The following is a 220,632-nucleotide window of genomic DNA, read 5'->3' on the forward strand; positions in this document are numbered from 1 at the left end:
CCTTCCCCTCTTGTAAAGCTTAATGTGTAAACGGTCACGTCATTACGTCACGCGAATTCAATTAGGCGCGACACGTACATTTTGCTTGACTATCACCGCACGCGAGCAACGTGCACGTTTTCGGAATGGAACGGGAGCCTCTTTTTATCTCAAGAGTCTGGAATGCGGAGGTTTTGTTATTATAATCGGTCGATAGGTGAATTACTCTCTTAACTTTTCCCTTTGTCGAATTTTCGCGGGCCCGACTGATTTATTGACCGAGAGCAAGCAGACAGACACTGCATGAGTCAAAAATATCCAAATCAATATTCAAGGTATTTTTAGGCAACAATTATTAAGTAGGCTCGACATTCGACGACTTTGAAGAAATCTCTGATCGAGCAACACCTGTTCGCGAGACAATTGCCACAATGTGGCCTACATATATCTGCCTACGGAATAGTCGCGCAGTCATCATCGTGGTAAATAGGCCATGATAAAATGCTATACGCGATAGCACGGCGGCCAGCTCGTGCAGCGCAGGCCTATTAATTTACCATAGTGCTCGCCAGATGGCCAACCCACATGTTTCGTGTGACCTGCAAGAGAAGTTGCCAACTTCAACAGATAAGTAGCCGCAATGGGGTTGTTAACGTCATCTCTGGCTCCTCTTCAACATACGTATAAATCTTTCGCCTTTTACTAAAGATTTCCGTGGAGGGGAGCATTTGAAGAGTCTTCGACTCAATTTTTTTACGTAGCCTGACGAAAGTTAGGCTCATTATTCAAATTCAAAAAAAAGACCCTCTCTTCTCGCTTACTTTTCCTAAATCTTTAATTTCATAAATCGCTCGAGCTAGTATACTTTTTTACAGCTCTGCCAAAAATCTACGTTAGTGTCGTGTTTGAGGTATTAAATCTAATCGTCCTCCCCGAAATAGGAATCGACGTTAATTTTGCAGTTCATCTCTTCATCAGTGATTTTCAAGTTTTTTGTCAAAGTCACAAATTCATCCAACGGGCATATAGCTTTACAACCCGGAAGAGTTATTGTTGTGGTCTCTTCCGGAAGACCTCGAAAATATAAAATCTGCAAACAGAAAAAGCGCAAAGTAATTATTGAAAACAATCAGCTGCATTTAGCAGACAATACGATAACTTACTTTTACGTAATACTGTTGATTTTCACTGAGAAGCTCGAAAAGAAGAGCGCTACCAAAGTCAGGAAAGTGCAAATCATACACGCCCAATAGCTGCATAAGGCTTATTATGTTTTTGTCGTGGCCGCTGAACAGCGTCACTTTCGGGGTTTTCTTCTTGTTAGCACTCTGCAAATTTTCGGTGATTTGACGCATTAGCGTCCCTACGAATTTAACAAATTTAACAAAAGAAAAAAAATTAGGTATAGTAAGAGAAAATAAGCTGTATACCTGCTTGTAATCTCTGTAGCATCCTGTTGTAATTTCCAATTACGTAATACAGTTGTCTCAATTGAATCAATCTCTTGTCGGCTAATACGCTGAGCATCCATGCTTCCATTGTCAAGTTCATTCTATGTTCGATATCCAAATTGTTATGTAAAAGAAGAATGTCGTTGAGAGTAATGTCAGATTTCTTGCCCACGATCAGCCTTAACTCTTTGAGGTAAGTTTCGTATTCTCTGAATGTAATTTGTATTTCCGTTGAATTGTAAACCTTCTTTAATTCTTCTATGTACCTAGATTAAAACAAACGGCGTACAAATTAACAACATTATTCTAAAGTCACATACCATTCGCATCTGTCTCCGTCAAACAGTAAACTATCCTTTAATTCTTTGTATACAATCGGGATAGGTTGCCAGTCCAACTTATCGTTCCACCTGTTCGACGACAAAGACGGAGGATACAGGGCTGCTAGTACCAATTGCAATGACATCTTCGTCCTTGGCGTGTCCGAACTGATGGCATAAATATTTTCATGCCAGTATTCTGTACCCAGCAACTTCGAATAATTGTTTCGCAGTATCTGACCAAATTGATACATCCTTCGCTTTCCTGTCTGCATATGAAACATCGACTGGAACGTTAGAGAGAGAGAGAGAGCGCGCGAAAAAGAAACAAGAAGAATCGCGCGAACCTACATTTAATAGGCCACCGGAGCCCATTGGGTAGAAGGTATGGTGCATATGGGGGTCGTTGGGAAACCTCTTGGGAAAAGTTTCGGGAGCTCGATCACCGTGCCTGAATAACTGCAAGTCAATTGGTACGCCTGAATTATCAATCCCAGTCGATTTTCAGTTTGGAATATCGTATGTATTTCTTACCACGTTGAGTTGCACCACTTTTGGCTCGTTGCAGTGTGCGATGTCCGACCGAAGTATTAACAATGTGCATAATAGAGCGATATGATTTAATCGCGTCATTGTGGTGTCAGTGTCTGAAAAGTTCGAGTAAATTTTCATCTTTTGAACTGAAATTATGATTTTTTTAAAGAGTTATCAATAAAAATTGGTCATTTTGCGAAGAAACCAAATCAAAGCGTGTAAGTGAAAAACAACCGGAAAGGCTATCGTAAACCGTTGATTCATTGATCCTTCAAACGAAACGTGAACGCAGTCAATCAAACGTTTATCTCATAGCGTATAAGTATCTCATCGAAAATGCCTGCTTTAGAAAATAATTAACGTCTATCTATCAGAAATAAAAAAAGGGCGAGGTCCATCAATTTGTATGCAATCTGCAAAATGCACGGCACAAAACATACGAGGGCAGAGATAGAAGGCAAACTACCAATAATCGATTCTCTCGTGCTGCTGTTTGAGAGCAACGTGTTTCCTATAGGCATGTAGCGCGCACATTAATCCTCTTTATTCGGGGTGCGCGTTTATCAGCCTCCTCTCCCATGCATCGCGCTTTATTCGAGGTCGTTAGTTAAAAATAGGCAGAAGGATCTCGTACATACACATCCTGCCGCACCCAAAAGATATTTTCACATGTACAGATTCTCTCTCTCTCTCTCTCTCTCTCTCTCCCGCTCTCTGCGCGTCTGCGTTTCATAAATAGTCGAGGTGAAGCGAGCGCGAGAGAAAAACCACGAGCCGACAATGATGTGAACAAGAGCACCACTATATGCTCTCTTCGTCGAGTTGTTATATGGGGTTCTGTGTCAGTTAGTAGCTCTAATGTTTTTTTACATAGCTATATGCACGTGGCTACGCTCAGCGCTGTGCTCGGAATAATTCGATGCCACGAAGCTTTCTCGCATAAACGGTTAACGCTGTGTTCCCTCTTTAGACTCCTTTTTGTTGACTCTCAGCGCTTTGATAACACCGACTTGATTTCTATGCTTGTTATCGAGGTGGAAGAGCGAAGCGCTCTAAGCGATTATTGGCCCAGTAAAAATCTTCAAATTTCAGATTACGAATATATGGTCTACTTACGCAAATATAAGAAATGTGGAATTTTTCAGGATGAAATCGACGAGCACGGAAATAGCTCGAATATGCTTCACTTATTCATTTCCTTTGGCAACTCTTATTGAATGGGCATTTGCGCAAGCTAAGACTGCTACTATTCTATTATAGTGATGTCGAAGACAACTACTTTGTTACTTACGTCTTTACTGGCGAACGTCAGTGAGACGCACTGGTATTTTATCGATTTACCACGAAACGCTGATTATATCTATACATATAAATACATATGTATATAAGAACATTACGTTTTTCGTATGGACGATTGAGTAATGCCTTTCATAACTCGCAGTAGTACAAGATTTTAAATGCATTTCGATAATCGTGATGCTGATAAGATATTAGAGACCTAGCAAAGTGTTTGTTTTCCTTAGCGAGATTAATCTGGAAACTTGCCGTGTTTTGCCCATGCGATTCATCCATATTTACTTTCGATTAGCGTCTCTGTGCAAATTAGATCATTTCCGTTTTGAAAATTAAAGCCGTTGCTTAAACAAATGTGCACAAACTTAGAAGGAAAAATTTCTTTTTGCACGCGTGAAGCTTGCAACTGTAACGAAGTCAACTGCGAAATAAGTCTCAATCTACTGGCTTATCAAACAGTCCCATTTTCTCTCGTAGACGCGTAAATTCACCAATTAAAACCTGCATTTGTACCATGCTTCGAAAAAATCGCTGGATGAGTAAGCTCCGAGGCATGCGTTCAAGGGCTCCTTCAGTTCGCGTAATACGGGCGCACTCCCCCACAATTAGTGTTCATGCATATAGACGATAATACCGACTGACTGGCAAAATGGAAAAAAAGAATTTCTCAGTCGAGTACAGCTGCACTGAGATTGGACGCGACAGGTCTTCGGCACATTCTCTCGAATACGAGATGTGGGCATTCTCTTTTCGGTACATGCCGTGTGGTCGGGCAACTTTGCAATTCGTTGATTGTATTGAGGGCTTGTTCCTTTTTTTTTATTTTCCTCTCTTGTCGAACTTCGAGGTGATACGTATTCCCCGAAAGCTGTTGGTGAGATAATAAAAAAATGAAGAAAACCTCGGTTAAGAAAATCACCGTGCCGATACATGTATACATACGAACGAACGTATTATTACAGTTGCTCGACCTTTCCCACCCAAATACGCAACACATGCATAGGCCGCTTGCGTACAGATGTACGTGAGAGAGCGAGCGCTACCAACTTTGTCGAGCCTACAATACACCTGTGGATACTGAAATTCGCGGTGCCCCGTGCGGTCAATTGCGGAATACATATCTAATATTGACCTAAGAGCGTTTTCTAAAGTGATTATTGATCTTTCAATTTCTACTTTGAGTTCGTTCTACTTTTTCAACATTCAAAAGCCGGCTTTCATTACAAACTTGTTGCTGCGAATATTTCAATCCAAGTGAAAGTCCGTAATCGAGTGGGTATTTTTTACGCATTGTGAAGAAAGAATTTAAATAAAAAAGACAAAAGCGCGTATGCTCTTCATGACGTGTTATAACGATTTCACATTCAGATAAAAAGTACATATCTCTCTCTCTCTCTATCTCTCGCGTGTGAGTGATTACATACGAATTATTTACCTAGTCGCGTGTAGATGTGGTAAAATTAACTTCGCGCTTGAATGATAATTTTTTTAGTTAAGGTACGATACAAAACTTTACCTATATTGTGTATATTTCTGTCTCGTATAGATGCGCGATGGTGGAACTACCGCACACAACTAAAATTCACAAGGTAGGTAGAAGTAACCGATTTTGAATTACTTCGTTTTTATCAATCTATAGTCTTGCTTATCTCGGATACAATCTTTCCTCTCGAGGAATTATTCTACTACGTATCAGTATGGAATTCGTAAATGACTGGTATTTGTTACACTTTCATGGCAGATTGGCATTGGCAAAACTGATGTTGATAGCTCGAATTAGCGCTTGTCCGAAGTGTGAGCGAAGTGTAAAAAAATAGTAATTCGCAAATTCATATCTTTGTTCTGTTTTCTTTCATCGATTGTTTGAATTTGGTCAAGTTGATCAGAATTTGTATATCTGCGATAGCAACGATTATAATTGCATATATTTATTAAAATCGTCAAACTATCAGTTAGCTTTATTGATAATAAACACACCGTATTCAGTGGAATAATCTACAGTGAGAGTGAAAGAGAGAGAGAGAGAGAGAGAGAGAAAGATTATAATATTCCAAAATGACAAACTAACGCACCCGTTGAGAGAGCTAGCCAGCTATAACAAGTGAAATCTCTTCTGGGAGAAAATGTTGCCACATGCGTGTTTTCATTTGGCGGTGTGTGTCGCATGAAGCGAGCAGCATGCGGGCTAATCTTTTTTGTCTTTTACAGGTCTACTTGTGCTACACAGTTGCGTCCTTGATTGATCTTGCGCGTCAAAGGTCTTTTCCGCCTCTCAAAATCGATCGAGACCTTGTATAAAACCCAATGCCGTGTCGCACGCAGTACTGGATCGAATTTCAAATTCGATGCAGCGCTCACATTCTCGAATGCAGCTCGAACGTTTTAATTTTAATTACCGCTTCGCGGAATGTTAGACATCGAAGCACTACAGCGAACTTGTTGTTTCACGCGGGGAATTCCACTTGACTGTGCAAAGAAGATCTTAACCGAGAGGACTGCCGAAACACAATGTTTTTTCGCTTTCACTCTCCTTTTACTTATTTTGAGTTTGGCAAGGACTTTGAAGCGTCTTGTTCTCGATATCACACGCTTGAAGTGCAAACCTGTATGGTAATACTGGCATGTGCGTGATTCATGTACGAAATCCGATTGGCAGATTTTAAAGCCCTTAAATGGGAGCCTATTCAACAGCTGACGCATCATTGTAATAATTCCTTTTTTTCATATAACATAAACAGGTCTATAAGAGAGATGTTCGTCATTTCCAACACAACATTATCATTCCATTCTGACAACCTCAGCGGAATAATGATGATGCACTTGAAAACGTGCATCATGCATTATGATTTTCACGCTTGATTTCGTGTAAATGTGCTTTTTTGTTTTTCTTCCTGTGATGTCGACTGCATCAAAAAATTGATGACGTTAATTGTCCTGAAGTTGGCTGACGCTAATGAGCGATGCGGATATTGAGAAATAATAGAGAAATATTCAATACGTTAACACGTGATATTTTGTTGACTTGGGAATCATCACAATTTGGTACTCGAATACTTTTGTGAATAATATATCTTTGCATCCCAGCGCAGCGAATAACGCGTCAGTCAAGCGCGAAAAATGATATCACGAAAAAAAAAAAATTGGCCACAAATAATCGAAGTTCGCGAGTTTGCTTCTTTATTTCAAGCCTGACTGAGATGAAAGAAATACTTCCAGAGTATATTATTAAAATTTTTAATCGGCGAAAATAGCGCGTGTGTAATTGTCATAGACGTTTCCGCAACAGCGATGACTCATCACCGACAGCGTGATGAATTTTAAAAATCGATCTCTGCTCCGAAAACGCGTTGGTCATTGCGAACGAAAATATTCCTATATCCACAATATTAAAAAGCTCAACCCAAAGACAGAAAAGTATTCGAAAATGTCCTGTTACCGTGGGCACACATGACTCCAGTTCCGCTCCTGAGCGAATGGAAGGGGGTGCGTGTTGGCAAGCCTGCCTTTGGCTCTGCTGCGTGCCGACTGCTGCGCGAGCGCTGCCGCAAGCCCGAGCGAGCAGCTCCCATCAGTCGAGTCGGTGCTGGGCTACGGATACATTGTCGATCACCGCAACGGCTCGTCTGTAGGCTTTTGTATATTACAGAGCAAATCGTTCGTGTGTGCATTGCGCGCGCCCGTCTCGCCGTTGCTCTTCATAGTTGTGATAACAGCGTATCTCCCGACACAAGTTCTGTGCAGAATAAAGAGTGTGTCGAGTGTGCAAAGCAAGTTGGCAAAGTGTGCTTTTCGTGGACGAGGAAGAAGCGCCATTTGCGCAACAGTGTAAGTGTGTGAGAGAGACCAGTGATGCCTCCTCGCCTCCTACTCTTCTCGATTTGATTGCCAGCGTCGTCCGGTCGCGCGAGAGGTGTATCAAGGTGAGCATATACATGTATGTGCACACATGTATAACGATGACGTGCGCGCGCCTGAAAGAGAGAGAGAGAGAGATTAATTTATTTCTATCGGAAATATGGTCTGGGTCCACTCTCTCAGTCATCATCATCGTCAAAACAAAAAAAGAGTCGTGTAGAAATCTGATTTGGGGGTGTCTTGTCGACGGCAAGGCCGCACGCGAGTAACAGAGACAGACAAAATGTACGCGCGCACGGCGGAGTAGTGGCGGCACACCCATCGACGCCGCCATCCGAATGGGTAGCCAGGGGCGCGTCTCGTACCTCTCTCTCCCTCTCTCTCTTTCTCTCTGTCTCCCTTTCTCTCTGTCTCGCGCTCACTCTATCTCTCTTCCTCCCCGTCTCTCTCTCACACACTCTCTCTCTCTCTTTCTCTCTCTCGTTTTTTCGCTTTTTTCTGGGGGTGGTCTTGCTGTGCGGACAGGTAACATCGCGCACGCTTGCGGCATCGATTTTACGTCTCCGACGTCGTCGAGTATACACGCGCGCAGAATGGATAACATGTCCACAGAGTAGTCGGAAAAGAGAGAGAGAGAGAGAGAGAGAGAGAGAGAGAGAGAGAGAGAGAGAGAGGAATGCAGTTCGTAGCCTAGATTCCCCACTATAAGAGACGGACTTTCACGAGTGCTGAGGCTGCGAGCTGCTACTGCTTGCCTGCCTGCTGTTTCATGCCGTTTCGCGAGACTTTACACACACGTCGTATTGTACGTACTTAAATTCCGCCTTACCTGGCCAACTACTGCGAGGCCATAGACTTGTAGGCGCTTAACATGGTTAATATTACGATGATCGATGTATTCTAGTCCCTTCTGCAGAAAAAAGAATTAGCAGCTGTGCGTGCGTGTGTGTGCGTGCGCGCGTGTGTGTGTGTGCATGTGTATGTATGTATGTATGTATACATGTCGCTTGTTTGTTATTCTTTTTCGCCTTCGTCCAGCTGATTAGATTATTTAGTTTATGATCATTCATTATATAATTTTGATTGATGATGTAGATTGTATACTGGTACGTCATTAGTCAAAATTTAACGAGTGTGCTGCTGTTTGCATTGGTTTTATACGTACGATTTAATTGAACGCGAACATTGAGAATTGAAATTGCTGTTTCTCTATGTGTAAAAAACAAAAATCATTAACATTCTTGTAGCGTAAATAATATCGAATGAAATTGGCGCTTGCGAGAGTGTTCGAAAAGAAAAAAATGTTTTCATCTATCTCAATCGCTTCTTACAATTTGTATTCATCTTACGTTCCTTGAGAAAAAGAGAAGATTGCTCTAGAGCAACAAAACTTTTTTCAAAAACATTACCGCGCGAACTTTCTCTTCAGCCTATCACTTGACACCGGCAGTTTTATATTAAAAGAGATATATATTTTTGTGCTGGAAAATTGAACTCGCTAGAACCTGTAGGTGGCATTCTAAACATTCCAACGAATGAAAAAATCTCGCATTGAAAAGCTATAAATAAAGCGGGGAGGGAAGGGAAAACTATACTTAGCGTGCCATGAAAACGCCGCTAGTAAAAGCACATCTCTAACTTGTGGGCAGGTCGTAAATAAGAAGAGGTGCGTGTCTCGCAAACTTGAATCGCATTACAAATGTATTAGCACTCTTGATGGCATGCCCCTAAACAATCCCATGCTGTTGTTTCGTAACGATCGGTAAGTAAAAAGAGGGAAAGCCGTAAAGATGATAATCTCCGGAGTGCAGGTGCACTGGAGCGCTTTTGAGCGTGATGGACCAGGCTAAGCGCCGTAGTCGTGATTTATATTGGCGAGAAATTCCAATTGGTGTCATCGTCGCAACTTTCCACTTGACAAAGTCGGCCGCTGCGAGGTCGACAGAGATTTTTTCGTTGTATATAAAATAAGTTCGTCGAACTCGCCTGTGTCCCCCGCGTCTTTGGTATTTCCGCTCTCATGGCCTCCCGCATTGATTACGCCTTCATACGCTTACAAACTGCCAGTGTAAATACGCGGCACTTTGCGAGACAAACTTTTATTTCTTTTGGAGACAGTCCAATTTTTTATCGATGCGCTCGTAGCTTATAAAATCTAACTGACTTTTGATTTTTGATGGTGATTCTTCTTCGCATCAACCAGCGTCTGCCAAGTGACAGTGCGAAACGTTCTTTTTTTTTACAGGCGTCGACAATGAAAAAAGTTCATTTTTTACAGTCGGATGAGTTTCTCTTGTTGACACGTACATTCGCGTACTGCCAGAGAAAGTTTTTTTTCTGTAAGTGATGTGAATTTGCCATACGTTTGCATGATTTAAGCCTTTTTCTTTAAATGCTCATTCACAACGTCAATAACAAACGTGCGTGTGTATGCGTTCGAGGTTACGGTGATAAGCTTTCTGCGAGGCAGGTTGTCATTGAGTAATTTACAAACTGGAACGTCATTTATCGGAACAACCTTTCTCTTAAAAAATGAATCACTCGAAAATGAAGTCAGTAAAAGTGCATATTTTTCTTTGACACACGCTTTTATATCTAATAAATTGTACCGAGATACATACTGTCAATAATGAAGATAAGGTGCGAGATAGCAGCGAGTTGGTAATTACACGTCCATTATTTTTAATTAATCGTTTAAAAAAAGAGGAGACGTAACTTTCTCTCCCATCATATCTAATTTTTTGGGAAGTGTGTGTGTAGAAAGTATATAATCTGTGAAATAGTAAATTTCGATTCATCACTGAAAATGACGCGACTAATTATCAATTGTTTTGAAAAATGTATTCAGCCTTGAGTTGTACATTACGCGACTGAAAAATTTTTACTGACAAATAGAAAAACTACACGTTTTTGTGTTTTACGTAACGTCTAATTGTTAACAATTGTGAAATCTTGAATACGAGGTATGATATGACGTAGTATTGAATTTCGAACGGATGGCAAATACGTCTTGATATGTTTGAACAGCTTTTCCTCATTTTTGCTATCTCATTAGAATACACGTTTCCAGGTTTTCGTCATGAGTCTCGCACTCGGAATCAATCTCGCCTTCGAATGTATCCACTTGGTTTCGAATTTGTATCTCTCGAATATCTGAAAGAGTATCGTCTCTACGTGGGAAAGTCATAAAAAAATTTATTAAAAGTCGACGCTTTGCGAGGTAAAAACGTCAATATACTCTTTTTGCGTCACAGGCTGTCCTGATATTGGTGAAACACGACGAGCGTGCAATGTATAAGCGTGTTCTGGGCAAGTAGTTTGAAAAGTACAGGGCTGTAAGCTCGAATCAAGCGTTCCAATGTCAATTCAACAGTTGGAGAAAAAAGCACGTCTTTCATTGGTTTCGTAGGACACGCGCGAGGGAAGAAAAAGGCAACAATAAGGTTGAGCGACAATTGTTTATTGTTACAGATAAAAGCAAAGATGCGTCTCAGATGACTGTTGGCTTAATCGACGGCAGAGGTGGCTGATCTGAGTGCTACAACAGCGAGGCAGCAAGCATGAGCGAGCTACTGGCAATGCAGTCGTCGGGCTGCGTCAATGTGGCAGAGTCAAAGGATACCCAGGTGACCCAATTGAAACGAGCCAAGTTGAACGGCGGCGCCGGTGGCAGCAACGTGCCGCTCGTCCACGGCCGTTCAACGCAGCCGGTCAACGCTCGCAATCGCATAACTAGCCATCAGCGAAATCACAGCCTCGACTTCAGGTGATGCATATCTAGACGCCGTTGCCTTTACGTAACGCACATTCTCGCGCCCGAGATAAGGCTTCGGAAAATTTCCGCTTATCCAATCGCCAAGCAGACATGCGATGTTTACAATCGTATTCTCATAGTATCTAGAGCATCAGCATTGACCTTGCTGTTTTTTCTGGCCTTTAGGTCGATGGGCATTCTGCTACCACCGGTGCCGCAGGCTACGGTCACCACCTTCACCATGCACCATCGAAATCGAAGTCTCGACTCGGCTTTGCAAAGAATACCAGAGGTTGACGTTACGCCGAGCCCTGAGTGCGAAAATAATCCCACGCCTGCTATAAAAACTGCTTGCTCCGCTTCTCAAAATCGAAGTCGCGAGAGGGACGATTTGGCCAGCCTGGGGTCTGACGATTCGGGCATTCTTTGTGGTTCTGATAGCGGCTCTAGCGATACTGCCAATATCACCACGAGGTATTAATCTCTACAACATACTCGTTTCATGTTTCATGGACTTGTCAAGATTGTTGTTGTTTATAATGCATGTAGATGATTAAACCTTGTTTTTCTTTAAAAATGACACTTTTCTTTTCGACATTCTGCAAAGAATTGATCGTGGAAAGTTTTACACTCCCCATACATTCGTTTGATTTTTATTGTTATTGAGCGGTAAAGCCAAAGATTGTTAACAATTGTAAAAGAGATCGTATATCTCAATAGAAATACGGTCAAACGTTTACCGGCGTTTATTCGAGGGCATAATAATTGAAGACGACTTGCGAAAACGAAAAAAAAAATGTCGCTACTGGGAATCAATAGAACGAGAACGAGCGTAAGGCGGTAATCTCTCGGATTCGCAATTCATGGATTTACGAGTAGATCTTTAGCCTTGATTCAAATTATTAAAAATGATCGACTATTTCACCTATAGTATCAGAATTACGTTACGTTAGCTTTCAAAATGGAAATCTACTGCATACAGATTGTCACGTTGTTCTTTGTGTAAGAGATTTCACGAAGATAACGCACGACGTCACTGATATAATTCATTTTATTGCCTTTGAACAACAAACATATCACGTTCGATACAAAATAAAATAATACATCGTTCAATCAAAAACTCAGAATGTCGTTGACAGTCATAGATGCTAATGTTTGCATATGAAATTCCGCAGGGAATCAAGCGTCGATCACCTTCATAGTCGAGAAAGCCTGGACTCGTCGTTATCTCAGACCGGCGACGTAGACATCGATGTGGTAGACGGTGATTTGTGTAATCTGTCGATTTCTCCAGTACAACTGGACGACGAACTGACGTTGTCGAAGCAGCAGCAGCACGTATGCGACAGGCAACCCGATGCTTCAGATTTGCAGTTGAATCAGTTGGAAATAGCGACAGTGCAGCCGCGCGATTTGGCCGGTGCCGCGATGACGTTGTGTTGTGGCACAGGTCAACCTGAAATCACGCTCGAAACCAAGCTCACGGAAAAAAGGAAAGAAACTGCACAGCAGCCAAAACCCTCTGAAGGCTGCTTACTTAGGTTATTCGAGAGCCAAGTTTTCGACATGTCCATGGCTATCTCTTATCTATTTAACTCCAAGGAGCCTGGAGTTCAAAGCTATCTCGGTAAAGCTCGTCGCCAAATATACGTAATTTATTTTCTTTGGTTAGCTTAATGTGAAATTTGAAACTGCAACCCTTGATTTGCAGGTAACAAGTTATTTAGTTTTCCCAATAGCGACATCGACTTTTACCTACCACAGTTGGTTTTAATGTACATACAGTTACACGATGTTACGGAAGTTCTGTATCCATATCTCCTTCATAGGTAAATTATATTTTCTCGTCAATCAATACGATAGATAAAAGATATTTAAACGTTGCTTTCGTTGTATTTTAGGTGTAGGCATTCGGTAGATTTTTCATTAAAGTGCGCATGGTTGCTAGACGCTTACAGTTCAGATGCTCCAATGCATTCGAAAAAGAAATCCGACGGGACCAAGTTAAAGAATCTGATTCTTTCGGACGAGCTGAGGTAAGACTTAAGTTCCTCTAGCAAGTTTTATATATTTGAAGTGAAAGTACTGATTGATGAATTAATTGAAACAAAAAATGTTTAGACCAAAAGCAAAACATCATCGTCCGTCTGGATCTCAATTGTCCGCTATTCCTCCGCTCTCGTCAATTTACTCGGCAGCATCACCAATGAAGAAAACTCACCAAAGATCTCAATCTGATGCCACTGGACTCTTTCAAAGTCTACGCCGTAGCCATTCCGGTTTGACAAACAAGGTTAGCCTTGGTGACCTAGGGTCTGGTCGAGCCTTTGACAATGGATGTACCTGCTTTGATTCCTGCCAAGGAGTGGTAAATGATTTACGAGGTCAGAAGACTGACTGCGTCTGCAGTGTACGTTAAACTCTTAATTGATCAGTTAATTAACTTTCCTTGAAACTTGAATGATATTTATTTATTTATTTTTGTAGGCACCTAGGCTCGCACCAGAGCTGGAGTTCATTCGAGCGCTAATTAAGATTGGGAAGCTACTTGGGACAATCCCTACGAAAGAAGGCAAAACGGTTCAACTTGTTGCGGAGCTGAATACTTTAAACCTCAATCTACCGGCTAGAGTGTGGCTACCACTGCACGCGGCTGTGCCACATCACATTGTTCGGATACCTCCTCAATATGCGGCAGTTCTCAACAGCAAAGACAAAGTGAGTTGAATTGATATTGATAAAAATAATTATCACGTAAATGGCTGCGTGTCGTGTAAAACACTTAAATAATATATCGTTTGTAGGCTCCTTATATCCTATATGTAGAAGTTCTTGAAGTAGACGACTTGTATACATCGCCAGTGCCAACAAAAATAATCTGGAACTCTTTAAGACACACGAAATCCGAGGAAAATTTGCAGGGAGTTGAGTCTGAAGTAACAAACGATGTGCCAAGAGAAAAAAGCGAACAGCCGCAGCAGCAGCAGCAGCAGCAGCTTCAGCAATCTTCTCCGGTAGCAAAACAAACCCCAGTTCGAACAGGTTGTTCACGTAATCCTGACGTAACGTTCCACTTCATTGACGACGATCCAAACGACTGTTGGAGTCAAGAGGACGACGAGATCACGCAACAATATCTGCAATTACACAAATCTAAAGATAAGGACACAATATCGGAAATGAGCCAAGAATCTTCAGATAGTCGAGAACGAGTATTTGTTCCTGGCGACGTCAGGAGGCGAATTGTTGAGGCGGCTAATGCGCCTAAAGCCACTTGCAGACACGATCCTGAAGATCCGTCCGCTGCTGTATTGAAGGAGCCATGGGAACAGAAACAAAAGAGAATACGGAATGCAAGTCCGTATGGTCACTTAGCGTCGTGGCGCCTTCTCGCGGTTATTGTTAAGTGTGGCGATGATTTGCGACAAGAATTACTGGCGTCTCAACTTCTCATGATGCTTCAAAAAGTCTGGCAGGAGGAGCAATTACCATTGTGGCTACGCCCGTATAAGTGAGTTTCTACTGCTTATGTATATTGGTTTTGTTATATTAAGTGTGTTGTATGAATAGTAATAATGCTCGCTTTTTAAGGATTTTATGCTTGTCGAATGACAGTGGACTCATTGAACCTATACTCAATACCGTGTCGCTGCATCAACTAAAAAAACTTAACTGTCAGATGACCCTACTGCAATACTTTGAACAAGAATTCGGACCTCAGGAGTCGGAGCCCTTCCTTATCGCACAAAAAAACTTCGTACAGAGTTGCGCGGCATATTGCCTTGTCAGTTATTTAATTCAAGTTAAGGATCGACATAATGGTAATATTCTGCTGAGTAGCGAAGGTCATCTCATCCACATTGATTTCGGTTTTATGCTATCGATTTCTCCTCGAAATCTTGGCTTCGAAACCAGTCCGTTCAAACTGACACCTGAATTTGTCGAAGTAATGGGAGGCAAAAATTCGACAATGTATAAAGTATTCAAGACGCTTATTCTACAAGGATTAATAGCCTCAAGGAAACACATGGACAAAATTGTTAATCTTGTTGAAATAATGATATCAGGTAAGTTATTTAAATAATTTTATTTAACATTTATGCAGTTACAAAAATCACACGAAAAAACATATTTTTTCACCATTTATAGGAGCTCAGTTGCCATGTTTCCGAAATGGTGGTGCGTCAACCGTCCAGAGTTTTAAGAATCGATTTTGCTTGTCTTTTACTGAAGATCAGGTACGGAAACACGTGGACGACTTGGTGGAAGGAAGCTTGCGCTCATGGTCAACGAAACTCTACGATCAATACCAGTACTTCGCGAATGGCACGCTTTAAACAAATCTAAAGTAAAGAAAACAAGAACATTAATTTCGATTGTCGTCTCCGCCGATATTTCTATATGTAGAAGCAGTATCTAAATTTTATAAGCGCTTCTTTCGAAACAAAATATACTTCATAACATTCCAGAGGCGTAAAAGCTGTATTGAGTATTCAACAGTGGCTGAAGACTGAAAATATTTAGTATTTCGATATTGTTACGATTCTAGCGTCTAAAACAAAACAAAGCAACTAAATAAACAAATTTACATTTTTGGTCGAAATAATACAGAAGAAATACGTATTAATTATCGGTAAATTGAGTGATCGACGGTCAAAACCAGAAATAAAATTAACACGATCAACGGTAGTTTAAGCAAGTGTCCGTTTTTGTTACGTAGACTTTGATATGTATGAGGTTTTACGGACAAATTGAGAGATAAGAAATGTACATTATGCTACAAATTCGATACAAGTACGCGAATCAGTAGCATCGTAGTTATAAACTGCTGCTGACGGAGTAATTTGTTGAAGATGCCTTATAAATAGAAAAAAGTAAATGAAACCGATGAGACGGATAGTAGAAGTGCGATGTATTGAATCGATCGTAGTTGTACAGAGGACAATCCGTAATTTGTGTACACACGCACACACTTACTCACACACATACACACACACGCGTGCGCGCGCGCACATACATACGTATGCATGTATGTATGTATGGAGAAATTCATTAGCTTGTAGATATAAATTCGATTTAAAGTGACTCGATGAGAGTATATAAATGCGCGACAAAGTGAGAGAGAGAGAGCGAGAGGGATGAATGAATGAATAGCACAGCAACCCTTATTTACAGAGCGACGATACATGAGTCGCTGGAGGCGAATACTCAAATTATTTCCTACTTTATATATGTATAAGTAACAAAAAACAAGATGAACGTTAATTCTGCTATCTACGGGGAACGACTAATTCCAGCAGTAATAGCGGTTAACTCCACCGGATTTTTTAAATAAGCGAAGGACCGTAAGTTTTTATATGTTCTTAATAATAATACATAATTTCCATAGTCGTTATTAAATCATAGAAGCGCCAAGACACGCATCTTAGTTTGGAAAGAAAAACAAAACAGACGATTAATGAAGACGAACAAATAAGTAATAAAACCACCGGAATGCATTATCGTGTAAATTTTCGAGCGGATAAATTATGCTATTGTAAATATATTATTGAAACTCATTGTTTAGCATGTAATTGCAGCTAAATGTGCATAAAGCTTAAGCAAAGTTACGGGAGGACAAGTCCAAGTTAGCCTTGTTGTAAAAGGTGTCTTATGAAGAGCCTCGCCGTAACTTCAAGTGTCTTATCTATCTTTCTTCTGTCTTTGTTATTTCATCGATCGACAGACAGACCAGCAATGTTGTTGTAACGGCAAGTGTGTACCACTAAGGCTTCAAATAAAGAAACAAAATTAATATTTAAAATGAAACAAAACGAGGGAGACATGTTCCTATTTTTTCGTGGATAAAAAGTCTTCTCGCAACGCAAATTTTTGTCACTTCGTTATGTTTCTGGTCTGCCTTCGTTCTTTTGCCTCATTACAAGATATTAATGACATTCAATACCGAATAAATATAAATCACCAACATACTAATGACATTTCTTATTTATTCTCACAAAACAACTTTTAATCCTAACATTTGATTTTAAATCTCTCTTCATATATGCATAGAACACCAAGAATAGCGAAGTATATGTAGTAAATGAAGGAACTGATCTCCTTGATTTCATCTCAGTAAATACGATGAAAAATTAGACTCGATGGATTAGTTTAATACAACTACATTGACATGATTTCGGCTCTTACGATTGGGCTGTTCCTTTACAATAGTACATTACGATACAAGCGCGGGAAAGCAGATTCTTGTCTCGTGTGACATTTACTCCCGAGCGAAGCGAAGCAGAAAACGTGCGTTGAAAATTGCATTTTCCACATGTTATATCAAAAAATACGGTACGACACATGTTCGGGAAAAAGTTTCTCGTCTCGTGTACCTTTCCACCCTTAATTCGCTCGGGCGTAAACGCCACACGAGACAAGAATCTACTTTCCCGCACTTGTATCGTAATATACTAATTTTAGGTTTGGAGATTTGTTCACGTAACTTGACAAGTAAAAAATGATAGCCTAGTATTATTTTTGAAACATGATTTTCAAACAATTATTTTTTAAAGAAACTGATAGACCAGGTGATATATCTAGACCGAAGTACTATGATCGAAAATTGATTCATAGCACTTCGATCGCTAAAAACTATCGACTATTTTTTTTCTTTTCTGGTTGCGAGCAGTACTCACGATTAAGCATTGAAGCAAAATCGACCTATTAATTTACATTAGTTTGTATATCTATGGAAGGGTACAAGGGGCCATTAATTATTTAAAAAAACCATATACACAAATCAATTTATTGCAGTAACCTAAATTACTATGTGCAATCATATGCTAATTTAATTTGTAATTATATGATATTCCTAATTGTGTATGGTTGTAATTCTAATCAACCCTTTTCCTCCCAAATAACACAAATTTTTTCTTAACTGTCATCTTCATATCTTTTAATGAAAAAATCGTATGAAAAATTTATCAAGCATCACATCTTGTAGATTTTGACCTCCTCTTTCGAATGCCGTTGACAAAATTTACCTAAATTGTAAGCCGGAAATGTTATTGGCCGGTTTTCCAGAAAATTCACAAATTTTTCGCGTTTTTTTTTCTAAAAAAAGTATATTTTGAAATGGAAAAAGTTTGCACACACCATTGGAAACACTGTTATCGGTGTTATAGATGTCTTTTCTTTCAAATGCTGTTGGATTTTTTCCGAAATTTAAAATGGCGAACACAAAATGGCGTTCGAAAAGAAAAATTTTTTTTTAAACTTGACGAATTTTTTTCTCCAAAACTATCAACTTTAGTGAAAAATTTCTAAGAACAAAAATGTCTTCGAAAATTAACTCTCTCGCCTAAAGTCCTATCGCGTCGCGATCAGGAAAATCGACTTTTATCGAGGGTAGCAAAAAAAAAATAATTGTTAGACTTGAAATTTTTAAAAATGTTGTGAAACCAATTTGAAAAAAATGTATACTAGGAATAAAATTGATTAATTTTTTACTCAAAAACTATTGACTCAATAAAAAAATTCATAATAACAAAAGAGTCTTAAAATTTACCAAGGAGTACTCTCAATTTTTTCAGAATTTTCCGAGTTAATTTTCGAATTCGTGGAAAATCGGAAAATCGAAATTTCCAAATTCGCTGTAAAAAAATCTGAAAAAATTTGAGAGTATTTCTTGACTAATTTTAAGATATTTTTGTTCTTAGAAATTTTTCACTAAACTTGATAGTTTTGGAGGAAAAAATTCGTCAAGTTTAAAAAAAAAATCTTTCCTTTCGAACGCCATTTTGTGTTCGCCATTTTGAATTTCGGAAAAAATCCAACGGCATTTAAAAGAAAAGACATCTATAACACCGATAACAGTGTTTCCAATGGTGTATGCAAACTTTTTCCATTTCAAAATATACTTTTTTTAGAAAAAAAAAACGCGAAAAATTTGTGAATTTTCCGAAAAACCGGCCTATAACGTTTCCGGCTTACAATTTAGGTAAATTTTGTCAACGGCATTCGAAAGAGGAGGTTAAAATCTACAAGATATAAGCTTGATAAATTTTTCATACGATTTTTTCATTAAAAGATATGAGGATGAAAGTTAAGAAAAAATTTGTGTTATTTGGGAGGAAAAGGGTTAATTCATTCCTCATAAGCTACACAAATCAATAAGAACGTAATGTTGAAAGATGGCAATTAACTTTCTGATGGTCGTTACCGATTTTTACGTAAAGGAAAGTTCAAACAAGCTATTACTTGAGAAGTATGTAGTACATAAGGATTCTAATAATCAAATAATGTTACATATCTTGAGAATACTGAAAATAGAAATTTACATGAATTAAATAATGAAAAAAATCTACAAAATTGAAGGTAAGTACTTGTTATATTTGTTTACAAGGCTAAACAATTGAAAAAGAATACTAACTCACAGTTATGATAGAAAGAAAATAAAAAAAAATATTTTTAAATAAACGGCTCAACCGAAAAAGCTGAAATCGATTCAATGCAATTGAATAATTAAAATAATATATCGAATCTTTCTTTTCATCACGTTTATTCAAAGGGAAATCAGGGAGATAAATTTCTTCATTTATTATATATTTCTGTGTTCTATATACATATATAGAGGGATCTTAAAATTACTAAGTACTGCAACGAATTCATAAACAGGTTTGTTAACTTTTGATACGATTTTTATAAATTTAATATAAGAACAACTAAATGTTAATAAAGTAGTGAGGAGAAGGAGTGAAATAATAGAAAAGTCGATTTAAGATTCAAATTCACATTATATTTTTATTTTGTACACCGAGTTTGGTAATGTAAATACTTTTAATTGACTTAAATTAGTAAGTAATTAAGTGATTATATAAATATGTTAGTTTATCAGTCCTCATAATAATGGTTTCGTCTTGCTGATGAAAATTACAGAAAAAACACGTGAAAAATTACAGAAGCATTAAAAAACCACAATTCGTTTCCTATGCAACTGTATTAAATTTGAAGCGTTTTAATTTTTATCAAAAAGACGAAACGAAGGAAGTTATGGGTACTCATATCGTCATAATATTTTGCATGCTTGAGCAATGGAAGTTTAAGGAACGCAAAAATCTTTGAAATATCGCAAATATCACATTAGTTTCGTTATTTTTTTTATCTGAGATTTACTTGGTGAAAATGCAACAAAACGTTTGAAATCACACTTCAACATTTTAAGATCACAATCATGTTTTCAATCTTAAATTACAATAAATATTTAGCTTTATAAATAAAATCTAAGCGTTAAATATTAAATAAAATTAATTAAAATATCAGTCCATTCAAGATGTGAACAAAAATAGTCTTTAAAAAGTCTCCAAACTTGCTAAAGTTGAATAAAATACAAAATTATTTTCACCAGGTAGTTCTCACTGTGAGATAAAAAAAAACAATAAAGAGAGATAGACAGACATAGAGGGAAATAGACAACAAATTTGAAGCTTATATTCTAGAGAGTTGTTGCAATATATTTGTCGGTAAGATGGCCTCTAGCTTTTCAAGCACATAATGGAAGGGCATGGAAATCCAGGATAACATAGACCTGGCAACCACTCCCATAGTGTCAGGATACTGATGTGTGAGTAGGGCGACCAGAGCCGTGAATGAACACAGTCCAGCAGTAAAAAGGATGAAAAAAGGTAGTTCCTTTTTTGGGTAGACACTCACCTCATGGAATGATGGTAAAAGTTCACGATCTGCACACTCTGTACAAGTCGGATAAGGATAAAAAAGGTGGCCCTTTTCCAAAGGGTAAGGTAACATTCTAAAGGTACCTTCCCAAGTACAGTGTAGTAGATTGAGTGCACCTTCCATCTGTTTCCAATGTGGTAAGTGAGAGAAAGCATATGCTATTGCTTCTGAGTCACCCCTTTTCAGTACATGTTCTGGTGGTAGAATAAGGGGTTTCATTTCTAATAAGTACTTTGGGACATGTGGGTTGAACTCTACTGCTCTATGAATTGCCTCAACTGCTGACAGCTCAGCAGTTGTTAGACCTCTTTTGCTTGCAATGTCTGGAGAAAATTTGTCTGCTACTAATCTAGCTTTTAGTAATGCTGCTGTATAACATATTGTAGCTGATTTTGGCAAACTTATGTCATCATACTTGGCTAGCACTGCTTGTACATCAGCATAGGCTTGCATTTCTAGTAAAGCCTCTATTAAATTTTCATGAATGTTCAGTACATTCATGATTGGAGGTACTTCTTTGGTTAGATCTCTAAAAATTTTAACAGCTTCTTTGAGCTTTCCTAGTTTTCTAGCGCACATGGCAAGTCTTCTCTTAACATAAATAAGAACATTAGTGTCTCTTCTGTGTATTGCTTCAGCATTAGCTCCTTGGTGCTGAGTATTTTGAGATTTTCTATAATTATTTTCTGCTACTTTGAGAGCATGTTTGAGAATTTTTTCAGCTTCTAAAATTGTAGTTGCTTCCTCTTCTGCAAGTAAAATATAAGCAGGTGCACAGTCTGGATTACGCTCCAATGCACTGTGTGCTGCCTTTATTCGTACAACTGGATTTCTTTCACGCCATGCAGTCTGCATAATTTCATACTCTGCTTTGCCTTTATCACCTTCACAGGTAAAAAATGTCTGGTGATCTTGAGCTGACAGATTCATGTCATAATATGTCAAAGGTTCTTTATTAGTGGCCCAGTAAAATCTTTGATATTCTGCTCCTCTAAATAAATTGATTGGATTACGCCATACTTTACACTCAGGCACATTTTGATTTGATGAATTTGTAGTGTTTGTACTACTATTGTTATTATCAGAATTAGCATCTCCACCGCCAATCCACGGAGAAATGTGATTTAAAGATACCTGTTCTATGAAAGATGTACCATACTTTCTGAAATACCACCATTCAAAAATTAAAATGAGACCTGATATAAGAGATGACGTTCCTGTAAGAGCTACATAAAATTTTGGAGTAAGAGTACTCAGGAACATTGTTGAGTCCCACATGCCTGTAAATAAAAGAGCCATTTGCAGGAAAGGAAACTTTATATACTAATGATGGATTGATCCTGAATTTTTTGTATTCAATACTCTGTCAAATATATGGCTGATCTGAAAAAAGTATATAAAGAATAATAATATGTAATATGAAACATATACAAATACAACAGAGATTAATGTAACATGAAATTTTATCTCAAAATTTTCAATGTTAAAAATGAATAATGAAATGTTTCATATATTTGTAAAATCGATACAAGCATTGAGCGCTGATAACCGCTAATTTTTAGAAACTTACAAAATACTGTAAGTTTCTGTCAGCACACGATCTTCACCTCTTCTTCTTTATAAATCCTAGTAGATAGTAGGAAATTACATTTATGGACAACTCTATGGGTTGAATGTTAATAAATTTTACATGTTTTTACAACCTTTTTCTTACGGTTTTTCTCAAGGTTATTTTAACAATGAAATCATTTTTTACAGTGAGAGCTTCGATACCATGCGATAAGAAGCAGCTAATAAGGTAAGTAGATACCTAGCAGACCGCCTAAAAAATGTAAGAGCTTACATGGTTATCGACAGTTGATTCCTTGCTGGATTACAAATCGGCTAATAAAGCCTGTTTCACATGTTTATAAAATAAAATTAAACTGTAATCTAAACAAACGCCATTCTAAAGAAAAGAAATAAGATAAAGTTATGATAATAAACAAATTGATCAAACAATTTACACTTTTTTATCAGCAGGACTATTTTTACGTACGTAAATCTATATAATTGATTTGTTTTAAAGGTTATTTTATTCATAATATTACTTTGGAACCAAAATAATTCATTGTAACAATTAAATATAAATACAAATTATATTAACTATTGTTATTTTAATTATAGATTGTTAAGCGTCTGACGGCAACCAATAAGTGGTTAAAATATAAAATGGTTAATGACGATTTACCACCTTATAGGAAAGATCCAGTTATCAAAATACTAGATACCCCGGAATTTAAATCCATTTTTACACCAGAATTACGAGCTTTAGATGCTGTATTTAAAAAATATAATTACCAAATAAGGGTTGCTGGTGGTGCTGTCAGAGATATTCTTATGGGTATGCATCCAAGCGATCTTGACTTTGCAACGACAGCAACTCCTACCCAGATGAAAGAAATGTTTTTAAAGGAAGAAATTAGAATGATAAATACAAATGGTGAAAAGCATGGGACAATAACAGGAAGAATCAATGATAAAGAAAATTTTGAAGTAACTACTTTAAGAATTGATGTTGTCACAGATGGTAGACATGCAGAAGTAGAATTTACAACAGATTGGCTATTGGATGCCGGTAGGAGAGATTTAACTATAAATTCAATGTTTCTAGATTTGGATGGTCGAATTTATGATTATTTTTATGGTTACGATGATCTCATGAAAAAAAGAGTAGCTTTTGTAGGTGACCCTGCACAAAGAATTACTGAAGATTTCTTACGAATTTTCAGGTAATGATTCTGGAGTATATCTTTTACTTAACATTTGTTACATTCCTACTTTTACATTTGAATTTTCTTACTACAGATATTTCCGTTTTTATGGACGAATTGCTGAAGTTCCAGATAATCATGATGAAAAAACAATTAATGCTATTAAAGAATATGCTAATGGTCTGGAGAGAATTTCAGGTGAAAGAATTTGGAATGAATGGAGTAAAATATTAGAGGGTAAATTTCATAAAGAATTAACTGAAAAGATTGTAGACTGTGGTTGTTCAAAGTATATCGGTCTTCCTAAAAATCCAAATTTGAAACAATTTGAAGAAGTTTGTCTGCGGGCTCAAAAAAATAATATAAAATTGAAACCTGTAACTCTTGTTACTGCACTGTTAAATGATCAAGAAGAAGTGCTGGAAGTATTTAAAAGGCTCAAATTCTCAGCTTACGATAGGGATCTGGCATTCTTTCTTGTGCATCATCGGAATGATAAACCATGTGAAAAACCTTTACAGCCTTATCAAAAAATAGTCTTGAAGACTATTGGAAAAGTATCAGATATAAGAGAATATGTCGCTGAAGTACTTAAATACAGAGGTTCTCTAGAACTATTAAAGGAATTTGAAGAATGGGACTCGCGTTTTCCAGTTAATGGAAATATGATCAAACCATATGCCGACAAAAACCATAAGGTGATAGGCGAAGTTTTGTCTAAGTTGAAAGATATATGGTTGGATAGTGATTGTCAACTGCCTGTTGAAAAGTTACAAACTTATATACCTAATCTTGCTGCTCAAGCTGTGGCAGAATTTAACGAAAAGTTAGAATTAAGGGATAAAATGAGAAAAGAGAGAAAGAAGTCTGTATCAAGATAATGATTGTACATCTATACAGTATCAAACAAATTACTGTTTAGGCTTCGTGTAAATAAATAATTTAATTTTTTTATTATTCAAAGACGTTTCATTGTCGCTTTTGAAAATAGGCAGTTTTTTGAAAAAATATTAACTTATTCCTCTAGTTTATTTTTTTAATCTTCAGTGTTTGTAGTTAAAAAATATAAGATTGAAAAATTTTATTTAAATAATAAAATCACTATAATTCTCTGCTCTAGATAAGTGTTGGTTTGAAAAAAAATTCATTGTAACGAAAAGTCGCATTTCTACTTTATAAAGTAAAAAAAACTAAAATATTTTAATTCAGACAGTAAAATTCTGATTATTCATTTGAAACAAAACGAACAATATAAACTTTAAGAAAATTTCGTTTTTCTACTAAAATAATGGACGGAGATTGTTCAAGAAGGAAGAAGGCAAAACAAAAAGCATATAGAAGAAACGGAAATTCGCTCTTTCCATTGTTGAAATATTGAATAATCATCAAAGGTATTTCATCACTAACACTTGCGCACGTATGGAGCGTGTCAAATACAAATTTTATTAAAAATTCATTTATGACAGGTTATTGGGTTATTGCGAATGAAAAAAACAGCGATGTCCAACTTTGACTTTATGGCATTTTTCGAATAGATAGTTTTACGGGCTTTGATCCGTCAAGTGACAAATGTTGCACGTTAAAAACGAGTTTTTTACTTGACGTCAGCCTTTGGCGCAGCCCGCTAAACTGACTGCTGCCGCGCTTCTTGTTTTTATTTCATTGCCATTGCTATTTCTCAGTTTGCACTTTTTCTATTTTTTTACCAGAGACCAACCGAAAAACATGTACGAGCCGTTTAATTGACTTTGATTTTACAGGACTCTTTACTCCTTGTACGTTATCAAAATAAAAAATCTTACTATTTTATATTTTGCTTCATACTTCATTGATTTTATTGTATACTAAAAATAATGATCATATATGGTTGTCAAAAAAATTATGGTTTTCTTGTCAAAATTCATGAAAATCCAATTTTTTGGAAAATTTTGATATTTCAACTTATTATAAATTAATATCACTTACAAGTTTGAATATTAAATAATATGAGATCAATTTGTTCCGATTAACAATAACTTTACCACAAAAAAAGTATTTGAAGTATGCAGGGTTGGGCGATTCTGTCAAAAAGCTTCCGGCAGTTGACGCAGAATCGTCCAACCCTTGAAGTATGCGGCAAATTTAACCTTGTAATCAATATAAATTAATAAGTCAATTTTACTCCAAGGTTTAACCGTCTCTAGTGCTTGCAACCCGAGTAAAATCTAAGTCGATAGTTTTTATCGATCAAAGTACTGCGAATAAATTTTGGATCGTTCGGTTCATGAGTTTCTTGAAAATAAACATTTACAAATATTTCAAAATTAATATTTTTGAGGATTGGAGATTTGTTTATATGACTTTACAATTAAAAAATAACAGTTTAATATATTAGTTTTGAAATATCATTTACAAATAGTAGTAGTAGTAGTATTTTATTGCTCGTGTATAGTCTTCACGGCCTTTTACAAAAATTTCCATTTACATTATTTCTTACATTCTAAAAAACGCTTACAAAAAACTATCTTCGCATAAATGCTTCGCTACAATAAAATCCGCAAAAAAAAATTTGCTTTAACAATATAAATATTATCATTTACAAATATTTATTTTTAAGGAAACCAATAAATCGGATAATCTAAAATTAATTCATAGTACTTCGTTCGGCAAAAATTATCGATCTAAATTTTTCTTTTCGAGTTGCGGGCACTACTCATTAATTTACATTGATTTATATATCTATGGAAGGGTAGGGGAACCGTTAAGGAATACATATTTTCAGGAAAATGAGTTTTTATGAAAATTTTTATATAAAGATTTTCTGAATTGCTGATTAAGAATCGAATTCGAATTTAAAAAATACAAGTAACGAATTCAACATGACAGCTAAAATATTAAAAATTTAAAAATATTTTGAAATTGGTACGTAGGGTTTTTGGGGTTGGGTTACGAATCTGAACTCAAATTTAGAGAATTCAGTATTTAGAATACCGGTTCCAATATGATGTCTAAAATGTCGAATAAAAAGAAATTTCGAAATGTTTGTTGGGGTCGCTGTATTTCGACTCTGAATTTGATGAGGTAAATATTTCGAAAATGCAGGTGAATATTGTAATATGGAAAATGAAAAGAGTTAAAAGAACTTTTCTCAAATTTTTGCTAATCGTGTAAAAAAATAAAGAATTTTATATTTAAAAATATTCATTTGTTTAATCGATATAATCTATAAGAAACTTTTAAACAGTTCCATTAATTTATATTTTAGATAGAATACCTAACTATAACTGATAAAACGGTAATCAATAAGCCATATAAATATTTGAAATTTTAGTTGCTATCTTGGAACCGCCATTTTCAATTTTCAAAATCTGAGTTTAAATTCGTAATGAATGAGCACAGAAAACCTCGTATACCAATTTTCAGAGAAAATTCAAAATGATTCAACATAGATACCTAATCGGCATTAAAAAAATCAACTTTCATAAAAAATTCGAACATATTTACGTTAGTTGAAACGCCACGCAATTTCAGTCATCCAACAATAAATCGATGCTTAAAGTTTTTGTATAAAAGTCAGTCACAGGTAATTAAAAGTTTAGGATTGTGATTTAGAATGCTGGAAATAAAAGGAGTTTAATCAGCAAACTTGTCGGTACATTCGGCTGCAGCAAAAAGACAAAATTCGACTGTGCAGCAGCATTTGGTCTTTCATTTGAAAACTCACGTGCTGAAAAAAGCGCATACCTGTACACACGGACACACACCTGCTTTGAAAAGCATTCGAAATTAAGAAAAAAGGCTGGTAATTTTGCAGGGAAAGGAAAAGCTGGGCGCTGTACAGAGAAAAGCTAAATGTCTGCTCTCGTCAGCTCGCTTCTTGGAGGTCTAATTGCTCGGTAGCCGCGCGCGCGATCCACGCAATTAAAGTCGGGTTAGCTAGGCACGTGGCTCGCCTTGCTAAGCAGCTTTCTTGTCTTTTTTCTCTTCTGCTTTTCAAAGCGCGCTCTCTCTTTCTTTTATTAGTTTTTATTGCGCGTCGCCACGTTGCATGCGAGATTGGCGTGCGGAGCGAAGGGACGCTGCTAATAACTGCACAGCTGGCTACACGGTTAGCTATATGTACGCTGTACAACTGCGCGACATTTGTTTTTTCACAAGACGCGTTTCTAATGTTTAAATGTGTGGGCAATAACTACCGTATACCTAAATATTTATCGAGATTAGAGCAGACTGATGATCGCATACATAGCAGCGAGGTGATGAGTTATTGATGCCAGGAATTAATGCCATTCTCTTATTGGATGAGCTCATTTAAAATTCACTATGCGATAATTACGGTTGAATTCACTAATCACGTTTTCGAGTACCAGCATATTTTTCAATTCGAACTTTAATAGAAAAAGACGCGCGAAGAATATGCCCAGAGAAACTTATTAAGTAACACGGCTAAATGTGTTTTACAGAGCCAACATCACTCGTAGTTTCAATTACGTGAATTTTCCGACACATAAGCGTTATATAGAGGATGCATGTAGTTTGAGTTGACATATGATTAGCAATTAACAGAACGATAAGCGCAGGTGCGCGTATGTGTAGCAGTAGTGTGGAGTACGTATGGGCTTTCAGACACATACGCACCGATATATCCATCAGTAGTACATGGACGTCTCGTTGGACTGTATACATATTTGTCCAACACACGTCTGGAGTATTATACGGACAAGTGGATTTCGGTGGGTTGGATTGCCTCGCGCGGTCTAAATTTCCTTGACCTGTTATGCGATGCGGATGGATATACGTACAGGTGTGTATGTATATAGCCTCTCCGTCCTCACTTTCCCGATAAGACGATACATTTGCTAGTCAAATAAATGCATTAGCCCGTACTACGCATTGGCTGTTGTGACGCCCAACGAGAGAGAAGCATTGTCGAGCTTGCAGCTATTACTCGTACACTGGATTACACTTAAGCTTGCATTGACGTTGCTGCCGATACACAGACCAATCTCGTTTGCTAAGTAAGTACGTGTGTACCTTGATGCTATTTGGACACTTTTGCAGTTTTGGTAAAATGATTTTTCATTAATGTTCCTCAATAAAATTCACAAACGTCGATTAAGTCAATTGTTTCCGTGATTTTGCAAGTGATAGCTGGGAGTATTGCATAACCGCATTAAAAGCTGTAGCAACAACGTGTTTAATCGTGCAAAATAACAAAGCGGTGTCTGAATAATTGACGGCACATCCAATTTATTATCTTTTCATTATGCTTTTAATATCATGTAAAAGTTATGCACATAAATGTAAATTCATTTTTTTTTTTCATAATATTTTTCATCATTGGTCAACGAAGAGCATTCTTTGCTTATTTTCGTCGATCGTTTGTCAAAATCATGACAGAAAAACAACATCGATAAATTTCTATACTTTTCATTATAAATTAAATATAACAAGAAAGAAAAGTCGAATATAGACACGTAGCTTATGGTTCAAACAAAGTATTGAATAAGAAATAAATTTTCAGTATACTCATTTGATAATCATCACCGAATCGTAGAAAAACAATGACATCGAATTGGAAAGTAATCGTCGTTATCCTAAAGCGTGGTACATGGAGAAGTATTTTTTCTTTGAGTAATTTTAAAAGATTGCAAAGCTAGCCGCATTTCCGTTGCGCCTAACGACAATACTGTTTGTCTCTTTCTTTTTCTCGTGGTCCCGCTTCTTTAGCCCTTCTTTTAGTTTGTCAGTGTGTGTACATATGCCCTTCGTCTATATTCACTCCCGAGTCTCGTTCATTTCAGTCTGCCAAGTCATTAAGAATGGCACGACAGCTCCAATCAAAAGCTTTGTTGTAGACTTGCGTCTTCTCTTTATGGTGAGATATAACCTTACATTACAAGGGACTAGTAGTGGCATAATGTTTTTATCGTCGGTTTCCCTTTATTTAAATAATTTTTGGTTGTTGAAAAAATCACGTAGAAAATCCGGTTCTTCTTACTTTTTTTATGTAAACGAGGTTCAAATTTTTACTTTCTGTACAAATTGTACAGAAATGAATCTTTGATGTTGTCAAAACTTCTTTTGCGTAAAGTACTATAAAATATATTCTGTTGTCGAATAATAGCAAATATTGTTCTATGTGGAAACCACTTGAGAGATGTAATAATGCAAACAATGCTGCGTATATCTTACCAGAATACCAAGAGAAATCAGTTATATATATGAGCGAAACAGCCGAGAATTCTAGTTAGACAATAATATTCAGTATCAGGCAAGAATGCATGTTAGTCAAAAGAAAAAGGACAACTATTCTTCGAAGAGTCCTCACGCTTATTAGACTGGAAATTTGGAAGACAATAACACATAACTTGGTAATTTCACTCGTCGCGGGTATATGTGTTCGGACCGAATTCCATCGCGTGTACAAAGGGCGTACGTAGGGCAAATTAGTGACGCCTTCCTACAGTTTATGCCCAAGTGTGCTACACTCCTTTGTCGTATACTCATTTAGCGAGCCAACTATTTCATTCTCTACCGCTATTGAAAAGGGCCACGTGTGTAACGAACAACTTATCATGGCCGCCCGTCTATTTTTCTCTCTCTTCTAATTGTTGGGCTGCCCGCTTTTTTTGTTCTTTACCGAGCAAACAATTGCACGCGAAATACCTTGTTGGCATTATACAGCGTAAATTATACATAGCACTTGTGGAAGTTATATAAATGAGGAGATACTGATATAGAATATAGTGGAGTTGAAGTACTAGGCTTGCGGGTTTTTGAAATGTTTACACGTGAATTAAACTTGACGATCGAACCTAACTGCGCGAAAATGTAAGCTTCACTGGTTTTGCTTTTCGATTCGTGCGGAATATCGGTTTTTTTCGCGAAAGTGGAAAGTTTAATTTTGCTCGACGGTCGTTGTAAAGTACTGAAACAATCACCGTTACCTCGTGAGTTATTACATCATTCAAAATGAACTGTTCTGCGTCAAGAGTTCTCTTCTTCTCTAAATTCTCATTATGCAGTTAACTGTCGAGTATTAAACTGAATGGGGAAGAATTGAAGTCAAGAGCTTGGTTTATTTTGAACGAACTCGTTTGCGTGAAGACGTTGGGTTAGAATGAAGTTTTAAGTGGTACAATCCACACGAAATGAAACCGTATATACTTCCTTCTTTTATATGTTGAAATAATTATCTCGGCGGCCGGATTGAATGATGGAAGCTTTCGATAAACTCCCTTTTTCTGTCGTTTGAAAAGCATTTTGATTTGTTTTGACGAGTCACGGATGACAGAACATCAATGAAAATTTTACGTTTTCTATTCGAGCAATATCTATCGTTGCATAAGATTCCTTTGAATCATAACAGACACTCGTTATTGAAGACACCGCGATGAAAAGTTTATTCTGTTTCTTCATACCAATTCTGTCAACTTCACTTGTAATTTTAATTGTAATTGTGGCATTCATTGTTCTGCATAGGAAATCGATGCTATCCACTGCAAACGTGCTTTTATACACGCATATCAAGGGTCGGTTTAGTATCAGCTGAATTTTGCTCATTTGTTTATAAATGTAAATGTGACGAATAAAACTATATGTATGTATGTATGGGGGGTCTTATAATGTTGATAATTTTAACTACTTACTAAAGCTTCATTTTTAACATAATTGACTCTTATCGAAGAAAACAATGAAAATCAAGTTCAAAGATGTCCATCTTATATACATCAATGGGCAATTCGTTGATGAAGACTCGATTGATCTTTCTATGAACTTTATCAATACGTTATGATGTAAAGCAGTTGTTTTGAAAAAGGTTTCGATCGGAAGTGAAGGTATTGTTAAATCAATTTTTACGGATTTAACTTAATGATCTAGTTCTATTGTACGCGTAGATTTTAGGTTTTATTCTAAGCGCGCCTTAGGATATTATCGATTGCATACGCGTATCAGTATGAACATTTCCATTTGTAAATTGAAAGAACAATTGTTTTAGGGTGAATATGGAAATGAAGGTTTTTTGCGGTATACATGGTTATGTTTTCAGTTATTTTCCCATACAATCAATATCGTTTAATATAAAAGTTAATATTAAAAACGTGAAAATAGTTAGAGTGCAGTTTTTTAATATAAAAATACTTCAGATTATTGCTTGTCACAATGAAAACAACTGAAAAACAAACAAAATTAATAAGTCTATTACATAATTACAACGCCTAATCTGTGCCACAATCAACAAAAATAAACGCTATTCGAAACAACAAGTTACGAAGTTCCAGTGCATAATTATTTCACTGTCAGCGATAATGAAATTTTGAGATGGCTATAATGATCATCATAGCGAAAATTCCAGTTGAAGAACGTACGGCCATTATCAGGAGCGGATAGCATCATATAGTTCCATCACGCAAAACATACTGTTAATTAGTGGACGGGAATTGGTGAGAGACATGCGAAGCGCACCTCGTTTGCGGAAGAGAGAGCTTACAAGCAAGAAAGTTGGGAGTAGTAAGGATAGGGTGTACGTGGATATTTGTTCTTCAACCAAACAGCCGCTGAAAGATAAAAGGCTGTCCTTGAGAGAAATAGTCAGACGTTTGTCTCTAGGTATGCGACTGACTCTTGATGTATTTTATCCTGTTTTCCTTGTCGTACATCTAAACTTTGCTGCGGCACGCGGCAAAAGGGGATTCCTAAGCAAATTAGTCGAGTTCGCCTCGGGCCATACACCTCCAGCTCTGCGCCATAGCGTTTATTTGATGAACTTGTCGACTACTGATTACTTGACTTTCTTTATTTTTGTTCTTTTACTTTTTATCTTTTTCTCGTAAGCTAAAATAACACACACGTAATGATGTCGATTACACCTGTCTTTGCGTGAGCTTCCGATTGATTGTTGCGGGTACTTCCAAGAAAGATATCGGCTCGTATTTTATTGGATACAAGAGTGACATTGAATAATCTTTCGAAGTCAGCCAGTGTAGCAAATTAGTTTTCACTTTTATTTAATAAATATATCAAAATACTGACAAATGTCGAGATTACAACATTAACATTATTAAAACATATTATCAAATATAATAGCAATAACCGAAACTCGTTTTGCTTGCCAATTGTAATTACAAATACTAAAATAAATACAATTTCAAATTCAATACGTCTCAAATATCAAATTCATGACAATAATGTCAAATATCTGAAAACTTGATTCTATGAGTTGTTTTCATCATTTTTCATTTTCCAAGTTGTTTTTATTGTAGAAGCATTAGTGAAGACTTTAAATCAATGTTTCTTTCACAATGATTTGAATATAAACTGAGAGATGAAAGGGTATCTTATAGGTTTAATTTACCAGTTTTGAAGCTTATATTTAAATCATAAAGACTTTATCTCAAGGGTCTATTGATGTTAAATAAATTGTTTCCTCGTCTGGCACGATTAAAGCGCGACAACACCCGACTAACGTGAAATCTAAATCTTTCAGTTAATTTTCAAATGAAATACAAGTTTCGTCAGAGGCACATGATAAAATCTACCAAAAAATGCACTTTTCTGATAACCAAAATGGAAAAAATGACCGTACTTTTAGATCAAATTTTGTTTGTTTTACGTTTTATTTCATGACGAAAAATGCTCAGAAGCATTACAAAAGTTTATTGCGACTTTATTTTCTGGATATCACTTGAAAAAGTTGAAAAAGAAAAACACCAGAACATTTTCTAACGAATGATTAACCAGTCTTGGGGAAGGCTAGGAAAATTTCTATAAGCACATATAAAATGATAGTAAAAATGAAGACCTTTTCGTGTAGAAAAAGGTCTCGTTCAATTAAAGCTATTCGATGTAAAGCGATCGACAAATTATTAATTACGTAAATTTTCATTCTTTTCTTCAAATTTTCGAAATTGGTTATTGAATTTTAACAGCAGGTTGAAATTATGGAATTCATTATTCTAAAATAAATTATTTAATCAATGGTTTCATTTATAAATAATTAATTTATGATTTGTTTTCAAAAGAATGAATTCCATAATTAGGAACAATAAATCGATATATTATTTCATGAATACAAAACTAATAAAAATACATTTCATTTATATGGTCACTGGACAATTTATACGTATGGCGTTAGAATCAAATTAGTGCAAACGATAAATTTCGAGAATTTCACGAAAAAGTAATTTGACCATAGCTGTGCATCCGATAGCTTGAATTGAACGAGACTTTTTTCTGAGTAAGGATCTTCATTTTTATTATCATTTAATGTTCTCAGAAATTTTTCTAGCCTCCTCGTGAGCTAGTAAATCATTAGTTGGAAAATGTGATTTCTCATATTTTTCTTTTTTGAATGTTTTGAATGATAGCCGGAAAAACTGCGATGTTCCTGAAAATTTTTCATTATTTAATAACATAGAAAACAAAATGATTCGATCTAGAAGTTGGAGCATTACAAAAATTTTATCGATTTTGGATGTTAGAAAAATGCATTATTTTGGCGGATTTGGTTTTACGAAGAAGAATTAGTATCTAGGAATTTAATCCGAATTAGCGGACAGAACAAGGCGTAAAATCTTAATAATTGGTAGATCTCAGTGGGAAATAATCCGTAATATCGCTAAACAAGCATTCCATTACAACATTATTTGCACAAGCTACCGTGGGCGCAGCAGCTAACATATAGATAGTACGTATAACACATAATAATATCCGTTGGACCCTCCTTACTGGAGCAAAGTCCCTCACGTTAAGCTGTTAATACTCGGTTAACGAGGAGGGTCGGGCATCCGCTTTTAAGCGTGCGCTCTGACTATAACGAGACGCCGACCCAGGGAATAATAGATGAGAGCTCGGCGTTTTTTGCCCAAATGTCACTTTGGCTGCCTCTTCGTCTTCTGCATCATTGATATTTAACGCATTGTGCTAAATAATTAAAATCGCAATTGCGCCAAAACTAATTGTCCCGTAGCGTCTATTTTTTACACGTTCACGTGCGCTATTACTCTTCTGTAAAAGCTCAGTTCTACAAGTTAAACATTTACCAAGACATGAATTTTTTTCACATTCATCAATTTTATAGTTTTTCGAGGTTTTCCGGTTACTGATTCAAATCACTACGTCGAAGCAAAAATTACATCTTGTTCGCGTTTTCATTACCTTCAATTATTTACGTATTGTTACCGTTACAACATCTTCATTACCTTCTGTGTTATTAATGAAAAAAACTCATTAATTACGTTTATTTGGTCTATTTTGTTTACAAAAATTTTTTAGCAAATTTTTGTGTACGATATGACAAATTTAATCCGCTTACTATCCTTTATAAAATAGTGCAGTCTATATTCTATTGAAAAGATCCCGATTGAATGCAGTATTGCGTATGTCGATCGGGCAAGCAAACTAAGATTCTATTCGCCTGTATACTAGAAAATTTCTTTCTATAGGAAATACATATAGCCTCGTCTAATAGTATACAAATATCTGATAAAAATATAAAAGTAGAAGAAGAAAAAAGAGTCCCAGGGATTCAGAGCGTTTTATTCGGCACTCCTGTAATATATTACAGGAATTTTTATTCTTAGTTCATAGATTTTTTATCTAGGCTTGCACAAACTAACCGTGAGAGTTTTATTTTCGTCTTTTGATGGCCTTTCTTAAATTTTTTCAGGTCAACCGACTCACTTTGGCATTTATAACGTTAGCTCGGTCTCTCTCTCTCTCTCTCTCTTGAGAAATTGCACGACCTTTTAACCTTTTTCTAGACTCATCTTCCTGGTTTTTTCTTCGCGTGGAATTCATTGGTTCGATACTCGTTATGTGAAGTTGCTTTGCTTGTATCGATTCGTCACTCAACTGCTATATACTTCTTGTTATGTATTAACTTCTCGGGCGCGCGCGTTTCCACTTTATTTGGAGCGATTTTAGCCGCACGTTCGTTCTTGATGAGCTCCCCAAAGTCAATTGTGCTTGAGAGATGCTGCTGCTGCTGCTGTGCGCACGAGAAACTAGGCTGCAATTTTCTTGGTTGTTGTGTGATCGAGTATGTGTGTAGTAGCTGAATTGACAGTATTTGTGTGATTCGTCGTTACTTCATCAATGCTTTTGGACAAAATCTTCGTCAATTAAAATTGATATAATTTATTTGATTATGTTATTTGTAGTACTAAATTATTTTTACAATGAAACGCTTTTGACATAGCCTATAAAATGAGCCTGGCTAATTATTGAAGATAATTAAAAATCGTAATTACGTCGTTTTAAAGATATCTTTTAATGTTAAAAGGTGTCGAAGGGTTACAGCTCAGAAAAAAAGCGCTTGTTTATGGATTAGTGGCGATCGAGACACGCACTGCGAATGTGTAAACGCGATTATTTTAAAGGATTTGGCTCAGTGCGGAAGTGTACAGAGCAGCACCTTTTAAGATTAAGAGGATTACTGGCTATTTTTTTCCCGTTGGTACGTTGCTTTGTGGAACAATCAAAGTTTTACAGGAATTTCATTTTTTTTTCAGCCAAAACTGCTTGAAGAATATTATAGAACACATAGTCTTTCACCATGAGAAAAGCGACATGATAAAAATATCGTTTTTGTGAATGGAGACTGGTGTGTGAGCTAGCTTATGCTTCCATTAAAATGTATTGAATACTTTTTGAGAATTTTTGAATACTCACAAGCTTTGTTCTATGACATCTCGCGCATTGACATTATAATTTCTAATGAAAGCTGAATACTTAATTACTCGTTGACATCAGCGAATAATTGATGATAGTTATATTTGCTAACAATTTTACGAGAGAATTGATTTCAGTTCATCAAATATAAACTGGCACAGTATGGCGCAATGGCATATTTATAACCTGCACTTTGCAAACGGCTTTTTCACAGAAGCCAACTTCAGTTCGCGTCATACATCCGTATATTTGTATCAGCTTTAACATGATACACCGAAATTAAGGAGCATCTATATCGGGTACCGGCCAGTTTTAATCGCTCCATTCTCTCGAACATTGTTATTTGAAACGAGCGAAAATTTCGTGATGGCCTCGAGCTTCCAAGGTCTGTCTCGAGAATTGCTTAAATTTCAGCACGTTATCTAACCTCAAGCAAACGACCTACAGTGAGCGTACTCATAAAAAGTTATAATAATCATGACTTCGGTGGCTTGTTATTCCCACGAGGACGATGCCGTATCCGAGCGTTCCTCTAAACAAATGGTCAACTGTTGCTGCTGTCATTACGACCCTTTCGACGACGACACACCTGAGACAAGAATCAAGGACTTGTCGTTTGCCTTGAGGAAACTCTCGGCCATGAAATGTCAGATGAGGAAGTGGAGACTCGAAAGACTCGAGCTTGAGAGTCAACTTAGAGTACTGACCAAAATTCTTAGGGCAAACGGTATGTTTGAGGTTATATGCTTTTTTATACTTGTTGTTATATCAGCAGAAAGCCAATGCGATTTTGCTGAATACTTTGCAATTATGGCTTTGCAATTATTCATCTTTCTTTTTTATGTATGTTACAAATACCAGCAGTATATAAAATATATTGAAATACCACTTTTGAAATTTTCGCACTATCGGATGCAACTGATTATTCAACAGATCCGTCGTTAATATTTATTCTATCGATTCGGTGTTATTCGTTAATGAATGTAATTCATTGATGGCTAAAGGCAGTTTGTTGAATTAAAATTGATAAAATATTCGATGATTACTGTCTTCAGAATTTTATTAATGAAACTACATCTTGGCCAACATAACTGACAACCAAGATTTAGACATTCTACTGTTTCTTGTCACTCGTTGCGTAGATTTTCTGTTAAGAACTAGATGTCGGATATCCTTGAGATATTTATCTTCAGAAATGCCTCGGCTTCCATGAAAACTGTTCAATCTATTACACCACTTACTCGTTTTTTTACTCACCAGTGTAGGCGTCAATGTGGATACGGTGCTAAAAGTGGACCCGTTAGTGACACATCTAAGAGCTGAGTATCAGAAACTTGAGAACCTTAAAGCAGCACTAGAGGACGAGGTGAGAGACTTGAGGGAGACGATTAAGGAACGCCAATGTTTTGAGGATGAACCTTGCAAGGCTGTGATTTACGCGCGTGAAAAGATGCTCGAATTACGTGCCCGATGCGCCACCGAGAAGAGACGGTAATGCACCCTTTCAGTACTTTAGACTCACAGAACATTGATCAAAGAGAATCATAACTGTTATATATTGAAAATGAATCGATTCTTCAGTTAGCATTTGAAAAATGAGGATTTAATACTAGCAGTCTACTTTCTTCATTGTAAATTAAGAAACCTAAATGAAAAATAATGCATTTTAATGCTGAATCACTGATTTCAAACTGGATATACTGTTAAAAGCTAGATTTAATGATTTGCTTTTTGAGAGAAGCGAATAATTTGATGGAAACTCTATCTTACTTACTATTTACATTTGATACAGCAAGGCGTGTTTATAAAAGAAAGTCTGTGCATTGTCATGAAAGTTCCATCTTTCATCTTGAAAAGTTTCTACTCTGCAAAATCAAGCCCTCCATTTGAGTGCCACTAGCTCATTGTCCATCATACTTTTTACATCGTAGCCGTCGATAAATAAAGCAATCTTTCTCCGTTGTGTGAAAAAAATAGGTTGCGAGAGACAATGGGCAATCTGCAATTAAAACTGGAGGAGGCTTCGGCGAGGCTAACGAACGAGGTCGATCAGCAGCAGGTGTCCGAGAAATCGATTGGCGAACTTTGCTCCCAACTGAAAAAGGAAAACAAACGCCTACTCGTCGAGGTCGAAACTTTAAAGTGAGCCCTAGTTTCTACACCTCGATTCGTTCGTTTAATTACACCCAGAATCCAAGTACGACTAGAATTAAGTTTCTACGAAATTTGAAATATCTGCTTTTTTCTTCACATTTTGTTTCTGCAAGATTCGGTATTTCCTCGAGAAAACTTGTTCACTCGGAAGATAAATCGGCATAAGAACATCTGAGACCATCTCTGTACATTAATCAATTACAAAATATCAAAATTAACGCTCATCTAAAATTGAGTAATGTGAATATTGATTTTGCACATTACTCAGGTTCGAAAATGTAAAATTAATGTTGATAAATAATTCTAAAATCTGAGTATAGCATAAATTTCGTTATAGAAAATTTCAGAAATTGGAGAGTCCCAAGACTGTTGATGTGACTAAGTTGTGTGAACGAATGCATGCTCTCGAGTGTGAATTGACTCAGATGCGACATCAACTTGCCGAGAGGGACGCTATGATTCAAGATCTAGAGAAGAGATTGCAGACTCAACGACGTAACTCTACGCAACTTGAGAAGGTGGCTGTTAGTCAACGAGCTCTTGGTGACCAAAATGTTGCAATAAAAGCTAAGCAGAAGCAACAAAACGAGATGGTAATTGTTATGTGCATTTCTTGGTTTAGCAAAATTTTTTTACTCAAGGGTTCTGCTATTTTTGATCCTATCTTTTCTGCTTTTTCTAACTTCAAGCCTCGCTGTAAACCTCAAGCCTAGTGATGGATTATTTAGATTGTCGCGACTTATTAGAAGAATTTTATCGAAATATTTATGCTTGCAGACGTGACACAATATTAATTTGAAAATTGTGATGTTTCGATTTGATTAATTAAGTTCGTAATGTATGTTGATCAAAATTACTTAAACTATGTTTAAAATGCGATTTTTTTAAATAAATGAATAGAATTGATTGTCATACGAAAATAAACGTCTATATTTTATTTATTCTTCAATTTAGTTCTGACAAAGCCAACTTTAGCTAACTCAGTTATTAAGACTGACTTCATAAGTTATAATCGTAAATTAAGAAATTAAGTCAGTCATCGTAGTTACAATTTTCAGCACTTCTATAACTCTATATTTTGTCAAAAGCTATTTTAAGAAATCTGTTAACTTTGATAATGAGCTCAACCGATCGCACTGTAAACTAATATTAACTTAGACATTCACGCGTTAATATTTCATGTGAATTAAAATACCTATAAATTGGGTTATCGGTATTTTTCGTCTATCACAATGTGAATTCTTAATGGAATCATAAATTTTAAAGATTTAGTGACGTTAAATGGTCTACAACTCTGAAGCATTGGCGGATTGATTTTCGCGAAACAGCCGTTCTATAGTCACTGTTCTCGAAATTCAAACAGTGGAATTCCTAAACAGTACAAGTCTCAACTGGACGCCGTGAAAGTCGAGTTGAAGAAAGCTCAAGCAAGCAATCGGAACCTCGAAAAAACTTTGGAAGAACTTGGCAGTGAAAATGCTATACTTCGAGATTCAAAAGCTCGCTTCGAAGCTGAACTCGAAGAGCTTCGCCAGAGATTACAACAAAGCTCGGATCAACTACAATGCGCTAAAGAAGATGAGACTCAAATGAAAGCGGAACTTGACAGATTGCACAATCAAGTAATGAAGAGTCAGGATGAATATAAGAGGATTGCGATTGAACGGGACGAATTGGCGAGACAAATTCATACAACTCAGGAGAAGGCTCGTAACGAAGCTGAAGAGTTGAAGGTAGAACTTAATGCTTGTTGTTGTGAACTTGATGAGATGCGGTAAGTTTTTTCATCAAAATCCTATTACATTCTAGATTTGTAGTTCATTTTATAAATGCATAGTGATTCACAACTTTTATGAAACACGTAAAATAAGAGCTTCAACGAAAATCTGTTAGACGGGATCTTTTACGCTACGTAGCATCGAAAAATTATATGGATTAAAAGCCATATCAGAGATCGGTTTCTAAATTGCATGAATCCGTGAAAAGTTTTGTGTCTGATATCGATACTTTTCTTAATTCGCTAATTCGATTGTTGTATGTTCGTAGTATATAATTAGAGAATTTCTTTAGTTATAGATTTTGGATTTAAGTCCAAAGTAGTAACATCATAGTTCATCGTGAATATTAAATAAATCTTGTAGCAAAACAATCTTCTCTTCAGGTTGTAAATTTGTTAAATAAATAAAAAACAATAATTATAAATCTTAAACGTTAATTAATCAGACGAAAGCTCAAAGAGTCGAAGATAGCTGCTGAAAGTGCTGAGGCTTGCAATTCGGAGTTACAGTGCAGTTTCAATGCTTGCACTAGTACTAATAGTAAACTTACAGCTGAAATCGAGCGTACAAAGGAAGAGCTTCGCAAGCTTAGTAAACAATTGAAAGAGACAGAGACATTGCGTGACAAGTTAAATGCAGTCAGATGTGAATTGGACAGGTAAAGTGCCTTTGCAAAATATAACAAGGCTTATTATATAACGGTAAGAATTTATTCAATATTGATTTAATAATATACATTTTTCGTTAAATTTAATATTTGTTACATCGGAAAAAAGCATCACTCATAATAGAAAACAAAGAAAGTCAGCATTAAATAAATAAATAATTTGCACCAGTTGATATTTTTGCAACAAAACTATTTTCCATTGCTATTGATTCTGGTTTTAAAGATAGTTTTTGATTACCCACCAACGTATGCATTTTTCAACTTGACAGCTTGAATAAGCGATTACTAAAAACAGATTGACGACTGCGAATGCAGCCACTAATGCTGACAACTCGTGCTTGAAGACAGATAACGTATGGTTAAAGAAGAGCGTCGAGACGTTGAAGAAAACGAAAGAGGCTTTAGCCTTGGATTTGGTAAACGCCAAAATCGAAATGCAATTGGAAAAGCAAACGCTAGCAGTCGAGGCACGCAAACAGTTGGCAGATACCGAACATGAATTAAAGACTTGTCGCTCCGAGAATAAAAGGTTGAAATGTGCAGTAAACGAAAGCAAACGAAAAACCCAAGCTGAAATGGTTTGCGCAAGCAAGGTGCTGAAAAAGGAGATTCAAGCGCAGATCGAAGGTACGATTTATTTTCTGTGAAATGTAAGCTTCTCCATTTTCAAAATTGATTTTCTATTCAATACAGCGCTCTTATGAATCTCTAAGTTTTTTCATTTTATGTCTGATTATACTTAAATATTACTACTTAAATTAGATGAATCCATACCATTTATTTATCATTGCTTTTTCTGAGATTGAAGAAAAAATTTGTAGCAGTACTTGCACAGGTAGTCTAATCATATTTACATGTAACTTCGCTTACGAATTACTATTTCTAGCTGTAAACTGCGTGATGGAACTCATGAATCATGCCGAGGGTAAAATGACTAGACGACCTGAAATGTCAGCGCGAACAGTCAATAATACATGTGACAAATGGTCCATGCCCGAAATAGTTGAGTTGTTCGACAGTTGTCGAACATTATCGGAGGAAATTTCGAAAGCTGAAAAGGTAGCCAAGAATCTTAAATCTAAAACAGTGGATATATCAGTAGTAAAAACTTTTGAAGAGGAAATTGTACGTTTTGTAAATTGGTCAAGTTTGTATTTTTGTAATTAACTGTAATCAGTTCTTCTGTTTCAATAGCTCAGCATTATAGGCGAGTTGGAAGAAACGAAGTCGTTTTTGAAAACACTGCAGAAAGCACAACAGGTACGTACATTTCAATGTGATTTAGTTTTATTGTTAGATTATATAGATAGGTGTAAATTGACTCAAATACGAATAGAATAAGAAAAAATCATGTTGAAACAATGATAAATTACGAAAATGATAATTTTCGTACAAGATAAAGTAAAATCGGGATTTTTTTTCCAACATTCAACTAATTTATTTAAATAACGATTAGACATTAATGATACTTTCGACAGATCTTTATTCAAATTGTTTAAAAATAATAAAAAAATTACGCATACGTACAGACCTGTTGATGTCGAAAAAGTTGACATCTTGTAATAACTGTAGCGAAGATAAAAAAAATCCTTTTCTATCTCGGAAGTGCCAACAGTGTCATTGATTTGTTGCAAGATGTCTAAATATTTTCCAAGTGATAAATCAACGACACTGTTGGCATTGCCACATTTCTGATGCAAATCAGTTACATCAGTATTTCTGTAATTCAAAACGAAAGTTGGAAAGCAAAATTAATGTCTCGACGTACATCACCGCAGTCAAGCAAGTCCAACGTACCTCGACGTGCATTTTCCAACGCAATCTCACCCTACATTCTTTCGCCTGAAAAGCAACTAGTTAGACGAGGATACATTGCTCCCTTCGATCCCGATTCATGGCTCAGAGTAGGGATCATATTGACTATTTGGAAATTCAACGTACAATTGATAATCAATATCTTTTCTATCAGTCTCTTAACTTGATGGAGTTGGCTGAGCTACACGAACAAATCTGCGTAATCACTTTGAATATAGTATCGGACAACGGTGGAAATTTGCAAAGGCAAATTGCCGAAAGACATCGAGAGGTGACGGTTAGGTCTACGAAAATTAGACTTGCTTTGCTTAAAGAGCAGTCGCGACTTGCTAGTATAGCTGATGAGATGAAACGCGAGTCTAGGTTCACACTGCATATTAGGTAATTGCATCATAGTTTGTTCAAACATTATTTAAAGCGAGTAAATTAGTTTAGTTTTTGAATGGACTGGATGGTCATATCTTGACATGAAAGTATACGTCGATGTGACTTGATGAAATTAACAGATACATTTTTGAATTCATAAAGTATGAATATTTAAGTGACGTAAAAAAAAATACAGTTGGGGTTAAAAATTCATATCGTATAAATGTAATCGCTCGTATGATTGTGAAATGAGAGCGAACATTTTTTATAGATTTCTGCAGTAATCAAATAATGTAATTTTAATAACTAGCCATATGTATGGAATGCGAAATAATAACATCGAAATGATTTCTGGTTTCATTTATGTTCAGCAATGTAGATTTATTGAAATGTAGATTTATTGAAATTGTATTAGTATAAACGTAGAAGATAGAGGAGGTATTCACTGTACCAATGATTAACTCATCCGCAGCTTGGACGCGAGAATGCTAAGAAGGAATAACGAGAGGCCGATACTTTGCTGCACTAGGGAGGATTGCTTGCACGTGGGATGCGCTGTTGACTTTGATCCAGACCGCTCTCGTCGGAAATGAGCCAGAGAGCCGTCCTCTTTTTGATTAATTGCCCACTGAACTCAGTCGCGCGCGTCTCATTAATCAACATCCTGCTTAAGAAAACACGCTATCCTGTGGACACTCCTTTCTCAGCTATCTCTTCTCCTTGCTTTTTCTTCCCTTTTTGCCGAACCTCTAGGGGCTTTGTATATCGAAGAGAAGCTAGAAAAATGTCTTTTTCCAAGAATTCATTTTCCTTGATTGCGTTCGTAGCTATGTATCAAATTTGTACTGTGTGAATTATTCCCAAACTAAGGATTTTGTTAAGATTAATGTGGAAGTTATTTACGATTATTCATATTTAAAATGTCAAAGTATCGATCATGTATAGACGTCTTGTAACTAACTTTCTAACAGTATCTCTTGACGTTCAAAGTTCATTAAATATTTTTCAAAACTTTGTATTTGTTACTTGATTCTTTCGTCTAATAGCTTCTGTTTCGAATGAATTATGCATATTTTATCATATGAATCATGTAAGTTCTCTAAAGCCTAACTGTCCTCTAAATCAGAAGCTAATTGATTTTAGGATCCGTTTGAATTTCAAACATCTGCAAATATAGGATGTAGCAAAATGTAAAAAGAAAGCGAGTTATGATTACCAGTGACAATAAGAGTGATGCTCTTGGAGGTTTCTAGTAGGTAGAAAGGCAGAGAAGAAAAACAATTTTCTTAGAGTGACGGTCAACAAATGCGGTACGCCGCTTAATTGGATTGCGCGAAAGCGAGCAAGCGAACGATAAACGAGGCTCGGCTTTGCGCTCGATTGCTCGCTTTGGTTTGACGATCGTACCGCATCACAAGATTGCTTGGTTAATCTTTGATTACCCCAACGATTTTTAATGGATTTGCCTATATTGCTTCTATTTAAAATCTGTCACTGGGTTATGGTGTGTTACATTAACGAGTCATTGCAGATGTTTTGTCATGCAATTAAAATAGTAGAAAGTGATAGTTTTATGGAATTAAAAACTCGTTGCATCTACATATAAATCTGAATAAAGCAGACTCACATAAGTTTCCGTATAGCAGCATTTTTAGTCAAAGAAACGAAATAAAGACATATTCGTTAGATTTTGTTTCATTAATTTTGTCATTGATTTGGTCTTACCTTCTGATAAACTTTTTATTACAATCTGATTTCTTTCAATCTATTTCGTAATTTATTGATGAAAATCATTTTTTACTATCTGATTAACTTCGTAATAATCAATTTTTCAATGCTTGAGTACTTGAGAAAGCTAATGATTCAAAACTCGTCGACAATGCTGGATGTGAATTTCGACGAAAAAATGCATCGATAAATCAATATTAACTATACATTTCCATAATTATCAGATTCCAGTGAATGAAATTGGAATTCGGTGCAAGTCGAAGGTTGTCCAACGCGCGAACTTTGGTCTGGTCGCGCATAAAACAGAGTAGGTATCAGCGAGAGGCGGCTGCTTCTATCGCGCCACATATAATCCGAAAGTTCGTCTAGTCGTCGTTGGGGCAAAGACCCGAAACCGAGTAGAGGAAGCGGTAATAATGAAAACAGGTCACGCTCGCTCCCCGAACTGGGCGAATGCCAATGCTAACCACTGACTACTCCCTCTCTATATCTGCCTGTATGTCGGGCTTCGCTTTCAAATTATTCCCGGCAGAGCTGCACAAAAAAATAATTAACAGAGAATTTCGCGAATTAAAGCTCGTCTTTTATTTGTTTCTTTTGCTTTTCTTTTGACGAGATTTTTGCGTGATCAGAGCCGAAACAAATAACGCGCTTTTGTTGTTACTTGTGACAAGTTTTTTTTGGTCTCCGCGTCGAAATGAGAATTACTAGGCGAGAAATTGTTGCGTGGATATTGTAACGTTTGCCCGGTTGGTTTGTGAATTTTCCGTTGGTTTCCTCTCTCCGTTGCTTTTGTTCCCGTCGCATTGGCTGGAAAAATGCGCGCTGCTCTTTCCTTTTTTGCTTTTGGTTTTTGTTTCGCTTCACTATGGCACGGCATGGCGAATAATCAGAACGGTATTATACAGGTCGGAGCTTGATTTTTTTCACGTGATATATCGCTTTAACTCTCGCGAGTGCTTCCGCGATACGTTGCGGCGTTTCGTTGTCGCCGCCGCCGCATGCGCAGTGAATTAAGCTCAGCCTCAACTACGTATACATGCAGCTCGGTTTTTTTTCGACAAATATCACAGGTTAACGCACAAAAGAATTTTCTCCTTTCTGGATTAAAATGTAGAATTCCTTCTCTGGTGCATGCATAATAACGCCATCCATGTACGTGTAGCGCTGTTACGAAAAAGCTAACAGCGATAGATATGAAAAATTTGGAAAACCCATTTGCCAAGCAAACGAGGTTGGCCGTGAGAGAGTGTGAGGGGGGGGGGGGGAATTCGGCGGACGGATATGAAATTTTAGCCGCTACTGAAGAGGGAGGGGAGGCGCGGCATCGATAAGTTATTTCAGCATAGTGCACGTCCGCCCCGTATTTCAGCAGAATTTCACGAGAGTACCGCAACTACGCGCAACGTCGGCTCTTTTCAACCACCTGTTCACGTTCTCTTTCTCTCTTTCGCCGCGCGGGGATGCATATTTTTTCTTTTCTTTCTCTTTCTTCGTCGAAGAATGCAAGTCTCGTTTTTACTCCTCCTCTTCGCACGCGAAGAAAAAGAGTGCTAAAAAAAGAGGGAGGCTTCATTTCTGGGGTTGCGGAAGACTGAAATGCTCGCACTCGCGAATGCCAGTTTTATATAGAGAGAGGTGATATTGTTGCCAGCGAAAACGCGCGCTCTAGCTTCCGTCGGGCTTTTGTGAATGGGACGATATTTTTCTATACATTTGCTTATGCGCAAATCGCAATTCTCGCTAAAATGTGGGAAGATTTTGTCTGTAGCTTTGCAATTTGTTTCGATCATTGGAAATCTAATTTTAATACAACGGAAATGTCAAGTTATTTGTTGCATGACATTTTCAAATGTAACGTCAATGAAATACGCAATTATTGATAGCGACAAATTTACAAAATCAAATGAACTTGAAATCTTCAATCGAATTATTTGTTTGTTAATTTTTTAAAAATATCTTATTTTTTGTCTATCTATTTTCATTGAGCATAACATATCTTAAAGATTGTATACCATCTTCTATCCGTAATTTATAAGCAAAACGACAGAATATTCGAAAAAACTTACGTCAACAACTTGCATGAATAAAATGGTTAACTCTTCTATCCGACAGGGTAGATATTATAAAAAAGGGGAAAATATGATGCTTTCCAGGAATGGCTAGCAATAGCTGCGCGTGAAAAAAAATGCGTAATCGCTTCAACATCAGCATTTGGAGTAAAACGCTCTGCTTTTAGTGCGCGACGCATTCATAGAAATAATGGCGTTCTTAAGTTGCTCGCGAAATTTATCCCTTCATTCTCTATCCTCATGGAGAAATGTTTTTGAATACCCGAATCATCGCTATTCGCTGCCTCGCTCAAATTATTCGCTTTAAAAGGTTTCTCACTACGTACACCGTTGTCGACGAGCTAATGTATCAAGCTTCCTATTCTCAATTTAAATATTCAAAATTTAACATCCCAATTCCATTATAGCAATGCATTTATGTATGTATATGTACATATTCGATATACAGGTATTATTCATAAAAAACGTCTGATTAGATGTATATGGACTGAGTCTACGTTGATTTTTGATATTAGGAAAACGTTAAAGTATTTAGATATCCTTCTGAAGAAAAACTTGAGAATCCGAGGTGAAATGATGAGATAGTAGCAATTTTGCCGTTAGAAAAAATTGTTCCTCAACAAAATAAAATAGTTTTCCTAAAGATCATGGAAAGGCCGTATATGCGAGACAAAAAAAAAAGAGTGAACGAGAGAAGTGAAGAAATCCTCGCAATGACGAAGGAATCGAGTAAGCGTGTGCATGTGCGAGTGGGAAGAAGAGGCGTGTTGCGCGCGCGAACGAGGACAATAGTCGACGGCGGTGGCGGAGCACGCGCGTACGGGCGGCTTTTAGGGGGTGTAGAGAGAGAGAGTGAGAGAGAGACAGAGAGAGTTAGCCGGCTCGTAGCTGGTAACTGTAGAGGGGCGACGGCCTGTCAGTCGGGCTGCGGCAGCGCATCAGTTCGCTGTCTCGGCGCGCGTTGGCCAAGCCTTCGAGTAAGAGCGAGAGGAACAAATAAAGAAAGCAAGGTGTTGTGTGTGTTACATATGTGGTGATATGATATGGCGCAATCGACGTGGCGAACGGCCGGCGCGAGGGTAGTGCGCATGCCAGTGGTGTGTCCAGTGCGATGAGCCCGATTCACCTGCTCGCTATTGTCCTACTGCTAGGAGGCGATGGCCTCGATGCTCACAAGGTCGACGAGCCAAGTAAGTTACGCACGCTAAAAAAATGGAAACATCTTTCATCTTCTTTCATGATGGATGTTTGAAAAAGTGCAGGGACGATAAGGATTTAATGTTTCATCATTCGAGGATTTTCATTTAAAATTTTACGGTGTCACCTAATGCTTTTGATGACCTGTCGTGTACGTTGAATTCGCGGAAAGTACTGATTGGCACTGTGCCAAGTCTTAAAAAAAAATGTTGGAAGATCAAGTTTTTTTTTCTGAGAAGACATAATATGGCTTTTTTTTTATATCGGGAAACTTTTATGAAGAATTGAATAAATTTCATCTTCGTGCTTCGATTGGCTTCTGCTTTTTTCAGCATAAAAATGTACATATTTGCAACGCGATCTGGATAAAATCTCTACTACATGTTACGTTGAATTTTTCTTAAGTTAAATTGATACTTGCCGAAATATTTACTCTTTTTAAATAAATCATAAATCACATCGTCCGTTCAGTTTTTATTCAATTTTTCCTCGCTACTCGTGTTAATTTGCTCACTAATAATTAATTAAGACAAATTCGGTGGGACGCATTTCGTATCACTGTACTAGACGTGGGGGTAATAGCTGGCCAGAAAAGGATAATCAACCAATTCAATAAAATTTCAACTGTTTTATCCGATACGTCAAATAATAAAAATATTCATGAATCATTTCATAATTTTCGATTAAACAAAACAATTTTCAAAATCACCCTTTATATAAGTTCTTTCTAATGCGGATGCATTTTCATTTTTCATTTATATAGTGTAGTCAGAATGAACTATTAATTTTTCAGTTAAATTAACAACTAGATGATATTATATTATAATCTGTTCTTCGTATTATCATTAATATTAATAAAAATGCAAGAGATAAATATTTGTATTACATAAAATAATCTATTCATGTGGATTACATGTGTGTGTGTGTGTGTGTGTGTGTGTGTGTGTGTGTGTGTGTGTGTGTGTGTGTGTGTGTGTGTGTGTGTGTGTGTGTGTGTGTGTGTGTGTGTGTGTGTGTGTGTGTGTATATATATATATAACGTAAAGTGGTGGATCGTTGAGTAAACGTAATGAAATTTCGTTCATTTGATAATTATTTTTTATCGTGGATCTTTCCTAGATATTTGAAGATACTAAACATAAATTAATTCCAGATCTTTTACATAAAATTTTATATATTAAAATTTCAGAAACTAATATAATGTCAAGATTTTTTTAACATATCTAAAAAAAGAGTAAAATTTCACGTTTTTACGTGCTGATTTTCTTTCAAAATTTGGTTTTATAATAAGCAAACTAAACTCATTTATTGATAACTTATTTATAAGAAAAGACAGAAGAGAGGAAAGAAGAAATCTATCGTAGTAATCATTTCAAACAAAAATTAATTAACAGTTGTAAAAACAGGAGTACTGTATGGAAGCGATAAGTTACCTTGCGTGCGATTGATTCAATACATAGGTAGGTTTACTTGGCCCATTCATTTACACTTTGGTGATACTTGTCACCAAATATAATAGTTGATTAAATGGACGTTGAGGGTGCTGAATTATGTCTTGGCAGGGAGGGGGGTGGGGTCCGACTCAAATACAGACGTCATCGCGGAAGCATGTGCCAGTGACAAGTGAGTAGCTACGATTATCTCTCAACGCAAACATACAAACGACGTGCACGATCACATACACACACACACACACACACACCTAAGAGTTTCTTTTCCCAAGGATTACGTCAAGATTGTCCACAAACGTAATGTAATGACGTCAAATACTCACTGCGTCGCTGGTCTGTTTCATCGTGTTCTAACTTTATTAAGATAGCTTAGACCGTTGTTTATTTTTTCATTACGAGAGCGGTCCAAACTTGGACGGTAGCAAATTTCATCAATGGAGTTGTGTGCTGAGGCTTTTCGGATAACTTTTTTCTTAATTAAACGAAATTACGTATAGCGGAACAATTACTTCAATATTTGTCGAATAAATTATTTTTCTCAGTCAACTAATTCACCACACGCTATTACTTGAAAAACTATGCGAACGTAAAAAAAAACGCCATGAGAAATCTCTTTGTAGTAGTAATATCAGGATATGGAATGCCGAGAAATTATTTCAATGAACACATTTAGTACCCCAAAATAATACACGCAGTCAATATTCACAGAGCAAGTAGGAAATGAGACGGCATTGAAAGTAAGTCAGCAAGAAGATACGCATACCTGCAGTCTAATTAGCCCAAGTATCAAAAGGAGCAGCAAAGTGCCGCGCTATACGGCTTCATTCACTTTGGAGCATTGTATACATATATACTTTATCGTTGAAGCTCTTTGTTGATGCTCATTTCGATTGGCGTGTCGTTGCCTTTGTAAGTTGTAATTCATAATATGGAATATACGTATAGCGTAGTTGGTATGTATGGCGAAATCGTATATTGACGCACTCTTGAAATATAGCGCAAATTTCGGACAAGCTTTGTTCTGCGCGCGCGCGCGCGTGTGTGTGTGCGTCAGTCGGTATTTCGTAATTAAACTGGGCAACCGAGATTCGAAATTCAATGCTCATATTATAGCCGAAGTTAAAGTGAAGCACTCAAATGCGGTAAAAGTAATTAGCACCGTGGAGTTTGATTATTTCGTGACTATAGTGGCTCGTATGTAAAATGATTTTTCTAATGATAACGCGTGTGCCTCGCAACGGTAGAAAGTAAACGCTAGTACGAAAAATTCAGATTTAATTGAGTCGATAATGCGAGACGAGATGCTAATGAAGCAGCCAAAGAAATAAAAGAGAGATAGAGCAAAACGAAAAAGAAGAAAAAGAACGAACGTTTTATTCTGAAGCAGAGAACTTTGTTACGCCCAATTATAATGCTAAATTACTGTTTCTTTTTCTGATTTCTTTATTCGTTACGAAAACCGCTTGATGGCACTTTACAATTATTCAAATGATAACTTCATTGGTTTCATTTTTTTTCTTTCTTCATTTTTGTTCATATTGACTTTTAAAATCTTAAAAAGTGTAGGAATACTTGAATATTTAATGCATAGAGTTTTTTTTCTAATATTAATTCTCGCCAATCGTCGAGAATATTTCACGTAAATATTTAATGACATCTTTTAATATCACGAATAGTAATGACATTAATAGTTGAAGACTTCATGAACTACTAAATTGAACAAAAATAACGATCGAAAACATTATGTGAGTGGACGATAATGGATTTTTCAACTAAAACACTAAAATGTTGTAACAAAAAGGCACGTCTTCGTGTTTTGCCATCGATTCTTTATGGGGGGAAGGGGGGGGGATAAGAGAGGTATTCTCGTTCTCAGTCATCGAAGGAGAGAAAAGAGGATAGGTCAACAAAATAATTAACACACCGTTTATATTCAGAACTCACAATCTTATTTCTAATCCGCAACAAAATTAATGAACGGACATAACAGTATATATATCTCACCGCTGAGAAAGAACAGAAATAAATGCATAACGATTTACAAACTACAATACCATCGACCGGAATAAATTAGGTGCGAACTGCCGGGCGGGTGAACGCCTTGGCAGCCTACTACCTGTCGTCCGCACTTAGCCTATCGAGCCGCTGCTCAGAATACAAACAAAATTTAGGTTGCCGGCAAGTGAACGCCTGGCTACCGAGAGTTACCGGACTTAAACCTAGCATGATCGCAAGTCTGCCATGACGAGAAAGACTTTAGAAGAGAGAGAACAAGAAACTGACCTTCTTGTAGCTGGTTGACAGGGTGAAGTAGGCGGTCTAGCGAAATTGCGTTGGTGGTGCCTCTTCTTCCTTATCAGGTATGGAACAAAAAGAAAGCCAGCGGGCGTTCAAGATGCGTACCTCGCAACAACGGGCAGCCTCTTTTGTACGCACGGGCAGCCGGGAAAAAATTCTACGTGTGTTCTAAGCTTTTCGTAACCGTTAGTGGTCTAGTCTTAATTTTTTTACCTCACACCGTGGGGACTCACACTCTCATGTTGACCAGCTCGCGGTCACTCACTCACTCTCTCGCGGCTTCCCCACTTAGCCTACTTTTTAGGTGGCGTGCAACGCGGCTCAAAATCAGTCGAAACGTCGCACGTTTTCCTTGAACTGCCTATATTTTGCTCTTTTCCTCTCTCTTTCTCTCTACATCTTGCTATCGCCGCTGGAGCCCTTCGAGCGTCTTCGGCTGGCTGCTCCTCGACAATCGTCTACGCTGAAACAGAGAGACCAACAGTTAGGCGCAGTCTTATTGTGCACCCAACGCTGGCCAGCATGCCTTACCAAGAGTAGAGGAAAGAAGCAGAGTGGATGACGAGAAGCAGGCTTACAGCTTGCCTCGTCACAATATTTTTTATTATTACCGTGACGACGCTTGAAATGACAAAAAAAAAATAATTTTTCGTGCATTACTACGTAAGCTAATATTTTTATAGAGAACGTGATAATTTTAAACCGAAAAGGCAAATTCGAAAAGAGTTACCTTCGAGGAATAAAAGGGTCAGCCACGTCGGAAAAAGTCTATGATATCGCGTGCAAAAGGGGCAGCCTCAGTTGGCGCAAGTGTGGTGCATCAACGAATTTCCGCATGTCTCGTCGACGGGTGAACTATGCTTTGCGGATGAAATTCGGATTAACGCGTCCGACGTCTAGAATGGCGTCGCGCGTTGCGTGTACTCTCTGGTACACGATATATCTACATGTCGACGTTGGCGGGTTGGTGGCTTGCGAATTGACGTAGTCGTCGGCCATGTGCTTCAAGACAATGCTTTGCAAATAGGTCAGCTTTGCAACTCGCTCGAGACATCTGCTGAAATTTACGAATGTACTTCCGTGCCTGACATTGCAAATTACAAGCTGGCTTGGAATACTTTCTTTTATGCGACACCTTATGCTCGACACTTTGTAAAGTGTGCATCTGACTATATCCTGATAGTTCTACTACAAAGAGATTTCTCATGACGTTTGTTTTTATGTTTGCATATTTATTCAAGTAATAGCGTGTAGTGAATTGGTTGACTGAAAAAAATAATTTATTCAACAAATATTGAAGTAAGAAAACAACTTAGCCCTATAAATTTTTACGAGAAACCGACAATAATTGCTTGTAATAAGCAGCAACTAATGATGATTAATCATTGTTTGCAGGAAAAAAAAGAAATGAATGTTCAGCCGTCTATTACCGTCAAACTATTTAACCTACCTATACTTACACAGAAACACGGTTACATGCAGCCTATACGTGCCGTGAGGTTTGATTGCCGGAGGGACTCGCTGTAGCTGGTTGTCGCGTAAAGTGCGCCGTAATTTCGATATCGCGCCCGCTTTGTACAGGACCAACATATTGGCCACAACGTCAGCCCTTAAACGACTCTGCTTGTATGCGCTCAGTTGCACGCAATTGAACGTGAAAATAGCGAAAAAATACGTAAACCACTTCGGCAGCCCGTTGCCCGTGGACAATTCAACGTGAACGAGTGAACGAGAGAAAACACTTTTGCAATCAACGCGTCAGAAGGAAATGCCAAATTATATTGCGAGAGCAAGACGCTTGTTTCTTGAAATATTCATGAATAGAGCCAGAGCTCGTAGAGTAAAAGTTGGCGCTTATGTGTACGCGTGCGCAGCTTCGTAATTTCATTCTGCCTGATGGACGCCAGACGAAAGTCCATAATAAGAGTTGCAAACTCGATGCACTGCTCTCTTGGATGTGTTTTCCATGAGTACGGCTATATCGAAGAGTAACTTGTGTTCAGTATTTTCGAACTTGAAGTTGATACGTCCTAGACTCATAACTTATATGTGCTAACATATTTTCTAGCGGTTATAAAAAAACAAACATTTTCAACGAAAAAAGTTACTTTGAAACTGATTTTTTGTGTTTATAAAGTGATTTACAGTCGATGTCTGAAAATTTACTAAAATTAGATTCCATCAAAACTTTAAAACACTTTTGAATATATTAATACATTGAACGATAATTGTTAAATAAAAAACAATGTCATTCTAATTTATATCAATTTACAATCTGAATCGTTGCATTTACGATTGAGTTTGAAAATTGTTTATCTATAGATCTAAAACGATTATAGGACAAAGTAAATAATTTTGCTTCATGTTGTAAGAAAATAGATTAAATCACTATAAAAGAGAAAAGACTCAGTGAGTTGATTAAATAAAAAATAAAAAGAAATATACGTTGAATTGATAGGTTAAATTTTTTACCTTTGAGTATCTTTTAGCCTCGGGCCGTGGACTGTTGGCAACAGATAAACTAGATGATCAAATATATTGCAGAGTATATTTCGAGACTGCAATAAACGCTTATAGGCTACCCATGCGTCAAATGCCATCTAAGAGTTATTGGATTGCAAGCTAACACTGTTTTGGAAAAGAAATTACACCGAATGGTAAACTTTGCTTTTATGATTCTATGGTGAGAAAGTTATTTATTCTTAATTAGCAACTTAAATTCACTCTTTTAGCTTTTCTACCCTTAATAAATATTGACTTTCGCAAAAGTTCAACTGGTTTTTATTTGTCAATATATCTTTATGTTTGATGTATTTTATTATATCTTTCAGAAATTGTAATATTAGTGTTATTAATGGTTAAAATTAAAAATAAACATGTCGATTTGACCTATAGTTGAGTATTTCAAGATACGTTGACCCTCAACAATATACAACGTAAGTTACTGCGTAAAAAGAGCGGTTAGTATTTGATAGAATGTCAGAGGGTATAAAAAAATGAAATTATAGAAATGTCAGTATCCATTCTCTAAAGTAATTCGCATGAGCAATAATGTTCCTGTGCACTTCTCTCTCTCTCTCTCTCTCTCTCTCGGCTAAAAATACCTTTACGACTACTAACGTCAGTTGGTCCTAGCAGCTCTTTCATTTTATTGGCCAATTGTTCGCTCAAATAGTATGTAAAATTGTCCGATTGAAATATTCCACTTGAACTTATCACATAGCTGTACACTAATGACTTAGGTGGTCAATATTTTTGAGCTTTGACATGAAATAAGCTTATTTCATGATTTTCTTCATTATCACAAAGTGTTGGTAGTTATATTTTTAAAAATTTTAAAGAAATTTGGTTGCTTCACTCGCCAAATAAAAGTATTGACATTCCTGGAAAAACTCCAGCAAATAAGACCATGGAATAGAAAAAGTGTGTGACGATTTTTCCGCTTTGCAAAGTGCGATGCGAAATAGACGTGAGCATCTGCGAGAGAGAGGAAGCGAGAAAAGTAATCGTGCGCGGCGTAGTCTCTTTAATCCTCGAGGGAGAATACGCAATAAATGGAACGAAAACGTTGAACTTTCGCGCGAAAAAGAAAAAAATTTCGCGATTTGGAAAATGAGATAAACTGATACAGCTTGGCAACGCTTTAGACGTCGAGCAAATAAAGATAAATGAGAATTCGCTTTTCAGGCTGTATTTTGTGTATTCAAAGTCGTATATATAATGAGTTTAATCAAACGTAGCTTAATGATTGTTTTATGATATAAAATAATATATCATTCTTACGGATACGAAATATATTGAAAATGAACTATACTTATTAATTAAAGGATAAAATACAAAAATCGATTTTGAACTCTTCACCATAATTATTTTGTATGCTATTTATTTAACAAAAGAATTAAAACGTTTTGCTTCATTGAAGAGGAAGCTTTGTTATTGTTGTTATTGTTATTATTATTAGTTCAAGAATTACGTTTATGTGGAATGCTGCAGAGCTACAATAGGTTCCTCTACGCATTAGTTCTGGTTCCCTATAGTCATTAGCATGTAGACTTACCTTCCCTACCATTTTTAGAATAGCATGAGAAGGAAAGTTTTACGCGTATCATGACTAGACTTACAGTTTAAAGTTGAATCCAAACTACCGGAATCACGGTAGCAAACGTAGCAATATTTCATATTCTGGAAACCTTCATATTGGCGATTTTGAAAAAAAAAAGAATGATCTTTGGAAATGTTTTGTTCTTCAGCTGCTTTGGTTTCCGAGATTAAGTAGTATTTTCGACACCAACAATTATGCGTTCGGTTCTGCGTGTGAAGCTTGTAATATAAATATAAGTTAGAATTTAAGAATAATCATATAAGGAATGCGATCATTGATGAAGTGTGGAGTTTCAAAAATTATAAATTTAAATATGAAATGAATGAAATATAAAATAAAATTGAAACGCGGCGAATCGATTAGCGAGCGTAGCTGTCCATACTGATAAATCTCAATTAACCTATTAACGTCCATAGACGTCATTTTCGGATATGTTTTTGATCGCAAAAGATCATAAATTTGAATGAGTAAATGATAAAAGGATATATTCTGATATAGTTGAAGATAAAGTATTATTGCCTAGATCTACAAAGGAAAATATGAACCAATAGAACTGTTTGAACATTTTTTTCAAGTGAAATAAAAAAGTATATCATCGATGTACGTAAGGAAAATGGTTTTGATTTATGATTAGTCGATATGAATACATTCATTGGAATCGTTATAATAACCTCATTCAATGAAAGAAAATCTCAGAGAGATTATTGGTCAACTGACCCTTTTTTATTTTGTGAAAAAATTTCTTCGGTAATGTCACGATCTAAGTTTGAATTGATAAAGTCCAAATTGAAATACCCGAAGACCAAAGATAAAGATTCAAATGATAAGGCTTGGCGAGTTCGTATTTTATTGCAACTGTTTAAAAAGAATATTTTGAAGTTTGACTATTGTAGATCAGTTTTATCAATGGATGAAATAATGGCTAAATCGTATGATGTGCTTGAAACAGTTTATACGTGAAAAACCTATGCGATTCGGCCTTAAATTTTGGGGATTGTGTACTGCTGATGGATATTTATTTAATTTTGACTTACACTGTGGAAAAAACTCTATAATAGGAGATAAGTCATCTAAATGTGCATTAGGATCTCGCGTAGTTTTACATTTATTAAAACATTTTTTTGAATTGCCATCTGATGCAAAAATTCTTCTTTATTATCTTTATTTTGAAAATAATTATTTTACAAATTTAGATCTTGTTGCGCATTTAAAACGATTAAAATTGAAATGTACTGAAACTGTTAAAGACAATCGTGTCAAAGAAAGATATGTTATCAATAAAAAGTCTATACGTGGGACATATATAGTAAAGCATGAGCGAAAATCTGGAATGAATTACATTACTGTAATGGATTCAAAGCCGATGTCAATAATATTTACAGCTGCAGGGGTCACTCCATTATCATTAGCAAAGAGATAAAGTTCGATCAAAAAAGAAAAAATCTATATACCGGTTCCGCAAGCTTTCCACCTTTACAATCAGCCTATGGATGAAGTTGATGTGCACAATGGGTACTGCAATAACTTGTCAAGTATTCGTAATATGCCGCACATTTTGTGAAATTCAAATAGTTAAAATGGTTGAAGAAAATTCGCACAATGTTTGATAATATTTTGCTCAAAAACTATAGGCTTTGAGAAAAAATTTATAAGAACAAAAAGTTTTAGAATCAGCCAAAGAGTACTCTAGAACTTTTTCAAATTTTTTTGATAACTTTTTTAGAAATATCAATTTTGTGTTTTTCTGAAAAATAAAAAATGTTCTCCAAAATTTTAAAAAATTTGGAGAGTGTTCCTTGATCAAATTTTAAAACATTTTTCTTTTATAAAACTTTATCTTAAACCTCATATTTTTTGAAAAAAATATCGGTAACGAGATACGAATTTTTTTCAGGATTTTTCATTTTATTTGTCATTCTGGAAAAAAACTTATATATAAAAATTTTCTGTTAAAGTTCAACAATTTTGTGCAATGATGATTGAAGAAAAATTGAGATATTAACACACTTTATGCTAAAAAAAATTGATAACAAAAATGTATGTAATTTTTCACTATTTTTTTGTAAGAAACCCGCCATAATTAATTTTTCAAGCAAAATTTTTTAATTTTCAGCCTGGATTGGTATTCAGCATACCTAAAGACATATAGGACGGTACCTTAGATCTATTTATTGTTTTGTTTTACACATAAATTTTGCAATCATAAACGTGTCCAAAAAAATAATGTCTACGGTCTTTAATAAGTTAATGCTCATTAGCCCTTACCTCAAAATAGCTTGAAATATCCAGCTTAGTTTGAATCTAAGTTGCAAGCTCGAATCGCTTAAAAACTAAGATGGATTTAAACCTTAGAACTTACTTTTTATCCAAGAGCCTACAAGTATGGTTTTTTTAGATCTTTGAGACATCACTTTATAAAATGTATCTTGTTGACTAATATATAGCTATAGTGATTTTACGTGCAATAATTACTGTAAGTTATTTTTAAATTAATACAAGCAATGAATATCAGTTATTTGATGTTCAATTGAATTTGTTTAAACAAATGGCTTGAACAATTGAATTTTGCGAAAATAAGGTCAAATTTATGATCAACGATCTGAAAATCTTCAAATATAAATGATAAAACGTAAGAAAATCAAATTATTTGCAAGACTTTTGTGTATCGCGAGACTAGGACATTGTTATCCGTTGTAAGCTTAATTTATGCATAGAAACGTACATTTAAGACAAACTTTCACATTATTGGATATCAAAATAGATTTACTAAACAAAGTTATAACCTCTGATGTTAATGTTACTTCTAATTTATTAATTGAAATAGAAAAAATTTTGATTCCGGTAGGCCCGGATTCGATTTCCAGTCCCTGCTGATTGATTGACAAGCATCACTGGAAAAAGTTTCATGTGCTTTATTCTCAAACACATTGCAAGCCTCCGTCGCTGATTAGTACTGATGGAGTATAAATAGAGGGACGTTAAAAAAAAACTCAATAAAGCAATATTTATAATATTTAAAAAGGTTCAAATACTCTTATCTATATTTGAATCCATATTTAATTTTCACTGTACTATATTATCTATTGTATTTACGAACTAATGAAATTACTACATAAAAAAGAATATATAATCTCAAAACTAACGAATATTTGAAATTTAAAGTCCAACGTACGTAAGAATAATAGTAGAGAAATATGTGTGTATGTGCGCATTGTCGAAACTTCCGTATCTTGCGTGTGAATGTCGGTTGGGTTGTATGCATACACCACACACTTTGCTGCCGAGCATTTCCCCGACGTATACAGCTTAATGAATAGCTCCTCGTTGCTCAAACTTTTCAGAATGGTGAAAAATCCTCGGACTCACGTCATATAACTGATGGCGCTTGTATGTCATGACCCTTTTCCTTCCTACGGGAATCCGCTCTCTGGTAACTATGTAAACAAGCCGTGATATTTTTCGCTTTTACTTCTTTTTTTATTTTAAACTGTCTAAAAATCTACGCGAATACTGGGAGTTTGGAGTGTTTTTTTTTTTCGATGCTTTTTTACTATTTTCCTGTAACTTTTTTTTTCTTTTTTATACTGTTGGATGTGATTGTTCTCATGTCGAGTGGAATGGATATTTCACTTGTTTGTTTTAAGCGTACTGAAATCTCTGGCATAGCGTGGAGACTGGAAAGAAATGGTGTTGTGCTTTTTGTTGTTTGGTTGATGCTGAATATTTCTACGTTTGTAATAGAGATGAATTTTGAGTCTGGAGAAACGAAAATGAAAAAATTTGTGCTGATATACCGTGATGTGAAAATTAATAAAATATATATTCATTGTCGACGTAAAAATATAGATAACTTGCTTATATGAAACACAAATCTCATAGCTTGAAAATTTATAGAATAAAAAAATAAATATGAAATGTTTATATTGGGAAAAGTGTAAGCGTTATCAGGCTTTTGGAACTGCTATATGAGATGATGTTTCTAGCGTTGTGAACGAATATGAAACGTAAGAAAAGCTTCTAATGACAAACAAACAAAAGGGGTTGACGCTAGCATCGGTCTTTGAAAAACCAAAGAAGGAAAAAGGTTTCTGCAATTCTCTCACGCCTGGTGTTTTTCTTCACATTTTCATCCGGTTGCGTGAGCCAAGCAAGCAAACGCGTTGGAAAAGATAAAAATATTTTTGCACCTTGTTCCCCGGATAGACTGTCACTTCTACTTCACAATTATGCCGAGTAAAATTTTAATATAATTACCGTTCTTGCAAGCATTCAGGATTGGCATTGTATACGTGATTTCTCTTTAGAATATTATTGTTCGTATTTTAGGTTTTGTCCATTTTAATGAGTAATAACTTTTCAATTTGACAGTAAGCTCAGCGTAAAAAAATTTAATTTTTTGTATTTTTAGCAAAGATTTTCATCGAAAAGTTTTTTCAGTAAAAAAAGTTTATCCATATCTAATAATTCACATTATTTATGGAATCTTAGTTATTTACGGTTCAATATATTTCAGACTTGTATCTATAAAATGCAAAAAGCTAAGGCGCTAATCTTAATTGAAATAAAAATTAAAATATTGCAGATCGTCATTTAATCATAAATTACAAATTTATTCAGTTATTTTCGGGCTAGTTCCAAAATTCTGACAATGAAATGAATCACTATCACTCTTAAAAAATTAGAAAGTATTTCGTCCTTACTGTTTGATTGGATTTCTCAGTAAGGATCCGACAGTATTTTTTAGAAGCCTAGCTGCTAGATGTTGCGCAATCAAGTATATAACAAGCCACTGCTCATTTCATATAAAGATGAAATGAGCAGTGACTCGGCTTCCAAGGAATACTGTTGAATCCTTACTGAAGAGTCCAACCAACAGTAAACTAAATGAGTGATAGTGATTCAGTTCACTGTCTGAATTTTGAGATGAGCTTTTAAAACCGAATAATTTTAGATTTTAATGTAGAAGATACATCAAGATTAAAAAATTCGTTGCAGAGGCGCAACTAAAAGTTTAATTTTTTTTCTGTCGATGAACAACAGAAATAATGATTTGCAGCTAACGAACGCAGTAACAAGCAATTTGGAGCGTTCTATTCTGCGAATTCTTTTTTCGTTTGTGAATCATTCCCGTAAATGAAAACATCTGCACTGATTGAACTCTCTCTCTCTCCCTCTCTTGAACCCCGTAACGAGTTCAAACGTTGGCGCTGCTTTATTAGGTCAACCAAATTAAGGTCACGCGAGGAGGCTGTAAATTTATTTTATTTGATATAAATATATATAAAAGAGAAAATGATATAAAAGATAAATTAGTTAACTTAAAATAGTTAAGTCGGTAGAGCAAGACTCGGGCAATCAGATTGAACCAAATAACAAGAAATGAAGTTTATTAGAATTTAACTCAGAACTTATAAAACTATTTATTTAGTTAAAATCAATAAATGAAACATGCTCACACTCTCCCGGTGAGACCTGAGATGTATAGATTAAAATCAAAACATTTCCATATTTAACATTCAAACTACGGTTCGTCAACTCGGATACATAATAAAAGATTATTTCACACTAAGATGCTCATGGTTCTTCGCTCGCAATGCTCGGTTCTTCTATGCCACACATCTCGTCACATGAATATTGAATATTTATAGCTGCCAAGTAATCTCAAAACTGAGAAGAAAAGCGAAACTTGGCTTGTCTCGTCACAATTCCCAATATAGGAGGTAATCACTAAACTGCACTAGCATATCTTGCAACACAAGCAGTGAAATTATCTTGATCCCAGAACGGATTCTGTCGCAGAAGATAGCCGTTGGAATGTCGTCAAATAGTTGTAAGTCAGAAGGTCCCGCCTTCTGTGGTGTTTCTCGCTGAGTGGCAACCGAGCAAAGGAGAGCGAGCAGCGTTAGAGAGGGGCTTATATAATAGAGCGCGTACATGGAACGACTCCCCACTTACTTACTTACACAAAATTTGAGTAATTCAAATTGATGCGTTACATATGCTCCGTAGATTTAGAACGAATCGCAGGAACAAAATGCTCCGTATTTCAGTGGATGCATTAGAGCTAAATCTTATAATTACTTTAATACACCTCAAATTTCACACCACATAGTTAACCCTTATTTATACTATTCTAAGTCGACTTAAAAAATAACTCCGGAGTAATTAGCGCAAGTTAATTTTACATAATATAATAAATATTCTCGTAATTACATAGGTGTACACGTGATATCGCTTAAAGCAATACATATTTAATCATATCATTCTTCTTTTGTCCCTTTATAGGTTTTCGAATATAATTCTCATTTTCACAAATTCATCATATCTCGATCATGATAATACATTTCAATCTATCTGTTTTTAAGACATTCATCATCATACATGCACTTAACATCATACACATTCATAGCATACTACATTTCAGTCATTCATTTCACAAGATAAACTCACTCATACTCATACGCACAAAACAAATCAAACATTTCACTTAAAATATAATTCGTTAGTCCAGCAAGGTATAGCAAAGACTTTGCGAGGAAATCGGAAAGGCAACGCATAAAGAACTCTGATTCACAGCATTTTTGTACTTGCGAAGATTGAGGCGATTAAAGGTACCCTTCTCGATTGATGGATCATTTGGATCAACCAAAAGGAAAGCATTCTCGCCAATAACTCTCGAGATTCTATACGGCCCCTCATATAGGTGAAAAAATTTTTGTGTGACTTTGTCAAGCGCATTTGATAAGTGCCTGACTCTCAACATCACCAAATCGTTTACGTTCAAGACTACTTTAGATATTTTATTTCTTTGATTTTTCTTTCTTCTTTGAAAGTTTCTCAGAATATTATCTCTTGCTAATGTAATCATTAACGCCTTATCAATTGGTTGAGGAGATGGAAACTTTACAATCTTAGATATCTCATCCTTAACATGCTGTCCGAAATGTAATTCTATGGGAGCAAAGTTTGTACTATAATGGGTGGTAATATTTAGTAAATTTTCTATTGTTTTAACCGAGTCTATCCATGTTGTATGCCTTTTCACACAAAAAGTTCTAAAAAGGCGACCAATTTCCCGCATGACGCGCTCTGTAGGGTTAGACTGAGGATGGCGAATACTACTAAATAGTACTTTCACGCCTATTTCCTCCAATGGGTTTATCCATCGGTTTGAGGTAAACTGCGTGCCATTATCACTTAAAATCTTTTTGGGCTTGCCACATTCCGGTATATATTCTTTAATGATTTTATTGACTGAAGCTAAAGTTGTTGCTCTTTTCATAGGGTAGAGCCTCACAAGCTTTGAGAAAGCATCAAGTACGACGAACAAGTACTCCATTCCCCCCCGGGCGCGAGGGAGGGGTCCATAAAAATCCACGGTAACCAAGTCTGAAGGAAATTCAGAAGTCACAAGGTTATATGGACCCTCCATCGCGACCGACAGGTACTTAACTCGCTGACAGAGATCGCATGACAAGACGAAACTTTTTATATCTCGATGCATAAACCTCCAGTAATAAAATCGCTTCATATACATAAGCGTCTTAAATACTCCCGGGTGACCAAGCTTCCTATGTGTATGCTCTATTAAACCTTGTTTCAAAACCAGTGGTATGACTATGCGAAAATTGCTGATTTTATTTTCACTGTGAAAAAGTATGTTTTCATATACATGGAAATTCTCACTCAATTTCTGATTTGTTTGTTTGTTCAAGCTATCTATTATATCTCTACAAACCCTATCAGTACTTTGCTCATTTTGCAAGTTTTTTAAAACTGATTTTAATGAGATATCACGATTGTTAATTGACAATATTAACAATGGAGAGATCTCATTTTCTAAATATGGCAGTGTAAATTGATTAAGCAGATTAATAAACAACCTATCACTGATTTGTGTACGAAATTTTCCATTTGGATTTCTACTGATAAAATCTGCCGCGACATTATCAACACCTTTGCAATACTTAATGTCAAACATATATTGCTGCAACAAAAGAGTCCACCTGATTAAGCGAGAGTTATGATAAACAGTGGATAACATAAAAATTAAGCCTTTATGATCCGTAACTATATCAAATCTAGTCCCAATCAGGTAACATCTAAATTTTGTCACCGAATACACAATTGCGAGCAACTCGATCTCAGTCGTCGTATATCGCGATTCCTCAGATGTGAGACAACGACTGGCTATGGACACAATACAGTGACTTTCATTCTCATCTAACTGATACAAAATACCGCCTATTCCCATCAAACTTCCGTCGCATTGTACCTTCAACTTAGCATTAGGATTTATGTGATTCAAACACACTGCATTCAAAAAGTTCTTTTTTAACTTCTCAAAATTTTCCGTATGCTTATCAGTCCAAATCCATAATGAGTCTTTTTTTAATAAATCGCGAAAAGGTGTAATATATGAATTATGTGCTATTATAAATCTTCTATAGTAGTTACACATACCAAAGAAAGATTGTAATTGATTTTGGTTTTCGGGCGGCTCAAAGTCAACTATCTCCCTTACTCTTTCAAGACTCGGCTCTATGCCTTTTGTATACAAACGAAACCCCAAAAACAATATTTCAGTTTAAAACAATTCAGTTTTATCAATTCTAACCGTAAAATTACTTTGAAGCAATTTTTGGAAAATAATTTGAAGGATTTGTACGTGTCTATTGAAACTCCTTGTTGCGACAACAGTATCATCAATATAAGTCTGCGAGTTTGTATAAATATCAAAAGGATCATCACAACAATTTTCATTTGAATCAACTAAAAATTTAAAATCTTGTGAAAGAGGAGTTAACATGGCTATGTTAAAAGCTCTTATAAGAGCGCTTCCAGCGGTTTTAACACCAAATGGCACTCTTATCCATTGATACATTTTTCCCTCAAATCTAAAAGCTGTCAACGGTCTCGAGTCCTTATGTAACATTACCTGCCAATAACTATTAGTTAAATCTATTTTTGAGAAAAATTTACATTCAAAAAATTGTTGCAACATTTCAGCTATAATTGGAGGAGATTCATGATCATCCTCTATACAATCATTTAACTGTCGTGCGTCTAGGCATATTCTAAGAGTTTTATCCGATTTCATAACTATCCTAATTGGATTACAATATTGACTAATAGCAGGCTCTATAATACTTTGATCCAACATCTCCTTAATAACAAGTGCAAGAGGTTTTCTAAATTCCAAAGGCACTGAATAATGTCTATTAATTTTCAGATTTGGTTTAGCTAATTTTAATTTATGTTCATAACCTATTGCACAACCTGTTTTGTTTGAGAAAAGTTTCTCATATTTATTCAATAATTGTCGGAAAACACTCTTTTCATTTTCGTTCAAATTCTTATTCAATAAAACTATGTTTTTTAATTTTTCATTAAGAGTCATACTATCGTTTTTACATAATATTTTATCTTTATCATTTTGATGGCAATCACTATTTATACATAATAAACTTTCTTCTGCTTGATTCATAAACATATTAATATTATACGTATTTATTTTTTCACTCGTTATAATTTCATTTATTTCATTATTTTTATTTTTATTTCGCGCTTCATTCTTATCTTCAAGCAGATAATTTGATTCATTTACATTATTAATTTGAAATTTTTCTTTATCTATTCGAACAATATGAATACACGTCACTTCATCTTTATTTGATAGTATGATTCTTTCTAAATCACATTTTTCAAATTTTATGATTTCAGATGGTATAATTTCATGTTTAATTCTAAGCTGTGTCTTCCAATAATCAATCACCAAACCAGCCCTTAAATTAAAATCATTTCCCAGAATAATATCAGTAGACAAAAAAGGCACAACTAGAAAATAATGTGCAATTTGAAAATTATGGATTTTTATGTGCAACAAAATTTGTTTTTTTATATTAGTTGATTTTTTTCCTATTGCTGTTGAGACAACTACATTTGAAACTGGAAGTTCTAATAATTCAAAGTCAATTTTTAATTTATTATAATAGTTTTCTGAAATAGCAGTAATTTGGCTCCCACTATCCACTAAACTCCAAACAGAGCTATTCAAAATATTAATCATAATGCGTGGTGAAGCAGGTATTCTTTTGTTTATGTTCTCAATTTGACCCTTATCATTAACTACTCCATATGATAAATCGTTTTCTAATTCGTGATATAGACGCATTGGCGGGTCAGAGTTCAATACGTCTATACTGAGTTTAAATTATTGTTTGAAACCTGATTATTATTATTATTATTCCCATTTTGATAGTTTGGCGGGGGATGTGATAGATCAGGCAAATTCATTGTAGCTTGATTCGAATTCAAACTCTGGCCGTGCAACCGACCATTAGAGTTTTGTAAACAATTACATTTATGATGATCCTCATACGGACCCTGAAAATGATTACGATCTCTATTTACGCGACCACGACCTCTACCATAACGACCACGATTTCTACTTTGATTAGCGTACATACTTTGTACTTTAAAATTTTGCCAATCTTGTTGTTGATTATTTTGATTGTTTTTATAGTTATTAAATTGATTTTTCCTTTCCATGAAAAGAGTGTCAAGAGTCGACAACGTGGCAACAATTGAATTCGAATCATCACAAGCAACTGAAGCTAAAGATTGTCGAGCCTGATAGGGCATTTGTAATACTATATTATGATTCATCTCAAAATCTGACATAGGTGGCATTAAAAACTTTGCTTGTTTTCTTTGTGCAAAAAAGTAAGACTGCAAATTTCCATCTCTCTCTTTGCTAAATTTTCTCGATAACCATTTACTTTTAATTTTTACTTGAATAGGAATAGTATAAAATTTTTTAATAAAAGCAACCTTGAACGACGGGTAATCCGAAAAGTCAGGTTGTAGTTCATACCAATCGCGCGCTTTACCGTGAAGAATAACACCTACAATATTTATTTTTCTATTTTCAAAAATTTGTTTGAAACGAAAATATCGTTCGAGTCCGTCCAAAAACTCAAGGGGATTTTGAGTATCCTCGTCAGAAAACTCAGGGATTTTAACATCAATATGATTTGTACCTGAATTTCCCAAAATCGCCAAAACGTCCGCAAGCACATCACCCCGTTCGTTGTTCGATCGTTGCGCATCTTGAGGTATAGACTGTGGCGGAGCGACAATGTTTTCAGATTGATTTTCATGCAGAACACGAGCAGCGTCCAGCTCTCGCTGTAGCTGATCTACCTGCTCGACCAGGCCGTTGGCTCTCTCGAACTCAACATTTACAAGCCGCTCTAAATGTGCCACTTCATCGCGATGCCTTTGCGCTTCCTCGCGCTGCCTCTGCTCCAAGCGTGGGTCATCGGGTACAACATTCATTGTTGACTTGTTCTTTCTCGTTCGTTTGGAAAACAAAATAGAATTAGGAAATATTTTCGTTGTCTTTCTTCCAGACCTTGTCACATAGTTCAAATCGTCAGCCATTCATTTTATTAAAATTACGTGAGTTACATAACCGTTGGGTGCCAATGTAAATTTATTTTATTTGATATAAATATATATAAAAGAGAAAATGATATAAAAGATAAATTAGTTAACTTAAAATAGTTAAGTCGGTAGAGCAAGACTCGGGCAATCAGATTGAACCAAATAACAAGAAATGAAGTTTATTAGAATTTAACTCAGAACTTATAAAACTATTTATTTAGTTAAAATCAATAAATGAAACATGCTCACACTCTCCCGGTGAGACCTGAGATGTATAGATTAAAATCAAAACATTTCCATATTTAACATTCAAACTACGGTTCGTCAACTCGGATACATAATAAAAGATTAGCTCACACTAAGATGCTCATGGTTCTTCGCTCGCAATGCTCGGTTCTTCTATGCCACACATCTCGTCACATGAATATTGAATATTTATAGCTGCCAAGTAATCTCAAAACTGAGAAGAAAAGCGAAACTTGGCTTGTCTCGTCACAATTCCCAATATAGGAGGTAATCACTAAACTGCACTAGCATATCTTGCAACACAAGCAGTGAAATTATCTTGATCCCAGAACGGATTCTGTCGCAGAAGATAGCCGTTGGAATGTCGTCAAATAGTTGTAAGTCAGAAGGTCCCGCCTTCTGTGGTGTTTCTCGCTGAGTGGCAACCGAGCAAAGGAGAGCGAGCAGCGTTAGAGAGGGGCTTATATAATAGAGCGCGTACATGGAACGACTCCCCACTTACTTACTTACACAAAATTTGAGTAATTCAAATTGATGCGTTACAAGGCGAAATAAAAAAAAAATGAACCGCTTCTCAGTTTACCTTTTAATTTTATTTTCTCTTTTCTCGAGCAACATCTGCACCTTTCTATTTTATATATTTCTCTTTTTTTGTTCTTTGATTATTTTGCCATTCCTCTACTCTTGCGGAACTATAATAAATGTAATTTGAGTGTTTCTTTGTGCGCTCCTCTTTCAGTTTTAGTTGTCTTCTATTCATGCATTTTTCAGTGGGCTTCGTACTCTATAAAATAAGGACGCGAGCAGATTGAAATATGGAGCTAAATAAAAATGTGGAAGGATTGAAAAAATAGCGAAGATGTGTTTTAGATAGTAACGCATATTGCTTTCATTTTATTCCGAACCATTTTTCTCGTGTTTTATGGATTGGAAAGATACGAGCAATACTAATATTCCTGGTGAACCATAGTTCGAATGTAGTTTATGTTATTCACACAATGCAATGGAATTCACATCTTTTTCCTTACATCCGGTCATAAAACATGGAGTGTCTTCTGTTTTAAAGATGGCATTAATTTATTTTTTGAAGAGTAGGTCGGTGATCTAGATATTATTTTCTTCGGTAGAAGACAAGATATTGAAAAGATCATTATTAGTAAGTGATTATCCAACGTCTACCTTCGATATAAAAAAAATTTCAATGCATTTAAATTTGAAAATACCGATAAGCAAAATCAAACTCACAAGTGTTTGTTCATGTCATCCCATTCGTCTCTGCGTGAATAAAGCAGGAGATTCTGCTCTATTTCGTTTGTTTTCTTTAAGAGCACTTTCCCAATTGTCCGGTGAAATACACCTGAATTGGCCCATCGAGATAGAAGAAATGGTCGGAGCAAGTGCAGTGTTCCTTGGGCCGAGCCAATGTAATCGATCCGATGTGTGTGTGTGTGTGTGTGTGTGTGTGTGTGTAACGTTGAAGAATAACGCGAGTACAACTCCCAGTGCTGAAACAATTATAGCACCATTCGTACGATGTTTTTGTCTTGCTGGAGTGATAGAGGAGCGTTAATTACGAGTTTTCGTTGACATGATAAAAATGTCTTCTGGATGGTTATCTGAAGCGGTATGTTGTTTAAGCTCCATTATTAACCGGTAATCGCTCTGTCAAAGCTAGAAAACTGACGAACAAAGGAAACAAATGCATATCCGGGGAGATGGAGTGGAGAATTTTTATCGCGTTGTGCGCGGAGTAGCTGCTATATAAGAGTAACGAGGAATTGTAAAACTTTAATGAGATTATTTTCTTTAGACCGCTTCACTTCGCAATTACGTCGTTTTCTCTCTCGCCAAATTCCGTTTATGCTCGCAACTGCTCCCTCGAGAATCTCGTTTCATCCCTCATCTCTCTCGCACCTTTTTCTCTTTTCTTTTCATTTTTTTTAATTTTACCTCGCCGGTTCGTCACCATCGTGCGCTTTAATAATTCTTAGTCCTGGCGCAAGTTCCGAAGAGGGTCAGTTCAAGACTTTAATGAGGCAGAGCGCATTGCTTGCTTCCAACGAAACTTTCGCGAGTTGGCCTCGCGCAATTTTTAATTTACGAACTTGGCGATATTGCTATGCTACCGCCTTTCCGCTTATTCGCGAGAGCCGCGGACCGGCTGTGCTTCGTGTCTTGCTTGTACAAGTCGCATCTTATTTTCAAGTAATTATCAATCGACGCGCAGACTTGGCTTATCCAACATTTATGACGAGGCGAAACTTAAACCGATAAATCAATATTTTTCTGTCAGCGTGTAGAAACAGTGAAATCAATGATGATCTCATTATTGAAGGATATTCAATGTATATGCTACGGTTCATTAGTTACTCACTCCTCAATCAAATATGCCGCTGTTAAAGACTGTACTTTCTACGCTGAGTAATCATTTGCAAAACATTCTTCTTCTCATCACTTTCGTCGTAAATACGACGTTTCTCACTGCTGCTGTTGCTTTATAGGTTCGTCTAGCCCATTTCGCGATTGACTGGTGGTGGTGGTTAACGGCTCAGATACACGCGAACCACGGATAAACGAGGAAGCTGATAAGTATATTGTGCCCAAGTTTTTGTTTGTAAGCGCTAGCAACATTTTTTACGAGTTCATAAAAATCGTTTATGCAACTTTTTTTTGTCGCTTCTGCTTTGCGAAAAACTTGTAATCTCGTGGAAGTAGCTCACATAATTTCTTTTTAATGGAAACGTTATTGCACGTAGTTTTTATCGATACCCATATTGGATACAAATTGGTTTACCAGCAACAATTGCCGATTCGTTTTCATTGCGAGTAGCGTAGATTGTTCGTGCACTTTTGTTATCTCGTTTGTATCATATTTTCTATTCGAGTATTTACTTTTTACATGATCACAAATCGTCCGGACATCGCGGTCGAGCCACATCTGATACGCGAGTCAATGCGCGATTTGGGAATTGATTATTGCCGAATTCCTTGGCTTATGTGTACTCGCGGCTACTCGGTATTCCGCGACACGATAGGATGAAGCTTACACCAGCGATTAATCACATTAATACCTGGTGCACACGAAAACGCAGTGTAGAAGAAATCAGCAGCGAAAATAAGATTTAAGGCAGGTAGCGTGTTCTACTGTATACTAGTTCGGGAGTGGGTACCATCCCGTATGTAATAAGTTTGTCAAAGCTGAATACCGATTATTCTTATGTATTTCGAGCCCTTGAAATCGAACCCGCAAGTCAATTTTTCGAAAAAAGCGTAGAACATTGTTTAAAATGCAATTGTTTAAACAATTTATCAAAAAATGGTTTATTCGTACTGTACAAGTTTTTTAAATCGGTATAGTGCATCTAATGTTTCACTAAGCCAATTTATAGAGTAAGTATCTAAGAATAAGTCGTTTTTTCTCAGTTTAAAAATTATTGATCAGGTCAAAAGTTATTAACACTCAAAGTTGGTATAAAACGTCAAATTTCGGGCATTTAAATATCTATAACTTTCAAAATATACATTTTACGAAAAAGTTGCACATCTTAATGATATTTTCGTCTTAAAATAAGTGATATTTTCTAAAAAAAATTTTCCCAGTATGAATAAACGAGTTTTTGGTAAAATGTTTAAATAATTGTATTTTATACAATGTTCTACGCGTTTGTTGAAAAATTGACTTGCGGATTCGTATTCGGGGGCTGAATATACATAAGAATAATCGATTTTCAACTTTGGCAAGTTTATTGCATAAGGGATGTTACCCAGCTCCCGGACTATACATGATGCCTTATACGCGCGAAATAAAAGCAGCGTGATTAATCTCAGGTGGCGCGGTCCATCTTTGTTTCATTCATTGCGCGCGAAGTTCTCCGGGTGAACAAGGGATTGCGTAGGAAGCGAAATGGGAAATCGGCCTGTAGTGCCGGCACGAGCTTGAAATTGGACCTCGAAGTACTACCGTGCGCGTAACCTTCCCCTAAGTGCATTGTTTCGTTTTATTCGTGAGGCCGTGCCATGAGTTTGTTTGCTGCGTACTCGCGGCTTCTATCCATTTTGATTAATTAGTCGCCACGTAGAACGCGATATTTAGGAAATTCTTTTGTTATACGATGTTGTTTTTAACGTAGAAAATATATATTAATATTTAACTATGTGTAACATAATGATAGATATGATTATTTCTTATCGTTTAAGTCTTAACGACAGAATGAAACAACTGATTCTCTAAAACTTTTCAATTTTCCAAAAATTATCCGTGAAAAACATAAACAAGAATACTTTTAAATAATCTAAACTTTTTAAATTCCTCGTAATTTGCGATAGAATCTCTTTCATCACGTAACTATAAAAACAATAAAGTATGCTTTGAAACAATCGATTAAATGATTTAACAATTCTAAGTGATTATCTGAAGATGAATATTATAAAAATAATATATAACTCTACACAATATTTGATTATTAACGTACAATTGCATTGATTCCCTGTAGAAAGTAAATTTTCCACATTTTTTGTATTTTTAGAAACTTCTAGAATTTTTATATAGAATCACACTTTGTAGAATTGATGGGTATTCACAAAATGGAGCTTGCCAACCATTGGAGTATTATTGTACAAAACGTAGACTTCTTCAACGATTTGAACTATAGAGAATAGCTGCTGTATACCGCCAATCAATTGGCGAAACGATGTTTACCAATACCAAACAATTTCCCACCAGTAATTCAACGATACTCGTAAGGCCGTCGACGTTCTACTTGCATATAAACTAATGGTGCTGCTGCTGAAGTTAAACAAAGAGTGAGAGAGAGAGAGAGAGACTTTGCGGTTACGATTGATGAGATCCGCGAAGGCTAATAAAGGCCGTTCAAGCGAGCGCATAAATTCGAGGGCCGAGCGATCAATTGGCCAACCTCTCTTTTCGCTCCCCCTCAGGTTCGTCTCTCTCTCTCTCTCTCTCTCTCTCTCTCTCTCTCTCTCTCTCTCTCTCTACGCGTTATAGCGTCGTTAATATTCTCTTGCCTCTTGTGGCTTTTTCCATCCAAAGATTCACTCGAATCGAGCGTGCGATGTATTACGACTTTACTTTTTGCGTTTTTTATTCGATGTCTTGCGTTATGGATTGGCTTAATTTTTTTGCCTTTTAAAGAGGCAATGATCAATTTTTATGTGACAGAGGCTTCTACATCAAGTAGTCGCCGCAGGGCAGCTACCTTTTATTGATATTTCATTCCACAAGGACGAGGTAAATAATGCGCGGGGGAGGCTGGAAAATTGGAATGGCGATTTTATTTTATGAGTGAATTGTATGATGAAGTATGTAAAAGCAAATAGCGTTTGAATATTCATGTGTTCTATTCGAAAATTTAGCTTTGAGATATTTCTTCATTTTCTGACGAAAAATGCACGTATGCCATTTATTTTAATGCAAACAGAAATTCTTTTGTCAGCCGTGGGCTTGAAACGTAACAGGGTTTTTGTGGCAGTGCATCTAATCTTTTAGTGAAACGTCTTTTGATGCGTTGTTGAGTTTTCTCTGTATCTGGTGAAGCTTGCGATTTTCAAGTAATTGCGTTGCTTATAGTTCACAAAGCACCTGATGTTCCATATCAGCAATCGTACCTTTGTGCATATTTAGAGCACCACGTTATTCGTTGGCCAAGTCACCATTTTCAACAGTATAATAAGAAGGTTCAATAAGTAGTTTACATTTTCGCCAGATCGAGGTTAATCACTGTTGAAGCTTTGAATACGGTGTTTTTATTGTTGCCTTTAGTCTAATATTCTTTTGGATGCGTCAATTCTCGTTATTGTAATCTTCTTGATTGAAATCATCACATTGCAAAAATCTATTTAACATTCAATATATCCATTCATAACGGTGTAGTACGCATTATAAAAAATAAAAATTATCGTCGACAAATAATTAATTGTTCATTCATCTATACGAAAAACTGAAGTAAACATTTTTGCATGCTGTGTATGTGTGTATGCTTGCAGTCCCGGTGACGCAGGTGACGTCGGTGGCGGGCTACAGTGCGAAACTGCCTTGTGAGATAACAGCTGGCGCACGTGGCGAAGAGGCATTCATGCTGTTCTGGTACAGATCGGAGAACGATGGTTCACCGATCTACAGCGTGGACGCTCGTAGCAGTCCACTGAATCGTGGCAGGCAGTGGTCCAATCCGAATGTACTTGCCGATCGTGCCACTGTTACGTTTGTCAATCGTCGGGCCGAGCTGCGCATCGACAAGCTCATGCCTGAGGATGCAGGGCTTTACAAGTGTAGACTTGATTATAGGAATAATCCAACGAGGAATCGACACGTCAATCTTACGGTCGTTGGTGAGTAGCCCATTTATTTTCTGTTTACAATAAATCCAAAGAATCAGTGCTCGAGAATAACGCAGTTTTCAACACTGCTCATCATATTATACATTTATGAAAAATTCATGGATGTATAGAGGTGATCGTTTAAGGCATTTAATTCATTATTAAAACATAACAATAAATACTAAAATATTAATTATACGTGATTATAAGAATTATAAAGGATAGCTTGTTATTATTATTAGTAGTATATTATTGAAATTATAAATTCTTTAAATAAGATCGATTCCTTCTGCCTGTGTACAATGCAACTGAGTTATGAACAGGTTCTGTTTTATTTAAAATCCATGTAATTCCAAGTAAAATGTCGAGTTCGATTATTAAGATATTCAAGTAACATTAAAAAATGTTACATTAAAAGAAGAAAAAGAAAAGTTTTTATTTACAGCGTCATTAACAATTTCTTTTTCCTTAGTTCCACCTCAATCTCCGGTGATTTATACTAGTGGACGTACCTTAGCACATAGTGTGCAACCTTTCAATGAAGACAGTGAGTTAGTCTTAATATGCGAGGTACAAGGCGGCTCACCACCACCGAAGGTAACATGGTACAGGGATGGTAAGCTCACCGACGACACTTACAAACGAGAATACGATGAAATCGCCGTTAATCGATTGGATGTGCATCGTGTCACTCGTGATCTTCTCAGTGCACAATATGTCTGCCAGGCGAGCAATACGGATCTCATCGAGCCTGTCAGTACTGACATTATGCTCAACGTTAATTGTGAGTTGATATTGTTACGTCGTTGAATTATTACAGTAATATTGGATATAATATGAATTCTACTTTTATATTAAGTAACATCGGTAATTGAATAATTGAAAGGCTAATTTGCTATAATCTTTGAACTAAATCTGTAGATTTTCTAAATATTCCATTGTTACCAGAAACCGTATCAATAAAATAGCTTCGATGTAAATTAAATTCTATTTCCATCAATACTATAAATTAAAAATCGTGACCTATTTTTTAAATTGATTTTCTTATTTTAGAATAATATTATTTTGATCTTTATATAGTATCAGTGCAATGTGTTGATGTTTATCCAATAAAGTGTAGGTCAATGTAAATAATCGTTTTCGTGTTTAATTTCCGTTTTCTGTATTAACAAGTTTTATGGTTTGTTATGAATTAGTGAAACCACTAGTAGTCAATATCACGAATAAAACTCCATACCTATCTGCTTTGGGGACTTACGAGATCGAGTGTGTGAGTTCGGGCTCGCGACCGCATGCAGTAATAACCTGGTGGAAGGGCACGCATCAAGTCAAACATATGGCGAGGACTGTAAATATTAATTTTTTTATCAATCGATAAGTACAACGTAAAAAGAATTTTTTTTACCATATAAATACGGCTATGTACAGTTTATTTGGAGTTTGAATATTGACCATAACGGCATGATCAGAATAATACTATAACTCAAAGAATTATTCTGCTGTGAGAACTGTAAATACCGATTTTTTAATCGATCTATAAATAAATACATTTAACTATTCAAACAAACTACTTGTGGATTAAGAATATTTCTTTTTTTGAAGTTACTTCAAATAATAGTTTATAATTAAACTATTAACAAATATGACTACATTTTTCAAAATTTCAAAAAAATAAAAATAAAACATAAGCTGGTTTAATTGTAATAAATTTAATATATATTGAAAAGCTTTGCTTTATAAGTTGAAAATGTTCAAATAAAAAGGAAAGACTGTTCTTCTTCAAAATTATTTTGTAAAATTCTATAACAAGCTTTCATGGTCATGGTGAACTCTGAGATATAATTAGTGTAAAGATCTTAAGTTGTTAAATGGAAATTTGTGAAATATGTTAGAAATAGACTAGAAAAACATTGAAACATTCTGAAAACTTACGTAGCCTGACATTGAGTGATAAGCTCGATAATAGAAACCACGGTTGTATTATCAGTTCGCAGAAGGTCAGAACATGACAAGGAGTATAATGAGCTATGTACCAACGATGGAGGATGACAATAAATTTCTCACTTGCAGAGCTGAGAATCCTGTAGTTCACGATAGTGCACTCGAGGACAGATGGCACTTGGTCATACATTGTGAGTTAAAAAATAATGATCTATCCTATAAATTATGCTTCGCAAGCTTTCCCTCAAACTTTATTACTTGTCAATCTGTCCGCGCTTTCAAATCCTGAACTTGTTAAAAGCATCAAAATTCACCTCACGAAACAAAAGCTCTTATGCGAAGACGACTTTTATCTCGTTATGAAGTAAATAATAGCTAGGTTCTCGCCATGATATAAAGCTCCTTATCCCAAACAATAGTAACATCGCAAGGGAGCTGTAGGCTTTAATCAGAAACTGGTTGTACAGACGCGCCGTTGGTGACGATAAAACTCGGCTCGACCCTGCGGGCAACAACGATAAACGAAGGTGACGACGTTTATTTCGAGTGCGAAGTCATATCAAACCCCAAAGCCTACAAGTTAGTTTGGTACAAGAACGGCCGCGAGATACACCACAATCCAATGGCCAATGTCAAGATCCCCGGTGGCAATTCGCTTGTACTTCAAAAAGTCACGCGCAATTCCAGTGGTGACTATGCATGTGCCGCTGCTAACGACGAAGGCAAAGCCATCAGCGCTCCTGTCGAGCTTGATGTACAGTGTGAGTACTTTGGCTCTCTCTCTCTACGTTGTAGTAATTAAGGACTCGAGCCATCCGTTCGTTCCCTCATGGCGGATTTAGCAATTAAGCCAAGTTTCGCGAAGCACCATGTCTTGCTTTTCTGAGTGTTTGGGTGTGTGTATGTGTTTCTCACTCGAGGTATCGCACAATGAGCATTGTTTTACTGCTTGATGCTCAAGTTAGTCCAAAACTTTGACAACATTGTCGGCATATATACGTTAGCAATTTAATTAATTAATTAGTTAATTAAATGCTCGGATAAGCTTTACTTTTCGCAGGTGACTTTTAAAAATAAACGCAAAATGGCAGATAAATGATGCTCGTTGAAATTTTTGACGCGCTATTACTTGCAGAGCTTTACGTGAATTGTTGAGAGTCTAAAAATTATGCGTCATTGGCAATATGACAGATGCGCCGGTGTGCAAAGACGGCACGACGACACAGGTGGTCGGAGCCCTGAAACACGAGACAATATCGCTGGTGTGCGGTGTGCAGGCGAAACCAGCGCCGACGAGTTTTCAGTGGACATTCAACAATTCGGGCGAGCTGATGAACATGCCGACGAGTAAGTTCGCTCAGGTGAAGCCCCAACATCTAGTCACCAGCCATTGGCATGGCTCGAGGCTCAACTATACTCCTGCAAGCGATATGGATTACGGGACCATCGCTTGTTATGCCATCAATTCCATTGGCACTCAGAAGGTGCCATGTTTCTTTCAAATTATCGTCGCTGGCAAACCGTATCCACTGCAGAATTGTTCAGCTGTACAGTCGACGGGATCTTATGCTTATCGTATGAGTGAGTCAAATACTTCTTTGTTGGATATATATATATATATATATATATATATATATATATATATATATATATATAAAATATGATACAGCCACATGATCGTTCGATGCAAGATGGTTTTATGTTTCTTGGCTTTTATGAGAACACCGGTACAGCTGCTTCATTGATAAATACTTGCATAAAATTATCTACAAAAATAAGAATATAGTGAATTGTGAATAGATAGTAAAGTTTAGCTTACTCAGTGAATCAGAATGCAACTTCATTATTGAGATACACGCGCTCCAAATGTTAATAAATTGGCTTATGAAAGTGGAAAAATAATTGTAAAATTTTGTTGAAATATCGATATGTTGCAGTCCACTGAAAAGACAAAAAATAGCGTGCATGATAAGATTTTTCATTTGAATCGTATTACACAAGAGCATCGTTTTGTCTGAACCTCGTGAAAAAAAACGCAAGCATGTATGAAGCTCATCCAAGTGCAGCAAGTATAATAATTAACTGTTCTTGCAAGTTACATTATATCCTTAGGAAGACTATAAATAATTTTATTCTTTATCTGTGAAGTAAGGGGGGGGGGGGGGTTAAAACGGTGTAGGATTCAGCCACGGAAGTTGTATTACTTCTCTTTTACTGTTCTTGAAATATAATACTTCGTCGGTTTTTTTGCCTGGCTCGTTTACCGTGTCGAGTGCCTTTGATCAACTATGCTTTATGTACGATAACAAGATAGTTTGCTTGTCTATTATCTCTGAAAACTATTGTTGAATATAAACTGAAGAGCAACGAAGTTTGTAAATATTAAATTGCTCGTTGAAGAGCAACGAGGTACGGATGAATACCGATTGAATTGAATATTCAAATTCAATAAAAACACTATGGTAAAAGAGTTCTTTTAGGTACTTTTAGCTATTAAATAGCGCGAATGAGAAAAATGCCGCAGGTTAAGAACAAATGGAATACTCTTGAGGAAATTCGGATTCACTAATCGACTGTGAAATAATTTTTTTCCTTTGTAATTATGAATATTATCGGTGCTTAAAACTTTTTGATCGCATGTAATATCTTTCTGTAGCTCCCGAACGTTGTGCATTTTGACAATGTCTATTATAGAGTTATGCTTTAAAGCTGTAAATTGAATAACGTTACAGGCCAAGAAGACTTCAAAACGACGGACGCCAGAGACGTCGACTGGTTAATAGTGCGTTGTAGCGAGGGTTTCGACGGCGGTTTACCGATCACAAGTTTCGAGTTGGAGGTTTACAGCGACGAAAACGTCTATCACGTGAACACGATCTACATCAACCACACGGACAAAGTATCGACAAACACGCTCGGACCAATGTTCGAGGTGCCAGGCTTGGAACCGGGCAGGAATTACAAAATGTTACTTTACGCTGTGAATGCTAAGGGCAGAAGTGACCCTGTCGTGCTCGAGCCAGTCACTCTCAAGGGGGTCGCTATGTACACAACCGGTGAGTTTCCTCTTTTTCTTAAAACAGTTCGAACAACAAAAATGTCGAAAAAGCAAATGACTTTCGATTCGAGTTGTTCGTTGGCCGAGAGGACATTCGCTTGTTCGAAGTAAAGTTAGAATTTTTATCAACTCCAGAGACTAATCTAAGCGCTAGAGCGGTTCAAAAGGAAACTAGTTGAAAATCTAATCGAGGCTTTCGCGAAACTTTGAAAACGGTTAAATTTAACACACTTAGTATGTCAGCTCGTTCAGTGCTTCGCAGATATTATAACAACTGCTCATAAAGATAAGCGATGAAAAATTGCGTTGGTCGCTTATTGTTCCCCCTTCTTTTTCGAGGTCCTTGCGAGCGAGAGTGTATACACCAGAGCCATATTTATTTAGTTTTCCTTTTTCTGTCTGTTTCTCTCTCTCTCTCTCTTTCTATTTTCATCTGCTCATTTAAAGATCCTCGTATGTAAAACGGACAATCTAACGCACCTCTTCCATGGTGTGTGTGTGCGTCGCTTAGCTCTGTTGCAATTTTCAATGAGGTACAATTTTTCGGCTAATAAGTTAGTAAAACTTTGCACCTCTCTCTCCACAAAATGTGCGCGTGACGAAGGTTCTCTTAGTGAATGCTCAACGAAATTTTCACTCATTACACGCGAGGCATTGAATAATAATGTAATCATTCTATATATACACGGCACGTACACATACACATACTCACAGGCAGGCACGCGGAATGATAAATATTCAGTTAGATGAGCTGCCACGCAGTGGCACTTTTTTTCAAGTTAAAATTTTCAAAAGATTCTTTGGACAACGGTGTTTAATATATCTCTTGGTGAATGTGCAATACTTTGTACATTACGTTTAGAATATTATTATTAGGCTTTTTTCTTTTTCGATTATTATTTTAATACCAAACAATACGATTGGTTACAAGATCCACACAGATATCCAGCGATAAAAAAATAAGAAGCAAAATCGTGAGGCTCTTGCAAGTATAAATGTAAAATTCAACATTTTTCATTACATCACACCGTGCGCCGTTTCCTCTCAGTGGATCAGGCGCGCTCTATCTCCTCTCTCTCTCTCACACACACATACACACACAAAAGAAATGCGATTAAACTCACTGCTCAACGTTCTTTCATCTCTTTCTCTGTCTCTTTTTCCTCCGGGATGACGTATTTTCGAGCGTCTAGCTTTAAAAAAAGGCTCTACTCTAGCGAGCTCGCTTTGGCCTGAATTAAAATCCCATAAAACAGAGTCCCTTTTCCACGCTTGCGCGACTGTCTCATTCGGGGCACATTTATCGTCTTTAATTTCCATGCTCATGGGTTATTCATGTTTTACCTTCTCTCTCCCTTACTCTCGCCTCGGCGAGCGCGCTAGGTCAAATTGGTAGGTTCGCTGCGTTTGCAAACAGGCCTCGCTTGCATTCTCATGGGGCAGTGGAGAGAAGGACGACGACGACGCGAGTTTAGGGGCACGCAGTGACCTAATGGACAGCGTGACTGACAGGCTGCTGCTGCAACTGGAGAGCTTCGCGTTAATTTTCGCGGCGCGATTTCGTTCGATTTGCAGTAACAGATAATTGCACCCGTTGTGATCGAACGATTATTCGTGTATTATATGCGTGTACATTTTGATATCATCGTGCGCGCTTGACTTAGTCGATTGATGGATTATGATGTTTAATTGTGATGTACATCAAGGACTAAGGGTAGTTCGCGTTCTAATTTAGCTTCAGTAATATCATAGAATCGAATACACAATTTTAAAAAATTCCAATATACTAAACTATAAAATAACATTAATTAAACATTAACTATACAATAGTGGAATTATATAGATTTCATACTGATGATAAAAATTTCTTCATAAAAACTTAGTAGAATGTACAGTTTCATGTAAAAATATAATAAACCACATAATCATTGAAGATTTTAATATTAACATAAAACATTAGATGATGAAACACATAATTTTATACATAACAAAAAATAAATACTGCAAAGTTCAATCCAACAGCAAAGATGCAATGCTTATTAATTTTTATAATCTCATTTAGAATCTTGCAAACCAAAATGAGTCGAATGAGTGACAATGATTCATTTCACTGTCGAAATTTTTGGATTGACCTCGTAAGACTGAATAATTGTTGTTATTTATGACTAAAAGACGAGCTATCATGGTGTAATTTTTATATAATTACTTGAAAGGATTATTAAACCGTCTGAAAACAATTCACATTGAAAAAGTTGATATACAGAAATTTAAATTATACGAAACATTAACAGATCATTATACTTTGATTGCTGCATTTGATACAAATTTGACAAAAAAAATATTACAACAATAACAGGAAAAACTTTTTGTTGATTTAATAAAATTAAAAAATACTATCCAGTAAACAAAATTAGAATGATATACGTATTTAAAGAGAATCCAAAATTGGTCTGTGACTCATTAATATATAGAATACAACAATGAATTAAACAATTAACCAAAAATTTAACAAGGCAAAAATTAAGAAATAGTAATTTTAGGAACAAATGAATATCAGTAGGAATCATGATATTTTGTAAGACCAAACAAATGTAAAATCTGAAAAACGATTTTTACACCACAATAAAGAAAACTCCAACAGTAAAATGTACCATAGCCACACATTTTTACCTCGAAGGAAATGCCATTGAAATATTTATTTCTATGGTCAATAAATTATTGTTATTATTAAAAATTATTACTATCATTATTAAATCTAAGAAAAAGAAGTGCATATTTTTATTATTTTTGGGTAATTTTCGCGATTACTATTTTATTTAGTAGTAAAACATAGCTTAGGTCAGCCAAAATCTATCAAAGTTTGCGAATATTTAAAATTGAAGCTTCGCAAACTATTAAGATATGTATTCGTTTTTGAAATCAAGCATAAAATGAATAAAAGCTTTTGCAGTAGTAAAATTCGTATTAGGTCAGAAAACCTACATTAAATAAATTGTTAATTTTTAATAAGTTTAGCAATAGAAAAAAACGCGGGCCAACACATTTTCACACCCACAGACCGGACCTGATGTCCCCGAAGGAATTTCATGCGCAGAATCCGAATCCAAACTCAGAATTACTTCATCACCCTTAGTTTTTGAGATATCCTAACCTAAAAGCGTCAAAAACACATTTTTTGCTATTTCTCAACCCCTGTAACTTTGTGAATAAATATTTTTCTTCAAATTTGATGACGGTATTTTGAAAAGCAACTTTTATTTCTGAAAATGCACTCCTCATTATTTCAATATCATTTTTTTAGACAGAGATATGATAGAATGAAGTATGATAAATTGGAATTTTCATGTTTGCTAAAAAATAAAATAATATCCCAAGTTAACCTTAACCAAAGAATCCTGTACCCTGCTAAGCAATAACCTCAGCCTGCTACATCTCTGTATCCTGCTAGGCTTACCTTTGTTGTTTTTTAGCGAAACTTTTCTTTGCAGAAACGATATTTGCGAAAATGCAAATTTATTATACTTCAATGTGTCACATCTCTGTCAAAAAAAGTGGTATGTACTTTTTTCAAATTTTGTCGGCTTGTGTAATCTAAGGAATCAAATAAAACCAAGGAAAAATATAGAAAGCTATAGGCGAGAAGGAAAAGTAAGGAAGCGTTGAAGACAGAAAGAGATAACCATCTTTTTCGATTCATCTGTGCTCGCGCGAGCTTATACATCGCAAGACGGGCTGTCCAGTTGACTAACAAACTCTAGCTTCTACGCCGTTTGAATATTAAAATAGTACGTAGCCACTACTTTCTCTTTCTCTCTCACTCACTCTCTTTCTTTCGACGACAAGCACAGCGTCATTTCTTTTAGGACTCAAGCGCTGTATTTCACTTTTCACACTTTCATCTTGTTATTCGAATTTGCCTTCATATTTACGTGTATCGGATCAACCTGCTGCTACAGCAGGAGATGCGATGGTCAGTCATCTGGTGTATTATTTAGTCTTGAGAAAAAGTTTGAAAGAGTAAATACGTGTCTACTATTTGGTTATTGAATTTCTTGTTTTGGACTACCATCTCTCTGTTTGTTTTTGCCGCGACAGCAAGGGTGCAGGCTCTGGAAATAATAAACGGTCAGTTAGTGCAATTTCTACACGCGCAGTACTCTTGTACGAAGATACGCGAATGCAATGAATGAAGCTCGGCGAATAGCATATATGATAAGTCTATTTTTATCATCTTTGGCTGATTTATTTTTTAAATTCGAATAAAATATTAAAGATTTTAACTATTGATTAAAATGTTGTCTCCACATCAATTTCAAGAATATTTTGTCGATCTTGCCTGAGACTTATATTCGATTTCATCGGTAAGTCACGCGGATATGGTATTTGACTTTGCAAAAATATTATAACTGAAGGATCGCACGCAAAGGACAGTAATAGCATGTCCTGGGGAGCATATTCCAGCCCCAAGAGAGAGTAGGATAAAGCGCCTATCAAAACATAATCTGAATCTATGGCACTTGAAATAATGGCCTACGGGGCTTGTGTTTGGATGGTGCGCGCATTGGTGACACACCACGGTATTCGCAGGTCTAGACTCGAGCAACTACGCGACCGACTACAGCCTCCTGGTGGCGTGCTTCGCCGGTGGCATTACTGCCATCTGCATACTCGTGGTGGGTGTGACGTTGACGCTTCATCGGCGCAATCAACCACTGCAATCCACCAAGACGCAGACGCGCGTCGTTCACTACACCGCGGCTGTTGGTGCTGCCTCCGGCAACGACACTCTAGACGCAACGGCTGTTCATGACGATCGACTCAGAGCAGCTAGTCTGCAGCAACAATTGCAAATTGGTCAGCACAAGGTGAGTTAAGATGGTTTCGCGTTATTTTACCTTTATGACGAGGAATAACTGTGAAGCAAGCTGTTCTTTGCATTTCTTACATTAGCTGTATTTGGATGCATGATAGCGTCGCACTTTGTTACATCGTCATCAGTCATATTTATATTTATGCATACGCTTTGGTCTTTATTTTTATTCAGTGATCCATATGCCTATATATACTGACACTCGACAACGGGATATGTTTCGAAGCCACTTTTTTGTGCAAACAACGCGATGTCACCTTGGGATAATACAAAATTTTTCGCCGCGAAAGTTTTTATCAATAACAGGCTCGCACACGTGCAGACATGGCGAGAGAAAAAAAACTGAAATTCATTCTTTCGTTGTTGTTGTTTGCCCTACAACAGATACGCCAGGAATACGAGTTGCAGCAACAGCCGTGTCGCATGGATATCAGTAGCGGCCGTCAATTCGAGATGTTTGCACAAACGTCGACCTCGTCGTCGATAACCGCTGGACTGGCGTCGAGCATGATGCCCGAGGAGAATCCCGACGTGATAGCCTCGAGAACGAGTGCGAGGCAAAATGGCTTTTTACCCGGTTGCCAGCTGCTCGTTGAGGGTTGCAGTGGTAGTCCTGGTGTTAGACCAAGTACTTTACCTGTGCACGGCACTCATGACGTCTACACGAAGAGCCTGAGGCTTCAGGAGAGTTGTATATAACGTGCAGTGGACTGAGCTCCTTCAGTGCCAGTGATATTCATTTTCGCACTCTGATTGAAATACCCTTTTCTTGTTTCTTCTCTGTTCTATGCGTGTGGAACAACAACAACAACAAAACATTTGGTGTTTGTACATATGGACAATAAAGATAATGTCGTTGTTAATCTTGTCATTGCTAATCATTTTAGATGTGCGTCATTACTTTTTCTTCATTCTACTAATGTAAAGAGGAAAATCCACGCGAATTATAAAAACTTAAAAGTTACATTTTTTTGCTTGAGGAAGTAACTTTATTGGTAAGTCAACTAGGAGCTCGTTAAAAAATGTTCGGGAAACGAGGGATAATGGTTTTGAAACTTTCCGTTCATTTAAAGTTCTCGTTAGTTTTTTCTTCATCGAGTTTCAAAACTGAAGACGACATCGCTGATATTCCAACATAATTTTCAGGTACGTATATCAAGTACCTTGGGCAAGCTCCGAATAATTACACGCGAATTAAAAATTCTACTCTTCCATAACAGTGCATTTGCAAAGAGAGTTAAAATTTATCCTAACATTCATCATTTACATCGTTCGAATTAATTTCGAGTAATGTAATTGCGAGATTCTGACAGATTTTACAAATAATTTTCATGGATAAATCAAACACACCTGAAAATTTATCGCCTATCACGTTGCGCCGCTTTAATGGTTCAACATAAATCATGGAGCAGGCACGCCACGCGCTTAACCAATTAGCGTTCGCATAATCAATTATGCAAACAAAAATCAGTTTATACAACAAAACGTCAAATCAATGTCTCGTCCAATTATAATTCTCGCATAAAGCTTTAACGTGGACCAGCAACGTGCGTGTAACTCACTCTGCCGTTTGATAATCCGCCAATAGAATAATCGATCATTAAATAATCCATCCGTTAACGCATTACTTGATTATTTGTCGATCGCAATTGTTTACGCATCTGATGATGCAAAATTATTCTGTTTGCCTCTACGCTTTTGAAATAGCGAGAGAGGAAAGTTTGGCTTATCCAGAGGAATTATCATAACTAACTATCACTCGATTGTCAGCGATTGTCGAGCTCGAAAATTGCGAAAATCAATACAAGAGCCATCGAGATACACGAATGAATAATACTTTGAGCGAGAATAATCGATCACACACAGTTGGCTGCTTTCAAAGCTGACGTGAAAGCAATGGAAAGAGCGCGTTTCCTTCGCGAAGACAAACTCTCCAGAAAAAATAAAAGAGGTCGTGAGATATTAAGAAAAATGGCGCAGCCCGAGCGGGAGAATCGAAAGATTGATCAGCGTTAAAGCTAACGAGTTTCAGTTGCACATATCCAATATCCACGACTGTTGATATCATAGCGACGAAAAAGAACGCACGTGCGGGCTTTTTTCCGCGATAACGACTCGCCAATAACGATAAATCAGAGCTTTAAGGCGATGTATAGCTTGCGATCGATTTTTTTCGAATTGCGCGCACCTGTGAAATAAATTGCTAGCAATCTGCGCGTGTTCCTATCGAGTCAGACAGGGAGGGAGAGAAGAAGAAAGAGAGGCTACGATCTGTCAATAGATACATGTAGCGCGTCGGATAAACTGTTCCCTTGAAAATAAACTCTCGCAAAGCTGCTAAACCCTCGTGTCTCATCTTACACGTGCTGCTGCAGTCTTATAGCATTTTAGTTAACTTATGATCAATCCAATAGTCTCGAGTTATATTCAATTTTCTAGTGCCAGTGAGTTTTCATGCGAGCCATTTGAAAATAAACGATTTAGCACTACTCACGAGTTTAACATTTCAATATCGACATAGCAGCGGCTCCTCGTAATTATGAAAACTATTCAACGATTCACACGATTTATTCTACGAACAATATTTAGAAAGACGAGTGTTTTACAAGCATACTTGTACGCCAACTTCTTTTGCAATAAATCTCTTTAATCTAATTTTCAATCGCTGCTGTCAATTAATTGTCCTAGTGTGAATTCAATTATGAATATGCGTGTTTTAATTTTCGCACACCATTCGTAAAGCACTTTTGTACATATACAGTAAATAATTATTAAGCATAAATTAGTTAACACGTTACTTATTTTTTATTAATAAGAACTGAAATAATTAACAAGTTGTTGATGAATTTTGATCGACAATTTTTTTGTTCGCATTTACTTGGTCTTGCGAAATTATGTAACGAATTGAAATTAGTTGATAAGTTATATTGGAAAAGAAACCAAAAATTAAAAGCCTATTAAGTGGATTGGGAATAATAAATGATTTTATACGATTAATCTGTCTTCAGTTGTCCCATTATTGTGATGGTCCGAAACATTTTATTAAAAGATATTATAAAATCTATTTGCAGTTAGAATGATTTTGTTGAATTAATAGTCGCTCAATAGTTTGCTTAAACGACCAATTTACTGGTTTCTTGTCTCTATCGTATATTCTAATGTCTTTGACAAAAGTTGGTTTGAGAAAGTTATGGGCGGTTTCAGCCACTCAAAGGATGCGCTTTAACAAAAGAAATTCGTTCCGTCGGGAGAAAATTAGAATTGAAGTGTCTTTTTTTTCATTTTCAACTACAAGTACACACAGCTTTTTTCAGCACGCGGACCAACAGCAGCAAACATTGCTCTTTCAAGGCAAAGCGTTATTATCTAGAAGATGTATTCCTTGCCGACCGAAAATTGACGAAGCAGCTATGTAACTCGATTTCTAAGTTCTCAGATTACTTTGGCTGTGAGATATTGCTGCGTTATATATGTATATGTACGTCACTCACCTTTGATCTTCTGCGATTCTTTGATGTCGGACGCAAAGCTGCACTGTCTCAAGATGCTCTAGAGAGGATATCAGATGCAGAGAGATCATTACTATCAGTATGAATAACGAACGGGATTGAAAAGTTGAAAGGACATTTGTCTTTTCAATTGTTTTTCACCGCTATTGCTGTCGCTTGCTTGCCCGACACACTCCTTGCGGAAAGTGAAAATTGCAAGGGAATGTAAAAGTTTACAGGTCACGCCAGGCTATGGCAGGCGACTACATTAGCATTTTGAGGACTAACCTCCCCCCCTTTCTCTCTCTCTTTCTCTCTCTCTCTCTCTCGTGGGAACTGGCAAAGAACATTTGCAAAGTCCATTTTCTACAAGTGGCACAAGGCGTCAAGCGGTGCCTTTTTTCCGTCTTGTTTTACAATTTTTACTTTTCGTTAACACTTCAATGTTCACTTCGCTGATAATCGAAACTGAATGGCATTGTTTCAAGTCAGATATAATCATGACACTTTCCAATCCAGCATCAGCATATTTTTATTCAATGTTCCATTCAGCCGTGTGATATTTGGTTTTGTCGCAAGAAATTCCACATATTTTGAACATCAACATCGCATCTGTTTGATCGTATTACGGGACGCGTGCAGCGTATCGCGTCAGAGCTTGAAGAGGCTTTTATGCATGTATTTTGGCGTTGAATATATATGGATTTTTATAGTCGGCAGGCGCACGTCGCAGCCTTTTTGCAGGGTTAAAAGTCAAAAACGATTACGCACCACATTTCCTCGCGCACGATGTTACGTATACGGAAAATTGCAAGTTTAATCATGAAAATCGCTCTGCTCAAATTTTCAATTTAAATGAAAGTTGAAAACACGATATATATGCAAAAGAACGTCACTATATCTTGAAATACCTATACCTCATTTTTCATTTCAGCGATTCGATCCGTTGCAGCACACTTTCAGACTGACGTAGTTTGGTAGTTGCACCGATAGCTAAATCCGAGAAATTGTGGATTAACGCGCTACACGACGATTCAATGCCGACGTATAGCCCCTCATTAATAATCAGTCGTCGCTGGAGCATTACGTACATATCATGCGATCTGCATCGGTCATTTAGATTGACAATCGGATAGCCAATGACCATTCGAGAGGAAGAGACAGCTAACATACAGAGTGAAAGCGGCTTAACGTACTGTAAACTGTAATACGTAACTGCCTGATGTAATCGGTTCGTTTTTTTTTATCCCGGGAGGACGTATTCCAAGGCTTGTATGATGAGTTACTACTCTCCGTTCAGCTATGCGTGCGCGCACTTCTATGATATAACCACGATTTGCATGAGCTTTTATCCCTTTCTATTAATAGTGTCTTTTCCCTCACGTTATCGCAGTTGTCGTCGTCGAGTCGAAGGCTGCTTGGAAAAATTAGATTAACTCGAATCGTTCTCTTACAGTTTCTTATCGTTACATCGAGAAACTTGTCGGAAGAGGTGTTGCATTTGTCCTTACACTTTCGTTTATGTCATCAATATACCAAGGGACTTGTTCGCGACTCATTGGGTGTTGCTGGCACTTTGACGTCTTAATTAATTTACTATTTAGAGAAGTGGCCGTTCGTTGATCATCTAGAATACTCCGCGGTGGAGCACTTATCTTTTGTCCTAGTTTCAAGTCTGGCCGAGGGGAAAAGCTAGGGGAGATAAGAGTTCTCAAGCCGTTGTCGTCGCCGATAGCGAAGCTCAGACGTGGCTCTCGGGAGAGACGTCTTACTAATAAAACAGCCAGAGCGACAGTGCCTTCGTCAAGCCCGCACTGAGCGTCGAAGGCGCCGCAGAAAAGGGGAAGCAAGAAAGATACGCGGAGGGGATACCTAGAGATGGCACCGCCAGCTGAGTCAGGGATTGCGCGCAAGAGTAGTCATGTCCTACTCTGTTCCCATCATGCTCGTCTGATACCCACTTATAGCAAGTCCTATGCGACGGTCTCACAAGTTTAATAACGCCAGATTATTATATTTTTACTTTTAATTTTTATTACAACGGGCGCGTTAAACAATCAAACGTGTTTATTATTCAATTCCTTATTACAGAGCTACATAGGGATTATAGTTCAGTAAAATGGTGTTTCATATTGGATTACTGATGTAATGTTTAGTTCGATGATGAAAAAACTACTCTTTACGGGACTTTGCTCATCGATTACTGCGGTTGTAGAATAATTGCATTAATGCGTAACCCAAATCGCAAAAACGTTATTTACATTTACTTGATTTAAAATAAGGTCGATCAAGAGTGAAATTTGGTAAAAACAAACTTTAGCAAAGAAGCGATTTTCCATTCGGTTTATTGGACTTGAAAAATATCATCGCAATCAGCAACTCGAGCGATTTACGCGTAAAATCAAGCTAGAGAACGCGCATAACTTTCCGATTGAGCGCTATGCGTCAGCGCATGATTGCGCTGTCGATGTCGACATCATCAGGTATCGAGGCATCAACTGATGTATGCACTACACTTTGCGATTCGGGCAAAAGAGCGTCAATACTGCTTCACCGTTTTTTGCTGCCATGTGAATTACTCGGCTGTTTTACGTTTTTGGCTTCGTAAATTAATAAATGGCCGCGTAAATTAATGAAGTCAGCAAGTCGAAGCGAGCAAGAGGAGCGTTGAAATGAGACGGGAACTTGTCGATGCTTTAAATGCGATGTAAATCAAGACAGTGAGAGGAAAAGAACACGCGGAGGGAGAAGACTTTGTCGAGAAGCGCACTTTCGGGGCAGATCCATTATTGTTAGCCAGGCAAACAGCCGGGCACGTGGTTTCTGCAACCGAGGTTTCTCTAAATTACATTGATCTCGTGCCCCATACAAACAGATTAGCTGGCACGTCGCCTGAAAAGCAAACAGGATTTGGGCATAGCATGAAAACAATCGTCGTTATCCTCTTAAAAGCGAAGCGATTCATGCGCGGACTTTCGAGAAATTTCATGCATATAATGGAAGAGGCGCTCAGACAGCTAGACAAGTACGCGAGCTCGTGCGGCATAACGTTTGGCTCGGCTGGGGCGGCCAGATTCAGCGGCGCGTGCATTATAAGGCTCGCTAATCTGAGCTTTTCTCGCGCGCACATGCAGGGTTGCGCGCTTACTGATTGAATAACGCGATGTGTGACACAGCCCCGTTTGACTTGCGCCAGCAATTCCCTAAGTGTAACGAACGGAAGCGCGTTAATTGCGTTGCTGTCGACATCGCGGATGTATCCCTGCAATGACGCGCGACTCGCGCGGGTAAACCCTCGCGTTTTCATCATCCACGCGATGCCGCCTTGCCTTGTTCCTCTTGTTCGTTGCCGCGCATTTCATTGTTGTCGTAATTAAGACTGCGTGCGAATCCTCGGTGCATGAGTCAATTTCCATGTACACGCGCTGCCATTCACTACTACACCGAAATACAAAAGAAGGATTAGCGATGCGAAGAGAACACAACAGTCCCTCGGGATATGACGATCCTGCTGAAAAAAATCTACAAAAATTTACCATGAAATTTATGTAAATATTCTATATGAAATTCGCGTGAAATTTATAAAATATTTTCATGAAATCTATACATGGATTGTCCGAAAATTGGGATGCACATTTTTTCTGAATTTAGTGTATTAATTTTTTTTGTGAATTTTCAATAAAATTTGTGCAAATTTTACATGAATTTTCCACGAATTCCAGATGAATTTTATACATAATTTTTAATATTAAACGAGGAATGTAACTCTTTTATTTTTGATAGCACAATAAAAAACGAAAGACGTTGTATAAATAACATTTTATTTTCATGCAAACTCCTTTTATGTTGATAGATAATATGAAATATATAAATGACAATTATGTCTCAATATTAACCTGTTAACCGTATATGAATTAATTATGTCTCAATATTAACCTGTTAAACGTGTATGAATGACGTATTACCATAGTAGTAGTAAAATATACGTCCCGCCCGTTCCAGGGCGCAATATAAATATCGAGGACGTATTCATATGTCCTACCCGTACCCGATATTGTTTACTTTGGACGTATTTATACGTCCCGCTCGGTTAACAGGTTAAATACCTTATCCTAGTAATAGCTATTACATAAGTCTAACAATCTGACGCACCGATCATTGCATAACAATAATTTACATTCAAATTTCGCTCACTAATTTTTACTTTTTGGCAATATTATCATGTGTTACCATTGTTATATTATTAACTGATTTTATCATTCGGGTGAGCTTGTTAAATCGAACCAAAAAAAGTCATCAAATATCTTTTAATTAATAAAGTTCCAGATAAATATACCCGTAATGAGACTCTAAAAGATTTGAGTCAATGTTTAACGTCTTCGTGCCCAGGCTGCGATATAAAAATGTAATCCTCTTTACTAGATATAGATCCTTATAATTGTTGCACTGGTTTCATTCCTGATGAATTAAATTGTTTATCGTTAGGAATAGTAAAACAGCTTTTATAGTTATGGTTCTATGTTCGTCTTCGATCATATTTCATTAATAAAAATTGAAAGGTAAGCCAATCATTAGAAATTAATTCTTGAATCAACTCATATCATAAAAAGCAATAGTATATCACAAAGTTGATTAAAGATAATAAGTTACATAAAAATATCGTTTGTGTTATTGTAGAAAAATATTTCGACTCGTGATAAATTGGTATCTGTAATTTGCACATAATGGTTACCTATACGAATCAGGTAGCGGTATTATTGTAGGTATAGTAAATGCAGCGAAAGGGGTACTCCATCAAATTTGTCTGAAAATGGAATACAAAAATAGCTCACTAATTTTGAAAAAAAGATATGGAGCTTAATGAAAATTCTCCTGCCCTGAGATTTCGTCATCAATTAAAATTTAGATTTACGGAAAAATTAGTTAAATTACTGGGGTTTTGAAAATCCTTTCTCCACTGATGATAAATGGATTAAATTTTATTCACATTTTTCTGATCATACAAATTTTCACGATCGAATGGTTAAAGATCAGTGCTTATATATTTACTTAGAATAGAAAGAGTTGTATACGTTCAAATAATTCTTTTGCTATAACAAAACATGACATTTTTATTGGCTATTATTGTAGAATTTATAGTTGATGAATACATGGAAAAAGAATATACTTTATTTAAATTAGTTCAAACGAAAATGATATTCAAATTTTGTACAAAGAAATAAATATTTATAAATTCATGAAGAAATAATAGAGACAAACGATATTTGAAAAATTGTAGTTTGTGTAGCGAAGAACTAATTTTATGAAAATTGAACAACTTTATTGTTTAATTATTTATAGGTTCGGAAATATTTGCTTTGAAAAATAATTTTCATATATTTATTTCATGTTATATTGTTAATTAGTTTATTTCGAAATAAATTAGGCTTCATGCAACGTTTGCTATTTTTTTATACTATCAAAAATAAAAACAAATGTACCATCAAAAATCATGTATCACATCCAGCTAAAAGATGTGAGAAATTTATTTGATATATGTATCAAGTTTATTTCAAATTCATGTAAAATTCATGCAAAATTCAAGTAAAATTCGCGCAAAATGCAAGTAAAATTCATATATAGAATTTGTAAAAAAATTGTTGAAAATGATGGTGAGGGGAGTGGAAAACGCGAAGCCAAACTTCTATTATATTGTTTTACTAACTGACAAACAAATTATACAAAAAACAACTTGGTCTACGCGATTTTTTTTTCGAGAGCGATTAACCTAGCTGAGAGTTGTCTCACGACGGACTTTCGTTCGTGCTCGCTGCACGAGCGGCCCGAGCGGCCGAATTTTCTTCCTTTTCCTTGGTGTTTTTGCCCCACCGTTGCCGCAGCGGTGGGCTTTCGGCGTGCACAGTTTTTCACGCCTTTTCCGATGGTTTGCCGCCTTCGCTCTCTTGCTCACCCCTCGCTCGCCAACCTATCGACCTAGGGTAAACCTTGCGCTTGCCTTAGCGAAAATGCCCCGATACTCGGAACTTTTGTTCCAGAGAGGTACAGCTTGTTTTCATCGCTACTTATAGCTTGTGGTTGTTACGGCGACGAGACGCTTATCGCGCCCGCCCACGTCAATGGATCGAGCTCAGGTCCCGGCGCATGCCATCGCGCTCTACACGGAAAGGAGATAAGGAATCGCAGGTTGCCTTGTGCACTACTTCGATCACATGTCTCCTTTCCGTCATAAATACGCTGCTCGCACACGTACTCCATTGTTGGTCGCAACATTAGCCCCTCACCGTGAGGTCCGCATATTACGCACACATGTGCCGCAACGCTCTTGTCTGTCTTCGCCACGTTCTGGATTTTCCCCGCATCGCGTCTGTTGCGCTCTAAATATTTACGACTAACCGCGTCATCCCTGTTTCTTTTAAAGATGTCTACGCGCCTATTCTTGGTCACCGCGAGGGCGATTCAGCCCCCCGGGATCCGACGGTCGATATCCTCAACAAATATTTTATAAATTTCAAATGAATTTTATGTGAATTTCATATACGATAACATGTTTATATGAAATTCATGTAGGCTTTTTCAGCAGTGGAAGAAAACGCTGAGTAGTTGGAGTATAATTCTTGGATGGCTTGGTCGGCGCGAGTTCTCTTTCGCAAACTTTGCTCTCGGAAGATAAGGCCAGCTATGCGCGCCACATAGGCAGTTTCCGCTTCGACTTTCATTTTTTGTCCTTACTGGTCATGTGCTCGTGCGTCCGCGTGGCATGCCGAAGTCTTTCTTTTGTGCTATACATACATATATGTATATAATAGACAAGAGTAAAGGAATCGCATGAATTCGATCAGACTTCGGACTCGCCAAAAACTTTTTCGCCACGCCAGATGGGGGAGCCGGATGAATTTCCCCTAAAAATCGCTCCACTGCTCCCATTCTCTCTCTCTCTTTCTTACACGCTCTCTCCTCGTTGAATTACTTAATGGTCTGGACTTGCTGCTTTTCTTACGCGCGAACTGCTGCTGCCACGGCTATGGAATCTTTTCACTCTCCGCATCAAAGAGACATTCTTTAATTTATGATAAAAGTTTTGCTCAGTTATTACTTGCCCAGAACTATTGTTTGTGCTTCCGACAAGAATTTAGGTGAACTTTTGAAAATACAAGTTGTTTATTTGATGATGGAATAGGACACGTTTGCTCAGTAATATATTGACCCAAGGACTTTAATATAATAATTAAAACATTATCGAGAAACTGAAAAACCAAACCATATTATAGCATAAATATAGATGTGTTTATTCAATGCTCAATGTTACTTGTGCAGATCTCATGAAAAGTATAAAAAATTTTGTAAATAAAATCTTTCTTTTAAAGCCGTAGTTTCTATCCAAATCAAATACGTCGATGCAAATATTAATACAGAGCTACATAATTGTTTAGAATGATGAAAAAATAAAACAAAGATCGAACAAACGTACGTTCAATCTGAATAAGCGCGGAAACACACAAATCGTACTCACGCAGACCAAGCGAAATAATCGACTACCATGTATTACACGAGCAGAGCTCTCTCGGTGAATCCTATATAACTGGAAATGGCGAAATCCTCCTGATCAATGCTAGTACATTTTTCTTTTTCCTTTTTATACATCGCGAATAGGAGGGAGAGGGAGAGTGAGGGAGATAGAAGCGGAGCAGCGTTCGAGCCGCTTGATTCCAATTACATTCGGTCATTATGGTAATGACGATTCGCTGGCGGGCGAGTGGGCGCGTTATTAATTCCAAGCGAGAAAGAGGCGTATTTACGGGCAGCATGCACACTCGCGCGTTCCGAGCCGTATTAAAAGGCCGGAAAATTGAAAACAAAATGCTCTTCTGCAAATTCGCCTGGACGCCTCGCTATTGCGAGGGCAAATATAAAAATCCGAACTTGATGAAACAATTTTACGCGTGGAGAATATCCGCACATTTTTTTGTGACCACGCTGAACAGTATTCATTTTTTCATATGATTTCTGTTTACCGCTTTCAAACTTTTCAATTACCGAGGGGCTCACTTTGCGACTATTGATCCTTATTCGTGGATAGTATTTCAAATTGAATTTTGGTGGCAGTATTTATGCAAATTATAATCATTCTAAATATACTTTGGCAATGAAAAATTGTAAAGAAAAGACGTTTCAAAATAAACGATCATCGTCAGCTTCGAGCCGCGCTGGCGCTAGGCAAAGTACATCTGTCACGAGAGTGGAAAATCGACGATGCATCTGGGAAATATTCGCAAATGTAGGTAGTAGGGAAAAAGCTGTGTTCGACTGATATCTCGAGTTCATACTAGAGCGACCATAATCGAAAAATATAAGATGCAAAAAGCACGTACGCGAGACAAAAAGATTGACAGAAAGAAAGAGAGTAAGAGAGAGAGAGAGAGAGAGAGAGAGAGAAATCAAGTGTGCGTCCGCTCTTCGCATGCACGATCGCAGCCATTTATGGGCAAATATCTCTTGTCCCTCTGGCTCGATCTACGCCACTCGATGGAAAATCCATCGACTGCAAAACCTGTCTTCACCGTATGTGTCATGTACGAGAATAACATACCTGCAGGGAATATTGTCCCCCTATGAGCTTCTGCCTTCTATTTCTTTTCCTTTTTTACTTCGCCTTCAGATCTCTTGTACTTTGCTTTGTTCGACGGCTGCGGGTATTATCTTCCATTTTTTTCTTCTTTTCGTTATGGCCGTTATTATCGAAAAAAAGCTCTGATTTCTCGGCATAAAACTCGGTCGAAGTTTGTATCGTGAGGAGAAAACATGCTTTGAATTTAATAATATTTTTTTATGACGAAATGTATCTTAGCTAAAAATATATGGCCTACTTCTTCTATCTTTCCTCTGTGGTTTGTCTCTAGTGTGTTGGATGTCACTTACACGCAAGTCTTCGCGAATGCATATAAGAAGAGAAAGCTGTTCAAATTTTAGTGTTCCGGTACTGTTACGAAATCTACCAAGTCATTTATCGAAGGGATCAAATGTTGATAAAATGGAAATCAACATTTGTGCATACATCATTGGGATTATCAAAATCGAAAATACACTTGCTCAAAAATATTCAATAATCTTATATTCAAATAATTAATTATTAATAAACAAACGTTTACTTCTAGTAATTTTATTTAAATAAGTCAATAAAAAATAACTTTAATAATTTCAAAATGGTAATCAATAATATTAATAATGAGATAATAATTTCTATGGCTATCTTGCAAAATTAAGTATATCTATTTTCGTGTTTTCGAGTTATCTGTCTTTGAATTTCAAACAAAAAGTGTAACATTCAAGAATATATGTTAAGCAAAAAATATGAATGGAATGTTACCAAGCATGGTATAAACTATTCAATTTATAATCCGGGATATGTATTCTGGAATACAAACCAACAAAAATGTAAAATACCTTAGTTTTCGATTTGGGTCTGTGAAATTGAATCGCTGACTTGCGAATTTTACGAAATAACCGAAGCAGAAAAATATATATCTTTCTGAAAAAGTATTTTTTTATTTGAGCTGCAAGAAAGTCGAGTAAAGTCGTGCTCTCAGAATAGCAAGTGTAACGTCGTCGGGTTTTAGAGGAGGGCTGAGACGAGGTGGAAGCAGTGGGGTAGCTGAGTGGCAAAATTAACAACGCGCTCCATCGGCTTCTTCGCGCGACACAATTAACAACAAATTAGATCTCAGTCATTTGATCAAGCCATCAGCTAATTAACCGTAGCCAGCCTTTGACTCATCAAAGTCCGTCGCAGCAGAGCAGCCATTGGATTGGCTTCGCTTTCAGGTGAGGAGAAAGAGAGCTCCGCTTCGCCTCGTCGTCGTCATTACCGATTCATACAGCGACGGTAATGAAATGGCTTCTCTGCTGGCGTTTTTACGGCCCTTTTAATTCGCGAGCTTTTCTAAAAGGACCTGTGTACGCTCGAGCGTGCGAGACGCCGTCGTTATTGCAAGGTAGTCGCATAAAAAAAGGAAAAAAAAAACAAAGAAGTTGTATGTCATGGATGCTAACAGCAGATGCACAATGGGGGAAAACTTGCGGAAAACGGAATCAGGCTCGGCGCGTAGCATTTTGCTGTATATAGTCGGGGGAAACCTACGAATGCCGGGTGGTGGCTAACTTTTCTCATTATAAGTGCAAATGCACAGCCAATTAAACTGAGCTTGGCTGATAAAGTCAACGAAAAAAAAATGTAAAGTTGATTCGTACTACTGGCTGTTACCTACTGAAATAAGGTTATCTTCTTGCCAAACGCTAGATGAGGCTCTAGTAAAGCTTATTCTTATTGTATAATCACTTTGTCTGTAAGTTCGGCAAATGCCTCGTATACTTGGCAAATATCGGGACAATTAATAGAATTCTTGTCTAGTGGGGGCGCGCGTGGAATTTAATTAAAGCAAACGTAATCGAGGCAGTAACGCCGTGTGGGTATCAGATAATGCAATAGCGTACTCTATCGATACAAATGACGCTAATCACAAGCCGAAGCCTCACGCAAATAGTCAAATACATTTAATCGAATCTTTGTTACACACTGAACATTCATTTACTAGAACAATCGTTACTTTGCGGCTTTGCTCCGTTGATGATTGGATTTCGATGATGCATTGTATATAAAAACGATCAACTTTAACGTTTACGTTCTGCGGTGTAGATCTATTACAAATATAATTCAAGATAAACGATAATACTGTAGACTGGAAAAGTATAAAAAGCGCTTACTTTAATAATCTCTTTTCTAGTACAATTATTGATTTTTAATTAAAAATGCAATTACGTAATTGATAGCATAAATAACTCAATTTCATTCGTATTACCATTTTTTCTTAGTTTATTATGATATTACAATGTCGACAAACAAAGAAAGTGACTTTTACTTAAATCTATAGCATTATATCTATAGTCCGTCATGAAATATACTACAATTCGTATTTGGCATATTTTCACGATGAGTGTTTTAATTTTAAAATTGACGACGCCGTCAGTTGCCCATAGCATTTAAACTTGAACCTGAGATAAGTGAAACTTTGCGTGCACTGATCCGATTGTGTAAATAAGGTTCGTTCTATGTTGAATGCTCTCTGTACCAACGCTTTTGGGTGGCAAAGCGCTTAACTTGTGAGACACGTCGTCTTACAGACAATAAAAAGAGATTAGGAAACTTCACCCGTGACGAACTGACCCCGTAGTTTTCATCCTTTGGTGGATCACACGTATTACAGACGATTGAATTCTTTATCTCTGTGTACTTTTCGCAATCACAAGTGACATGACTTTTTTTAGATTGTTTTCAGTGCAATTCAAAAGATTATATCTAAACCATTTTCGCAATTGAAATTTAGTTGTTTTTTAAATAAAACATTGTAGATTAAACTTTTTTTCGGTTAATGGTGTTTTTTTGTTGAACTTCAAATCTACATAATGATTTAATTGTTATAATAATGATTAATGGTGTTAGTCTTGAATTATGCATAATGTTTCACGGCCATTATGAGAATTGCATTGTAAATAATTAATCAGCACAGTTCCGTGTGTATCAATCATTGGATATATTCTAATAGACTCTTCATCTATTAATAATATCATATTAATAATATCCCGCACGTGTCATCACGGCGCATAAAACTCTTACTAGAAGATAATTATGAATCAATCAAGCAATGCAGGTGTAACACACGTTGAGAGAAAGTTCCCCCTCGCAATATAATGCAACCATGCGCGAACTACACGTGCAGGTATGCACTTCAGTGAACGTCAACCACGCATGGCTAGGCGAGTCGTGTCACACGCCTGCTTTTCTAGCTCTATTGATAGAAAAAAACGCACGCGGCGATCGTGCACGCGCTACCTGCCATTTACTCTTCTTTTATTTATGCTAAATGATACGTCGTAGAGATTGTGGCAAAAACTAGTTTATTCATGCATTTATTTTAGTTAAATTACATTGGTGGTGTTTTTTTTTTAAATTTAAGAATGAGGGAGATTTATCAGCAGTATTTTTACTTTGATCGAGTATAAAATCATTTGAAAGATCAAAACAGACATTTATGAGAGTTAAATAATGATTGTGATTTTTGACATGATTTGTCAGTGATATATATAAAGTAAGTAACGTGTTTGGTTTTTATGAAGGACTCTCATAGATCCTCTTTTCTAAATTAATGTCATTTTAATAGTTTTGTAACTTTTCAACGATTACTGACGAAAGTTCCAGTGTTAAACAATAATTCTAAACTGTCTGAACGCCAATCGTACTGCGGAACTTTCCGTACTAGCCTTTTATCCACGATGGGGCTCATCTCAAGTTTAAACGAATTGGTCTGCCTACATCTGCTTCTTACTACTTGAACGCGGATACTGAAAGCTCGTTTTCATCGCCGTATTGCATTGCGCATTTTTATTTCTACACAACTAGCGTCGATCTCAAGTTTGCCGGTAGAGTTTGAAACTCTTTGATTAACTTTATTTAGCAGAGTAATTTGTTCTATCTCTTTGAAAAGTTGTATTCATTGCAATGAATTACGTTTCATTTTAGCGTTGCACAATTAGCCCGCTTTTGGCTTGACTGCTAATTGCAGTTTGTCCAGAGCTTTTCAGTGATAACATGCTCAATTGCCACTTTTCTTTTGCACTTGCCTTCTCAGCGCGCGTGGTTTATGTTCAAGTTATCCGAGTTCGCAGACTGAAATAAACTTGCCTCAACACACATTCGCGATCAAACTCTCTCTTGGTTAGGGCTATTAACGTGGAATTCAGCATTATCGCGTTGCCAGATCAAAACCAAGCCGCTGCCATTATCGAACTCCCTGGCTGTCTCGTGAAACTGCGGGAAAGTCTGCTGCCGACACTTTCCACGTTGAAACTTAGCCTGGCTATGCGGCGCGTTCGCCGAGTTAATCCCATTGAGGCGCGCTGGCACGCGGAAGGGGGCACGCGATGTTCATTCAGAACAAAATGCCCACTGCATGAATGCCAGGATTAAGCCCGTTTTCCAGTTCAAAGCTATACGACCGAACAATAAACATGCAGTTAGCGTTTTAGCGGACATCCATGGGCTTGTACTCCATTGTCTATGCAAGCCCGCTCTCGACCTTTCATCTCTTGCTTGTCATTTTCATTAATTCGGCAGCCCTGCATTTTCATCTATCTCATTCAACAAATCAATAAAAATACCACGCCAAGAAAGCTCCATTTACTGCTTCTTCTTTGGGCTTGCTTATATCCTCGTCAAAGTCTCTCCAGCAGAGGGGCAGAGAGCGAGTGCGTGAGCAATAATACGTCCGTCTGCCCAAATGAGAAATTGAATTGCAGCCGCACGCGAGGCAATCCATCAGTTAGTCTCGCGTATAATTTGCCACCTCGGGCAAACGCTCGCACATGCGCTCGCGCGGACTTCGTCGCGCCGACTTGATCGCTCTTTCCAGTCTACCCCTTACCGCATCTAACTGCACGCTATCTCGTCTCATTTTCCGCAGCCTCTTCTCTTCCCACGTCAAAGTTATCCTTCTTCCTGCTGCAGCTCAAAGTGGTCGCTAATGAGAAAGCTTTACGACGCCAGTCAATTTTTCTTCCTTTTTTTTACCAATGCTCCCTTCTGCTAATTAACCGTCCCTTAATGAATTCACATCGATGAGCCAAATAAAATAGCCAAAGTCGTATAAAACAGATAAAGAACGTAACTCATCTCCTCACTTTCCTTCCGTATCCCTGTTGCTCAGAATTACGTTGTTCCTTCATTACACGAGTCGGCGAAAACGACGCTTGGATTTTTTTACGATGGAAGAGAGAGAATTGTTCTTTTTTTCCTCTGTGTGTGTGCGCGTGCGCGTGTATGTGTACGTGCGCGTGTTAGAGAGAAGATGCTCTATGTTTTCTTAAAGCTTCTCGGCGGTTACATTTTCCCCTTTTCCGGGCTGGTTTATAAGTGCATTTGCTTTATTTATTTCGCGTGCTTCGCATCGAGTTACCGCTCTCTCTCTCTCTCTCTTTCTCTGCCGCACACAACGTTCTCTCCTATCTTAGGTTTGCAAAGTACCGCGGATATATGCATTTGTAGGAAATCACTTCTCTCGCGCGGTGATGATATTTGAGGTTTCATATTATACATCGACATCGCATTTGACGGGTATATCAGTTATTTTGGAGGTTCTGAAAATTATCCTCGATGGCTATGTTAGACTGATTGGTTATTCAGTTACGACATCGATGAAATATAGGTTTGGCGTAAGTTTAATTGTTTTCGCTCAATTATTCAATTTTATATTGTCTCTGAGATTGAAAAATTAGGACGATACATTAATAAGGTCAATCACAACCATCGTTTCTGCTTGAATATGAGTTTTATAAAATCTATGCGTTGTAACAGTGTTAACTGTTTAGTTCTGGAAGATTAATGGAAAAGGTAAAATAAAATGAAAAAAAAATTGCGTGCTGCTAAATATTCGTGATGAGCACCATACGAATAGAGAAAAGAAAAACATCAGTACGATGAATATTCATCGCTGCGAGCCATACGCCATACTCTCGGGTTAGTTCGCGGCTCTTGATAATATCACGCGCATCTACATTTTCATGCAAATTTTTCCAATCGAGTATACATATACTGCCCGTCAACATAAGCATTGGAATGGTATTATACGAGCCGAGTTTCGACGCTACATCCCTTAACGAAGTATTATATAGTGGGCGGGGAGACTATGACAATTATTTAAAATTACGCAATAACCAGTGATTAGTCAACGAGAGTGTGAAAACGCCTGACCGATTTGTTCATTCCCCTAACGTGCTGTTGTTGCTACTACCCTCATAAATGCTTCAGGGACTCTCCTCTCTGCGGACGTGCGAACGAATTGACACTAATAACCTATCCTCCGTTCGCATGCATATATATTGCTGAGAGATATTATTAATTTATTATGCTCGATGGTCGTTGATTGCGAGCTTGAATACCTCGTTGCCGCGGCTCGCTCCGTGATTATTTGAACAATTAAGGAAGATTTTCTGCTTCTTTTTATCTGTAAATTGCTTTGTAATCAATCAAAAATTGTCTGAAAGAAAACTTCTAAGTAACGATCAATTGTACATTGATTGGATGAATTATTCAATTACATTTTTCTCCAAATACGAATTTAAAATTGAAATTAGAATCTTTTCATAAGAAGAGTGCATAAGAGTAAATAAGAGCGTTTTATTTAAAATTATTATTACAGAATCCATATTTTACAATAATTGCAAGACAAGAAGTTTTCGTAGATTGTAATATGTCAAATCTAATATATCTAATTGGAAAATAAATGAAAACGAATTAAATAATCCCTTGTTAAAACTTACACATTTTGCAAACTATATCCGATTCGCTAATTACATTCTTTTTGTGTACCATCATAGCACTTCTCACACTGAAGAGTATCTGAGAGGTTACGTTGAATAATCTCTTTGAGCGTGTTGATCAACAGTTTATCATCTATTAACGGGCTTTGTGATTAATGCTATCTTGATGCAGCTTTGGCGTTGTTTCGTAAACGCTCGACATTAGAGCAACGAGGCGCCACATTCTAGAAAGTTTGTTCTTAGCAAATTGCGTTGTCAGTAATAAGAACAATGATATTGTTATTTCCTTGAGGAGGTATTTTCGCAACGACGATATTTGTTGCGATACAAGTGTTTCGGGTATGGGTAAACGAGAACAACAACTAGGTATTCAATCAACTTAACTTTAATTATAAACTACAAATTCTAAGAACTAAAACAAAATATCAAATCGAATACAATACTAAATTACAAACGTAAATCAAACTAACGCCGTCGCGACCTTAAACATGACAAAATACTCGATATAAATCTAAAAGGTGACCAAATCTACAAAAGAGAGCGAAAAAGCGTACTTGACTGTTTGAGCGTCGGAGAGCGTCTGACCGAAAGCTCCCGCCGTGTGGCCACCGAAAAATTCCTCACTTTCCTCGTGCTCTCCCTCCAGTCGGACCTAAAGGTCCGGATGCGTACGTTTTCCGGATCTTTTAGCCAATTAACACTTGGCCTACTACTCCGTTCTTTGATTAGGTCCTTATGACAAGTTATTTTAGTTTTATGACCTCGCCAGCACTCTCCACTGAACAAATGAGACTTCGTCTCCTCGATTTTAACCATGTGGGATTATGTTGGTCCCGATTTATATTTGCTTTTGATGGACATGAGTTCTCTTATTTATAGACGCTCGTGTACAATTTTTGAGGGCAGTAGTGGTGGTAGGGCGTAATTTCGCGGACTTTTCCCATGAATTGAGGAACCTTTTTAGCACAGCTGCCCGCAGAACGCATTTCCTCCAAACTTCCCTAACGGCCAAGCGACTGTTCGGCTAACATACGCCTGCCATATTCTTCGTCGTACTCTCTCGCTTAAGGTAACATCATCCCACTTTCTCTTGACCGACACCGTTAACATTAACAGGCCGTTTCATTTGGTTCGCAAACGACTCGCTGCCGTCTACGCTCTCGCCGTATCGATAGTACCTCGAGTTGCATGCTGGATACATTTTTTGATAGTTTCCTCTCGAGTGTCCGAGCGTTAGTCATTCATTTGCTTGGTGTTTATTTTCGAGGAGGCAGTGGAAACGCAAGAAGGCAGCCGATGTACATATGTAGTTCACGTGAGCACGCCTTTTCCATTCGGTTAGGTAGCAAGTTTCCCTCGGCGCGACAGCGTTTAACGACCGCTCGGGTTTCGGTTTTTTCGCTTTTCCTCCTTTTTTTAATTTGAGGCGATAAACTAACGTTACTCACGACCTTCGCAGACGCTGGGAAATTGTAAACCTAGCAGCAAGTCTTTTTCTTTTCACACGCCTCTTGGCCACAACAACAAGTAAACGAGTTTGACGAACCGCGTGAGCGTGTAGTAGGCTTGAGTTTGCATTCTTTTAGGGGAACAAACTGATTGGGGTCGGACCAATCTAACCCGAAGTCTTCATTATAGAAATTAAATGTCTTTTAATAAATCCTTAATTATACAGGAATAATTCATTGGAAAAATAAAGTTTCTTGGCGCGCACGCACGCGCGTTCTGTGGGTGTACGTGCGTGAGCACGCTTGTGTAATTTAATCTTACTATTGCATGTTGCAACTACATGCTTAAAAATAATAAATTATCAAGGTTTATTTTTAGATAAGCGTCAGATTGCAGTTTGAAAATTCATGGGTAACTATTTCACACAAATAAGTTTATTTTTCTAACAGAATAGACAGAGACCTATTCATACTGAAAATATTTCGAAATAACCGCGGCAACGTTCACAATTTTCGCATAGATAAAAAAATAGATAAAAACAGGATAAAAAAAAACAAAAAAAGCTGATAGTCAAGAGATACTGCCAACTAGATATAATTCGATCGGTAAAGCATGCACATTGCTCGGGGCAAAAATTAATCGATGTACCATGGAAAAATTGATCGCGCTCGTAGTTTAAAATATCGCCGAGGGGGAAAGTCCAGCGCTCGCGGCGTATAATGTATATAACGGCGATAAAGTGAATTTAAAGCTTTTCTCTCTCTTTCTCTCTTTTTCTGTTCTGGAAAATGATATTGTTCGCTCGCTACTGATCTGTTCTCGTATCGCAATATCGACAACTGAGAAACTAATAATCCGCCGGGTGGGTAACGTGTATTAAAAGATTTTCTGAGTGTCATATGTGCGCTTACATATAACATTCAAAGAAAATCGCGTGTTTGTTTTTTATACCCAGTGAATAAAAGAATCCCTTAGTAAAAATCAATACTAAGTCGTTGTTATTGGTAAGGTATTTTCTAAAATCGTAAGAGCATGATAATCGAATAAACTTGGAAAATCTGCTAGTCGTAGTATAATAGATATTAATATCGTATTTAGTTGAATGGTGTTCCTTAATAATCAATAATAATAATATTAATAATAATAATAGTAATATTAATAATAATAATAATAATGAAACGGCCCTAATTCTTTATTGTTGTTATTTATTTAATTTTTCAGTTAACTTTTATTGTCTTCTTGAATGTCAATTTTACGGAAGATGTTTTAATAAGAATTTCAAAAATAAATTTGTAAAAAGAAATGTGTAGAAAATATTCAAAATCGATTAACTGTTTGATGTAACGGATGACGAGCGTTCTCTAATTATTGTAACAGCATCAATAGCTCAACTCGCTTCGCTGAAATTCATTTCTCATTCATTGAAATAATCTGTAACAATGACCCATCATTCTATCAAACTGCCAATGCGAACGTCTGTTACGTATATGCAACGATAACTTTTTATTACGACGAACGATTAACGTCGTACGTCAGCTCTGATTATCAACTGTTATCATGTGAAACGACATACAAAACTCCGGTGGAAAAATCTACACAACGATTGGATTATCCGCGACAGAAAGAGGTGACATTGTTTTGTCATGCAACTCGTGTGCAGCGTTTTCCCGATAAGCTCACCATTGTAGCAAAGTACTCGGTGACGATACCGAAGGAGGCTGAGCGAAAAGAACTTTAAATATTGAAGTAGACTGAACGGTGTGCGTGTGTGTGTGTGTGTGCGTGTGTGTGTGGCTATATTATCATTGCCTCTTTCTCTTTCTCTTTCGCGTAAGCGCTGTGTATAATCGTGCCGTGTTTATATCGATACCATAGTTATCCTCAAGCTTTCCTCTATGACCAGAACTTATTTTTACTTTAATAATTCACATGTCTCTACTATGCACAACAATCTGACTCTGAATTGAATGTTTTAGGAAACTGACCTTTCGACGTTTTCATATTTTTATTTTTTACATATGTCTTTCACTGTACGATCTAAAATTGTCATAGCGTTTGATATATGAGGGCTCGGATGAGTTTTGCAATTCGTAAGAGAAATGAAGATCGTAACGAATGTAAGGCCAACTCATGAAAAAGTTTAATCGAGTAGCGAGGATAAAAAAGTTTACCTTATGATGTTTTTTATTTTCATCTCATTCCAAAGTAGACGAGGTTCTGATTCCACATGGTTTATTCCAAGTTGGATTAGTGGTATTTTCATGACATAATATCTGAATGAATTTTTAATTGAATTTTTAATTATAGCTTTTCTTTTACAAATATTTTATTTATTTTTCCCGTACGGTTAGATGTACGTTAGATGTTACGTGTGGATGATAATTCTTGACTTTATTAACTGAAAAATACGATTCAAAGATTATTTATATTTATTTTATTAATATAATATGTGATTGGTAGACGAATTCGATGAAGTGAAAAAGGAATCGACAAAGAATGATAAATGAATTTTACATCGGAATGGAAAATTGAAAGACAAATTGCAAAGGATAAAGTTTTAAGAAAAAATATATGTTGGAAAATACGAAATTTCCGACAGTGGCCAGTTGGAAAGTTTGTCGTACACGAGGGTCGCATCACCGACTCATCACGAATATTCGCATCTCTTAATATTTTTCTTAGAAAGCTTGGGCATTAATTCAATTCGTAAATCTCTCTCTCTTTCTCTCTGTCTCTCCTCTTCTTTCTATTCGTTGCTTTTTCTCTCTTGCTGCAATTGTTTTTCGTGGCGTCTGGTCTGGTCGTTTTCTCTTTGTTTTTCCTTTTGTTCCTCTGTAGCCGGTTCTTTTTTTTTCAACGCTTCGTCTGTATATTTCGCTTTATCGTCGAATTACGTTCGGCAGAGTTCCCCTTGCCCTACGCTTTCTCTGGCATTAACATTTTTCCGTGATTATTTAAATTTAAGACAATCGCCCGCACCAGCAGAGCGCTCTCTGCGCACGTTTTAATACCGAATGCGCGGATGGCTTCCCAGGTAAAACCCTTCTTCGCCGCTCTTTTGTGCCTCATCTATCTACCGCTTTTTTATCGTCTACCTGGCTTTTTTCCAGCCTTTTGCGTGGAGATTCGCGTTCCCTCCTTCCCCCTCTCTCACTCTCTACGCGGGCGAGTTGAGCAAGTATACTTTTTAATTCTGCTATGTGGGTCACGTAAAGTAGCCTTTTTATTCCTTTTTAGAATAACAGTTCTGTGATGGATATTTTTAATCTTGAAATATTTCGAATAGGTGAACATCCAGCAGTGACATCAATGGAAAATAGTTGGTAATATTTTATCCACGTATGTTACGGTGGATATTTATAATGTTTCGAAGAAACGAACAAATAATTTAGACTATTACCATGACTTTCAAACTAGAGTAGTCATTTTAAACAGGTAATACGAATATTAATTAAAGAGAAGTTTCTTTACAATCTTTATTTCTATGAATTCTGATATTCTCATTTTTGTCTGCGACTCGATCATCATCCGTCTTCCTCAGGTATTCAATAAAAAATATCTACAACAAACATTTTACAGATCAATTAAAGGTATTCACCAAAAGCCTCCAGAGTCACATACTGTCGCGCTACTTATTAAAGCGACAAAAACGTAGTAATGAGCAATGAACACGAACAATGAAATTCCACGGAGACTGTAATTACTAATTGAGTTTGATCTACCGTTAATTACAGAGCTAGATATGAAAAACATCGCAAAGTTCCTGTCAATAATGTCATTAGCCGACATTAACAAAAGTATCATCCTGGCTTGTATACACTCATACATTAGACCTATAGATCAGCCGTTATATAGCAGTTTCGTCTTACAGAAATTCCCGAGCCAATTTATCTTTTTTTCAATAAGATTCTGCTCCATTATTACTAAACATAAAAATAATTAAAGTTACTGACTTTCCATCAATTTTTATTTATAACATTGCAACAGTTTCGCCTTTTTTATTTTACGTTGTTGCTCGTTGCCGACTCTTCTACTGAAAGGCGCTGGAAAACTATGTTTTCCAGAATATATTCTCAAAGCGTCTGTAACTATTGCAATATTATAAATAAAAATGGATTAATAGAATGGTAATAGCTTCGACTATTTATTATTTATTTATACCATCAGCTGATATATTGCCAATAATGTTAATTACAGCGATTGACTTTGCCCTGACCACACAGTCCAATCTTCAAACGACGTTCAATCTATCGTCCCTTTGTAAATGCCAGGCATATTGCAGAAGTGTAATTGCGATTCCACTCCAATAATGACATTTCTTTGAAATTTTTGAAATATTGTTGACTTTGGCGATATTACTTTAGAAGCCAATAGATTGCTATTTTTTCGTGATTGAGATAGAAGGTAACTTGATTCACTCTCTTCGATAGAGGAGGTAATAATTTTTTAATAAAGGTATAGCATAGCATCGGGTATTCTCGAAAGATCCGATAACTGAATTTTATTTGATTTACATGCCTTTCATAATATTCAAAAGAAATAGTTATATGAATAGCTTTTATTATCACGCATACAGCAGAATTTGAAAGCATACCATTCCGATTCTTTTGACTTTTTAATGAAAGCTTAAAGATTTATAATAGAAAACTGGATCGAACGGTGAATCGCTCTATTACTTAGCAATTCGAGCAACAACAGTTCACACGACGTAATGAAAGGGTGATTGCTAAATCCATACTTAAGTAAATACATAAATGTAAACGAGTGAAGCAAGCGAAAATAAAGAAGAAAAGGCAGCTAGACAAATATAATTGGTCTAGCGAGTAGGCTGCTTTATAATGGCAATTATGCCGGGTTTGCGGGACGTGCTTGAAACTAGTTCAGTTTCTTCGGCCAAGTCTTTCTGTCTCTCTCTCTCTTATCTAGAAGTCGTATTTTCTGAATTGAACAGGCAGTCACTATATATACGTATGCAGCACCAGTGGCAGCAGCGCTGTTTCGGGATTGCCAATAGAAACTTCGTAATTGTTTCGCGCCCGCGCACATTCGAGCTATATATATTTGGAGAGTGCAGTGCCAGTAGTGTGGGCCTGTGTTACACTTACAGCGAAGGTGAGCTAATACAGCAAGCAAGAAAAAGACGAAGCACGAACGAGGATATATCAGCTTATTATCAGCAACACCCTATGGCGGTTCATGTCAATATTGGATTCGAGTATATTTGAGCATATTTGAGGATATATATTGTTATAAAATTCTTCGTAATGTGGATCTTTTCTGCCTGTCTGACTGCATATTGACGTATACTACTACTTGAAATTCCAGCATAATTTAGTTTTATGAATGGCTGTATAGTAAAATTGGTCATTTCACTCAAAAGCCGCACTCGTACACCCGCCTAAATTATCGGACTGCATTCGCGATGGAGAAAAAAGTAAAAAGAATAAGAAGTAGCCGGGCAGCCGCAGCAGCATGTACAACGCTGTCAAAGACGCATGCAAAGTATGGGGCGGGTGATATACGAGCCCCGAGCGTAAAATATCACGTCGGTTTTAAGGTCGCGCCTCGCGCATGAAATTCCGCATGCGAGAGAGCGATGACGCGCGAAAACTTTCTGACGCGAGGGAAGGACATGAATCATGCGGCTACTGCGTATAATCCAGTAAATAAGAATTTTTTTGCATATTGCGTACTTGTGTATGTGTGCGAGCGCTGTTTCCCACACCCAAGGAAATGTGCATTTTTTGCAGAGCGATGCTCAGCAGTTTATTTTTCTTTTTCATCCTTTCAGATTAATGCAGCATATTCCTTCTGCGACCCATCTATTGACGCTATCGTCTTTTTTCTTGGCTGCGTCGTTTTAAAAATCGCACGGTAGATATAAAACTGATATATCGAGAGAATGAAAAAAAGTGAGTGATTTGAAAAGGATTCAATATGAAGGCGAATGACAACAGTGTTCGTTCGATGCTTCTATAACTATCAAATTAGCCTTATTATAGTATTCGATGACAGCGCATCAAAGCTGTGTATAGTCGGAACTGGCTGCGTGGAACGGTGCTATAATGTTATTGATGACGCATACCAAGCACTGCGAGGCAAATCAACGCGCTCGCTCTCACATTGTGTACACGTCGACGGGATAATCGTGCCCAGAGCGCGCGAACAATGTGGCAATTCGTATTGCCTGCATCGTCATCCTGACAATGAGAGAGAATATCTTGAGCGAACGCATCTGCGATTCCCGTGTGCGCTATTGCGGCTCTTGCAATTTGGCGCAAGCGCGCTCACTGCTTTTATCGCCATGTGCGGAAGAATAAAATCGTCCAGCGTGTATATAGCCATTGTATTTCACTGACAATACGGCTTTGATTGATCGGCTTAGCATAATTTTACAAGCTCATTTTCATTTTCTAATTTGAGGGCTTGGGGCTTGACGATAATTACAGCTGTCTTTGATGCTTATTAGGCCGTTAGAGTTTGAAACTAACATTTGTTGATTCGAATTTCATGTTATACGATAAGCTTATTTATTGCACGTTATGATTGATGTAACCAATACTAATAAATTCAGATTATTAATTCGGAGATTGCGAACAATTCTACACATAATAGAATTTTACGAATATAGCAAATATCGAAGAAAATATAATAATAAGAAATATCTAGCCATTCGTTTTCTTTTTAAGCCAATGAATTTTGAAGCGCGATCGGATGCGAAAAAATTTTTCATGAAATAACTAAAAATAGTCGAAGAGAGAGGGAAAGAGAGAGAGAGAGAGAGGAGAGAGAGAGAGAAGTTCAAAACCAATCGTTGCTTGTCAATAAACTTCGAATGAAAATAAAGAATAATAATACAATTGCAAATAATACAATTGCATTCATGCGAAAAGCTCCAATTATTTTTCGGCTCGCGCTTTTGCATTAGTCGACGTAAATCGATATATCGAACGGCAGGAACGCGAGGGAAGGGGTGTTTAGGGGGATCACCAGCTAAAAGAGGTAGGAAGTGTAAGCATCAACGATAAATTCAGCAATTAATACTCGATAAATTGCAGCGAGGCGCATTTGTCAGCATTCAGAGGGCCGCTCGATTTTTCCGCTTCGGATTAAGCGGATTTCGCGCCTTTTTTCATACCGATTGGTCGACCCATTCGACTGTTTGTTCAAAAATTGTGAAAGTTAGTCGAGCAGAAATCAATTCATACAGTATCTGATAAAATTGTTCTCCATCGGAAATTAATTAATTAATTAATGTAATTCAAGCGGAAGTCGTTAGTGATGCCTTTTTTTAAATATAATATCTCGCTCAACGAAATCAGTAAAGTATATATTATAGATATCTTTCCATCCCAACTGAAGTACTGTAAAACTTGATTTTTTATACAGAGTACGAAACGAGAATCCATTGCATTTCGGTACGATGCGAAAGGCGTGCAAACTCCGTAAAGTACGAAGTACGCGACACATCAAAAGTGACTTAACATTTCATCAGAAACTTTTCACGTAGGAAGAGCGTAGGAAATTAGCGGCATCTGTACAACTTCTCTCTGCAAGGCGCAACAAGGCGGCAGTGCACGTCTGCTCGATTAATCTTGCCGCGGTAAGGGAGAAGCAGTGGGGGCTGGGGGTGGGTTAGGTGAGTTGGTTGGGTTGAGTCAGCGCACAAGGCACTCTGCCAAAAGTGCTCCCTCTGACCGCCGTAACTCCACCGGACGTTAAGAATATTACGTCTTATTAGCCTGAATTATCACCGTCGCATTAGTCTACGCGAAGCAGACGCTCACGACAATTTTTATTTTCGTTGCACGAGAGAGAAAAATAAAAGGACAAAACGAATCAAGAAATGTGGCGATTATTATCTTGAGAATTCTTTAAGTGAAGCTAGCAGATCAAGAAAATTAGTTATAAACTACTCTACCTATAGGTTATTATTTAACATTTTTTGAGTTGTGTTCGCGGATCGTTATACAATCAAAGTAATTTTTAAAGAAAATAATTACTCGGTATTTTCTTTTACTATTTGCAAACGAATACGTAATCAAGAACATATTAATATTCCAAAATCAATGACGTTTATTGTTTTTAAAATGTTTATTTAACTTGAATTGTTGTTATATTTTAATTTTTGAACCTGAAATGTTCAAATTTTGTGCACTCCGTTTAAAAAATCATTTTAAGACTGTTGAATTTGTTTCAGCTTTTTAAACTCATTTTATAAGCATATTAAGCTGCTTCTTTAGTCTTCTAAAATTTATTTAAACTTTTTATCAAAACCTATCTTAAACTAAACTGAACCATGAAATATACACGATAGATGAAAATCAAGCTTTCATACTTATAATACAGGACGTAAATGAACTAATGAAATCAGTTGGCCTGAAAATATGTTTTTTATGAAGTAGAATAAGTTATTAAATTTTTAGAACTCTATAAAGAGACTATCAAATGCTACGTTTGAAAATATGGTAAACAGGAACGCAACAACTTTAATTAGAAACGTTGCTAAGAGTGGATTGTACGTTATTTTCTTTATCAAGCATATTTTTCTTTTAAAAATTCTATATTCAAACTAACTTTTAGAAGAACGAAAAAACTGTCATTACTCAAATAAAAGATGGTTATTTTAGAATGATGAGTAGTTCTTTCAGAAAAGCAATTAAATAAGTGAAAACTAAGTGGTACGTACTATCGAAAGATTGAATGGATAAGACTATTTAGAACGGCACAAAGAGAGAGATTTTCTTGAGGGCGAATATGAGTAGTAAGACGAATGTCCATAATAAAGTAAACTGCACAATAGGGCTCTTGAAGGAAGAATACTAAGAGCAGATCGAAGGCAGAGGGAAAAGTAGGCTTTGGAAGCAATTTGAAAAGCTCTGGGTGCCCGAAAAAGTGCATTTTACCTTTCTATTTTCCCCATATCCTTTCTCTCTTCCACAATATCCTTCGGCGCTCTTCAGGCTTATCCTAAGAAAAACTCTCTTTCTCCCTCAGAAACGTTGTACTTCACTTCGATGCTTTACAATCATCTGAAGGGACTCGACGTTTGGAATTCCAAGTACTTTTTTATAAACAAGTGAAGAATATTGTTCCACAACAGTTTAATATACTAGCAGTTGCCTGTTAAGTAACTGACTTTGAGTATTGGTAAATTATTTTACTAACCGTATTTTATATATATATATATATATATATATATATATATATATATATATATATATATATATATATATATATATATATATATTATGCCTGATGAAAAATTAATAGACTACTAACTGTAAGTGAAACATTTGATGCTCATTTATATTTCAATGAGTGCATATTCGACATCGAATCTCCAAATTGAAATAGGAATGTATATTTAGTAATGAGAATATATTAATAACTAGGCACTAGCTAAGAGATATTTTGTTAAATTGCGAATATGGTTTTGAATATTCCAGAATCAGAAAAGAAAATGTAAGGGCAGTTCACGCTTGGGTACTCGATCAATGTGGGTCGAAGTATAAAATGTCATTACGCTGGGGGTACGTTAGAAGCCGACTATAGCATCGGTCGGCTAGCATGTCTGCTGCCGCAAGCCCCAGCGGCTTAATGTCCACGATCGTAAATCTGTCTCTACGCATTATACGCACATCTCGATGACAAATGAACGAAGGCCGCAGCGAGACACTGACTTGTATAGCTCGAGGGTGAGTGGAACTGAAAGGTAGCGATAGCTTCATATTCTTTTGCCCTGGAAAAAAAATTCTAGCTAGTCTGGTAGCATGAAAAATAATCAATATCGAGCTCATATAGCGGAGATTTAAGGTACGACATTTCGTAATGTTATAGAAAATAACCATTTCCTTACTACTGTCGGTTTTGTAACAAGTTTATGCGGACGGTATGTTCATAAGCAAAACTTTGATCGTCTTTAGCGTTGTCTGATTCTTTTGCTGATTTTTGAGGACTAAGAAGAGCAAAGATTCGCGCAAAATATATTTGTATCAATATATAGAACGAAAAAGTAAGTTAATTCAAGAGTTGTTATTACAAAAAAATATTCGCCTTCATCTTGGCGCTAGCGATAAGCAATCGTCGTGATCTTTGATGTGGTTATGAGCGAATAGAAAAAGAGCACACACGCAGAGCCGTGTCTCCGAAAGATCCGTCGCAACTATCTCATCTTTAACTAGGCATCGTTTCTCTTGCGCGCGCCCCCCGCTATTTTTCTCAGCGCCAACATCGGAAATGTTTCCGTCAAGCCGCACAAGGCTAAGCGAGATCGTTTAAGATTATACGAGCAAAATCATTCGTGCCGAGTGCGAAAAAGACAGATGGGAAATAAAAGAGCGTGAACGTATGGGCGTCGATCTCTTCTGTCTCATTCACTTCGGTAACACGGCCAAAATAGCCCTCGATTACACTCGAGATAATCATTCGCTTTGTCTGTAAATCAGTTTACTTGATTTTTATAGACTTGTAGGTCAAGCAACGAGGCCCTCGCGTGCGACAAGCGCTACAAGGATTAGTCCACGCATTTGCAGATAAGGCCGACCTTTACGAGGCCGTTTGTTCCTTTTTTTTTGGATTAACCCACGTTCACGCGTGCGCGCCACAGAGAGATTCGTGCGAGCGATATCTCCGCGTGTGGCGATAAGGCTGGATGCTTCGCTCGCGGGCCGCTCTGTGAAATATTGCTTCGGATGATGTTGGAATATTTATCGGCGAAACCAGCACGCCTCTGAAAAGCCATGGACGATGGCCCATTAAAAATTTATTGAAATTAATTGAAAATAAATTGGCCGTTCGCAGACGCGCCTACGGTCGAGTTATTAAAGTTTTGCGTTAGATAAGGGCTCGCTAATTTTCATAACGCCCGCGCCGCCGCTCGTCGGCGAGTTTGAGTTATGACTCGACGTGAAAATTTAATAGGGCGCGCTTGCCTGCACTTGTCTACAGTTATAAACCACTTTGAGCTTTGTAAGTTGCTGTGGGAGGTTTTCCAGATATGAATAAACAAATACATGTCTAAACTATTATAAGCTAAAGTTGATATAGTAGAAAGAAAGTTGGTCATAGTACATATTGACATTTTCGATGATACCATTTCGTGTACAATGCCCTTATCAGTTATCAATTAGTATTCACATTATCAGTTGACATTATTGATAGTAGTAATACCCTAATTTGTTGCTACTAACCCATTAACGTTCAACGAACCATTCGAAATAATCATTTAACTACCACGTTTAATTATCAGTGATTATTTTCTGAGCTTCCTTTCGTATGTCTCAAAATATTTTTTGAACGATAACATTGAGAAAAGCGTATAAACCGAAGGTAGTATTCTTAAGGGGAAAAACAGGGTCCGCAATGGGGAGAGTCGTCTAATTGTCGCTCGGCTGTTTTGTCGAAATTCCAGTGAATTTATATTAACCGACAGAGAGGGAGGGGGGAGGACAAAGTTGGCCCTTTGTAATTGTCGGATGCGACCACATTCAATTAGCCCTTTGCGTCTCCCGCTTGCACGTGTTGTACTTTCGCTAGTGCTTGATTTTTATTTGTAGGGATTGCAGAATCAGCTGGAAAAAACATAAAATTTCTCGTAATTGAAGCCTATTATGATAGTAGATTGTATTGATCTTGCGAGCAGAGCTTTTAATTGAGCTATCTTGCAGAAAGTTACTATAAATTGACATATTTTTCGATAATGATTGCATTGTTAGAGTAAAAAAGTTTGAGCAGTTCTCTTTTCACAGAATCCGTAGAGGCTATTGAATGTTGAGTTTGTTCGAAGTGAAAAACAGCAAGTTGAAGAGTATAAAGCTGATAAGATTGATGAAGGCTCGGGTCCGATAACTCATCAGCGGAAGGCAGTTAATTTGAAATTTCCCAGGTAAAATGCAGTTGAATTGTGCGAAACGTTGGCAATATCCCGTCCAATAATTAAATCCTGCAGTAATCGTTCACTAAGTTCTCAGGGCTTAGCATCCGGTATCTCGGTAACTGGGCATACTGTCAATGACTTTTAAACTCATTCTACCTGATGCTCGGTATAATACTCGATCCAATTCGCAAGCGAGAACTCTCCTCGCGGCAGCGCTCCACGATTCGCAATCAAATTCAGCTTTGCGTTCATCTCATTTTCTTTTTCGATCTGTCGTCTTTGCTGTGCAATAAGCCCTTCTGCAGGACCGCCTATCATTTTCAGCTAATTGCATTTGCAACAGCGGCGCTGCAAGAGACAATGAGGCCGCCGTCGCCGGCGCTCTTCTCGAACGGACGTTGATGCGATAAAGTGCTTCGCTATCGATCTTTAGTCTAATGTATAATGCAGCCAACAGCCCGTATATACGTAAGTGGTTTGTGCTGCGATGCATAAGAGCCTCGGGGAATTAATATATAGATTATTAATATATAGCGTGCGCCCGCGATGTTTTGCACTCCAGAGTATCAGTTTGGCAGCTCACGCGTGCCCAAGTCGCGGTGAAATGGATCCGCGGCATTTCCGCCATATATACGTTCGCCACTTATCTACCTACCAACTATATTTCTTTTTAGAATAATTTACCAAAAATCTTGACATAAGAGTAATTCTATTTCTAGAAGGCGATTTCTTTTTTACGCAAGAGGAAGTTTTCTCTTATACAAGGATTAATTCTAGGTGACTTTCTCATTGTTACTGATTGTCTTTAGTTCAGTATAATAAAAGTTCTGTGCAGTAACTGTATCTGCGGAAATACTTGTTGAAGAGAAATTATGTATAGACGAGTTCTTGAAAAATTTTAAAACAATGAAATCATGGCCTTCTTATAAACAGAATGTTCGTGATAAGAGGAATTCTTTCGCCTCAAAAATATTTTCATCTAAATATATTGTTACACATATATTCTTTTCGTTACAATTGGATTTGTTCACATTTGCTCTTCTAGTGTTATAAGAATACCATTTGTCGTTTTGATTATTAATAAATAATTTTGTATTAAAATATAATCTATCCGCGTAATACAAGAATAATTCCGTTTGGGCTTGTTTTACCTTCAGAAAAGAATTCTCTTGTATCGCGAAGATTCTTCTTGACCCAAGAAGATTTCGATGTCAGAATAGTTCAAAACGGAACCCTTCTTGTCGGAGTAGGATCTCTTGGTTCATGAAGGAGTATTCTTGGTTCGGAAGGATACCTTTTGTTTCAAGAAGATTATTTCTTAACATAAGAGAATATGCTCAGAAGTACTTTTCTTTTATTACACCGTTTTTCGAAATGAAATAAAAAATATAATTTTTATAAATCATATTCTAACCAAAAGAATTCTTTTGTTATAAGAGGATTCCTCTTATGTCAAGAAGAATTACTTAGTCGGTTATTTTGGTTCACATCTTTATTCCTCTCGTTAGAAGAGTATGGTTGGTTCGATGTGGCCATGTAATAATTGAAATAGAAAAAGCAATATATCGACATGATTGTAATAAACCGAATGAACTAATTTTTTGTCTATGTACAGATTAGAAAATAGCTGCCATACGGTGACGCTAACGGATAAGAGTCTACCACACATTCGAGCGAGCCGAAGATAAGCTTCGGGCGATAAGAGCTGGTTCTCGCTTGGCTGCTCCTAATGCACTGCACACGTGTGTATGAGCGCACGACGAGGTTTCGCGTAGCGCTGAATATTATCTTATTAGGGATAAGCATCTATGAGGCGGGCGCGTGCTCGCTGCGGGACGTAAGTTTCACGCAGACTCGCATGCCTGCAACACGACGAGAAGCGCCTTCCTCCCTACCTCTCTAAAACTTTTGCATTGCGGCCTCGCTTTGTTTTATTAATAAAGTTTCACCAAGTATTAATCGCTTTGCTTGTTAAGCTTTGGCAAAACCACTTGCGCCTACTCCATACACCTTTTCATTGTTAGTTATACTTCTGGCAAGCTGAATTGTGGTTTTTTAGTTGACGGTTTCGTCGTTACATCTTGAGAATGCTTTAACATTATAATTATACAGTAAAACAAGAGTATTCATCATAATTCTCTTAACGCTCTTAAGCTTTTCGTAGTCATTCTATTTTCCGTTTTTATCGTATCTTATTTGTTTGTTCTAAAACGATTCGATATATCAATTTGAAGATGTAATAATTTTTTACAAGATTAATTGGCTTTAATTTATATCAATGCTAGTTGTCGACTACTTTTTCCACATTGCGATAATAGTTTTTTTTCTAATGAATTGTACTCGAACAGACAGTTAATGTTATTAAAGTAAAAATAGCTTATTAAATTCTCAATACACCTAAAAACATTTATATTCTTTTGTTAAGTAATTACTTGTAATTGAATCCTTCATTAACATTAAATTCTCTAAGAAATAAATAAACGCATAAATGTTACATGCCCTTGGATTATTATGTGAAAATAACGGAAAGCTCGGGTGCTTTTGAATGTAGTTATTTGTATGAATTCATTGCAATTTAAACATCAATTCTGTTTCCAGCTCAGACCCTCTCTGCTTAATAAAGAAGTAAAGCTTTAAAAATAAGATATTTCGGGAAGCTTGATTTGATTTAGTAACCAAGGGAAAAGAAGATGTATTACGGAAACAAAACTGCCTCCAACCGAAAGTCTTGGATTTCGTTTACTGGCTTACTTTATTCATCAATGCAACTCCTGAGAGACAATATAAAGCCACCTTCGTCGAAGAATTTACAAACGATATATTTTGTATACACGCTTGAAGCTCGAAAAGAAAGCTTACGCGCCAATTTCACCACGGAGATTTGTGTCGGTTAGGCGTTTAATCCTTTTGATGTTGTGTTTGTTGAGCTCTACACGCGTCGAATTGAAAATGCAGCTGTCGAGAGGGTGGGGGAGGGGCGGGGGAGGAGAGATAGAAACTCGTTTACCGGAACGTTGGTGGTGTTGGTGGTAGTGGTGGTTCATTGAATTGGCCGTGGTCAAGAGATTTAGTACGTTTCGTTTGGACGCGCTTTTCCACGTTTTCTCCCGATTGAGAGCCGCATGTTGTTCGATTGTAAACTTGCCTTTGAATTACGATATTATTTATTAATTTATTTCCCTTTGTTTCAGCTTTCGAGCGGTCTGCGGTCGCACCGATTAATCTGAAGAATTGTTCTGGCTTGTAATTCTTTTGATGATTGCGCTTTGCTCGATCATATACAGCGGTACAAAAGAACAATAAAGCTTACGTAACATTGGTGCAACGAGTTATAGCTTTTGTTGTAGTAACTCCCGGTTTGACCGATTTTGTTAACTTTGAGCTTTGCAGCGATAAATTTTACGGAGATTTTCGGAGAGAGGATGATGTGCAGTGACATTTTTCATACTTAAACTCTAAAGCACTCGATAAATCTGCTTGGAGAAAAAAGAAGAAACACGCAATGTACTCTTGTGCAGGTGGCGCGCGATTGCCTGGGGTTATTCGAGCCGTCGATGATACAGCTTGTTTTACGAGAAAACTTTAATTGTTCAACCAACGAAACAAGATAAAATTCACGTGGAAATTCGTGCGGCCGCCTAGTTACGGCTACAAAATGACCGTAATACAGAGTCGCGTTAAACGACAGCCGGGCTGATGTTTCTCAACAATTTCCCCACATTTTTGCTCGACAAGTGTGCGCGTCTGCTCGGCTGGCGCGCACCTAAATCTCCACTCAGCAACATAAATCTCGCGAGCGCCAACAAGACTGGGGAACCGTATCTGAATCTTTTACTGTTACGCAAACAAAGAACGCTTTTCTCTGTCTCACACTTTCTTTGATTAGGGTGTGCACTCAAGAAGAATCCATGTGCTTTTGCGGGACGACGGGAATAAAAGATTTGTTTTTGCAGTTTCGCAGATTGTCGACAGTTTATTTATTCAATGTTATTACGGTGTGCACCAGTCGGTGATTTAACCGCTCGACCTTTTTCATGAGTTTCGATATTTTCACGTTTCAAATACCGAGTTCATTATGAATTCTTGCAAATGAGTCCGTGGTACTTTCAATTTGCAGCGCACAAGCGAGCAAAAGAGAGCTTTTACGATGATGTTTTATAGACGCGATGTTATTTGACGAATAACAGCTGTGGGCGTAAAAATGAAATCAATCTGTTTATTTGCAAGTTGCACGCGTTTGTGTACAACTTATTGTCATTTTATGCCGTGCTTGCAAACCATTTAATTTTGCAAAACAATTCAATTATAAGAAAATTATTCCACATTTACGGCATTTTATTAATAGAATACATTTAACGCTAACTAACAATCCTGTACATCGTGCGGTGGGTTTACAGTGGATTTTAATTATAAGAATGAATACGTAAAATTTTTTTCTCATCAGTTTGTTTTATCCCGTAGATACGCGAAACGCATACCATGTGCACACTTGGTCTATTTGTGCGTGGGTAAAGGAAAAGCAAACGTACGATAAACCGCAACGGAAAATCGGAAAAATATTCGTGCTCGCGCGCTATTAATATCCAGCGCGAAAGCAAATTCGCTTTGGAGCATATAGAGGAGAGTCAGCAGCAGCGGCAGTGGGCTCTTTTGGCGGAATGCCTCACGACATTAATCCCTTGGTCTGCATTACATGGGACTACGGTATAGGTACGTATATGAGAAAAATCGAGAGTCGGCAGTGCGCACGTTATATTCATTTCGGCGCCCGGAGAAAAAGAACTTATTTATCTTCGCCTTAATGCCCTGCGGTCAGAAATTTTTTCCTTTGCCCCCGTTTTTCTTTCTTTTCCCTTTATCCTCGGCGACCTTTTTCCTTCAGCTCATTGCCTTGGATTCGGTTTCTCTTGGCCTTTCTTTCCCAGACAGAGTAAGCACCAACGGGTTTATGTTTTCTATTTTCCTGCGCGATCGCTAAAGCCAGCTAGATGTATACGTACCTCTTACGGATAATTTCAGGCAAAATTTTCAATTTTTAGTCATCTGGAATGTAAGTATTCGCGCTGTTTTCATTTTAATACGGTATATTTTTTCGAGTTTGATTATGCGGTATTCTGTTACGTTCTTATATACGTAGTTTCTAGTAAAAAATGTTTGTATGATGAACTCATTATTTATTTTTAATAATTTTCTTTTCTGCGAATAGATATAAATAAGAAATAAGCATAGCAAGCATAGCTTAGTTAGAAAAGTTATGTATTTTCAATTACAGCTTTTGGTTGGATTATTTAATAATTTCAACGCAACGAGCTGCCTTTGGAAAAAACCTGCTTGTGGAATTCATTGCATACATAGCGAAGTTGTACCCCTACAATTTCTTCATTTCCCAACACATACGATCCAGCAAGAAAATCCGCGGAGCACAGCACATCCCTAAATGGAAAGCTAGAAACCAAAAGAGAGCGAGAGAGAGAGAGAGAGAGAGAGAGAGAGAGAGAGAGAGAGAGAGAGAGAGAGAGAGAGCAGACAAAAGAAGGCTCGGGGATGTTGCCGCAACCAGTTGGTCGGATGTCCGTTTGCTTCGTGAGCGCGGGCGGTACCTTAAGTCGCGAGGTGGAATATTCTGAGGGAAATTGAAATTCCCGCGTCGCTTTGCGCGATTGTGCTCCAGACGTGAGCCATCCAGCGTTACGTGATCGTGCTGAGGGCCATACTGGTTAGAGTTTGGGATAGCTTTTCTGTAACTACAGTCACACAGACTTGAGAGAGAGAGAGAGAGAGAGAGAGAGAGAGAGAGAGAGAGAGAGAGAGAGAGAGAGAGAGAGAGAGAGAGAGAGAGAGAGAGAGAGAGAGAGAGAGAGTGAGAATCAGGGTGGGACAAAGAGGAGTGAATACTTCCTGAGCTCTACTTGTTGCCAATTATCTATTCTAGGATAACTTTTGACTTCCCGGCGTAATTTCATTTATATAATTTGTATTAATTTCAATTATTTATATTTTATTCTTCTCAACCAAGAAAATATTATTTAATTGATCAGGATGGTGATTGAACGAATTGGATCAAATATATAAAAAGTAGATAAGAATTTTCATACGATTTATTAAGTTGACAATGTTTTGATATATTATTATGTCATCCTTTTCGAATCAAAATATTGAACAATATAAATTATTTTTAATGATAATTTATACAGATCAAGTGGCCTAAAAATAAATAAATATCCTTTTTTATTTTATTCAGTAGAGTCCACTTGATTACTTTATTATCTCGATCAAATAGAAAAAACCTAAGTAAAAAGAATTGCCCAGTCAATCAAATATTCGTAGCATATCATAATTCCGTGAAAATATATCACGAAAATAACCTCATAACATTCATTAAACTGTCTGTCTCATGCTCCTTCTCCCGGACGTACAGTTCTTTCATTATATTTTTACGCCCAAGAGCTGTGAGCGCGCATGATAACAATGTTTTGCGTCTCTCAGATAAAAGCCTTTTGCATGCTTTCAAGCGGACTGTTGCCACATTACGTGCGCAACATAAGAACTGCATTGTAGTAGCACATACTTGCAGAACGAAATTCTTTTGCTACCTTGCGCTTTCTTTTTCAGCTCTTTCATGCGTCTTCTTTATGCTTACTTTTGTGCACGAACGAGTCGGCGTAGAGCAAACGGCATGCGAAGTTTAATTGTATTTTAATTGAATCGCGTATTTATTCTCAAATACAAATCATTTTTAACGAGTCATGTCGAAAGCTTTTATATATACAAATAGGTAATACTATACATTTTCAACAGTACAAATACAACATATTTTCTCTTCATACAGTATTATTGTAAATTAAACAGGTTGAGGGTGGTGGGATATTTTTTCAATTTTTACGATTCAAGTTTTATGTACTTCTAGTCAATTAAATTAAAGGCACAAATGTCTCAATATTTATCTTTGAAATAGTATTGTAACAAATTCTTGAACTCAATGCGCAAAATAAGTAAAACAAAATTATAAAAGATTTGTACCTATGAACTATAACCCTTGTGACTTCACTGAATGATAAGCGACGACTAACTAAATAACAGTGATTCAATTATCTGTTCAGGGCAATGCTTCTATCTTTGGTTCTTCGCATTCGATTAGTGACGACGGCCCGAAATATAACAGTGTCGTATTGCTTCTTTGCGATCAACTATACATTTTTTTAGAAAATTAATGAACAATGAAAAATATGACCCACATGTAAATTGCATTGCATAAACAATAATCGATATCATCTTTCCGGACAGTGAATTATTAAAATTATTATTTTTTAACAAACTAAATACATAATAAGTACAATTTCAATTTTTTTTTAACATTACCAAATACTTTACAGACATTTTAGAAACATTTTAATTTTAAACATTTATACTTTAAAGTTAAACACATAAAAAAAGTGATAGAAAGATGATCTACGTAAAACTCAACGCAACAGCTGAAGCGCGGTCAAAAGTAAAAAAAAACATGTCAACATTTCGCACCAAGAAGAATAGACAACAAAATCTTTAAAAGCCAAGTAACAAGCCGGTGAGAGTGTGGTCTCATCAGCTGCACAACAGTTACCCAAGGCACAATACACCGTCCACGTGAGTTTCTTTCTTTCGTTTTTGTTTCTTTTTTTCTCATTTAGTATTATACGCCGTCTTCTTTTTTCCCGTTCTGCTACAACTCGGCACGCTCGCTGTTCCTTTTGCCCGCAGGCCTTTTCAACGCGGTACATTACCTGCCTAGTCATGTTATTTTTTTCTTCTTTCGACTTTAAAAAAACGTTGATATTTGAATTATTACTATGAATTTTTTTTTTCATTTGGAAAAATCTATATGAATGTGTTGCTTTCTTTAAGACAAATGTTTACAGGATATGAAACGTTGAACATTAAAAATTGGAGCGTAGTTTTGTAAACATGAAATCGAGCGGTGAATACTTCTGCAAGATATTGTAGAATAATTTAAGAAAAGCAAGGAAAGAAATCATTTGTGAAACTGTTTTTTCTGCGATTATAATATAAACAGAAGCGTCGAGTATAATGTAATAGGAACGTCTTTACAAACGGACAACCATTACTCTCAGTCTGACAAGACGAATTATGGCCGCGTCCGCCCACGAAACGATCTAACGCGTGTGACTAAATTTATGCACGGAGGCGCTTACAATTCTCACGCCGACGGCTTCTTCAAACATTCGCTCTGTTTCATCTTCTTTTCCAATAACATTTCATTTCCGGCGAATGCTAGCGGACGATGTCATAAAAATCGATGTTTATTGAATTGTATCTGCGTGAGGCTAATTGAATTTAAGCAGCTTAGAGTGGCAAGAGAGATGATGAAAGAAAGTTGTTTCTGCAGAATGGTTATTGAAATTTTTCGCAAAGTAATAATACGAGAATAGTTTCTAGAATTATGTTTCGACCGGTATAAAATTTTTATTGGATAAGTTTTTAAAATATGATAATATAATTTCGAAAGTTTTATACTAACAAAAGATCGCTCTTTTTAGGATACAGCATTGTTTGAACATTTATTCCATTAAATTATCCATACGTTTGAATGTCTTATTAATATTTAATAATATTTGTTATTTGCATTCATTTCAAATCCCTAGTAGACAAACCATAACTTACACGTGTGACTGGCGATGATCATTTACAGAGATGCGGGCATCAGAACACAAAGCTTTTACTAATTAACTATGAATTGCTATCACGCAAATAGACAGACATTCAACAAACTTTTCTATAGCTTATGTATAGAACAAAAATTGCCGCGAAGTGGTTCTTTCAATAGGAAAAGAAAAAGGATTTCATTTCAAGTTAGTATCGATTACCATTAATTAGCTTAATTTTAAGTTTGTATTTAATTATATTGACGCATATTGTACGGACGTGTTCTACATGAAGTATCAACTGCAATGAATATGACGGAAAAAGCCCATCTTCAGTAACCATATACAAACGAATAAAAGTTAAATCAGCAATGGTCTAGTGGTCAAGCCGTCAGACTCGTATAGGCCATGAGTTAGAAAATTGAGTCTGTCAATTTTTAAATTTATTTTTAAAGAATTATGTACTCATTAAAAGTATCATCTTTTCGTGTTTTTTCTAAATATTGAAGAATAGATAGTTTTAAGCTAATAGTTAATAACTAGTCCAATCCAGAACTCTTTGTCTTTCTTTAGAGTTCTAAATTTTATTTCTTTCCGTCGCTTTAACAGATATTTGTTTATCCCTTTGATTTACCAAGTGAAGATAAAAAAGTAAGCGACATGCTGATGAAATATTGAATAATTATTCGCAATCGCGACCAGCTGTGGCATTATTTACAGTGGTTGTAGTTCGTGAATCAGGACAAATTTTGTACGCCAGTTGCGTCGACATATTTTCACGCTCATTTACCCTAGTGTATATATCATCACATTTGTGCACAGTGTGTGACAGAGCTTTAGCAAGATTCATTTTTTCCAATTTATTATACCAACTTTATAAATCTATATATTTGGGGGATATTATCATTGATATGAAAGCGATGATGACATTTTTGTATTTTTTGCTATAAAATAAATACATGTAACATTGTTTCATATCCATATGATACAATGATAGTTATATGTACTGATAGTTAATTATCTCAATATTGCTTGCAGCTCTTTGTTTAGAAATATATTGCTAAACTAAACTTGGTTTCTATTTAATATCATTATATTTACAAAGTGCTTAGTTGAGTGGGAATCGAAATATTTCTAAATGTAAAAATTGTAAACTTCATATTTTATCAGTTTTTTTACAAATTATCCAATGCGAGTAGATAATGCTTGAGTAGTGGCTTCCTAAATAGTTAAGGAATATGACTTCCTTGATGTTATCGGATAGACAATATGTAATATGCAATATCAAGGCACTTCAATTTTCCATTTATTTTGTTCATAGTTGACATTTGCGCGACTACTATTTCAAATGGAACATTTAATACTTTTTATTTATACTGGATTGCTTTTTATAGGTTTAAGTAGTGTTAGTATTTTATAGTCTTATATATTAATTATAATTTTTATTATGAATGCTATTGTTATTTGATTATGCATTGTTCACAGCAACAAGAAAATAAACTAATAAAATTTGCACCTGCCCGAGTGGTAGACGTAAAAAATGGTATAAATAATTCTTACTTTGCTGCTGTTAAGGACAGTTGTTCACCCACTGGATGGGCAGTTGAAGTGAAACAGAATTTCAATCGTTACAAAATTGATACGAAGTTTCTCGTGAGTATTTAATTTACATGAAAAATTATAGGAACAGTGCAGATATTCAACAATTGTTTGAAAGGGATAAAAGAAATTTCAATTATAAGGCAATCTTTAAACCATATAAGGTTTTTCCGCGTCTTTCAAAATAAAAGACATTTACGAATGAATTAAGCACATTTATTTTCTAGGTGTATATGTTTGATAATAGTAAAACAACAGGAGATAAATATGGTAAAGTTCATACGTTCTTCGGTACCTTCCTGTGTGATTTGCTTATCTCCGACTCAAGATTCGATCAATTTCCACAACAGAACAATTTGCCTAGAGATGTAATAAATCTGATATTTCCAGGACGCCAAGGAAGCTGTAATTTGACGGTAGTTATTACAAATACTCCAAGATTAAATTTATATTGGTAAAATAGTGTTAGCTTATAATGTCTTAGTTGAAAAAATTGTCAGTAGATATTTTTAATGTTTTCATCAATATTAATTATTTAACAAACATTTAATTATTCATTATATAAAATTCATCTCAATAGCTCTATAAAAAATGTTCTATTATCTAACCGATATATGTTTTCTCATGTGATAACTTTTTCAAGTTTACGCAGTTAAATGTAAAAGAAACGTCACAACAAAACTTGATTTTCAGGAAGGTACAAAGTCAATAATGCCCTCGGCAAATGTGAACATAGCTGAATACAACAATCCAAAAATTAAATTTCCAAACTCTAGCTATTTTGAATTGTACGTGAATATTTTGTCACAAGATTTACGAGACGATTTAGAAAATAATTACTTTTTTCAAGTAAAACTAATTGTCGGTAACCCTCCTGGTAAGTTAAGTAATTTTTAGCAGAATGATTTCAATAAATTAATCATATTTCACTTAATTTAAATAGGTACTGGATACAATTGTTTCAATCGTCAGTGGAACTATTTTATTGTTTGGCGTATTTGTACTATCGCTGAATTTATTGAATCTATTATCTTTGGGGCTGGGAAACGAATTTTACATTTATTTTAAGTCTACAAAATAACACAATACTTAGGAAATAAATAAAAATTAAACTTAGAAATGGAAGCCATAGAATTTCAAAGGTTGTAAAGAAGAGTAGCAGAAGTTTACACTATTTGATTAATTTAAAAATGTTCAATTGCATTGTTATTCTTTCTATCATTTTTTTAAATAGTTTTCTTTTTTATATTCTAGAAAAAACTTATCGTATTATAATTTACAAGAAAATTTATAATATATTATATGTAATTATATAAAAATCAAATAGAATATCTTTACATGTATTAAGAAAAAACGCTTACCAATATCTGCTTGACAAATTATTTTAATAAATATTATTCCCGAAATCAAGTGTCATTTATCCAGTAATATACATCACGACAATTGTTATACGTATATCTAGGTCATACAAATTTTCGCTTTGATTTATTAGAAAATTGATCTATTTAAAAAAAAATATAAAATTAAATATTTTTCTAGCATCGACAGAATCTATGATGAATTATACAAATAGCAATGAGAATATTCATCATCTTCAATAACAAACATAATTATGAAGTGCCGTAATAATTATGATAATCTCTTATCTTAATTATAATTTGCGTTTATTCTAGAGTGCTGTATATAAACACTATATATAATTAATGGACTAAGGTGAGCAGGCATAATAATAGAAACTTCACATTCCTTAAAAAAGTTAGTTCCGCAAATGATTGCAAATAGCTTTTCTTTATCGAAGTAATTCAAGGTTATTTTACTTAAGGACTGATAGCCGCGTTTTGGTACAGAATTTTATTCAACAAATTAAGCTTTACTCAGTGTACCATTGGCTTCCTATAAATTAACATACAAGATGAAGAAAACAATTATATATGCTGCTTACTTCATTTTCTGTTTATTGCAAACGAGCACGGTATACTTTTTCGTATTATTGAGCTTAATTGTTATAAATATACCTTTTCAATATTTGAATAGATGAAAGACTGGATAAGTATAACTCATGTTTACTTACGCAAATATTACTTCATAGCATAATATTTAAATGTAGAAAATATCTTAGAATATTTTAATATGTATATGAAGAAAACTAATATATAATTACATCGATTTTTCAAGTATTCTGCCCGTACATGATTTCGTTACTCGCGAAGTTCAAAATCTGAATTAATACGATGATGAAACATCGATGCTATCGAACGACGTTAGGCCAAGGGCTTATTATGGTCTACAGTGCCTTTGCAACTTGCCAGAAAAATACATTTCATACCATCGATGCTCAATAATTGAAAATAATTTGAATATTGAACTTTGCTGGTTGTGAATTCATAGTTGAATACATTGTATTTATTTAAAAAAATATAACATGTCTTAAACTTTATTCATAAGTTTCTATTCCTAATTTTTAAAACTGATGATTTTAAGTGCGGAAAGATATTATCATATGTCATAGAGAGAGATCCTTTTTTAATAGAAGATATCTTTTCAAATTTGTAATAACATACAAAAAGATAGTGTTTTACAAATTCTTCAATAAGTGAACTTTTTTATTACTGCTAATCGTATAGACTTCATTGTAGGTTGATGCTGATACAAAAAACGATGCTGACGGTATTAGTGACATTGATGAAAGCGGTAATGCATAAGAGTTATTTATGATTTATTTAGTAAATATAAATGAGGGGTTAAGTCAAAGAATACTGTAAAATATCCATTATTACAGAGTTCATATCTTTCTTAATTTTATAATTTCCATTATATATAGAATTTTTATATATATTATTATGATCTATTTCACGGATACTATAAAATTAAGAAAGATGTGAATATCCGAAAATAAAATAAAATAATGATCAATATAATTTAATAACTTTAACACAATTTAGAATTGACTTATTTATTTATACTTTCATTAACGACAAACTAAAAACTATTTGATAAATATTTAAATATTTAATTTTTCAATAAAGAGAAATGATGTGAAAAATACATATATTAAAAATATGAAAAATGTATAAAATAATGTAATATTGAGCAGCAAGTCCCTAATATTATTAGTTAATAAATTATATTTTAATCTGCTGTAATTTTTTATTATATTATTCTTGAAAGAGGAAACTACCGTGCGTTCTAATAATGCAATTGCTAAACTAATAAATGCAAAAAATGGACGTGACGATCCACGTTTATCCGTTGAGAGAGATAATAGTTCTTCTAGTGGTTTCGCGGTCAAATTTGGGCCTTATTTTAGATCTGTTTACGGCTATTATGTAAGTATTTTCTAAATATTTTAGATTGTTATTAAAATTTACATATAAATTTTATAATGTAGGCTTTCATATATGGGAGAACACCGAGGCAACCGAATTTTCGGCAATATGTTTTTGCATGCTCTTTATGCAAATGCATTTCGAACGACACTTCGCTCAGTAATTTACCAGCTGACTTTTTCATACCTAGGCAGATTATTCGTATGATCTTCACAGGCATTGATAATAAGTGTCAACCAGAGGTATATTCTAAATTGACTTAAAATATTTTTATATGCATGATTGCCTATTTATTTATTTTTTTTAATTGTCTAAATCATAAATGACGAACTGAGCTTTTATTCTTATAAGAATATATAAAAGAAAAGAAAAACAAATAAGCTAAGTGGACTAAGATTCTATCGAGTTCGACCAAAAATTAAGTAGTCCATCTCTTTAGGCATATACGTTTCGACATATTAAAAGTATGCTTTCGAAGCCTGTAAAAGTTTCTCTATTTTCTCTTGTAATTAACTCTTGATTATAATATTATCTATTCGATAAAATTAAAAATGCTACAGGTTCTATTCCGTAGATCATATATGATATGTACAAAACGCAGTATGAGAATGCTTCATTAAAAAGTGGAGTATTTGCATATAGCATCGCATAGTAATTAGGAATGCATCAATGTAAATTGAGCATTGTACGGGAAAAGTTAAACTTTCAGTTTAGCGACATTTTACAATTTTTTTTTAATTATCTATTAGAAAATTTGTTATAGAACAGCATGGACACTGAATATCAGATAAAAATTTTACAACATGAAATAGAAAATGCTTAGTGTTCTAGAATATAATTTAGGCAATGAAACATAGGCATGCTATATTATTGAAATTTAGTAAATCCAAAATAAATTTTTATAGGGGGGAAGATCAGATACTTCATTCTCTAGTCCTATGCTCTCAACAGCTTATGTAAATGCTGATGAAAATGACAAAAATTACAAAGGTGCTCCACTCCCTGTGACGTTACCTTTTGACCTTATGGTTAATATAATTACTTCTCAAGATACTTTTCATGAAGATATCAGTTACGTATTTCAAGTAAATTTTACTGTTGAAGCCCTTGATTCATCTAAGGAATCTGAAGGTAACAGCAGTGCAATAAGAGTAAAAATATCAGTTATGGTATATAGTATTAAAGCTATTGTTCTTTCTTTTCTTTATTCATAGGAAAATTAGGCTATTATTGTTTAAATAAAAAATGGAAATATTGGATTATATGGCGAATCTGTAAAGTTTATAAATTTGTCGAATCAATTTTCGGAAAAGCTGAATAGAATAAAATGAGAAAGAATATGGATACGAGCAGTCGAGAAATATTATTGACAAATGTTCAGAAGTTATTTAAAAAATAGAAATTATAATTAATGTAATTAAAACTGTATATCTTTTACATTTATATTTATAATTTCTTTTTTAATATTTAATAAAGTTCAAATAATATTTTACATATGATCTGATTAGATCGCATGCTTTTCTATTTAAAAAAAATGTCATTTCTGATACTAATATTAGACACATTTTTTCAAGTTTTACTTTTCATTTTTATTATTGAAAACCTTTTTATCTATCTGACAATTAATTCGTATCTTGTGCGTATGTTTGATTACTTGTTATGTTGCAATCAAAACAAAATATTTAAGCTAAAAATCGAGTTTCTTTAATTTACACTATTCACAGTTTCGAAAATATGCTTCATAATTCCTAATTGATTACTAATCATATAAGTCTATTAAAAAATGTCACATCTATATAAAATAACACTCTTTGAAGCATGAATTTTGCTTATTTTAGTGAATGTTTAGTAAAAATTACTTTAATTTGAAAAGGTATTGGATGCAATTGTTTCAACCGTCAATGGCCTTATTTTATTGTTTGGCGTATCTACTCTATTGCTGAATATTAAATACTACATTTTTCAATTTTATAAAATCATACAATACTTGAGAAATAATTGACATGGAAAACCTGGAAATACAATGATTAAAAAGAAGAGTTATGAATGACATATCAAAAAGAGTCTTATTCAATTCAATTAAATTTTATTAATTTATTACAACATATTAATTATAAGTGTTTTTTTAATAATTATTACATATCATTTTATTTTTGGTTCATTAGAAAATACTCACAGTACCATAATGTTAAAGTCACTTAAATATTTATTGTATGTGATTGTATGAAGATAATTTATTTCAATTAAATCTTTCTAGTGTATTTTGAACAAAGTTTCAATTTTTGTTTTCAATTTCAAAATTCAGTTTTCAATTTCAAACGCAAAAATGATTTTATAAATGCAGTGCAAGATAATAGTTCCGACACTGGTTCGGCATCAAACTTGGGCCATGGCTCACTTCAATAACGACTAAAGTTTACTATCTCGTAAGAATTTTCAAAATATTTCAGATCAGTATTCAAGATAATCTTGGATTTTGTTATTCAAGTTTATATGTACGCAACGACCGCAGATCAACCGCGTTATCGGCAGTTCGTTTACGTGTCTGTTGTATGCGACATTATTTCTAATTATACAGAACATAGTAATGCACCACGAGGTCTTTTTATACCCAGACAAATAGGTCGAATGATATTTACAAGATTCAATAATGACTGTCAAGCAAAAGTGAATTCATATCAGTATCCTGTAATTTCACTGTTTTATATTAGAACCTATAAAATAAAAAAAAATTATTTCTTGTAGGGAGGAACGTCGTCCACTCCATATACAAGTTCCATGTTGTCAACAGCTTATGTAAATGCTAATGAAGACGATAAGAATTACAAAGAAGTTGTACTTCCTCTGACAAGTTCTTTTAATCTCATGGCTAATATAGAAACTTAATGATGAGTTACACCAAAACCAGCTTTATTTTCCAAGTAAACTTTACTGTGACAGTCCTCAAGTCACCTAAGGAGGAGGAAAAGAGCGGTAAGATAAATTATGTGTATTTTAAATATCATATTACTTAAGCTTCTATTCTTTCTTTACTTAATAGAAAAATCAAGATACTATTGTTTCACTCAATGAAAATATTGGATTACATATAAAATTTGCAAAGTTTATGGATTTGCCAAATCAATTTTTAGAAAAGGAAAATAAATAAAAGTACATCAAAGCGTCAATTTGAAGGAATTCACTACTGAGTTCTTTTAAAATTTTTTGCATAAAATATAATCTATTGTCCGAAAAATATCGAAAGGTGGTTTGGTTGTATTCCTGATAAAATAATTAGCGTAAAAAAGAATCATGATAAAAGAAACTGCAAATTTATATTCCAAACATTTCTGTTTTATTTATTTTATGTCGAAACTACTTAGCGTTGACATATATAATGAATGATATTTAGATGAGAATAATTAAAATTAATAAACACAGGGAAAAATTTAATTAGCTTAAAAACGCTCCATAACACAAGCGCGATTATTTTTAACACTAAAAACGTATACACTCTTGATGAAGTAATGTTACCTTGTACTTTTAATGACATTTCGAGTACAACAGTTCTTTGAAGTTAAAATTCGTATACGGTCGAGGAAAAAAGGATGAGAGAAAGCCTGACTCCATGGTGGTCTATTGACATGTGAATGCCGTGTTCTCGAGGAGCAAGGTTTCGGTTTTTAAATGTCTCAGTTTCGCGTGTTATTGTTTTCATTTTATGGAAATCTATTCAGGATTTACGTTCCTTTCATGTTCTTGATAATACTTACATGCCGATTGATATGAGGTAGTCTGATTAGTGAGTCTTGGTAGATTTCCATTAATATTTAATTGGTCACCGTTGAATTGAGGAAGTGTTATTCACGGAAACTTGATCAAAGTGAGGCTAATCGATTAAGCTTTTTATAGGACGTATCTATTTATAATTTTAACAAGATTTCTTATTTCATTTATAATATTTTATCAAAAACTGCAATAATTATATATTGATTTTTGCGACGTTTGTTTATTTGATGTTTCTTTCAAAAGCCTTTAAATTATTTAAATTTCCAGGTTCTACTTAAAGATAATTAAAAGGTAAAATTGAAATAATTGTTTTGCGAGTCTAGGTCTAACCTCCGAAGAGGTCGGACGTGTTCGTTGTGATCGACATCTCACAGCTTCGAGTACTACATGTTATTCTAATGCGGCTACCGTTTGAATTTCAGTGTCAAGTTAGTGAAACTAGTGCTCGCGAGTTCATTAAACCGACCGTTCATTAACAGACCGTTTTCGACTGCACCATGGTGCAGCATTCAATTATGAACGGCACCCTCTCCGAGATGGCTTCTGGTACCGAAGCTCATCAAACTGAAGGAACCACTAATAACCTCATTCAAATCAACCAAGTACTAACATACTCAGTAGCAACACAAAAAGATCAATTTGCCAGTAGAGACCGAGCCATCGTTATTGAATCAAAAGACGGAGTACAGTTAAAAGAATACGTACGAGCCATATGTACAATCGTTTCACCTGATAATATCAAGTTTGCCTCAAGAATTTCCAACAACAGAGTGTGTATTTTTTAGCCAATAAGGAGCTCGCTGAAGAAACTGTAAACAAACATAATCGTGTATTCATTCAAAAACAAGTTCACAAGGTACGTCTACTGCTCACGCGTCACAGCGCATTATACTATCAAATGTTTGCCCATCGATTCCACACTATATACTTGAAAGTATTCTTGACAAACAAGACATCAGAAGGGGCTCTGCAGTATTGTATCTAAAAGCCGGCATTGGTGACGGTTATGTTCACGTCATGATTTTTCGGCATCAATTATATATTTACCTAAATGATCGGGATGATGATAGGGAATCAAAACACGCATTTAACAGATTCAAAAAACAGGCAACATATAATAATCAAGTGAACTACAAACTAAGGAGAGCTAACACACGTAAAATAATAAAAACAACCAAACGAAAAGCTTGGATCGAATTTATCTCCAGTCTGAGTAACTGCTCACCAACCGATGTAATTTGAAAAACAATAAATTAAATAGCGGCAAGCACAACCTAAATAAAATAAATGCCTTAACCGAAGATGATAACTCGATAACAAACGACAGCAAAGAAATGGCCTACTTACTAGCTAAAGCCTTTTCAAAAAATTCAAGCGACGTAAATTTTGATCCCGAATTTCTAAGATTCAAACAAGCAGAAGAAAGAATAAATATTCACCTTGACCACATAGAAATGACTTCGGAATTTTGAAGTTTAAATAGCAAAATATCACTAACAGAAATAAGAAAAGTACTAAAAGACTATAAAAATTCAAGCTCTGACCCTGATAAAATACCTGACATTTTTATTAAACAGTTGCCGCAAACTGCACTCGAATACTTAAATAAATTGTACAATCTGATGCGGACAAAAAATACCTTTCCGAAAATATGGCAGGAAGCAATAATAGGAACCAAAAGCCGGAAAAAACAAGTGCAGTACGGAGAGCTATAGACCAATAGCCCATACGTGTTGCCTATGTAAAATATTGGTAAAAATAATCAACAAAAGGCTAAGATAGTATCTAGAATAAAATAATTTAATACCAATAAATCTACATGGCTTCAGACACTATAGATCTACTAGTGGTGTACTGATAGCTCTCGAATCCAATATTTGCGAAACCTTCGCAAATAATAAATACCTAGCAGTCTTACGTCTAGATATTAAAAAAGCTTATGACATGATTTGGAAAAAATGTGTAATTAAGTTTATGATTGATCTTAAAATGATCCACTTTATAGCTAACTTCCTAAACAAAAGATTTATTAGAGTAAAAGTGAAAAACATCTTGTCTGAATTAACATTCGAAAACCCGTCAAATACTCTCTATTTGCAGACGATTGTACGATCTTCGTAGCAGGTAAAAATACAAAAATGATAGTTCAGCTATTACAAAACACAGTCAACCAATTAGTTCAACTCACTAAGGAGCCGGGCTTTCGATTTTCGAGAACAAGAACTGTACTCGTCATTTTCTCAAAGGCAAGGATAGGTATCAGTGAATTTCAAATCAAAATCGAAAACATAAATCTGACCCACGTCCACTTAATTATTAAGGACGTTCCAAGGATATGCGAAAATTGTGCTACAACTCTCTTCGTAAGACACCTTCTGTTCGACTGCCCGGAACTTCACGAAGAAAGAAGAAAACACCATCTACCTCAGGACTACTCGAACTATTTCAAAACCAAAAAATCGTTCTCTAATATATTAGGATTTTTAAGAGACATTAAAAAATTCGATTTAATTAAAAAATCCTACTATTATTATTATCAATTTTATATTCTTATTTTCCCGTTAACAAAAACGTCCTCTTTCTATCATACTAGTGATTAATAGTGAAGTAGAACGATGTATATAAGATATTGTATGACTAGCAATAAACTGTATTATATTATCTTGTAGTCACTAATAACCTTAATAGGTGGATGTGACTTTAAATGGAAATAAAAAAAAATTGTTTTACACCTGAAATACACACTTTAGCTTTGTCTAGAAAGGTCAGTTGAATATAACGTTTGAATTAACGTAACTGCAACTGAACTCTAATTGGATGGGTTAGCTTGCTTCTGGCAGCCATAGAGTGGCCTCCAAACGCCGAATAAAATTTCAATTGATTTATTGATTTACCGTGATGTTTTCATTAACAAAAATTGTGTTAATTGATTACCATTTAATATTTTGTATATCTTCTCTGCAATATTATTCATTAATAAGTATTTTTCAAGGCTGGAATTGGAAATGGACGAAAAAAAGATACATTTAATGCGTCGAGTACAGCATATCGAAAACAATGCGCAAACAGCTATATGTTCGACTAAATTTGGTTCACCCCTTTATAAATAAAACTGACTGATTAAAGAATTAGATGTTCAGCTCCGGCTTTACCACTTAATTCCACTTAGCTTATCTTATTAGATAAAGTCTGCAATTTGAGAGAGACAGAGAAAAAAGGTCATTACGCGTAAATAACCGCTTAATTGACTCGAAATGAAAAAGAATGGCAATTCTGCAACGTACAGTGCATTTAGTATGATTAGTAAACTGGGCTGTGGCCAGAAGAATTAAACGAAATAACAAAAGTAAAAGCTGAGCAAAACAAAGACAAAACGGCGAAAGATGTAAAAAGCCGAAGAAAAGAACCGGACCATAAAATCACAATGGCAAAGCGAAGCGATCGGGTATGAAATAATATAAAAACAGCATTTATCTTGGCTAAAATGAGACTTAACATCAACTCGTGCTAACACATTTCTATTGATCAAATTTTGTTAATTATGTTTAGTAATTACTCTAATATTAGATAACTCGCGTACAAAGCACTCCAACTTTTAAGGCTTTGTATGAAATTTCAGCTGAACGAAAATGCGAAACTAGCTTTCAGGTTACATTTGTTAGCAACTATGCTATTTTTCTACCACTGATTAATTTTTGATTATATATCTGATTAATTTTTTGTTCATCAGAATGAATATTCAGGTCAGTTGACCTTTTCACGCTGTAATTATTTATTATTTTTCTCTGTGTAATTTCGATTACTTAAAAATTCTCTTTGCAAATCCATTTACTTGTGGACGTCAAACAAAGAATCGTGTTTCACTTTTACAGAATGCAAACGTATATTATGAAATTATAAACGTAAATAAAAATGAATCGGAAAAAAGTATTCGTGTCTCAATTCTGATCATCGATGCACACAAAGTTAGCAAAACTTTTGATTACTCGATCGAAGCGATGGCTAAGTTTTCATTATGCGTCACCGAAGTTCATTTGAATAAACAGCGATAGTGATTAGAGATTTTCGATAGGTAAAAGTTAGTTAGTCGTAAGGAGCGATATTGTATACGAAAGTCGCAGATGAAAGACAGATAAAGTTAAATGTAATTATAGTCTCGTCAAAAGGAAGTATTGGGAAAGACGAGCCGATAAATAAAAGCAGCGCGCAAGTCCGCAGTGTGCATTCAAAACGAATGCAAGGTAAGCCAAGAGACTGGCAAAAATGAATGGGTACGCTTCTCTCTCTGGCTCTCTCTGGCTCTCTCTGGTTTTCGCTAGCCGTCTCGCTCTCAATTTTCCCTAGTGTAGATGCTTTCGGGCGCGCTCGGAGCGTAAAATTACCGGTAGAATCGCATTAAAGCCAAACTCCATCTGCCTCCTGGGGGACGAGGCATCAGAGTAACACTTCGATGCTTTATATCTGCGAGCTTGAAAGCATCCTCTTTGTTTATTTTGTTCTCCTTTTTTCGCTCGGTCATCAACTTTTTCTCTCTGCTCGCTTCCTGTCTTTCCGTTTCTCGGAATCCGATGAGTGTTGGCAATCTAACGACAGTAGTATAGGTAAATGTTTGACGACCTATATATGAAGACTCCTGATGTTGTACTTTGCCAAAATAAAAATCTTTCGATTGATCGGAGTATTTTTCAACTTTTAGGCTTATTTTTGTTTTTAACGTCTAATAAGGCTGCTCTAGGCGCCGCGGCAATGCTCCAGGGTACAACTTTTCGATTTTCCACTTGAATCCTCAAACTTAATTAAAACTCGAGAATTTACACGCAATGCTCCGCTGAGAGATATACTAACACACGACAGGCGTTAGTACCTTTCTACTCCACTACGTTTGCATGTACTTTCGTTTGACTGACGGCTTCATTCTCTTAGCTTTTTCTATCCATTTTTTGTTTAGAAATTTAACTAGGGAGCTCAGTTTTTTGATCAAATTAACTGTTTCGCTTTTTAATTGAATGACGCAATGCGCTTAACACGTGGAGTCATTTATTTTGACATTATTGAGCAAGTCATCTGCGCAACTAGTGTGAGACAGGGGGTGTGGCTTCTAACATATATCCAAGAAAAGTTCATCAACTTTTTATTGAAATGATACAAATATTGGAATGCATATACCCTACGACAAGACGATGTTACGTTCCCACAGTAAAACGTATTTAATTTCTAGTGTAATTTGAAGGTATGACTAGCTTTCACTGCTGACGTTTTTCTCTCTGAAAACGCACTGCTCATGACACGTTTACGACTTTGATACGTTCGGCGCGGGCATGATGGATGTTTTTTACTGCCACATAAACTGAAAATTCAATGCATTTCAAGAGACTTTTGTGAATTCTAGTGTTGCCAAGCCTTGGCTTGATCTTTTCATGCAGCTTACAGTTAAATGAAATGGGATGGCACTTGAAGAACGGAGCTGTCAGTTTATTATTTACTTGTCTTTTTTCTCTGCGCTGCTTGATTGAAGATACTCCTTCATGAACAATAAACTGATTTCTGGATCGAAATCCCTGGAGAAAAAAATGAAATGTGAGATAACCTCATTTTCTACAGGTTATATCGACGTTATTATTTAACAGACGGTTTTACATTGTCGTAACACAGCAAAGTTAAAAATATGAATTTATCATTCACTTACTTGTAGTAATCAATCATTTTTTGTTTTCGTGGATCAGTGATAAAAACTTTAAATGAAAAAGATATTACGGCTGAAAATAGTATTGCACCGGCTATACTCTTTTTTAGGTAGACCATGTGCAACCCGCGCATTTTTGGCTTTGGAATGCTATTCATTACTGGTTAATAGATTTCTTATTCCCTATAAGCCCAGCTATTTAGTTCTTAAAGTTTTTGCTTGAATTTTAATCAATGTAGATAAAATTAACACTGCAGACGCAGCGAACCACGTTTTGTCTTTTGTTTTTCTCTTTTGTCTGTAATTTTCTGTGTTAAGTATCATGAGTATTTGACGGATTCTTTTTTTTTAAATTTCTATAAATATGATAAATTAAATCTACTGCTAAAAGGCTCATTATATTTTAAAGCTGAAGAAAAGTTTGAACTATGTACGAACGATTTGTAAAATCCTCGTATAGCGTACTAAAAAAATCAGCTAAAATCCGTTCAGTCTTTTTTCACAATAGAATTCATAATTGGAATGTTAAAGCATTTTATGATATATCACCCTGTATCCATACGATTTTTAGCGCTATTGTGTAACTTTTTTGTGCTCTTTGCAAACTGCCAAATTTATAGCAATAACAAAAAAGACATATTAAAAGCGTAGATTAACGCGTTGGACTATGGAGCTTAATATTTTTCCGACAATTATGATTCACTTTTACGAAGACAGTTCTATTTTTATCTGTCACATCACTTTCTAATCATCGTATATTTCATTTCTAAAACACACAAATGACCAATCTAAACTATTTGTAATTAAAACTTACGAGGAAAAAGTAATTATATGCTTTATTGGAAATGTACATATCTTCAAATCCAAATATTCTAAGAATAAATAAATTAAAACAAAAATTTTATCTTTTTTGAAAAAGTATTTTAATTGGTTATTCGGTGCTAAAAAAAACATAGTAATTCGATTCACGTGTCCTAATTAATTGTAGAGATTTATAAAATAGAATTAATAAAAAAAGTCGAGGAAAATTCGATGAAACAAGTTTACATACAATAAACGCTGTACATAAGATTGAGATTTGTATGGACTACAAGAAGGCTGCCTAAAGATAATAGATTTTATGTTTGACAATCAGGCTGGTGGTCTGAATTGCAAGCGAGAGGGGGGGGGGAAGAGAGGAAAGACGTAATTACGTTGAACCAGATCGATAATAGTTGCCGAATGGTTTCCAATGGGAGGCAAACTTCCGAAGCGAGCAGTTTAGGGACCAATTGAACTTTACCGAAAGCGACTGACACATCTATTGAAAATGAAACGATCGGTTAAGGTAGCCTACAAGTAACTTTAAAATCAACACTGTGTGCCGCAAAAGTTGCCAGCGCGCTGTTATCCTTTTACATGGGAACGCTCTTTTAACTACTCCCTCTCTCCTCTTTACTTTTAGCTTTGAAAAATATAATCAAATCAATCAATTCAATTGATATTTTTCTCACTACAGAATTTACTTACATCGATGTTATTTCGAATAATATTCGTAGATTATTATATCATTAATTCATTGTCTTTCACGAGTATGTAGTTCACTTTGTTTGCAAAATCTTATAACACATTGATTATGAGATTTGAAAGAATTTATAACGAACATATTGCTATTTCAATATATAATCTGAATAAAATTTTACAAAGCGTTCTTTTACATACTATGGCTCTTGGGAATTAGCAATTGAGTAATATAGATAAGTTGTTTAGTATGAGTAGTATATACTCGTACATAGTCAGTCGGTTCATTAAAGAATTGATCACACGCTACTTCATGACACTAACTTGATTATCGGGAAAAATTCAGAGAAATAAAAACTTATATTAAGTTTTGATATAATTTATGGCAGAAAGATGAATTAATTAAGTATTCTATAAGTATGATTTTATGTGAACAGAGCGGTGTTAACAAGTTTGTCCTTGGAAGAAGGGGAGATGAGGGTTCAGGTTGCCACATTAAGACGCTTAATTGGGATAATCGGCTTAATCCATCGTCGTGATTTCGCCGTGGGTAATAAATTCACGTCGGTCCGACACTATAGCTTGCACCCAAGGTGTCGTCAATCTATACACATACATGCTTTGCGGTATAAACCCTTTGTCGTTGCGATTTGCCGCGCAAGCTTAGATTTTACCGCCAAAAAAAATGAGTGTATTAAATTTATTGTAGAATTAGGTTTACTTTTCTAACTTTGAAATGAGATACTCCGTTTTTAACATGGAAACATAATGATTGATGGTTTAAAAAACAGAAATCAATAGACCTTATTACTAAGTGTCTGAAATAAGATGGATTACTAAAAATTTTTTTCTTAAAAGAACAGAATTTATTTACAGAAGTTAAGTTGAAATATTTCAATTCATTTTCTACTTTATTGTCAGTTGTTTTTCTATAAAAAAATTATTATTATTTACTACTGTATAATAGTTGGCATTTAATAGAAGATTTAGTAGATCAGTTAATAGATGCTATAAACTTTTGATTTGTAGATTTAAAACTTTTAAATAATAGAAACCATCTGAACTTAGAAAACTTTATAGCTTTCATATAAGTATCGCCGAATAACATCAACTATTCATATTTTAAATACTACTTGACGAAATATCCAAAACAGTTACGTTAAATTTGAATAATTAAATGTTGGAATTGATTTTAAGATTAATTTACAATAAAGATATAGTGGAAAGCAAGGTCTGAAGATATATTGCAATGATATAATTAAAAAGTACCACTAGGTTTCGCTCGAACACGTCAACTATTGACCCACAAAAAACAATCTGGTTCCCTAAAGAAATAAAAGTTCGATAGCTTTTGATCGTCATTTTCAGCTTGCGTAGTATTTTTTCTTCGGGCGCGTCCATGCAAAGCCCAGCGAAAGCTCTTTAGACTGATTGGGTGCTTTCAAGGATAAGCGTCCACGGTGCAATTCGATGGATGGCCTCCCTTTCCATTATGTACATATAGAGTTCTCTCGCTCTCTCTCGCTCTCTCTCGCTCTCTCTCTCTCTCGAATTCGATCTTCCATCTATCGAAATCGTGGACATTACCCCCGGTCGAGAAGGAAAAAAAACGCTACCGTTTCCGTTTCAGAAAAATGACCGACCAGCTGCAAAATACCGGAGGTGTTTATCGAAATTCGATAATCGTCGGTGACAGCCAGACTCTACTTTCGTTTCTCCGAACTTTTTTCGTTTTGAGAAAGCGATTATTGGCTGCGATCGTTTTTCAGGATAAGAACGAACTCTGTCGAGAACTACGATTTCGGCTATTTTTCCCTTTGGTAATTGATTTTTGTAATTGCTCACTTGATCATGATTTTGTAACGAAAATAATTGCTAGAATGGCATTAATTTTTAAATGTTATCAGTTGTCGAAAAAAAAAACGATATAATTTCTAGCAAAGAACCAATTAATAATTTATATCTGCAAAACATATGGTAATTTGGTATGTTATTTTACTACAGAGCAGAAATGTTAATTTTGCAATTTTAAGCTTAGATTTATACATTCTACCTTAATTCAAGCACGTATAAGAAATTATTTATGAGCAGTTTATCAAGACTGATAAGTAATTAATAATTGAAGCAACTTGCTTTATATTAATCTGTGTTGTTAACTCGATGGTAAAGTATCGTTAGTACTGTATTGAAAATCAATTAATTTCGGAAGGTTCAATATCCAGCGAGATCTATATTGTACATTCAAGAAATGATGAAGTAGCGCAAAGATATCAAAAAACTTCAACGCTCGCGTAAAGCTTTGGTTGCGCCGGTAGAAGAGTGTTTTTGACGAGTGATCTGCTACGGCTGTAGTGACGTGAGAAACGCAGTAGCAGCGCATCCATCACGCGAATACGCGAATATTTTCTAGCTCTCGTTTCTTAGCCCTAAGTGATTAGGTATATATTTGCTGGAAAATGATCGACCTAATGTAAGTCTGAGGTGTAGCTACTTCAGCGAAATGACATTGCAAATATGGAAGTACTTTCCAACTGCAAAGCGATAATTTTATGCACGAATGTACAATGTGAAATATATGACGGATATGCAAGAGTTTGCGATCGCTTAGAAATGTTGATATCTCAAGTGAAATGCATTATTTAGAGCTACTGAAAATTTTCCTGTTCTAGAGGTTTCAATCAATGTCATTAATTTGAACTTTTAAAGAGACATTATTCCAAAATCATAAAATACATCTCTGATAAAAAGAATAAATAAAATAGATGCATTAAAAAAAACTACAAAATTATTCTTGTCATCGTCTAATCCGCATCAATCAATTATACATCTGGACTGTCATCGAGTAGCTTCAACCTACTCTCTTTCATCACCATCATTCGCAGACAGTCTAAGAAATACCCACTACAAGTACAAAAGGCCGAAAAGCATCGGATGCAAGAGTTCTGTTTCCATAGAGCAGTGGTATAGAAGGGAAGCCGAGCAGATTTTTTTATATACTAGCCGTAAAACGTTAATGTTCCTTGGCGTGGCCATTAAAAACCGGATGATCTCCTTGAGCGTCTCCTTACGGCGCTTTTATAGATATCCATGGCACGTGCGCTCCAAGCCAACTTTCTCCAGGGTATGATGTGCGGCGACGCGAGAGCTACTACGTACCTACCTACCTACCTACCCGTCCGCGTATACTTTACTATCGGCTTCGCTCTTCTCTATAGCTTGCCAACTGAGAATAAGCATTAGCGCTAAGAGTCGACAAGCGTGCCATACCTTTGGAAATTGCTTTCATTACCGGATTATCGACTCGCACTCGTTTATAGCATAACACAATTTATTTCAAAAAAATGCAAAGACAATAACCATTTTCATCTTCATTCTTGTTTGTTTACTTACTAATAGTTTGCTATTTTTTACCCATTATCCATACTTTTTATGTCTTCTTTTAAGTCAAGGCTTTATAGCATTTGAAGGTTGTCACCTTGAACTACTTGTAGCTGAGGTCCGTACCATCAGAACTGTGTCATACTCATATAAAATTTTTGTGAAAAAAGTGACAGTTGCCCAACTGAAATACGAACCTCAGCCCTCAGTGTAAGAATCGACGGCCCAATATTCACTAAAATTTATTAAAACGAAAACGTGCAAAATTTGTTTGGCTATAATCTACTGTAAAGACGGAGATGATTAAACAAACATATAAATGCACACATTTAAAAGATGAAATTGAGAGTCGAGCCTGGTAGTAACCTCCAAATAGCACAATAAGCATTGAATATTACTGAAATTGCGAATGCTAACAATGCAAATAGGACTTGGAACTACTATATGAAATTCACTGTGGCGACAGCAGCGTCTGAGAGCGTAACTATACAACAATGAACATCCCAGGCAGCCAGAGAGCGAGAGAGCGAGAGAGCGAGAGAAAGAGAGAGAGAGAGAGGGAGAGAGAGAGAGAGAGAGAGAGAAGGGGGCGATATGCCTAACCATTTCTCTCTTTTCTCGCAAGCTTCATTTTTTTATTTTTTTACTTGGATAACCTTTTTAAACTCTTGCTAAAACCCACACCGTTAATGAAAATATCCGTAATAATAGGGGTTGAGAAGCGTTCGAAAGATAAATAATAATCGGTCCCGAGTGAATTAAAAACTTCTTAAAAGTAATCACGCTGCAAGAGTAGAAGTACCGGTGCGAAACTACAGGGAATGCGCGTAAAATGCAAATTTTATCAAGAGCTAATTTTTTTTGCGCTCCTTCCTCTCATTCGACACTGCGGTCGCGTTAGCAGGAACTTGAAAGTTATTTTTTTATGTGAATACCCACGTGTATATATATTAAAAGGAGTTTTACATATAGTCAATCCAAATAAAATATAAATATTGCAATCCTATTGGAATTAGCAGTTCTATTTTGGATTATCAATCGACAAGTGATGGTAAAACCTGCCTGGGTCTGACTATACTCGGCTCGTTCTACTAGCACAAGTTCAATGATAAAATAATCGAAAGTGACTAGTAGAAATGAGTGTCGCAGATAATTTATTTGCAAGTAAAATTCGTGATCTAATATTTTTATGATTTTCACCGACAAACGAAGAAATCTATAAATACATTAGATCGCCCCAAAAATTTCCAGAAGATATATTTAAGCGTCGCGTCCGCACGTTACAATGCATACATTCGATTTAAAACAAGCTCCGCATCCGCGCTGTGATATTATGTATGGTATAAATACTCGACATTTTAAATTTAAAGGATGAGATCTCTTTCTTCCAGTCAGGCTGTAGTTAGCTAACAGGATAAAAAACGAAGATGTTTTTTCAACAGTTACTTTCTTCCGATATTTCGCGAGAGCACAGCTTAAAAAGTTCCGCTTTCTCCAACTGATTCAGAAGTTGATACAATTTACAAGAAAATCTTTATTAAACGACGTTCTTTTCGTAACAAAAAATAAGATGTTTGATGCTACCCATTTATGAGAAAATGAAATCTTGCTGCTTCGCTTCTCTATTTCCACTGTATTTATGTATCTCTTCGATTAATTTTTCCTCGGATTGTTTACTATGCATTGAATTTCTACAATACATACAGTATAACTTTAACGAAAAATAATTTAGATCGAATCAGTAATTTGGAACGAAGGTAACACACATTACAGAAAAAGTCGATCTGAGGACTCGATACGATATCGTGTCAATATGTAAAACGTTTTATAGTTTAGCATAAGTCAAAAAATAACGTAAGGATCCAAAACAAAATGATGATTATTTATGGAACTGTATCATTATGTATCAAGATAAAAATATCTGGTAAGCGTGAATAGAACCACGTGAAACCTCTTTTGCGAGGATTTTTATGTATATGGTAAATTTATATATTATAACCATTGTAAATTAAGAAAGACTTTGATTTCTAAAATGTCGATATAGCGTACAAATATTCAAATAACAAATGAATAAGCAAAATAAGTATGACATTAATATTTGTTTTTGTGGACAATGTATTCACTGAAAGTGAACTATAATTTTGTGATTGGAAAAAGTGAAGAATCAGCATAGTTTACACATGCAATGGTAATCGTATTAACGATGCATGCTGAAGAAGCTCGATGATTTCTTTTATAAATCAGCAGTTTATCTCAATAGGAACCGATCTATTTATATATGAACAAGTTTCTCAAGCAGTGTATCTTAGGAAAAAAACTTTCTCCCAGAATATTTGAAAACAAGTTCTCTCTCTCTCTCTCTCTCTCTCTCTCTTCTATGAAAAGGAGGATTGTGAAATATATCCTCTAGTAGAATTGGTAGCCCCAACAATTGAATTGGATTCGAGGGTACGCATACACATATATACACTCATGCCGACTTTACTCGCTCGGTTTCTCATTGACAATCGTGTGCCACGCAGCCAATAGATGCGTCGTAGCGCTGCTGCTTAGTGTATGCATGCATATAGATAAGTTTTACTTGAGAGTGGGAGAGAGAGAGAGAGAGAGAGAGCGAGAGAGAGAGAAAGAGAGAGGGCGAAGGTGTATATTAAATTTACATGTAGATGGCCCTCAAACAGACTCCCTACCGACATTCGAGGCCTCCGGCTTTCGCGCTCTAAGATGGAATAAATTAGGCCGCTACCATGCAACGTCGTTTTCTCCAGTATATGTACGTGAGTACGCCTTTCAATGCAATAACTAGGCTTTCCTTCCGCCAACGTTTCTCCACCTATTTTTTTCATCGCGGGTCTCCGGCAATCATATTTTTTGTTCGTGGCTGCATATATTGAGACATTGAGATGTTGCCGATACGTGTGGGTGTAACGGAAGTCAGGCAACTGTTTATTTTTTTAATGTCATATTCTTCGTAAGTAAGGCGAATCGAACGCTGTTATTGATTTAATAGTAAGCCATTGGTGAGATTTAAAATGGCCATTATTATTGATTGAGATGTTTATTTTGTATTTTTTATGAGAAATGAAATTCACTTGAATTTTAAAGTAATTAAATTAATGAAGTTGAGAAACTAAAATCTTCTATAAATAAGTCGTGTATTAGTTTCGTATCCGAAATTTCGGAATCGTTATAATATTATGTATAACGATGTATATGTAATACTAATTGAAGAATGTATATACTTTTCATCAGTGATCCTCTCACTCATCCATCCTCCTTATCATTTTTCAAATTATCAAATATCCTTTTGTACAGTTACATCCTATATTCTGATAATTCGTTCTATCTTTCCTCTAAGTCGACAGCTCTTTAGGTTTTCTTGAATGTTAAAGAAATATTTGCATTAAATGCTGCATGATTACCAGCACCACACAGGCGATTGTTCAGCGCACAATCTTCTTACTGAAAAACTTTCTAATAATAATAATAGTTTTAAGGCTATTGTATTACTAAAAGTATGGAAAAAGTGAAAGGGAAAGAGGTTTAAGTCATTGTGGAATACAACAAATTTCAAAAGTAGGAATTTGAAAATAATTTTTTTAACAATCTTAGTAATGAGAAATTTTATTCAATAATATTGTAATTTAGACATTTTTTAAATAATTTTCCGACATAAACTTGCATACTTCAACTTATGACCATTTACTATTTGCGATCCTTTTCTGTAACAATCAAAAGTTTTCCAATTTGCTCATGCCTCTCTCTCTCTCTCCCTCCCTTTCGCCCCTGGCATTCGAAGCCAATCAGATCAAACCATTTTATTTCACAGAAATGATAAGAAATTCAGTTCAATTAGAGCAAACTTGCACATCATGCAAGAGAGAGCGAGAGAGAGAGAGATAATTGTCCGACTACACGAAACTACTGTTATTGTAGTGCGTTAACTTTTTCTTTCTCGGAAAATCAAAAACGTATATTATATGTACCTTGGCTATTGTAGGATATTCCCGAAGGTAAGTTCATACAGAAAGCGACTTTGATAAGAAAATTGTTGAGCGAGAGAGCGTCTATGTCGAGTGCACAGAGGCAGATAAGATCTGGCGCTTAATAACCTGCTGTTTATGCAGGAAAAAAGAAAGAAAAAGATGAAGCGAAGCGGGCTAAGCTAAAAGATGGACCCCGTTTCGCGTGGTCGCGGCTTCTATTAAAAAGTTGAAGATGAGAGGCACGTTCAGAAGGCAAAGGAGGGTGCTAAGCGCTCTAAGAAGACTATACGGCTCATTCGCTCTATTTACTGTTTCATAAAATTCTTAGAAAGTCAATGACAACGGCGGTAAGCTACGAACGTTAGCGAAATCGATGAACACTTTGTACTTCGATTTGCCTTGCAGGACTCTTAAAGTTTCTTCTGGCTGTTGCTTGCCACATATTTTCACTCGGTCGCCATTTGCTTCGCTCAGGCTTTGCGACTCCTGTTCTAGTGTTGATTCAAACAGAGAGCTTGGTTGTAAACAGGTATTTTTCATCTTTTTATTCAATACATTTTTATTTTTATTTATTGACTCGCATTGACTGATCTGTTAATTTTTATAAGCCATTTTTCACACCTATACGTGTGCGGTATACTGAAATTGAGTTCAAATCACTCGCCTAGCTGTTGGGCTATAAGTGACAAGATCGATTCGTAAGCAAGTAGCTTGAGGAGGATGTAAGAACGTTTCAAGGTATACGAGTGAAATGAACGCATAAGAGTTTGTAAATACTCGGATAGTTTGTAAATACTGGAATGTAAAGCAGCGAGATTTATTCACTTTTTATGCTATCGCCATCTATACATCTGCTATATACAGAAACGCGCGTGAGACTGAATTTTTTATTACTCACGCGACGATTGTCTATAGCTATGAGGCGCTATGAATAATTTAAAAAGTATGTAGCACTCGCTGAACGAGGGTTACAAGTGTCAAAACGATTTTTACAGAACGTTTTGAATTAGGCATGCACACTAGAAACATTTATGGCTGTGTACGTGTTATTGGCAAAGTTATAAATTTCAATAAAATATTAATTACAAGAATATTAACACCTTACAAGAATTAAACACTAACAATTATATTGGTGCAACCGCGTCGGTAAAATGTCATTATTTGAAAATCGACAACTTTGACAATTGCACTTTCAAAAGTAACCAATAATTGATATAATTCACAAAATAAGGCTAAAATATTGAAAAAAAGGGTCTTGGGATTCTTGAATAAAAAATAAAGAAGGATTAGAGATAAGTGAAAAGTCTATAGAAAGAACGTTTATATCGCCACGATAAGTCCGTAGCGTGTAAGGGCTAGTGAGCTATATACAATATCGCGAGCGAGTAAATGGTTTCCCCGAATAGAGTATAAGTATATAGAAAGCGCCTTGCGTTATAACAGCAAGCTCGCTCGTCGAATATGATTTACGCGCCAATACAACTGGGCGGTGATGAAGTAAAAAAGCCATTTCTTGCACCGCCCATCTCTCTCTCTCTCTCTCTCTCTCTCTCTCTCTCTCTCTCTCTCTCTCTCTCTCTCTGAGCCAACTGGGGAAATTAATATTCCGTTCACGTAAAAACGTCAGAGAAGAAAAGGGTTGAGTTGTATGACAAAAAGAGTGAGAGAGTAGGGATAAGTCTAATCCCAAGAGAAAGTTTTGCGTAGGAATTCGAGGCTAATCGAGCGAATGATTCTTAAAAAGGCCAAACTTTCGATAAGACCTTCGAGACTTCATCGCCACGACTGATTGGACGATTCGTTTCTCTGCTCGACCTCTTTTCATCTCTAGGGGCACAGCTATCTTCTCGACTATGTATATATAATACTGTCTTTCACGTTTCCATTAGCGAGACATCGATTTCTTTTTATTCTTCTATTTTTTCCTCTTCTTTTATTTCGCGGCTTCATAGTTGAACATTCGAGTTCACTGCCTGGATATTTCAATGTGCGAACGAAGCTATCGCGTTATCAAGTTAACAAGCATTAATTTAACGAACAAACTTCTTCATTGCTGAAAAATGAAAGTTTACACTTATTAAATATTTCCAAAATAATATGAATGTGTCACTCTGGGGAATGCTGATCGATTTATTTGTTGACTAGACCTGTCATGTAATAGCGCGAAAGTGTCAGCTTGCAAAAATTTCATTGTATTGGATGGCACAGTGTATTACGTTCTGTGGCCAGCGAAACTACAATTTTGGTTGATATCTAGCAAAAATGTAACATGTATATCAGTTTAGTAAACTTAATTTAGACAAATTTTATTTGCTGCCTACGCTTCTTTTCCAAAAATCCATGACGTGTTGCTAAGCAAAGTATACAGAATATGAAGCTGATTTTAATAGCAACGTTTTATGTAATTAATATAATATTGTTTATTTGTTAATTGTACATTACGCCCAATATTTCCACGAAATCTCGAATCAAGCGTAAGAGCATTTATTACGTAATGTATATGAAAAGGTATGAACATTTAAAATTATTATCAGGTCCGTCAATTTAAATACTCAATCATGGATAATAAAATAAATACATAATAGACCAAAAATAACGAATAAAGCTATCTTTACGTTATTTTTTGAAGCACTAAAAGAACTTCATCAATTAGAACATTTTTAAAAATCCATTCACTCTATCGAGTGATTGTTCGTACGTGTGACTAAATAGTTAGGTATTGATGAAATCAGAGAAGGCTAGTATTATTTTTTGGCAGTGCGTAATGAATGACATGTAATTAAAGACAATGTACTGCTTGAAAAGGAGTCTTAAGTACAATGCATCGTCGGAAGTTGCTTAATGAATAATAATGGCTGAAACATTTCTTTCCTGCCTACAAGCAACAAAAAGAAAAGAGTCAAATTCTTCCGCGACGAGAGTAGTGAAAGAGAAAAAAATCTCAAGTATTCGGACGTGAGCCACATTGGAAAATCCGAGAAACGTGCACTACGGGAAGTTATAGCAAAAGAAAAGGGAAAGAACGAATTTAATGCAGAAACGAAAGCGAAAAACGTGTCGCTACTAGGAAAATTTGACGGTTGAAATATAAACTGTCGAACAGCAAAAAAGTCACCTTCCGGATATATCTTCCTGTCAGGAAGCAGAGCTGGGGATTGCAGATTTCAACGAGAATTTCACTATGAAAATACTTGGAGCATTCACGCAATGAATAAATAATGCACTAGTGTTGGCTGTTCCGGCTTGCTTCGCTTGTATCTTCCACAAGGACGACGCCGCATTGGAGCTTCTTCGTTCGATACATGATTGCGTTTTTGAATGGCTCTTGACGTCACGCGTAATCTGCTCAGCGAATTTTCCGAAAGATTTGATTCTCTTTGAACAACAACAAGAGGAATCAAATATTTTTAAATTCACTTTCTTGGCGCTTCAGTAACTGTTTTAATACATCAGGAGCAATGATGGAACCTTACATACGAATCGAATAATTACTGTAGAAACCCAATGAATGTTGTTATTAAATTTTCTGAATCGATGGAATATTTTGTATGAAGCTCTATAAAGGCTCGTTTTCTGAAAAAAAAGAAAAGAAAAACAGTTTGTAAAAATAGAGCGAGCATTAAGATTTCGTCTGATATGGGCATCCAGACAATGAAATGCTACTTTCTTCGAATGATTTATAAAGGAATACTTGGGAAATAAAATAGAGATTTTGGGCGTGTAATATCGCAAATTATGTTTAGCCGACATATTAAGGCATACAGTGTCCACTAATTGGAAAGCGTGAGCCATTAAGACAAGTAGAAAAAAAATTAAGCCGATTGAATAATTCAGTCAACCGGTCGAAAATTATCAGTGATTGATCAAACTCCCACGCGAGAGGCTAATTTCGAAACTTTTAATAAACGCGCTGGCGAAGTCCACCCCCCCCCCTCCTTCTCTAAGACGCACTTGCCCCAGTTTTACGTGTTTTAGCATGAAGCGCCGCGCGGCAAGATTATTAATTAAAGCCAGTACACAGAGCCGCTATAAAGGAAATATAGCGCAATAATGCCGATTAATCGAGCAATAATGCGCGAGATCATGTAAATTTCCTAAGCCTTAGATGCGCCACCGGCAAACCCCTCCATTTAGTGGCTTAAGGCACGACATACACGCACACATAGCTTCCCCGTCTAACACTTGCCTTTACTGTTTAATAAGACGCGAGCTTTATCGTGGCTTTGCACGCGCTCTACGTATATCCGTATATCGTCCTCCACTAAACTTCACCTTCCGGTTCTTTGCAGTGTTTTATCTAAGATTTTGCGTATATGCAGTCAACTCTATTCTTATCTCCTTTCGACGAATTCTTTTTATAGGGGACGTGGTCATGGATGCACATTTCCAATACAAGATCCAACTGTGGTACCGGACGAAGATGGTTATTGAAGTAACAATACAATAGCAACTTTAATCTCGTATAATTTGAATAAAAAGCTTAGGAGGATGTCAAGTCATATCTTATTTACTGAATATTTATTCGCGAGACAAGATTACATGGAAAAAAAGTTAAGAAGAACAGCACGTCCGCAAGGAAGAAGCGATTTTTTTGTTTTTCCACGTCTCGTGGAAAGGTCTGATAAAAATGAATTATTTGTTCTTATTTCGAGCCACACGTATATTCGTGGGCCAACTCGCACATAGTGCTTTTTCTTAGAAAAACCGAAATCGAATTTTAGCCGAGCGAGTTCTATATCCAAATAGTGAGTAGTATAACAAATATCTATCGCTTCGAGTAAAGCGCGACTTACTTCGAATTAGAATCCGTCGATTGTTCGCTCATTTATTAATAAACCGTGTCAACGCGCATCTCATAGAAAAAGCAAGGCAAACAGGTACCAGGAAAGTGCGATCGATCAGACGTGAGTGTTCAAAACTGATATATATAAACATATAGCGACGACTGAACCACTCGCGGTACAACATTTCTCTTTACCTCTCGTCCGTATGCGCCATCATAAACACGTAAGTCCACATTGTTACCGCGAAAGCGCGCTCGCCGAGGAAACTCGATTTCCACGGAAACCCTGTTGGCTATGCACATCGTGGTTCCGGCCTTTTGTTTGTCCATTAAGTCTGCTGCTTCTGCATTAGGTCAAGCTCCAAATTGTCGCGGCTAGGCACGAGCTTTGAATTTTACATTGGCGTGCGTTTTATGCGAAGTATATAAGAGAGATGGGCCGCAGATTTTCACACGCGCAGCTAAAGTGCAGACGGAAAGATGCTATTGCTCGGTTGCGAAGGCCAGTACTCCGTCACTTTTTACCGGCATCAAATCTTTATTTGAGTTTGATCTGAATTACTTTATCGGGAATGACTAACTTTCAGTGATTAAGCTTTTGTATTTTTTTCTTTTCCCATTTTTTTGCACGACTTTTCAGTTTCGCTTTCTTATACTATAGTAGTATTTGTTTTCACAAAATAATCGAGAGTGCAACAAATTCTTTCCATAAGTAAAAAGAAATAAATCAGTCACTCAAAAATTGAGTCTCCACTGATATACAGTCAACTGCTTCAACAAGTGTGTACTTCTCATTACTCATTACGAGAAAATTGCTAACGGAAAGCAAGAAACTTCCGGAGCGATCGTGATTTGGGAAGATAACATAAATGATGTTCTTTGCCGTCGGTCGAGCTCCGCAAACAAACGCTGCACGTTGCTGACGGAAGGCTTAATTTTGGGGTTTGCTTGCGCACTTCTTCCTCTCTATCTTCTTTTCCGGCTAACGAAGGAATAAACTTTAATAGCAAGAGGATGCTGCACAAAGAAAGAGATCGACTGGTTTCTTGGTCACGTAGTGCTTGGTTTTCGGTAGGAGAGCACGTTGCTCGAAAATGAGTCGCGAAAATGTTACTCGTTGAATGAGCTTCTCGTTGTTCGTGTTACCGCGAATTTGTGCTTACAATCCGTATATTCATTATTTTACTTCCATAAAATTAGTTTTCATCGCATGAAATTTTGGTAATAATTGAAGATGTAAAATATGTTATATTACATGTATTTTCACAAAGTACACGCGTTAATCAAAGTTCTATAGAAATTGTTTCGAAATTTTGTTTTTATTTCACGGCATACTTTTACTTTGTACACGATACAAAGTACTTTTAATTTTGGATTTATTTTTGTTCTATAGAATGGATTTAATGTTAATAGATAAACATTACTTCATTATTTTAAATAAACATTACTTCAAAACATTGATTGAGCCGTAGAGTAAAAAATTGTGTTTATTTTTGGCTGATGAATCTCAAAGGCTGAATACACTTACCCTCACATACTATAACGTTACAGGAAAAAGTTGTCGATGATCAAAGAGCAAGTAACAACTGTACATGTTTACGTCGCACATACCTAACACGTGCAGCTTTATCAAAAGCTTTTTTTTTTATCCGCGGGGTTAGTTATTGTCGTTCATCCAACGGCCAGCACAGACTGGACTGAAAAGGACACCTATACTTTTAGTCTTGCAGCTAAAAAGAGAGTAGACTCTTTTACAGGTACGAGAAACGGAAAATTCGTGCACCTCTACTATATCTTCCTCTCTCTCTCTCTTTGTCTCTTTTTTCGAGTCGAGAAAGAGCAGATGACTCGGCACTCGTAGCCGACCAAAGAATTGGAAGAACTATTCGAGAGCACTCCGTGCATACGAGAGCTTTCGTTTCATACTCGGCATAAAATTTTTGGGTGGGAGAAGCAAAAAAATATCTCGTACCGTTCGTGTTTCGCTTGGTCTAAGCAAGAGAGAAAGGGAGGAATAGAAAAAGGCAGAGATAAAAGGGTCGACATGACTCGACGTTTTCCGCCAGATAAGCCATTCTGAGAGGCATCGTCGTCGCGCGAATGGCCCTCGGGAATAGGTACTGGACATTGGTATAAGGGTGACATTCATTTCACTTTAATTTTCTTTTTCGTTTGATCGACGGTCATTCAGCTTAGGCCTGTTTTATTATTTACAGTGCCGAATTGAAGGATTCAACCGGAGAGAAAAACGTTTTTCAGAATCAACGACATGGAAATAGCATTTAGATCCTTTCACCTGATTATTCCAATTCGTCATTCTGGACTTACACTTCTCCTGTTTTTTTCCGCTTCCTCTCTTCCTTCGGTCGTATCAGTAGATAAAGTCGAGATTAGTCGGACAAGGCTTTTCTGTCGTTTTCATCAAGGACGCATATTTTGCGTTTTCTTCAACGTTTATTTGCTTATATTTCATTGGTTCTTTTTCTTTCACGAGCAACCAATAATTGCAAATACTAAAGAGAAAACTTGAAGCAAAATTTGTAGTAGAATCCAGTGTGAAGACATTCTCGTCGCGTACATGTAAGCAGTACAAAGCACGTAGGCAAATTCGTGGCAAACATCGAGAAAATGGTGCGCGGCATTGGCGTGAGCGGAATTTTATATATATACGCGCACAGCCGATTTCTGCTCTTTTCGGGCAACGTATGCGCGCGAGCACTGTGCCGTTATATACATTTTTTGTTCCTCTCTCGTTGCGCAACGCCGTAATTGCACGTGTGTGTGCGCGCAGCTGTTATAGCGCCTAATAAACTGTAGGCTTTATTGGCGCCACCAACGCGCGCAACTGCACTGACGCTAACGTTTCGTTTCTATGGATAAAGGCTGTCTGTACTTGTGCGCAAGCCTGGTCGGCTGATTTTTACTAGGAATGAGTATTGACGTGCTTTCTTTTATTTATTAATTTTTTTACCTTCTCTATTTTCTTTAAGAAAAAGAAAAAATAGAAGTCGTTAGCTAGAAAGCATTATTAAAGCTTTTGAGTTGTGAAAGAAAGTGAGAGAAGTGAAAACTCAATGACGCGCTGAATTTCGTTACGTTTATTGAATGTCTCGCGTCAATACAACTTCTTAAGTGCATTTACAACTGTCAACTGAGAATGCAGTCTCTAGGTCACGCTCAACGACGATGGGTTTTAGGAGGAGTCTCAGACCAAAAACGTCCAGGGCGGGTTTAGGCTCGAACTCGAATGAGCGAGAGCCGGTGATTCCCTTGTCTCTCTCCTCTCATCGAGAAAAAGAGAGAGAGGTGTTCACGCGTCTCTTTCAACAAAAGTTAAGTCGAAGTATTCGATGTTTTTAAATATCTGTTCACAATTTCTAATATTAAATACGAAATTTCCAGGAGATATCATATTTAATGAAAAAGCTGCGCATCATAATTCTCCAATATTAGAATTGAAATAGGACTTGAACTTAGTGGATACCATTAATTACTGAAAGCGGAGAGTACCGTAAAATCCTGACACCGAAATGAATAAATGACAATCACAGAGCCAATGATTGCTTCCTACGTACAATTGGAAATCTTTGAAAGTTCTATCGATGTTTCTGCCAATACGCTTACGTTCAGATCAATTTCACAGTATGTCGATAATCAAATAGCTCTTCCTCACCAACACACAATGGTAAAAAAATGCAGGCATGGCTATTCAATATCTAAGGAATCATCCCAATACACACTCAACTTCAGGACAGAGCGACGATCACGCTGGAAAGAGAGGGAGAATATTAGGATAACGGGGAGGGTCAACGCGTTAATGAAGAGCGCAGAGAGGCGAGAAGCGCATAAATAAGCAGAGAGGCGAGAGCGTAGTGGCACTCGTGCGCGGAGGATAATCCGTTGGCTGCAGTATAGAGCTACGTCGTGAGTGCGCGTAGCCTATTCGTCGTACTTAGCAGGCAACAGCGACTACGGCGCCGGTGACCAACGCGCGAGCAACGTGACTTACGACTGCGTGAGCCAAAGATAGATAGAGCGAGAGAGAGAGAGAGCGAGAGAGGAGTGGGGGAGTCCGTGCACGCGATTACATCGCCGCCGAGTGAATTACGGCAACGAATTAGGCCCGGGTTACGGGCCCGCGACACGTGATACGCTTAAATCTCTGGGCGGCTCGCGGCTCGCTTGCTCGCATGAAAAATGCATGAACTAAATGAGCTTTTACATGAGTGCAAAATTTCTCTTGCTGCTCGCGCGCCTCTACAGGTACATTGCCGTGTACTTTTAACACCGTGCCGAGTTTTTAATTGATTTGACGAGGTGTAACGCTCCGTAAACTAGAGCCTATCGTGATTATATCTATTAATTATTGCACGTGCGATGCAACTACGGCAAATTTTAATATTTGCGGTACTGTGGATGGAACTTTTTTATCAGTAATTTAGAGACAATATGTCATTTTATTCTTTCTGTTTCATTCGCCTTGATTTTACCTATTTTTAGTTCAGCCAATTGGTGACTTCAAGGGGAAGAGACAGAAAAAAGTAGAAAAAGTTTTGAAACAGACCAAACCGTTACAATGAAATTGGACGGACGAGGCATTGTGTCGAGAAGTAAATTTTGCGAAAAGAAGAGAGGGGAAAAAACGGCAACGAGACTGCACACACGCGGTTTCAATGGATTCCAATTGCGCTCAATACAAAAGCTTACCGAAGCTTACAGGGCTTAAACGGCAGGCAAAAATACAATTTTCCCTGTGCGGCCCTGCTGCAAACGAGTATTGACGATAGGTAAACACGCGATAGAGTACAGCGGATCTCACGATGTTCAATCGTTAATGAAACCGTTGGATCGTTAATGAGGATGGAATGTTTTTTTACTGGCGATTTTTAATCGGTTTTTTCTTTTGCCTCCCTATTCAATGTTTGCTAAGAGATCTCGGATAGCCCAGTCCCTTTATTTATCCACTGTCTTTTCAATATATAACGCGCCGAATCTCCTCGCGCTTGCTAACGTTCTAACGAATGGATGAATTACGTAATGGCTCTTTCAATTTTTTATGACCACGTATCCGGGCTTGGTCGAATTAATGTTTAACATCACAGTAAATCTCTCGCAGACGAGTGAAATCAAATCCTCCGAATGAATAGTTCTGCCATTAATTATTTGGATCGATGAAACCGAGAAGAATGCAGACGATAAAAATCAATTTACATATCATCTTTTCAATTTTTCAAGTTTTTAATAGGAATGCACTTATGTACCTGTGGCGAATACAAATAGTTCGATTTGTTACAGTATATTCCGCTCCATTTGATAACATCGACTTACTAACTTAGTTTTCAAAAATTTATCCGCACAGTAAAATCAGTGCAATTATATTCCCTTCGCAGCTCGTTATGCTTGTTTAAATATTTTAGACTATCGCACAGACCTTATGCATGCGAACTCAATCAAGTTTCGCACGTTCACAGAGTATACGTGCAACTAGCATCGTCGCTTGGCCTCGTAAACTAGAGAGAAAAAAGAAGAGAGCGTCCGATTGCAATTGACGCGATCAGAGAACGAGAAAATGCCGCGAGAGAGGCGGGCAAACTCGTTGTTACGCAATGTGAGAAATCAACGAGACAAAACGAAATTTTAGCGAATGAGCAGGGCAAAAGGGATCAGAGATGAAAAAAAGCTGCACACGCGCGTGAAAAAAAAAATCCGCTCAAAGGGGATAAAAGTAGTCGAGAAGAGGTAAAGCCACGGGATAACCGTTAAAAAATACCCTAGTCTTAGTGGCATTGCGATGCGAGCTCGCACACATATACATACCCACACGTATATCACACTTGTGCTCTCTTTCGTTGTATATGTACGAGGTACAACTCTGGCAGAGCTGGAGGCTACATCGACCCACGAGTTTTGGAGGCGCAAAGTGCGGCTATTGCGCGGCGGCGGCGGTGGCGGCTGCATGCACCGAGAACGGAATAAATGGGCTTTTGCCACTATGCAAGTGGGTTGCGCTCTCGCTATACGTTGTGAATTTTCGAAAAATTTTGCACGCTGTTGAAAACAACTCGTTCCGCTTCTTTTTCACGTACGCGCGATTGAAAATTACCTTGGAAAAGTTTGCTGATAAAGCCATCTGATGTTTTACAAAATTTTATAAGACTTTAGTTTGTACCTTCGCGTTAATGCAGTCGCTTTATGGAAAATTCCTGTAAACGAGAAGGTGGTGGTTGTTGCGTATAATATTCGATTGGAAAAGACATTACATAGTCGCGATGTAATTCAGTGAATTCAGATCTGTTCCAAGGCAGTTGGACTTTCTCAAATTACAACTGGAGGATAAAACAGTTTGGAAATAGCGTCCTAATGATTTGCATAAGCAATTTGCGGCGTAGAGCGGAGGGTAGAGCCGCGAGAACTTTGTTCCTTCATTGATTCGAATCCCTCTAATCATGAATGCCTTTCTGCTATTCCTTTTGTTATCTGGCTACGCTTCAATCGGAATTTCGCGAAGCTTGAAAATTCTCTCTCGGAAAGCTTTGAACAATTGTAGACGCTGCTATATAGCTTTAGCCCTCACCGCAAGCATGTATTTTGCATGCTAGTAGTTTTGAGATAATTCGGCTTATTTGGAGCTATTGTACAATCCAAAATGCAGATACACCGGATTCCGGCAAAATTCATCTCCGGGTTTAGGTTCGGGTGAAAACTATGAAGGTTGTTTCGGCAATAGCATGAAAAATATAAAAACTCGACACGATAGATTAAAGGATCCAAGCTGAAATTTGCATAAAAACGTTTGCGTCGAAAGGATATTTTTGATATTATATTTATGGATTTTGATCCCTCCGTTTCCAGTGTGCTATAGAAAGATTAGCGCTCTTCCCTAGCTGCTGTCAGCTTTGTCTGACTCCCTATACATGCACGCTGCTTGATTCTATATGTATATCCGCATCGTGTCAAGCATCTTTACTGGATCGATATCTCGTAAAATTTTTTCATCCGGGAAAAACAATTATTGTCGGATGACTTGCTATACATCGTGCAAGCACTCACAAAAGATAAAACTTTAACGAGAGGGTCCGAAGCTTGAATATATAGCAACAATAGGGTTGTTGTTGTGTTGCGACACATAAAAAGTACGGGCAAAGTTGCTTTATACGGCGCGCGCGGGCGACGTAATCGCGTAGGTACTTTTCACATTCGGGCCGCATCATTCGGGCACGGGAGCTCGGCCTGGAGTGTAACTCTGGGCACGTTTTCGCACTTATCAAGGAAATACTACGTGTCATGCATCGGGAGCCAAGCCAAGATGCAAGCTCCGCTCACTTTCCTGCGAGCGGGCACGCTTATCTCGCCACCATCTTACTTGGAATTTTTTACACTCTGCTACCCTTTGCTCTAGCTCTCTCTCTCTCTCTCTCTCTTCGCTTCTCTCTTTTTCACTTCTTTCTTTTTTCATTGCCCTCTACGTGGTTGAGCGATTGAAATTTTATTTATCATTTTGCCAGCTTACGACACTTTATATTACCGCGTGATATGCTCGGGACGTAAGAGGACGGCCCAAAATATTCTTGCTGCTTCATTAATGCAAAGTATCGTAATATTTTCATATTGCATATCTAAAAGCGCTACACTTTCAAAAGTTCTTATTCAAACTCAATGGGGTTGAATAATAAAATGTTTAACAATAAATTATAAATAAGGTAATAATTTTATTTACTAACACGTTAGATATGGGTTATATTTTTCATTTGTTTTCTTTTTGAATTTCGTAAAAAATTCAATATTAATGGTAGAAATAATTGTTTATAGTAATTTCAAGGGTGACTATTCAAAATATGCTGCACTAGAGAGCCTTTATTTGCGATGAAATATTTGCCGAACAGCACCTAATAATTTGACGAATTTTTAGTAATCAAAAAAGACACGTTAATCACTTGACACGTTGATGCTGCAGCACTTAATGTCTTAGTGATTTTTGAGCAGAAAATACAATCATTTCCTATATAAGAGATTTACAGAATAATTACTGTTGATTAAATTATTTATAATAATCTCATTAAATCAGTAGGTAATAGATTATTATCAAACTATATAGTATTATATCTGAAAATTTCATCTCAAAAATATCTTTCATACAGTATACGTTACAAATCAAGTGTCTGAACTCAGTTCTTTTAATAGAAATTAAGTCTTTCTACTGACAACTCCAAAATTTAAACCACGCATATCACAGTGACTGAAACTTATCTATTCGAAGAGAAAAAGTTTGCGCACATGTGTTGACGCGACGACAGTGACACTCGGATGTCTGGAGCGTCGCGGATTCACCGGTGACGTTTGGACTCTTTTTATTTTACGAGACGTCCCGAGGCCATTTCTTTCGACTGTTTCCACGCCGAGGGGTAGATAAAGAACCACGGTGATAAATCGATTTCAGGCCAACGGGAATATCGCTCGCGAGAGCACGCTGCAAGCAAGCGCCGCTAGATTCAATCATAAAATTTATTGTGCTGAGCTCGTAACTTACTACTCCAAATGCTCTCTTGAACTTTAGAAATTTCACTGGAGGCCTATTTTATCCTCGCTTTTACAAGCGTCGAACAATCTTCTTTTAAGCAAGGTGGATCATAATTTTGCGAATAAAATCGGAAAATCTTTGGTTTTAGCATCATCAGCGCAGCAAGACCGTAAAAAAGCGTTTTTAGAGATACGACGATAAAACACCACAAACAATTGTCCTTTTCGATTTTCGCGTAGTAGAACAGGGCGTGAATGTCACATTAAAATAATGTCGGCACTTGTTTAAAAATGTCCGAGGTGCCAGAGTGCTTTTTGAGCAATTTTCAATACTGTTTGAGATAGGAAAAGAATTCAAACTTTGAGCTGGAGTTGCGTAAAATGAGTGCACCAAATTGGAGTCGGTACTGTAATTGTAATTAAAACTTCAGTGCTGGAAAGTAGTTTGAAAGTGCAAAAGTGGAACTTTCGAAGAGAAAGAGAGGGTAAGAGAGAGAGAGAGAGAGAGAGAGAGAGAGAGAGAGAGACAGACAGACAGAGAGAGATAGAGAAAGACAGAGACGGAGACAGAGACAGAGACAAAGAGAGAAGCTAAGAAATGAAGAAAACGTATTAGGATAATCTAAAGTCTGATGAGGAAAAGGGCAAACAATATTTTTAAACGCCCTAAAGATGAAAAATTTACATCGTATCTCCTCATCAACGGCGGACGTAAAGTTGAAATCACTTCGCGCACTCCAAATTAATTATAAGTTCAGCAAAGCTAAAGATACTCGCAATAGTTTTCTCATTTACATTAAAATTCCAATTCTAATAAACAAATATATTCGATTATGTAAATTTTACAAATCTATTTTTTTCGTATCAATATTGTTTCTCATCCCATATACTGTCAACATTTTCATATAAAAATGTTTACATGTTCGCCAGTTTCTATTCACAATTTTATACAGAGATCGTATAATTGCAATTGAAAAATCAACGAGTCGAACCTGAAACGCGAAGCTACACGTTGGGTGGCAACATTCATCATTCGACGGAAACCAGCCGGCACATTGCCGGAAGTGACGTTCGGCCTCTGAAATATCGGCTAATAATTTATACGCAGACGTTAGAATCCGTTCGCGCGCATTTTACAGTTGCACACTAGGTGTAAATTGACGCGCCCCGTGAGATTTTGCGGACATACCGTGTACGCGGGGTGCATACGTGATTGAGACCATGGACAAAACAAAAAAAAACAAAGGAAATCGTTACGTTGCGATGACTCTTTGGTATTGTGTTCGATATATTAATTACTGCTAAAATACTAAATGTTTTACTATGAGAGATCTCTTATTTATTATTCTTTTCAAAGAATTTTCACATATTTAGAAAATAGAATAAAGTCAATCCTCACAACGCGACGACGATCCTATTATGTACGACAAAGTAAAAATAAGTTTTACCTTAATGCAACATTTGACGAGTTATAGGAATAAGATGGGTAGGTGATCTTGCATAAACAAACAGGAATAAGTTTAATAGTGTGAAGTTTTAGTGAAAATAATAGAAAGACTGTATATATCCATTAAAAATCCCAGTGCCAAGTGGGGAAAAAGCCCTCTAGTTAAGAAAATATACAAACAAATATAATCAAACGTAAGGCGAATTATTGACTAGTTATTCGAGCGAAGTATACGTACAGTTATAATTATTAATGATTACAACGAAGACTAAAACTGTTCTAAGAGGAAAATGTGAAATTCAACGGCCTACCAATAAGAAATGGGTTCATACGCTTACCGAATCGACCTGCAATAAGGTAAAGGAAAGCGTCTCCGTATGAGTGTAAGAAAGCAGCTCCGACGGGAACGGCCCTCGCGTTGACGTTTCACTGAGAATGGACAATTGGCGCACGATACGATACTCGGAGACACTTCAGAGGAAATAGCGCGTCCACTGCTAAAGCAACAGACCAATCTTATCGTTAGCCCCTTTGAATTCGTGTCGTTTGAATTTGAATTTACCTTGAACAACCGAAGAAAGGTGCACGTCTGTACAAACACGTTCTTAGCGATCACAAGCTACAACGATATTAGAGCAACGTAGCACACATACAGTTTGCAAGCGTAAAAAAGAATTTTTTTTTACACTTGCACACGAGGTGAAGATACCAGGTCAAAACGATATAACTAAGATACGGTGTCGGGGTGAAGAAAGCGATCCGTCCACCAAGACTTCCTACAAAAACTGACCATCTGCGTCAATTTTTTAAGTCATGGGGGCGTTAAGAGGCATCCCTAGCCCGTTGGGTTAAGTGTTAGAGCCCAATGAGAGATACATTGCCCAATCGGGGTGCACAAGGCTATAAAGAGGAGGCCGACCACGCGGGCGCTCTTGGCTACTTCAGGGACGCCTATACGCACGCCTTCTTATGACGATGCGCGCACCGGCCTTTCGGCGCGTCTGTTGCAACCCACGCTCGATTTGCTCTATGTGCCTCAAACGATACTTACCGTAAATAGTAAAACGACCGGAAAGCTTATGATCGGTCTCAATCTGTGGAGCGCAAATATCACCAACAACTTTATTGAATAAGCAAATAGAAATAATGAGAAATTATTGTAATAAAATCGACTGAAAATGACAGTACGCTGTAGTCATTACATTAGTAAATATGAAGTATGTAAATTAGCAAAGGTTAACTTTGCTAATTTACATTTAATATAATATGAAATCGATTGAATGGTTATTTTAATTTATGGAAAAATTTCGAATAAATAACTTTATATTTTATGTAAGTAAGCTTTTAGTCAGTTCCATGTAAGTTTTGACATAGTTCGCTGCGTAAAGTTATACGTTGATTGAATGACATTCCACAAAAGTTATAAAGAAAAATTTCCAAATTGATGTGTGAAATTGTATAATTGTTCATCGCTTTATTACTATCCATTATTTTCCATCAAGTGCCGTAAAGTTATCAAGTTGCAATTCCAATATTACGTTTCTCTATTCGAAATGTATATATTTGAAGGTAGCATGAAGCGAGGTTGGTATTCGTAATGATACGAGGTATTGCACGAGCAACATTTGTCGCGACCGCTATATCGACCTTTAAAGTGCACGTCTCGCCATACAAGACAGCAAAAATTCCATTCTAAATTTATATGTATATTTTTTGCGTGCAAGCTTACACGTGTAATATTACAGTAATGCATATTACTCGGTGACAAGGAACTTTCGCAACTTCGTACTCGAGTACTGTATTTTTTTTCTACAGCCACCGAGTTTGAGAAGCGAAAGAGGAGAAAAAAGACGAGGGCATGGATAGCACTGAACTCAATATTCCGTGCTCTCCCTCTCTCGCGACAGATTTTCCACGGCAAATTTATAGATTTCTTATTGCGCGCCAGCCGAGGTTTATACTGCCGCTGCCTTCTCTCCATTTCTCTTTAAAAAAACACATCTCTCCCTCGGCGACGGTAGTTGGAGAACTTCCTTGCTGCCGCTGCTGCTGCAGCAGTCTGCCAGAAATGAAAAGCTTTTGCTCTGGCAATTCATTATATTAAAACTCACTTTCTCATGACTCTTTGCGTTAGCCTTTTCTCCAACTTTCTTCTGTTATACCATTTTTTTGTGACAATCGGAACGCTATAACTCTGTTCATCGGTAGAAGGTTGTTAAATAGTCCGTTTGTAGCTTATATTTTTCGTGATTGTAATTGCTGTAAGATAATTGGAATTCTAATTGGACTATTAGAAATATTCAAGAACAACATAAAGTGTAACAACAAATCTAAGAAACTTAGGTTATCATCCGTGCACTCTATGCCGATTTCGCGAATTATTAAGACAAAGAGTCACCATGAGACGAGAACTACGCACTCTCGTCTGTGGATTACCGTTGAAATAAGGCCTCTCCGTTGGTCGGCCTTTGATCCCGTGATTGCGGTACCACACCACGTTTCTTCATGAGCCGTCTGACATCCACCCTACGACATCATCGGAAGGATAAAAAATCCTATAGATCCGGAATATCGTTCAAGGGGAGCGCGGGTCTGGTGGCCCAAGACAAAGAGCCTTCGTTGGTTATCGATTACGATTCGAAGATAAGTGAAAAACGTTCGACAATCCTTCAACCTTTCGAAGGACCGACCAGTCGATGTTGTAAAAGAATCGTGCAATAGACTCCTAGCTCTGTGTTCAGGTTTACGTTTAATTTAGACAAATAGAGAAGTCTGCTATGTCAGCGAATTAGCTCATGCGTTGATCCACGAACATAGTGTACTTATAGAATAATAAATGTAGATCGAATTCATTTATAATTTTATGTTCGTCCTGTTTTAATTAAATAGTTTAATTTAATATAAATATATTATTTATATTATTAGAAACGATTAAAATATCGTTACAAACTATATTGGTTCGATCTACCTTTGGAATTGTATTCTTATTCAATCTTATTATTGCACTCAATGTCGCATCAGTTTCATTTCAGTAAGTTTCATGTCATGTAATGATGTCGCAGCTTACATTATACCGAATACCCACTGATCTAATATCACTATTATTTATATATTCGTGTTCTATTCGTGTTTTTATTCGTGTTAACTAAGGGAACTTTCTGTAGTTTAATGTTTATGTGTTTTGAAATGCATCGTAATGATTAGTCAATGCTTTCGGAAAATCAATATTTTCCAATAAGATATCGTAATTTTGTTCCCACAAAAATAAACGCGAAAGATAAAAAAAAATTTTATCGAAGACAACCCAGAGATTATTTTTACTAATGCAGAGATAAGGGAAATAAAACGATATTAATGTTAAAATCAGCTTACAATACCAACCCGAGAGACTTGCTCGACGATTCAGCAATATATATAGGAATTGAACATAATCCACTAAAATCAATTCGCTACGATCACTGAATTATAATGAGTATTTAGATCACAAGTGCAATAGCATATTTCTGACAATCTGACACAACTCGAGCAAAAAAATACGGTTTAGTAAAAATACGTAAAGTAGATATTCCTTTACGTTCAATTATTTCTTTGGTCAACAGTCCGACATATAGTTTAACAAAATTTTGATATGAAAATCTTAAACTTAGAATAAAACTTTTCAACACATATTCATAATAGTTTTGAATTAAAAAAAAATATTTTTATTATTTATTATGTTCTCTGACATAGTTTTGGATCATTTAGAAAAGTCTTCCTTATCCAGTCTTAAAACTAAATTTGCATGTGTTTCAAAGATATGCTTAAGATAAGAGGATGATATTTTTTATTATTAAACGTCATCAAATAGATAATTATCCAAGTGTTTAATGAATACTACAAGGATTTAAAATTCATGATAGAACTATAAATTGAAAATAAATTAAATGTTTTAGATACCACGGTTTTCAAAAAAGATAACAGATTTTGACGAATCGGTATCGAGTATAGCATCAACTAAGATAAAACTATGACAAGCGAAAACAGCGGTCAAAGAAAAAAAACAAACATATAGCCATTGCGCTGACCTCATTTAATTACTTATTAGTTTTTGAAGCTGTATGCGAAGATGCCGACGAACAATAGATAATTAATATACACGGCGAGAAAGGACAAAATAATGAACGAGAAGAGAGGGAGAGAGAGAATGAGAGAGAGAGAGAGAGAGGAAATAGGGGAAAGGAGCTATGGCAGCAGTGCATGCGGACAGCGCTATAATTAATCACAAGGATCGTTCAGTAAACTCGGCAGGATCGAGAAACGTACGCTATTAAGATGTCTTTCTTTGGACTTTTAATGGCCATTGACTAAACGCCTTTTCATCGCGTTTGTAATTAAATTTAACGTATGACCATCCGGCAGATTAATAGTTTTCAGCCAATTCTTCATAAATGATAGAGCTGCAATGAGAATAAATATGTTGCCTAAATCGCCAAGTTGAAATGATTTAATCAATTATTACTGTTTGATTTATATGGCAGTATTTTGTATTTATAAGGATGAATGAATGGGTCTTATAAAATACTGTATCATTCTTATATAGCGGGAAAATCCTTTTAACGTTTTTCTACTTGTTTGTCGTTTGTCTGGTACGGTACTTTACTTACAAATAAATTCTTTAAAGAAATATATCTTTTCTTAATTCAAGCACTAATTTGTTATAGTTTCCTCTATTATTCAGTTATAAGTATAGTTATTTGTCCATATCTGAAGTATAACATCAATCAAATGAGATACTTAAATGCATACGGGTTTTAAAGGGTAACATTAATAATCAAATATTCAAAAATTAATTGTAAGACTGCAAAAAATATCGTTATATTTTTCATACACGGTGATAAAAAATAGCAAAGCGAAAAAAAATTATATATCTATAATCGATGTCAGATAAAAGTAAATATTTTTTAGTAAATATTTCAATAACGTTCGGACAGTGAGCCATCTAAGTCCAAAGAAAGTTGAATTACCACTAGATTTTTTTGTCTGAATACCTGTTTCCAAAAGTATGATATGTGATATGTAGTAATATCAAAATTTAAATTGAAGCTCTAAAACTTAGTTATTTTTTGCATAAATTTTGCTGGTAGAACCAGTCAACTTGGCTGAATTCTCTAACGATAAAGTGAATATTTTGTAACATTGTTATATATTTTAAAAATTTTATAAAAACACGATTTATATAAAAAGATCGGTATATTTCATAAAGTTGTTTTCGGCATGATTGGATGAATCAAGTAATGTTTAAATGTGTCATAGAGTCGAGTACATCAGTCGAGTACGTCAATGAAACTCTAAAACAATAAAAATCGAGTAAATGTATAATCGGTCGACTCAGAGTAATCAAGTTATTCAGTTTTCAAATTCAAAGCGTGAGTCTATACTACTTGTAGGGAAAATTGAATATATCATTTAAAAGTATTTTAGATATAGATAATTTTAGTTCGATATCAAATATACAAAGTAAGTAGCCGTATTCGTTTGAACTTTGAACTTGAATACCTCGAAATCATCAAAAATCGACTTAAGCTATTCTGCTGGCAAGCCAATGATTTCAAATTTTTTTTATATATATAGCTATAAAAAAACTTTGTGTTTCGAATGCATACAATGAATGAAATAAGTAGAAAATTAATGATAGTATTAGGACAACAAACTATTTACAAGCATGATAAAATTTATAAGCAACATAAAATTTTAATGAGTAATAGCTCACAGTATGAAATTAAAAAGAAGCTAATAGTCGACTGAAGTTAATCCCCTCGATGAAACAAGTAAGGTCTCTATAGAATCAACGAAGCCATAGAAGAAAGAAAGAGCGAAAGAAAGAATGAGGCTATGGAGTAATGACTCATTGGTGTAATAAATCACAAGCGCAATCATCGGCTTTCAGCGAGCGAATGTCTGATCGAGAGAGAGAGAGAGAGAGAGAGAGTCGGTAGAAAAGATTTATCCCGGTTGGCTTTGGAGTTGCCAAGGTAACTTAACGCGAGCAGCACTTTGGCAATCGAAAGGTGTATCGTTACCGATAATAAAGTACGCGCTGGCCGGAGCGAGCTACCTTCCGAATCCCTGGAGGATCAAAAGCGTAAGCGCATTGATTGAATGTACTACATATCGCATCGCCCACATAACGACACGCCTCTACATCAACCAGTCAAAAGTAATGCTATAAAAGGTTCAAATACAACAGCGTGATAACACCATATTTCGTGGCGTTTATTGCTTTTCTCGGAAACGATTGCAATGATTTTAGTTGTATGTCCAGAAAGATTTTAAATGACTGTTTCATTTTATTAATTAATATTCGTATTAATTGTTATTCTTAACGGAGAAAAGCATCCATGTATAAAAAACAATGCCATTTTAAATGTTCTGTTGTATATAGATTACGTGAATATAAACGAATTACGTTTACTATAGATGCAATTGAACATAATTATTTCTCTTTCGTGATATAAACAGCCTCTCCGCTGTTCAAATTATATTCCTAGAAATCCTAGTTTCTTCAGTAATCTAAGTTTGGATAATACCATTACTACTAAGAAGTGTATCCTCCAAAGTAAAGCAGTCGATAAAAAATCGAATATACTATCTACGCTTTATTTATGTTTCATGCTGATAATATCGTTGTTGCCAGCTGTCATGTGATCTCGTGGAGTGACAGATTTTCTGACTACCTGAATTCGATAGATATTCTATGAAATGTAACCGAATTGAGGCCAAAGCTCCATAAAATATTTTATGATTGCTGTTTGCGGGAAGTCGAAGAAGAAGATTAAAATAATAAGTAATACAATACCTATTTCAAAGACATATTTACTTGAATCTAGAGAGAAAGTTGCGCATTTAATCCGAGGACTCGTCAGCAAGACTACTTTGGAGAGACCCGTGCCATCCGCGCTGATATCGCGATTCCAAATATAAATCTCGCGATACGCGACGATAAATCAAAACGACTGCCCCCATAAAAACTCGCTGCTACCTCCGAGATCTCCACTTCGCGTTACCGCCACTGCTCGAGAGAGCGCATCGCCATATTTCTCTTTTTCCTCGAACCAGCCCTTCCCAAGGGGCCATGGGCATGGCTCGCGCGGATTTTTAAACTTTCGATCGACGATACTTCGGCTTTCTCGCGTTATTTCAATTTAAACTCTATTTATCGCTCAAAATAATTTCTATCTAGTCCTATATTCTATATCCGTAATAATTAGCAACTACGCTTTACTTCCATTTTTCATTACAACTATATCTGTTGGCGCTTGTAATGGTTCATGGAAGTATTCATTTTAAGAATAATCCCAATTAAATTTCTCAAAAAGTATATAGATAGGGATGAGAGTTCAGAAATAAATATTTAATTAAGAGTATATACACTAAAACTGAATTAAACTGTTAAACTTTCATGGCTTAATCGAATATTTCATTAGTCTAAACACAATTACTAGATAAACTAAATAAAAATAGATTAGATAAGAATCTTGTCTCAAAACCTCGTGGATGCATTATTAATCCTACAACATCCACCATGTTCTAACCGAATGTCCATCTGACATCGAAGCAAAATTCACAAAAAATAACAAAATAAGAAACCCTAAAGATCAGACCGATCATAAGTTAAAATTCCACAGCGTTTTTCATCCAGCATGACGTAATAGAGTTCTACCTACTTTTCAGAGTCATGGTGCGTCATCCAATCCCCAGGTGCGTTTATCGGTATTATTTACGACTACTCGGGAACGCGCGCGCACGAGTGTCCTCGGGCGTACGAAATAAATTACTGGTTTATGTCCAAGCTATATAGGAGCTTCCGTCGAAGGACACGTACGCTACCTAAAAGAGAAAGAGAGAGAAAGAGAGAGAGTCAAGTTGATTACGAGCACCAATGCCGCCGTCATAGTCATCGAACCGTGTAATGTAGGATAAATTTTCGCGCGCTGTTTGACTTAGGGATGGTATCCCCCTCCCTCTTCACCTTTTATGATGGCTAGTTTTTTTCTTCGAAATGTCTGATGTGCTCGAGAATTATCATGTTATGAATTTTTCTGACGTAGATTAGTTTTGGTACGTACTTCATGATATTATTTTTCCAGCGAGATAGTTTTAGACATGCCGCAAGTTTATTTAATGTTCATAAAAATCTACGTAAATCTAATGAAACATTATTGAATTTTGTGAACTTTACGTAATCTAACTGTCTCGTAAAAGTTCTTTTCGACACAAGTATACGCACAAAGACATTATTGCAAAGCCCCAACGACCATTAACCGAATCCGAGAAGTTTCATACATTTTCCCTACCTCGAAGGTGGAATGACCTCGTTCAACTAAAATATACTTTTTAGGAAAAAAAATGTCGAGAGGACAAATACCTTTACGCACCAAGTTGAAATGCACTCGAAGTGAAAATCTCATTATTAATGGGAATACAAGTGTGTAAGTAAACACGGTTGTGCGGCATGCTCGTTTCATGCTGTATATATATTCGTTCCCTCGTCGAACGGGTTTAAACTTTGTCGTCGAGAGTGTATAAACGACGTCACAGAAGAGGAACACGAATGAGGCCGCACGAGAGATTGCGTTCGGGTACAGCAGCAACAGTAGAGGCAGCAAGCTGAAAGAGAGTAAGTCAGTTGATTGCACAACCGTGGCGACCTTCCACACCTATCTAATTATCTATTATGCCAACTCGGTAATTACTTTCTAACGAGGGGTTAACCTCGTTGTACTGGAAAACTGACGTCCCTCTAAACGCTTATGTCTCTCATACGCCTTTCATCTCTAACTTCCATATCTAATTACGTGTGTGTGACACTTTTGTGTAAAAGATCGACATATCAAATTTATATAGTTTTTTTTCTCACGAAAGTATTGCTAGTCTTATATTTGCCTGTAACGTTTACCAGATTGAATTATTCGATATTTCCAACATCTAATTGAGTCACGATTTGTAAATGACACAAATAACATCATTGTTCAGAAATTTGAAGAAGACTTTTAGTTTTTCTCAAATTGTTCTAAACAATTTTTGCGTTTCCTTGACGTTGAAGAAATCATAATAAATATACATTGAATCATTAAATTAAGGAATAAAACCATCGGCTTTTTTCATGATATTTATGTTACATTAGAATCCACAGTTTCTCTGCTCTGTTATTATCGCTCTTATAACTTTCTTACCCGTCAACTGAATTGTTAGAATTAGAAGAAGGAAAAATTAGAAACATAAATCAATATCATAATATAGGCAGCATATGTGCTACAACGTTGTCCATCTGATTTGACAAAATAATCAAACATGTTCACCATTGAATACTAGTTCTATGCCTATTGAGATTCTTTAATAAGCATTTCATCTCGGCGTGGTACCATATCGTATGCTCACGCACCCCTACATCCACTTATAGTACACGCGTATATGTACACGAAGCTCAAGCAAAAGCAACGCCATTGAATACGGACAGCGAGTTGCACGCGTGGGTCACTACTGCCGGCGCCATGGGACGTATTTTAGCTGAATGCGCCACGGGATACCCATCACACGACCAAATTAGTGCCATGTGCTTAATGAAGTATGAGAGGGCACATGGTTTTCTGCCTGTACCAAGCTTTGAACTGTTACAGGAGATGCTGATTTATTTCTGTTTTCTTCCCTGTGCTTTCTGATTTTGGTATTTGCAAATTATTTACAAATATTTCGTAGTTTTATTAAACATACTTACATGCTTTTTGCATGCAACAAATATTTGCTGGAAAGAATTAAAACCGCCTCGCTTGCTCGGAAGTAAACGCTTTGATACAATTGCTGTTAATCATTTGACAATATTTTTTTATTCTGTTGTTCTTCGAGAATCATTAGAAGAACCAAGTAATCATGATAATGTGCGGAAACCATTTCTAAAAGTATAATCTATATGCCAACGATTTCACTGGGGGTATTTTTCAGCTTCAAATAACTCATGCAAAAGGGAAAGAAGAAAACATAGTCTGTCCGCGCCTTTCGATGCGTAAACGCAAACCGTAGGAGGGCAATGGCGTTTGTTTACGCAGAACTCGACTACTTACATAGCTAAATGTATGTGTGAGTCTGTATGTCGATGACTACAACGGAAAATGTCAGGGATGCTCGTGTACTTTTTATTCTTCGTATGTAGCAAGTGATTGCCGAAAAACATCGAAGCCACCCTGTCTGCTCGTTTAAATATCAGCGTTGCTTGAGTTATCGTCGGCGTTGCCGTTTCTTCCTTCCGCTGTCTTTTTCATCTTACGCTTGCGTTATTTTTGCTTCTCTCTAGTGTGTGCACTCCACATGCTTGAATTTCATGTGTGTTTCATTGAACATTGAGCAGAAAACGGTAGGATCGCTTGCCGAAATAGTTCGAATCTTTTAAAAGTTTTATTGCTTGCATTATGCGACCTTTTGAATTCATGAATAGGATTTGGTCTTGGAATATATAAATATGAGTACGGACTGATTTTTTGTTTAGAGGAGTAAAACTAAATTATTTATGAAGAATTAGATCGTTAATAGTTTTAGGGAAATTATATAATATTAAAATGTAGGTTGGACTAGAATTATTGCGATCCTTCATGTGCGTTTTCACAAAATAACAACAATGAAAAATAAAAAATTAACCTTGATCTCATTCACTATCGCACAACCGTACTTTTTTTACCCAATAAATCATCTGGTAACATAAAGAACGGTACAAAGTGACTCTTTATCATCGTCGTAGTGCCGGAATGTCATAAAGAAATTTTTTTCATAGAAACTACAAAGAGAAAACGCAGGCAGCACGTTATGAGTTTCCTCGAGGAAAGTAGGTGCATAAAGTGCGAGCAATAGAGGACTTACCACACACACGCGCGCGCATGTGTGCGTGTGTAAATGTAAGCGCGTATACATTATCACGCGCGTGTTCTATATCAATTCGTGGAAAAAAATATTTGCTTTCAAAAAAATTTTTTTTTTGTGAAGAACGTCAATAGATTTTCAGCGGTAAACGCGAAAAATAGAGAGAAACATTGTAATTTCTTTTCGTCACTTAAGCGCGGGAGCTTTAAGAGCTTTTCGAGTAACTTTGATGCGATTTCAAGCAGCAGCGTTGCTGGAGCTCCGACTCTCCTACTTTTTAGCAGCTATATAGAACTCGAGTTCTGTTTTTATTTCTTTTTTTCTATTTGCACTCTTTCTCTGCCTTTCTTTTCTCTTCCCACGCTGTTTTTTTAGTTCAACTTTAAAGATTGATGAACTCAATGGAAGGTGTTGATTCTATGTTTCTTTTGTGACTTGACGCGAAAGCTTTCCACAGCTGGATTAGTTAATTATGCTCTTTTGGAAAAAAGTCTTTTCACTAAAACTTCGCGACTGAAATTATTATCTATACCAAAAAATATTATGATTGCCAATGCTGCTATTGTAGTTTGCATTTATCTGTATATGATTGTACATTTACATTCAAATAGAACAAAAATAATCATTTATAAAACTTAATGCGTTTAAATAAAACGGCGTTCAATTGGTACACGTATAAAATCACAAATGTTAAAGTTGCTTTATTATCGCTATTTACCATTATTTTAAACGTCAAATATCATGAAAAATAAGAAGAATAAATGAAACCGTTTGTTTTCAGAAAACATGGATACCGAATCCTGTTAATTCAATCACTTCCATAATTTATGAAAAATACCTGTATATTTTTTTTAATATTTTACACTTACGCAATACAATTACTGTATGGTATCAATTTCACAAAATCGACCGATCAGGTCATTTCAGGTGTACTCGTAAATATGTGATTGGTACGCTATCTCAGTGACCCGAAATTTCAAATAAAACGTGATATGCGTCACTATTGCATACTTGGGATTACGCGATAGATTTGCAACATAGGATATTCAAACAAACTATTGCAAATTCCCTTAAGGTCGATGCTGACATTTATATATTTTGCTAGTGATTTAGAAAGTAATGTAACGTGTGCGTTGACATTTCCAACTGTCATTACAATAAAATTTGATAGGGATGATATTAAATTACAATAATGAGTTAGAATGAAATTTATTCATGAAAACTTATTCATGAAAACTATAGAAATTTATTGAACAACACAATTAATTGTTTTTATTCATTATCAAGATCTAATATTGATTAGAATTATCGATTAGAATTATTTACTTGAAGATGAATGACGCTGTCGATACATTATCTTTAATTATAAGAGCATTATTTGTCATTATAAAAAACAATTATTAATTTTCTTTTGTTATTATTGACTTGGTTCAATTAAGACTATTTTTCGATATTGATTATTAAAAACTAACGATTAACGTTGTGGTTGCGTTACTTTCGAAGTCGTTATTAAAAGTTCATACAACCCGTGAATATGGCTACTGTTACAGAATCAAGTATTGTAATGAAAGTAATTCAATCGGCTTTGATATTTTTTCAACTAAATTAGCACGCATGGCTGCTTGTTGAATAATTAATAAATTTAGACAAAAGTTAAGTCAGAAAATATTGCCTAAAGATCGTGAAATAGCTGTTGATAAACGTGCCACCTGTGACACTTGAATTTCAATTCAGACTACGATCTCTGTGATAGCCTTGATATGGCCAACTAATTTTCACACAGATAAAATAGACTCGATTATTGTTTTTATTAAGAAGAAAACTTATCTGGTGCTCGACGTATAGATAATTGAAGGGTTCGGTATTTTTAAAGAACAAAATCGACTTGACTATCGATTAAATTAGTTGTCAGGGTTTCTTTATCGGTTGTTTCAATCACTAAAATAATTTGGACAGATATAGAAATTCACTTGTTTCAAAAATATAAAATTAGAAATTTGTTGGGCACGATGGGAAACGAATTGGAGGTTGACGGACGAATATATATAAACAAAAGAAAATTATTAGAGAAGAAGAGGAAGTTGAGCTGACGTGCAAGCATCTTGAGGTTAATGTCCACATAGCATACACAGACAAGCCGGTTTCCTCTCTGTCAAATTGTGAGAGAGACGAGTGACGTTGCAGCAGTCTTAAGCGAAACAAATATTTGAGAATGGTATCCAGAAACTATGCATGGTGGTGTAACCTAAATATTTGAATTCGTTTCCTTTTTTACTAACGGTTACCTGCGACAAGTAGGTCGTTTCTCCCTGGCATATAAGCATATGTGCGTTCCTGGAGACCGTTTAATTTCACTTGAGATTTGTTTGCGCTAGCAAAGCTGCTAGAGCGCAAAAGTTTAATCGAAATTAGGTGTTCTCGCGGCTGGATTCGAGCCCACGCAAGCGAGCGAGCGAGCGCTCGAAAACTTTTTGAGAAAGCTTTTAAGCTCATTAGAATTATGGAGTTTGCTCATTTATGCCTCCTATATATGTAGCTTTTTGCTACGTTCCACGCCAAATTTTCAAAACTCAAATATTTCATCAAAGATTTTGCTTGATTATGCCTTCCCTGCACGTATTTGATTCGGCACTTTGTAAAGTGGTGCCTCAGCTAAGTTTTTCAAAGATATGTTTCTGTATATTCCCTTATAAAAACTGATAGGTGCTATTTTGGAGTATTTTATTCGTAATCTGATTAACTGAGGTAGCATATACTGTTGTATGGCGACAAGTAAACGCCTTTGTTTGGCTTCGAGTTGAGATTTTGGTAGTAAAAACTCAATTTATCATCATCGATATAGGTCATTTGGAATATAATCAAAGTTAAAAGAAATAGGCTATAGTGTTATTGTTTTTACGTTCATTTTATAAAACTAACAGAGAATGGATCGTTTCGTTAAAACAAGTAGTTATGCTTCGAAACTCTTCCTATTATTTTCTATTACTAATCGGTACTTTTATACTTGAATGTATAAGATACGGAATAAATGTTGTAATGTCGCAATATTTATTCAAAAAGTAAGATAAATATTTAATAGTAATTTAACCTGTACAATTAAAAAAAACTAAAAGATCATTTATAGCAGTTTCCAATATAATTTATGAATTTGGAATTCGTGGAATTATTTTACTAATACATATTCTTTCGTTGTGATTTGTGTTTTGTAAAAAGAATTGAAAAATTCACCTTTGAAAAAAATAATTTATGTTAAACATATTAATCAATATGACAAGAAATAGAAAAAAAGATAATGCGAGAAGCGCATCTCATGTCACCCGTAAAAATAAATTAATGAGTCAAAAGCTTATAAAATATTTAGGATATTACGTTTTATTGTGTACAGTTTCAATATTGTGTAGATAACAAGGTTATTAATAAATTTTAAAATAGGTATAGGTTGAAAGTTAACGATGTTTTTAAATAAGACAACGGAATTCCGTTTTCTTTCTATAATTTAAAACAAGACATTTCGTATCTTAAAATAGTCAGGGCCAAGCGGATATTTATCGATTATATAGGTAGTCGAACACATACAATTTTCATTTAGAAAACTCTTTTCTTCGGATAATCTTCATGCTATGATGAACTCTAAAAACGATTTGCAACACTATGAACAAATATTTATTTTAATTATGCACAATTAAACATGTAAATTTAACATGTTTGTATTCTTAATCTTTTTCATGTTTAATCTTTTTTGTTCGAATACTTCTTGACCTGAGTAATAAACATATACGTTTTCCGATCATTTTTGTAGATCTTTAGTTGAAAATAATGAAGTTTACAAAGAATAAACGTTTTTAATTTAAGAATTTTTAGAAGTAAAGAGAGGATATCCATAAATAATTGCTAATTCAAATAATTATATGATTCTTGAAATTTATATCGACATAAATAAAATTTAATCATTCAATCATTATACTACTATGGCTCGCAATTTTTTCAATCTGTATAAGAAAGCAAAGCTTGTACTTGTCAATGTAAGCGAATTACAAACTTTGCAATGTTGCTGTAGATGCAGTATGCAAATTTCAGAGTTGAAAGAATGTTAATAATTGGAAGTGCGTTCAAGTAGGACGGAGAGAAATTGATAGAGCGAGGAGGGGAGGGGGCGGGGGGATAAGAGACCGCCGGTCGAGTAAGCTGGAGATAGCGGTGAGAGATTGCTATTTACTCCCGATGAAGCGAAACTTCCTTCGTCGCGAGTGCTCTGTACAGAGGAATGAACACGAGGATAACGCGATAGATGTGGCCAACCAAGCGTTTATTTGCAGACAGTAGAAATGGAATTACAACAAACTGAAATGGAGTCCGCTGACTTTTTTAGCTCTGTTCTTTATTTTTTGTCGCATTTTTTTATTCTTTCCATTATCAAATTGATGCGAATAATTCTTTGATTCACAATCGTTTTTTATATTTATTCAACGTTTTTTGAATAAATGGATTTGAGTTTTATTACATTGATTTGTGTAAAAAATAAAAAGTGTATCAATATGTCGAAAACTGCAGTTTTAGAATTGAGATTTTTTACAAATTTATTGCTAGTTTATAAAAAGATTGAAATTTGGAATTGTTGAATCAAATTCTACTGAATACATAAACTTAATATCTAATGATACTAAGTTTAATAATATTTTGGTTTAATTTTGACTGTGGATAAATTTTGTCGAATAGTCAATTTTCATTGTATTGCCAATATTGAAAGGTTATGAAATATTTTCAAATGAAACTCGTGCATGCGAATAGTATCACTTTCTCGTCACGATAACGCATAGTCGTTTACTACACTACAGATATTCAGTGCTTGCTGATGACTCTCGAAATATCTACACGCGAAGTAAATTCAATGAAATGATGATAAATTTAACAGGAATGTATTACACAAATAATTATGGTTTACTAATGCATACAATTATTTGTTATGAGGCTGTGGTAAAAAATCGAATTTTTCCGTTATTCATAATGATTTCTTAATAAGACGTTTCAATTTGAAGTAATTTATAGATATGTTTTATTTTATTCTAGTTTATTAAAATAATATTTTATTCTTGAACTCTTCATAGTTATCAGTTCGTATCTTAATTTATGATAAACACACTAACGTCTCAAGCTTCAAGCAAGAGCCACACGGATATAAGGCGCAGAGTAAAGATCGACCTCGCGATAATCAAACGGTAAATTTAATGAGCAAATACACGTCTCGACAGCAGCACAGACCAGATGGCCCTTGATCGTTCACCTCTCCTCGCAAGCTAAGTGTATTTCTCCGCAAGCGCGTAATGTTAGTCACGGGCTTGCTTGGCTTTATTTTTTCTTCTATTTTCTTCTCTAGAGCTTGCATGGCGGATGCATAATATGTCGAAACGCGCAGTTAATTGGATTGCGAGCGGTGCAAGCTTTTATAAAATCGATCTTTACCACTTCTTTTTTTTCAACTCTGATTGAATAAATTGAGTACCAGCTTGTTATGATCTGTGCAGTAATTCAGTAATCCGACTGTTAATTGGAATCAACGAAAACTTTGATATTGAAAGTCGATTGGGAAATTGGTTATAGAACTCGTGATGCTATAGGTGGCCTTTTTAGAAAAAAAATTGTTTCGGAAAATTTACTCGCACAAATAAATTTGAAGCATAAATCCAACATTGAATACATGATTTTGAACTGCACTGCATGCGAATATGAAAGCTTTACCACGATGGATGTATATGCGGTAATCAGATATATTCCAACGAAATGAAACCACCCCTTTTTTATTTGGCTGACCCTGGAGAGTAAAAAAAGAGAAAGACGGAAAAAGATAGAGAGCGAGAGAGAGAGAGAACGTAAGGGCGGAGTCGTTCGGGAATAAAGATTTTCTTGTCACGAGGGAGAATAGCAGGAAATTTTCTTCTTTTTCCGAGGGTTCGCTATCCTGTTGTTTTTTTGATTATTAGGATAGGATAAACGTGTGATTTATTCTGAATGTTGTTCTAAAACAAGCTTGATATGGAAAAAACAATTCAACATTTTAGGTGAATCGATAAAAATAACATTTCCTAATAGAAAGAGTACGAATACTTTCACCATAAATTATCAATGTATTTAATATTTCATTATGAAATAAAATAGAAAATAGTCAAACGTATTTAACGCGGAAACTTTTTTTTTATAACCTTAAACAATAATTACTATCCTGACCACAGAAGAATTATAAAAATCAGAAAAAGTCTAGTTTGCTCGGTGCAGGGTAAATACCGAGGAGCTGTGAGCGAGAAATCGCGGATCCGAGCCAACTTGGTGCTCGCCAAGTTTTCCTTATTTTTCAATTGACTGTTTAACTCTAATAGGAATGAGATGTAGGAGGATAAAAGAGCAGATAAATGAAAATAAAATAAAACGAGGGTAAAAGGAGATTTTTGATGGCTAACAGCACAACGGGAGACGCTAAAATATTTGTCAGGCTGACTTGTTTATTTCTTTCCGCAATATTCGAGGTAAATATTTTATACGATTATGCTTTCACTTTATTGAAATGTGATATTGTACATTCCGTTATTGCAGACGATTTTTGAATTAAAAAAAATAAACTGAACATTAACTTTCTAGTAATAGTAATATCCGAATTGGAAGAATTTGGTAAAGTTACTTTTCTCAAATTAGAATAAGCTCAAATATTCTTTGCGTATTGATTTTTCACATAAATCACTCGAGTAGTATAATTAGCTTTCATATCAACGATGGTAATACACATCTCCTTCTGGAAGTACCAGTAATTTAAAGGAGAGTCGGCTATTTCTAGGATAAGTTCATCTTATAGTAAAAAATGTAAGGTACGAATGACAATGTCGTTCACCAGAACAAAGCAGAATGCAAATAAATAAAGAAAGGAAAGGAGAAATAAACGAGGACGCGCAGGTTCAAACAGAGTCTGCAAGCTCACCGCAATTGCACCTCGCTTCCACGAGGAAATCGTCGAAGAGCTTTTATATTCGCCTGAAATGCATGAAAATAGGCGCGCGTTCGATTTTCAGCGCCGTAGCTAGTGTGTTAAGGTTGTTAACTTACCAGTTCACGGCGCAATGAATCAGTTCTTGAGTGTTTAGAAGAGGTGCACTCTCAGTCGGACACGCGTAGTATTTGTGTAGTCGAGCATTTAGTTGTCACCTACACCATCCCTCTTTCTTTCCCATCCCTAGGGGCGGGGTACATACAAGCATACATCGAATGGCTGTTGGCACGTAAGTATAGTTAAAAGGAGTACACATGTCTATGAATAACGTAGATTGATGCGAGAGACGACAAATAAATATGGGATTTTCTATTATCACGCAACTCGATCAAATCGGCTTGCATTAAGCTTGGCAAATCAAATGCTTTGCTCGATCGATGAGACGCGCATGTTTTTTAATTTGTCTACATGTTGACGGTAAGCATTTCTGGTCATAGCTATACGTGTAACGGTATCCACATAGATTATTACGAATGTATTTTGAAATATGTTCTCAAAGAATTTTCGGACAAAGACATTGCGCTTAGATAATTTTATTACGCCGCGGACTGTTTTGTTAATCGATGCGCGCGTGCGATATCGAACTCGAATTCAAGATCGGGTGACCATGCGTCGCGGCATTGACACTCTCATTTCTAAAGAATCTCTTATCTGCCGATATTTGTCGGTTGGTCCCTTTGTTGTTAAATTTCAATTACAGCCTCTTCGAAACTCGAAACTTACGCAACGCTACGAGTATTGTTTACTTTAAAATAAGCGTGTGAGAGAAGCGTGCGCCGCATCAAGATGAGTTACGATTTAGAATCAAATTTTACTATTTAACATTGCTACGATCAATGCTTCGCAAAAATGCATACATCGCTAAAAAAGATGGCAAATGCATTGTGGCAATCAGACTAGTTGAAAGGTTACCTTTCAAAGCTGATGGTCGACGACGGACATTGAGCGTCCGTCACCACGTTGTTTGAGCCGAAAGTTGGCACCATCAAACAACGCAACACGAATCACAAAAACATGGCACAATCTTTAGCGCGTGGTCGAAGTCATCACAGCCTTCGATTCGAGCCAATCAACTAGAGTAAGGAGCAGTTGATACATGAATAATGAAACCTCGTTGGCAGGAGGTCAAGAAGTTCACGCCTTCGACCTTCGTGCGAGGAAAGGGAATTGAGATAAGAACAATTTTTGATCGGACTCAGCTGGCGCGGTGACGCATTTCAATCAATCTATATCCGGCATTTGAACAGGCAAGTCGCCTATCGTTGAGCATGCGTGCGTTAATTATACTTCATTAATTGTACTTCCGTTAATTGTACCTTTGTAATATTTGGAGATACGATTCTCGTGCCGACACAAATTTAATCCTTTCTTATTTTGACTAGTTTAGCTGGCGATTGAGATTTCGAACTTTTATAAATGTAATTTGTATCGTTAGTTCTTAGTTTTGATTGTAAACTTACTTTGGTTTCGAGCGTTCCGATTTTTTATTATTTTAAGTTGTGTTATTGTGAATTAAATAAATCCGGCGTTCTTTATATCAAATATTTTAAAACCTCCACTTTCAGTCTTTCTCACCCTAACATAGATATATATCTCCTAATTAATTTATAGAATTAAGATAACGATAGTGACAATAATTGTCAACAGATTGATATTTTTTTATATTTCGCTCAATATTCTATTAAATTAATGTAAACGAGGTTAACGATATCAAATTTACAACGGATACCATAGATCAAATTCTCACCTTCACCATAGATAAAATGTTCAAAAAAATCTACTTCATAGTATTCGCGAAATTTCATTAAATTGCGAAAATTAAGCAAGTAACCTCCTGGAACAATAAATTCAGTCCTAACGAAGCGAAGGGATAACTGAAGAGAGGCTTTAACGTCGCTGTTCCTGAATGAATAGTTAGCTGTATGCACACCATCGTAGCCCGGGGCAGTACGTAGCAAAAACAACAACGATGAACAACACTCGCGCATCGTGATACTTGATTACATACGACCAGCAAAAAACCAGGACTAACTATTTTTTTCCTTTCTTTGCGATGCGATCGTGAGCCTGAACTATACACATTAATTGCCCATTAAACATGTGTACGCGGCTCGCAGGACGGAAAAACATGCAATTGCCGACGACAACTACCATTAAAACGATGGTTGCACGTTTGTTAGGCGCGTTATCACTCTTGCTAATGGAATGATTAACTACTCCTTTCCTTTAAGTAAGTTTTTTTGTATTAAATCTATCTTACCAGTTGGATTCGAGTAGTCATACTCGTCTAATTGTATCAAATAAAAAAAGTTGTTGAACATTTTCTTATAGCTCAAAACCTCTTTAACCTTACACAAATTTTTGATAGTCAAGTTGTGTAAGCAAATTAAACCTGTATACTAACGCTGTAAAACAAAGTTTTTACGTCGTAAAATTCGTTCACGTCAAAAGTACAAAGAGCACTTTCTAGAACTCGTGAAATTATCTTTGTTACAATAAAATTAAATTAAATTGAAATTAATTCGTTAAGATTAAACAGGAAAACTCCCTTATGAAGAGAGAACAACTTTGATTCTTTCATAACAAAACAAATTATTTAAGGACGAATTCTTACGTCTACTACGAACAATATACGATTTCAACTTGGAAATAAACTTTTGTTATTTGTTAGAAATCTTTTTTCTTCGAAAGAATATAGCATTTATGAAACTTAAAAATATCTGTATGAGCGAGTTCAAACCAGTTTATTCAATTATTTTAATATTATTTTTAAAATAATTCTCTTAATACTAAAAGGTTTTCTTCTTTCTTTCATTTCCTCTTGCATTATCGATAAATGAAAAATGCAAGAATGCTGTCAACGTATATCAGCGGTAAACTGAAATTGCATCCTGAAAGCGAAGGCTCGTAATCTAGGTGTGAAATTATCCTTGGAGGGGGGGGGGCATGAGCGCTCTAAGCATCTACTCAAGTGCAGATCAATCTCATCCCAAGAATTATTGGCACAGCTAGAAAGGACGAAACGGCTCTGTCATCGTGCACTCAACTCGAGCTAGATATCCTTCGCGTGTGGTATACGTATATGCGTGTGTCGAGGTATCTAATACAGGTTGTGACTCCGTTGTATACGACGAGGCTATATAGGATCGATGCGGAACAAGTTCCCGCACTCGTGTGCACACTCCATTTCGTCTGCTGTTGCTAGATAGCAACAGCAGACGCCCTCGCACTCATGCTAGCCGATAAGTCATCGAGCATGCAAAAGCTTCTGTCTCTATGCGGATGTGGCAACCTCTTAGTTACTGCCGCTCATGTAGCTCGTCGTCCTGCTCCCTCTGTTCCTTCACTCGACTAATTACTATCACAATTACCTGTTTCTTGCTTGATCAGTGCATTATTCAATGGCAGAATCGTATGATGGCTCGGAATACTTTACATGAAATTGGCAATTTCATTGTTTTGTCTTGAGAAAAATTACAGACATTCAATTACGTTCGACCTAGTTCAAGAGTTTAGAATGTCTAGTTTTATGAGCACCGCTAAATTCTTTATATGTTAGTTGCCCCAATGTGTCTCACTTTTATCAAAATTTCTTTAATGCAATAGTATTATGTAAGTAGAATGTTTTAAGTAGAACAATTTTTTTTCTTCAAAGAAACTTTTGTGATTAAAAAATATTCAAAAAAAAGTATTATTGCCATCCAATATTTCACGATACAAATCTAAATTAATATTTTATAGATTTCAGTAAGAAGGACGTTCATAAAGAAATCGAAATTAGATCGCTGGAGATTTAGTGTATTGTCTATACCCTCTTTAATGAAATGCTTATGAGATTGAAGTGGAAAGTTGTCCAATAGTTGCGGACATCAGTAACTGACTTAAATATGTACCGCCCTGTGAACAAAATCAATGTGGACCTTCAAAATTAGTTTTAAAAATATTGTGTCACATTGTCGAAATATTCCCTAACAAGGTAGAATCAGTCGATCTCTGTTGTCACGTGATTGCTTTTCAAAATGTATTAGATAGTTCGCTGAACAATTAATGAAATTCACTACATCTATCGCTGTGAGTCAATCCTTTGTTAAATAATTAAATTTATTCAGATGTGCTATAAATTCTACCTGAGTTTTCATTGCTCCAAAACCAATGACTGTGTAGGTTAGTTTTTCATTCACATCATTATCTATTCATAGAATATTACCTTGAACTGTAATTTAACTTAACGATAAAAATAGCAATAAAAACCTACAGCACTTGTAAATCTTAAATACAGTATGTGGTAAAAGTAAATAAAATATTTTAAATACTTCATTAAACGCCAAAAGTTATATACCTTCAGTTTATCAAGCTCAAAAGAATTTATACTTGTTCTTTGCTCGGACCAATCGAGCTTTCTGAGTTTATTTGAGTCCACCACAATCGTAAGAAAAGCAATACTTTTTACAAATCAAACACACTACTCTTTACATAAACAAAGAGAAGAACGTCATTTGAGAATGAAGCAAGAGCAGTATACTGGGTGTTATAGGAGCTCAAGGTGGCGTTGTATAGAACATGGATAAGCATGGGAACTCGAGTTTCGCGCGCAAAGTGGCGCGCAGCGTCGAGCGGTGCTATTTGTTATTCCGAGTGCATATCCGTTTCGGGAGCGCAAGTATAGAAGCCGAGTGTCATGCCAACGCCGTTCCTTCTCAATTCTCTTACTCTCTCCATCTCTATCTTTCTCCCCCCCCCCCTCCTCTCGTCAAACTAGGCTGAGAGTTTAAGGGTCCGACTATGGTTACGATAAAGACGACGCCTCGCTCAATTGCTGAAATCAATACTGTCAGCGACATTCGGGAAATTTGCTCGATTGTTCGCGACATGCCTTAATGAAGTTTGCCTACGCTTTAATTCTGTTCTCAGTTTTGCATTACTTAAGACACTATTTGGTAAGATCTCCAATCTCAGAAAGGCTACATCCAGCTGGAAGTTCATTCAAAGTACTATTTCGCTTGAATAACTTAAAAATGACTTTTTTTTCAATTTAATACAATTCTTTTTAATCAGAGTGACAATTTGATTTCCACGTTATTCGTTCTTTATTAATTGAACTGGATATTTTGGAGGGAAATGCATGATTGCTATAATTTTCGACAGCGGCTGCTTCAAATGACACGAATACCAATTTTACTTCGAAATTTAAATGCAAATTTGTATAAAAGAGAAGCACTATAAGGCAAAGTATCTGAATATTCCATAAAACGTTTTGTTCAGCTCGAGTGGAAGATAGGACTCTTATCAGTCTCTGCGCAGAAATTTCATGTGCTCGCGAGATCTGCTGCAGCTAGCGGTTCAACTCTGTGTGTGTGTGTGTGTGTGTGTAAAATTCTGCGCGTTTACGCGCACAGGGGGCGGAGTTGTATCTGTCGCCTCCGTTTCACTTGTACGAAGTGGTGCGGCGGTTTCATGCGCTCGCTCTCTCGTGCTCCCGATACTTCACTCGCAAAGCGCGCGCATACAAGCTCGAGAGAGAGACTCCGCATTTGAGCACTCTGCTCAAGGAGGATGCACCAAGTTTTAAATGAGCGAGATGCCAGAGTTTCGGCTATATTAATCTTTGTACAGTATTAACGGCAAGCAAAGCTTCATTTCTTCGAGGCAAGGAATGAGGAATGATCTTGTGCAAATTTAAAGATTCATTTGGCAATATTTGATACTTCTGGAGGCAAGTTATAGCTTTATTTATAAAAGTGGGCGGACTCTCGACGCCATTCTGCTGAAAATTTGAATCACTAGATTCATTTTTCGATTCATTAATTCCGTTACTGAATAAACTTTAAAGAACGACATGGAATATTTTTTTACCTTATGCGGAGTATTTCAAAAAGTGAAATCCAGATATAATTTGCAGATGAGTTTCATGTATTTAAATGGAAATTTATGCGCAATCCTATTTGCTTTGACAATACTACTTGTAATCATATTAATTCTCTGCTATGCCCCATCTACATTAGCTTATTAAGAGAAGCCACGGTAGCTTCTTGTTGAACTGATGTTTCTCATGAATATAGAATATCGTATCTCAGTATTCTAACACTATTACCTTCAGATGTAAGCTCGTAGCAAGATGCGTTGCGCAGATTCTTCACATTTAAGTTAACGTTTTAATATAAAAGATTAAATCATTTGATATATATTTTTCTCGTTCATAAACACAGGTATAAATAAAAACATCGCATCTAATTCTTATCAAGTTTAGCTTTAAAAATGAGCGTTTTTAGTGCCGAAAAGTATATTCGCTCACGAGGCACAATTTTTCCAGTGCAAAGCAAGATTGAAATATTTCCACAACTCTTATTTCATTTCTAAAAATCTATTACACGAGATTGTTTTAAATATCTTAAGAGATGTTTAATTTTGAACTGGTTCTAATGAAGCAATTGATCGAATGAATCTCTGTTGATTTAGTTTTATACAATGTACCTTAAAAATGATTACTTTACTTTCGCATTGCTTATAACGTTTTCTAATTCAAGAGGATTTTATGCCCATCAAAAACAGACTTGCAAAAATCAGAAGTGATAAATATAATAATTCATTATTGATAAGAGAATATTCAATAAGGGATTACCTTAATTGTCAAATGAGCTTATAAAACCAACGAATAACTATCGTGAAATTCAGTTTCACTCAGGTCTAAATGAATGTATAATTGCAGGACGTCCCTCTTTCACATAACCCTGTGGATTGCCAAGACTCACGCGCGGCCATTTCGCTTGCGCGTCGATAGTCAGTTTAACGAGCGGATTAATTGAGCAGACAGATTTCCTCAGGAGAGTCCTCGAACGTTCTTCTAACGAGACTTAAATGACGAATCTAAGGAGAGTCAGTTCAAATGAACGATATTAATAGCAAATTCGAGATTTGCACCATCTGTATTTTTTTGCGCCACTTTGTGCTGCACTCTCCCGTTGCTTGATTGATTCGGAGTCGCAATGGGCTGAGTGAGAGACATGAGCGATGATGCGTTTGCGGTTGTCGAAGAGCGACTTGATAAATTCCAGATCGTGACTTGATTTACGACCTCGTTGGGAACCCGTTTGCCTCCCTTCCGTTGCCAAAGTGACGTGTATTTTAATGGTTCAGTACGACAAGCGAGGTGCTGTATATAATTAAACCTTGTTCGACGCGAAGTCTGTGATGATCGCCGGTGAGACGATTATTATGTAAGGTCGATCTGAACGGAATTGATTAACCAAAAAGTCGAGCGCACAAGGTGATAAAGTTGCAAAAAAATATACCTACTCGAGAGGGAGAAGCTATATTTCAAAGACCTCGAGAAGCGTAAGACGAGCACCTTCATGGTGCTTATCAAGAGGTATATCCGAAGATACAGACTATACTCAACGTAGAATACATTAAAAATTATTGCAAGGCGTCGAGTTTCACTTGTAATATTATTCATGAACTTCAGACTTCTATTCGATCGCAGTTATAAAGTAGACGTTGAACAAGATGTATGATTGATGCTTAATTCAGTAAGATTCATTTAATTTTTTTTGTTTTGGAATAAAATTGTTATCTATTATTCATTTTCAAATTGATGTAAAGATTTATTAAATCAGAACAATGACGTAATCTTTAAATTAAGTCAATAATTCTGAAATTCGTCAACCTTTTATACCAAGTATATAATTAATGATTAAAACCTCGTGAAATGTGTATGTTCAATTTAAAGTTTAATGAAGAAATTTACCGATCGTTATTACTATGAACCTTAACTTTGATTTTGAAAAATGTATTTTTCAAAGTAAATTCTTTCAGAAATAGCATGAATAAAATATACTAATGTAATATTCAGAAGAGCTATTATTAATGGGCTATTTTTTGAATTTGCCTATTTTCTCAAACAATATTCGCTTTTCTCGCGAAAAGCCCTAATATACTTTTAATGAATGAGTATTAATGAAACTACTTTTTTCATCATTTTAACTTTGTGTGAATAAAAGGTACTTTACCTATTATTTCTTTGAATAGTAATTGAATTATTTCATTTGATATGAATATTTGTATGTGAAGAATATACCATCTGTCTAAATAAAGTCTGAAAGTTGAGTAGAGCACACGTATACATGAAACAGAATATAAATTAGATATCAATGCATATATGGTGTCCCGTAACGTTTTAACCTTTTACCTATCACCTCGTTAATAACCGTGGCGACTGCTACTGTAAATGACTTGACTTGAAATTGTTGATTACAGCGATGAAGTATTGGGAATTCTTTCATAGATGTAAGAGAATCTTATTTTGTTTATACCCGATAACATGTATAGAAATATAGTTTTATTATCTGATAAGAATAAGTTTCTATCGAATAAATTCAAATGAGAAAACTATCGTAAATATATATTCACTTGAATAAACAATGGTATTACGTATAAAAACTTTTCGATCTTCATATCTTAATGAAAAAGTAAAATAGACTTTACAGGCTACTTTGCGAAAGAGCTTTGTGTACACGATGTATACGCGAACTATCGACAAACATGCAGCATTGAAGAATTTGGAGAGAGCGTCAGAGTAGTTTATTGTTTGTAATAGCAGAATAGTGCTCTTCCTCGAATGACGTTCAACCGTCGTACAGGAATACTACTGTAATACTATTTTGATTAAACGTTCAAACCCATTGCGTTTCTCAATTGAAATAGCATCTTCAGTTGGGGCTACGCTTTCCAAACAGCTTAGGGTTTACTTCGATTACTTGCCATTCAAACGACAGAATATCAATGGAATCTAGTTCGTTTGTGTTTACATACAATACAATCTATGGCTTTCAATAATGCTTACTTCAAAATGGATGAAAACAGAAAATGTTACTTTGCAATGTATCTACTTGGTTAAAAGACCGACATTTTTCGCAAACATGGATTCGATTGTTGAAAATATAAGAATAAAAGTGGCGTTCTAGGGTCTTTTTCAAGTGGGCAGTCGTGCAAAAACGAACTGAGCCTGCAGTCCAAACACAGAGACAAATATGCCACGTTTGCACACTTTATGTTACCGCGCGTTGCATGACAAATGCGGGAAAAGATATGTAAACGCACGGTGAGGCGGGAAACGAGAAAAGACGATTTTAATGAGCGCTAGACTTGCGAGTGCGAACCGCGCGGCGCCCTGGAGCAGCTCACTGAATGGAGCTGTTTGTTTTTCGTATGAACGGCTTTTCGAAATGATATATAATCGTTCCGGAAATAAAGTTTCTCTCTCCGCTCTACGTTCACGGATGTTCTCTTCTTCGTCTTCTGGTCTCCTTACACGAAATTCTGAATACTATATATATATATATTTAATTGGGCTTACGCGCGACGTTACTTTTACAACTTACAATATAAAACAGATAAATTTGTCTGCCTTGACACTTTGAGCGTGTCGATAATGTAATCAACCATCGCTGACATCAATTTTAGTCAGAAGAAAATAGAGATCTATATACAGATATATGATTTAATGAGAAGTTAATTCGATATCACACCCTCGATCAATAACAATTAGCCGAAAGCTGTGTAGCCAATAATGAGCTCAGGGTGATTGTATTAGTGGTTTGGCCCCGTGTGTATAAATATCTGAAAGTCATTTTTTACGCAATATCAAGGTTTATTCATATTATTCGAGTAGAGAAAACGATCTAGTTAAAAATTCGCAAAATGCTACGTATAAAATAAAATACAACTTGGTTATCATTTTAATTTTCATCGCCATGCAACAAAGTTGGTGAAAGAGTGAGAAAGTAACACGTGTGGGCGTAGAAAATTGCCGCACAACATGTTGTTCTCTGTGTACGTAGTTGTGGTCAATCGCGATCACGTGCGCGGAGTCGTAGACGCCTGCAGGTACAAAAAGAGAAAGAGCAATGTGCTGTGTAGCGCGCTATAGGCGAATGACTAAATCAAAATCGCCTCGACGATCGAAAGCCGATTAAGGGGCGATGCAGTTATTACTCGGTTGGGGGTCATGCGAGAAAAAGCACTTTTGGCGTGTATGAGTGTGTATGCGCGCGCGTGTGTGCGCGCACAAGTGTGATCGAGTGTGATGACGTCGAGGCATATAGCTATTACGATGGCGTGACCCGATCGTTTTCTTCAAGCCAAAGTTTCTAAGGCTTTTGATTGCTTGGAAGGCACTAGCTGCAGTATAGCTGGAGTTATAACTATAGGGAATTTGCAACTCCTGCTTGTCCGGATATAATTAACATTCAAATGATTTCATAAAAAAATACATGTTTTTTTAATTCCTTTTGTAATATTTTCGGCTAGTCGGTTAATCCGATTGACCGGTTTTCGAATGTTTTGCTAGCTATCTTTTTCAATCTTATCTGATGATTTAATATCGAAAAATTGAATATTCAAATAAAGTCTCTCAAAGTCAACAATAATCTTTAACACAAAGTACGTGACGGTTAGATACAAAGTTTTCTGTTATTTATGTTTTAAAATTGAAACTATTGATCGAAACTCATAATGTAAAACGATATAATATCTCCAAATATAAGAGCAAGTAAAATTCACACGAGCCTTATCGATTATGTTTACAGAATAGGTACATGTACCATGAAAGAAGTAATTGCCATCAAAAATAAAACGACGATAACCCTTGCCAAGCTCAATAGACATGGATGTTACATACGATCGAATTATGAGCTAAGAATAGTTCATCAGGTTCGGACACTCAAGCCTACGTCTATTCATCCTTACTAAGCAAATGTTCTTTTGTCAAAGAAGAGAGGAGGCTGGCGTATATAATATACATGAGTGCATTTCGTTTCCCGAACGATTGTATTGTACGCATCGACGATTCAACTAGGGAGGTTGAGCCGAATGCACGCAAATGCTTTGTATAAGTTGCATGAATGGGAGAATTTTTATGGATTAGAGCTCTGCTACGAATCTTCATTCTGTTAAAAACATTCAGAGCTACATTTTTCTCTTTCGCATACGTTAGTTTGAATGCTCATGTTTATCCGAAGCTTGATGTATTACGAATAAATATGTCACGCTTCGCCACACTGTTATCAGGAAACAAGATTTAACATTCAGTTTTGAAATCCACGAATATTCACTTTCCCGTTTTAACTACATATGCATACCAAATCAAATTTTTCTATTGAAATTAAATATATCTTTTAGCTCGCATGTCGAATAAACAAAAAGATTAAATTCGTCAAAAGCCGTATTAACTGAATATTATTAACTGAAAGATAGAAAGAACATAAAATCTCACACTTACCAGTCTTCGATACATAAAGAAACTGTAAGCGAGACGTTGATTTTATGCCATTACCACGTGCACAACCGCAGAGAACATGCCAAATCTGCAAATACGCACTAGGAAGTTTAATGCAAAAGACAAGCAAACGCTCGGTTGGCCACATCTTTAAATATTGCACGCGCACGCGAACTGTGTTCCGTAAACGTGTACATAAATTGTAACGTTGGATACGTCGGATTCTTGTTACTGAATCCTTAATCTACACGGCACGATGAGAGAGGAATAGAGGGAGGGTGCAATGATAGACGAATAGCAGGAAGCTAGTGAAGGATCTTGACCCTAAACCCCTAATCTCATAAGACGAAGGGAGATTATGGGGAAGGTAAATAGCGTAGGTTGGCGTAGAGTCTACCGCTTTCTCTCTCTCGAAACCCTAATCTGACGAAAGTATGAAGGATTCGCGGTCAAAGAAAAAGTAGAAGAAAAAAAGCCACAGGATGCTATCTTGCTGGATATACGGCACAGCAGATAAAGAGGTATAGCTACCGATTTCGTAGATAATCAAAGGGAAATCAGAGAAAATGCCTTTAAATCAGAATCTTGTTTAACCGTCAGACAGGATAAAAATGTTTTTGGTTCAGGATACGCGTGCGATTGTCCTCTTAACTCTTAAAACATCGTATCTCTACAAATCGTCGTCAATTTAATGATTAACCATATTTTTTTCAAACTTACTAATAGGTACATTTAGATTGTTAGAAATATGACTCCCGAACAGTAGCATTGCTATTTCGATAGTGATAACAAGCGAGCATTTTAGTAATAATTCCATTCAATTTTAATAACGATTCAAAAACATACAAAATCATCAATTAGTTTAGCGGTCAATTTAACAGTAAAATAGACTGCAAATGCAAGCCGATAATCCAATTAGACAACGCTTGATGTAACGGCCGCTACATTGTCACCGCAAACGAACGCGCATGAGGCAAACAAGAGACACTTACCTGTCGACGAGCCAGCAGTGTACATAGCTTGGCATGCCACGTACGTATGGACAGCCTATAGGTATAGAGCAATTGGCTTACACATATACACGCGCGCGCGAGTACATCGAAGCATATCCTTTGGTCTTCCTCCCTACCTACGAAACTATGTGGCTTGAGAGTTACTTGAGCTTAAAGGCATGGCTTAAGCTTTCAACGACAGTCATGAATTGGGAACGTTGAAGACTTGTGGCTTACTTGCGCGCGGCTTCCTAGGACAAAGAGAACCAGCGCGATATTTACAGCTGCTTACTAATTATTTATCAGCGGATGTCCCTTTGACACTTGCGGCCAAGTGATTCTGTTTGTGGCTATGCCGTGCCACTACACTACTACGTACAGAGATGTTGGTTCATGTGGCTGTAGGGTATAGGCGGTACGACGCACGCACGACAGAATCTGCCTGACACAAGATAACCATCGAGTTCAGCTTTTATACATGATGGATCAAACGAACGAGGAAGATTATGTTGCTCTGCTTGCTATGTGTTTGGACGCGATGCGAATAGAGACGAGATCTCCCGAAATTATGTCTACACAATCAAAATATGACGTCCTATTCTACGTATCATATATATCACTTCATGGTGTACACAACCCTTAGGGAAGTACTAGCGTTCTAGAAAATATTTTTTGCTCTGGGTGGAACGCATCTGTGCCATACACTATGTCTTCTTTTTTGAATAGAAAAGGTTAAAGATATCTATAATTTGTAAGTTATTATAAAATTATGTTTGTGTTCAATGAATATTCACGATTTCAGATTGTGGTGTAAAATCGGAAACTTTGCATATAGAACGTCAATATAATTATAATTCTACAACATAAACTGCATTTTTACTATGAAACTGTCATATTTACAAGCCTTTAACTACGCTCGCCCGTTCCGTATAAATGTAGTTGACACAGTTTAAGATTTTCTCAAAATCTGCAACAGCGTATTTGAATTCGTTGTGAACGCAACTACTTCAACATGCCGTGAGAGAATCCGAAACATTTGTGGATTAGCTATAGGATCTTCCTACGTATGACATTATATGATTGCAGTTTTTAATTCAAAATTCCGTTTCCATCCGAAGATAATGTGTGCTCTATATTATATTCTTATGATTATTTTTTCATACAAATAAAAAAAATGGTCCACAACTCTTGTAAAAATTCAATGCAAAAAGTGATTAATCAATTTGTTAATCACTTTGGCAGAATAGCATCCGACGTTCATGAGAAGAATTTTTGTGATGCTTTTGTGCAAATACTGAAACAAAGATGTCGTCAAATTGTAACTAAATATTGTGATGATTTGAGACATTTTTTTCAAAAGTGTATGTGCTGTAACTATTCTTATATAAATCATATATAAATTTTCATTGATGTCAAATGAAAAGAATGTATATTTACATAGGAGATTACTCATTATTACTTTGAATATTGTGTTTTTTTATGATCTTAATGTTATATTCAACAAGTTAAAATAAACATTTCCTTTCTATAGTTTCTTAGAAAAATGTGATCTAATATGCTTTGCAATGAATATACATAAATTACTTCAGAATGCACATGTGTCAATATAAATCTGCCTATTAAATATGATCAGCTTAAGCCTTTGAAAAAAACATATTATAATGTTCAATTTAAACATTTATTGCTTAAATAATTAAATAATCTAATAAGTAGATGCAAAGTATTCAAAATAAATCACACAAGCTTTACATAAATCCTAGCGAAGAAGCAACAAAATATAATGTCGTATTTTTAATTGGAAATGATGTTTCTAAAGCACCTCGATAGAAAGTCTTTGTATAAAAAACTATGATCATAATCACCATTATGATACACCAATAACATTTGAAAATTATTTTTATAATGTAGTCTATTATATACTTATTACTTACGTAAAATTCATTTTTTCATCAAAATAACCAACTAAGAAAGACTGTAGTGAAAGAAGTGGAAAAAATCGTGAAACGATATTATCAAGAAAACGAAAAAAGTAAGCAGAATTATAGGTTGACAATGTACAGATGAACTCGTGAAAATCATAATTTTCGCTATAGCAGTACTTAAATGCTCTATATCTCCGAGGAAATAGGGATGCAGTAGCGTGGCGCCATCAAGTTTCGAAATTGGAAACCATATCGCAAGAGACATACAGATTATTATGCCATTAGGATATACAACGCGGAAAGGGAGAGAAAGAGAGAGAGAGAGAGAGAGTGAGTAGGAGAGCAATGGAAACATGCTCTCGGGATGTAGTTTCGCCTCGCCCGTAAACAAGAATATTATGAAATTTAATTAAAATGTATCCTCCTTTCTCTTTTTTTTTTCTTTTACTCCCACTGTGATGTTTGTTTTTACCTTTATATACTTGACGCCTCCTATTTCCATTAAATCGACAGGTATAATGAGAAATATCTCGAAGGCAACGGTGCGATACAGACTGAATCGTACACGTATATAATGGTTGGAGTAGACATTTCCATTTTAATTAGTCATAATGCGTCATTTCGGCATATCAAACCGCCTTCGTTAGTTTTGTATGATGCATGTCGTATGGCTGTACACGATGTACCGACTTAGTAATGTAATTGCTAATACCGCAGGTGCAGGCGAGTGTTGTAGCAATGAAAAAGCTGAAGTCTGATGCTGCTCTCTGTCAGCAATAAAAGATGAAGTCGAATAATAAGTATGTCGATATTAAAATATAATCTGTAACTGTTGTTAATTATTTGAAAATTTTAAGAATCGCCACAATTGCTGATTTGAATGACGTTGCATCTACAAAATATCGCTATAAAAAGTTTCTATTTGGGAAGTTGCTGTTCTTAAAAGAATAATTATAAGTTATAATGCTCCTATATTAAGATTGTTGTTGCTTAATTTAATAACTTTTTACTGTTTTACTTAAAATCGATAATATACTATCGTGCAATCGAACAAGCCAATTAAAAGGATTAATTTTTCAATTGTAAAATGAGTTCCGATACATTTAAAAAGAACTTAGTAACAATTTTAGGCTTTAAAGAATAGTATACAGATGGCAAAAATCAATATGCTTTAGTGCGACAATTATTTTGTCATTAAATAACCAAATGTATTTTGTTGAATCTCGTATTTTTGTACAGTTTCTATGAGTTTACAGGTAAATAATTTTTAATAAAACAAATAGTTAAAACAAGTGAGTACTGAGGCCTTCCTATTTAAAAAACATTTTTGTAGCCCTTCTGTTTAATAAGTACGCAATCTTAAATTTGCTACATTCTTATTTAAAGAAAAAATCCTTATTAATTTGAGAACTTTTTTTATAGCGTGCGTAAAGATGATTATTTAATTTATTTGGAAATCTCTCCTTGATCGGGGTTTTACAAGAAAACTCCGTAACATGATATCTTGTTTTCTCAACTAAAGTTGGTTCCGAGGTTTATTCATTTAATTAGCGGCCTTCACCATGAAGAACACGTCGTCCACGCTCGTATAGACTTTTTATGCAAATAAACTCCACTCGTCGAATTAGCCATGTCCGCAAAAACTTTCGACATGATATGTCCGAAATGGCTCGAAGCCGTGCGAAAGGAAAAACAGGCGCGCGTGGGTGTGTCGTAAGGTTTTTTTTTCAAGGAGTGTGCGAACAAAACGAACGACACGTAAAGCTGTCGCGCGAATGAGTGTTAAAACCCTGCGGGTAGTTAAATAAAGCCGAAAGAGAGAGAATGAAAGCCGGCCGAGTGGTTTTGGCAAAGTAGAAAAAACAGAAAAGGGAGAGTGAGAAAGACCTCGACGCAAGTTCGTTTGAGGTATAGTAGCGTGGACAAGAGAAGAGACCCTGAGGGCGCGACGTTTCCTTTTCGTGTTGAGTGGGATGTTCGCGTACGGATAAATTGTTCGCACGTGATACCTGCGACTACTAGTTAGCGTGACCGCTGTAGTTATTTATTTCTAATAATTTTCTTTTTTCTGCCCTTACGTACGGTTCACCGGGAAACTTATTACCACGTACCGTTTTTCTCAGAAGTTATTATTGAATAGTTTCGAGATTTGCAATAAAATTGGAACATTATTTACTTTGTGTACATCGTCACTAAACTCATATATAGGCGAGAAAGAATGTGATAGTTACTTATTTTTTTTTAATTCTTGTTGTACAATTAATTATGAAAAAAAATACATTTAAAAAATACTCGTTTCGTGACAAAAGTAATATTCTAAAAGATAAAATGAATAAAGATCTTCAATCTTTTTTTATTCACTTTAGCTGACACGCCTTTCGGCCGGCAATGGGATATTATATAGCTTTCTAAATGAATTGAGATTAGCGTTGGTGTTGCTTGTTCCTTGAAGCCTGTATTCCAATTCCAATTCCAATTTTGTAAACGAGAACATTATGATGAATATCTATCTGTTCTTGTAATTGAATTGAATTTTTCAGAATGTAAAAAACGAATATTAGATTATGACAGCAACTCACGCTGCTATAAATATAAACATAAAGTAATAAGAGTTTGTGAATGCAAAAAATGAAACTTTTTACGAGATGTTTTCGAAAGCTGATAATTATAAAACCGCTATCTCAAAGTTGATGTGATTCAAGTTATTTTTCACTAAAATGATAATAAAAAAGGAAAAGACAAACTTAACTTTAACTAGGCGATGTGCAGTCGATTATCGTAATCAATATATCGGCATGAGATACGCCATGCCAATATATTGATTACGATATTACATGTCATTTGCAACAAGATGACTTTTCCCCTCTCTCTTGCTCTCTGCTATTTGTATCCCGTGCGTATCTGGGCAATTTGGTGGGTTTCAAACCTCCACTAAATAGTCTCTCCAATATTCATGGCTGATCGCTGCACGCCAATTTCGCCAAACATCTCTATTAATCGGCTACCAGGCCGTGATCGACATCAACTACGCGATGCACATCACCGGCAATTTCCATGCAAAAATTATGCGATAATTTTGCCGATTGTGCATGAAAACAAGACGAGAGAATAATTTAAATAAAAAACGAATATTAGTTTAATAATAGAAAAATTAAATAAAATTATCGGGAAATATCGGATTACACGCGATGGACGCGGTGAAACCTCATGAACGTGCGTTTACTCCCTTCTCTCTCTCTTTCTCTTTCTCTGTTTCTCTGTCTCTCTCTCTCTCTCTATTTTTCCAACACTGAAAAGGCAGCACTATGTGTGCGGTCGTACATTGTACCGCGGCAACAGATCCGTCATTCACAGAGTCGTAAAAATTATAGAGGTCAGCTTTTACATTTGCATTAGTGCCGATCGTTGCAATGACATGAATGACATCATTGATGATTATTACGTCACCTCACGGATATACACGTAATACAAGTTGACCGCGATTTCGCTTCGAAGGGGGCCCGCATTTATAAAAGGCTTAATAGATTTAACGAAAATCGATTGGCCATGAAATTTATGGATTGTACACTGTAATTTGGAGTTTATGCGGAGAGAGAAAAAAGGTGAAATTTAAAATATTTGATCAACCATGATATAACCGGAATGCAGTATACAGACTGAAGTTGGCCCGGTATACTTGATTATATAGCACGCGCACGGTATATTTTATATAATTATGTCTAATCATGCTCGATCGTTTCTACTGCACGTACACGCTATAAATAATCGTCTTGTATACCCTCTCACAGACAAGTCTCGTGTTTTATGCAGCGTGTAGATTTTCTCGCTGTTCGTCATATTTCAGTCTCTGGTATTCATATCAACACCAGTTCTCTCGTTCGGAATGTTTACGAGTGGAAAGGAATAGCCGAGTAAATTGCGAAATCAGAAGAAAAGCGGCGTCTCCGAGGAGAGAAAAAGCTCGGCAATCACATGAAGCAATACACGATACGGAAAGAAAAAGCTCGTCTCGGGTATTGATCATTCACGAGCCGAGGAGTCGATTTTCATTTCCTGCGTGGCGTATTTACGCAGCTTAACGAGACGGCGGTGTTGTGTTTTGTTGCTTCCTGTTGCTTCCTCATCTTTTGTTTTACCTGGCGGCAGTGGCGGCAGCGTGCAGTAGGTATTATTGGCTCGAGCTAACAACAGAGGAATCGCGCGGATAGAGTGCAGCGCCCAGTGCTGTTAGGATAATTAGATTCGCGCCAAAGGGGGTGGTAACTTTGCAGCCTGCAAAAATTGCGAGACGCAAGCACGACTCTGTAATTTTGAGTGAGCCTTTATGGTAGCGAACGCTCTTTATCTCTCTCTCCACTCCTTCGCTTCATTCGCTTACCCCGTGCGCGAAGAGAGCTTTGTCCCCGCGTATTACGCTAATTCGCCTGTTTTGCTCGCGCACCAGATGCGCGGCCAGAAGGAAATATTGAAGGTTTGCCCGATTACCGTCAATTGCACTTTCCTATCTTATTACTTATAACATTGTTATTTATGTTATTTACGGTGGTATACATATTTCACCTTGGTGTTCACGTTCATTTATTATTACTACTTTTGTCTTTTAGTCCTTCATTAACACTTTTTTATTGTTTTTCTTGTTTTTTTTTCTTATTTTTATAACTTTTTAGGTACGTTTTGTCTTTTAAAAAGTGTTGTAGCTATTCGAAATAGAATGTTTATTTTATTGTTATAATCATGTCATATTTCACACAATCAATCGATTACATTTATGTCATAAAGAATCAGCAATATATATTGGAACGTTAAAGTTGTTTTCTTCTCAGTAGCCTCATGAGATAATGTTGTATCAACATTTCAACGTCGTATTGGAAAAGAAAAATCGCAACGATGTCTCAACTAAAATATGATGGCAAAACATTGTTATACTGCCCAAGACGTTGATATAAAAATATATTTACATATTATGGGCTTTGATAGGACAACTGACTTTTCACTAGCAGGATAACCTTACTACGTATATCAAAAACTAGTTTGTCAATGATTGATTCTATTAATTCAATAAACTGGAAAGATTGAATTCGTATACGCAGTCACATATCGAGTCATCTCATTATTGTAGTTGAATTATAGGGGTACTAAAAATTAGAGAGACGCACATTAACAATGTTACAAACATTTTGCTTGATTTTGGAACATGTGCATTAACCATAAGCAGAGTTGTGCATTCAGCGAACCATTATGTTTCCTTTTATAAAAAAAGAGATAGGTCTGCAAATGGAACTAGTTTATTTGTGATCTGATGGTTGAATTATGATCACGTGGATTACTATTCATAACGGTATGCATGGATATGTAAGCGAATTGGTAGAACAAGTAGCAAATCAGTGTTAACAAATGGCTCGAGTTATTATCGATTGACTGAGTGAATAAAAAATAAGACAATTCGCAGGTATTAGAAAAAAGCATAAAATCCACATTCATCCAGCCAATACACGGTAAACCCATGTGTTTAAATTTAAACGTTTAATATGACGTCACCCATAAGAAATACATTGTCCTCAATATTAAACACTTCTAAATGTTCAAATTCATCGACAATGTATTTCTTATGGGTGACGTCATAATTACACGCTTAAAACGTTTAAATTTAAACACATAGGATTTTAAGGTTTTGCCGTAATATATGGTAAAATAATCTTAGTGCACTTAAATTATATTCATTCTCAGGACATTTTTTGAATATTTATCTTATAAAGTTTAGCTTCGAATAAATATAATCAACAATAAAAAAAATTATAAATCAATGTTTTACATGAAATACTATAAAGTGACTTCAATTAATATAGTGCAGCACAATTTTTCTGAAATTAAATTTATAAATGTAAATATAAAATTAAAAATCTGTTGAATGATGAGATAAAAGATGATAGTAACGTTGGTTACTGAAAGTTGAAATTTACTTTGTTAAAAACACTGCCCAATTGAGCCGAAGCTGACTTCCAATATTTTTGTCAACGACATGCATCTATTGAATTAGGGATATTGTACAAAAAGTTTTGAATCGTAGGCAAGTGTATGTTAAAAAGTAAAGAAAATGTAACTGTTAGGTGCAACTAACGATTCGATTTATTTAGAAAACGAAAACGGAGAAACGAACTTATAGTGTGCTTTCCATTACCTATAGCTAGATACGTAACAATCTACTACGTTATTGGAATGAAATCACTAAATCTATAAATACAATTTTAATTGTATTTTTATTTACCTATTAATGTCAACGAATGTTATCATGTCAAAGCATAGCATTGTTTTTATGTATATGGTGAATTTAAAAATTTTTAATTTCGCCTATAAATAGTTGTGATTTGGTTTAAGCACATGAAACTAAATCTTAGTACAAATGAAAGATAAGCGCACTTCACTGACGATGTTTGATGACCCTAGTTAATCATAAATCGATATATCGTCGCATCGGATCCGCGTATAATCGGATAAAATCCGACGAATGGCCATGGCATCAGGGAGTTGGACTGACAATCACTGTTGACAAGTTTCATTTAATTACATCGTGCAAACAACCGATTGAGAACCACGTCGCATGCATATATTATAAGCCGGTCGTCGAAAGAAATACTAAAATTTCGATAATGTGTACGTTCCACTTGAAAGATACTTCTTGAATTCCTACAATTCTGGTATTATTAGCGTTCACATTTTTCCGACGAAAATGTTATGATACGTAAAAATAATTGGTTAAACTTTCAGAAATATTCGATTCGAATGAATTAAGTCTCAATAAAACTTGACACTTGATCTCCTAGAAAGTTTCACATTATTTGCGCCCGCGGATGAAGGATGCAAGTTGTACAAAGTAAATTGGATATCCCTTGAAAAGTAATGAAATTTTAGCGGGGTTTACTTGTTTCGATTGCATCGCGCGATACACGTGTCGATACTTTATACGACGGCTTACTATACGAAAAAAACGAAAATTCCAAATAACCCTGGTCGCCGTAAATTAATTTTACAACCCGCACGCGCGTGAAACGTAATGATCAATTTTACTCGTTGTTGAGTTTCATTGCTTCATAAAAAAAATATTCAAGGTTGTTACCCGCACGGTTATCATCAGCTTTTACGTGATTCCAGTTTTGTATGCGAATATACATTGAAATGTAAATTTGCACGATGGCCATATTTGCCTGTCCGGAAATGAAGTTTTCACACACATCACACTACTTTTTAATCTATTTTTCGGATATTATTTATCAAAACTAATGAAATACGAAGTAAATTCAATTAATTTATCATTCTACTCGATTAATATTATAACATTCAACTATTCATTTAATTGACTATTTACATTGATTATTAAAATCGAAGTTTGCTTGTGACGCATTGATTATTAAATACGAAGCTTGAACGGCTAATATGTACGTTTAATAAGTATCAGCGTTTTAATTAATGTAATCTTCGCAACTTTGCAGCGGGAATAAAAATATACGCAAATAATGCCGGAAATATGAGGTATTTACTGTATTGGATTTGAACCATAGTATATATATAATTTAGTTAATTATGGACTAAAAATTTTTATTCATACAAAATTAATATATAATTATTAAGCGATTAATCCTTTAAATACAATCATAAACCATTTTGTCACTTTAATTACGACATAATAAGTATAAGTGACTTAGTCGAACAACATTAACGGATCGTGCAATATAAAGAAAATCAATGAGTTGCGTCGATTGATCGATAGACAAGGATAACTCGTCGCGGTCGGTAATGAAAGCACACGCGCTCACTAAAATTTTTTTTCTATTTTATCTCTTCTCACTTTTTCCCTTGTACCTTCCGACCGAAAAACGAGCTGCGCGCACAGGTGTGTTGTGTGAGCTACCGTGAGAGAGCGACCTTTCGAGGCCGATGGCTCTCTCGAAGAGTCATTGTCTCTTATTTTTATTTTCGAGACCGGTTCCATAACGCAGTCGCGCTCATGGGTGTGAATTACGCGCGGATATTCTCTCTCTCTCTCTCTCTCTCATTCTCCGCGTCTGACCGTTGCGCGCGTTGAATAATAAAGGATAGATTGGCGAGCATTAGAGCGATATGCCTTTATGCCACGCGATACGCCGACATTTTCGCGCGTGCACTTTGTGCATCTACACGGTGGTGGTTTCGGTGAAAGTACATGGATACGTGAGCGTAACTCGAATAAATCACCTTGATTATGAGACTTTTTAATAGAAATTCTGTGATAGCGATATCGTTTTATTTCTTGTCATTGGAGGAAACAGGTAGTATCTAATTTCCAATTAAATCGACCAAGTTACGTAAAGATTTTTTTTTTTTTTCAATTTCACGTGCAAGTATCATTAATTATTGCACTTTCGTAGAATAAACGAAGCTTACATATCACGTTCAAAATAACATATCTTCTTTTAAAAGTAGATATGTTACGATCTTACTTGCAAAATAGATCATAGGTGCAAGACTAAATTTGATGACTGTAGCATTATATTACACGCGACATTTTGTTCGCTGCGTAGATGTAGGCTTTCACACGATGTATTTTAATGCTATTCATATCACTAGATGTGAACCTATACGCTGTTTTACTTGGAAGCGATACCTCTTTCGCGCGGGTGTTGAAATGCACGTGTCACAAGAGGGGAGTTTTTTCATCGTTATACACACGCGCGTTTCTTAAAAATAGATGGTCTTGTGGACTTTGTTCGAATATCAAGATATCCACGATTCTGTATTTGTAGTAAACGACTCAACAGTATTTGCAGTGTAGCCGCGCGAGTAGCGCTCGGCAAAAAGCGAGCACAAGGCAAAGTGCATTGGCTCCGAAGTATCGGCTCATTCCATCCGTAGATTCGAAACGTTAGTGTTTTGACGCCGATCCGCTAAAACGTGCATCGACTACGAGTCAAAGCCGTGCTTTGTTGAAAAGCGTACCACTATTTGTGGCGCCAAACGGTTTATAAAGCGATGCATATCCGCGCACCTAGACAAATCAAGCGCTTTTTACGCGCTATATACCCTTCTATTTTGTTTTGCTTCTCGTGCAAATAGCACAAAGCATCTGGACGATTTCACGCGGGCAATCATTATTTACTTGCAAATTTGTACGTGGCAGGGACGTCTGATCAGTGATGCTTATTTAATCGTTGCCAAAGCGATTCTGTAATATTTGCGATGGTTTATTATTCGATTCGCTTCGCTAGAACAGCTCTTTGTTTCCATATGCGGCGTTTCTTTATAAACGCGCCGCGAGCAGAAGGAGGTGGTCCAGAGCTCGTTACAGCTGAGATAATATACGAAAACAGGCTATATACGCTTTCTCAGAACCTGTCGGCGGATCCGACGTTGCGTATATAAAAGACACCTTGACGAGTTTCGATTTTTACCCACGCCCATGCCACAGATATCACGGTGATAGTTGAGAGTAAACGGGTCATGGCTACCGTATGTACAGTTTTACTTCTTCTTTTTCCGATGACTTTACGAGCTGCAGGCTTTGATGAACGAAGATACACGGAAAAGGCGTGCTTTATACTTTGGTCTAGTTTTTTGCTGTGGCACAGGTCTTCGTGGAAAACGGTTAGCTGCCAATGGCGAGTGTAGATAAATTTATTTCGTTATTCACTTATTGGATTATGACGCCATCTTATCCGCATTTATTATAAGCTATTTTTATTTTAGCGACGAAAGATTATTCGACAGCGTGGTTGTTATTCAAGACACAATCCAAATAAAATAAATAGCTAGGAGTATAGAGTATCGTGGATTTGCAACACAAGGCAGAAAAAAATGGAAATTGCCGCTTCATAACGAAAATTCTACTTCCAATTAACTGCACCAGTCCCGGCTAAACAATAATAACGTCCAGAAACGAACGAAAGAACGTGATTTCTCACAATAACAAAGTCTCTAGCGCGCAGAAAACATTCCCGATCCAATTGAGAAAGACCGTCATTATAAATGAGCCGACGACTGCACACCGCCTTTTAGCCGCTCAATCAACAAGCTGCCGCTGCTGCTAGAAGGAGAGAAAAAAACACACACACGCGCGCGCACAGCTGTCGAGTGGCTTTCGGAACACGCGCCTGCTGCGGTATCAACGAAGAGAAAAAATGTTTACACTCTCGCGCACAGATTCTCGAGCAACGCCCTCGAATCAAATCTTCGCCCACTCTGCTCCTCGTGGCTCGTGCGGCGGAGCCGACGGTGAAAAAAAGCGACAGCGACAGCGGCGTGGAGTGGCCTCTTCATTTCGTATTCGCGCGCGCTAAGGCTGTTTGTCATCGTTCGAGGCAAAAAACGTCATACGAGTGACAAAAGCACACTGGATTTATCAGCCCGCGTGCAGATCGCTTCTTCTTTTTGCGGACTCAATTACACCGCCGAGATTTCGAGTAGGCGCGTATATACAGCTGCGTCTCGGGGTCTCGTTATAATTTTCCTCCCGTGCACGGACTGCGCATAAAAATCGAGCAACAATGATAGAAAGCATCGGTGCAGTAGCGTTCAGAGTTAGCGTGCTCTCGCCGATAGTTTTAGATGTGATTTACGCGTGATTTTATGGAATAGCCGCACGCGAGATTGTCACGGTGATGAATTGTTTAGAAGGATTCATCGGCGGGCATGAATGGATTTTACAACAGCAATCCAAAGCGCGGCGGCGCTTGGATTCTCATCGATATCGCGCCGGAGCACAGGACAATATCGCGGCCAAGTTTTATTGCTCTCTCGCTGGCTCTGCGCGCGAATTACGGCAGCGAGCAACTCGTATTTTCTCATTAAAGTTAGCCCGCAGGAAATCAAACAATGAAGTAAAGAAGGGCACGGGAAAAAAGAGAGAAAGAAAGGAACTTGAGAGAAAATTAGCCTCGGCTGAGGCAGGGCTTTTATGCGCGGAGCGAGAAGGGCTCCAAGAGGAAACAAGAAGAGCGAGAAAGGTGGACTGCGAGGCTACTTTTGCATTGGAAATAATGTTTGCGATGGCAACTGCAGAATAAACTTTTCTCGCGGCCCGACACGACTGCGACGACAGTTTTAAGGATTTTATCAAGTAGCTATTTGCATGTCGGCGTGCCTCTTCGTGCTTACTCGAGTTAGCTCTTTGCCCCGCACCTGCGCTTCATTGCCGAGAAGGAAACACTTTTGCAGTTACGGACTTGTCCTACACGTGAAAGCATATTTGAGTGTTACGTTCAATTTGACGTGCCTCACCAGAGAGAATGAGAAAATTATAACTCGAGGTTGCGCCGACCGCGCGAAAAATCTCTCTCCTTCTTTCTCTTCTGTGGCAAATATTCAATTTAAAATGCATACAAATCGACTCTCGACGCCTTACGTCACCACGCAATCTTTACTTCTGTTTCGAAAGCTCAAGTAATTTTCCCATTCCTGCCAAATGCAAATAACCCCGCTCTCTCGTTCGCTTGCTCATACTTCAAGTGAATTTTAGCTCTTTTTTTACGTACAGTTGCACACTGTACTCTGTCGGTGGCGACTATAGGTTTAACCGAGTACTACTTGATGCAGCCTTTTTTCTGTGGGAGAGTGCAGGTTAAAATATTGGCTTGTTCAAATTCAGTAGAAAGTAGTTGAAAAAACTGGCTGATAACGCTTGGAACGTTAAGCAAGAAATTGTACAGAGAAGAGACAAGCTGTCTATTTTCAAATTTTCAAATTGAGTTGATCGGTACATCAAAAATATATGGAAACCTAAAAACTTTCCAAGTACGAACAGTCATCTTGTCGAAATTTCGTTTTTAGTTTCTCTACCTACTGGAAGGGCTTGATGAAGTAGCCCGTCGGTGCAAAATCCGAGAACTAATTAAGAGGAGCAAAACGAGCACATAGCCCCACACCAGCGTCTTGATCACCGAAACGATCGTTGAATACGGAATCGAACTTGATCCCCTTTGTTGCGGTATGATCTTTGACAGATTATCGGCTAATTTGGTCAAAGGATTGAAGGTACCTCGCTTCCACAGGCAAAGTTAATTATGCAAATCTACCGCAAACAGCGCTTCATTAAACATTGAGATATATAATGGCATCTAGGTGAAAATAGACGGAGCTACTACGTGTGATAACTGTCTTATAACCCAGCGTCTACAGCAGATAGAGCTTTACATACATAGCTTAGAGACATATATGAGTTTGATGGGCGAGGTGCAATTTATATAGAATTCAATAGATTCTTGTAGCACTTGTAAATTAGTCTATTTGCATTATTCAATTTGCGCTATCTTCTCAGTTAGTCACTGATGGAAGAGAGAGGAGAGGAGAGAGAGAGAGAGAGAGAGAGAGAGAGAGAGAGAGAGAGAAGAATAAAAGAAAGAAAGAAGGAAGGAAGGTAGAGCGACAGCCGTATATGCTATTTTCGTTTTATCGCACAGGCCTGACGCTTAAGAGGTTATAAAAACAGCCTGCCGGGCGTAAAATAAAAAGCCCTCTCAACACACACGAGCCTCGCTCTTTCTCTCAGGTGGTGCGTATCTGGCATCGGAAATATGTTAATTATAGCTTGGAAGCCCGCAAGAGCTTCTTGTCCTTTTGCCACGGGATGCGTGTGTCTGCGTGTATTAGAAAGATCGAAATCGACTCTCCCGATTATTTATTTTGAATTAGTCCCAGCGCCAAGACTTGGTTTACTATCTAGATATCGATTCAATCGGACTTCTGACATATTAAAGAGTGTTATGCATGTAGGACGAACCCGGGTAAAGAGAGCATTATGCGGGTAAAATGAATCAATCCGATATCTCGAGTGTTATTACACATAGCTAGCTGAGCGTCGTTTGCAGTAACATAAGCTAAAGGTACCTACTGTATGCCATACTCAACTTATTTCTCTCAGTGATTTACTGTGAGCAGTGATTCTTCGTAAACGTATTTCCACGTATTTTGATTTTTGACAGGCACGTATGTCGTTCTATTTTTAGATTGTGACTAGTGAATGAACGCGTAAACAACTTTTATATTTTTCAATTTCTATTGTATTATTAGAATCGACAGCGAGTTTGCATATTTTTCGAATCAATAAATTTAATTTCATTAATTTAACAAACTAAACTTTTAATTTCGGGCGAAACGAATTCGGAAAAAAAATAATCCGCATTGCCTTGAATGGGAAATTCGGCTTTTTTAACTATTGTATGTATATTTAAAAGATTAATTTTATTTACAGAATGGTTTACAAAATTATTTTCACTCATTTGTTTTGCTCAACCGTTTATTGGACTGGGCAAAAAAGATTTGTTTATTTATTTAAACAAGTGTTATTGATTTTTTTTCAGAATTAACTATTGCGTTAAGTGGTACAAAGGCCATAGTATATAAATAAATTATGACACGTTCAAATATTAAATCAGGTTACATTTGTACATTACATATCTATACATATATAGTATGTAAAATCAGTTAAAATGTAATTAGAAAATCAATCTGTCGGCACTTTTAGAATGTTCGGAGCGGCGTGGATCAAGCAAAAGAATATCGATTTATCATTCAGAACAAAAGTTAGGTTTAGGTGCCAAAGGTGTCAATTAAGTGCTATCAAGTATTATTAGAGGACTCATTAGTAACTGAAAATCCTTGCCTTTATGTCTTTGTTGATCGATGCCCTCACTAATTATATCCTTCAAGGTTCGCGAAGTACTGGGTTTAATAAAGATTTTCATTCGTGAAAAAGCAAAAGAGTGTCGCTTAAAGTTGGCTTTCCGACGTTGAAATCCGTATAACGGACAATTTGATAAGAAAGCATAGCCTTTTGTGCTATTAATTAAGTCCGAACAGTCGTAAGACGCACATAAACGTCAGCATCAGCACGTTCATTCCATAAATTTAATCATGTTCCCGCTATCTTTTTTTATTAAATTTGTACATTTTCGTGACGAAATCGCACTATAATCTATCGGCATTTTTAATGACTCACAGACAAGTTCTGTAAGCTTTTATAGCAGTTTTTTACTATCGTGTTTTTTTTTTTATATAATGTTTTCGTTACATTTTGAAATACGCGTTCGACTGATCTCTTCCAAATTGTCAGCCGTGTCATTAATAAAATCCTCTCACTCGACGCAAATTTATTCAGCCAAATCAATATTACTATAGACACAGACTTGGCGAATTCCAACTGGGAGGAAAATCGATATTAGCCTTGAAATGCGTGCAGCCACTATTCGTGTGGTATATATAAATCAAAGCTTCAGGCGCTTATGTTTCCGAGAAAATTTATGACGATACTTATCTAATCAAGGCAGCTTAAAATTCAATGTACAAAATGAAGAGCCGCAATAATATATATATATATATATATATATATATATATATATATATATATATATATAATGCCAAATTTTTGAGTTAATAATATAGTACTGGAGCTCCCGATGAAAATCGGAGCTCGAGAAAATCGATAAATCCTCGTTTAAAGTCGTCAGTTCACGCTCCATAAATTATATCGCTCACTTTCGACACGAGGAGTGAGACAAAAACATGCTATACGTGCGCCAGAGATTCCATAACCGAATTAGCAGTGGCTTGATCGATCGACTACACCAGCAGCAATCGAAATTTACTGACGCCAGGATTAGCGTCGCAGCTCTGTGTAAAAAGGATGGCTTGCGTGATCCCCCTTGTAAAAAGTCGAGTAATCAGAGACTGACTGATGAGCGTGCCAAGTGATTATATCCTCGAGGTTCTACTCTTGTTTATTCAAGCGCGCTGAGAGACTTGCTGCTGTTCCACGTTGTTGCTCTCTTTTCCTCTTTCCAAGTTCTTCACCCAAATTTATATGCCCAGCAATGCTTATATTTTTTATGTGAGCCCTCTTTGGGCTGAGAAGCGTTTTATTGAAGTGAGGTGCGTGGGTATTTTTTGCGCTCGTATTTGGAGAAAAAACTAGGATTCCGCAGTGTGCTGATAATGGACCATGACTTTCCGTATGCTGTTCTTGTATATATATATATATATATATATATATGTGAGTGTGTTGGGTTAATAATTGGTTTCTTCTTTTTTCAAGGCCCCGAAACCCCGTTATTCTTTCGTGCTATTTTGATCAAATCCTTGAATTGCAGTTGAGGGAACAAACTTTCATGACAAAAATAGTGTGTCTACTTATCTACGAAAACAAACTGCATCGGGTGGTGTTCTTTGTCTGTATTCATCACGATACTGTGTGAAAGAGTGCGACATAGTTTTATGTATCTCTCGTCGGACTGAAAGTCGGATGGAGATGATAGTATCACCGTAGGACGACGAGACTCGTATTACCGACGCGCCTTTTACAGACGCCCACCGCATCGTTCGTGGATTTACCGATAAACTCATTGGAGATCAAAGATACAGAGATACAGAGGATGAGTTAGCTTGTAACGTAATGTTTGTATATTTTGGCGAGATGTCTTTTACGATCCTATCGTATTCTAGATGCGTTTATTAGCTTAGTTCACTTCCAACCTCTGAAGCAGCAATCATGGCTTGCAATTATCAGGGAAATCGCTGAGTTCAGTGAACATTTTTTTGCTTCAAGAATTAATTTGGATTCTCCAACTAATTTTAATTCACTTTTTCCAATCTTCGAATGTTCGATGATATTTTCTTAAGTTCAAAATGAGTCAGAATGAACAGATATCATAGATATTTGCAAATTTACACAATAAAATAATCTAGAATCAGTTCAAGTACGATGTAGACCTCATTAACACCAATAAAGTTTATTGTCATTCATCTCTACAGCTCGTCTAACATTTTAATTAACTTGCGATCTATATATTTCTTGACAAGTTGTAGCACAACATTCCGTCATAATAATCGATCATGATATAATTAATGAGAAGCAACACTTGGAATGACACTGTTGAGGTCGAGCCTGAGGATATGATTGATTTGTCGGCACGTACGCATACACTTAGTTTTGAAAATAATCATCAGACGTGCCGAGTTTTCGAAGGAAGTCCAACTTTTTCCCCGCCTTAAGTCACGACATTAATTACGAGTCGGTTTTTCATCTTACCGGAGACTTTTACCCCGAGGCTTTCGACCCAATCAAATTCATTTAACATTTAACGAGCGAGAAATCCGATAATAACGATCCACTCGCGGTTGCTGTTGCTGACCACTGAATAGGCCAGCATTATGTATTTTTGTTAAAGCTTTCAATGAACGCTTTCAATGAAAAATTTTTCGACGGTGGTGTTCATAGAAGCTTTTCGAATATCGGCGTCTTGTTATATAATAACCATGGCAGCTATTGTTACAGACGCACAATGTTCGAGACTTTTCTCCGAGTAAAAATTGGCGACAGGAAATTATTGGTCGACGTGGACTTTAATGTTTCAATAAGAAAAAAAAAGAAAAAATTACTCATCATGCTAATTACGTGGCTGTAGTTACATAACAAACGTATATTACGCTCGACTTGTGTTGTCGATTCAATTATTGCGAGTTGTAATAATATTTTTTTTCTTGCCTTTGCAAGAGCGACGATTTCTCTGATTTATTTAAGCGGAAATTCATTTACTTTTTCGTTAATAATATCCTAGATAACACAATATAAAAGAAGACCATCGCTCGATTTACCGAATAGCATAGTTAATCGACTGTTCGACACGCAGTTGAATCTGCACACTCGAATTTCCTCGGTGATTGACGTGACTTGACAACCTCGTCATTACCCACTATCTTTTTGTATTCTAGTGTTTTATTTTATTTTTCAATTTTTCAGAGTGTGATCTGGTGTCATTCAAACGTGCAATTTTTTGTTTGTCGAAATAAATGATCGAATGCTTGAATATTGAAGTAAAATTTTTTTTCCGTAATTGGAAGAATGACGTGTATAACCTGTAATATCGTATTTTAATCATTAAGAATTTATAATAGCTGCAATTGCATTATTTTTTATTGAATATAATTTGCAATTTAATATACATGTTGCAGTTTGATGTACTCTTTTTCAATAATATATTGTATGAATCGCTCAATTATTGACTCGTTTCAATTAAGTTGAATACAAGATAATTCAAGTTTCGAATTATTTACGGTACAGATGTAAGATAACGTAGATGTTCTATGTATTTCTATTATTTATTCGAATGAGATGAAGTTGTTGCAACGAATTGCATTTATCAAAAGAGTGTATTTGGCTAGTGAGTTTGCAGAGTTTCTAAATCTGCACCTCATATGCTTACCAAATGTATCTCTGGCAACCCCCAAGTTTTCCTTTCAGCGTAGTTTTCGGAAGAGAAAAAAATCGAGCGTGTTTCGACGAAAATTGCCCTGGCGAGCAGCGAACGTCGGTCGACCAACAAATCTCAAACTCTCTCTTCTCAGTCAAGCCTCGTTGATAGTTCGCACATGTTTTTCCTCCGACATTTTCTTAACGGTCTTATAAAACGACTGTCCTTGGGGGAGCAGAAAGACAAATTTCTGACCCTTGCCTACAACGTACATTGTTAAATATTAATAAATAACTAATTCCTCTTACACTTAAATAAAGAATATTTTAATAATATAATATTTAATTATTAACATTGCCTTAAGACTTGAAATTTTTTTAATTGAAGTATATATAAATTGTTATCAGTATTTCAATTTCTCTGATAGTTACAGTATCCCCAAGCTCTAATCATCCTACAATAATATAGAACGTATATACCCGTATATACACGTGCAAACACAAGCAAAGCTGAGATTACATCAGTCGAAACATTTTCGGGCAATCTCGAATTTATGATAGCACACCTATATGCAGAGCGTGTTATCCGTGGAATCTCGGAAAAACCACACGCGCACATAGCGCTTGCACTCTTTGATGTGTGTTGTAGCAGCGCGTGTCGTTCGTGGATAAAATTAATGAGCAAAAGCTCTGTGGAAAAATAAAGAAGCACGACGGAGAGAGAGAGAGAGAGAGAGAGAGAGAGAGAGAAAGAGAGAGATAATAAGCGATTTACACACGTGTGGCGCTTCCATAATAAAAAAATTTTTTGCACGCCAATGGATTATTTATCGCGGATAGATGCCATATGAGATTTCATACAATTTGCCGTATACGTGTGAGACTTTAATTAGACCTCTTATCTGATGCATATACACATGTGTATAATAATGTTTCTCTAAAGACCGTAGAATCGTGCAAAATCGAGATTTCGTATCTGGTCTCTGAGCATTTCCTTTGTGTGATGTTATGTATATATATTGTGATTTACGGCCAATTACTCGTAATTAAAATTTTCATGAAAACGCTGTTGCTACTGCTGCACGTATATGTATTTGCTTTTGATTAATCGCCATTGACTTTTGTCCTCTTTCTTTCTCTCTCTCTCTCTGTCTGTCTACTACACACACACACACACCCACACACACACACACACACACACACACACACAACTTTATAATTATTATCCTGCACTGTACATGTGTAAATACGATATGCTTTCGTAGAGATTAAAAATAAAAGCTGGTGTTTAACTGAGGGCCTTCGCGTGTGTAATGTGTCTGGATGATTTATCCCTGCCGGGCATTATTTGTGTGTTTCAAAAAATAATCGAGCTGAAAAATCATGCACAAGTTGATGGCCATGTAAAGTATTCAATGTTGAGCGTTTTCCACAATTTATTATACCGTCGATGATATCTCATTTAGTACGAGTGAGCTCGCACTTACGCGTATATCGAGAGATCGGTTTCGCGCGTTTTAGCCACTTGTCTTTTTTTAGAACTTCGCGCCCGTCGCGCGCGAGTTACAATATCGATCGTCTGGTGCTTAATATGGAGTAGCCTGGCCTAAATTAACAGTCAGCAACGAAACACCGGTAAGTGTATAGCTCTTATCGACGTTGATCACTGCTGTTGTTATATCGCCATTGACGATCGCGGAAGCTACATGCTGTACTGATTATACAGTCTGCAAAAGTTTATGGTATTTTCGTAAAGAATATATATATATTAGGTTCGATATGTAACTGATGGAAAAACAAGTAATGAAAACTTAATTGAGTGGTTGTTCCAGAAACAACAGCAAAATGAATTGGATTCAGTACAGTAGCATATCAGATTACTTTCATTACGTGCGTTGTAATACCGACGACATGATTGTTTCAGCTGATGTATCTTTACAAGATAAAGTTTTGAAATAGATCTCGAGAAAACAACATTTCCAGTTTGTACGCCAAGATACGATGAGAAAGAAAACTATTTCAACGCGCAAGGTTCGAAAGAGAGGAAAAAAATAGTGAACGCGCGCGGTTGTAACACCCACAGCGATTTCCGGGCAATCACTCATCGGCCTGAAAAGTAAGATTGCGCGCGAGGTCGCTCCATATCCGCCCGAGAGAGGACGACGTTATATACATTTGCCCACAAAACCAAATAACGAGAAGCAAAAACAAGTGGAAGTGAAAAGAGATGCCTACCAGCTGCTTTCATCTCGTTGTCCTTTTTACTGACACCCGAAGATGCCGCTAAGGAAAGTGGTTGTGCTCTGGCTTAAAGAGATTATAGCTTTACCCAATTGTCCTTTGTTCGTTGCTGATAAATATATGTTGATGTTATTTGTTACGAGCCATGAGAAGCTCTCCCCGCGGTTATAACAAGGGAGAAAAAATGCTACACGTAAGAGAGTTCGCTATGGTGTTTTTTCTATCCATCTAGATAGATAGAGCGTTTATTTTCAAACGCACTTTCCCCGTCGCCCAGTTCTTGCTCGCAGTTGTATACATCGTTCAGTGTTTGGTATGTCGCGCGCGCATCAAACCCGAAGGAGAAAAATCATCCCGCCCAGATGAATCTTTTCTCTCTCTCTCTCACTCTCTTTCTTCCAACGTCAACAGATCCTTCTCTGTGTATCTGTGCGCGTGTGATGTTGCTGCCGTCACGAATTGATGCTCCAAGTATATCTCTCTTCCCTTCGCTTTCTCTCTCTCTCTCTCCCTCTTTCTCTGTTGAAAATGTTATGTAACTGACAGAGGAAATATCGCTATTGTCAGACTGCTCTCTCTTTGCTGTCATCTACACCTTTCCTTTAGTCTTGTCAATTTATTGAATACTTATATTCACTTCTTGCTTTTTCCTATTCTGCTTTCAAACGCCGTAAATTTATACGTAGTTATTGATTGTTATCATAGTTTAATTTAATTTCGCTCTATTTTTATGAGCGCTACTCTGGTTTAAATAATCATTTTTGTTCAGTTTTATTAATGAAATTTGAAGTTTATTGACGTTCATAAATTGGTGGCAGAATGGTCGAAGAACGGGACGACTCAATATTGTAAAAATTGAAACCTTATTGAATTATTTCAATAGTCTATAAGATATAATCTGTATTAAAGACCATCAAAGTTTATTATTTAAGTGAATCAGAGTAAATTCTCGCTCCTGTCCGGAATAGACAATAATGTAGAATTTCTATTGAATTTTTCTTGAAACTCATTCTCTCTTTCTTTCTCATACATATAGCAACCGCGAACTTCATCTCTTTTGAAAACCGCCACACTGTTAGAACAATCGTTTCTTTCTTCCTCATACGTGTACACACGTACACACAGATCTTCTCTCTCTCTCTTGTGCGCGCGCGCTCGCGCGAAAAAGGGTACTACGTCATGGCTCGAATCCCATTCAATGCTAAGAAATAAAAAAAACGACATTAGCAGGAAGAATGGAAAAACAAAAGACAATAAAGAGGGCAACAGCAGCGACGTGCTGCGCGCAAGGCAGCTTCACCTCTCACTCGTTCGCTTGTGTCTCTTTTTAGAGTCGTAATCGTGGTAAGTGCTCCTCTTCCCGGTAAACAGCGACATAAATTTGCGAACGCGCGTCCGTCGTTACCTACGAAACCCCCAAGAAGACGAGAAAGCAAATAAACGCAGACGCACGACGACGATGGCTTTATTTATTTTGAGGGCCACGCCGCACGCTTTCTCTTTCTCTCTTTTTCCGAGTGTGTATACGTCAACGATGGGGGAAAAGCGTGCTTACTCAGTTATATCAATCGATGATACAGTTAGGGATACAAGCTATTTTTTTACTGAGAGTCGATATTATTAAACTCACAACTGGTTGCATTGATTTTTTTCGATATTTATGTAGATGATCATAAAGAACAGACCGTTCGTTGATTTATGTTAATTGATGTATTACAGTAACAAGCATCACAACAACGTGTTGAGACGTCGTAATTACGTGATAATTGATTATTCAAAATAAGAATTGTGTGAATGTTAGTCAGATTACATTAGTATCTCATTACTCAATCGCGTTAAAGTATAAATAATACGTATTCAACGGTAAAGTGGTGTTCGCTCGATAGAAATCTTTCACAACTTTTTCTCGTCTACACTTGTGCAGCACTCATAATTTAATAGATTACCCGAGAAAAAATCAAATTTTCTGTTCTCCTGATAATTCGTGGTTAACCCGAAAAATCCATGCATATGAGAGAGAGAGAGAGAGGGAGAGAGAGAGAGAGAAAGAGAGAGAGAGAAAGAGAGAGAAAGAAGAGAGAAACGTTTACAACACGGCTCGAGAAAGCGAAAGCCATTGCGGGTCTTCCGAAAATAGCTAATTTACTATAGGGGCACTCGAGCTTTGCCTCTGCGCTCAAAGGGAAAATCCTCGTGGAGCTCTCGAGATATTCCCGAGGTTGAAGTGCAGCAGCTCTTCCGATGGTAATGCCACCGCTGCGCGCGGTCGGAGAATAAAAAGAGCTTTCAAGCATTAAAAGCGGCCACATTTGTTCCTCGGTGAGAAAGCACGAGAAAATCCAATAGATCGGCACCGGGGCTTCGCGTGGCTCATATACGTTTGCAGTATATGCAACGCTCAGATCCAAAAAGCCTATTGCGAGAGCTTTATAACCCAGGTCTTTGCGCCTTCCGTTTTTCTGATCGAGGTGTTGGATTACGAATCACGTATATCACTCACCACGCCGTAATTATCACGATCGCCCTAGTTTTATATTATTCGACTCAGTCGGAGATCTTTATTCGTATCATTTGATAAACATAAATGTCCAAGTGCTGATGGCCTTTTTTAAATTCACTTTATTTGTTTCATATGCAAAATGCAATAATTTAATGATACGATTTCCATTTTCTGTATCTTTACATAATTGGGTATCAGTTCGGAACTTGCCGAGCTTCATTAAATTATTTCCAAGAAAATAGATTTTTTAAAGAAGCTTTCATTGCACTGTATGGCAAATCGCGAGAAGTTTTATGAAAGTAGCCAACTGAAAAATGTCGTATTGAACTCGTTGAAACATCTGCGATCGATATCGGATTATAATCACAGTAAATCAAAAACCAATATTCGACTTCACTAACGGTGCCAGGAAAGAAAATATAAAATAGAGTTGTAATACTATTTCATAGCTTTGAAATTCGAATTGGACATTGTTTCAACGAAGAAACCAAAAAATAGAGTACTGAATTGTTTCTTCTCACTAAACTTCAATCCATCAAGCTTCCTAAAGATTAAAAATTTTTCTTTTCTCCTTTCCTTTATTAATCATCTGAGAATACTCGTCGTAAAATAACTCATTATTCTTTTTCTATTCATGAAATTGAGAGCAAACAACCAATATATCTTGATGTATTTATTCTCAATATCGCGATGCATATCTGGCAAGTTTACATGTAGCCGTATCGTGCTGGCATTGTATTCGTACATATGTGTATTTATCGAAGGAAAGAATTATCCCATAAACAGTTTCGTTACGGGAAAGCAGTAGCATCGGTAAACGTACAGCTAATTGGACTAAAACAAAGATTGCAGGATCGCTTACACAGCCCGTGTTCGCGCGCGCGAGAGGGAGCGAGAGAGGTGCGCGTTTACTCGCGGTGTATACACATATATAACGTGTGAATAATTGTAGCCTCGCGGTATGTATATGTGAATACACCAAGTCTAATTGAACGTAATAAGTGCTGAAAACTAACTGAGGTACATTCGCTCTGTACAATTTGACAAATTAATTACATACATCTTATAAATTTGCAAGAAGAGCAATCGACTGTTCTCATCTTATAAATTGATTCAACCATGCATATATAGTTGTTATTTTTTTTCGCCCGTAGTTGGCATGGCTAAAGAGATAAGAGGGTTTCTGACTTTGCGATTTGGCACGCGCCGATAACGGATTAAGCCGAAATTCATCTCGATGCGGCTGCAGCACTGCTGCTGCTGGTGCGCTCCGTTATCTGTGCCGACGTGCATCGAGTGCCAAACGATTCTCTCTCTCTCTCCTCGTACTCGCGCGTGTGCTGCCTAACATCGATCGCGCCTTCCTTTTAACCCTCGGCACATCAATTCTCTAACCTCCCTTCGAGCTGAGTAAGAAACTTATAATTGATCAAATCCTAATCTCCGATGTATTAGAGATCGAAGCTAACACCGCGAGATTACTAATTTTGTGGCAAATGGCAAAAAGAAAGGGACTAAAGACGAATCGACTAATTGCAATGAGGGAGGGAGAGCAAATGAGAGAGAGAGAAAGGGAGAGAGAGAGGGGCGAGAGGGAGAGAGGGGCGAGAGGGAGAGAGAGAGAGAGAGAGGGAGAGGGAGCAATGGATTGGCTAGAGGAGAGTTATTCGCATCATTGTGCGTATTATGTTTGTTTTCGATTTCAAACGTCTTCTGGGCAAATTGCAAGAATAGCATATAGTTCTGCAGAGTAACTTATTACAAAAGATTGTGTAACGAGTTCTCTCGCTCACTCGCGTGTACTGTTGTGTCAGCTTTGATTGATGTAGATAAATGAGACATTTCAATTATACTTTTTTCCACGACTGTTCGCTTGGCGATTACTATAGTCCTGAGAATTTCCGGGAAGAGAAATCTTTACACGAGCTTTCTTCTGCCTGAACCAACGTCAAATTTATTTTTCTAACTCTCTTAGCGAAATCTAATTGTTTTTTTGAAAATTATTATATCTGTATATATGTATGCAGAAAAACATTATCAGATAAATTACACCGACAGTTTAGTAATACAGCGACATCGCGGCTGTACAGATAATTTTTATGAAGAAACTTATGTGAATTTAAATATGACGAGTCCGTAAATTTTAAAGCATTGAAAATTTTCAAAAAAAACCTCATAACAATTTTGAAGATTCGTTATAAGTTTTATTACATCACAAGCATAAATTTTATTTGTCGGTGACTATCGTGCACTTTTTACCATCATCTTTCGCTGCCAAGAGTCACTTGATCGATCACTACAACTAAATTCAGTTTGTATGTCTGTCTCGCCAGCAGTTTTGCAATTTTATTGTAGCTTTCCTAACGGAAAATAGTTTTACGAAAGTGTGCAAGAATATTTTTAAAATATTAGACAATCTTTTGATGTTAGCGTAATAAAATTGCATGATGCGGTCGATCGCATGGAAATGTAACCTCTTGCATTACTTGATATTCACATTCTTTTATTTATTGTTTTTGAATTTTCATACACTTTTATAGTGCTCATTAATCAAAATGAATAAAATATGAATATATTCATGTTTTTAATACCTATAAATTATATATCATAATTTAAAAATTTTTATAAGGTATTCTACAAAGTGATTTCAAAATTAGCACTATCTTCAGCGAGTGATGAACTTATTAATGCTAATCTTCAAAATTTATTTCTTTGGATAATTTGTCGGCCAATAAATTTTTCTTTGTAGTTAAATCATTTGATACGAATCATTAGTATAATTAATAAAGAAAATAATTTTATTTAACAAAACTTATGACAATGAGTTTGTTGAAAAATTATTTGTACATGTGAAAAAACAGTTACATGGAAATTTTACGATAACGAAAATGAATTGTTACGAGACTGTCTCCGTAAAAATTGTCCTGACATACCTTAATCGTTGTCGTCTCTAGTGCATTACCGTAATTTTTTACTCTCACCATCCCTGTAATTTTTATACGTAAATTTTCTGCGTATGCTTAATGGCCAATCTAATGTGTTGCAACGTGATGTTTATTTCTGTTGGTGACATTTTTGCTCACATATACATGAGCTTCTGACACGTTTTATTATAGAATGGAAAATTATGATATATCTAGAATTTTTGTTTATATATGCGCAAGCGAGCACAAAGTGCTGTTCGAGTATTTTGAATCTTTGACTAAAAGAAAGCCTAAGCCGCGCCATAAAATCTTTTCCTTACTGACCGCCCGAAGCGCGTTGATGACATGACGTCTCCAGATGGGCAATAAAGTGTCTTGCGTCCATTTTCGAGCGAAAGTATGTATCTAGCTGTGCAACCATCTGTGAATGCAGTTTAGTTCAGCTCTAGTGCTCGGAGGATTAACGGCTTTTACCCTCGAGCTGCTCTATACTTGAACTTTGTAACCTTTTTGATTCGATAAATACTAATCTTTTTTCTGTTAAATTAAGTGATTTTATTTTGCTTAACAAATTTAATAATTCTGAAATATTATTGATGGAGGTATCCTATTGCATAATTTCTGCCCACGATATTAGGTACATCTTTTGCGAGAGTTATGTTTAAAACAGTTCTAATTAAATTAGTTGAATCAATTAAACATACAATGAGCACTGAAAACTAAATTTTTAAATGAACAATCCTACTATTTCTACCCCTTACTCATCTACATCCCAGCAACAAATTACTTGTCGTACCTCAGTATCGAACTGTTGAGAAGCATCGGACTCGTTAATTTTTCGACGTTTCGTTAATTGATGTGAACCTTATATACATAGTCGAAGAAGGTACAATCAGTGATTACTGGACAACAATTTAAGGTTAATTCTTAATCACCAAAGTTATTTATTCGCCATGTGAATTCTGTGCTCTAACCACTAAGCCACCACGGCTATTTTAAACAAGCTGT

At 36.3% G+C, this 220,632-nt stretch overlaps 8 protein-coding genes and 1 non-coding gene across 19 annotated transcripts; 7 read left to right on the forward strand and 2 right to left on the reverse strand.

Moving 5' to 3' along the window:
- Positions 1-338: 338 nt before the first annotated feature.
- LOC131667399 (venom acid phosphatase Acph-1-like) lies at positions 339-7,245 on the reverse strand. 3 transcript variants are annotated; one of them, XM_058940789.1, is made up of 7 exons: positions 7,014-7,245; positions 2,285-2,397; positions 2,102-2,209; positions 1,751-2,019; positions 1,410-1,696; positions 1,143-1,342; positions 339-1,069 (listed from the first exon to the last, which is right to left on the reverse strand). In XM_058940789.1, exons 1-7 carry the CDS (start codon positions 7,243-7,245, stop codon positions 899-901), a joined length of 1,380 nt encoding a protein of 459 aa, XP_058796772.1. In that variant the 3' UTR covers positions 339-898. The 3 variants fall into 3 exon arrangements, with proteins under 3 accessions (XP_058796772.1, XP_058796774.1, XP_058796773.1); XM_058940791.1 differs by lacking the exon at positions 7,014-7,245 and adding an exon at positions 5,094-5,134; XM_058940790.1 differs by lacking the exon at positions 7,014-7,245 and adding an exon at positions 3,401-3,514.
- Positions 637-758, forward strand: LOC131667428 (U5 spliceosomal RNA). Its single transcript, XR_009302199.1, has one exon. It is a non-coding gene; the product is annotated as a U5 spliceosomal RNA (small nuclear RNA).
- LOC131667393 (phosphatidylinositol 4-kinase beta) lies at positions 7,149-17,146 on the forward strand. 2 transcript variants are annotated; one of them, XM_058940774.1, is made up of 11 exons: positions 7,149-7,497; positions 10,904-11,198; positions 11,373-11,660; positions 12,362-12,813; positions 12,898-13,015; positions 13,088-13,222; positions 13,308-13,596; positions 13,674-13,904; positions 13,991-14,697; positions 14,778-15,253; positions 15,336-17,146. In XM_058940774.1, exons 2-11 carry the CDS (start codon positions 10,993-10,995, stop codon positions 15,521-15,523), a joined length of 3,090 nt encoding a protein of 1,029 aa, XP_058796757.1. In that variant the 5' UTR covers positions 7,149-7,497; positions 10,904-10,992; the 3' UTR covers positions 15,524-17,146. The 2 variants fall into 2 exon arrangements, with proteins under 2 accessions (XP_058796757.1, XP_058796758.1); XM_058940775.1 differs by lacking the exon at positions 7,149-7,497 and adding an exon at positions 10,506-10,652.
- A 2,812-nt stretch (positions 17,147-19,958) lies between these two features.
- On the reverse strand, positions 19,959-192,078 carry LOC131667397 (protein ST7 homolog). 6 transcript variants are annotated; one of them, XM_058940782.1, is made up of 4 exons: positions 191,840-192,078; positions 126,552-126,659; positions 59,111-59,694; positions 19,959-22,286 (listed from the first exon to the last, which is right to left on the reverse strand). In XM_058940782.1, the coding sequence occupies exon 4, from the start codon at positions 22,200-22,202 to the stop codon at positions 20,655-20,657; it is 1,548 nt and encodes a 515-aa protein (XP_058796765.1). In that variant the 5' UTR covers positions 22,203-22,286; positions 59,111-59,694; positions 126,552-126,659; positions 191,840-192,078; the 3' UTR covers positions 19,959-20,654. The 6 variants fall into 6 exon arrangements, with proteins under 6 accessions (XP_058796765.1, XP_058796769.1, XP_058796764.1 ...); XM_058940786.1 differs by lacking the exon at positions 126,552-126,659; XM_058940781.1 differs by lacking the exon at positions 59,111-59,694.
- On the forward strand, positions 22,793-24,707 carry LOC131667398 (CCA tRNA nucleotidyltransferase 1, mitochondrial). The gene is made up of 3 exons (XM_058940788.1): positions 22,793-22,937; positions 23,070-23,674; positions 23,751-24,707. Exons 1-3 carry the CDS (start codon positions 22,878-22,880, stop codon positions 24,535-24,537), a joined length of 1,452 nt encoding a protein of 483 aa, XP_058796771.1. The 5' UTR covers positions 22,793-22,877; the 3' UTR covers positions 24,538-24,707.
- Positions 28,551-39,185, forward strand: LOC131667400 (uncharacterized). Its single transcript, XM_058940792.1, has 6 exons — positions 28,551-28,653; positions 36,818-37,037; positions 37,576-37,801; positions 38,288-38,452; positions 38,802-39,057; positions 39,154-39,185. The coding sequence occupies exons 2-6, from the start codon at positions 36,851-36,853 to the stop codon at positions 39,175-39,177; spliced, it is 858 nt and encodes a 285-aa protein (XP_058796775.1). The 5' UTR covers positions 28,551-28,653; positions 36,818-36,850; the 3' UTR covers positions 39,178-39,185.
- On the forward strand, positions 47,830-84,684 carry LOC131667394 (hemicentin-1-like). Of its 3 annotated transcripts, none has more exons than XM_058940777.1 (11): positions 47,830-48,080; positions 70,134-70,246; positions 73,636-73,980; positions 74,441-74,752; positions 75,165-75,316; positions 75,956-76,100; positions 76,377-76,670; positions 77,101-77,490; positions 78,642-78,965; positions 83,555-83,832; positions 84,222-84,684. In XM_058940777.1, exons 3-11 carry the CDS (start codon positions 73,725-73,727, stop codon positions 84,534-84,536), a joined length of 2,466 nt encoding a protein of 821 aa, XP_058796760.1. In that variant the 5' UTR covers positions 47,830-48,080; positions 70,134-70,246; positions 73,636-73,724; the 3' UTR covers positions 84,537-84,684. The 3 variants fall into 3 exon arrangements, with proteins under 3 accessions (XP_058796760.1, XP_058796761.1, XP_058796759.1); XM_058940778.1 differs by having other exon boundaries at positions 70,134-70,221; XM_058940776.1 differs by lacking the exon at positions 70,134-70,246.
- LOC131667402 (uncharacterized) lies at positions 125,937-127,655 on the forward strand. The gene is made up of 5 exons (XM_058940794.1): positions 125,937-126,062; positions 126,143-126,310; positions 126,484-126,672; positions 126,950-127,133; positions 127,200-127,655. The coding sequence occupies exons 1-5, from the start codon at positions 126,006-126,008 to the stop codon at positions 127,322-127,324; spliced, it is 723 nt and encodes a 240-aa protein (XP_058796777.1). The 5' UTR covers positions 125,937-126,005; the 3' UTR covers positions 127,325-127,655.
- LOC131667401 (uncharacterized) lies at positions 128,054-131,065 on the forward strand. The gene is made up of 6 exons (XM_058940793.1): positions 128,054-128,228; positions 128,893-128,947; positions 129,425-129,582; positions 129,645-129,824; positions 130,488-130,713; positions 130,797-131,065. Exons 1-6 carry the CDS (start codon positions 128,169-128,171, stop codon positions 130,901-130,903), a joined length of 786 nt encoding a protein of 261 aa, XP_058796776.1. The 5' UTR covers positions 128,054-128,168; the 3' UTR covers positions 130,904-131,065.
- Positions 192,079-220,632: the final 28,554 nt, after the last annotated feature.

Source organism: Phymastichus coffea, unplaced genomic scaffold, assembly GCF_024137745.1.
Source record: "Phymastichus coffea isolate CEN01 unplaced genomic scaffold, Cenicafe_Pcof_1.1 PCOF00065, whole genome shotgun sequence".
NCBI classification, from domain to species: Eukaryota; Metazoa; Arthropoda; class Insecta; order Hymenoptera; family Eulophidae; genus Phymastichus; species Phymastichus coffea.

Excerpts from the sequence above, each read along its gene's own strand:
- LOC131667397 (XM_058940784.1), bottom strand. The coding sequence starts at position 22,202 with ATGGCTCTTTTATTTACAGGCATGTGGGACTCAACAATGTTCCTGAGT.
- LOC131667399 (XM_058940789.1), bottom strand. The coding sequence starts at position 7,245 with ATGCACACACGAACGATTTGCTCTGTAATATACAAAAGCCTACAGACG. Across the intron at positions 2,020-2,101 it reads GCTCCGGTGGCCTATTAAAT|ACAGGAAAGCGAAGGATGTA; the intron begins GTAGGTTCGCGC and ends TTTCATATGCAG. Across the intron at positions 1,697-1,750 it reads GACGGAGACAGATGCGAATG|GTACATAGAAGAATTAAAGA; the intron begins GTATGTGACTTT and ends GTTTTAATCTAG.
- LOC131667394 (XM_058940776.1), top strand. The coding sequence starts at position 48,002 with ATGAGCCCGATTCACCTGCTCGCTATTGTCCTACTGCTAGGAGGCGAT. Across the intron at positions 48,081-73,635 it reads TCACAAGGTCGACGAGCCAA|TCCCGGTGACGCAGGTGACG; the intron begins GTAAGTTACGCA and ends GTATGCTTGCAG. Across the intron at positions 73,981-74,440 it reads CGTCAATCTTACGGTCGTTG|TTCCACCTCAATCTCCGGTG; the intron begins GTGAGTAGCCCA and ends CTTTTTCCTTAG.
- LOC131667402 (XM_058940794.1), top strand. The coding sequence starts at position 126,006 with ATGGAACATTTAATACTTTTTATTTATACTGGATTGCTTTTTATAGGT. Across the intron at positions 126,063-126,142 it reads TTTTTATAGGTTTAAGTAGT|CAACAAGAAAATAAACTAAT; the intron begins GTTAGTATTTTA and ends CATTGTTCACAG. Across the intron at positions 126,311-126,483 it reads AAATTGATACGAAGTTTCTC|GTGTATATGTTTGATAATAG; the intron begins GTGAGTATTTAA and ends TTTATTTTCTAG.
- LOC131667401 (XM_058940793.1), top strand. The coding sequence starts at position 128,169 with ATGAAGAAAACAATTATATATGCTGCTTACTTCATTTTCTGTTTATTG. Across the intron at positions 129,825-130,487 it reads ATAATAAGTGTCAACCAGAG|GGGGGAAGATCAGATACTTC; the intron begins GTATATTCTAAA and ends AAATTTTTATAG. Across the intron at positions 130,714-130,796 it reads TTCATCTAAGGAATCTGAAG|GAAAATTAGGCTATTATTGT; the intron begins GTAACAGCAGTG and ends CTTTATTCATAG.
- LOC131667398 (XM_058940788.1), top strand. The coding sequence starts at position 22,878 with ATGATAATAAACAAATTGATCAAACAATTTACACTTTTTTATCAGCAG. Across the intron at positions 22,938-23,069 it reads ATCAGCAGGACTATTTTTAC|ATTGTTAAGCGTCTGACGGC; the intron begins GTACGTAAATCT and ends TTTTAATTATAG. Across the intron at positions 23,675-23,750 it reads GATTTCTTACGAATTTTCAG|ATATTTCCGTTTTTATGGAC; the intron begins GTAATGATTCTG and ends TTCTTACTACAG.
- LOC131667393 (XM_058940774.1), top strand. The coding sequence starts at position 10,993 with ATGAGCGAGCTACTGGCAATGCAGTCGTCGGGCTGCGTCAATGTGGCA. Across the intron at positions 13,016-13,087 it reads TATCCATATCTCCTTCATAG|GTGTAGGCATTCGGTAGATT; the intron begins GTAAATTATATT and ends GTTGTATTTTAG. Across the intron at positions 13,905-13,990 it reads TTCTCAACAGCAAAGACAAA|GCTCCTTATATCCTATATGT; the intron begins GTGAGTTGAATT and ends TATCGTTTGTAG.
- LOC131667400 (XM_058940792.1), top strand. The coding sequence starts at position 36,851 with ATGGTCAACTGTTGCTGCTGTCATTACGACCCTTTCGACGACGACACA. Across the intron at positions 37,038-37,575 it reads CAAAATTCTTAGGGCAAACG|GCGTCAATGTGGATACGGTG; the intron begins GTATGTTTGAGG and ends TCACCAGTGTAG. Across the intron at positions 37,802-38,287 it reads TGCGCCACCGAGAAGAGACG|GTTGCGAGAGACAATGGGCA; the intron begins GTAATGCACCCT and ends TGAAAAAAATAG.